Below are 288,358 nucleotides of genomic sequence, written 5' to 3'. Positions count from 1 at the left end.
GAATCCCAAATGAGGCACATTACCTGCATTGTGGGGTCAGTTACGGCACCATGGCCTCGTGGTGAGATTCCCAGAGGGTGATCCGGTTATGACAACAACAACAACAACATTTATTTCTAGAGTGCATTTTCATACAAATGATGGAGCTCAGAGTGCTTTACATGATGAAGAAAGAGAAAAAAGACCAAATAAATAAGAAAATAGAATTAGGGAACACTAATTAACATAGGGGGTGGCACGGTGGCACAGTGGTAGTGCTGAGTTTCCTCTCGCAGTCCAAAGACATGCAGGTTAGGTGCATTGGCAATTCTAAATTGTCCCTAGTGTGTGCTTGGTGTGTGTGTGTGTGTGTGTGTACGTCCTGCCCAGGGTTTGTTCCTGCCTTGTGCCCTGTGCTGGCTGGGATTGGCTCCAGCAGACCCCCATGACCCTGTGTTAGAATATAGCGCGTTGGAAAATGACTGACTGCCTGACTGACTAATTAACACAGGGGGTGGCACGGTGGCACAGTGGTAGTGCTGAGTTTCCTCCCACAGTCCAAAGACATGCAGGTTAGGTGCATTGGCAATTCTAAATTGTCCCTAGTGTGTGCTTGGTGTGTGTGTGTGTGTGTGTATGTGTGCGCCCTGCAGTGGGCTGGCGGCTTGCCCGGGGTTTGTTCCTGCCTTGCGCCCTGTGTTGGCTGGGATTGGCTCCAGCAGACCCCCATGACCCTGTGTTAGAATATAACGGGTTGGACAATGACTGACTGACTGACTGACTAATTAGCATAGGGGGTGGCAGGGTGGCACAGTGGTAGTGCTGGGTTTCCTCGCACAGTCCAAAGACATGGGATCCTAAAAGTTTTCCCTAGTGTGTGCTTGGTGTGTGAGTGTGAGTGTGTGCCCTGCGGTGGGCTGGCGCCTTGCCCGGGGTTTGTTCCTGCCTTGCGCCCTGTGTTAGCTGGGATTGGCTCCAGCAGACCCCAGTGACCCTGTGTTAGGATATAGTGGGTTGGATAATGACTGACTGACTAATTAACATAGAATAAAAGTAAGATCCAATGGCCAGGGAGGACAGAAAAAAAAAAAATCTGCAGGGGTTCCTAGGCCACGAGACCACCCAACCCCTTCTAGGCATTCTACCTAACATAAATGACCTCACAATCAGTCCTCGTTGTATTCAGGGTTCACATGGAAGAACTTGATTATGATGGTCATGTGGTTATCCTCATTGTTGAGGACCAGAGTGGCTGCACCAGGCCAAGGGGATGCCCACGTAACACCTGGCTGCGGGAGATAGATTGTAATTTCCGGAGGGTGGGACTGGACTGCGTGTCTGCCCTGGGGGAGGATCCCAAGCTGTTTTGTCATGTGGTTTACCAGTGCATGCTCCCCAACCTGATCTGACCTACAACAACATAGGTGTCCACAAAGTGTAGAAAGTGTTTGAAGTGCTCAGTGGGAAGCAGCATGGGGGGCTTTATTCCTTTCCTCTGGCAATATTTGCACATTTTCCACATCCCAGGTGGGGATGGGTTGGGAAAGGCTGCTTCTCTTTTAATCCTGGTGGGCTGCTATCATTTTTTTCTTTTGTATCAGTCGGCCAATGCAGTTAAGAGGCTGAGTCAAAGTTGTAATTTTTAAACCAAGATCCTGTTACCTTCTAGTTTGATCTCACACGATTCCTGAGCCGCTTAGCCACCCTTTTTTTGTTCTAAATCATTTAAGCAAGTTGTAACGATTGTAACCGCTACGCGTTGCAGGTCCACCCCAAACTGCCTTCAGCCCCTTCCCACGGCGCATAAAGATGACTTACAATAATAAAAGCGATTTTTACAAAACCACTCAGAGAAAAGATGCAACAAACAAAATGTAATTAATACCTTTTCTACAATCCCCCAAACTCCCCCTCTTCCAATATATACAGTAAACAAAAGGCATAAAATTATATACCCAAGAATATTCCCCACCGTCCATTCGATTTAGTCTTTTTTATCCGATTATCCTATTTCCCCATAGTTCCGTTTCTTAGACACGCCAATCCCAGAATAAAAGATTTACGGCTCGCACTGCTTCCGATCCCTTTTACGGTAAAGTACACTTCCCTCAGGGTATCCGGAATCTTCGAGGTGGCCACCCCAGACTGCGTTGAACTTGTGGTGCTCCCTGAAAACAATCTTTCTCCTGGACTCAGATGGGTCATATCTTTTTTCCTCCACCATAAAAACTTGGGCTGCCTTTTCTTCCTGTTCTTCCTGCCTTTTAAATAGTGCGTCCATTTCCATGGCACTCCTGTAAATCACAATGACAGCCCCGTACCTCCCAAAAGGTCCTCCCTATCCAACCTGCCCATCTTATGCTAAAGTAACGGGATTTTACATAGAGAGACAAAAAAAAATAATAAAAAAACTATATACAAATTTATGTGGCAATGCCACAAAGTTGTGAAACCAAACTATCTCCACGGTCAACAGGCAATGGAAAACTCTTGGACTGGCCTGGAGGAATTTCCTGAACGCTCGGTAGGTTGATTGTTAGATCTGATGCGTTATTGGATGAAGCAGAAGTTCTGGGGCGGGGTCACAGCTCAGCAGAAGGAGTGGCTTATTGCAGAACAGAGGCCTCATGTATAAAGGTTTGCGTGGTTTCAAATGTGAAAATATGTGCAGGCTACAAAAACAAAATCAGATTTGTAAAACGTGGCGTATGCAGACTTCTACACCATTTTCCCGTCTATAAACCACAATCATTTACGTGAGTGTACCTCGAAGGCCACTCCCGCCGAAACATCCTGTCACACATGCATGTCGGAGGACCTCCTTATGGGCTCGACTGAGGTATGTGATTACCTGCTGGGGTGAGAGGGGGCGCTGCCATAAATGTTCTCTTGTCCTTCTCTCCCTGCAGCTCAAAGAAACAACCCTTAGCCATGCCCCTTTCAGCATGCAGTATAAAGAAGGCCGGCTGCCAGGAAAGTGTTGTCATTCTCTCCTGAGAGTGAAACGCTGGATGGATCTCCAAAGATCTGCCTTTTTTTCTAGTGAAGCCAAAGTGAAGTGAAGACCGTCGGGCACGATGGTGGGCCTTACAGTGACACTGATTGCACTCTGTCTTCCATCTGTTATGGTGCTGCTAAAATAGTCCATCAGATCTCATGATTTATCTGCAACAGTTAGCTACCTATATACCCTCCAAGACTAAGGGGAGGCTTTTGTTGGGCCTAACTTGTCAGTACATAGAAGAGCTGAATAATGGACTCGCAGTACATTTTCGTGGTCTGTCTTGGTGACCTCCCATGTTCTGTTTCTGACATTCCTCCTATTTACGCTGTTTTCAGCTTCCCACATTTCACTTGACATTATAGACTTCATTATTGACTACATCAGTCAAACAAAGTCCTGGTGTGTGGCTCCACATCTTCCAGTACAAAACTCGACTTGCCATTACTATACAGTAATCTCTCGCTATATCGCGCTTCGATTTTTGTGGCTTCACTCTATCGCATATTTTATATGTAAGCATATCTAAATATATATTGTGGATTTTTCGCTGGTTCGCGGATTTCTGCGGACAATGGGTCTTTTTATTTCTGGTACATGCTTCCTCAGTTGGTTTGCCCAGTTGATTTCATACAAGGGACACTATTGTCGGATGGCCGAGAAGCTACCCAATCAGAGCATGTGGGTGCTGATTGGCTCAGTGATGGAGAGTAGCATTCGATTCCGCGTTGCGTTAGCCAGCATCTCGCCTCGCTCATTCAGCATCAACGTGTTCCGCTGCATAAAGAGTTACCTTTTGTGCTTTTTTGTGTTTATCTTTGTGTGTAGTCAAGCCCTTCGTTATGTCTCCAAAACGATCTGCTCCTGCTACTGCATCCGGGGTCGAACCCAAGAGCCAACAGAAGATGCTAACGATTGTCACAAAGGTAAAAGTTTTGGATATGTTAAAGGAAGGGAACAGCTACACCGCTGTAGGACGCCATTACGGCATCAATGAGTCCACGGTATTACGTATTAAATAAAACTCCTCAATGATATACGATACGTATGTTTGTGCATAGTATATAAACAGCGTGTTTACATACATAATTTCAACAAATCTTACCTAATATCTAAGAGAATATAAAAGGTTTATGCTGTATAACTGTGTGGGAAATGTTAATTATAGGAGTGTGGGAGAGTTTATAAGGGCTTAAAATATATAAAAATAACCATATAAACATATGGTTTTTACTTCAAGGATTTTCACCTTTCACCTATCGAGGAGGGGTTACTGTAGTAGATCTTCTCTGATGATCTTCAGATCTGGTACATTAGCATCAAGGACACAATGGAACCTTAACGTCTATGGTCACCTAATTCAAAGCAAATCAATGCCCTACTAAACATAGCGTTGCCTGGCATAGATCACTTACACCTCACAAATTCAATCAAGACACTCTGTTATCCACCACAGACATAATCATTCAATACTCACATTACAATTCATCCAGAAAAAATGGAGACTTTTTCCAAAGCACACCATTACTCCACATTAACTTCACATTCATTCAAAGCTCACCCACCATACCTCTACCTGGACACTTCACTGAAAACACACTGGCACCCCATATGGAATCAGGTCACACCACTACCTCTCAAGGACGCTTCTGTTATGCTTTGCAGAGAATCACCCACAATCAGAACAGAAATGGAACGACCAGGAAATGTACGCAGAAGCAAAGCAGATGGGGCTGTGGTGAAAAGCAGGCTAGTGTCAATACTGTGAGGTGAAAGAACTGAGAGGACATAACAAGAGACGACAACCGAAGACAAAATCAAAAGGAACAGAGACAGAAGAGTCATAACGCTGAAATGTTCTTGCAAGTGCCTTCCACTAACACTAAAAAAAGGAGCTGAAGAATTAAATGGAGCAAATACATGGATACCTCAGGCTGTGCACCGCCATCTTATATAGGCAGAACAATAATGATGTAATATATCATGACCAACAATGGACAAAATATGGCTGTGTAAATACAAAGGCCCAACGTGTTAGAGACCATTCAAAACATGGAAAACATAAAGGCATAATGACACAATAATTAAAAAATAAATGACATATATACAAATGATACAAAAATGAGTAGATGAGATTCAAAAAAACTCACAAATTCAGTGAAAATGCATAAATATCATATAGAGTCTTAAAGACCGAAATTGTTCCATCCACCCCTTTTCTGGCTGCTTTATGCAACTAATGGAGATTATTTTTTAATAAATTGGATATACTTTGTTAATCCCAGAGGGGAAATCGTCTTTTCACCAATGTGGGTCAGAGCGCGGTGTCAGCCATTGTAGAGCACCCCTGGAGCAATTTTCAGGATAAGGGCCAACGAAGTAGGATCTCTTCTGGCAGTAACGGGATTTGAACCGGCAACCTTCAATATAGCAGCGCAGACAGATGTTGCTGTAAATCAGTACTTCTGTCTGGTATGCCACCCATTTAATGTATTTCAAGACAGGACAGACAGGACACTACTCCACTGCAATGTACTCTCACACTCGTGAGTTCAGTCCACCATACCCAAAGGTCTGAGAAGACTGGAGGACTTGAAGAAAAATCTGCATAGCCAGAGAACATTCCAACCAACATCTATCAACCAACAAACATGAATATCGGCAGAGTTTCTTTGCAGTCTTTGTCAATTTTTGTAAAGCGTTCAACTCAGTTGATCGAGCTGCCATGTGGGACATCCTGAGGGTTCGCGGGATCCACTTGAGGTTGCTGGATATCATGGCCGGCCTGTACACTGGTACTGTGAATGCTGTGCTGTGTTTTTCCCAGCTGATTTTGGGGTGCGTCAGGGGTGTGTTGTGGTCCTACTCTGTTCAGTGCTTGTATGGGCTGGGTGTTGGGCAAGGTTGTGGGGTCCAGCGGCTGTGGGGAATGTGTCGGTGAAGAAAGATTCACAGATCTTGACTTTGCTAACAATGCTGTGATCTTCATGGAGTCAATGGAGGCTCTGATCGGGGCGCTCGAGAGACTGAGTGAGGAGTGTCTGGGCTTGCGAGGGTCCGGATAAAAACCAAGAGCTAGGCCTTTAATGACCTCTCGGGCACGGCCATCAGCAGTGTGTCTGTCTGCGGAGAGAGTGTCGACCTCATTGAGAGGTTTACTGACCTCGGCAGTGACATTCATGTCTCTGGTGACTCTTCCTATGAAGTCAGTAGATGGAGTGGGAGAGCATGGGGGGTCATGAGGTCTCTGGAAAGGGGTGTGTGGTGCTCCCGATATCTGTGCAAAAGGACGAAGGTCCAAGTCTTTAGAGTCCTGGTGCTTCCTGTCTTGCTATGGTTGTGAGACATGGATGCTATCCAGTGACCTGAGATGAAGACTGGACTCCTTCAGTACTGTGTCTCTCCTTGGGTACCACTGGTTTGACTTTGTGTTGCTCATGGAGTCCCTAATGAGGCACATGACCTGCATTGTGAGGGAGCATCGGTTACGGCACTACAGCCATGTGGCGCGATTACTCGAGGGCGATCCAGCTTGTAAGATCCTCATTGTTGGGGACCTGAGTGGCTGGACCAGGCCAAGGGGACGGCAACATAACACCTGGCTGTGGCAGACAGAAGGTCATTTCCGAGGGTGGGACTGAACCACGTGTCTGCCTGGGGTGTTGCCAACCGGGATCCCAAGTTGTTTTGTTGTGTAGTGGGTGTGGCAACGCTCTGTACCAGTGCAGGCTACCCAACTTGACTTGACTTGACGTGATCAGGGGTGTCCAGTTCTAGTCCTGGAGGGCCACAGCGGCTGCAGGTTTTCATTCTAAACCTTTTCTTAATTAGTGACCAATTTTATGTTGCTAATTAATGTCTTTCTCCATTCATTTTAATTGACTTTCTGTTTCAGACTTAGAACCCCAAGTTGTTTCTTTTTTCCCTAATTAACAGCCAAACAATAATGAGAAACAAAATGAGTTGAACACATGAGCAGCTAACCTGTGTCCATTGTATAATATCTAAAAATAAAGAAAAGTGAAGGGATCAGCAACGTTTATCTCTTCGGGTAAACAAAATATGTTGATGGTGGTCTTAGAAAGAAGAACATCAACACTTTTGAAAATGTCTGGTTTGGCAAAATGAGAGCACCAGCAAGATGTGAAATTAATAACTGGTTTAATTAACAACAAGACTCGGCTGCTAATTAAGAAACTAATTGGAGTGGAACTGTTTGGTGTTTGAGGCCACGCCATATCTGGTCATCTGCTGGCTCACTAATTCACATCTCATTTTTATTTGGCTACCATTTAAGGAAAACAGGAGCAACTCAGAAGACTGAATCTTAAAAATCAAGACCACCAAAATGAAGGGAAAAGAAGTGAATTAACAGCAGAAATCGGTCACTGATTAAGAACGTGGCTGGAAGGAACTATCTATCTATCTAATCCTGCCAACTATGCTATCTATCTATCTATCTATCTATCTATCTATCTATCTATCTATCTATCTATCTATCTATCTATCTATCTATCTATCTATCTATCTATCTATCTATCTATCTATTGATGTAATCCTGTTATCTATCTATCTATCTATCTATTATATAGTGTCTTTCATTATCTATCTATCTATCTATTGATGTAATCCTGCCAACTATCTATCTATCTATCTATCTATCTATCTATCTATCTATCTATCTATACATTAACAAACATTTCTAAAATCCTGTTTTTGCCTTTTCATTGTGGGGGCATCGAGTGTTGCTTGATGAGGGAAAAAACAAATTTAAATGATTTTAACACAAGGCTGCAAACACAACAAAATGTGAAAGTACTGAAGGGGTCTGAAGACGTGTTGAAGGCACAGTAGATAAACTGGTGGTCCAAAGCTTCACCTTCCAACATGACAGTGACCCTTAGCACAGATCAAAAACAACACAGAAGAAGCTTTGGGACAACTGTGGGAATGTCATTATGTCCTTGTGTTCCCTCTAAGAGCCCAGACCTGAACTCAACTAATCATCCACCCTGGTTTCCTCAAATCCTGTTTTCACTTTGTCATTCTGGGGTTTTGATTGTTGCTTGATGAGGGAAAAATGAATTGATTTTTAGCACAAGACAGCAACATAACAAAATGTGAAAGAAGTGAAGGGGTCTGAAGACTTTCTGAAGGTGCTGCACACTTACTTTCTGTTGTCTGTTGCTACAAACGCCGTCCTCACAAAGCTGCGCTCGTGTATAACATCACTTGTTTTACAAACTGCAATAATAAATCTTAAAGTTGACAGCAACAGTCTAATTTGGGCCGAGCGCGCAGTCCGCCCCGAACAAGGTGTAGAATTTAGACACAAACAGCTGGTCAATATTTAACAGCCCAGCGCTACATGAAGTCACCAGGACTGCAGTAACATCGGGCTGTCAGCTATGCTGCCTCAGAGGTTTAGAAGCCAAATTTATTTTTGATTTTTATCCCAAGAACTCCATATTGAAATAAAGTCAGGGAGGTAAAATCATCTTTTTCTCCAACAGTTTTTGGTCTGTGGAGGGCTAAGCATCCCAATATAGAGATAGCATTCCTCTGTAATATAATCCCTGTTGTGAGTCTGAGTTCAGCCCGGCAGGAAACCAACTAATGAGCTACTAAATAAAATGCCACATGCTCAGAAGCTCGGTCACTGACCCAGACCTTGCAATAACGCTCCTCGTTTTGGATGTAAGCACGCAGAACTTTAAGTGGACCCTTCAATGGCTCACTCTGACCTGAGAAGCATTCTGCTGCCCTGAACTCTCTTCTTCTAATCTCTGAGTCTCTTCCAAAGGACTGATTTACCAAAACGTGGTTCAGAGTTGATAAACTGTGTAGTAAATAACAGGTCTGAGTAAACAGTTAAAGTCAAAGTCTGTCCAATATACAGCACTCTGAAGAACCTGCTCCAGATTTGGGTGGTTAGTCTATCACAGAGCACACTTTCAAGGGGTCTTACCCTGACCGGCATGTCTTTCAGATGTGTAATGTGTAAAGAGAACAAAGAGAAAGTGTTTTGGGGCACCTGGTATAATTAAACAAGAAAAATGAAAAATAAAGAAGAGAGTGCACGTTGAGTCGCTCAGTTCAGGCCGACTTCAGAAGATGGCATTTCCTTGATTTATGAGGGATTCTGGGAGGAAGAAGAGGCCCCCAGATGATGGACCCTGGAAGTGCCGTTATAGATGGGATGGTGGTGTCAATCTTCCTTTCTGCAGAGAGGAGAGAGATTGTTCTTATGCAGTGCCACCTCATGTCTCAGTGTTGAATTACAGTCACTCAAACTGGAGGAAGCTCACATGGACACAGGGAGAATGGGAATGTCCCCACAGTGACCAGATTTATAAAACTTACATTTACTTATTTTGTTGTTTATCCAACATTTACAATACAATTGGTTACATTTTCTTTTTGCTTTCCTAACTGGGGCACAGGCAGGTCAAGTGACTTGCTCAGGGTCACACAGTGGTGTCAGTAGTGGGATTTGAACCCACAACATCAAGGTGTGAAGTCTGTCACACACATGTGCTTGGGAGACAGTCTACAGAGTTGATAGAATCAACGTATTTCTCCACCCCACCAGAGGTTGTCATTCTGTTCTAACACTTTCTCCTCCATCCCTCAGGAGAAAATCTGAAGGACCAGCTTCCTAGAAAACATCATTTCTGTCTCTGGTCTCCATGAACCCCCCTCTCAAAGACGTCATTTTCACCTCTGGTCTTGTTGAACCCTCCTCTTCCTGTCTGCCAGTGATATAACGGCCATCTCACCTCTCATGCCTCAATTATGTTTTGGATTTGTGTCTGCTATGTTTTTCTCAGCTTTGCCAATGCTGCCAGTCGAGTATGTTAGCAAAACAAAACCTCAGAAGAAAGACAACGTCGCTTAGCCACTAATAACACAAGCGAAGCGAAGACGTCAGCAACATGAAACCTCCGAAGAAAGACAAAGTCGCTTAGCCGCTAATAACACAAGCGAGGCGAGCACGTCGAAAAAACGAAACCTCGGAAGAAAGACAAAGTCGCTTAGCCGCTGATACACAAGCGAGGTGAGCACATCGAAAAAATGAAACCTCGGAACAAAGACAAAGTCGCTTAGCCACTAATAATACAAGTGAGGCGAGCACGTCGGCAAAATGAATCCTCCTAGAAGAGAGACGTCCAGAGTAGTTCCTTTCAATTACCTAACATCTCTACATTTCAAAAGTTTCTAGGGCCCTGGGCTTACTCAGCTAGTGCTTTATAAGATGCTCGACATGTGCGCATATAGCTTTCCATGCAAAACTCAGGATTTTACGAAACGGAAGAACATTTGTATATTCACAGCATCTCTGCCCCATTTGTACGCCACAATTTAGAGAAAAGGGGAATATCTTCAGTGTTGTCCCATGAAAAGATATAATAAAATATTTACAAAAATGTGAGGGGTGTACTCACTTTTATGAGATACTGTATGTGATTCACTCCCAGCGCTAACTTTCACGCTTTATAGCGTATCCATTGCCTAATGGTTTGACACAACACAGCTTGTTTGGCGCTGCTTGAAGACTATGTGAATGGTCATAAACAACAAAAACAAGCTTTTAGTGACCGGTTGGACTTTTTTGTCCATGATGATGACTGGCTGTGATGGTCCAGGTCGGCCCCTCACTCCCTGATTGCTTTCAATAGCCACTTGAACCCAAATCTACTGATAACGCACCCGAGCTGGGCAAAAGAGAACAGACACGCATGGTCAGCAAAGTCTCTGGTGCTCTGATTTAAAACAAACAAACAGCGTCCAAAAAGTGCAGTGTTTTGCTTCTGAAATAAATAATGGGTAAAATGACGCGCTAGATGGAGGTTAAAATACTTAGTAAATAAATTTAACGAAAATAACGCTAAATCCCTCAGGCAGATTCTTCCTTAAAAACACGAGCCTCATTGCCTGTCCTCAGCTGATCCCATCAGGAACCGTGCAGCATGAGGATGTCCAGGGTTTGTTCCTGCCTTGCGCCCTGTGTTAGCTGGGACAGGCTCCAGCATTTCACTGTAAATATTTTTCACCAATAACTGGATTCTATTAAAAATAAGCTATTGTGGAATAAAAAAATCTGCCATTATTTTTTGTACCTTTTCCTCTCTTGTTGCCCCCCTCAGTCCCAAGCCGGTCCTGAACTACTAGCAGGCCGTCTGCTCCAGTACTGTCGCTTCTTGTGACAGTCTCTCCTTGTAACTCAGTGGGTTTGAGGGTGTTTTTCCCCTCTGGTGGGCATTTTTGAAAGTGATTTTTGGGATTTGCATGCTTTGGGACTCCAAAGTCGCAGCACAGAGGACTAATAGGACCTCCTGTCTCCACTGTCGCTCGGTCGATGGCTTGAGAAATGGATTCCTCAGGCAATTAGAGACATTGATTGAAGCTCGACTAACATCACTTACGTTTCAAGGAACTTCCAAATAAAATGGTTAAACATAAATCATTGAAAACAAACATATTAAAAAAATACAAAAAAAAAAACATTGCTAAAGAAAGAGTCAAAAGACCAATAAACAAAAGGGTTAAAAAACCCATCCTAGTATAAAGTTAAAAAAACAAGTAAGCAAATAAAAGTAAGGATAATATCTAACAAGTAATGAATCAAATGAACGGGCTTTATAAAGTGACATTCAAGGTGAAGTGCATTCTAAAATACAAATTGTGTCCTTCACAGAGATGTCTGCCCCACCGGCCCTCAGACATATTAAGCAACGTGCCCGAGGTCACTGCGAGGCGGCCAGGGTGCAGGCTGAGGATTACAGCACTAAAGGCTCAGCGCAGGTCACTTTGTTTATTCACTAATTCACAAAGACATGAAATCAAAGTCACATAAACCTCTTAGAAATACAAGAATTACAATGCAATTAATATAATACATTATACATTAGTAAGTAGGCATCAACACTACTGAACAAAGATAAAAAATGCGCTCAGTGACAATACAATAATAATCACACGTACAAGGTGGGGACACCCAATGGCACGGGAGTTGGGTGTAGTCTTTGATTACACCGCTGGGCATCGTGTGCTGACTGGCGACTGGCAGTGTGCTGAGCTGATCGAGATGCCTATTTCTGACAGTTTTCCTACAATCGTGTGTGTCACTTTGGAGATTTTTTTCTCCAAGCCAAAGTCTGTCATTGTTTTTTATAGTGCCTTACCTATCTAGCTATAATATAATATAATATAATACAGGGTGGCCCACGAAAAAGTAGCCCGCCTCCCTTTCCATAAAGAAAGAACTTGAAATGCAAAAATCTTTACTCACTCTTTACAGAAAGTGCTGAAAATGATTCTTTGTGGAATGGAATACGTCGCTCAGCTCGTACGCACACGTTTGCACTTCGTCTACACAGCTTTCGTGATGAGGGTAGTCAATCGGCACGCCTCTCTGGCAGGAAGGCGGGCTACTTTTTCGTGGGCCACCCTGTATAATATAATATAATATAATATAATATAATATAATATAATATAATATAATATAAAAAGACTTTTTAGCCTGGGACAAGATGTGACTTTTTCAGAGAGATACTTTCACGTCCTGCGAGACGACACTTTGTGCCAAGAGATTTAAACAGGCCTGGGGCCAGAAATAAAAGACAAAGAGTAGATGACAAAGTAGAACGTAGTAAAGAATTCAAAAACGTTGGCACGGTACACACGCAGAGCAGGTTGGAGATAATGGAAGTACGAAAATTCGAAAGTCTCAAAAAAATTATAGTAAAGATCACATTAGTGCAAACAAACGGAAATAACTGAATAGCGAAAAGCGATCGAATATATTGTTCAGATTTAAACTTTAAGTCGGAGACTTGTAGATCATTTAATTTGTGTTGCCATCAGGGAAAAAGTAGTGTTTCTTCCCAATGAAGAGGCATATCTGTGATAATTAAAAGATTTGTTGTTTAGTGAAAATGAAATCCACATACACGAGTGGCAGAGACGGGAAGTGTCAGGCATGTGGTGCAGGCCAGGGGGTTGGCGAACAAAGCGAACATTGGGCAAAGCCCCCTAGTATAATATAATATCATTTTCCATACATTTTCTTAACTTATATTATGTTAGTAGTGAGAAGTCAAGAAAAATGACCCCTTTTATTGGCTAATTAAAAAGATTCAAATATGCAAGCTTTCGAGGCAACTCAGTTCCCTTCTTCAGGTAAGATGTGATCAAATTATATACAGAAGCTCATGAATAAGAGAAATATTACAAGAAACAACCACAACACTCCTCACACATAATATAATATAATCATAGATTTGATAATCCATCCATCCATTTTCTAACCCGCTGAATCCGAATAGGGTCACGGGGGTCTGCTGGAGCCAATCCCAGCCAACACAGGGCACAAGGCAGGAACCAATCCTGGGCAGGGTGCCAACCCACCGCAGTAGATTTGATAATGTTATATTAAATTATATAGTGAAGCTCATGAAATAGAGAAATTTTACAACAAAAAACCACAATACTCCTCAAGTATAATAGAATATAATAAAATATAATATTCATACATTTTCTAAACTTTTATATACAGTATTATATTATATTATATTATATTTGAGGAGAGTTGTGGTTTTTTGTTGTAAAATTTCTCTATTCATGAGCTTCAGTATATAATATAATATAATATAATATAATATAATATAATATAATATAATATAATATCTGGCACAGTGGCGTAGTGGGTAGCGCTGCTGTCTTGCACTAAGGAGACCTGGATTCGCTTCCTGGGTCCTCCCTGCGTGGAGTTTGCATGTTCTCCCCATGTCTTCCTCCGGGTGCTCCGGTTTCCTCCCACAGTCTAAAGACATGCCGGTTTAGGTGCATTGCCAATCCTAAATTGTCCCTAGTGTGTGCTTGGTGTGTGTGTGCCCTGCGGTGGGTTGGCAACCTGCTTGGGGTTTGTTCCCTGCGTTGTGCCCTGTGTTGGCTGGGATTGGCTCCAGCAGACATCTGTGATCCTGTAGTTAGGATATAGTGGGTTGGCTAATGAATGGATGGATGGAATATAATAATATAATATAATATAATATAATATAATATAATATAATATAATATAATATAATATAATATAATATAATATCAATCAATCAATCAATCAATATTTATTTATTTATATAGCACATATTCATACAAAAAAATGTAGCTCAAAGTGCTTTACAAAATGAATAGAAAAATAGAAGACACAATAAAAAATAAACATAAGTCAACATTAATTAACATAGAATAAGAGTAAGGTCCGATGGCCAGGGTGGACAGAAAAAACAAAAAAACTCCAAAGGCTGGAGAAAAAAATAAAATCTGTAGGGGTTCCAGACCAAGAGACCACCCAGTCCCCTCTGGGCAAACTACCTAACATAAAACAAACAGTCCTCTTTGTATTTAGGGTTTTCATGGAAGGACCTGATGATGATGGTCACGTAGACTTCTGGCTTTTAGTCCATCAATGTTGGAGCATCATGATGCTTTGAGTAGGTGGTGGTGGCGCAGGCCGCCACCACAGAGAAACCGGAAAAAGAAACAGAAGAGAGAGTTGGGGTCAGTACGGATTTTAGAGCCACCATGAATAGTTATTGTGATGAATTGAACATTAAGGATTAAGTTAAAGTGAAGTTATAAAAAGGCCATGTTAAAGTAATATAATATAATATAATATAATATAATATAATATATAAAAGTTTAAAAAATGTATTAATATATATTGTATATTTGGATGTGGAAAAAGATGATCCGCTATGGCAGCCCCTAAGAAGAAGAAGGTCATATAATACATTTGTCAACTCTAAGTATGTGTAAGGGTGGTCTTTTTGACCCCATCTCTGCTGCCAGGGCAGGTTTCGGCTCCCATCTCCCCAGCCCTTCATGTTGTAATGTAACATGGTGGTGCGTTCACAGACAGGCAGTGAAGAGGTGGGGTTGCTGGATTATTAAATCCACGGTATCCCATTCAGTGTCTGGTGCCTCTCTTGTTCTTACTTAACAGGGTACTAAATTTGGAAGATTCTGGTCAATACAATACAGACGTTAACATACTGAAAGCTATTCTGTCTCCTTAACCCATCCCCATAACAGAGGGAGCCTCAACGGCTGACCAGTGCACACTTGCAGCTGCACACTGCGTGCTGAACTTTGTAATTTTCAATTTTATTTATAGAACGTCAAACCCTCCATCCTGTCAAACATTAAAGGAAAACAAAATGCCCGTGTTCCACGGTGACAGTAAATTTCTCATTACTGTCGACAACCATGATAGGACCCATTTTAGATTATTCAGACCCCCGCCAGTCCTCTCCACCTTACTCTTTTTTTTTTTTCCTTATGTTTTTTTTGAGGTGGGAGATATCCCCTCGAGTGTCCCCTGTCTCCTGGCTGAGAGCGAGGAAACATCCTGACTCATGGCTGCGGCACGTGACCCAGCACTTCTGCCTTCTCGCATGTCTCCTCGGCTGGCCGGAGATTGTAAACAGAGCCATTCCGAGGGGCTGGGCCGAGGGGGCAGCCTGTGCTCTCCGAGTCGTCCGCTTGCCTTGTGTTTTTGTAAGTGCAGATGACCCCCTTCCCCCCCCACCCATCTTTAAGGAGGAGCAGCCCAGTGGGTCAGCCTGGGCCAGTTGAAACTGGGTTGTGGCCTGTGTCACTAGGCTTGTCCCATCTCTGCCACACAAACAGACGCCATCTCTAATGTATTCTCCCATTAACCCTCCCCGCTCCCCACCAGGAAAGAAAAAAAAAAAAAAACTGTTCACCCAGCTACCAAAGTTAAACAGTAACTTTAGTAAAACACAGTGGCAAGCAGAGAAAGCTTGGGGCTTAGCCATGTGTTACTTATCACAACATTCCAGTTGCTCTCTGTTGTTGCAACCTTTGTTATGTTGACGGTCTGTTGATTTGAGGTCGCTAGTTGCTGTGCCAAGCCCAGGGAAGTTGCATGAGGATAAATAAGTGGAATGTTCCTCTTGAATTCTGCCAACCGATATTGGATATCGAGCAGGCCTAACTACCTCACTCATGTAGCGCCTATCCATGGCTCGTGTTTTGTTTCCCCCAAATGACCCACAATATTTTTTAATTTTTTCCACAGCGATGTGAGTGCGTCGCCAAAAGGTATCAAGAAGAAAGGTCTAGGTGAAAAATGTTTTGTCCGTGCAAACCTATCTCTTCAGTTTCCAAGCATACGGGGGTCTATAAAAAGTCTTCACCCCCTTGAACGCTTTCACATTTGGCTGTTATACAGTGTGAAATGAGTAGACACCTTGACACCAAAAAGAGGTCTCGGGCAGCCACCCGTTTACTCGATTAATGGAGCTTCGGCAACACAGAAGTTGAGCTCCAAACAGAAACTGAGGAACGATGGAGGATGACTGGATTTTAAAACAGGTAAACCGCAAGTGACGTCATTTGGAGCCGGGACCAGAAGTGACATCATCTGTAGCAGGAACTGGAAGTGACGTCATCAGGCCGGAAAAACCACAACTGACCTCATCTGGGGCCGGAACTGGAAGTGACGTTCTTGGAACAGGAAGCAGAAGTAACGTCATCAGGCCGGAAAAAAACGCAAGTGACGTCATCGGAATCGGGCAGAATTTCCAGTGTCTGCTCTGCAGAGATAAAAGAGAATGGTTTATTGCACACTGCCACCCCCTGGCCTGGTGTGGAATGACCTTCTTTTGGTCCTTCTTGATGCCTTCCATGCGCACGTGTGTGACAACAGCCATCCATCCATCCATTATCCAACCCACTGAATTCTAATACAGGGTCACGGGGGTCTGTTGGAGCCAATCCCAGCCAGCACAGGGTGCAAGGCAGGGAACAAATCCCGGGCAGGGCGCCAGGGTCAATTTAGGATCACCAATGCACCTAACCTGCAGACCTTTGGATTGTGGGAGGAAACCGGAGCACCCGGAGGAAACCCACGCAGACACGGGGAGAACTTCACGCAGGGTGGACCCGGAAAGTGAACCCAGGTCTCCTTGCTGCGAGGCAGCAGTGCTACCCACTGTGCCACTGTGCCACCCTGTGTGACAACAGTAAATTATTAAATGACAGGGGAATAAGTTGGACTTTGATGACATCGATCAACAGACAGGCTCAGCTCCTCCAGTCTCTCCTTATACCGCTCAGTCTCAGAATCGACCCTTGTCACCCATCTCTGGAATTTTCCTGGCACTGCTGCACCATTTTTTTTTTGGTAACACGTCCAAGTCCACAATGGAGACTCACTAGTGCCAGCGGTGGGAACTGTCAGAACCTGGAGGGCTGTGGCGGCAGGTTTTTGTTCCAACCCAACATCTTCATGAGAAGTCAGTCATTTCTGATGAAGCACATACGGTGCCCTCCATAATGTTGATCGACTCGTTTTTCCCTTGATTTCTCTGTCTGCTCCACAGTTTAAAATATCCATCCATCCATCCATTAGCCAACCCCGCTATATCCTAACTATAGGGTCACAGAGGTCTGCTGGAGCCAATCCTAGCCAACACAGGGCGCAAGGCAGGAAACAAACCCCGGGCAGGGCGCCAGCTCACTGCAGGGCACACACGCACCAAGCACACATGCGGGACAATTTAGGATCGCCAATGCACCTAACCTGCATGTCTTTGGACTGTGGGAGCAAACCCACGCAGACACAGGGAGAACATGCAAACTCCACACAGGGAGGACCTGGGAAGTAAACTGGGTCTCCTAACTGCGAGGCAGCAGCGCTACCCACTGTGCCACCGTGCCACCCGTTTAAAATATCAAATCAAACAATTCAAAAATTTTAATTAAAGTGCACATTGCAGACTTTCATTTAAGGGGATCTGCAGACATTTCGGTCCCACGTACACACAGTACTGTGCAAAAATAATAATAATAATTCTTTACATTTACGTGGCGCTTCTCTCACTACTCAAAGCGATTTTCATTGGGAGGAAGTGAAGGGCGCAATAGGAGGCCCCTTATAGGGGTGGAGGGGTGAACACAAAATGGAGGGACGCTGATCCTTGTGGTTACACCAGTAGTCTCTTTATGTGCTATAAACACAATGGCCTCCATAATGTTGGGGACAAAAACACATTCTTTCTTTGATTTCCCCCTCTGCTCTTCAGTTTAAACTTATGCATCAAACAATTCAGACATTTTGATTAAAGAACAGATTAAAGACTTTCATCGAAGATTATCTGCAGATATTTCTCTACATGGTCCCCCCATTTCAGGGCACTGTCATGTTTGTCACACGACAATGGCCGGTCTATTAAAGCTGTTGCCGTATTTAGGTCTTTGTTACAAATCCCAGCATGCAATGACTGCTTGACATTTGACATTCATAGACATCAGCAGAAGCTCAGGGTCTTCTCTGGTGATGCTCTCCCAAGCCTCTCATGCAGTCATCTTCAGCTCCTGCTTGTTTTTGGGGTTTTTTTGTCCCCTTAGGTTTGGAGTGAAATCAGGTGACTGATGGCTTGGCCATTCATTTCTTAGCTTTGATAAACTCCTGTGTGTCCTCAGCAGTCTGTTTGGCTCGTTATCTTGTTGGAGGATGAAGTGCCATCCAGTGAGTTTGTCGTCATTTACTGAACTCGAGCAGATCAGATGTTTCAACACACCTCAGAATTCATTGCAGTTCCATCATCAGTGAAGAGAAGTGTGCCAGGACCTGTGCCAGCCATACATGCCCAAGCCATAACACCCCCAGCACTGCCATGTTTAACAGATGAGGAGGTCTGTTTTGGATTTTGGGCAGTTCCTTATCGTCTCCACACTTTGCTCTCGCCATCACTCTGATGAGGTTCATCTTTGTCTCGTTTGTCCACAAGACCTTCTCCCAGAATTCTGCTGGCTCTTTGAAGTCCATTTTCCTAAACTGTAATCTGCCCAACTTGTTTTTGTGGTGTTCATCTTGCAGTGTGGCCTCCTCTGTGTTTCTGTTCATGAAGTCTCTGACTCAACAAAAACTTTATGAATGGGTAGAACGGTTAAAAGCGACTGACAAAGCTTCATCTGGTCGACCATCAACATCGTGTACTCAAACCCACATCCACATGGTGAATGCCTGCATCAGAGATGGCCATTTGGATGTCAGCTATGGATCTGCACTTCACATAGTGCGTGATGACTCGAGGTACTGTTAACGTTTGCACAAGATGGGCACCCAAACAACTTACTGATCTGCAGAAGCCAACCTCCTTTGGTAATCGATAAAGTAGATCCTGTCGAATTCTTTCAACTAAATGGTGAATTGCGTACTCAAGAACAACCAGTAGAAAATAATGGGAAGATAATTTAGGACTGAAGCCAGGAAGCACTTCTTTATACAAAGAGTTGTGGGACTCTGAAAACAAACTACAGAGCCATGGAGTTGAACCAGAAACCTGGACAACCGTTAAAAAGTTTCTGGATCAGATTTTGGGATAGCTTAGGGTCAGATCAGGTTGGGGAGCATGCAGTGGTACAGCGCGTTTCTACACCAACCACACGACGAAACACCTTGGGACCCTGGTTGGCAACCCCCCCAGGTACGCGGTGCAGTCCCACCTTCCAGAAATTACCCTCTATCTGGCCTGGTCCAGCTGCTCGGGTCCCCAACCATAAGGATCCTTTGTACCCCATCACCCTCGGGGAATCGCTTCACATGGCCGTAGTGCCATAACTGACCCCACAATGCAGATAATGTACCTTATTGTTTACTCCGTGAGCAACCGCTCACTCAACACAAAGTCAAGCCAGCGGTACCCCAGAATTCCCTGAAAAGACACAGTACCGAAGGAGACCAGTCTTCTTCTCCATTAGCTAAACAAAGGAGCTTGGTGGGCTGAATGTGCCCCTCTTGTTTGATTCATTCCTTATGTTCTAAGACTGTCTGGGTAGAGGGAGACTCCTAAGTAAAACCATTCTGCGTGAACTTTTAAGAGGGGTCTACTCCTGTGTTCTTAGTGGGAAGTCGGTAGGTAATCGCATTTGTGGGTGGAAATGGATAAACCCATAACTGCCTGAATATGAGAGATCACTAGTACTGAATAGGATGAAATAGATCATTTGGTTAGAGGGAAAGAAAGAGGGAGATGCCAAAATCTGCCTCATTTTGATGGTAAAACGTTTGAGAATGGACTACACCCTTTCCCTGAGGATGCAACAGTACAGAATCGTTTAACCTGAGGGAGCCTGATATGCAAATGCATAGCGACATTTTGAGAGTAGACTCAATGGTAATTAATTGCTTTTGCAGGCAGAAATTAATATACAGGATATAAAACCATGTCCATTTTGAAAAATGAAATATATGGGGGTGGGGGTTTATTCTAGTTAATGGTAGCTTTGGATAGAAGGAAATAGATTTATAAATCCGCTGCCCTTATATTATGTTAAGAGATCATTGGTGCAGTGGTAGGGATGTGTGTCACAGTCTCTGGTGTAGGGGATGCCCTGCTGCCCCCGTAAGGTGAGGAGCACACAAATCCAGCCACAAAAATATTCCTCTATTATTTTTCTTAAGAATAAAGGTGAATATTGGTGCATTTGTAAGGTAAGAAAAACCTTAAGAAACTGGCATGTCATGTTGCATGACGTCACTGGTGGGTGCGGTAATACTTGAAATCTGCATAAGTGAGATAGACAGGACTGTGGTTTGTTTCAGAAGCTCTTTAAATGAATACATTTTCATTGGGGTCTCTCCATTCCTCCCACAGGCTCAAATTCAGTGGCACCTTGCAGAATTGTAACCTTTCCACATGCCATCTTATACAGCGGGCTCAGGCTCTGGCTACTTACATCCTTGTAATGGAATTAGTGGGATTAGCAGAGAGATGGATATCATTAATGGCTGAATACAACTTAAGTGCTATTAACAGGAACAATAAGAACTTAGTGTCTGCCCAGCACCTTTATGTTTGCTGATTCTCCACTGTTGCCTGAATTGTTTTAAACAATGAATACTGATAATCATTACACATATAGGGGCAGCACCGTGGAAGAGCGGTAGTGCTGCTGTCATGCTGGGAGTCATGTCCCTGGTGTTCCCTGCCTGGAGTTTGCATGCTTTCCTGGTGGGTTTCCACAGTGTGCTCCGGTTTCCTTCCAAAGACATGAAGGTTTGGGGATGTAGTGACACTAAAGTGTGTGTGTGTGTGTGTGTGTGTGTGTGCATGTGTTCAGCTTGCGATGAGCTGATGCCCCATCCAGGGATTTTGTTTCTGCCTCACGCTTGATGTTTGCTGGAATGAGCACATCGCTGGATTGATGGATGGAATCTTTAAATCTACAGAATGTCAAGCAGGTGGGCAGCTCCTTAAAATGACCTCACGTAAAAGTGTTCACTGTCAGATAAGTTACTAAACAAGGCTTTCTTTCTTTCTTTCTTTCTTTCTTTCTTTCTTTGTAGTACTGCATATGCTACATTTGATTATAAAAATATTCTAAATGGTACCTTCCATATGCATTCTTTCTTTTGTCCTTTGCATTATATACTATATATCACTACAATAATATATATCCATTTTCCATTTCCTATATAGTGCCTTTTATACTATATGCATTCTTTATTTATATTCTATAGACATTTGATTACACAGAATATCTTTTTTCTTATATAATGCGTTTCATAAACCTTTTCTTTAATTCATTCTTACACGTAATGTCTTTCAGTCAGTCAGTTTCTGACCTGCTTAGCCCTGAACAAGGTGGTGCTTGGGGCTGCTGGACACAAAGACAGATATATTATTATTATTATTATTAATATATTTCATTTTTCACAAGACACAAGGAAGGAATAAACCCAGGACATGGTGCCAGTCCATCGCAGGGCAAACACCCAGGCTAATTTAGCATCACCAATGTCTTGGAGGTGACCCACACAGACACAGGGAGAACATGCAAATGCCATGCCATGAGGATCTGGGACGTGAATCTTGGTCTCCTTACTGGAAGGCAGCAGTGCTACCCCTTCATACTGACTTATTATCTTATACAGTGCCATTAATAAACATTTTAACAAAGAGTTTGTATCCTTCTATTGTATTCTACTTTTGATAATAAGAAGCATTATCAAGCGATTTCCTTTCCTAATACAGTGTCTTTCATAGCCATTTTGCAGTCTTTTTTCTTTCTTTCATACAATATCATGTGTTTATAACTGACTAATAAAATAAAACCTTTTTCCTTTTCCAATATAGTACCTTACATATGATCTTTCTTTCTCTTTCTTTCTTTCTTTCTTTCTTTCTTTCTTTCTTTCTTTCTTTCTTTCTTTCTTTCTTTCTTTCTTTTATACAATAATATCATGCTTTTATAACTGACTAATAAAATAAAACCTTTTTCCTTTTCCAATATAGTACCTTACATATGGATCTTTCTTTCTTTCTTTCTTTCTTTCTTTCTTTCTTTCTTTCTTTCTTTCTTTCTTTCTTTCTTTCTTTCTTTCTTTCTTTCGTTCTTTCTCTTTTAAAAGTTCAGCCATTTATGCCCTGAAATGAATTTCCTGACGTATCCATTTAAAATGAAATCTACACCCCAAATAAAGGGTGCAGAAAGCGAGGGGTTCTGAAGACTTTCTGAAAATCCATTACAGATGAGGTGGCCTTTTCTACTCACCGCTCTTTCAAGGGAAATGCAAACACGCTTCCCCAGTGAGGTAATCTAATCAGCGGCCAGTCAACGATTTTCACAACTTCATTGACTGGCTAACCTAAGTGCAAAAATCAACTTTTGTTCACCCGCTAATGCTCCATTAATAGGTCAGCTGTTGATAAGGGTGGCTTTGTAAAATTGTGAAGGGTGGGTGCAGGATGATCCCCTGGTCCTTATCAGTCCAATGCACTGTCATGAAAGAATGACACCACAGTCTGTCTGTTCTGCTGTTCACAATTGACAGAGTAAAAGTTCACAACTGACGTGCAGTCAGGTGGGCTCAGTGGCCCTACCTCATAAGGTCTCCATTATGCCCTAATCATAGTATCACCTCTGTCTTTTTAATGACGACAGTCAGCAAACAGAACAGAGGGCTTCTGTAACTGATAGCCAGCATCTGCGTTCCACACATATCACTCAGGTGTGGTGGGGAGGGTTGTGCCAGCCGGCCATACAGCCTATCATATCAAAGAGTCACCTGACTCAGGACAATACAGGGAGTCGGCGCAGCTGCTGGTGTTTTGGGAACAATACTGAAAACGCTGATAAGTGTGCAGGCAGTAAATCAGCTATTAATGGGATGCTGTTTTCTTTTTTCTTTTTCTTCTTCTGCTAACTACAAGGTATAAAGGAGCTGCCTTCACATGTTTCCTGGAGCCTAGGTTTGAATCCCAGTACACTCACTGTCTGGTTTGGGGACTGACTATTCAACCTGCATCTGTCAGACTATCTCCAGAATCCACTTATCTCAACAAAGATTATCTCCACAATCTACCAATTGTTCCCACATCCCAACCCAGGCTGTCTCCAGAATCCACTGTTTACTCCCACATTCCAGCCTAAGCTGTTTCCAGAATCCACCATTTGCTCCCACATCCAAACTGAGGTTGTCTCCACAATTCCCAATTTCCTCCCACATCCAAAACCAGGCTATCTTCAGAATCCACCATTTGTTCCCATATCTCAACCCAGGTTGTCTCCACAATTCACCATTTGCTGCCACATCCAACCTGAGGTTGTCTCCACAATTCACCATTTCCTCCCACATCCAAAACCAAGTTGTTTCCAGAATCCACCGTTTGCTCCCATATCCCAACGAAGGTAGACTTCCAGAATCCACCATTTGCTTCCATATCTCAACCCAGGTTGCCTCCACAATCCACCGTTTGCTCCTACAACCCAAACGTGGTTTAAATTAGCTAATAAAATTAAACTAACCCAGATTTAGAGAGGGTACCCTACAAAAGGTCAATGCCCTGTCTAGTAGTAGTCTCTTCACTGAGCCAGGATAGTTTTCAGCTCTCTGTGACTCTCTATGGGAAAGGAGGAGTTCACAAATGAGAAGGAAACACTTCTTATTTTTTTAACTTTCTCATAGGGAAAGTATTTCAATCGTCCAAAAATTCGATTTCGAGATTTTGATGAATCTCGATGTTTTAGTCAGAAAATCAGAAAATACCATATATATATATATGGGTAATGACCTTCAAGCCCCAGATATCTAAACTAGAAAGTACTGGTTGGACACGGGCACATACACACACACACACACGTATGCACTTATGGGTTATAGGGAACACTGCAGGGCCAATTGGTCCTAAGGCAGAAACAGAAGTGCAGCACCCAACATGAGAAGCAACAAGAGAAGGAACTAGATTGAGTATATCATAACATTGGAAAAATTGTGTAAGAAGACAGAGCTGAGTATTAAATATTTTAATAAGAAGTCTGATTAGTTAGGGAAGCTTATTATTTATTTTACACAACATCTGGTGAGGTTGAGCCAGAGTGGCCCTTATTGTAGAAACACCACTGATGTGTTACCCGGCTTTTCTTAAACATCAAGATGGCATTTTGCGTAAGCTATAAATATCACAACCGTCAATATTTACTCCTAAGAGAGCTTGCAGGCTTAGTTTAGTATCACAGCTTTGTAAGGCTTCCATCAAGAAAAAAACATGCATGTTGAGATACAATATTTAGGCGAGACCCCGTACATTTGTCTATTTATAGTTTCAAATCTGGAAATTGCAGATGCCTTCACTAAATTGTATGCTGTCCGGCTCATAGAAAACAACAAGTAATCCACAACGTCCCATGGGCCGGCATCCACTTTGATTGTCCGGTCCGATGCATTGTGATGGCTCTTCTTAGCATTATCTCTAAAGAGGTCTTCTGAACGTCAGCATGCAGGACCAGCCTCGGTTTCCATGGAAGTAAACATCAAACAGACAGTAAACATTGCACGGATTGCTCGTATTTTCCATCTCTCTGTCTCTGTGGCAGACAATGACCATATTTTGCAATAAATATTCTCCTTTGGGTCAAGATGGCGTAGTGGTAGTGCTGCTGCCTTGCAGTTAGGAGACCCAGGTTCGCTTCCCGGGTCCTTCCTGCGTGGAGTTTGCATGTTCTCCCCGTGTCTTCCTGGGTTTCCTCCCACAGTCCAAAGACATGCAGGTTAGGTGCACTGGCGATCCTAAATTGTCCCTACTGGGTGTGCCCTGTGGTGGGTTGGCACACTGCCTGTGTTTTGTTTCCTGCCTTCCGCCCTGTGTGTGCTGGTATTGGCTCAAGCAGACCCCCGTGACCCTGTAGTTAGGATATAGCGGGTTGGATAATGGATGGATGGATGGGTCAAGGGAAAGTGGACCTGCAGCGAAAGTCACCACTTTGAGGAACTCATTTGAAATGCCATAACTGGGCCATACACAGTATTAGACAGCCATAATGCATATGCTACCATGATAGTACCCACTGTGATTGCAGGTTTTCTCCAACCAACATGTTTTTCATCATCTTAATGGTCTATTAAAGAGCCGAATTAACTCCTGAGTTTTAAATATTTATTAGAAAACATTAAGAGTGAGTAAGCTTTAATTGTAATTATGTTGTTAGACTTAAGCACAGCGTTTGACACCATTGACCATTCTATTTTACTGTACAGGCTAGAAAACGATGTTGGCCTTACAGGCCCCGTGCTCGCTTCATTTAGTTCTTATTTATCAAATCGATTCCAATATGTACAGAAATGTGCTGACAGGACTCCATCATTATACACAGAAGTTCAATATGGTGTCCCGCAGGGCTCAGTACTGGGACCTTTACTGTTTTCACTTTACCTGCTTCCACTGGGATCTCTCATTAAGAAACATCATGTTAATTTTCACTCGTATGCAGATGACACCCAGTTATGCTGTTCTTTTAGATCGAGTGAAGTTTCTCCGATGTTGTCTTTAATTAGTTGTGTTAGTGAATTAAAGGGGTGGATGGATGAGATCTACCTATCTTTAAACACCGATAAAACAGAGATGTTAATTGTTGGAGGGAATGACGCTGATCACAACAATATTCTGTCATCATTTAACTCAGTTGGAATCGCCATTAATTTCACTGAATCAGCCCGCAATCTTGGAGTTATCTTTGACTCTAGCAGGTCATTTAAAGCACACATCACATAGTTGTCCAAATCAGGTTTCTTCCATCTTAAAAATGTTGGGAAATGAAAGTGCTTTCTAAATAAACAGGATTCTGAGAAATTAATTCATGCATTTACTTCTAGTAGGATTGACTACTGCAATGCGGTGTTCACTGGCTGTTCAAACTGTTCTTTATTCAGCCTCCAGTTAATCCAAAATGCTGCTTCAAGAATTATTACAAGAACAAGAAAATATGAACACATCACTCCAGTTCTTAAATCCTTACACTGGCTCCCGGTTAAGTTTAGGGCAGATTTCAAAATCCTCCTTTTAACATATAAAGCATTAAATGGCCGAGGTCCGGCTTACTTGTCTGAACTTATCATGACTTACAAATCAGACCGCACATTAAGATTTCAAGATGCTGGTCTGCTTATGTTATTAATAAAATAACAGTGGGACGTCAAGCTTTTAATTACAGGACCCCCATTTAAAATATAAGAAATGCCCCCTCGGTCTTAGCTTTGAAATCCCGGCTGAAGACTCACAACTTCAGTTTAGCACACCCTGACTAGAGCTGCTGATCAACTGTGCAGACTGCATCTCTGTTGTTAGTCATTAGCACTAAAACATAAGTAACATGATAGTTATAATTTGATACTAACCCTCACTTGTTCTGTTTGTCTTCTCGGTACTCAAATGTGGCACTTGGTGCCACGGCCCACCTGCCAAGTTGTTTTGCCTGCCTAATGTAAAGTCATCTCTGATGGAGGATCGCAGGAATTGTGGGGTAGAGGGGTCCTTTCATCGGATTGGCGGGCCCAGTGCTGTCTCAGCCTTGGAATGGCCAATAAGTGAAGGCAACTAGATGGCCGATGTCTCCAGGACTCTAAACAAATCCAAATCATATTATGGGATTTCATCCATTCATCCATTATCCATCCCGCTATATCCTAACTACAGGGTCATGGGGGTCTGTTGGAGCCAATCCCAGCCAACACAGGGTGCAAAGCAGGAACAAATTCCCGGCAGGGTACCAGCCCACCACAGGGCACACACACACCAAGCACACACCAGGGACAATTTAGCATCGCCAATCCACCTAACCTGCATGTCTTTGGACTGTGGGAGGAAACCCAGGCAGACACGGGGAGAACATGCAAACTCCATGCAGGAAGAACCAAGGAAGCAAACCCAGGTTTCCTTACTGCGAGGCAGCAGCGTTACCCACTGTGCCACCGTCCTGTTTGCTTTTAAATTTGTGCTTCTTGTAGTTTAATGTCTACTCTTATATACCTTAAATTTAAGTGCAGGGTTGTCCAGCTCCGATCTCCAACTCCGGTCCTGGTGGGCTGCAGTGGCTGCAGGTTGGAACAGAGGGTCCCCAACCCTTCTTTATTTTCAGATGTTGTATGATGGTCACAGTTTGCAGGTCCTGGTTTGGCTCATTTTATATCTCAGTGTTGTTTGGCTTCTAATCAAGGACAAAGAAACAATTAAGGGGTCTGAGTCTTCAAGAGCAAGTCAATTAAAATGAATTCAAAAGACCTTAATTAGGAGCAAAGACAGGTCACTGATTAAGAAGATGGTGAGAATGAAAGCCTGCTGCCACTGGTGCCGTCCAGGACCAGAGTTGGACAACCCTGGGCTAACAATATCATGGAACAGAGAGTCCCCAACTCCGGTCCTGGTGGGCTGCAGTGGCTGCAGGTTTTCATTCCAACCCTTTTCCTAATCAGTGACCAGTTTTTATGCTAATTAACTCCTTTTCCCTTAATTTTAATAGCCCTCTTTTTAAGGATTCAGTCCTCTGAATCGATTCTTTTCGTCATTAAATGGCAGCCAAACAGAAATGAGATGTGAAACGAGCCAACAGACGACCAGCTACATCCAACCAATTCGATTCTTGCTGTTAATTAAAGCCGTTCTTTAATTCTGTGGCTTGTTGCTGCTCTCATTCTGCCTCAGCACACATTTCCAAAACTGTTGATTTTCTGTTTTTTCTAAGAGCACAAAATGGTTGGGTGAACTGAGCAGATCAGCATTCCTGAGACCTTCATCTTTCTTTATTTTCAGATATTGCGTGGTGGACGTTAAGTGTTGGCTCATTTTGTGTCTCATTATTGTTTGAATCCAGCAATTAAGGTGTCTGAGTCAAGACAATTGAAATGAATGGAAAAGGAGTTAATTAGCAGGAAAAACTGGTCACCGATTAAGAAAAGGGTGAGAATGAAAACCTGCAGCCACCACGGCCCTCCAGGACCAGAGTTGGACAACCCTGGGCTAACGGTATCATAGAGCAGGGGTCCTGGAGGACCACAGTGGCGGAAGGTTTTCATTCTACCCCTTTTCAGTTTTTGCTGCTAATTAACTCCTTTTCCATTTATTTTAATTTACTTGATTTTTTAAGATTTGTTCCTCTGAATTGCTTCATTCCTTTCCTTAAATGGCACCAAACAAAAATGAAATATGAAGCGACTGAGCCAACAGAAGACCAGCTAAGTCAGGGCCTCCAACTCCAACCAGTTTTATTTGTTAATTAACCCCATTCTATAAATCCATGGCCTGTTGCTTCTCTCATTTTACGATGGCATACATTTCTGAAATTGCTGATTTTCTTTGTTCTGTTAAAATGTTTTGGGGAACTGAGCAGATCAGCATACCTGAGACTTTCTTTATTCTCAAATATTTTATGACGGGCACCTTTTGCTGCTCATATTTTGGCTCATTTCATATCTCATTATTGTTTGGCTGCTAATTAAGGAAAAAGAAGCAATTAAGGGGCCTGAGTCTTCAAGAGCAAGTCAAATAAAATGAATTCAAAAGACGTTAATTAGCAGCAAACACAGGTCACCAATTAAGAAGATGGTCAGAATGAAAACCTGCAGCCATTGTAGTCCTCCAGGACCGGAGCTGGACAACCCTGGGCTAACGGTATCATAGAGCAGAGGGTCCCCAACTCTGGTCCTGGGGGGCCACAGTGGCTGCACCTTTTCATTCTAACCCTTTTCTTAATTAGTGACCAGTTTTTGTTGCTAATTAACTCCGTTTCCATTCATTTTAATTGACTTGTTTTTTAAAGATTTGCTTCCCTGAATTTCGTTCCTCTGAATTGCTTCATTTGTTTCTTTAAACAGAAATGAAATGTGAAGCAAGTGAGCGAAGAGAAGACCAACTAAGTCAGGGCCTCCAACTCCAACCAGTTCCTTAATGAGGCGCAGAGGCTCGTCGTTAATTAAACCCGTTCTTTAACTCCATGGCCTGTTGCTGCTCTCATTCTGCAGTCACATGCATTTCTGAAATTGTTGATTTTCTCTTTTCTGTTAAAATGTTTTGTGGAAGTTGTATGATGGTCACAGTTTGCTGGCCCTGTTTTGGCTCATTTTATATCTCAGTGTTGTTTGGCTTCTAATCAAGGACAAAGAAACAATTAAGGGGTCTGAGTCTTCAAGAGCAAGTCAATTAAAATGAATTCAAAAGACATTAATTAGGAACAAAGACAGGTCACTGATTAAGAAGATGGTGAGAATGAAAACCTGTAGCCACTGGTGCCCTCCAGGACCGGAGTTGGACAACCCTGGGCTAACGGTATCATAGAGCAGAGGGTCCCCAACTCCGGTCCTGGAGGGCTGCAGTGGCTGCAGGTTTTCATTCTAACCCTTTTCTTAATCAGTGACCAGTTTTTGTGGCTAATTAACTCCTTTTACATTCCTTTTAATTGACTTGTTTGTTTAATATTTGTTCCTCTAAATTGCTTCATTTCTTTCCTTAAATGGCACCCAAACAGAAGCGAAATGTGAAGTGAGTGAGCCAACAGAAGACCACCTAAGTCAGGGCCTCAAACTCCAACCAGTTGCTTAATTAGGCGCAGAGTCTCGTCGTTAATTAAACCCGTTCTTTAACTCCTTGGCCTGTTGCTGCTCTCATTGTCGCAGTCACATACATTTCTGAAATTCTTGATTTTCTCTTTTCAGCTAAAATGTTTTGTGGACCTGAGCAGATCAGCATTGCTGAGACCTTCTTTATTTTCAGATGTTGTATGATGGACACAGTCCTTTTTTGGCTCATTTTTTTTTGGATCTCATTATTGTTTGGCTGCTAATTAAGGAAAAAGAAACAATTAAGGAGTCTGAGTCTTCAAGAGCAAATCAAATAAAACAAATTCAAAAGACGTTAATTAGGAGCAAAGACAGGTCACTGATTAAGAAAAGGGTTAGAATGAAAACCTGCAGGCATTGAGGCCCTCTAGGACCGGAGTTTGAAACCCCGATCTGAGGCATCCATTGGTTTGCTCCATTGTACATTAACAATAAAGGCGTATCTTGCACCTCACGTCTCACCTGTGCAACTGTGTGTGTGTGTGACGAATAAAACTCTTGAATAAGCGGACTTCACCTCACGAGGAGTGGATTATTTTATTTGTGACTGTCGGTGAGTTAAACCCCTTCACTGAATTAGTGCCCACCCCACCCAGACTGTAACTTCCCAGAGGTCCACTGGTCGGGATAGCGGATTAGTGACAACATTTAAAAGCCGTCATTACTGCAGATATTGGCACTGGCGCTCAATGGAAACATTTCTACATAAACAGTGCTTATGCCTGGTGCCCAGTGGCAGGTTTTATTTCTTTTTCTTTTTTTTAAATCTATTTACATTACTTCCAGAAAGTGCCTCAAACAGCTGTTTAGTTAATCTGCAGACCTGGCAGATTTTGTCCCATTTTTCTTTCCTCAGCATTAACAAGAAATATTTTGTTATTTTGCTCGTCTCGCTCTCACTGACTGAAGTGCGGGAGGTAAACTGCTGGTTTTGTCTTTTTTCAGATGGCATTAACAGTGGCGAGCTGACACGGCAACTCGAAATGTATTTGTATGCATTTGATCACGTAACCTGTTATGTCTTAATAAAATGGATTTTTTTAATTTTTATTTTTTGTGGGCCTCTTGTATCAGTCCGTGGCTTCCAAAAGTCAATTAACAGTCCGCTAAAAGCAAGTCCACAACGTTACCCCTCTCTGACCTTGTAGACTTGCATTCCCATAGGACGCCAGTATGCGGGGCTCACGTGGGCACATTCCAGAACATTCCAGTCCCCTTTATTGTCTCTAAATGTCCCTGTGCCCGCAGACCCTCACTCAATTCCCAATGATCTGTAAGAGACCCTGAAATGAGGCATAAAGTAGCCCTCCAAGGCAGATGGCTACAGCAACAAAGCCTTGTGGGAAACGTCACTGGATTGTGACCATTTTTTTTTAAGTGTAAATTGTATTTTTTCTTAAACCTGATATATATATATTATGCATAGTCTGTAGTTTAAATTATACATTAGATAAAATGAATAAATCATCCATTAAAACAAATAAGTCTTATTTACTATGCAATAAATACATTTCAAGAGATACATATTCTAAAAGCATCGTACTTAAATCTGATTCTCGATTCATAAATCAATTACAGTTACATTTACAGGCCACTTCTACATATCACAGACTCTGATGGATGGCAGGACTTCAAGGGTAGCTCCCAAGAGGGGAACGGGCATGAAACAGCTGAAGGATGCCAGTGATAGTAAATATACATTGTTTATGATGTGCCATCTGTTGGAATGACAAACGCAATGCATATGAGTATGTGTCTGTTATATGCTATTTGGTATAGGATTCGTAAAAGCAGAGTTAATATTTGTGATGTGCCATCTCACTCACACACACCCACACGCACACACACACTCACAACACTCACTCACACACTCGCACACACACATACACACACGCTCACTCACACACACACATGCTCACTCACACACACACATACACACACACTCATGCTCACACACACTCACACACACACTCTCACTCACACACATACACTCATGCATGCACACACACTTTCACTCACACATGTGCACACACACGCTTACATGCACACGCACACTCACTAACACAAACTCACATGCACACACACATGCACATGCTCACGCTCACTTGCACACACTCACTTACACACACTCACTCACACACTCTCACTCACACACTCACACACACACATGCTCACGCACACACACTTGCACCCACACTCACACACACACGCACACACACATGCATTCACACACACTCACACATGTGCACACACACACGCCCACGCTCGCACTCATTTGCACACACTCACACACACACACTCTTACTCACACACTCACACACACACACTCACACACTTGCACACACATGCACTCACACTCGTACACAAATACACACGCTCACTCACACAGTCACACACACACACTCACACATGCGCACACACACACACGCACACGCTCGCGCTCACTTGCACACACTCACTCACACACACTCACTCACACACTCTCACTCACACACTCCTGCACACACACAAATTGCCACCTAGTAATACAACCTCCAGATAAGCAGAAACAGATTGAAGGTCCCCAGCCTCATCAAAGCTGTCACTTCCTGCACTTTTTACTTCCCTTATGGCCAATAGACACTAAAAGGTTTGTTGTATTTTTAATTTTTTTGTACATTTTTGTTGTTTTCTGAGCTTTATTCAAACTTGAGGTTTTGGAAACAAATCTGCTGTAATTGTGCTGGTTTTTACAGAATTTACTTTTAAGCCAAATTTCACTCATTAGCAGCAGTGTTGACAGCATTTTATTTGATCATTCGAGCTTCTTGCTGTTGCTTCATCAAAAACAGATGCTGTGATGATAAATCTATAAGCTAATCGAGGTAATAGGAATTTTTTTTTCAGCATCCATTTTACCTGGAACAGCTTTCTCTGCCTTTCATGTAAGGATAATTACAGCATTGTAATTTTATTTTCCTGTGTGTTGCACAGAAGTGATATTTGTTACATTTTCGCAGGTTCGCTGCCTCGCTTATTTATACGTTCAACACGTGGGATTAATTACCTCTCCAGTTTCTGCTGGTTCAGATTTCTCAAGTGAAGAAAACAATAACTTGTGGAGGATTACAGGCTGGTAATGTATACTTTGAGTGAAGCGGGCATCGCACCCTATTGCCACATCCCCTAGAAACAATAAAGCTGGCTTTGTTAACTTAGTAGTCCACAAGTGTGCCCATCCATTAAAATGGAGCCTCAGAAAGTAGTAAGACCCCTTGCTTCCTGTACACTTTATTGTGTGTTCTAGATTTAATTCTAAAGTGGTCATGCTAGGAGGTTTGGAATCTAAATAATCAACACAGACCTCAGTGCTAACAAATCCAGTGAACCATGCAATAGATTTGTCCCTGTTATGTGCAATTTGATATGGGATTCATAAAAGCAGAGTTAATGTTTGTGATGCGACATCTGTTAGAATAAAAAATGCAGGGCATGTGTCTCTGTAATATGTCATTTGGTATGGGATTTGTAAAAGCAGCATTAATGTGTGTGATGTGCCTTCTGTTAGAATGACAAATGCAGTGTGTATCTCTCTGTTATGTGTCATTTGGTATGTGATTCGTAAAAGGAGAGTTGATGTTTGTAAGGTGCCATCTGTTGGAATGGAAAAAGCAATGCATATGTCTCTGTTATATGCCATTTGGTATGGGGTTTGTAAAGGCAGCATTAATGTCTGTGATGTGCCTTCTGTTAGAATGACAAATGCAGTGCAAATCTTTCTGTTATGTGTCATTTGGTATGGGATTTGTAAAAAGAGAGTTAATGTTTGTGAGGTGCCATCTGTTGGAATGAAAAAAGCAATGCAGGTCTCTGTTATATGCCATTTGGTATGGGGTTTGTAAAGGCAGCATTAATGTTTGTGACATGCCTTCTGTTAGAACGACAAATGCAGTGCGTATCTTTCTGTTATGTGTCATTATGTGTCACTTGAATGAGCCCCACGCCTTCATTCAGGGTATCATATACCGGGCTTCAACAATGCAAGGTTGTTTTGTTTGACATTAAAACCATCAAAATTACTTCAGAATGGGAAATGGACACAGAGGCCTGAGGAAAATAATTACAGGATAATTTAGAGTACGGACTGCAGCCACACATTGACTGTGCGTAAACACCGACTGAGCCAATTCAATTTGAACAGTTTTGTGTTTTCTTTCTGAGCATAAAAAGCTTCTGTCATTAATAAACATGGTATCTGGCACTTAAATGTGGGGAAAGCATCTGCCTCTGAAAATTTCACCATCTTACGATGCCGGCTTTAAAACCCAATCATCTGTTAAATGTTTGCGCCTGGGGCAGGATACGTCTTTCCAGAGAAACGCCCTGCTTTCTTGTTTATCACAGGGTGGTGGATTAATTGTCTCACCAAAAGCCTTCACGTCGCTAGCTATCGAAAAAAAAATAAAATAAAAATCCAAACTCTTATCAAATACAAAGCAAGCTGTGAAGTTGTCATGTTGGAACAAGTAGGCTGATTTCACGGTACTGCTTGCTCTACCCTGGGCGGTTTACCGACACCAAAAATAATTTCAGTTTTGAAAACAAATAAATAAATAGATTATATATATATATATATATATATATATATATATATATATATATATATATATATATATATATATATATGTGTGTGTTTGCACCTCTTTATGTGTATTTACTTATTTTAAGTGTCTACCTACACACATATTTTTTTTAATTCCACGGTATGGAAAGACGATTCCTGCAGTTACTCAATCGAGTGTATTATTTAGCTGAACTCAATGTTTATAGAAGCTAAAGAAGAAGATAGCTATAGAAGATAGCCAACCCGCTATATCCTAACTACAGGGTCACGGGGGTCTGCTGGAGCCAATCCCAGCCAACACAGGGCGCAAGGCAGGAAAAAAACCCCGGGCAGAGCACCAGCCCACCGCAGTAGAAGCTAACATGAAAATTAATATTCTACCAGTAATCAAAATGTGTCAGATAAGTCGCTGAAGGTCAGAGCCACCGGGCTATTTTAAGGAAAAAACACACACACACACAATAAACATTTCTGTTAACAACAGCTGTGCTCTTCATTTTTATTGTATTTAACAGGGACCTTGATCAAATGTTAATTGTGTCCGTTCAATTGTTTTGCAGATACAAAAAGAAAAAAAATGATGTCTTAAAACAATGCACAGTGAGTGCTGAACGTTTAGAATGACCGGCACCTTCAGTGGAAAACACGTGGCAGTGCTGGAGTGAGCTGTGGTTACACCGTACATGACTGTGAGCAGCCGGCAGAAAATGAACTTGTTAATGCTCTTTAATTACGTGACTTGCATAGGGAAAGACATTCATTACACAGAATTACAGTCAGCTTCTTTTTTTTCATGAATGCCGAGTGGTGCAGATGCTTATCTTGTGACTTGTGACTTTAGAGTCAGATTTTTGTGTGTGCGTGACGCTATAATTAGATCAGGGTTAGAGATACCATCTGACTGTTAGCTTCTGCACATACACAGAGAAAGAGAGACATGCAAGGGTTAAAGAAAGAGAGAGAAATAGATAGATAGATAGATAGATAGATAGATAGATAGATAGATAGATAGATAACAAATGAAAGGCACTATATGATAGATAGATAGATAGATAGATAGATAGATAGATAGATAGATAGATAGATAGATAGATAGATAGATATATAGATAGATAGATAGATAGATAGATAGATAGATAGATAGATATGAAAGGCACTATATAATAGATAGATAGATAGATAGATAGATATGAAAGATAGATAGAGAGATAGATAGATAGATAGATAGATAACAAATGAAAGGCACTATATGATAGATAGATAGATAGATAGATAGATAGATAGATAGATAGATAGATAGATAGATAACAAATGAAAGGCACTATATGATAGATAGATAGATAGATAGATAGATAGATAGATAGATAAATAGATGTGAAAGACACTATATAATAGTTAATAATAATAACTTTATTTACACATCACCTTATCATACATTTTCATTCAACTCAAGGTGCTTTCCACCAGAACAATAATAAAGATATACCACATTTACTTGTATTATTATAATTAATTGATACTATGATAATTTCTAATAGATGTAAGTATACTAAATACAAAATCAGCCCGGTATTGTTAAGCAAAATATTACCATTATCATGCAAAAAAAACCTTTATTCTTATCAGAAAAAGGCTTTCTAATTAAAATATTTTTACTTTAAGGTTGACAATAGGACATCCAGGTCTAATGAATATATATATATATATATGTATATATGTATATTGTGAGCTCAGCTCCGAACACCATCAGGCTAACACCAGCACTTTGTCCAAACACATTTTATTGTACATAAATAAAGTCCCACACATCACACAGTGCCCCCAGCACCAATCACCCTCTCCACGGGTCACTCATCCAAATGTCCGCCTTTCTTCTCCTCCTGGGAGCTTCGTCCTGCTCCTACTCCTGACTCTAGCTCTCTGGTTGGAGTGAACCGACCCCTTTTATTCCCACCCAGATGTGCTCCATGTTTCCTGATGACACTCTTCTGGCAGCACTTCCTTTTGTGGCGGAAGTGTTGCCTTTGCACCCGGAAGCACTCCGGTGTCGCTGGAAGGATCTTCCCCCACTTTCCCAGGTATGGCGGAAGTGTCAATCTCCTGGACTCCATGACGTTTGGGGCGCCCCCTGGTGGTGGCCACGGGCCCCTTTGGGCTTGAACCTCCTTGCTCCTTCCACATGGTCCCCTCAACATCCAGGGTGGTTGCTCCCTCGTGGCCTGGGGGACGTAAAGACCACCTCCTGGTCCTTCCAGGCGTCCCGGCTGTGTCTGACCCCCAGCCTCTTGTTACAATATATATATATATATACAGTAAATAATATATATACAGTATATACCTATCACTTTAGACCTCAGCATTATCGTCTGCAGTTCACCATCCATTGAAATACAATTTGTAATTCATGGAGTAAAAAAAAATGCACTGTACTTTTCATTCCAACAAATGGCGCATCGCAATTAATAAAATGCATTAAGAGAAAAGTTTGTGATGCACCATTTGTAGGAATGACAAATGCAAAACATACATCGCTGTTATATGCTAATTGGTATGGGGTTTGTGAAAACAGTTGCAATGAGCACCCCAGCTATAAAACAGGGCAAAAACAGGATCTTTATTAAAAAAAAGGTTTGTTTTTAACAAAATGCTCAGTAACACGAAAAGCTCCAAGGAACACAAATAGGAATTGCTGGAAAAGGCAAGGCAGTCCTAGGTAAACACAAAAGTCAAAAACAGCACAGGTTCAAAAATGCAGAGATTCACAAACTGGCACAGCAGAACGCAATATGCCCACTCACTGAAGTCTGGGCAACTCTGCGGATTCATAGGGCAGAGGGGAACTCCTGCTGGGGATTGGCACGTAGTGCCACCTCTTGGGGGAACCACCCACAATACACACGGGACGTAATCAATGTGTTGATACATAGTAAAAAAATAAAAATAAAAAACAGACAATACAAATAATTAATGCAAGCAATGGTAATTTAAACAAAAAAAAAAATCAAAATTGAAGAATTGAACCCCAGCCAAAGCAGTAACAGTGCAAAAAATCTAAGCAAGTATTTATATCATGACATTAAAATCGTTTTTTCCTTATTGTAAGAATTATTGACTCAAAAAAATTGTATTTGTAATTACTTAGCTAACTTTAAGAAATCTTGTCAAGTAAATTTTGCTTATCCCATTGGCAGACTTTTTTTCCTAAAAAAAGGCAATACAACTCCCATTAAAAATTGGGATGCGCCATCTGTTAGAATGACAAATGCAAGATATATTATTACTACAGATGTTTTGTACGAGGGGTGTTCCAAAACTTTTCTGCTCTTTTATATTTTCGTTGGAAACGGTGAAGGCGGGAGGAGTAGTGATTGGTCGTGTCTGAGAGTGTCACGTGACTGGGAAAACTGCATCGCAAAGGAAGGTGACTGTGTAGAAAAGTGATGTCATTTGGTTTTGAAATTCTTAATAAACGGAGTTAAAAAAAGTTTTGAACGTCCCTCGTATAACTTGTACTTCTCTCTTTCGGCTAGATATGCAGTTGCTGTCAGATCAGACACAGGACATCAGGCTCCTCCAATGTGGCGATGAAAAGGGCAGCGGTTCAGTGAAAGTCCAGAGTACTGCAGCCAGGCCATTTCCTAAGATAATAGGACTAATGCAGAGGGAACGACTTAATCAAATTAAAAGAGCCTATAAAGATGACATTCAGGTTAGGAAATGAGAGAAGGTTTTAAATATGCTATGCTTTATATCTAATAGATGGAAGGGATTGATGGAAGAATTGATACATGTTGGATGACTGCGAGCGATTCTCAGAGTTCACTTCTTTATTTCTGCATGTCTAATGATGAGAGGCAATCAAACAATTAGCTGCAACCATTTGGACAAAAAACTCTTTTCCCTAATTGAATTACTGTTATATACTTGAGTCATTATATAATAATGTCAGCGGCGCTTTAATATATCAAAGAGCACACAGTCATCTCTCTGAAGGAGTAACTCCTGCTTATGTAAGTGCATCTAAAGACGCAGCCAAATAATCACACGGAGGACGCAACATTTTGAGCGACCTGAAAAAATGGGGGACCACGTAGAAGGACAAGGATTTTTTTTAAATTTTAGCATAATGTGCTTCTCCGAGTACAGGCTCTGAGTGCTTTCATGAGCTTCACAGAAAAGCAATTAAAACAAATAACATTTACATCAGGAAGGTGGACGACTCGAAGTAACCGTGGCTCAGGCCTGTGCCTCTTCTACCTCATCAGCCCTCTCCAATGTGGAGTTTGCATGTTCTCTCCATGTCAGTGGGGGGTCTCCACCGGGTGCTCTGGTTTCCTTCCACATTCCAAGGACATGTTGGTAAGGCACATTGGCATTGTGTGTGTGTGTGTATGTATGTATATAATATATATATATTATGAGTGTAATAGAAGACAGAAGGACATCCCCTTCTGCATGACTGCATGCCCTTCTATCAAGATGGAAGTTGCCAGAAGATGGACAAACAGAAGCCAGAGGCTAGGAGCAGCATCCCCCATACATTAAGTGGCAGTGGTCTGCTAAAGGTGTCCTAGCTTGGACACCCACAGGGGTTCATGGGAACTGGAGTCCAGGAAGTGCCTCCCTGTCTGTGTCCCTTCTAGGGAAATCCCGCCCGGCACTGGGGCAGCCAACGATGTCACTTCCGGCTCCGGTCCTGATGACATCACTTCCCATACTGGTCTTTAAAACTGCCATCTTGTTTCTAGTGAATCAGTTCTGTTTTGGACTCTGTTGTGTGAACATGTCTGTTCTTTTCCATCTATTTTGCAGCTGGGATAATAAATTATATAGGTGGCTGCCCCAACCCTTCTCAATGTCTTGTTGTCATTTTTGTGACTACAGTATACAAACCGGATTCCAAAAAAAGTTGGGACACTATACAAATCATGAATAAAAACTGAATGCAATGATGTGGAGATGCCAACTTCTAATATTTTATTCAGAATAGGACATAAATCACGGAACAAAAGTTTAAACTGAGAAAATGTATCATTTTTCTGCCATGATGTTGTGATTGATGCAGAATGTGGTCTGGCATTATCTTGTTGAAAAATGCAGGGTCTTCCCTGAAAGAGATGACGTCTGGATGGGAGCATATGTTCTAGAACCTGAATATATTTTTCTGCATTGATGGTGCCTTTCCAGACATGCAAGCTGCCCATGCCACACGCACTCCTGCAACCCCATACCATCAGAGATGCAGGCTTCTGAACTGAGCGTTGATAACAACTTGGGTTGTCCTTGTCCTCTTTGGTCCGGATGACATGGCGTCCCAGATTTCCAAAAACTTCGAATCGTGACTCGTCTGACCACAGAACAGTCTTCCATTTTGCCACACTCCATTTTAAATGATCCCTGGCCCAGTGACAACGCCTGAGCTTGTGGATCTTGCTTAGAAATGGCTTCTTCTTTGCACTGTAGAGTTTCAGCTGGCAACGGCGGATGGCACGGTGGATTGTGTTCACTGACAATGGTTTCTGGAAGTATTCCTGAGCCCATTCTGTGATCTCCTTTACAGTAGCATTCCTGTTTGTGGTGCAGTGTCGTTTAAGGGCCCGGAGATCACGGGCATCCAGTATGGTTTTACGGCCTTGACCCTCACGCACAGAGATTGTTCCAGATTCTCTGAATCTTCGGATGATGTTATGCACAGTTGATGATGATAGATGCAAAGTCTTGGCAATTTTTCGCTGGGTAACACCTTTCTGATATTGCTCCACTATCTTTCTGCGCAACATTGTGGGAATTGGTGATCCTCTACCCATCTTGGCTTCTGAGAGACACTGCCACTCTGAGAAGCTCTTTTTATACCCAATCATGTTGCCAATTGACCTAATTAGTGTTTATTGGTATTCCAGCTCTTCGTTATGCTCAAATTTACTTTTTCCAGCCTCTTATTGCTACTTGTCCCAACTTTTTTGGGGATTTGTTGACACCGTGAAATTTTGATTTTTCCTTTAAAATGATACATTTACTCGGATTAAATGTTTGATCTGTCATCTACGTTCTATTACAAATAAAATATTGACATTTGCCATCTCCACATCATTGCATTCAGTTTTTATTCACAATTTGTTTAGCGTCCCAACTTTTTTGGAATCCGGTTTGTAGATAGATAGATATATATATAGATATATATTGTCACGCACGCGCGAGTAGGAGGCCGCGGATTGATTCGATAGCACCTGGGAAACCATTCGCCGCCAGGGAATGGCGGGGTATTAACTTTCTCCCTCTGCTTCCTCATAGAAAGAAAGACCTTCCTGCACCATAGGCCTGGATTGACCGCAGTGCGATACTGCCGCCCTTCCTCCGCCATCTTGCCCTGACGTCATCCTTCCCATCCTCCCTTGCGGTCCTTCCCGGCAACCCTCCACTTCCGCTCCTCCCCAATAAAATGGCCGCGACGCCAGGAGTCGGCGTCGCGCATTATGAACTGTTTGTTTATAATTTTTGACCAGTTTTTTTGTTGTAATTTACAATATACGGGGCCGGAAAACCCCAACCCTTGCTACTGTCTCCTCGGTCCTTTACAATATATATATATATATATATATATATATAGATATATATATATATATATATATATACATACATATGCACACACACACAAACAAATACATACATACATACACACACACAAATATATATATTTGTACACGGTGCCCTCTTTCAGCTGCGAGAAGCAGATCATAGAATGGTTGAATAGTGCGTTACCTGGTAGTTAAATAACCACCCATACAATCAGATTGTGATTCAGACTGCGAATGCCATGAATGTAATTACCCCGATCTACATACTGTCAAATTAATGAACCACACGCCGTGGCACAATGCAAGAGGCTTTGCCTCTAGCGCTGATGTCCGAGGTTCAATTCCCCAAGAGGGGTACAGTGAGTGTGTATGCCTGAGCCCAGAATTAGGGCGAAACATGTGTCGCTTACTCTTTGCATTATTTGACAGTAAAACTATTCAACCAATCTATGATCTGCTTTTCACAACTGAAAGAGGGCACCGTGCCGGATGTTTGCCGACTTGCTGACCAACCACAAGCGTTTTATATATATATATATGAAAACAAATAGCAACAAAGGCAGAAAATGAGGATTGGAGTCCAAAGGGAGTCCCCACTTATCGAAAGTATTCATGGGAAAAAGAAAAAAAATGAAGACACAAGCAGAATCGCGCTACAATTGCCTTGGTGTTTTGACGACTTTATAAAAAAACAAAACCTCCAGAAGCTCAGAGCTCCGCATCACTCCAAAGGTGGTCCGTGACTGAATGATGACTTGCGTTGAAAACTTGCAGTTATATATCATGTGGATCCAGAAGGGGTGTTGTTTTGACCTGTGTGGATGACGTTAGGCATCCTCTCGGGTTTTCTTCTTTTGTAGTCTAACAAGGCAGATGGAACAAAATTTGAGCAATGGTTCCTTCCTGATATTTGCCCAACATAAGCCCATAAAATGCTCCCTATGCCCATGTGTTTGACAGTCTACAGTATATGCAGAATATTTTTAAATGTTGTCACACATGCGTGTCAGGACACCTTCAGGGCTCACCTAAGTTACCTAAGCTCCCCTAAGGCAGGGAGGAGTGCTGCCCCTAATAGCCAGTCAGTCATTATCCAACCCGCTATATCCTAACAACAGGGTCACAGGGGTCTGCTGGAGCCAATCCCAGCCAACACAGGGCGCAAGGCAGGAAACAAACCCCGGGCAGGGTGCCAGCCCACCGCAGGGCACAAACACACCCACCAAGCACACACACACGGGACAATTTAGGATCGCCAATACACGTAACCTGCATGTCTTTGGACTGTAGGAGGAACCCACGCAGACATGGGGAGAACATGCAAACTCCACGCAGGGAGGACCCGTGAAGCGAACCCGGGTCTCCTAACTGCGAGGCAGCAGTGCTACCCGCCGCACCATTGTGCCCCTAATAGTGCTGTCTTTTTTTATCCTCCTCAGCAGCACGAAAATGCCCCTTAAGGGCAATCTAAGCCCACCTTGTCTGACCTGAGAACTATAAGAACCCGACACTCACGAATGTCACCGTCTCATTTGGAGCCAGACAGCATTGAGGACAGGAGCTCTGACACTGTGACCCACTCATAAGATCTACTTTCGTAATTCTGGAAAAGCTATTTATGTTCTATTTCACTCCCTCGAGTGCCTGTTTAGTTTATTGTTTACCACCAAAATTAAAATGGGCGACCCAGCTGACACTCCAACACTTCATATGGGCAATATTATATTCTTCCACCTATCCAATATATATATATATATATATATATATATATATATATATATATATATATATATATATATATATATATATATATATAGTACTAGGGTGTTGTGCTGTGTTAGCCATTATGAATATAAAGAAAAGCCAAGCAAACTGACACCTTTTATTGGCTAACTAAAAACAATACAATATGCAAGATTACATCTTGCCTGAGAAGGGGCCTGAGTTGCCTCGAAAGCTTGCATATTGTAATCTTTTTAGTTAGCCAATAAAAATGTGTCATTTTGCTTGGCTTTTCTCTTTATATATATAGTAAAAAAAAAACAGAAAACAAAGGTTTGGGTGTCTGCCCCGTATATTGTAACAATGCAAAATAGCAAAATAATAATCATAAAGGGCCGAGTCAAAGTGTGACTAAATTGGAAAGTGGAATGTGGTTGGACCTTATAGTGGTGCTGGGCAGGAAGAGGTGGGTCCTAGCCTTCTAGCCAGAAGTGAGGTCTGTAGGAGGGCGTGGTCTGGCAGCAGAAGTGGGTGGAGCTCTAGCTGGGCTTCCCTTCTGGTGGTCTGTGGAAAAGGGAGAAAAGGCATCAACCCCCAACTCTGTGTCATATCCTCAGCTTTTAACCTCCGTTAAGCCCTTAGACTGCCTCCCATGTGTGTGTGACTATATACAGTATATATATATATATATATATATATATATATATATAGTGACAGTGTGAGCCACTGTCTTGCACCCTAAAACATCAGGCCGAGTCTCAGTACTTTAGCAAAACCAGCTTTATACTGCTTGAAACAGGACCTGCATGCTTATTTATTGCAGCAGGAGCTACCACTCTCCTATACTCAGACACAGAAAATGGGCAGAGTTGTGGCCAGGTCAGTGGCCAGGTCAATGGCCAAGTAATCCTGTTCCCTGCATTTATAATGTCCCTTGCATCACCCATCAGTGGCAGGTGCATATAGTGCGATCTCGGTGGGCTTGTAGTTATTTTCGTGGCACTATGCTGCTGCGCTGCGAACCTGCATTTGCCTTGGCAAAAGACCAGTGGCATAGCAAGATCTGGTGGCACTTGGTGAGGAGTTAAAACTTGTCACCCCCATGTCCACCAAAATATAAAATGAAATTTATTGAGAAAGCAATGTTTTTATTTAATTGGTAAAGTAAAAAGGGCATAATGATAATTATTTTGTAAACAATTTTTTATGAATAAAAAAAAAAAGTAGAATGCCTTTTTATTAAGAAGCCAGTTTAATGTAAAATGTAAGAAATCTTTTTTCATAATGATAGTACCTAGTACATAACTTTATTATTATTATAATACAATTTAATGAAAACTTGTTTACAAGTTTCGTTCTCTAGGCTCTAATCCAACAAACTGTACTTTAACATGATGCTGTACTTAGAATCTCTTCTTTCTAACTTTTTGTTCTGCAAAATTTGAAATTGCGTCATCATAATCGATACCTTCAGCTACACTATTTTCAATTGACAAACTGGCTAAACTAGAGAGTTGTGCTTGGTTCATAGTGGATCTGAGATAGTTCTTAATTAGTTTGAGTTTCGAAAAACTCCTCTCACGTGATGCAACAGAAACACATAAAGTTAAGAAAAATCTTAATGCTAAAGTGAGATTGAGAACAGAGTCTAAAAGTTCCCATTCAACCACAAACTCTAAGAATCGTAAGGAAGTCCAACCAAGAGACTCTCCTTTTGGAACTTTGGCGGCTTTTAGAAATCTTCTTAGGCGTGGAATTTCTGTAAGGATACCATCTGCAGAAAGCTCATTGTAATTTTCAGCCAAACTTTGTACAAACTTGGGAAGTTCAGTTTTTCGTGGTTTCGATCAGATTGCTGGGCTCTAAGACTGCAAACCGATCTGATATACATTCCATGCCTTCGCAACGTGTATCGATTTCTTGTTGAAACCTATCAATGCACTCTAGCATTGTCCTTTTCAGTTCTTGGTCCAAAGTCAGCGGCTCGTCTGCAGCCTTCTCTCAGGGCATAATTTTCTTCCTCCTGGCAGTTCTTCTTTTTACTACAGGAATGCCCCTCTCTTCACATGTGTCTTTTCCAACAAGGTCATTTCCAGCGTCTTTTAAAAAGACCTTTAGACTGCTCATTTTGATAACAGACTTCTCGAAGCTTATTCCAAGAATCTGCAAATACTTTTGAACGTGGTTGACTTCTTTTAAGACATTATTCCATAAACACAAAATGCACAAAAAACGAGAAATCGCACATTGCAGGTAATCGAGTTTGAGCTGCTCCTCTGGTTTCGATCGTTTCCGAAGCATCACACAGTTCCTCAATGGCATCGACAATCTTCTTAAAGCACTTAAACACAGGCTTAACAGCTTCGTAGTGAGCACTCCATCTTGTTTCTGAAAGTCGCTTAACTGTAACTTCAACATTTGTCAGAAGGATCGTATAATTTAATTTTTAATTTTAAAAATTTCAATTCTATTTTTAATATATTATTTGCACATCATGTTGTTACACTGTGGACCCTGAGCTTCGCAATTTCGTCTATCTGTATACTTGTATATGGTTGAGATGACAATCAAGTTCACTTTGACTTTGACTTGACTCATTTTCATGGTCTAAAACGTTTTGCGGCGACTATATTATTATGATGTCCGGTCTTGTTGCGCAGAACGACTTGGGGCGATGATATATTTGTGGCAGGGATGAGACGATGAGTCACGGGACCGGTTGTTTGTTTACTGGAGCACCTGCCCCTCCCCCCACGCACCACACAATAATCCTAAATCATTACAGCATCACATCGTTCACCCGCAATTTGCTGCAATTAGGGATTGTTAAAGCCCATGTAAATTATTTGGCATGTTATTTTATGTAACAAAAAGGCGCATTAATACAAAACCGTTTGTCACCCCCTCAGAGCTGGTACCCGGTGCGGGCCGCACCCACCGCACCCGCCTTCCTACGCCACTGCAATAGACGTGGCAGTCCTGTTGGGGGTGGGTCCTAACAGAGAAACCTTACTATATACAGGGTGGGCCGTTTATATGGATACACCTTAATAAAATGGGAATGGTTGGTGATATTAACTTCCTGTTTGTGGCACATTAGTATATGTGAGGGGGAAAACTTTTCAAGATGGGTGGTGACCATGGTGGCCATTTTGAAGTCGGCCATTTTGGATCCAACTTTTGTTTTTTCAATAGGAAGAGGGTCATGTGACACATCAAACTTATTGGGAATTTCACAAGAAAAACAATGGTGTGCTTGGTTTTAACGTAACTTTATTCTTTCCCGAGTTATTTACAAGTTTCTGACCACTTATAAAATGTGTTCAATGTGCTGCCCATTGTGTTGGATTGTCAATGCAACCCTCTTCTCCCACTCTTCACACACTGATAGCAACACCGCAGGAGAAATGCTAGCACAGGCTTCCAGTATCCGTAGTTTCAGGTGCTGCACATCTCGTATCTTCACAGCATAGACAATTGCCTTCAGATGACCCCAAAGATAAAAGTCTAAGGGCGTCAGATCGGGAGACCTTGGGGGCCATTCAACTGGCCCATGACGACCAATCCACTTTCCAGGAAACTGTTCATCTAGGAATGCTCGGACCTGACACCCATAATGTGGTGGTGTACCATCTTGCTGGAAAAACTCAGGGAACGTGCCAGCTTCAGTGCATAAAGAGGGAAACACATCATCATGTAGCAATTTCGCATATCCAGTGGCCTTGAGGTTTCCATTGATGAAGAATGGCCCCACTATCTTTGTACCCCATATACCACACCATACCATCAATTTATTTGTTCCAACAGTCTTGGAGGGATCTATCCAATGTGGGTTAGTGTCAGACCAATAGCGGTGGTTTTGTTTGTTAACTTCACCATTCACATAAAAGTTTGCCTCATCACTGAACAAAATCTGGAAGCCTGTGCTAGCATTTCTCCTGCGGTGTTGCTATCAGTGTGTGAAGAGTGGGAGAAGAGGGTTGCATTGACAATCCAAACACAATGGTCAGCACATTGAACACATTTTATAAGTGGTCAGAAACTTGTAAATAACTCATGAAAGAATAAAGTTATGTTAAAACCAAGCACACTATTGTTTTTCTTGTGGAATTCTCAATAAGTTTGATGTGTCACATGACCCTCTTCCTATTTTAAAAACAAAAGTTGGATCCAAAATGACCGACTTCAAAATGGCCACCATGGTCACCACCCATCTTGAATAGTTTTCCCCATCACATATACTAATGTGCCACAAACAGGAAGTTAATATCACCAAACATTCCCATTTCATTAAGGTGTATCCATATAAATGGCCCACCCTGTATATATATATATATATATATATATATATATATATATATAAAAAAAAATATATATATATATATATAGTAAGACGGGGCTTTGTAGTTGGACAAGGCAGATAGACAGTAAAAAGTTTGAGGTATCACCCCGGTAGCCCCGTTTAATCAAATAACTGAAAAGATAAGCCAATAATGGCTCAAAAAAAAATGATTGTGGATCAATGGCAGCTATTTGAGTAAATCGCAGGAGCTCTGTCCTCCGTTTCTGTCAGGTTAGCACCTGGCGCTACACGCTATTCTTATACTCTGAGTACTAGAAGGGGTGTGGCATCTCAGGCGGGAGGCGGGATCACTTGTCCCATTGGTCATTTTTTTCTTGGCTGTGGGAAGAAAGGAGAGGATAGCGTTAGTGGCAGTGCCCTCTCTCGTCCCGGGGTGGTATTGCTTACCACATCAGAACCAGGAAGGTGGTCCCCAGTCACACATGCGTAACTATATTATATATATGCATGTATGTATATATATATGCACACTCTGATCAGGCCCAACATTAAAACCACTGACAGCTGAAGTGACTAACGTTGATTATCTCATGACAACGGCACCCATCAGGGGGTGGGATAAATTAGGAAGCAAGTGAACAATCAGCCCCTTGAAGGAGAAGGTTCAGAAGCAGCACCCAACCTTACTTACCTTACTTCATCTGAGACGCTCGTGACCCTGGCCTGGTTTCAAAAACGTTATGCTGCAGAGCTCATGTTAACAATCTTACCATTTTATATAAGAGACAGAGTTGATCTTACACAGTGAGGACCACAGCCCCCCCAAAGATGTCATGTAGCTTCACTCTTTGTGAAGTCTCAGTTGTGCTACCAGTTTAGACAATAGGAGATCAGGGAAAAAAAAATAAAAGACTAAAGCACACATACATACAGGCAAAGCTTGAAAACACATTCCGATAGCAGAACAAAGGAATTAAGGAGCTCTTAGTAAAGCATTATTAGGTTTACTGAAGCTCTTAAAAAATCCTGATACACACAATGCTTTGACCTCTTTGTCTTTGGTGCTGCTCATTCTGTAAGACCTCAGCTGGACTTTAATGGCCTTCATAACTCCACTTTATCTGTGGATGAGCAGATTATGAGCCCCACTTAAACTTTCTTTTGAAGGGAACAACTAACAGTAATTGACCTTTCCTAATAACCCGGCAAGCTAAGCAAAACCAACACTGCAGCCAGCAGACAGGCAGCGCGTTTGTGTCTTCTGTTTCATGTTTGATTTAAAACGAGTAAATCCTGACTCTATCAAAGCCTGTTTCCGAGCACAAGAAGACATGCATGACTAATTACTATCTCCACAGGTCAACTAACAGGCGTCATTTAGTGTGTTAAATGCCACTCAGACATTTTATAAAACATGCTGCATTGACTTTTTCTTAGGGAAAAAAAAAAAAAACCCACCAGAGTTTGTTGTCACTCTGTGGAGAAGACCCCGGCTCACTCCATCAGTCCGGACGACTTCTTAATTGTAGAAAAGGTTTGGCCTCATTTGACTTCCTGTATGGTGCTAACCACTCGTTACCCTACTTATTGCATGCATTGCTACAGCCGACTCAGAAAGCATTCAGACCCCTTCACGTTCCACGCGCCTGATTGAGTTGTAGGTTTCGTTTGAAATGGAGATGTTTGCCATTTTTGCCCTTCAGTCCATACTCAATATCCCATAATAACAAATGTGGCACTCCACATTGTGGTCACATGCAGCCTGTTTGCTTTCTTTCTCTGTGATTGGCTGGAGTCCACCTGTGGTCAACTAAATTGAACGTTGCTTAGAAAGGCACATGCCGTTAATGAACATCCCACAATTCATAGCGCACCTCAGGACAAAAACCAAGCTGTGACTTCCAGGGAACTCTCTGTAAGTGAGACAAAGATCAAGGCCAGGGGATCAAAACATTTCTAAAGCATCAAGTGTATCCTTGGAGCACCGTGGACCCGGTCATTGAGAAACAGAAAAAGTTTGGAAAAACTAGGACTATTTCTAGAGTTGGCCGTTCAGCCAAACTGTGTAACCGGGCCAGAACGGCTTTGATCAGGGAGGTGACCGAGAAGCCAATGGTCACTCTAACAGAGCTTTAGAAGTCCTCTGCTGAGACGAAAGAACCTGCCAGAAGGAAGGACAACCGTCACGGCAAAACAATCAGGCGTTTAGGGTAGACTACCTAGATGGAAGCCTGGGAGTTTACTAAATGGCATTTATGGGACTCTGAGAGCATGCGGAAAAGGATTATCTGGTCTGATGAGACACAAATTGAAGTCTTTGGGTATCTGTCTGTCTGTCTGTCTGTCTATTGTTGCCTTTATTTCTATGTGCTTATTATATAGAGACTTTCACTCTGTCCGCCTAACTGTTATATGGGGCTTCCACTATCTATTTATTGTATACTGTTCAATTAAACTACCCTGCCTATTTATCCATGCAATTAATAGTCTATTTGTCTTTTATATCAATCATGGCAAATATCTATCTATCTATCTATCTATCTATCTATCTATCTATCTATCTATCTATCTATCTATCTATCTATCTATCTATCTATTATATAGTGCCTTTCATTTCTATCTATCTATCTATCTATCTATCTATCTATCTATCTATCTATCTATCTATCTATCTATCTATCTATCTATCTATCATATAGTGCCTTATCTATCTATCTATCTATCTATCTATCTATCTATCTATCTATCTATCTATCTATCTATCTATCTATCTATCTATCTATCTATCTATCATATAGTGCCTTATCTATCTATCTATCTATCTATCTATCTATCTATCTATCTATCTATCTATCTATCTATCTATCTATCTATCTATCATATAGCACCTTTCATTTCTATCTATCTATCTATCTATCTATCTATCTATCTATCTATCTATCTATCTATCTATCTATCTATTATATAGTGCCTTATCTATCTATCTATCTATCTATCTATCTATCTATCTATCTATCTATCTAGCTATTATATAGTGCCTTTCATATCTATCTATCTATCTATCTATCTATCTATCTATCTATCTATCTATCAATCATATAGTTCCTTTCCTATCTATCTATCTATCTATCTATCTATCTATCTATCTATCTATCTATCATATAGTGCCTTATCTATCTATCTATCTATCTATCTATCTATCTATCTATCTATCTATCTATCTATCTATCTATCTATCTATCTATCTATCTATCTATCAATCATATAGTTCCTTTCCTATCTATCTATCTATCTATCTATCTATCTATCTATCTATCTATCTATCTATCTATTATATAGCGCCTTTCATTTCTATCTATCTATCTATCTATCTATCTATCTATCTATCTATCTATCTATCTATCTATCTATCTATCATATAGTGCCTTTCACATATATTTATCTACATTGCAGACTCCATGTGAAGGTCACAAGCCCCCTGGCCCACCAAGTGTGCCCACTCCCCACCGTTGTAAACATGGACTCTTCAGTGTGCTCGCCTGAATGTTGGGCGCCATTCGTCTACCGCAATGTGCATAGTGATGAATGTTTACTTTTAATCATGCTGAATAAAATAAAGGCTTACCTACGGGGAACGCTGGCATTGTTTTGCTACCCCTTTTGTCTGAGATGTCATTTGATTTATCAACTTACATGGATGAATTGCAACTAGTTTACATCTTAATTAGTTGTAAATTACGTTAGGGTGAAAATGTATTAGCTTTAATAATGAATTTCTAACTAATGCCAAACCTCCAGACTCCTGCCAGATAATTTATGCTGCAGTGAGATTTAATAATATTAATGAGGACAGAAGAAAATTAAAAATTTAAACAAATACAAGTTGTGGTCGATGGAGATAAAATGAAAGCGTATGATTCATGAAGCAACAAACAAAATGGGGGCCTTCCACTTGCAAACAATCATAAAGCACCAACATCCTTTGTAAGGTACTCAGAAGTTTAAATGACAATGACATGTCCCCCTGCCAGCACTGCTGAGTACAGTCATGTCAGAGGTACCAGGAGAGCTTTAAAATGTTATTATTCATTACTACAAATAAATAAGTCCTATTTCTAGAGCAGTGACGAAAAGCATGAGTCATTAAGTAACTCATCCGTAGTCCGCCGTTTCTATCGTAGTCACCCACACAGCCAGGCTTCTCTTTGTGCTCTAAAACTCTCAATGATTTACGTGTAAAACAGATTTTTGTTGCTTGCAGTTCTCTCTGAAGAGTGCAGACTATTAATATTATGGCTTAGTTAAGTTACTTTATATTACTGATTTTAATGTAGGTTGGAAAAAAAAAGATATTTATAATGTATAATTTAATTAATTATATTCTGTATGTATTTTCAGAGTTGGCCCCACTTCCTTTGAGGCACAGGGGGATCCTAAAGGGAAACTACAGAAGACACCGGAAATGTTCAAGTGAAAGCAGACCGAGTAGGGTCAATAGGAATAGCCAAGTGGAGTAGATTCATACTAACTGTGTAAACTGTAAAAAGCATGAGCTCCTAGAAACTATTGAAATCATCAGAAACAAAATTGAAATGCAGAGTCGCCAGGTTTGTTTTGCGGATGTGCCCGTTGTCTATCAGTGGCTAAGTGAGTTTCTCTCTCATTTGTCTTTCCTCGGCAGTTTCACTTTGTCAACGGAGTCGCTTTCTTTCAGCTTCATGCTGTAGCCTCGCACTTCTGGGCTGGACAGACAGACACACACACACTCCCACAATTAGACGTTTATATATAAGACTAGTCGTTCCTGGCGGCTCTGCCCGCATAGTAGTGAAACGGGACAAACTTTAAAAACCAATAAACAAAAAGGAATCGCTAGCTAAGCGGCACGCTCCAAAACACTCCTAAGGCACTCCTAACGCCACACTTCCTCCTCCCCTCAGCCTCTGTGTCTCGGATTATCACAAACATATCGCTACTGCAAGCGAACTAGGATTCTTATCGCGATGAGAGAAGTCGCAAATTCAACCGGAATGTTCAAGCAAATTCTAGAAAAACCCCAATCTAAATCCGCTAAGAAGTTCTCTCGGTCGCTAGCTAAGCAGAGGTAAGGAACACGTCCTGAGGCTGGCACGTGAGTGAGGAGGGTCCCGTCCTGAGGCCTGCAGCACCTCTCTCTCGGATTCGTGCAAATAAATCGGTACTGCAAGTGAACTACGATACTTAGCATGATGAGAGAAGTTACAAAATCAACCGGAATGTTCAAGCAAATTCTAGAAAAAAAACCCGATCTAAACCTGTGAAGTAGTGACAAGCGGACAGACAGACAGACACACACACACTCCCACAATTAGACGTTTATATCTAAGACTAGTCGTTGCCCTCAGCCTCTGTGTCTCGGATTATCACGAACATATCGCTCCTGCAAGCGAACTAGGATTTTTAGTGCGATGAGAGAAGTCGCAAAATCAACCGGAATGTTCAAGCAAAGTCTAGAAAAAAAACCCGATCTAAACCTGTTAAGTAGTGACAAGCGGACAGACAGACAGATGTTGGATTTTAAATATATATATTATTTTCCATGCATCCATCCATTATCCAACCTGCTATATCCAATATTCCGGATTTGAATTGTTTTGTATTCTTGAGATTAATATACTGTGTATCATGAACCTCCATTGATACTATTTTTATTATTGTCAGTCAGTCAATCATTATCCAACCACTATATCCTAATGCAGGGTCACGAGGGTCTGCTGGAGCCAATCCCAGCCAACACAGGGTGCAAGGCAGGAAACAAACCTCAGACAGGCCGCCCGCCTACCGCAGGGGACACACACCCGTACACACTTGGGACAATTTAGAATCGCCAATGCGCCTAACCTGCATGTCTTTGGACTGTTAGAGGAAACCCACGCAGACACGGGGAGAACATGGAGACCCGGGTCTCCTAACTGCGAGGCAGCAGCGCTACCCACTGCGCCACCGTGCCGCCCATATATATTATTTTATATATTATAATGTCATCCCAATAATTCCATTTTTACATTTAAAGCCGTTCCCGCCATGGCAGACTTCATTATCTTTATTTGTTTGATTTATTTCTGTTGCGTGTTGATCACTGACCCTGCTTTGTATCTCTATGTGAATTCAAATTTAACCTCACATCTCATTGATTTGACCGCCAGGCTTCTGCCATCAATCAATTAGCTTCTTGGTAGCTGAAAGAGTGAGACGGATTGAATGGCCTCCTCTGACGAGCGAACTTGCCGATTGCTCTAATGAAGACTGTAATGTTACAAGTTGTCCTGAAGCTGGCGAACAGGAATTCCTTCTCTCTCTCTTCTCTCTGTCTCTGAGTCATGGAGGTGATGAGCTCAAGGCTGGAGCAGAGTATTAGAGCACCAAAATAAATATGGCTTATTTACGCTGGGGGGCGGGCGGACAAGCAAATCTGCAAACAGCGGCATAAGAAACATGCCAACAAACTCCAACCCCGGAAAAACAAAACGGTAAGATGCAGCTGAGGTCGTGCGAAGCTCGAAGAGACTTCCCCTTGCCCTGCGGCTGAAATGCATGTGGAGTAAAATAAAAGTGAGACTTGCCGTTCATTTGAAAGTGTAGTGGGTGAAGACAGTAATTGCAGGAATTGAGCATTTAAATAAAAATCCCGTTTAATCATTTTGCTCAGTCAGGGAGGGTTACCCAGTGGCATAGCTGGGGGGGGCAAGGAGGGCATCTGCCCCCGGGCGCAGCATCCAGAGGGCGCCAAATTGATGTTACGAAATTTTAGAATGAAATGTTTTCCATTCTTAAATGCACTAAAAAGTAAATAAAAAACATTTGCATACTCAGTCCGTCACTCCATCAGTATGAGGAGATCTTTTTCCTGTGCTGTTTGACTCTTTCTGATTTCGAAGCACGTATTAGTTCTGTATACCCAACAGATAATAATTTATCCCCTCCACTACTCTAACATGCTTGACTCCCACCCAGAAACATTTTTGACGTTATTAAAAAGGTCGCACGACTGACATGAGGCATTAGTGTATCGTTGTCTAAGTTGTGCCAAGTGATTTGTGTTTATGTGTTTGATAGAAAATTGATTGGGCTGTGGTGAAGTATTCTAGTAGATGGCTGCAAGTCTAGACGTTTCCCCCATCATATTTTCCTATGAATAAATTGTAAGTAATGCAGTTTTTATAAATATATAATTATTTTGCTTTATAATTTGCTATATACTTCCTTTAAAATCATTTTTAAATGCGGAAAACACATTTTTTCTTACAAAAACTAATGACGGATTTAGATTTTAAAGAACACGAAGTGGCGTTATCATTTTTGGAGACTTATATGAAATTTATTTCTTAAAATACTATTATTTTTTAAAAATTTTCTTTCCCTTCTCCATTAAATTTTGGCAAACAGGAGGGGCGTAGAAAACCCAAGCTATGCCTCTGGCGTTACCTAACTGCATTATTTCAGCTTTCCTCATTGTTCACTCTGATTGTTAAACGTGTAATGCACCGTGCGGATAAGCGTAGGGGCTCTGGTGATTGTAATTCCCCGCTGCTCCAGGGGGTGACGCTGTGTTCTAATGCCTTCTCGCTTCCTCTCTCTGCAGACCAGATGATTGACAGCTGTAACATCACTGACGTCACTTCCGGCGCCCGTCCGCTTGGACCCGCCTCTTCCTCCCAGAAGTTTGGCCATTTTGAAATGAGTTCACTTTGGAACTCCTGTCTGACAAGACGTGTTTTGCAATTACTGCTTGTCGTCTTTGTTCAATTAAATTTCAATTATATGGGGTCGCTGGGTTTATCGTACTCTGTCTAATCTCTTACAACGGTCTGTTATCCGTATGTGTACGGTGCGAGTAAAGGCAGAAGAGATTATTTTACAGTGTGGCTTGAAGACAGGAGTGACACATGAAAACTTACTGTACTGCCGCAGAGAAGATGAGGCGGATTTTGTTGTGAGTTGTTTCTGTATTAATTGAAGACACAACCCTTGACCAATGAATGAGAGGCAAAGGTGGGACTTCAATTCAAGCAGTCCTTCCCATGAGGTTTTAGGTTTCCTGTTTTAGAAGTGTGGTGATAATATTGGGAGGACCTTTTTAATGATATTTTAGCAATAAAAGCATTCATTTTTCATGTTTTGAGCATACAACTGGATAACGGACAAGTGGATTATGCAGCACAAGTAAAGCAAGATTGTTTTTATCTTTTTTCCCTTGGCCGTTTTTCACACTTTTTGTCGTTATACAACACGTCTTAAGCTTCTTTCTCTCTGTTTAGCAGGAAATCATGAGATTATTTCTTTTTTCTCACCTACCACTATAATGTACTTGGGGTAAATAACATGTAAAATAGTATCATTTTTGGGCAGGGTATTCCTTTCAAAGTTTGCTACTGAAATGCATTCTCAATCCGAGAAACTTGCCGGTTCCTGATTTTTATTTTTTGACTGGGATTTCTCGTCTTGCCTTTTGGCTTACATTTATTTTTTGTATTGTTGCTGTTTTTTAATTATTACTTTTCATATTTTATGTTTTTTTACCCTGTTACTTCTGTTTATTTGTTGTTTTGTTGCAGTGTTTTAATTATTACTTTTCATATTTTGTTTTTTTCCCGTGGTTTGTCCATCCATCCATCCTCTTCCGCTTATCCGGGGACGGGTCACGGTGGCAGCAGCTTAAGCAGAGATTCCCAGATTTCCCCTCTACCCGGCCACTTCTTCCAGCTCTTCCGGAGAATCCCAAAGGCGTTCCCAGGCCAGCCAGGAGACATAGTCCCTCCAGCGTGTCCTGGGTCTTCCCCGAGGCCTCCTCTCATTTGGACGTGCCTGGAAAACCTCACCAGGGAGGCGTCCAGGAGGCATCCTGATCAGATGCCCGAGCCACCTCATCTGACTCCTCTCTACTCTGAGCCCCTCCCGGATGACTGAGCTTCTCACCCTATCTTTAAGGGAAAGCCCAGACACCCTGCGGAGGAAACTCATTTCAGCCGCTTGTATTCGAGATCTCGTTCTTTCGGTCACTACCCATAGCTCATGACCATAGGTAAGGGTAGGAGCGTAGATCGACTGGTAAATTGAGAGCTTTGCCTTACGGCTCAGCTCTTTTTTCACCACGACAGACCGATGCAGAGCCCATCACGCGGATGCCGCACCGATCCGCCTGTCGATCTCACGCTCCATTCTTCCCTCACTCGTGAACAAGACTCCGAGATACTTGAACTCCTCCACTTGGGGCAGGATCTCTCCCCCAACCCTGAGAGGGCACTCCACCCTTTTACGGCTGAGGACCATGCTCGGATTTGGAGGTGCTGATTCTCATCCCAGCCGCTTCACATTCAGCTGCGAACCGATCCAGAGAGAGCTGAAGATCACGGCCTGATGAAGCAAACAGGACAACATCATCTGCAAAAGCAGTGACCCAATCCTGAGTCCACCAAACCGACCCCTTCAACACCCTGGCTGCGCCTAGAAATTCTGTCCATAAAAGTTATGAACAGAATCGGTGACAAAGGGCAGCCCTGGCGGAGTCCAACTCTCACTGGAAACGGGCTCGACTTACTGCCGGCAATGCGGACCAAGCTCTGACACCGGTTGTACAGGACCGAACAGCTCTTATCAGGGGTCCGTACCCCATACTCCCGAGCACCCCCACAGGATTCCCGAGGGACACGGTTGCCTTTTCCAAGTCCACAAAACACATGTAGACCGGTGGGCAAACTCCCATGCACCCTCCAGGACTCTGCTAAGGGTGAAGAGCTGGTCCACTGTTCCAGCGACCAGGACCAAAACCACACTGTTCCTCCTGAATCCGAGGTTGACTATCCGACGGACCCTCCTCTCCAGAACCCCGAATAGACTTTTCCAGGGAGGCTGAGGAGTGTGATCCCTCTATAGTTGGAACACACCCTCCGTCCCCTTTTAAAGAGGGGACCACCACCCCGGTCTGCCAATCCAGAGGCACTGTCCCGATGTCCATGCGATGTTGCAGAGACGTGTCAACCAAGACAGTCCTACAACATCCAGAGCCTTAAGGAACTCCGGCGATCTCATCCACCCGGGGCCCTGCCACCAAGGAGTTTTTGACCACCTCGGTGACTTCAGTCCCAGAGATGGGAGAGCCCACCTCAGAGTCCCCAGGCTCTGCTTCCTCATTGGAAGGCATGTTAGTGGGATTGAGGAGGTCTTGAAGTACTCCTCCCACCGACCCAACGCGTCGAGTGAGGTCAGCAGCGCACCATCCCCACCATATACGGTGTTGACACTGCACTGCTTCCCCCTCCTGAGACGCCGGACGGTGGACCAGAATCTCCTCGAAGCCGTCCAAAGTCGCTCTCCATGGCCTCTCCAAACTCCTCCCATGCCCGAAGTTTTGCCTCAGCAACAACCGGCCGTTCGCTTGGCCTGCCGGTACCTATCAGCTGCCTCCAGAGACCCACAGGACAAAAAGTCCTATAGGACTCCTTCTTCAGCTTGACGGCATCCCTCACGCCGTGTCCACCAACGGGTTCGGGATTGCCGCCACGACAGGCACCGACCACCTTGCGGCCACAGCTCCGTCAGCGCCTCAACAATAGAGGCACGGAACATGGCCCATTCGACTCAATGTCCCCACCTCCCTCGGGACGGGTTGAAGTTCTGCCGGAGGTGGGAGTTGAAGCTACTTCTGACAGGGGACTCTGCCAGCCGTTCCCAGCAGACCCTCACAACACGCTTGGGCCTACCAGGTCTGACCGCATCTTCCCCACCATCAAGCCAACTCACCACCAGGTGGTGATCAGTTGACAGCTCCGCCCCCTCTTCACCCGAAAGTGTCCAAGACATATGGCGCAAGTCCGGCGACACGACCACAAAGTCGATCATCGACCTGAGGCCTAGGGTGTCCTGGTGCCAAGTGCACATATGAACACCCTTATGCTTGAACATGGTGTTCGTTATGGACAATCCGTGATGAGCACAGAAGTCCAATACCAAAACACCGCCGGTTCAGATCGGGGCCATTCCTCCCAATCACGCCCTTCCAGGTCTCACTGTCATTGCCCACGTGAGCATTGAAGTCTCCCAGCAAAACGAGGGAATCCCAGAAGGTATGCCCTCTAGCACCCCCTCCAGGGACTCCAAAAAGGGTGGATACTCCAAACTGCTGTTCAGCGCATACACACAAACAACAGTCAGGACCCTTCCCCACCCAAAGGGGAGGGAGGCCACCCACTTGTCCACCGGGGTAAGCCCCAATGCACAGGCTCCAAGTCGGGGGGCAATAAGTATGCCCACACCTGCTCGGCACCTCTCACCGGGGGCAACTCCAGAGTGGTAGAGAGTCCAGCCCCTCTCAAGGAAGATTGGTTCCAGAGTCCAAGCTGTGCATCAAAGTGAGTCCGACTATATCTAGCCGAACCTCTCGACCTCGCAAAACTAGCTCAGGCTCCTTCCCCTTCAGAGAGGTGACATTCCATGTCCCAAGAACCAGTTTCTGTAGCCGAGGATCAGAACGCCTTGGCCCCTCCCATAGGTGGTGAGCCCATGGGGAGGAGGACCCAAGTTACCTCTTCGGGCTGTGCCCGGCCAAGCCCCATGGGTGCAGGCCCAGCCACCAGGCGCTCTCCATCGAGCCCCACCTCCAGGCCTGGCTCCAGAGGGGGGCCCTGGTGACCCGCATCCGGGCAATGGAAAACGTCGTCCAAAGTTTTCTTTCATCATTAGAGGTTTGTTGAAGCCGTGGTGGAGGGGTTTGCATGTCCCAATGATCCTAGAAGCTATGTTGTCCGGGGCTTTATGCCCCTGGTAGGGCCACCCAAGGCAAACTGGTCCTAAGTGAGGGAGGAGACAAAGAGCGGTTCAACAAACCTCCCGTGGTTTGTATTTATTTTTTTGTTTTGTTGCTGTTTTTAAATTATTTTCATATTTTATGTTTTTTTTTCCTGTGATATTTTATTTTGTTTTGATGCTGTTTTTTTAATTATTACTTTTCATATTTTGTTTTTTTCCCCTGGTTTGTATTTATTTTTACATATTTTATGTAACTCCTGTATGCTTATTTTTTTAAATATTCATGTACTGTCCCTTTAAATATTCTATGTCTTTGTACTTTGTGGGTGGAGCCCCAGGAGGCGGGGCCACCCTGGTGTCACGGTTGCTGGATCCTCCCTCCAATTTTATATTAAAATCAGACAGAGGGTCTCAGTAGTGGATCACTGAATTTTGTCGGCATTTCATGAGTTTTGTTTGTCTTTCATATATTTCTGGTTAGGGGAGTCTTTCTGCACTAATTATTGAATTAATGCCTTTGGATTATGTACTGGGACTTGTTTGCTTTAGATGACCTGTTTAGGCAAATCCTTTTTTGCTTTTTTTGTGAATTTATTTATTTTTTTTGCTTTCTTTGCTCTTTATACCGATTCCTGCTATATTTTCTATTCAGGCCAGGGTTTTACAGTTTTTCCTTCCCTTGTAAGACACGTTTAAACTTGAAATGAAAGGACCCCTCTTTCCCATGATTCCTGCGATTTCTCCATCAGGGATGACTTTACATTAGGCAGGCAAAACAACTTGGCAGGTGGGCCATGGCACCAAGTGCCACATTTGAGTACCGAGGAGAGAAACAGAATAGGTGAGGGTTAGTAACAAATTAGAACGATCATGTTACTTATGTTTTAGTGCTAATGACTGACAACAGAGATGCAGTCTGCACAGTTAATCAGCAGCTCTAGTCAGGGTGTGCTAAACTGAAGTTGTGAGTCTTCAGCCGGGATTTGAAAGCTGAGACTGAATGGTCATCTCTTATTGTAGCAGGCAGACCAGTCCACAGTTTAGGGGGGCCCTGTAACTAAAAGCTTGACCTCCCACTGTTATTTTATTAATCCTTGGAATCACGAGCAGACCGGCATCTTGAGATACTTAATGTGCGCTCATTTGTAAGTCATGATAAGTTCAGATAAGTAAGCCGGACCTCAGCCATTTAATGCTTTATATGTTAAAAGGAGGATTTTGAAATCTGCCCTAAAATTAACCGGGAGCCAGTGTAAGGATTTAAGAACTGGAGTTATGTGTTCGTATTTTCTTGTTCTTGTGATAATTCTTGCAGCAGCATTTTGGATTAACTGGAGGCTGAATAAAGAACAGTTTGAACATCCAGTAAACACCACATTGCAGTAGTCAATCCTACTAGAAATAAATGCAGGAATTAATTGCTCAGAATCCTGTTTATTTAGAAAGTGCCTTAATTTCCTAACAAGGTGGAAAAAACATGATTTGGACAACTTTCTAATATGTACTTTAAATGACCTGCTAAAGTCAAAGAGAACTCCAAGATTGCGGGCTGATTCAGTGAAATTAATGGCGATTCCAACTGAGTTAAATGATGACAGAATATTGTTGTGATCAGCGTCATTCCCTCCAACAATTAACATCTCTGTTTTATCGGTGTTTAAAGATAGGTAGATCTCATCCATCCACTCCTTTAATTCACTAACACAACTAATTAAAGACAACGTCGGAGAAGCTTCATTTAATCTAAATGAAAGTTATAACTGGGTGTCATCTGCCTACGAGTGAAAATTAACATTATGTTTCCTAATGAGAGATCCCAGTGGAAGCAGGTAAAGTGAAAACAGTAAAGGTCCCAGTACTGAGCCCTGTGGGACACCATATTGAACTTCTGTGTGTAATGATGGAGTCCTGTCAGCACATTTCTGTACATATTGGAATCGATTTGATAAATAAGAACTAAATGAAGCGAGCACGGGGCCTGTAAGGCCAACATCATTTTCTAACCTGTACAGTAAAATAGAATGGTCAATGGTGTCAAACGCTGCACTTAAGTCTAACAACATAATTACAGTGGAGTTTCCTTCATCAGAGGATATCAGAATGTCTTTACAAGCCAGTCCCTGATTTTGTGACGCTTGAGGCCTCCGCCTGCGGATAGCAGTTGAGGACTGGCTGCCTATGGGATAGGCTACATACAGACGGGGCAGTGAAGGTCTGGCCTGCTTTGTGGGACTTTCCAGAGGCCTCACACCCTTTTTTGCTAACAGAATGATCAGCCCAACAAATAAAAGACAATTTTTACAAGACTTGAGGTTGATTTAATTTTTCACTAATATTATTCTGCTCTAAGGAAGAGATGACTACCACATATTGCTTTGCCCAACTATTATAAATTATAAGAAATTTCTGATAAATGTTCTTAAGCAGACACTTTTGTCTCACGCATTTCTGAGCCTGCTGGGGTGGAGCGTTTGGGAAACTGAAGATCAGATTACCGTAAGTCACGATAATATTGATTTCATTTTGGCTCAATATCAACCCATTGTACAGTTTTTAAAGGGACGACACATCAAGCAAGGGTGGTGTGACAGATTAAGGGTATTCTCGCACCCTTGTACCCTCGGACCACACATCAGACACCAGATAAAAGTCCAAATAATTATTTATTATAATAATTATGTGCACAAAGCACGCTCCTCTCCACAATACTCAATAACAAACAATAAACCAATCCTCCACTCCCAGACACTTAGCCACCCTGCCTCCCAACTCAGCTCGCCGTCTGGGAGCCCCCACAGTCCTTTTATACTCCCTGACCCGGAGGTGTTTCTGCCCAACAGTCCACAAGTCCTTATTCCTTCCGGGTCAGGGTAAATAGTCCTTTTCTTCAACCCGGAAGTCCGTTGCTCTTCCTATGACGAACCTCCGGGTCACAGGGCACGAAGAAGCCCTCGGTCCTCCCTGCAGCTCCCTCCTGTGGCCCCCACGGCATCCAGCAGGGCTTTGCATAAAAACTCCATTGTCCATGATGCCCTGCTGGTCTTCTGGGGACCTCCATGCTGCAAGGAGGGCTCCGCCTCGTGGCTTGGGGGTATTGGCTGGGATGAATGGCCGGCCATATCTTACAGTGGATTACAGCTGAAGACCCTTAAGAAGAGGGGAGGTGCGTCAGGCAGCAGTGCCCACCAGTTGAATATCTGCCCTTCCGTTTGGTCTTTTCCATTTTCTTTCTGTTGTCAATATCCTTGTTCAGCTTTGTTACTTGGTGGACTTCTCAAGTGGAAGTGCACTTAATAAGAATAAATCAATTCAAAAAATCACATCAAATCCCAAGCAGGGTGCCAATCTGGCAAAGCACAATTTCACCGGACCACTTAAGAGGAAGCAGTCAGCCATACCTGAGATTTATTTGGGAATGTGTGAAGAAAACTGGAGCACCCAGAGAAGAAAATGCAAACTCTACAAGCTGACAAGAACTGGCTTTGAACGCAGTGTGCTACACAAAAGAAAGATTTGTGAATACTAAAATTATAGTCCAGTTACGCTGCAAAGTGCAGAGGCGGGGGGCGTGGGGGGTTTCTGGCAGCTCCATAACGGTGGAGACCCTTGCAAATGATCTGTATGGTTAGCTTATCAGTTGCTGCACTGGTGGTCGTAATCTTTGTATATTTACTTAGCGTGGGGGTACTGGAGGTTGACGTCTGCTTGTCTTTTTGTGTACTGCAGGTGCAACTGTTGACTACTGGACTACAGGACCCTCAGTGTAAATCCCGGCCCACTCGGTGTCTCTTTCGGCTATCCACATTCTCCCCTTTTCTGCATGGGTCTCCCCCCACCTCCACATCCCTAAAACAGGAGAGTTAGGCTAACTAGCTAACTAAATGTTTTGAGTTCACCGCAAGTAAACGTATCACAGCACCGGCCCTCTCCTGTCAAATCTGAAGATCAAAATTAAAAGAGGAAAGAAACACAAAATGCAAAATTAATTTTCTGTCTTTCTGAGAATGAACCCCCAAACCCCCTTTGTGAAGAAAAACATTTTGAATGTTTTTAGAATTCCCAATAAGATTTAGATAGCTACTTGATTGATCCCAAGGGGAAATTGAAGTGTTACAGTCGCCTGCACATATGAATGGCTGACAGGTATGAAATAAAAACTATACAGAGTACAATAAGGTCTGAACAATAAAATAAATAAATGTCTGTAATCTGTTGAAAATGATCATATTAAAATGTCAGAATGATGATGATCCTGTAATATACTGTTCAATAATTGGCATTCACTGTGACGACGAGGCTTCCTGCTCGCCTTAACCTTTCCCACTGACCAATTTCAGGTACACTGACCAATTTCAGGTAGACAGCCATAGTCCAGAAAGACCCGTCATACTGCCCAGGAGTGAAGTGTATTCTGGGATGCTGGACCTTAGAATGTTGGGCATCACCAGTTTGTTTCCAACTGTTAGTGTAGCTTTTGATTCCCATGGGTGGGATTGACCCTTCATGTTTTTTCACATTTTATTGTGTTGCAGCAGGTCAGGTCAGGTTGGGGAGCATGTACTGGTACAACGTGTTGCCGTGCCCACCACATGACGAAACACCTCGAGATCCGGGCACACACGTTCCAGGAATGACCCGCTATCTACCGTAGCCAGGTATTACGTGGGCGTCCCCTTGGCCTGGTCCAGCCACTCGGGTCCCCAATAATGAGGATATCTCGTGAGCCAGGTCGAAACGCGCCACATGGCCGTAGTGGCGTAACTGAAACTCCCTCACAATGCAGGTCATGTGTCTCTTTGCCTCCGTGAACAATACAAAGTCAAACCAGCGGTACTCAAGGATTCTCTGAAGAGACACAGCAGCAAAGGAGTTCAGTCTTTGTCTCAGGTCACTGGATAGCGTCCATGTGTCACAACCATATAGCAAGACAGGAACCACCAGGACTCTACAGACTTGGACCTTCGTCCTTTTACAGAGATATCAGGAGCGCCACACACCCCTTTCCAGTTTCCTTATGACCCCCCATGCTCTCCCAATCTGTCTACTGACTTCATAGGAAGAGTCACCAGAGACAGGAATATCACTGCTGAGGTAACTAAACCTCTCGATGAGGTCGACACTCTCTCCTCAAACAGACACACTGCTGATGGCTGTGCCCGAGAGGTCATTAAAGGACTGGTTCTTGGTTTATAACAGGACCCTCGCAAGCCCAGACACTCAGACTCCTCACTCAGTCTCTCGAGCGCCCCGATCAGAGCCTCCATTGACTCCTCAAAGATCACAGCATCGTCAGCAAAGTCAAGATCAGTGAATTGTTCTTCACCGATAGATACCCCACAGCCAGTGGACCCCATGACCTTGCCCAACACTCCATGCAAGCAGAAGCAGAACACACCCCTGACGGACCCCAGAATCAACTAGGAAAAACACAGATATCCTGCCTCCACTCTGCACAGCACTCACAGTACCAGTGGACAGGTCAGCCATGATATCCAGCAACCTCGAGGGGATCCCGTGAACCCTCAGGATGTCCCACAGGGCAGCTCGATCAACTGAGTTGAACACTTTGCGAAAATCGACAAAGGCTGCAAAGAAACTCTGACTGATATTCGCTTTTGCGCTCCAGGAGAAACCTCAGTGTAGACTTCTTAGGCGTAAAACCAGACTGCTTTGTTTTGCTGGTAGGAGAACAAGTGGTAATGACTTGTGCTAAAATCATTTCAATTTTTTTTTTCCCTGTTAAAGCAACACTCAATACTCCAGAAAGACCAAGCAAAAAGCAGGATGTTTGACATTTTTGCAAAAAAGAAATATTACAATGATGCAACAATTGAGACCCTTTACTATGAGAGACAGAGAGAGGTTGGGAGCATGTGCTGAGAGCACGTTGCCGCACCCACGACAAACAGACTTCCTGGATTGGGAGCCAAGTGCAGTGGGTTCGAATCCCATAAATGCCAGGAGTGACTCCGCTCTTTTAGGGCCGCAACCTGCAATTGCTCCATCCTGGGTGTGACGCTAACCTGCGTCCTGCTCTGCAAGCAGGTCCCCCAACTTGCAGGGAAAACCTGGGGGTTGATGGCAGCCTCACATCATTCCAGTGTGGTGCTGAGGTGTCACCTGCTCACTTTACTATGGCACTTAAAATTTAGTTTGGGTACCTCCCATTCTATTGATCATCACTGAGATGTTTCTATACCTTGTTTGAACTCCACCTGTGGTCAATTTAATTGATTGGACATGATTAGGAAAAGAGCACACCTCTGAACAGAAGGTCTCACAGGTGACAGTACCAATCAGAGCAAAAACCAAGCCATGAGGTCGAAGGAATTGGCTGTAGAGTTTAACACCATTATAGTGTTGAGGCATAGATCTGGGGTAGAGTAGGCTACAATATTCCCAGAGCACTGAAGGTTCTTAAAACCACAGTGGCCTCCAGAAGTTTGGAACATCTCTTTCTATAGCTGGCCACCCAGCTAAATTGAGCAATCATGGAAAATGTGCTTTGGGGTGACCAAGAACCTAATGAGCTTCACAGGACGTATGTGGAGATGGGAGAAGCTTCCAGAAGGACAACCATCACCGCAGTACTCTGAGTTTTATGAGTAGCCAAACAGGAGCCTCTCCTCAGTAAAACGCACACGGATGCCTGGTTGGAGTTGGAAACAAGGCATTTAAAGGACTCTCAGATTGGTCTCATGAAATGATTAGCGCCACATCTGGAGGAAACCAGGCACCAGTTATCACCTGTGCAGTACCATTCCAATGGTGGAGTATGGTGGTGGCGGCAGGATCTTGCTTTAGGGTTAGTTTTCAGAAGTTGGGACTGGGAGGCTAGAAGGGGTTGAGGGAAAGTGGAACAGAGCAAAGTAAAAAGATATCCTTAATGGAAACCTGATCCAGAGAGTTCTAGGCCTCAGACACGGCTGAAGGTTCACTTTCCAACCAAAGAATGACCCTACGAACAAAGCAAGGACAACACAGTAGGGGCTGTGGATAAACAGCCCAGACTCGAACCCAATAGAACTTCACTGGAATGCCTTGAAAGCCGCTGTTGACCGAGGGTCTCTGTCCATCCTGACAGGGTTTGGGAAGACGTGCGTACAGCAGAAGAATGGCAGAAAATCCCCAAATCTGGGTGTGCGAAGCTTGTCACGTCACACCCAAGAACATTCAGAGCTTCAAGGGTTTTCAGTTTTAATACATTTCCAAAAATTTTTAAAATCTTGCTTTCACTTTGTTCTTTTTGGGTATTGGATGTTGCTTGAGAGAGGGAAAAATTAATTAAAATTACTTTTGGCAACATAACAAAATGTATAAGAGGTGAAGGGGCTTGGAGCCTTTCTGAAGACCCAGTATGTAGTCCACACACTTTTATGCATGTGTCCATAATGAATAGCGTCAGTTTTCCTTCATGCCTATTTACAAAGCCTGAGTCAGCCTTGCAGTTCATTGGTTAAAAGGCCTGTCTTAAGCAGGTACTTGGAAGGGAGAAAAACTAGAAAAAGCTTGGGATGCTGCTGGACTTAGTGTTGGTGAGGCCAGCAGGGGGTACTTACTCTGTGGTCTGTGTGATGATGACCTGTTAATTCCACCCTCTTTGGCCCAGCAATGACACAGAGGAGGCCTCTTCCTTTGGCCTCACCTATTGTAACACTGCTGGCGATATAATCGAGCCACGGTCCCCCAATCCCTAACCCTAACTACACTAAAACTCAGGACACAAAACACTCCTGTTCTAATGGGAGGTTAGGAGTACACGCTGATACAGCACATTGTCGCACCCACCACATGACAAACCACCTCAGGTTCCCAGTTTAGGACCCGAGTGCAGCCATGCAACGGGAGACACCTCTGTACCACACTACTTCAGATGGAATGGAACAGCGTGAAGTTTTTCTATGGTGGCTGGAGTGCCAATTCTGCCACCAACCCCCAGGTTTTTCCCTATTCTGATGGCTTGAGGGGGTCAAACTGAGTGCCTCATCCCCAAAAGAACAGGTTTCCACCTACCATTCAGGTTCGACAGTTGCATCCTCCCGATACCCCGCTGGGTGTCTCTCACCAGGAGGACGTCGGACTGTTCCTCGTTCGAGCACCAAAACTATGGTGGAAATCAAATTCTATAATTCAAGAAAGAAACGTATCCCTTCCCAGGAGAGAAGTGTGATAAAACCGCAGTAATCAGGCAGGAGGACGCCTGTTAATTGCGCCCTTTATTCACTCTGACAGCGAGGGAGCACTCATCACAGACGTCTATTACCATTGGTCAAAATGCCTTAAAAAACTGGCATCGTTATTCGGATAAGGCATAAAACTGGCATCTTGACTCTCTGTGGTCATGAAAGAGAGTAGGGTGTATCCCGATGTCCTGCCAGTTACGGCCTGATCATCCTGAATCCCCAATTCATCATCTCCTGACTCTAATTGGCTAACCTAACAGCTCACGTGTGGTGAGCACACTGGTGCAAAAATGGCTGCCGTCACATCATCCAGGAGGTTGAAGTTGCTCCCCACTCGCTACATAAAGCACTTCAAGTAGCGAGAAAAATGCAAAATAAACGTAAAGAGTCAATGATGACACTGAAGGATGTTGGGATGTTACCAGAAGGCCGAGTAGAGGTGGTGCATCTAATAAAGGTCTTTCAGATGCGCAAACGAGAGATGTGGATGAGGATCTCCACGATTTCATCGAGGGGCTGTAACCCTTTTGCCACATTTGTCCTTATTTCCCTAAGATCTTCCTTGCCGGGTATGAAGGTCACAGAGGCAAGCCTTCTGTTCTCTAAGCTTTCATTTTCACGCTGATACAGCACATTGCCGCACCCACCACATGACAAACCAACTCTGCATCGCAGATTAGGATCCAAGTACAGACGGGTGACACCTCAGCACCACACTACTTCAGATAGAATGGAAATATCGTGAGGTTTTTTTTATGGTGGCTGGAGTGCCAATTCTGCCACCAACCCCCAGGTTTTTCCCTATTCTAATGGCTTGCGGGTCAAACTGTGCCTTATCTCCAAAAGAACAAGTTTCCGACTACTGTTCAGCTGTTTAGGTTCGCCGGTCACATCCTCCTAGATCTCAGGCCCCAATGGGTGTCTCTCATCAGGAGGACATCGGACCGTTCCTGGTTCGAGCACCAAAACTGTAGTGGAAATCAAATTTTATAATTCAAGAAAGAAACGTATCCCCTCCCAATAGAGAAGTTTGATAAAACCTCAGTAATCAGGCAGGAGGAAGCCTGTTCATTGCGCCCTTTATTCACTCTGACAGCGAGGGAGCACTCATCACAGACGTCTATTACCACATGGTCAAAACGCCTATAAAAATAGTGTCGTCATTCGGATAAGGCATAAAACTGGCATCCCGACTCTCTGTGGTCATAAAAGAGAGTAGGGTGTATCTCGATGTCCTGCCCACCAATGCCTTATCATTTTGAACCTTCCCAAGTCATCATCCTCTGTCTCTAATTGGCTAACCAAACAGCTAACAGCTCATGTGCGTTGAGCGCACTGGTGCAAAAATGGCTGCCATCACATCATCCAGGCGGTTGAAGTGGCTCCCCACTCTCTATGCTAAATAAACGTAAAGAGTCAATGATGACGCTGAAGGATGTTGGGATGTTACCAGAAGGCCGAGTAGAGGTGGTGCATCTCATAAAGGTTTTTCAGATGAGGCCAAGATGTGGATGTGGGTCTCCATGATTGTAACCATTATGCCGCCTTTGTCCTTATTTCCTTAAGATCTTCTTTGCCGGGTATGAAGGTCACAAAGGCAAGCCTTCTATTCTCTAAGCCTTCATTTTCACGAGATCACATTATTTCTTTTCTTTTTTTTTTTTTTTCTTTGTTTAAGCTGCTTGACTTTTCATGCCACGCTTGACTGGCTCACTCTCATCAGTTATTTATAATTGAAATAGTTCTTTAAAGGCTCTCCTTACATCGCCTTGGGGTGCTGGCTGCCAGTTTTGGCAATGTGCCTGTTTAATCAGATTTGTTCTTCTCCTCCAAACTCCCATCAGGCTGGTAAAGAGGTTGCTGCACCTTTAAAACCAGTGTCCACAGCAGCTGTCTGCATCCTCATGTGGGCTGGGAGGGGGGGCATGGAGGGTGAGGGGGCGGGGGTCCTCCTGCAGCTCCGCTGTTTTCCTTGCTCACACATTTTTTGGCTGAGCCGGCTCTTGTGTCAATCCTGTTCCAATCTGGGTGGCAGCCTGTTTACTTCTGTCTCTGCCTTCTTTAGTCATTAACAGTTCCATGTTGAATTTTTTATGCACCTTATGTCCCTAACAACCACCCTCCGCCCCCCCCACCATCCCCCCAGTCCATTCCCTCTGCCTTATTATATGAGCCCATCCCCTACCATCCCGTCAAAAAAAAAAAAAAAGGAATTCAGCGGAGAAAGTGTCAACAAAGCCACTCATGATATGAACCCACCACCTTTGGACCGCTGTAAGGTTTTATGTCTTATGATCGGCTGCAAAGGTCACTTCTTCTTAGCACGCAGCTTGCATTTTCTCTTTGGGTGTATTTAACCAGCACTTCCCACTCCCCCTAACAAGCTGGCATATCATTAACACCGGGGCTATGACACTGCAGGTTTGCCAATCAAAGCTGATTGCCCAGACCCTCGCAGAATTTCTCTTTCTGCCAAACTACCTTTTTAAAAACTGCAAATGCCACACTTTCCAGACTCCCGTAAAGAGCAGCAAGTTACAGTCCTGACCTGAAGGCTTTAAACTCTTTCTTCGTTTTTTTGTTCAGGTTATCCTTAGGGATTGTGGGAATCAACATGCAGTCCAGCTCTATGCTACTGGATACAGCGCCTTTCCCAGTGTGCACCATGCCAGTGTGATGACAGCAAGCTGGCCTCTTGGTTCACATGCACCTTGGCACACACCAGCTGATGTCTTCACAGTGGTAGCTGAATGCTGCCAGCCTCTTTTGTAACTTGGTGGCTGTTAATGAAACAAATGAAATCGGCTGCCTGCGTTGTTACAACTTAACAAGGTCTGTAGGAAGACTAAAATGGGTCACCGCCTGCCTGCCTGCCTGCCTGCGGCCGGCGCAGATAAAGACAGTCGCTCCCCTCCCCCTAGCGCCACATAATAAATATCAGATTACAGTAAGTCACACTAATGGCCACTCGGGTCTCCTCTTTTTGTTGTGCTAAATGGTCAAACCGTAGAGGGTGAGGACTACAAAGAGGAAAGAAAAGAAAAAAAAAAGCTTTGAAGTTTTGGGAGCAACTCTACTGAAGGCCACCTAACTTATCTAGGGGCTTTAAACCCCCAAAGCTGAATCTACAGAAGGGTCTGCTTAGCCAAGGCAGAGGATGCAGAGGTCAACCCTACCAGGCAATCTGAGGCAAGGAAAATCTGAAGAAGACTGAAATAACTACTGGGAGCAAAAGATCTGATCAAGGAAAAAAGCTGGGCTGCCTTACAACTCTCTAAAGGAATGAAGTGCTAGCTATCTGAATATCTGTGTATGGCGCCTTTCACTATCTATCTATCTATCTATCTATCTATCTATCTATCTATCTATCTATCTATCTATCTATCTATCTATCTATCTATCTATCTATCTGTCTGTTTAATCCTGCCAACTACACTATCTATCTATCTATCTATCTATCTATCTATCTATCTATCTATCTATCTATCTATCTATCTGTCTGTTTAATCCTGCCAACTAATCTATCTATCTATCTATCTATCTATCTATCTATCTATCTATCTATCTATCTATCTATCTATCTATCTATCTATCTTTTATACAGTGCCTTTCATATCTATCTATCTATCTGGAGAAAAAAAAATCTGTAGGGGTTCCGGGGTCACAAGACCACCCAGCTCCACTTGGGTATTCTACCTAACATAAATGATCTAATTCAGTCTTTATGGTTTTCAGGCTTCATGTGTAAGAATTTGATGATTTGATGAATTTTAAGTAAATCTGTTCAGGACAAAGTGGGTTAGACAATGACTGGCTGATATAAGGTGGCATGGATTGTGGACTATCTTACAGACAGACCTTAATATGTGCGTCTTGGGAACTGCAGGTCTGACATGGTGGTCAGCAGCACAGGGGCGCCGCAGGGGACTGTACTTTCTCCGGTCCTGTTCAATCTATATACATCAGACTTCCAATATAACTCAGAGTCCTGCCACGTGCAAAAGTTCACTGACGACACGGCTATGGTGGACTGCATCAGGAGTGGGCAGGAGGAGGAGTATAAGAACCTAATCAAGGACTTTGTTAAATGGTGCGACTCAAACCACTTACACCTTAACACCAGTAAGACCAAGGAGCTGGTGGAGGATTTTAGGAGGCCCAGGCCCCTCATGGACCCTGTGATCATCAGAGGTGACTGTGCAGAGGGTGCAGACCTTTAAATACCTGGGAGTGCAACTGGATGATAAATTGGACTGGACTGCAAATACTGATGCTCTATGTAAGAAAGGTCAGAGCTGACTATACTTTCTTAGAAGGTTGGCGTCCTTCAACATCTGCAATAAGATGCTGCAGATGTTCTACCAGACGGTTGTGGCGGCCCTCTTCTACGGTGGTGTGCTGGGGAGGCAGCATAAAGAAGAAGGACGCCTCACACCTGGACAAACTTGTTAAGAAGGCAGGCTCTATTGTAGGAGTTAAGTTGGACAGTTTGACATCCGTGGCAGAGCGACGGGCGCTGAGCAGACTCCTGTCAATCATGGAGAATCCACTGCATCCACTGAAGAGGATCATCTCCAAACAGAGGAGCAGCTTCAGCGACAGACTGCTGTCACCATCCTGCTCCACTGACAGACTGAGGAGACCCCACACTATGCGACTCTTCAATTCCACCTGGGGAGTAAATGCTAGCATTACTCAAAGTTATTGTTTGCTTTTATATGCATTTTTTATTACTGTTTAATTAATATTGTTTCTTTGTATCAGTTATACTGCTGCTGGATTATGTGAATTTCCCCTTGGGATTAATAAAGTATCTACCTACCTAAATCTATTTATCTACTCTGTCGTTAGCCAATTAGATCAAGGGGATGATTAGGGGGGCACAATGTCTAGGCCATGGTGGGCAGTTTAGCCAGGACATCAGGAAACACTCTACTTTTATGAAGGACGCCCAGGGATCTTTTATGACCACAGAGAGTCAGGACTACTGTTTTACGTCTCATCCGAAGGACGGCGTCATTGTTTACAGCATAGGGTCCCACATCACTGCACAGGGGCTTTGGGATCCACAACCTAAACCACGAGGTGTTCCCCCTGTTTATCTCACCTACACCTCTGCCAGCATCCACACCACATGCACCTCAGAACAGGTAAAATTAATGAAACCCATCTATCTATCACATAATACCAGTATATCGATCTATTTATTTTTTATATAGTGCCTTTCCTATCTATCTATCTATCTATCTATCTATCTATCTATCTATCTATCTATCTATCTATCTATCTATCTATCTATCTATTATATAGTGCCATTAATTTCTATCTATCTATCTATCTATCTATCTATCTATCTATCTATCTATCTATCTATCTATCTATCTATCTATCTATCTATCTATCTATCATATAGTACCAGTTATATCTATCTATATATTATACTGTGTTTTTCATTTTTATTTTTTTTCTGTCTGTCTATTAAATTGGGGCTTTTACTGCATGTCTGTCTGTCTATTATGTGATGCTTTTTACTATCTATTATACAGTGCATTTTATTATCTATTTATCTATTATATGCGGCCATCCGCTATCTAGATATTTGCCAGTTATACAGGGCATTTCACCCTCTATTTTTTACCTTTCTGTCTACAGTACATTGTTATTTGTTTATTATATTGTCCTTTTCATTCCTATCTATCTATTAAATAGCACCACCATCCATCTACTCTATGGTGCTATTAATTTCTATGTATTGATCAATGAATCTGTTATGCTGTACCTGCAATTAATCTCTTTAAATGAATGTCACACATCTATATATCTGTTATGTTGTGTCTTTTCTATGTGTTTGATATACAGGGACTTTCACTACACATCTGTCTGTCTATTATATGGTACATATTGTCCTTATCTATTTTTTTCTGTTATATACAGCCATTCACTGTCTACCTTTGTATCAGTTATATAGAATGTTTCACCACCTATTTACCTGTCTGTATTATACCTTTCATTTCTATTATATAGTGCCTTTCACTCTCCATCTATCATACAGTACCATTAATTTTTATCTGTCAGTCTATCAATGCTATGCAGTGCCTGCTATAAATCTCTTCAAAATTAGTGACACACATCTCTCTCTCTCTCTCTCTCTCTCTCTCTCTCTCTCTCTATATATATATATATACTGTAAGTCCGAATCGTAATGTGATCATTCGGATGGTCACCTACCAGGTAACACTTGTGGTGGGCCAGCCGGTCGGCACACATCCGCCACGTTGTCTCAGTTGTGAGAAGCAGATCACAGATATGTGACACAGTACCTGCCAAATAATAGAAGGAGTACACAACACGTGTTTCGCCCTAATTAGGCTCATTGGGTGTACGCACCTTTGCTTCCCTTTTACGTCAGTGCCTGAGGTGAAGCCTCTGACGTTGCGCCACGAAAGCTGGTTTGCTCACTTGACAGGATGAAGATCGCAGTATTACATTCATAGGTCTGAATCGCAGTCTGATTATTTGGGTGGTCACCCACCAAGTATCTCTTGTGGTTGGTCGGCCAGTCGCCACACATTCACTGCTTTTCTGGTGTTGCGGCACAGCGGCCGGGTCACTCACTTGACAGGGTGAAGATCGCAGTATTACATTCATAGGTCTGAATCACATTCTGATTAATAGGGTGGTCACCTACCAGGTAACGCTGGTGTGTCATTTGGCAGATATTGTATCACAAATCTGCGATCTGCTTCTCGCAACTGAGAGGACGTGGCGGATGTTTGCTGACTGGCTGGCCCACCACAAGTATTTCCTGGAGGGTGACCATCCACATAATACACAAGTGCACATGTGTCTGTCTAAATCAGTTCAGTTTGCTACAGGTGGACTCCACTCAAGTTCTGGAAACTTCTTAAGGATAGTTAAAGCAAAGAGGACCACCATGTGGAGTCCCACAGCAAGTCAAGTCAAGTTGGGGAGCATGCACCGGTACAGTGCGTTGCCACACCCACCACACAACGAAACAACTCAGGATGCCAGTTGGCAACCCTCCAGGCAGACACGTGGTCCAGTCGCACCCTCCAGAAATGACCCTCTATCTGCCGCAGCCAGGTGTTACGTGGGCGACCCCTTGGCCTGGTCCAGCATCTCGGGTCCCCAACAATGAGGATCCTATGTGCCTCATTCGGGACTCCATGAGCAACACAAAGTCAAACCAATGGTACCCAAGGATCTCCAAAGAGACACAGTACCAAAGGAGTCCAGTCTTCATCTCAGGTCACTGAATAGTGTCCATGTCTCACAACCATATAGCAAGACAGGAAGCACCAGGACTCTAAAGACTTGGACCTTCGTCCTTATGCATAGATATCGGGAGCACCACACACCCCTTTCCAGCGACCTCATGACACCCCATGCTCTCCCAATCCGTCTACTGACTTCATAGGAAGAGTCACCAGAGTCATGAATGTCACTGCCAAGGTAAGTGAACCTCTCGACAAGATCGACACTCTCTCCGCAGACAGACACACTGCTGATGACCATGCCCAAGAGGTCATTAAAGGCCTGGCTCTTTGGTTTTTATCAGGACACTCGCAAGCCCAGACACTCAGACTCCTCGCTCAGTCTCTCGAGAGTCCTGATCACAGCCTCCATTGAAGATCACAACATCGTCAGCAAAGTCAATGTCAGTGAGTCTCTCTTCACAAACAGATGCCACTGAGCCACTTGACCCCAAGACCCTGCCCAACAACACCCAGTCCTTACAAGTCCAGTCTTCGTCTCAGGTCACTGGATAGCGTCCATGTCTCACAAGCAGGAAGCACCAGGACTCTAATGACTTGGACCTTCGTCCTATTTCATAGATATCGGGAGCGCCACACACCCCTTTCCAGAGACCTCATGAGCCCCCATGCTCTCCCAATCCGTCTACTGACTTCATAGGAAGAGTCACCAGAGACATGAATGTCACTGCCAAGGTAAGTAAACCTCTCAACAAGGTCAAGACTCTCTCCACAGACAGACACACTGCTGATGGCGGTGCCCAGGAGGTCATTAAAGGCCTGGCTATTTGGTTTTTATCAGGACACTCGCAAGCCCAGACATTTAGACTCCTCACTCAGTCTCTAGAGTCCTGATCACAGCCTCCATTGAAGATCACAACATCGTCAGCAAAGTCAATGTCAGTGAGTCTCTCTTCACAAACAGATGCCACTGAGCCACTTGACCCCAAGACCCTGCCCAACAACACCCAGTCCTTACAAGTCCAGTCTTCGTCTCAGGTCACTGGATAGCGTCCATGTCTCACAAGCAGGAAGCACCAGGACTCTAAAGATTTGGACCTTTGTTCTTTTGTAGAGATATCGGGAGCGCCACACACCCATCTCCAGTGATCTCATGAGCCCACCATGCTCTCCCAGTCCGTCTACTGACTTCATTGGGAGAGTCACCAGAGTCACATCAATGTCACTGCCGAGGTAAGAGGTCGAGAGGTCCCACAGCAAACAGTCTAAATGGAGGTGAGAGATTTCAGTTGTTGAGTTTAATAAATTTGCAAATCTTTCTGAAAACTTGTGTTCACTTGGTCATTATGGGATATCGAGTGTAGACCAATGGACAGTGATGGCAAAACATTTCTCCCTTTAAAATGAAATGTACAACACAATAAAGTGAAGGGGTCTGAAGACAGCGCTGTATTTGCCATTCTCTAACGCTACGGCTTCTATTATTTACCGTCAGCCTTTTCTAATTAGTATTTTTGCATTTCAGTGTAGTTTTATCGTCCCTGATATTTTATGGCAAAAATGGATGACCTACGTATTTTTTTTTTTCCCCCAGAGTCGGCAAAATCAGGAATTTTGAACTGCGCAAAAGAACTTATTTATTTTGGGCAAAAAGCAGCTAAGTGACGTCGAAACAAAGCGTCAGCGAGAATTATTTTAAGAAAGCTCTTCCGAAGTATTGTCACGTGTGAAATATTGCGGCACATTTGCATATATCTTTTTTTGCCGAGCCTTTAACAGCTCACGTTCCTTGTTAAGTTTGCTAAAGCATGTACAGTAAAGATGTAAAAGTGTGTTGTAGCTGTAGCAGCAAAGAAAAAACATGAAATAAATGAATAAAAATAAGGAACTTGCTGCTGCGAGATCCACTGTTCTGAATTAATAGACAGAAGTGAACATTAATCCTACAACTTGAGGCAGTCCGGTGCCAAAAAGAAAATAACACATTTTCTCGGCTAATTTTTGTATTTTTTCTTCCTCCCATAAAGCCTCAGTAGAATTTTCCCCTCTTCAGCGGAATGAATAAGCAAACCTGTGTCTTTGCTTTTTTATTCTTTATTTTTTTCCCTCTCTTTCCCTCTCCTATTGGCAGATTTTCCTGCTGTAATGTTAAAACCCAAAAGACAATAGACCAGCTGTTACAAATTCTGCTGGCACTGCAAAGACATCTTCTCGTAGAGGCTTGTTGTCATTCGGCTCTAAATGGCTTTTCTTCTTTTATGCACAAGTATCGTTTTTATTTCCAGTTTATATGGCTTAAATATTCCAGTGCAGTGGACGATATCAGAAAATTTTATTGAGCTCCTGACTGGAGAGTTTAAAAAGGCCTTTGAAAGTATCATATTTCAGAAATGAAGCAGTTTAGAAAATCTTTAACTTGATAAGGCCCGATGAGCTTTGTACTATCATAAGATCACAGATTACTGGGACACCCGAGTCACAAAATGATGTCCTGTCTCCTCACACCATCCAAGTCCAATGGCTACTTCTGGGGCACCTTTAAAGTTGATGCCATGCCCTTATTTCCCCCAGCAACCCCAACAGTAATACCCAAAGCTGACCAAGTAGTACCAGGGACTGCTGGGATTGGTAGTTCATTTGAGTAGCGCTGTTACACAGCAGTAGTCATAAAGAACATTGCTCTGGCTGTGTAGAATGAGCCCAAACCTGCAGTGTCCATAAAAACCACAACCTAAAACTGTGGCAAAATGAGGTCACTGTAGTAATGATTCAAAAAATAAAATAAAATTTGAGTTCTGAAAAACACATCGAGTGAACGTCAAAAGGACAAGAACGGACCGAAGGGTTAAAAAAACCCAGATGTTGAGCACAGAAGAAATCCTGCTTGTTAGATATTTGGAAGTACTTAGTGTGGGGAAAAAGGAGAAGGAACATTAATATTTGACAAGGCTTATCTAAGCAATAGAGGGGCTTTGATTTTGCTTTTTACTGTCAGGCGTCTATCCTGACTTGTCACCCTCCGAGTTTTAGTTCTCTTGTCACACCAAACACTCTGATAAAGCTGACACTGACCTCAGCCTGCCCTTGATTAAGAATGTCCTTTGCACGCCTAGCCAAGGACATATCTTTTTTCTAGAATTTACAGGAAAAAACCTTTGCTTTGTGATTTTTTACTGTAGTTGGGGGTCTGATAGGTAGTTTCATAAACTTATTCCAGTTTAAATAAATTATCCATTGACAAACTTACTTGGTTATCGAGTTACTGAATTGTGATTGTTTCAATCACAACGGGGTGCCAAACCCAAAAATACCCAACACCCATCTATCTATCTATCTATCTATCTATCTATCTATCTATCTATCTATCTATCTATCTATCTATCTATCTATCTATCTATCTATTTCAGTGAACGTAGTGCCTTTCATATCTATCTATTGTGGCCTGTAGGTGGTGACACTGAGCCCCAAAACCCCAGACACAACTAAATCCCAGCAGTCCTGTTTCAACTAAAGTGCTTTTTCTTTTAACAGTTCCTTCACAGGCTTATTCAGTTCACAATACAGTACGACTCCTTCTCTTCTTTTTCCCCACCTCCAATCTCTCCTCCACACCCGACTCCCTACTCTCTCTGAGTCGAGTAGAGGGCTCTTTTTTTAATGCCAGACCCAGGAGTAATTTCAGTGCTTAATCAATTTCCTCCAGGAAGCACATCTGGGTCAGGTAGACCACCAAGGTCCTTGTGACATCAGCATCTAAGAGCTCTGCTCTGGCAGCCCCCACACAACATCACAGTGCAAGCCCATGGAAATTTAACTCCCATGCTGTCCTGTGGGCATCCATACTGGGACTTGCCACATTGGGATGCTGCCACCCACTGTATGGGGTTAATACTCTGATGACCTTCAAGGTGCCTGAGTCCAACCAAGATGTCACTTGATGGTTGTTAGGATTCAACTCTGGCTGCTGTAACATCCTTCCACCTCTGGGTCCTGGCATGGGAAGGAGATATTATCTCTCCCTCCATGGCCTCCTGGCTAGGTAAGGGAGCATCTATCTATCTATCTATCTATCTATCTATCTATCTATCTATCTATCTATCTATCTATCTATCTATCTATCTATCTATCTATCTATCTATCTATTTAATCCTGCCAACTACACTATCTATCTTTTAATCCTGCCAACTACACTATCTATCTATCTATCTATTTAATCCTGCCAACTACACTATCTATCTGTTTATCTATCTATCTATCTATCTATCTATCTATCTATCTATCTATCTATCTATCTATCTATCTATCTGTTTAATCCTGCCAACTATGCTATGCTTATCTATCTATCTATCTAACACAATAAAACACATGATTCATCAAATTACAACATGTTTTCATACTGTAGTATCACATAACTTTTTTTTAATCGATTAGTATCAGTAGTAAATTAAAAATAGTTTTACTGTCTGAGCAGTAATTACTGTAAATTAAAGATCAACAAGCATTTTAAAGAATCTGTTCCCAAATGAAGGTATCTTTTAAAAATTGAGTTCTTTGGATAGAATCTGAATGAATGCATAAATGAATGAATCTTTATTTATCGTCTTTATCTTTATTGTCTTTGATTCACTTTACTTTTCTCTGTTTGCTTTTCTGGTTCTTCCGTGTTGTCTTTCCGCCTGATCAAAGTCCTGTGCAGCCACCTGTGATGTTTGAATGTTTGAATAAAAATGGATGCCCCAACCTGCCACAAGACCCAACACATCATAAAGTCAAAGCTTTAAAAAAAGAAAAAATATTGAACGACTTAAAAATTAAGGGGGTCTTTTGGCCTGGACCCCCTTTTTTTTTTTACATTTTCTGTCCACTCTGGCCAACTGACCTCGACATCGGACAATCATTTAGAGACTTAGAAAAACAATTCTGTGTTTGTGGAGAGTGTTTCTCTTCAATTATATATCTGTCTTATGTAAATGTACATTATTTATTTTTTGTAAACTATTTCTGCATTATTTTTCCTGTTTGATTTTAATTTGTTTTCTCTGCATGTAATTTCTTCTTTGACATGTTATAAAGCACTTTGAGCTCATCGTTTGCATGTAAATGTTCTACTGAAATAAATGATGTTGTTTTAGATAAATGTCCTGCAAAGTCTGGGCAGTTATTAGACTCCTAATGCTGTATATTAATACTTTTTCAGAAAAAAAATGTATTCCTGACAAATGCAAATACAACATTTCACTTTGCTGGCTGTCACTGTCGCATGACTGCAAACGGCGCTGGCATTTAGCGATGTAGTAATGGATGCTACTATCCAGCATGTATAAAAATAAACTAAGGTTATTAGCTCATTGCAAGACGCCATTGCAAAATCAGCAATTGAATCACATAATCACGCTGAAAGGCAGCTGTTGTGTTAGCCAGTTCCACTCATTTCGAGAATAAAGCCACTGTTGATTAGGGGGCTTCTCATTCCTGTCTAACAAAAGACGGATTCATTGGCAGACTTCGGGGTTAATCACTAAGTACAAGCTGACCTTTCAAGGTTTTAGCCACAAACAATAAACTGCAGGTCCCTCAAAATGAGAGCACCTTCCTTCTAGAAAGATGTAAACATGAATTATCCTGCTCAATTAAAACAAAAAAATCATATTCATATTGTTGGCCCAGAATAGTTAAAAGGGACATGACAGCTTGAAAATAAAAGAACATAAAAACTTCCAGGGCAGTGTGATGCCTCGCGTGGTCCTAGTACTCAGGTATCTGGAGAGAAGTGGATGAAAGAACAGAGAGACCAACCCCAAAAAATGCCACTTCTCATTTATTTCTCCCACAATGGACAGTTCAGTGTCAAGCAATCATTAAAACGCAGATCAGTGCCACTAAAAACAAGTAAATGGAGTCACGCATGCACATCTAAGGATCACAATTCAAGCTCTTTCCAAGTTTGTAATACCACCCCAGGCCCAGAGGTGGCACTGCCACTAACAGCCTTGTCGTGCTCGTCCTCCGCAGTCTGGGGAAAATGGCCGATGAGGGTACCTTCCAGTTCCAGAGTTTTAAAAGGGATGACAACTCAAAGGGAGGTGTCTTTTGATCAGGGAGACGATTGGAAGACAGAAACTTCTTATTCTGACTTTAAATCACCAGCAGAAGCCCGACCATTGAGGTCACTTCACTACGTGGCAGCGATCCTGCTGTTTTTACACCATCTTGCATTTGTTTATTAAAATTTGGATGTGAACGTCAGTAGGCTTTGTGCCCGAAGAACCAAGTTACCCAAACTATTCTCTAACATTTCAGTCATTATTTATCACTGATCTTTCTGATCATAAAATAGGTGATTGCGATAGCAATTGATGAGAAGAATTCACAATTAACTTGCAGAATTACGGTATTTGAGGGTTCCTCTAGAGCAGGGGTCCCCAGATCCAGTCCTGGAGGGCTGAAGTGGCTGCAGGTTTTCATTTTAACCCTTTTCTTAATTAGTGACCAGTTTTTGTTGCTAATTAACTCCTTTTCCATTCCTTATAATAGACTTGTTTTTTGAAGATTTCTTCATCGTTCCTCTGAATTGCTTCATTTCTCTCCTGAAATGGCATCAAACAGAAATGAATTGTGAAGCGAGTGAGCCAACTAAGTCAGTGCCTCAAACCCCAGCCAATTTCACTCTAACCAATTGCTTCAGAGTCTCGTCGTTAATTAAACCCGTTCTTTAATTCCATGGATTGTTGCTACTCTCATTGTGCAATCGCAGGCATTTCTGAAATTGTTAATTTTCTATTTTCTAAGAGTTCTGTCAAAATGTTTTGGGGACCTGAGACCTTCAGCTTTCTTTAATTTCATTATTGTTCAGCTTTTAATTAAGGGAAAAGAAACAATTAAGGGGTCTAAGTCTTCCAGAGCAAGTTAAATAAAATGAATTCAAAAGAAGTTAATTAGGAGCAAAAACTGACTTAGTTGGTCTTCTCTTCGCTCACTCGCTTCACATTTCATTTCTGTTTGGGTGCCATTTAAGGAAAGAAATGAAACAATTCAGAGGAACGACAAAGAAATTCAGGGGAACAAATCTATTAAAAAACAAGTTAGTTAAAATGAATGGAAAAGGAGTTAATTAGCAGAAAAAAAAAGGTCACTAATTAAGAAAAGGGTTAGAATGAAAACCTGCAGCCACTGGCACCCACCAGGACCGGAGATGGGGTCCCCTGCTCTAGCGCACCTCTTTCTCTCACACGATTTGGCTCAAAAACTAATCGGCACATCATCATCTCATAAAAGGCTTAAGTTTCGAGTTTGGTGTTTTGCCATCCAGCCGGTTTCACTCTAGACTGTCCTCAAGAAACTGTGACACACAGATCCAGACACAAACCCATCATCGAGATATCAATGTTTTTGTTATTGGGGACACTAAAATGTCGAGATCCGTCGAAAACCGGAGATCGAAACTTTTTGACAAATCAGAAGCTTTCGATTCTCCCCATAGACGATAGGTTATGGTAGAGGGGGGCGCAAAGCAGAATCGTCATGTTGGCACCCCAAACCGCTTTTCGACTCACCGACTCGTCTTCACTCAACCACAATGGCTACAAAATGTTTACAGCGGCTCCAGAAATAATTAAGTAAGTAAATTGCAGATCTTTTCCATTATAAAAATAATCTCTTTGAATGACTTCATTTCCTTTTGATGAATTAGTAACCTACAGTGTGTGTTTGGACTGATGGTAGTTCTAGAAACAACATGGGCTCAATCACATATTGTCACCTTGCCCAAGAAAGTCAATCTCCAACTGTTTTAAAACTACAGAACTATACGTCTCAATGAGATGATGCTGAAAGTCATCTTGAACAGACTCAGGCCCGAAGTAGAGGAAATCAGCTCTGCTGAAGAACAATTGAGATTCCGTAGTGGAAGAAGTGGCACATGAAGAAAATCTTTAACCTCAGAGTTCTGTGCGGGAAGTACAGCCAACACCAGGAGGACATCTGTCATCTTGTAGTACGTGTGGCATGTTATAGCCATCTGCGAGTCAATGTTGTCCAATAACAAAATGTGACAAATTCCAAAGGGGTGAAGACTTTTTATAGGCCATGATTGGTCCATACAGAGTTTAAAAGATGGTGGTGCTAGCAACAAATATGACCCCACAGCTAACTAACATGACCTTGTTGACATCCCCTCACGTGTTTGTGATCCTAACCTCAATTAGATGGCACACCAAACCTTAAATGCACCTCATCTTTGACTGCCAGCAGGGTCTTTCAAGATGAACTTCACAAGAGGTGGGACATCCTGAGGGTTCGCGGGATCCCCTCGAGGTTGCTGGATATCATGGCCGGCCTGTACCCTGGTACTGTGAGAGCTGTGCAAAGTGGTGCGTTTTTCCCAGTTGATTCTGGGGTTTGTCCTACTCTGTTCAATGCTTGTATGGACTGGGTGTTGGGCAGGGTCGTGGGGTCCAGCGGCTGTGGGGCATCTGTTGGTGAAGAAAGATTCACGGATCTTGACTTTGCTGACGATGCTGTGATCTTCGCAGAGTCAATGGAGGCTCAGATCGGGGCGCTCAAGAGACAGAGTGAGGAGTCTGAGTGTCAGGGCTTGTGAGTGTCCTGGATAACAACCAAGATCCAGGCCTTTAATGACCTCTTGGGCACGGCCATCAGCAGTGTGTCTGTTTGTGAAGAGAGTGTCGACCTCGTTGAGAGGTTTACTTACCTTGGCAGTGACATTCATGTCTCTGGTGACTCTTCCTATGAAGTCAGTAGATGGATTGGGAGAGCATGGGGGGGTCATGAGGTCACTGGAAAGGGGTGTGTGGCACTCCTAAAATCTCTGCAAAAGGACGAAGGTCCAAGTCTTTAGAGTCCTGGTGCTTCCTGTCTTGCTATAAGGTTGCGAGACATGGACGCTATCCAGTGACCTGAGATGAAGACTGGACTCCTTTGGTACTGTGTCTCTCCGGAAAATCCTTGGGTACCGTTGGTTTGACTTTGTGTTGCTCGTGGAGTCCTGAATGAGGCACGTGACCTGCATTGTGAGGGAGTGTCAGTTACGGCACTATGGCCATGTGGCGCGATTACTCAAGGGTGATCCGGCTTGTAAGATCCTCATTGTTGGGGACCCAAATGGCTGGACCAGGCCAAGGAATGGGCAACATAACACTTGGCTTAGGCAGATAGAGGGTCATTTCTGGAGGGTGGGGCTGGACCGCATGTCTGCCTGGGGTGTTGCAAACCAGAATCCCGAGTTGTTTCGTCGTGTAGTGGGTGTGGCAACACACAATACCAGTGTGTGCTCCCCAACTTGACTTGACTTGATTATATAATTAATATAATGTACATAATATAATTATTATAGAATTAATATATTATCATTACTATTATTACTATTATTTAAATCTCCCATTCATTTACCTATCCAGGAAACCCAGTGTATTAGAAATCAGTATGTTAGAATGCACGGCCTCACACAGAACACTAATTACCTTTGATTACGTCCTGGCCCTCCATTGGAAATCTAATTGATATATCAAATAATGTAATCCATTAAAAACAAGAAACAATAAATTAATGTAACATTTTGCCAATAAGTCCATTATTAACTGAAAGAACTGCTTACACGTAGCTCAGAGCAGCCCAAAACATCTCATTATCCTTCGTTTTGCTTATTTTATTATCCAAGCACAGCATAAGGTTTTGTTAGCTTGTCAACAAAAAAGGACTTTGCTGTATGAACTTGACGTTCAGGCCTGGCCTTTACTTGGATGGGAAATCATCTGCGGAAAAGCTTAGGCTGCTGCTGGAAGAGGTGATGGTGAGGCCAGCAGGGGTCGCTTACCCTGAGGTCTGAGTGTTAATCCCAATGACCCAGTGACAGTGACGGGGACAATTTGCCTGTAAAAATGGCGCAATTCTTTGGATGAGACGCAAAATTGAGGTCCTGACTCTTTGTGGTTATAATAGATCCCTGGGCATCCTTCATAAAGAGTAGAGTGTATCCCAATGTCCTGGCTAAATTGTCCACCATGGCCTAGTCATTTTTGGCCTCCTAATCATCCCCTCTTTCTAATTGTCCATCTCCCTCACTACTTCACCACCTAACAGCTAATATGTGGTGAGCATGTTGGCTCAAAAATGGCTGCCATTGCATCATCCAGGTGGATGCTACACATTAGTGGTGGTTGAAATGGCTCCCCACTCCGGTCAAGTCAGTCTGTGACACACTCCCCAGTCCTTCTAATCTTTACAGGTGGGACCAAGATGAAACACCAGCATGCCACTTATACTCCAGGACAGGGATACTGGAGGATATTCTTAGCAGTTGCCCAAAAAATTCCAGGGAGAAGAGCACCATTGGTTGGAGGCCACTGTGAACACCATTGGAGGACGCTGTCATCAGGGAATACTGTGAACATGAAAGGGTGTTATGTGGTCTGTAACAGTCTTTAGGTATGTGGTACACTTCAAAGTTACATCCACATGAATGTCATCATACAAGATTTCCCAGCAGTAGATTGCCCAGAGCATCACACTGCCTTCTTCCCATAGTGCTTTCTGCTACCATCTCTTCTCCAGATAAATAGCGCACAGCACACACCCGGCCATCCACACAAGCTAAAAGAAAATGTGATTCATCAGACCAGGTCACCTTCTTCCATTGCTTCATGGTCCAGTTTTGTCGTTCATGTGCCCAGTGTAGGTACTTAGGTGGTAAACGTAGGGGTCAGCACTGGCACTCTAACTAGTCTGCGACTACGTGGCCCCATACACAGCAAGCCATGATGCATTGTGTGTTCTGAAGCCATCTCTCATGGCCAGCATTAAGTGTTTAAACAATTTGTGCTACAGTGGGCCAGCCTTTCCTCCCCACGTTCATCAGTGAGCCATTATGAGCCCATGACCCTCATGTCTGTGCACAGGTTGTCTTTCCTTGGACCATTTTTTGGTAGGTGCTAACCACGGCATACATAGAACACCCAATATGACCTGCCATTTTGGAGATGATCTGATGCAGTCGTCTGGCGGTCACAATTTGCTGTTGACCTGCCCTCCAAATTCCTCAGATCTCAATCTAATTGAGCATCTGTGGGATGTGACTGGAAGACAATTCCAATCCATGGAGACCCCTCTATCTCGCAACTTAAAGGATCTGCTGCTAACTAGCGTCTTGGTGCCAGATACCACAGGACACCTTCAGAGGTCTGGTGGAGTCCATGCCAGAGCTGTTTGGTGGCACAAAGGAGGACCTACACAAAATTAGGCAGGGGGTATTAATGTTTTGGCTGTTCAGAGTGTAGTGTAGTGTCACGCACGAGAACGTGCCTCACAGATTTGTTACTGTTATGGGGAAGGATTTGAATGTGACCCTGAGACTAACCCGGTTTAGAATGGAGGACTGATGAGGTCACCCAAGAGAGGCATCCAGCCCTGCCATTTCTGCTCTACTACAAGTCATAAGTACCACCAACAACGGGAAGAGGTCTTCCGTTACCCCGGGACCTTCATCGAGGGAGTTATTTGGAGAAGGACCTTCTAGACCTTGGTACTGTGAAGTGCTAGATAGATAGATAGATAGATAGATAGATAGATAGATAGATAGATAGATAGATAGATACCTTATTAATCCCCAAGATTAAATTCACATACTAAAGCAGCAGTATTTATTCTCTTTCTTTATTCAAAAAGTCCAACGGACATTAAAATGGGTTACCCTCTGGTACCCCATCTCTTCTTTTGTCTCCTTTTGTATCTTTCACAGTACCTATGAAAATGATTTTCTCTTTTTGGTAAGACAAAGAACCTTCTCATCTATATACTGTAGATATATAGAATGGCTGAATAGTTTTACTGTCAAATAATGCAAAGAGTACGTGACACGTGTTTCACCCTAATTGTGGGCTCATCAGGTGTACACACTCACTGTACCCCCTCTCAGGGATCGAATCTCGGACGTCAGCGTCAGAGGCGAAGCCTCTTTACGCTGCGCCATGGCGTGTGGTTCGTTTATTTGACAGCATGTAGATCAGGGTAGTTACATTCATGGCATTCATTCACATACTCTTTGCATTATTTGACAGTAAAACTATTCAACCATTCTATGATCTGCTTCTCTCAATTGAAAGAGGGTACCGTGGCGGATGTTTGCTGACTTGCACACCAACCACAAGCGTTACCTGGTAGGTAACCACCCATACAATCAGATTGTGATTCAGACTACGAATGCCATAACTGTAGATATATACAGTATATATATATATATATAAAATCCAACGTCTGTCTGCTTACTTAACGAATTTCTTTCTATAATTTGGTTGAACATTCCGGTTGATTTTGTGACTTCCCTCATCGCGCTAAGAATCACAGTTCGCTTGCAGTAGCACTTTATTTGAGCGAATCCGAGAGAGACTCAGCAGGCTGAGGGGGGTGGTGCCTCCGGAGTAGGGACCCGGGCGAGGCTCTCCTCACTCATGTGCCAGCCTCCGTTCGAGTCGCTCTATTTTTGCCACGTGTTGGAGCGCACCTTGCCTCTGCTTAGCTAGCGATACCTGCTTGTTAAGCAGACATTACCATCTAGAGTTTGTTAAGGAGTGACGTTTGACGTTTTTGAGCGAGATCAGAGCCGCAAGTGTTTTAGAGGGCAGCTGCTGATTGCCAGAGATATCACGGCCATGTGCTCTTCTCTCTACGCGGGGGGCGCTCTCCCATCAGAGCTGAACATGATCAGATACAGTGGCGACATTTGATGTCGGAGCATACTGACCTTCGGCTTGGCCAGAATTACATTTTTTTGTTTAATTATTTTTTAAAGTTTGTCCCATTTCGCTACTATGTGGGCGGAGCCGCGGGGGACAGCTAGTTCATAATAAAATGAGTGCAGTGAATATTCAATCAAATGACCACATCCAGTCTGAAACCTGGAAACGAAAGACTCAAGGAGCCGCAGAGAATCCCAGACATTTATAAGGAGAAACTGCATGCAACAAGATAAATGAAAAGAATGTGTGTGTGTGCGAGCTTTTATGTAATAAAGTTAATTAACATGGTGGAAATAAGGCCGAGACTTAGATTTCCAGCAAGAACAATCTGTACTTCTAAATATTTTTGGTTAACTCAGAGATGAATTAATGACCGCTGGAAACCCCAAATCACCCTCTGGTTTGGGAAGCTTCCCGTCTTCTAAACCATGTAAAAAATGTTAAAAGAAGGTTTAATATTTTCAAGGGTAGATTAGGAAGGGTCATATCATTCTTTATTACCCATAAAAGAAATCCCAAGGAGATTCTTTTTTTTTGTCGTTGATCCATAAAAAGCCATGTGATGTGCCGCAGTCAATAGAAGAAGTGAAAATGTCTGAATTGTGAAGCCTGTCTGCACAGTCCGGTCCATAATCCGATGATCAATCTTCACAGGATGGAGCTTTTAATTACATGGAACACATCTGAGCTTCTCACTTCTGAGATGTGGCCTCATATGAGAGACAACGACAGTCCATCTTCATTTACAGGTTGTCACGCATGCACGTCTGTGAATCACCCACTGGGCTCACCTGAAACCATTTACTGCCACCATGCCATGTCGAGATAGGGCACTTGTGCTAACCTTCTCCTCTTTTCTTTCATCCTTTCATACCAAGACGACGCCCAGTGAGGGCTATTGACTCCGCCCCCTCCGTTTTCCTGTCTATAAAGCCTGCTGCTGCTGGAAGGAGGAGGTCAGTTGTGAACAGACTGCACCTTAGGAGAGAGCTTCCTATCACTTGAAGGGAGAGATTAATTTTGTTGTTGTTTGTACCTGCACGCATAGCGGCCATTTTTTGGTACAAATTCTGTGACTGAATTATTATTATTTTTTTTTTATTCATTTTATTGCAATCATTCCATACAAATCAATCAATTTTTACAAAAAAGTAAAATTGAGTTAAGAACAAATCTGTGACTGAATTAAATGGGGACGACCGGTTGGGTGCCCCAACATTTATTCTGTGGGACCTGCATTACCTTACTCGACCGCAATGTACAGATACTCAAAAACCGCCTCCTGGCTTCTAAGACATGGAGGGATACAAGCAGAACATGCATACATCACACGGGGTCTAACATGCAGTGCATGGCAGTAGCTATTTCTTAATTTTTCTTCTTCAATTTGGAATCATTTTTGTTGTGTCTGAGTTGAAGTCTTGTTAAAGGACTTCCCAGTATTTAAATTGCTGCGACTAAATTGTGGGTGGCCGGTTGCTGTTATGAGTTGCCGTTGTACAGTGATCCCTCGCTATATCGCGCTTCAACTTTCGCGGCTTCACTCCATCGCGGATTTTAAATGTAAGCATATCTAAATATATATCACAGATTTTTCGCTGGTTCGCGGATTTCTGCGGACAATTGGTCTTTTACTTTAAAGTGCATGCTTCCTCAGTTTGTTTGCCCAGTTGATTTCATACAAGGGACGCTATTGGTGGATGGCTTAGAAGCTACCCAATCAGAGCATGTATTACGTATTATATAAAACTCCTCAATGATATACGATGTGCTTCCTGAGCGGTGCTTGATTGTTTGCTTTTCTCCATCTCTCTCACTCTCTCTCACTCTCTCTGACTGACGGTAGGGGTGCGAGCAGAGGGGCTGTTTGCCTAGAGGATACAGACGCTCCTCTAAAAAATGCTGAAAGACTACCTTCACATTGCTCCCTTCTTTGCAGCTGCTTTATCGCAGTGCGCATACTTAAAAGCTGAACAGCACGTATTGATTTTTTGATTGTTTGCTTTTCTCTCTCTCTCTCTGACATTCTCTCTCTGACGGCGCTCCTTTGAAGAGAAGATCTATTTGCATTCTTTTAATTGTGAGAAAGAACTGTCATCTCTGTCTTGTCATGGAGCACAGTTTAAACTTTTGACTAACGGGTGTTATTTCATGTCTAGAGGGCTCTAATAATGTTAACAGGGTGGGAGAGTTTATAAGGGCTTAAAATATGTAAAAATAACCATAAAAACATATGGTTTCTACTTCATGGATTTTCACCTATCAAGGGGGGTTCTGGAACGCAACCCCCGCGATTGAGGAGGGATTACTGTATTTGCGAATTGTGTCAGTGAGGGTTGATTAATCAATCAAAATGGCTTCAATGATTCTCCAAGGGGAACCCCTTCAATCCACTCTAGCAATCGGCCACAATTCCTCAAGGGGGACCTCCTCTCAGCATTGATGATCATTCAACAAGAAGTGGCTCTCAAAGACACTAAACAAAGTAAGTATGGGTGATGACAAAAAAAAACAAAAAAAACCTCTGTTTAGACCTTTGATTTTTCCTTGAATTTTGAACTTGACAATTGATTCGCTTGAATGCTTTGTTAGTGACCTCAGCACCAACTCTTGACTACTTTCAGATCTCGTAATCTTTTTTCATAAAAAATGCATGTCTCATTCTGGGTCATTACAGTCTATTATATTAGAGGCAACTTGCCCAGACTTCTTCTTCTTCTCCTTCATCCGTTCCCACTTGAATGTGCTTAATCAATCTTCTCAAACAGCTCAGTCCTGCATCTCCTCGCCAGTCAGGCCCTTTTCCTTCTGATCTTCTTTTACTTCATCCATCCACATCCACCACTTTGGCTTCTTTCACTTTTTCTTCCCCTGGACTTCCAATCCCATCATTCTTATCGTCCACATATTTTCAGTTATTGCTCCAAGACTTTTTTATAACGATCTGCCGCTCCATATCAGACCTCCTCCCTCTATTGAGATTTTGAAGTCTCGGTTAAAAACCTTTTGGAGTGGGTGAGGTCGATGGGAGAGGGAGGATAGATTTTCAATAGTTTTTACGAACTTTTCTGCCACAGAGAACTTAAACAACTCAGCACATCCACATAAAAACGACAAGAGCTTTCTTGAAGGCTTTTACTGGATGCACCTTGTTGTAAACTGAAATATGAGTGATGTTCAAAAAGTTTCCCCACTTTCGTTTTTTCTTTGGAGATGGTGAAGACGGGAGGAGTAGTAATTGGGCATTAAATAGATGATACGACGTTGGGGAAATTACATCGCAAAGGAAGGTGTCTATGTAGAAAAGTGAGTCATTTGTGTGTGAAATTCTTAAATTAATAGGTGGAATTAAAAAAAGCGCGGAAACTTTTTGAACGTCCCTCATACATACAAAAGAAACATACAGGCATTTACAGGAGTAGAACCAGAGACAATAAATAATGATTTACAAAGCAGTGTATAACAGACAGTATACATTAATCAATAACGCTTTAAAAGCCACTTACAAGGTGAGTGATTTCCATGGTCAATTCGTGACAACGAGAAGAGCGTAGACAGAGGTCCAAATTGCTGCCTGCTCACAACTAACCAGACCCAGGGATACGTTTCAGGTGTGAACAAAACAAGAGATCAAGGGGTGCCTACGCGAGACCCATGGGGTGCATTGTATTCAGATATTCGTTATGGGACCTACTGTATGTGCTTTGCATGAATTTCCTAGACATTGTCAGAAGTACGACAAAGAGTCACACACAAAAAAAGGTTTGGGGCAGCCACCCGTATATTTTTCCTGGCTGCAAATTCAAGGTACAGATTTGTACAGGTTGGAGTCCACAACTGAACTGATTTGCCGGCACAAAGATGGCAGCTTTAAGGGAGACCGGGGCCGGAAGAACAAGTGATGTCATTAGGGATGGTACCAGAAGTGAAGTCTTTGGGGCCGTAACTGGTCTGCACAGTAGTGAGTGACAGGGTTAGTGCACATCGCCACCCCTTGGTCTGGCATGGAATTACTTTCATTCAGGCCCTTTAACTACCTCCCATGCGCATGTGTGTGATAACATTTATAACTCCACTGTGAATGTGTAATGTGGCTGGCAGATGTGTTAATAGACCAGACAAAGGGGGAGCACAGTGCAATAAATAACAGAAATACTTAAAAGCACGTGGGGCAGAACATCCATCCATCCATTATCCAACCCGCTATATCCTAACTGCAGGGTTACGGGGGTCTGCTGGAGCCAATCCCAGCCAACATAAGGCAGGCAACAAACCCTGGGCACGGTGCCAGCCCGCCGCAGGGCACACGCACATCAAGCACACACTAGGGACAATTTAGAATCGCCAATGCACCTAACCTGCATGTCTTTGGACTGTGGGAGGAAACCCACGCAGACACGAGGAGAACATGCAAACTCCACACTACCCACTGTGCCACCCTGCCGCCCCCTATGTTAATTAGTCAGTCAGTCATTGATATTTTCTAACACAGGGGTCTGCTGGAGCCAATCACAGCTAACACAGGGTGTAAGGCAGGAACAAACCCCGGGCAGGGTGCCAGCCCACCGCAGGGCACACACACACACAGCACACACATACTAGGGACAATTTAGCATTGCCAGTGCACCTAACCTGCATGTCTTTGGACTGTGGGAGGAAACCCACGCAGACACGGGGAGAACATGCAAACTCCACACAGGGAGGACCCGGGAAGTGAACCCAGGTCTCCTAACTGTGAGGCAGCAGCGCTACCCACTGTACCACCATGCCATGGCAGAACACTAACTGTTTTATTAAACTGGCAGTTTTTATAGTAGCCTTCCATGTTTCATTGTACAGCACTTTGGAACAACTTCTGTTGTTTTTAAATGAGCTTTATAAATAAATTTGATTAATTGATTGATGTTCATCTTCTCTCCTCATCACATAATTCTTACCACTTCAACCTCCTTTCCTGCATTTTCTCAGATGTTTCTCCCACTTGTCTCATTTCTTATTCTGCCCCTATTTTTGTTAACTCCACACATCCATCTCCACATTCTCAATTCTGCCACATCCAACTTCTTCTCCTGCTGTGCCCAATGTTACTGCCCGTGTCTCAGCTCCATATACCTTTGTTGGACTTACCACAGTCTCAGAAATCTTACCTGTAACCTTTGCCTTTATTGTTTGATCACAAACTCTGTGGGTTATCTCTGTATCTAGTTTTTCATCTTGTTTTAAATGTACCCACTCTCTTCAACTGCTCTCCCTACAGGCTAACTTCTGAACTCTGATCATCATTAAACATCAGATATTCTGTCTTCTTCTTCTTCCTATTTATCTTCAACATTCTATCTTCCAAAGCCCTTTTCCCTTCTTCCCGCGTCCCCTCCACTTCCTCTTTTCTGGTACTACACAACACAATGTCACCAGCACAAAGCCATCACTGGAGGGACTGGTCTTTTATTCCATGACTCAACACATCCATAGGTAGATCAAAGAAGTAAGAACTTTGAGAAGACCCCTGGCGTAGACCTCCTGTAACTGGGATCTTATCTGTTAACGCAACTCAAGTCCCACTCCTTCATACGTAATACCCAGACAATCCTCACACAATTCTCTGGTCCTCTCTTCTCTCTCATGCACCTCCGCACCACTTGACGTGGCCCTCTATCAGAAGCTTTCTCCAAATCAATAAACCCCACGTGCAAGCCTTTCTGTTTTTCTCAACAACCGCAACAACAACATTTATTTCTATAGCACATTGTCATACAAATAATGTAGCACAAAGTGCTTTACATGATGAAGAAAAAGAGAAAAAAAAGGCAAAGTAAGAATTAAAATAAGACAAAACTCATTAACATAGAATAAAAGTAAGGTCTGATGGCCAGGGAGGACAGAAAAAACAAAAAAACTCCAGATAGCTGGAGAAAAAATAAAATCTGCAGGGGGTCCGAGGCCATGAGACCGCCCAGGATCCTCTAGGTATTCTACCTGACATAAATGATCAGTTCTCATTGTATTCTCATGGAAGGACTTGATGATGACGGTCACGTGGACTTCTGGCCTTTAATCCATCAATGTAGGAACATCACGGTGCTTTGGTTAGATGGTAGTAGTGCAGGTCGCCACCACAGAAAACCGGAAAAAGAACAGAAGAGAGAGTAGGGGTTAGTACGGATTTTGGAGCCACCATGAATAGTAATGATAATTAATTGACTATTCAGAGCATTAGGATTACACTAAAACGAAGCTCTGAGAACGGCATGTTACAGTAATGTGTTTTTATCAGTTTTTTAAAATGCTCCACCGTATCAGCCTGGCGAATTCCTATTGGCAGGCTATTCCAGATTTTAGGTGCATAACAGCAGAAGGCCGCCCGCCTCACCACTTCTTTTAAGTTTAGCTCTTGGAATTCTAAGCAGACACTCATTTGAAGATCTAAGGTTACGATTTGGAGTGTAAGATGTCAGACATTACGAAATATAAGATGGAGCGAGATTATTATTATTATAAGTAATATTTCTCGATGCTTTTCTACAAGTTTCGATGCAAAGCCTGTAATTGGGGTATTGGTCTTGTATCCTATAACTCAACACATCTATAGGCAGATCAAACAGGTAAGGGCTTTGAGAAGACCCCCAGTGCAACACTGCCTTTAACCCGAGTCCTCACTCCGTCATAATTGAGTCTAAAGTAGACCTTGATAGTCCGGTCTCAGTTTCAGAAATATTTTAGCTCTGATTAAGTGGGGATACCGCTTTGGAACCTCAGCACTCAATCTTTGAGTCTTTTGTGTTCTAACAACAAATATGGACCTCTTTGTGAAGTTGGTGGAGATCGTGGTTTCCTGTGGAAACTCCATGCAGGCTTGCCAGCGTTCAAGCTCGGCCTCCAGGAGTGGTGAAGCAGTAGCATCAACAGTAGCTTAAATGGTCTTTACATGCACTGACGGCTTGGACTGTGAAAAATATCAACCTGAACTTGACATTGTTCAGATCACTCGTACCGTAGACTGATGTTGATTAGCACCAGTCATGCAGCATCTCTTGAGTTCACAGCCATGGACTGATCGTAATCCTGGGTGAGCTTTCTTAGCAACATTATTTAAAAAAAATTCTAATTTGTCTTTATAGACTGACTTAAATTCCTTAATCTTCTTCTTAATCTTCTTCTGCACAATTCTCTTCTTTTCTCCACAGGCTGCAGTGCTTAGCTTTACATGTTCTTTGAATTCCGGGGTCACCCAAAGTTTATTGTTGTGTAAGTTGTAATTTTTTTTTTTGAGATAACTAAATCCTCAGATGGGACATAACCAGCATATTTAGAAATGGCACTTCCATCTTTCAGTACATTTGGTCACAACATTTTTGTCGACACATAAATTGGTCCTGTTTGAGTAAGTCTGTGTTGTGCCATCCCTTCCCAGGTTTTGTCAAGTTATGAAATACAGGGGAGGGTGGTCTACTAATGAGCTCTCTGTACCCCCTGACCCTCTCATGTCCCACCTGTAGAGGACAGTTCACTTTTTTTTTTTTTACTAGTGAGCCCCATGACCCCCAATTTAGAGGTGTTGATCCAATTCCCTGCCGCTTCACACTTGTCCCAGTGCATGCTGGGGTTCACAGCCCAGTGGAAGCCAACAGGACCAGGGGCCTCATGCATAACGGTGTGTGTAGAATTCACACTCTAACATGACGTACGGACAAAAGCAGAAATGTGCTTACGCACAAAAAAATCCAGATGCATAAGTCTGTGCCAACAAACGGCAACTTCCACGTTCTCCTGCTACATATCTCCCGGTCAGCGTGAAACGTAACGTACGTGCACGCGCCTGCTGTCCCGCCTCATCTCCTCCCAGAACTACATCTCTTTGAATATGCAAATCAATATAAATAGCCCAGGGTGGCACAGTGGCGCAGTGGGTAGCGCTGCTACCTCACAGTTAGGAGACCCGGGTTTGCATCCTGGGTCCTCCCTGCGTGGAGTTTGCATGTTCTCCCCGTGTCTGCATGGGTTTTCTCCCACAGTCCAAAGACATGCAGGTTAGGTGGATTGGCGATTCTAAATTGTGCTGGGTGTGTGCTTGGTGCGTGTGTGTGCGTGCCCTGCGGTGGGCTGGCACCCTGCCCGGGATTTGTTTCCTGCCTTGCGCCCTGTGTTGGCTGGGATTGGCTCCAGCAGATCCCCGTGACCCTGTGGTTGGGATATAGCAGGTTGGATAATGGATGGATATAAATAGCCCTTAAGCTCAGCGTTCTGTGAAAAGGCAATGGCAAAAGCATGGGGGGAAAATAGAAGAATTTCAGCAAATACCAAGTGGAGGCAAATAAAAACGTACTACTTGTTGGCTTAAACAGTGGAATAAACAACAAAAGGAAATTGATCGAGTGACATAGCGTGTTGGAGAAACTCGAAAGCTCAAGTTCACAAAGTCACACAGTGCCCGAAATAAAAAAGAAGTTGTCACATATCAAAGTCGCCGTGGCAAGGTGAGTCGTAGCCCACTTTCTGAGTGTCATATGAAAGCTTATTAGGGTATAGAGAAAAAAATGGCACGCAGTGGGAAAAAAGCACGAAATATCCACTTTAATCACGTAGTTTATTTTGTCATTAAAGTAAAACATCATAAACTTCATCTTAAAATCGTTAATTTACTAGTTTCTCAAATCCCATCGTAACGAAAGTATCACATTAAATGCTTTGTTTTGTATTTGATCTACTGTATATGCTCTATGTGTGTGAATCACTACGTGCTTCTTAAACCGGCTTTCTCCTCCTCTGACAGGACACAGAATCCATTACATTTGTGATATTACAGCTCTCTGAATAATTAAAGTACTGAGATGTATACTTGATATAATTTTCATGATGATAGGAGTTAAAGCATATTATTAAACATGGGAACATGGCGGCACAGTGATTGTTCATGTCTCACGTGCACAACCTTCAATGAAATAATAATTTATTGTAGCAGTACTGTCTCTTTCAAATGTGCTAACCCCTGATTCCTGTCCTTCCTTTTCTTTCTGTAAGTAACCAATCCTCACACAATCAGCTCTGTAATAGACGTTAAGTCATCTGTAAGCTTAGAACGCCGATTCTTCAAAACGTTTAAGGAACATTGAAATATCTTCGTAGTACATGTTTAATTATTCTATCCATCTATCCTTCCAGTGTCTCGCCAGCACCAGCAAGAATACAACGTGAGGCAGGAACAATCTGTGAACGGAGCACCAGCTCCTTGCTAGCACTGCGACGTGTCCTCACATGTTTTATTTATTAACAATACAGATTATTTAAATTAAGTTAAAGTTTTATTTTGCTGCATTTCATCTTAAAAATTATATAATACGCGCTTTATAAAGTGGCTCAGGTTGTGCAATATTGTAACTGCATCGCAAGTTTACAGTGAGGTGATTGCACTGATAAGTACAAAGCGTTCTACAAGGAGCACTTGATGGACTGATTGAGTGTGTTTAGAGTTCTTGGGATGAAACTGTTTCTGAACCGCGAGGTCCGTACAGGAAAGGCTCTGAAGCGTTTGCCGTGTGAGATCAGTTTAATAGACAGCATGGCTGAGGCAGCGTGTGCTTGATGCTGTATACCGATAATCCTCTTTCCGATCAGCTGCTGTAGATCTGTGATTCACACTCAGATACAGAGATATAAATACTCCGAGTGGTGCAGTGAGAGTAATATGGAAAAAAATGATCCACTGTGGCAAACTCTAACGGGAGCAGCTGAGAGAAGAAGGTGCAGTGAGAGTAACAACACTAAAGCAGTTGTGGTATTTAGAATAGTTTGACCATACTGTGGACCATTATATTGTTACAGAGTAATTACAATCAGATGCATTAAACTAATAAAAAATATGCAGTTAATTTCAGTGTATTTATAAAGCCGCATCAGGGATGTGGATCTAAAGAAGAAAAGAAAACCACACTGGAACAGTAGCACTGCTTTGACGCGGGGGGCCGCCAGTCTGCAAACCAGAGCGCAAAACTTGCGTACGCCAGGGTATGAGCTACCGTGGAAATGTGCATGGCTTTACACCAAGTTTAGGTTTTATACATCGCGATTTGAATGTGGAAACGTTCGTACGTACCGTTTATACATGAGGCACCAGGTCATCTGTAATAAGCAGTGACGCGACTCTAAGGCCACTGAACAGACAGATAGAGAAGTAATTACTAATGAAATTCATAATAAGATGGATAATAAAACACAAATACGTGAGTATAAGCAAATGTGAAGTTCCCCTCCGTATTACATAGACAATGAAAGGCAGTTTGATATTACAGAACCTCACAGCTACTATAGAATAAGACAGTAATTCACCCAACAAGAGTTTTGAAACACTTCAGAAGACATTGAAGGAGTCCGACCTTCGAATGGTGGTGGACAGCTGGCTCCACTAGTAGCCCAAAGCTTCACAAGAAAAGTGTCTGCACTGAGATCTGATAGCACGCAGAGTTAGGATCACAAATTTGTCGTTCAGTTTATTACGAGATTTTCAAGAATGGAGGTGGGCAGCTGGTTCCACCAGTAGCCAGGAGCTACACATCAAAAGTGTCTGGACTGAGATTTGATACCACATAGAGGTGGCCTCACCAAATGTCATTTAATTTGGAAAGAGATTTTCATGAATGGAGGTGGGCAGCTCATTCCACCACCAGCCAGTATCTTCACATGAAAAGAGCCTGGACTGAGATTTGATGGCATGCAGAGGTAGCATAACCAAACACCACTCAATCATGGGGGAGATTTTCACGAATGGAGGTGGGCAGCTCATTCCACCACCAGCCAGGAGCTTCACATGAAACGAGCCTGGACTGAGATTTGATACCATGCACACGTGGAATCACCAAACGCCATTCAATCTGTGAAGAGATTTTCACCAACCTCTTGAGTGGCTACCAAATCCCGAGTCCCTGAATCAACAATGACCACCGTGTGGGCATTAGGATGACCATTCAATCGCCAGTCTATTTTATATCAAATTCAATTTATTTACTAATACAGTTATGACTTTGCAAGGGTCTTCCACCTGTCTATCATCCATCCATGTTTCAAACCGGCTTTCTCCTGCTCAGAGCCACAGGAAATGTGTGTCCGTTTCTTTGGGTTATTAGTCTTTGAAATCAGATTACTCCACAGAAGACAGTGAACAGGTTTGAAGTGTTCTTTAAATGTGCAGAATGTGGGAAGCATCTGGACTGAGACGCAGGCAGGAAGAACCTAATTACTGTGTTTTTCCAAGCTGAAGCCAAGAGACAGAGAGAGAGAGAGAGAGAGAGGGAGACGGACAGAGAGAGGAACTCGATGGTACATCTGCAATGCTTCTCGGCTGAAACGTAGCTGCAGACCACATACTTTTCAAATGCAAAATTATTTCTTTTGTTTGTTTAGAGTTGCCTTTGGGCGCCGGTGTCAATTCCCTTGGGGACCCTTCAAACGTTACGCCAGTTGTTTTCAAACATATTCATCATGGTTTAGTTGATATTACCCTTTCACAACATTCCTGTAGAAGAAAATATCACAAACGCAGTGACCTACTGCACCAGCGCACTCGGCACCTGAAGTGGGGCTGTCTGTGTTTGCCTTGTTTTATTAATGGACAGAACAGAAGGGTGCATAGCGGCCAATCAATAATGTGTAAGGTGACCACAGGCCATCGGAACTGCAAACAAATTGACATGACAAAGCCTTAGAGATGTTCCTCATCCTGATTTTTTTTCTCTTTCTTTCTTTAACTAGCTGGCACTAGACAGCGCTACCATTCAGGAAAGATTGATCATGTCCACCATTGCGCTTTGTTTCGAGTGCCTCTTGATCCAAATGACAGACCCTCATTACCTCGGTGGCTGTTGACATGAGGCTCATTTGTGACACTGGGGCTTTGGAAGCGAGCCTGGCTGCCTGTTTTTCTTTCACCCCTGAGATACTCGCAGCTTTTCTGTCTCGGATGTGACATGCAACGGGATTACTAAGAGAGTGTTAGGTAAATGGAGTGTGAACAACAAAAACAAAAAAACGTGTTTGTAAAGTTTTTGAGACTGGAAACCTTTAAGAAATGCATGCGTTATTAGAATTGAATGAAATGTTGTGAATGCTAGGGCAGGGTGTTTTCAAAGTGGGGTGGGCGTGGGACCCCCATGCTGTGCTTTGGGGTCCGAGATTGACGTTAAGTTTGAAAGGTAGTCTTACATCGTTTTTAAATATGTATAACTCAATGTGCTGTCCGTACTAACCCCTAACTTTCCCTGCTGTTCTTTTTTGGGTTTTCTGTGGTGGTGACCTGTGCCCCCACCCACCTGATCAGGGCACCATGCAGTCCTTACACTGATGGATTGAAGGCCAGATGACCATCATCATCTAAGTCTTCCACATGAAGTCTGAAAGCCATGAGGACTGATTGAGATCATTGATGTTAGGTACAGAGTACTCCAGATCTAATTACGCAGATCCTGATCATCTGGATGACTTTGATTTATGCAGGGACGATTATAGTTCGGCGCGAAGACGATTCTTCATGTCGTCAGTTCGCACACTTCTCGATGGTCCAGTGATTTTCTATGTAATAAACTTGATGCGTAATGAAAATTGCATAATTAGATCTGGACCACCCTATTGAATGCTAGTGGATGCTGGGTGGCCCTGGAACCCCTGCTGATTTTGTTCATTTATTTTTTTCTCCAGCCCTCTGTGGTTTTTTTTTTTGCCCATCGGACCTTACTTTATTCTTTGTTACTTAGTATTTCCTAATCTTATTTTTATATTTTTTCTTTCTTCATCTTGTAAAGCACTTTGAACTACAGCATTTGTATGAAACGTACTCCAGAAATAAATGTTGCTGCTGGTTATTGACTAGAGCCTTGACTTGACACAGACAGATGGCACTTAAAAACATGGCGGCTTGACCCTCGTCTCTGTTGAAGGGGCAATGCCATGGGCTGCACGCATGGGGCTCAAATAATGGTGGCAGCGGTGGGAAAGCTAAAGAGAGACTAGTGGCTGTGGTGTCTCTGCCTGGTGATGGCGTTGCAGTAATGAGGTCCTTGGACAATTACGGAGTGTTGCAGGGGTCTTTGCAAAGCTTCCCGCAAGAAATTACCGTATTTTTCGCTCCTTAGACTATTAGGTTTAGAGGAGGAAAACAAGAGAAAAAATATTCTGAACCAAATGGTGTACTAATATATTTAATAAAATATAGCAGAATAATATTTCAACCATGTAAAGTCAACAGCGGTACTAAGAACCATCATCACCGTCATTAACAAATGAGGAGAGACTTTAAGGTTCAAGCGCTCTTCTTCAGTTGTTCTTTGAATTTAATCATTTGAAATGCAATGAATGACCTAAAATGGTGAAAAGGTCAGCAGTAAACTGCCAGAGGTTTAAATTTAAAGTCTAGCTTAGCAAAAACTGAAATAAAGGAAATGTCAGAATATTACAAATGTGCCTTCTTCAGGGAACAACTAATAGGTCACAACCTCCAGATGTTCTGCAGCAATCGAGTAAATGAAGCCTTGCAAGTTGAAGCACACAATTTGCTCAGGTGTCCCAACTTCTGTTGATTACTTAAAAACCCTCAGTTTGTGCGTCTTAAAGCAGAGTTGGCACAGACTGTGTTACTGCACCCGCTGAGGTACCTATTGGACAACAGTCCAGTGATAATGGCAAGAACATTGCAATTAACAAATGAAATGAGACAGAGTGCTATTACCCTTACAAGTGTAGGCCTTACATTTAAAGAAATTACAAAAATAAAATCCAAGTGTCAGTGAGTCCAGTGGTGTCCTTCACAATCCAAAGGCGACTGGAAACTGGCAAGAAACTCTGATAGGCGGAGATCTGGCAGAGCCAATCAGAAGACGAGTTTCTGAGGGTCACCAGCTTGCGTGATCACAGGCGCCTCACAGCACAACAGCTTAACAGCGCAGGTCGAGAAAAGCGAGTGCCAGTTTGTACCGTGAAGAGGAGACTTTGTCCAGTCTGCGGCAGCCCACAGCATGTATTTCAAGGCTCTACCTTCAGTGTTGTACAAGTTCACACCTCACAAGGACTCCCTCAAAGTTCACTTCACACAGATTAAAAAAAAATACATTCACGTTCATAGGTCACCATTTCAATTTTGAACTCGTTCATGTTCAGTTTGTTTTTTAAGGAGTGAGAATAAATGACCCGTGAGTTTGCTTTTTTCAGTTTTGCATGCCTTATATTAGGCTATTACAGTGTTCTGGAATAAAATGCAATAACTATGAAGACTTCCACCCATCCATCCATTATCCAACCCACTATATCCTAACTACAGGGTCACGGGGGGTCTGCTGGAGCCAATCCCAGCCAACACACAGGGCGTGCACACACACGCACACACACACACATCGCCAATGCACCTAACCTGCATGTCTTTGGACTGTGGAAGGAAACCCACGTAGACACGGGGAGAACATGCAAACTCCACGCAGATAGGAACTGGGAAGCGAACCTGGGTCTCCTAACTGTATGGCAGCAGCGCTAGTACCGTGCCACCGTGCTGCCCCATTCTATCATTTTCTTTTTAAATATATTATTGAACTGCGGTGGGTTGGCACCCTGCTCAGGATTGTTTCCTGCCTTGTGCCCTGTGTTGGCTGGGATTGGCTCCAGCAGACCCCCGTGACCCTATTCGGATTCAGCGGGTTAGATAATGGATGGATGGATGGATATATTATTGAATTCATTAAAAGCAAATACCATTCCATACAAGCAAGTCAAAAGTTCAAATCCAATCAACACCCCTGCCACACACGTGCGCTTAGGGGACAACTAGAGGGCCTGACCAGGTGTAATTCCACGCCTGACCAGGGGGTGGCGAAGTGCACTGATTCACTCTCTCAGTTCCTTGCAGACCATTCTCGGGAAGTCCCGCCCAGTTCCGGGACAACCAATGATGTTACTGCCGGATCCGGATGACCTCACTTCCTCTACTTGCATTTCAAGGCCGCCATTTTAAGGCAGCAAGTCAGTTCTGTCTTGGACTCAGTCGTGTGAACACGTCTGTTCTTTTTTCACCGATTTTGCAGCCGGGAAATATTATGCGGGTGGCTGCCCCAAATATTTCCAATGTCTCTTCGTCATTCTTGTGACACCCCATTCAAGAGAAGGAGAGCTAGGCCAACAGAGTACAACTGTAATGAGTAGGAAAAATAAATGATTTAATTAATAAGTAAAAATAATTTAAAAAAATAAGGGCCGAGAATCAACTTCCTTAATTTGAAAGCTTATTCTACATTGTTATTGATTTAAAAAAAGTTTTGCACAGATCTTCTAAGGTGAGAATTTGATTTTTTTTCCCATTTTCAATAATAGACAACATCAGTTACCCTTTATAACAGTTCAGGAAATTGTCAGACTAATGCAGAAAAATATAAAATGAGGCACAAAGACAAATGTTAACAATCACTATGTGGCGGACAGCTGGGGCCCATGCCGGGCCGGGATGCTCCTTCGATACTTGGGCCGGGGTAACAACCATGGGCAGCATACTACTTCCCCCAGAACGCTTGTTGGCAGCCCTCCTGGTTTGCATCGGAGCCACAGATATGGGACTCCGGAGCTCAGCCCTGTTGGGCTCCATGGCCACCACCAGGGGGAGCTGCACAGCTTCATGAGCCCGTCTGGGTGCCAATGTAGCCACACCCGGAAGTGCAGCTTTAATTAGGTTAATTATCACCTGCAGCACTTCCGGGTGGGCTATAAAAGGAGCCAGCAGCCACCACTCCGGAAGCCAGTGTCGGGAGGAGGAGAAGGACAACGCTTGCCAGGAGGAGTGGTGGTGAAGACCAGTGTGTGTTTTGCTTTGGTGACTTGTTTGTGTTTGTGGGACTGTGTTAGGGCTGAGGGACACGGGGAAGACGGGTCTGTGTGTGCCAGGTCGGGCGCCAATATAGCACCTTTTGCTACACACTAATAATGGAATAAATGTATCTAATATTTAATATAAAACTAAGTGAACAAAGCACAGGGGCAAGTCAAAAAATTAAAAAAGCAAATGCCGGCGCTAGGCCTGCGTGTAATTCAGCCGTCCCTAAAGGGGTCCTTGTCCGGGGTTTATTCCTGCCTTGCACCCTCTGATAGCTGGGATAGGCCCGGCAACCCCCACACCCTGGCCAGGACTTAAATGGGTTAAAAAATGACTGACTGACTGAACGTCTGCATTTGTCATTTGTTCATCTGAGGGATAATTGAGACTGGGGCCGCTGCCATATTTATATCGTCACTTCCTAGAGACGTGACGAGTGCAGTAGTCCAAGTCACATGACCCTTCTCCTGCATCACAAAATTAAAAACATAATGGATGTGTGGCACCACACTCGCAGCCTGTGATTAACATGCATGTAGAGCTTCTTAGTTTGTCCTGATTCTGATCTGGTGGAAAAGGCTTACAAGAAAAATGTTTTTCTGACTCCTGAAAGTTTTTCTAAACACATGTTTTTTCACTACAAAAATACAAAAGTACATGTAATAAAATAGGAAAGTAAACCACACCACACAATTGTTTAAAAGTCCATCTTCGTATCAAGGATTTTCTTCAAAACGACATGCATAAGCGATTGTCCAAGGGGGACCACCCATCCCCACATCAAGGTGGTGTTTCAGGGTCTCGAAGACACAAATAAGGCAAGACTGGATAACGAGAAAAAACAAAAAAAGTTTAAGAAGCACTGATTTAAACTGACATAAAAAAAATCTTGCCAAATTCTAAAGAAGCTCGGCACAGTTCCATGTAAAGAAAATCTGATTTATTTCCCCGAGTTTCAGACAATATAAAAAATCATTTTCCCAGTGCATTATAGATTATGCATTAGGAGTTTTCCGATTGAGGTAAATCAGGTGACATGTTAACAATGTAGGCAGAAATAACAGTCATTTTAACACCAGATAAACCTTTGAAAACCTCTCTGAAAACATGCGTTTACTTTGTCTTTATGGGTTATTGAGTGTGGATTGATGAAGAAAAATGCCACATTTAACCGTTTAAAATTAAACATAAAACACAATAAAGTGTGCAGAAAGCGAAGGGGTCTGAAGATTCTGATTCTACTGTGTAGCAGAACACAGAAGCCCAATCCATATTAACAGAGTAATAAATAAAGAGAACAATATTAACAACAGACAGACAGACAGATAGATAGATAGATACATAGATAGATAGATATATAGATAGATAGATAGCATAGTATAGTTGGCAGGATTAGATAGATAGGTAGATAGATAGCATAGTTGGTGGGATTAGATAGATAGATAGCGTAGTTGGCAGGATTAGACAGACAGATAGATAGATAGATAGATAGATAGATAGCGTAGTTGGCAGGATTAGATAGATAAGTAGATAGGTAGATAGCGTAGTTGGTGGGATTAAATAGATAGATATCATAGTTGGCAGGATTAGATAGATAGATAGACAGATAGATAGCATGATTAGATAGATAGATTTTAATTTTGTGTAGATTAAATAGATAGATAGATAGATAGATAGATAGATAGATAGATAGATAGATAGATAGATAGATAGATAGATAGATAGATAGATGATGTTCAACTTTTCTTCATTTTGCCTTTCTCTTCCTCCATCTTTGCTCCAGGTGATGTTGCCCTACTTCTCTCCCGTCTTTGGTTACATCAGAGGCGCAGCGCAGAAGCAGTTCCTGATTAGTCTGAGTGCCCATAATTTTCTCCAGTGGCTCCAATTGACCCCAGTAGAGCTGCCTGTGAAGAGTACATCTCCCATACTGGAGAAAGGTGCTACCACCCAGCATATTTGGGGCACGTATGCTCCACCCTTCCCACCATTGCATTATTTTGATCTCCAGACCAGCAAATGGAGCGCTAGTCTTTTCACCGGGAAGGCCCATCCACCCACGCCAACTATCCAATCTGATTGCCTCCTAGCCAAGTAAAGAAACATCATCCATCCTGACCAGGATGCCAGACCACTACACTGAGTAAAATGGATTCAAGGTATGGCACCTCCTCCAGGGTTGTTTCCTGCCTTGTGGACAATGCTACAGCTATCCATTAAAACGGGTTTTAAAAAATGTATGAATGTGAACATGGTACTAAAGTCCCACATGATGTGCAGCTTTAACTGTGGATGTATGGTCTGTAATTATAGGCATGGCTTTGTTTTCTCCAGGAGCTAATAATAAAGTTATGGTGTCCAAATGCCCCTGTCAGCTGCCCTGAAACGCTCGTATTATTTGTGTTTCTGCTATCAAGGGAAGGGACCTAAAATGGAATGTGGATCACTGGTATGTATAGCTGCTGAACTAAATCAAAGTCTCTTCCAATCCTAAAATGTACATTCCCAAAATCACTTTGAGAAACCTGAGGTACACTGCAGCAAAAAGAAAAGGAACTCTTAACTGATTAAATATTTCCTACAGAGGAGAGAGAAGATATTTTAGTGGCTTTTTGTTAATGACTGTATGGCATTCTGCACTAACTGCTGAGGAGCTGTGTTTCTATAAATAAAAATGCTCAGGAATTCATAAGGCATGATAAGTATGTATGGGAGGTTTGGAGCCAAGAGGTCCGGGGTGCATTTTTTTTTTCTTCCACAGCAGACAAATGTGCTGTTCAATTACTGATTACTACAACAATTATACTGCAAACATTAGAACGGCGGCTCGTGTTCCCATCCAACAATGAAACAGTAAACTAGAAATGTAGCTGAGTGAAATGAGCAGGCACTCAGTATAAATCTCCCAGGAAATGCATTTTCCCAGTGCTCCGTGTATCTGAAATATTATACATTATGTTGCAGCTTTCAGGGTGAGCACCATTTAAGAGTGTGGTACAAGCACAGCAAGATATTTATACAATATGACGCCTTTCATTTTAAGAGGCTCACCCAGGATCGCTGAGTAAGTCAATGGAGGGGATTAAACTTATGACCTTCTCCCCAGCCCTGCAGAGTTTTACTTACTAAACCATACAACCCATAAAATGTGCTGGGAGCTTAGATGGAACTTAAAAAGAGATGGCATGAAAGGCACTATATAGTAGATGCATGGATAGATAATACATGAAAGGGACCATTTAACAAATAATGAAAGGAGCTGTAGAGCAAAGACAGACAGACAGACAGACAGATAGATAGATAGATAGATAGATAGATAGATAGATAGATAGATAGATAGATAGATAGATAGATAGAAATGAAAGGCAGTATATAATAGATAGGTATGAAAGGCACTATATAATAGATAGACAGATATACGTGAAAGGCACTATATAATAGATACATAGATAGATAGATATGAAAGGCACTATATAATAGATAGATAGATAGATAGATAGATATGAAAGGCACTATATACTGTAGTAGATAGATAGATGGATAGATAGATATGAAATGCATTATATAATAGACACTATAACAGACAGACAGATATACAGTATATATGAGGGGATATTGGATGGGATGCCAGTGCAATGACGCAAGCCGATTGGCCAGAAGGACAAGGAGATAAATGTGTACTTGCCTGGTATACTATAGCAGATGGACTGGGAAAAGCCAAGGATTTGGAGTGGTTCCTTCCCTTATATTCCAGATTGAAGTGGTCCTTGTATGTGTACCGAGTCAGGATACATGCAGGAGTGCTTGGGAGATGGAGTCCGGAAGTGGATCCCTGAGGATTGAGCAATGGTGTTGCGGGAGAACCTCCCGACTTTCTCCATAGCCTGGAAGTGATTCTGAGGAGCTACAGCATGGTACCAGAAGCATTTCCAGGTCTGGCTTAAAAAGCAGCCCACTGCCAGACATGGACGAGTCAGAATCAGGAGGCAGCAGGCAACAGTCAACATAGGAGAGGAGAAAGAATTGCATTAATTGTATACTTGTGACCTATTACTGGAGAGAGGGTTGTGAAGAAGTGCCTGGAGAGAATTAAAAGCCTTTATTTTATCCTAATAAGTGTGCAGTAGTACTGTGTCTTGGGTTTGGGGTTCTCTGGCGCCCCTGTGTGGTCAAACAGTGTAGTAGTGAAAATGATGTCCCCTGTCAAACCCTGATTGACCGCTGACTGTCCTTCTTTGTTGGCTTGTTTTTATGTTCTCCAGTTGTATCCCTAACATCACGAAAACACGCATTTGTTACGGTAATTGGCTAATCTGAACAGGCCTGGTCTGAGGCATTCTGGGTAAAGTCAGCTCCTTCTTTAAATTTCAATGCTGTGGACTTTTAATTCCTACTCAAGTTTAATGTAATAAAAAGTTTATAGGCTGTAAAAAAATGGATGGATGATAAACAAGCCTATAGAATTTTTATCAATTTGAGCCCCATGTTAGATCTTTGTAATTGAAAGGCTTTCAGACGTCGTCTGTAAATGTTTCCGCCACATGTACAGTCATGGATTCTGAATTGTGAATCCATCAGGAAGCCCCTTAGGAATGGCCCTATCATTATTTTTTCCTATATTTTTTCTTTCTCTGGTATCCTTATGCCAGAACAATTCTCGGCATTCGCTGGTAACTCTGATGCCAGCCTGGACGTTGCTCTAAAATTACCAGGCAATATAGTTATGTAGGTTTGTATATGTAGGCCTATATATAAAATAAGTTGTTACAGTTTTGAATTGTCCAGACCCAAGATTGCATTTTCTGGCTTAAGATGATTTTTTTTGTGACAGCTGGCTGTTCATTTGTACTTCGCTGCTGGTACCCCCCAATTCCCCCCCAGTAACAAAAGTGGAGCGATGAGTTTGTGCTTCTCCAAAGCTACCAATTTATTCCGGAAAGAATGGAGGCCAGGATTTCCAGCTGGGAGCTCTCATCATTTATCATACAAAACTAACAAGTTGTGCCTGCTTCGATTTGGGTCTTTACCTTGAGCTCGTACAGGAGTAAAGGCTTATTTGTTCTCACCTAGAATGTAAAAATTCAATAATTTTACATATGTGGTAGCTGCGGTCAAAGGGTCCCCCCACAGCTACAATAAACCAATCCAAACCAAAGAACCGTAAGAGCTCAGAAAACTTTATTTCTTGTGAGTGGCTCATCTAATGGGTACGTGGTAAAGAAGAAGAAGGATGAGTAGACACAAAAATAGACAGCTGCTCTTCTTCTTATTCTTGTTTCGGCTGCTCCCATTAGGGGTCGCCACAGCGGATCATCTTCTTCCATATCTTTCTGTCCTCTACATCTTCCTCTGTCACACCCATCATCTGCATGTCTTCTCTCACCACATTCATAAACCTCCTCTTAGGCCTTCCTCTGCCCCTCATATTCTGCAGCTCTATCCTTAGCATCCTTCTCCCAATATACCCAGCATTTCTCCTCTGCACATGTCCAAACCAACACAATCTCGCGTTTCTGACTTTGTCTCCCAACCTGAGCTGACCCTCTAATGCCCTCGTTTCTAATCCTGTCCATCCTCGTCACACCCAATGCAAATCTTAGCATCTTTAACTCTGCCACCTCCAGCTCTGTCTCCTACTGTCTGGTCAGTGCCACCATCTCCAGCCCATATAACATAGCTGGTCTCACTAGCGTCCTGTAGACCTTCCCTTTCACTCTTGCTGATACCCGTCTGTCACAAATCAATCCTGACACTCTTCTCCACTTCTCTTCCATAATTCTCATTACTCTGTACCGTTGATCCCAAGTATTTAACCTCATCTACCTTCGCCAGCTCTACTCCCTCCATCTTCACAATTCCTCTGACCCCCCTCTCATTCACACACGTTTTCTGATTTTTTCCTACTGACCTTCATTCCTCTCATCTCTAGAGCACATCTCCCCCTCCCCAGGGTCTCTTCAACCATCTCCCTACTCCCACTACACATCACAGTGTCATATCGTTCAGATCACAATGTAGACAGTTGCTCTACTAGGATAATTTGAAACATCTTGTAATCCTCTGACATTGGAGAGATTGGACCAAGCTAAAAATCGGGAGTGGTCCCCCAAGACTTTCTTATATACTCAGATATGGGGTAGGATATTTGAGGAATAAACCGCAAGACAATGATTATATTTTTATATCAATGTACATTAAAGAACTATCAACAATAAATCAAATCAAAATTAATAAAATATTGAACAATTATTATAAAAGTAAAGTTGAATAAATCGGACTCTGCAGCTGCATGAATGAAAGGTGAAGTACCACTTCCAGTTAGCAGAAATAGTCCCAAATGTTGATAGAAATGTAAATTTTGCACCTAATACTTGTATGCAAGATTTGGTTGACCTAAGTGAAAACGTACTCAAACGTTATCGTGTTTACATATACACACACACAGACATACAGACATAATTCCAAAAATTGTATTTTTGGACTCAGGGAGGTCTAAAACGTGGAGATTCATCAAAATTTCAAAATTGAATTTTTGGATGATTCCAGTACTTTCCCTACACTTCGTATATGAGAAAATCAGGGACGTCTAAAACATCGAGATTCATCAAAATCTCAACATCGAATCTTTGGACAATTACAATACTTTCTCTTTATTTCATATACGAGAAAGTCAGGGATGTCTAAAACGTCGAGATTCTTCAAAATGTCGACATCGAATCTTTGGAGGATTACAATACTTTCCTTGTACTTCGTATACGAGAAAGTCAGGAACGTCTAAAACGTTGAGATTCATCAAAATCTCGACTTCGAATCTTTGGACGATTACTATATGTCCCCTATACTTCGTCTACGAGAAAGCAAAAAGAGACAATATTGTCGCCACTTTTACCTCTGCATTTTCCTTCAGATTCTGGCCATGACAACATCCAGAGGGGTAGCCGTCCCACTGTCTGGCTTTTCAGCTGAGCACCACGTAATGTAAGTAATCAGTAACGGTCATTGTATTTTATCATATGTCTCCTTCTTGTGCTAATTTCATTTTTATGCAATTTGATTAGGTCATTTTTAACGATCTGTTCGTGAAACTGCACACACATTGGATTCAGAAAGTATTCAGACCCCTTCACTTTCTGCACACTTTATCGTGCTGTAGATGTCATTTTTAATGGAGACATTTGTCATTTTTTTCCCCCAGCAACCTACACTCAATAACCCAAAATGACAAAGCGAAATGAGGCTTTCAGAAACCTCGGCAAATCTATGGAAAATCAAAAAACGGACATCATGTCATTCCTAGACGTGTTCAGGCCCTTTGCTTTCACACTCCACAAGGTGCTCAAGTGCGTCCTGTTTGCTTTTGTTCTCCTTGAGACGTGTCTGGAACTTGATTGGAGTCCAAACTGAGTTCATTGGACAAAGGCACATATGTACCTGTGTATATGAGGTGTGTGATCTTTTAATAAATTCTCCAATACTGTGCATTATTAAAACTACAGGAAGACCCCACAGATCTCTTAGTACACCTTAGTACTGCAAACCTTTTGTGAAAATGTGCTTTCACCTTGGCATTATGGGTTACTGAGTGGGTCAATTCATGGGCAAAACTGGCAAATGTAGCCATTTAGAATGAAATCAACAACACAATAAAGTGGGCAGAAAGTGAAAGGCATTTTTAATTCTTTCTCTATCTGCTGTCTGATTGGTGACCAGGAGGTGTGCGGTGCTCCAGCTTTCTAGAATACATCAGAACAATCTGGACGAGAAAAGGCCATTGACCCCCCCAACGAAGCTCGTCAGTCCCCCCCACTTCATTTTTCTAAAATAACATCAAGTCGAGTTTTGAGGGGTCCCTGAAGCCCTCCTTTCTGCCACACTACTTGGTCACTCATTCCATGAGTCTCTGGTTCTCTTTGTCAAGAAGAGCTTCGTGAGATTTGTACGAGATTTACCCTGGACATTATAACAATGCGGATGAGAATGGGCCATTGACCCCCAGTGAAGCTCGCCAGTCCCACCCACTTCATTCTTCTAAAATAATATCAATAATATAATAATAAATAATGGTGGGCTGGTGCCATGCCTGGGGTTTCTTTCCTGCCTTGTGCCCTGTGTTGGCTGGGATTGGCTCCACCCCTGTGACCCTGTAATTAGGATATAGCGGGTTGGATGATGGATGGAATATCAAGTCGAGTTTTGAGGGTCCCTGAACCCCTCCTTGATCACTCATTCCATGTGTCTCTGGTTCCTTCTGAGTAAAGAAAAACTTTCTAATGTGTTGCCAAGGCCTAAATCAAGAGAAAACGCATCTTTGTCCCAAGCATTATGGGGGACACAGAATTTATTTGTTTGTTTGTTTATTTTTTTCATATTTGTAAATACATACAGTATGTGGCATTGCTTAGTAATCATTGTGTTTTATTTTACTATTAGCATTTAAGTTCATCTTCTCTCTTTGCTATCTTTGAACGTGGGAGGATTGGCAGTGGACTTTTGTTTCTGTTTTGCAGTTTTGTTAAGGGCTCATTCTGCCAATGGCCTGACCACTCTTACGTGGGACAGGGGGTGGTAGACCCCTCACCAAGGGGATTGTCTGTTTTAGCGACTGGTAACTTGATACGTCTCTCTTTATTTTCTTCTCTTTTGGGGTTGTCTGTCTGTCCGTCTGGCATCCCTTTGAATTCTTGGATGACATCATTTCCATGGCGATAAAAGAAGAGAAAAATGCTGGGAAAGAAAAAGTAAATAAACAGAGGGGCTTAACCTGAGAAACCCACTGGTTAAAAAAAAAAAAAATAAAAAAGAAAGAAAGAAAGAACAAAATATAGTAGTGGAGCTGGAGTGGCAGCAGAGGTCAGAATCGCTGAAGCTGACCCTTGAGGAGTGTGGATGCGTCCACTTGTGATGAAAATGATGCTTCTCTCAATCCGGCTTAGCCCCTCTTTGTGCAGCAGCACTTCACTAAACCTTGGTCTGACAATCCCCTCCTTTGTACTATTTTGAGCATCTCCTAAAACACGAGATCGTCTTTGTGATCCCAGAGAGTGCGCTGGTATCCAGGATACTCTCCTCTAACTGAGCCACCAAATTCAATTTTTGGTTTCTTTTTCTAAGGGGTTTTGGGAGTTGGTGTGTGTGTGCGTGTAAGTGTGCGTCTGTGAGTGTGTGTGTGCGTGTGTTTGTGTGAGTGTGTGTGTGTGAGTGTGCGTCTGTGAGTGTGTGTGTGTGTGTGTGTGTGTGCGTGTGTGTGTGTGTGTGTGCGTGTGTTTGTGTGAGTGTGTGTGTGTGTGTGTGTGTGTGTGTGTGTGTGTGTGTGTGTGTGTGTGTGTGTGTGTGTCTGTGTGTGTGTGTGTGTGTGTGGGGTTGAGTCACCCTACTAAATACCAACCCTGTATAGCAAGCGAAGGTCAAACAAATTGTAATGTGTCCTCCCATCCCCCATACAGGAGCTCCGTTCATTTGTTCAAGGAAACTCTGACCAGTCGCACACTTGGAAAATGCTGTCATTAGGGTAATGTCTTAAATAGATTATTGTGAACAAGGGCCACAAAGCCTCAGCTCAAATCTGTTTATTACAATATTGTTTATTTTTTTGGAATGCTACTACGTTTTAGACCCTGGAAAGTTTGGTCGTTTCATATAAAACATGAAAATGTGGGCATTGTAACCACAGTGCCGTGTTCCTCAACCTGTGGGTCGCGATACAAATGTCCAAATTAAATCCACTGTGACTCAGTCTTGCCCACCTTAATGAAAAGGTATGTGTTGGTGTGTCTGTTTGTGTGTCCGTTCGGTTTCTATGTCTCTGTCATTCCAAAAGATGCAGCATCACAAACATTAACATTGCTTTCACGAATCCCATACCAAATGGCATATAACAGAGACATATGCATTGTATTTGTCATTACAACAGATGGTGCACCACAAACATTAGCACTGCTTTTATGAATCCCATATGTAATAGCAGATAACAGAGACATATGCATTGCGTTTCTCATTCCAACAGATGGCACATCACAAACATTAGCACTGCTTTTACAAATCCCATACCAAATGGCATATAACAGAGCCATATGCATTGAGTTTCTCATTCCAACAGATGGTGCTTCACAAACATTAGCATTACTTTTACGAATCCTATACCAAATGGCATATAAAAGAGACATATGCACTGCATTTTTCATTTCAGCAGATGGCATATCACAAACATTTACAGTACACTACTTTTACAAATCCCATACTGGCATATAATAACAACAACAACAACATCTGTGTATTGTATTGTATTTATCATTTTTGACACCCACTGCACACCCAACATACCTGGAAAGGGGTCTCTTTTTGAACTGACTTTCCCAATCTTTCTTCCATTTTTTCCCTACAAGGGTTTTTTTGGGAGTTTTTCTTGTCTATTTAGAGAGTCAAGGCTGGGGGGCTATCAAGTGGCAGGGCCTGTTAAAGCCCATTGCTGCACTTCTTGTGTGATTTTGGGCTATACAAAAATAAATTGTAATGTATTGTGTTGTATTTATTTCTGTAGCACATTTTTATACAAACAATGTAGCTCAAAGTGCTTTACAAAATAAATAATTAAAATTAGGGAACACTAATTAACATAGAATAAAAATAAAATAAAAAAAAAAAACAAACTCCAGACGGCTGGAGAAAAAATAAAATCTGCAGGAGTTCAGACCATGAGACCACCCAGCCCCCTCTAGGCATTCTACACGTACCTAACATAAATGACCAGTCCTCATTGTATTCAGGGTTCTCATGGAAGAATTTGATGATGATGGTCATGTGGACTTCTGGCCTTTCATCCATCAATGTAGGGACATCACGGTGCTTTGATCAGGTGGTGGTGGCGCAGGTCGCCACCACAGAAAACCGGAAAAAGAACAGAAGAGAGAGTAGGGGTGAGTACAGATTTTGGAGCCACCATGAATAATAATGATAATTAATTGAACATACAGAGCATCAGGATTAAACTAAAATGAAGTTATGAGAAAGCCGTGTTAAAGTAATGTGTTTTCAGAAGTGTTTTAAAGTGCTCTACTTTATTACCCTGGCAAATTCCAATTAGCAGGCTATTCCAGATTTAGGCGCATAACAGCAGAAGGCCACCTCATCACTTATATAGAGACATTTGCATTGCATTTCTTGTTCCAACAGATGGTGCATCATAAATATTTGTGGTAATAAAAAGCATTTCATTTGTCATTCTAACAGATAGCATGTCACAAACATTAACACTACTTTTACAAATTCCACTCCAAATGGCATTTATCAGACTTATGCATTGCATTTGCCATTCCAACTGATGGTGCATCACAAACATTTGGAGTAGAAAAATGCATTGAATCTGCCATTCCAACAGATGATACATCAGAAACCTTAACACTGCTTTTATGAATCCAATATCAAATGGCATATAACAGACTTATGCATTACATTTGTCATTCCCAATGATGGCACATCACAAACATTAACACTGCTTTTATCAATCCCTTACCAAATTCCATATAGCAGACAAATATGCATTGCATTTGTCATTTCAACAGATGGAGCATTACAAGCATTTGCACTGCTTTTACAAATTCCATACATTTTACAAATGTCATATATCAGAATTATGCATTGCATTTCTCGTTCCGGCAGATGGTGCATCATAAATATTTGTGGTAATAAAAAGCATTTCATTTGTCATTCCAACAGGTAGCACATCACAAACATTAACAATGCTTTTACAAATTCCATACCAAACGGCATGAAAAAGACATATGCATTAAATCTTTCATTCCAACACATGGCACCATCACACACTGCTTTTACAAATCCGATGCCAAATGTTATATAACAGAGAGATATACAGTACATTACATTGTGCACTGCAAACGTTAACGCTGAGCTCTACATTCTCATCTTAGATGAGGAACACAGCTAGAGTAACAATAAAATGTGACAAAAACATTTTACAGGCACTGTATTTAAATTTTGTGTATGTGTCACACTGGTAAAAGAATCTGCTAAATAAATAAATGAATGTGCTCATATGTGGAATTGTACTCAATAAGAATACACCTATTTGAAAATTAATAAATTAATAGTATTAATAGTATAGATGTAAAAGTAAGGTGTGACCTGTGGTTGAATAAGACAATGGAAGATACCACGGTAAAACGTTGGGGTGCCAGCCTTACAGTAAGAAACAAAACCAAAAGTACCAAAAAGGGGTTGCAACCTGTGCCAGTGTAAGAAAGTCCGTCCAAAACAAAGAGCCATCAAGCCTGATTAGTTTTAGAAGGAGCGCCGTCCTGCGCTGCATTCTATGCCACAGTGACCGCCTCCTTCCTGCAACTGTGGGATTTATAGGTTGGGAACCGGAAGGGCCGGAGTCAATCACCCTCAATGGCCGTCTTCTCTGTAAAAAAAGAGGAAGCAAAAGAGGAAGGAATAGGTTAGCGCCAGTGCCCCCTCTCGACCTGGGGTGGGAGTACATACCTCAGACGAGCCTGGTGAAAGATGGCAAACATGCATAAGAAATCATGTAGAAAACATCTGATTATTGTTTATAGGGTAGGTTATTAAGTAATCCATCCATCCATTATCCAGCCCGCTATATCCTAACTATAGGGTCTGCTGGAGCCAATCTCAGCCAACACAGGGCGCAAGGCAGGAAACAAACTCCGGGCAGGGTGCCAGTCCACCGCAGTTATTAAGTAATACTTTACACAAATAAAAAAAAAAAACAGGAAACGTAAAGACGAACATTTGAAGTGCAGGCTGCCACCCTGACAGAGTGCCATCAGTTTGGCGTGACTGTCCCTAAGATAACAAAATTAACAACACTGATTTCTTTAAACCCCATTGAATTCTCAGCCGAGCCTTATTGGAGATGTGTGCCGTGTACAAAAAGGTAACAAGCGAATCCTTTGCAGCAGTTTGCGGCATTGCGTCAGGCTTTGAAAGGCAATGTCTACTGAAACAGCCAAGCAGGTATGCACGATTGCAGGCTGAGCTCACTTTTGCATGGCACTGTGGTTAGCTGAGCCTTCCTGTCGAGGATGCCACACACACTTGCTGTGACCACATTTGCTTTATTGCTTTCTAATGCTTCGTAATGCTGATACTGCAATGGAGATCTTCGACTTTTTTTAAAAAAAAGAGATTTGTTTGTGTTGGTGAATCTCAGAGTGAGACCGAAATAATCATTTGAATATATGGGGGCAACAAATATTTCAGCCTTTTGAAAATGTGATAAAATCCAGGTGAAGAATTCATAAATCTTGTGTAAATGTTCTAGCATCCCATCCAATTTACAAGCCCACATTTGTAACTACAGGGTGGCAGGGCGCTGGATGCCCTATTAACTGAGCTGGGTACAAGCCACAGGTGAGACTCCAACCACTTACGCAAGGCCAGTTTACAGTTAACACATCACCGAATTATGGTGAAAGGAAGTCAGGCTATCTGGTGAAAGACACAAGAACATGCAGTGGACAGCGAACTTCACACGGACAGTGAAAGGACAGAAATCCAACTTGACTCCCCGGAGCTGTGAAGCTGCTATGCTGACCAGTGCCACCGTAGAGCAGCCTCCCTCCTGGAGCCATCATCAACTGGAGCTACCAAGTAGCAAGCTGGTTAACTTGGCAGATGATACCAAGCTAGCTGGACTGGCATATAATCTGAAATCTGTTGAATCTTCACAGAGGGACTTGGACAAGAGACAGGCTTGGGCAGATTTGTGGCCGATGAAATTTAATGTCAGTAAATATAAAGTGTTACAGAGAGTAAAAATGTGAAGTATGAGTACAAAATGGGAGGTCTGAAAGTCAAAAGTCCATCTTATGAGAAGGACTTAGGAGTCGCAGTGGACTCGACATGATCAACTACCAGACAGTGTTCAGAAGCCAGTAAAAAGGGTGACAGAATGTCAGGTTATATAGCGCCTTGATGTGTGGAGCACAAGTCCCAGGAGGTTCTGTTCAAGCTTTATAACACACTGGTGAGGCCTCATCTGGAGTACTGGGGGAAGTTTTGGTCTCCAGGCTACAAAAAGGACATGACAACACTAGAGGAGGTCCAGAGAAGAGCGACGAGGCTGATTCAAGGCTACAGGGGACGAGTTATGAGGAAAGATTAAAAGAGCTGAGCCTTTACAGTTTAAGTAAAAGGAGATTAAGAGGTGACATGATTGAAGTGTTTAAAATTATGAAGGGAATTAGTGCAGTGGATCGAAACGATGGCTTTAAAATGAGTTCATCAAGACCACGGGGACACAGTTGGAAACTTGCTAACTAGAAATTTCACACAAACATTAGGAAGTTTTTCTTTACACTAAGAAACCACAGACACTTGGAGTAAACGACCAGGTTGTGTGGCAGACAGTAGGACTTTAGGGACCCTCAAAACAAAATTTGATATTATTACACAAGAATGAAATGGATAGGACTGGCAAGCTTTGTTGGGCTGAATCTATCCACATTAACATATTTGGCTGACGCACAACATTATTATCTGCGGTGGACTGGCACCCTGCCGGGGTTTGTTCCTGCCTTCCACCCTGTGTTGGCTGGGATTGGCTCCGGTAGACACCTGTGACCCTGTAGTTAGGATATAGTGGGTTGGATAATGGATGATATCTATCTATCTATCTATCTATCTATCTATCTATCTATCTATCTATCTATCTATCTATCTATCTATCTATCTAATCCTGCCAACTATGCCATCTATCTATCTATCTATCTATCTATCTATCTATCTATCTATCTATCTATCTATCTAATCCTGCCAACTATGCCATCTATCTATCTATCTATCTATCTATCTATCTATCTATCTATCTATCTATCTATCTATCTATCTATCTATCTATCTAATCCTGCCAACTATGTCATCTATCTATCTATCTATCTATCTATCTATCTATCTATCTATCTATCTATCTATCTATTTGTCTGTCTGTCTAATCCTGCCAACTATGCCATCTATCTATCTATCTATCTATCTATCTATCTATCTATCTATCTATCTATCTATCTATCTATCTATCTATCTATCTAATCCTGCCAACTATGCCATCTATCTATCTATCTATCTATCTATCTATCTATCTATCTATCTATCTATCTATCTATCTATCTATCTATCTATCTATCTATCTAGGGATGCTTTTCTGATCTGGAGGTGGAACCCAAATTGGACATGAGTGGTGTGAGGGAGGACTTGATTTTAAGGCTTGACAGACAGGAAAAAGAACTTTTTGATATTTAAATAAGAAAGATGTGTATGTATCCTGCATCAAAGTTTTCCATTTTTAAATCTAAAAACACCATCATGATGCCCTGGACTGAAAAATTAAATGTAAAAGCAGAGGTCAGGCCAGAATGGAGAGAATTTTATAAACCTCCTAATAATAAGAGAGCAGGCGATTTACAATGGAGAATCCTACACGGGTCATCACAACTAATATGTTCCTAAGTAAACTTCAGAGTGATGTGAGTGATAAATGTGCCTTCTGTGGGAAGAAAGAGACTGTTTATCATTTATTCTCATATTGTATGAGACTGCAAACTCTGTTTGTGTACTTTCAGAAAATGTGTGAAAAATGTACTGTTTCTTTTGATGATCAGAGATTTATTTGGGACATGAAATATAACAAAACATCAAATTCAAAATTTCAACTTTTAAATGATTTACTTGGGCAAGCAAAGTTAGCCCTTTTATAAAGCCGTAATAATAAACAGAGTGGGACGTTACCCAGATGATGTACTGTTTATTTTCAAATTTTATGTAATTTCGAGAATTAAGCAGGAATTTACGTATGATAAAACAATGTGTAATACTGAAGAATTTGAAAAAGTGTGGGGAGTGATGTGTTCTATTGAGGAAGGACAACTAAAAATCAATTTGGAATAAGCTGGTGTGCGATTGTTTTATAAATGTTAGAAGGATTGTTTTTGAGTACTGAATACTACAGACTTGTGTACTTGACTTAATGTGTGGGGTAGGAGGCGTGGAGGAGTAATGTCATTGGTATATTTCTTGAGAAACTGTTATTTGTATTGATGTGTTCATGTCTTCTATTATTGCAGAATAAAGTTTATGTTAAAACTAGAAAAATATCTATCTATCTATCTATCTATCTATCTATCTATCTATCTATCTATCATATATTGCCTTTCATTTCTATCTATCTATCTATCCATCTATCTATCTATCTATCTATCTATCTATCTATCTATCTATCTATCTATCTATCTATCTATCTATCTATCTAATCCTTCCAACTATGTCTATCTATCTATCTATCTGTCTGAGACCAAATGATTGAAATGGCATTTTTTTCCTTGTGTTTTTATTCAAGTCTATTAACTTTACCTGTAGGCATTGCCTGTTTGAAGATGTAATATTTGCCTATTCAGACAAGTCAACAATTTCCATGGGGTGTATTTACTTTTTCACATGACTCTATTTTTTTTTTGTTTTCTTAAAACAATGATTATTTTTTTTTGTTTGGGCAATAACTGTAATGTTATGATGGAAGATCTTAGGATCAGATGAGATACGTTGTTCAGTGGTCTACTGTTTAATGTTGGTGGATATTAATTATTACAGTAAACTGCAAAACACAACCGCTTTCAGCAAATGAGGAAGCCGTTTTTGGTAAAGTAAAAAGTAGAAAGCGCAAAAGTCCGATGTCAGATACATATTACTGGCCTCAGGAGTCCGAGTCTGTACTCTGAATAAGACTGCATGACAATAGCCGAAAAGCGAGTGCAGATGGAGAGGTGATAATAATGGGGAACTTTAATCCTCCAGTTATAAACCACCGCTTTACAACAGGAAACTGTGCAATAGAGGAAAAGGAACTGAGAGATGTTTCAAAATTATTGTGTTTAGACATGGATAATTTGTGTGGCAACGCAAGGAGATTATCCTGACCTAATTTTCTGCAATAATCTGGGCAGAATTCCTAATAATGTAATGTCTGAGAGGCCTGGCAATGTGTGTGTGTTTGTGTGTGTGTGTTTGTCCGTGACAACTGGAATGTGGCCCCCTGCTCCTCTCGGACACTGAGTGAGTTTTAGAATTGACGGGTGGATAGACAGTTGGTGGCACAGTGCTTAGAGTCGCCCATCTTCAGAGCCTGGAGCTACAGCTGTGTACAGTATATGGATTTTATTTGGGTACCCCACAAGATGTCCATCGTTGCCAAGAAGTGAGTTTGTTAAATCAGTTAATACTTGAATCATGAAGCGGAGATTCTTAACCAAGCAACAAATGCAAAGGCATACTGGTCAGTTTAATGGGGGACTCTAAAATAACCTAAGGCACAGGTGGGGGAATGCGTTGCTTTCAGTTGTTTTCTGCCTTCAGACCCCATGTTGCTGCAATCCTGCAATTGGGTTAGGAATGCCAGGAAATTCACTGGGTGGAACTTGAGGGAGACCATCTGGGCCTGGGGACCTGACCACTTTTAGCCTAATATATGTGATAAGCAGTGATGAGCGACACCCAGCTAAATTCACTTCACCGTGAGTTTGACAAAAACACAGAAATATTGGGATGCTTTGGTGAACTACTTTGATGTCAATGATGATGGTCACCTCCACAGCACAGATTACATTTTCTGGTACCATAATCAGTCCAGCATAGTTGTCAGATGTTTTACTAGTCCTCAGGGACACTTTAAAAACCACTGCACAATTAGAATCCACTTTAAACTAGTTCAGCTTCTCTTTCCCCTTTGACCTCAATGCATTTCTTGGAATTTCCCAAAATTCCCACACATTTATTTTCTTTGTGGGGAAACAAAGTGGAAAGGGGTGTGTGGTGCTCCCAACATCTCTGCCAAAGGATGAAGGTCCAAGCATTTAGAGTCCTGGTGCTTCCTGTTTGTGAGACATGGACACTATCCAGTGACCTGAGATGAAGACTGGACTCCTACACGTGTGTCTCTTCAGAGAATCCTTGGGTGCCACTGGTTTGACTTTGTGTTGCTCATGGAGTCCTGAATGAGGCACATGACCTGCATTGTGAGTGAGCGTCAGTTATGGCACTATGGGAATGTGCCGTGATTGTCTGAGTGTGATCCAACTCATTGTTCAGGACCTGAGTGGCTGGACCAGGCCAAGGGGACTTCCATGAAACACTTGGCTGCGGCAGATAGACGATCATTTCTGAAGGTTTGGACTGGACCGCGTGTCTGCCTAGGAGGGTTGCCAACCAAGGTCCCGAGCTGTTTCGTCATGTGGTGGGTGCTGCAGTGTGCTGTACCAGTGTCTGGTCCCCAACCTGACCTGACCTGACCTGGAAGAGAAGTGAATTTGTCAGGGTTCATTCATCACTAAATGGCATGGAGGTGGACACTGAAATTTGAAATATCTTTAAAGTAGTTTCAATGCTTTCCTTTCATCGTGTATCATTTGATAACGATACAAGTGGGCTCCATTTGGGCTCACAGATCTATCACCATTGTATTCAAATTCTGCCCTCAGGAATCGAATGCTCAGGGTTTGGTTGTTCCTCTCACATTCTCAATGACATGTGTGTTGGGTGAAGTGGCACCCACACCATGTCAAGGTCTGTGACGATGCGGGTAATACTCTTGAACCCGACACCGCCCGTAATGTAACTGGAATGAGCTAGACAATGAAGACACCAAACGAAGCAAGGGGAAAGGTGCAAAGTGCAAACAGTGCTTTTATTAAAAACAGTCAAAGCCAAAAAGTGTTCAAAACAATAGTGCAGTGCTCAAAACGTCAATACGTAAATAATTCATTAAAAGCAGGGTGAAAATGTGGAGATTAAAATGCCAAAAAATAACTCCATTTAAAACCGAGGTTAAAATACTTGCTGGAAGCAGCCCCTTCTTTAAAATCCCGGTGCCTTCTTCTTTTAACTGGCGGCTCCCCTGCTTCTCCCATATGGGCCCTGCAACAGGGGGGTCACCCTACCTGCAGGTGCAGCTGACTTTCCTTCTGGTCTGGTAGCCTTCCGACCCCTGGCTCCGTATCGCTAATCTGCTGGACTGAGACTTGGGTTCTCCAAGTGACCAGGGTGCTCATGCTGGGGCTGCCAAGCCTCCGACTCTGGCTGCCTTTCGTGGCAAGCCGTCCACGATCCTGGTCACTCCTTCTTCTTCTACTATCGGCTGCTCCCATTAGGGGTTGCCACAGTGCATCATCTTCTTCCATATCGTCCTGTCAGAGGCACTGTGTCCCAAAGCCTTCCCGTCACTCCAATGCTGACGCCAGCTCCAGTGCCCATCCACTTGGACCCGCCTCTTTCTGTCGGAATAAAAACTAAAAGCATTTGCCATCTTGGGAGTGTTCTGTAAAGATGACTCCACAATCATCAGTCTCACTAGCGTCCTGTAGACCTTCACTTTCACTCTTGCTGATACCCGTCTGTCACAGATTACTCCTGACACTCTTCACTACCCATTCCACCCTGCCTGCACATTAAGACATGGAATGGATAGACAAAAAAATAAAACACAAGCAAAGACTAATTCTGTGCAGCAAAGAGAGATGCTGTTGTTATCCCACCTCCATCACTCCTACCTCAGACCTCACCACGATCACACTTCCCTCGTACATATCCTGTACATCTCTTATGTACTTCTCTGCCACTCCCGACTTCCTCATACAATACCACAGCTCCTCTCTTGTCACCCTGTAATATGCTTTCTCCAGGTCCACAAAGACGCAAAGCAACTCCTTCTGGCCTTCTCTAAACTTCTCCATCAACATCCTCAGAGCAAACATCACATCTGTGGTGCTCTTTCTTGGGATGAAACCATCCTGCTGCTCACTAATCATCACCTCACTTGTTAACTGAGCTTCCACTACACTTTCCCATAACTTCATGCTGTGGCTCATCAGTTTTATCCCCCTGTAGTTACTACAGCTCTGCACATCCCCCTTATTCTTAAATATCGGCACCAGTACACTTCTTCTCCACTCCTCATAATCCTCTCACTTTCCAAGATTCTATTAAACAATCTGGTTAAAAACTTCACTGCCATCTGTCCTAAACACCTCCATGCTTCCACAGGTATGTCATCTGGACCAACAGCCATTCTTCATCCTCTTCATAGCTGTCCTTACTTTCTCCTTGCTAATCCGTTGCACTTCCTGATTCACTGTCTCCACATCATCCAACCTCTTCTCTCTCTCGTTCTCTTCATTCATCAGCCTCTCAAAGTACTCTTTCCATCTGCTCAACACACTCTCCTCTCCTCGTTTGTGAGTATGTTTCCATCTTTATCCTTTATCACCCTAACCTGCTGCACATCTTTCCCAGCCCGGTCCCTCTGTAGCCTACTGGTCCTTTTCACCCGTCTTAGTGTCCAACGTCTCATACAACTCATCATTCACTTTTTTAGCCTTCACCACCTCTCTCTTCGCCTTGCACCTTATCTCCTTGTACTCTTGTCTACTTTCTGCATCTCTCTGACTATCCCACTTCTTCCTCTGTATACTCGACTGTACTTCCCCATTCCACCACCAGGTTTCCTTTTCTTCCTTTTGATCCTGGTTAATACTGCTCCTCTGAGAAACTCCCCGCTAGGGGTCAATTCCCAGCTGCCTGCAACCCCCAGCAACCCTACTCTCACTCTCTCACTCACTCACTCCCACTCGTCGCTGACTCACTCATTCAATCTCTGACTCCCTCACTCAGTAGCTCACTCAGTCGCTCACTCACTCACTCACTCTCTCACTCACTCACTCCCTCACTCCCTCACTCACTCACTCCTTCACTCACTCACTCCCTCACTCACTCACTCCCTTAGTCAGTCGTTCACTCACTCGCTCCCTCACTCACTCCTTCACTCACTCACTCCTTCACTCATTCACTCGCTCCCTCACTCACTCCCTCACTCATTGCTCACTCACTCACTCACTCACTCACTCACTCACTCACTCACTCACCACTCACTCACTCACTCACTCACTCATTCACTCACTCACTCCCTCACTCACTTGCTCACTCACTCACTCAGTCGCTCACTTACTCACTCACTCACTCACTTTCACTCACTCCCTCACTCACTCCCTCACTCACTCACTCACTCACTCACTCACTCACTCACTCACTCCCCACACTGGCTCTCTGTACTTCCTCCTTCGTTTAACCTCCGTCCTTCTCACACTCGCGCTCATCCAATTTATAATGTAGGTGTGGCACAGGTGCGACGATTAGCAGCAGATCAATTACGGACATGGGCGATCCCACACCCATGCCCTTCAGTGCAGAAACACCCATGCCCATATCGTGCTGGGTTATCACTCCAGTCACACTACCACACCCCCCCTCTTTAAGCCGTGATTATTTATTTAAAAACTGGCCTTTCCTTCTGAGGCGTGGACTCACTATACCACAAGGTTTGGTCCCTGCCTTGATTCTGGTGCTGCTGGCGCCCCTGAATTGGATCACGTAAGTATGAAAATGTCACCTCTTATATATACTGCATTTAATATTATAAAATGTCTCCTGCAATACATGGAGACTAAAACCAGTGCCCGGAGACATCGCTCCATAATGACTTGAGTGAACAGAAGCTTGACGTCTCTCTTAACCGCTAAGGTGATTTCTTCAGATCAACAGCTTTGTTATTCCTATTGAAATATTTCAGGGACGTTTAGGTCACAAGTTCACTCCAGCAGTCAACACCTCTGAAACAAAGGTAATGACATTTTGGGCAGACATCTGTCAGATTTCAGTCTCCAGCCTTCATCCCATACAGAGATCGATCATCGAGGATGAGGGGAATTGCACAAAGGAGATTTGTGCCGCGCAGGCTTGTGAGACGACGTCAACTGGACAGCAGTGGCAAAGCGGTGGCACCTCTGCTAGGCAATGACGGGCATCGCTGAAAGCTGCCGGCCTGTCGGTAAATCACGTAAAGTTCATAAAGTAAGGTTAGCACATAAGAGGCGTAAAATCCTGGCTTTGCTGATTTGCTCCCCACATGAATATATACCTAATTATGCAGTAAGGTATGTGTTCACATTAATTAAATGCTGCATTTAATTCACCGATCCCGAATATTAACGCACACGGTAGGGGCCTTTGCAAATTCCTCTGTCTTACAGATGAAGACATTGTATGGACGTCATGTTCACTCCGTAACGTTCGGTTAACAAGAAACGAGGCTCTCCTGGAATTTTTGTCATTTTTAATGTCATTGCCTTATTATTTTTGGGTGGATGGTGGGGGCAGGATGGGGATTTTCAGAGAAGTGAAGCATCATCTCAGACTGATTAGCTATCAGACGATTACGAGAGCACTAAGTGCCCAGGTCTGTGAAGATTTGCAAAAAAAAAGAAAGAAATCAACGGGATTTTCAGGTCTCTAAATTAAGTTAACGCACCAGCCTATAAGCAAGTCTCTGTATTGACAAAACTTTAAAAAGACCCATAATTCTCTGTTGTTTACACAGCACCTTAAATCCCTACGAACCGAAAAATTCTCTTGAAGAGTTTCATTGTCGCATCCATTAAACAGTCTTCAATTTGCTGTTGCCATGGCAACAGCCAGCTGTCAGAGTTTTCAGGCTTAATTTGAACTCTCATATGTAAAACCTTCGACGGCGCGTATGAGGCACAGATAAACTGACAAAACATTTTGCTCTTAACACATTTAGAGGAGGGCTTATTACAATAGTTTTATAAAGAGAAGGCTTTAGGAGAACAACGTAAAGGACTGACAGGCATCATCCACAGCCCAGTAAAATGTAGGCCCCAAACGAGGCAGACGGATAGAAATAAAACAGTGATAACAGATCTGGAGAAAAGTATGGATTATTTGAGTGTAATATATTCATTCATCCATGGACTGAATGCAGCACCCTGCTGACGGAGATATTAGTCATTTCCAATAGAAATCCTGTTAAAATAACCAGCCTCTGCATATGTGATGTGACAGGGTGTTAATGGGGTAAGCAAGTGTCACAAGTCTTTATGGAGGGTTGTGTTGTTTCATTTTTTGACTTCACTAAGTTAAATGGCTTCACATATAACCCTAACTGATCCTTCCTCATCTCCTTCTTTATAGATAGAGTGTGCAAGAGAGAAGAGATGACAATGCTAAAGAGTTGGGTGGTTCCAGCCTGGTCAGCCCGTATGACTAGTTTGGAAGAATAAACAAAAGTACACGTAATGATTGTGGAGTCATCTTTACAGAACACTCCCAAGATGGCAAATGCTTTTAGTTTTTTTATTCCGACAGAAAGAGGCGGGTCCAAGTGGATGGGCACTGGAGCTGACGTCAGCATTGGAGTGATGGGAAGGCTTTGGGACACAGTGCCAACCCCTGGTGTGACAGATAGTCACCATCATCATGGCCCTTAAGCTGCCTCTCAAGTACGTGTGTGTGACAAAAAGATAGATAGATAGATAGATAGATAGATAGATAGATAGATAGATAGATAGATAGATAGATAGATAGATAGATAGATAGATAGATGTGAAAGGCACTATACGATAGATAGATAGATAGATAGATAGATAGATAGATAGATAGATAATCCTGCCAACTACACTATCTATCAAATCTTGCCAACTACGCTATCTATCTATCTGTCTGTCTATCATATAGTGCCTTTCACATCTATCTATCTATCTATCTATCTATCTATCTATCTATCTATCTATCTATCTATCTATCTATCTATCTATCTATTATATAGTGCTTTATCTATCTATCTATCTATCTATCTATCTATCTATCTATCTATCTATCTATCTATCTATCTATCTATCATGTAGTGCCTTTCACAACAACAACAACCTTTATTTATATAGCACATTTTCATACAAAAAAATGTAGCTCAAAGTGCTTTATATAATAAAAAATAGAAAAATAAGAGACACAGTAAGAAAATAAAATAAGTCAACATTAATTAACATAGAATAAGAGTAAGGTCCAATGGCCAGGGGGGACAGAAAAACTATCTATCTAAAAAAAAAACTCCAGACGGCCGGAGAAAAAAAAAATACAAAAAAATATCAAATATTCACATCTATCTATCTATCTATCTATCTATCTATCTATCTATCTATCTATCTATCTATCTATCTATCTATCTATCTATCTATCTATCTATCTATCTATTATATAGTGCCTTTCATATTTATCTATCTATCTATCTATCTATCTATCTATCTATCTATCTATCTATCTATCTATCTATCTATCTATCTATCTATCTATCTATCTATCTATCTATTATATAGTGCTTTATCTATCTATCTATCTATCTATCTATCTATCTATCTATCTATCTATCTATCTATCTAATCCTGCCAACTACACTATCTATCTATCTATCTATCTATCTATCTATCTATCTATCTATCTATCTATCTATCTATCTATCTATCTATCTATCATATAGTGCCTTACATCTATCTATCTATCTATCTATCTATCTATCTATCTATCTATCTATCTATCTATCTATCTATCTATCTATCTATCATATAGTGCCTTACATCTATCTATCTATCTATCTATCTATCTATCTATCTATCTATCTATTATATAGTGCCTTTCATATTTATCTATCTATCTATCTATCTATCTATCTATCTATCTATCTATCTATCTATCTATCATATAGTGCCTTACATCTATCTATCTATCTATCTATCTATCTATCTATCTATCTATCTATCTATCTATCTATCATATAGTGCCTTATCTATCTATCTATCTATCTATCTATCTATCTATCTATCTATCTATCTATCTATCTATCTATCTATCTATCTATCTATCTGTACCGATGATTCCTATTCACTGAATCCTTGCTAACATATGTAAATGATGCAGTAAAACCGTCCAATCAATGCGTGACCTCAGAGAGGTGGACTGTGCAGGCTGTCCTGATAAGTTGCTTCCCCAGGAGACCGTGGCATAGAACAACACACTGGCTGCTCATTTAGGGTGGTGGTCCTCATTTTTAAATCTGCCAGATCTGAGGCTGTGTCCCTGTGTTCCACAGGACATTAAGGAGGTGCGTCAGCTGTAATTATAATTATACTAGCAGCTAATTAAATGTAATGTAAAAGAAAATCATTCCTTTGAAATGTCTTAAGAACTCATCGAAACATGTTGCTGCTTTTGCAACTTCATGGCAAAAGAGGTTAATCTGCCTCTTAATGAGAGAAGTGTAAAAAACAAACACTGGAAATAATCAGTTAACACAAAGACTTGGAATGGATAGACAAAAAAAAATATAAAACACAAGCAAAGACTAATTCTGTGCTGCAAATCTTTGAAAGCTTGTTAAACATGAGGTTTTGGCTGCAGAACTCCTTTTTCTGCGGCTTTATGAAAAGCCTTTTGTTTATCTGCTTTGTGCAAATGATTCATGCTTACTTTCGTTCACATTTTGTAAGAATTAACCTGGAAGCTTTCACTGTTCGCTGGGCTCATGCAGGCTTTGGAAGGTGACAGTTGGCGAACAGAAGCAGCCCTCTTCACTTTGGCCATATCACTTGATCTGCTTCTGTTTGGCGAAGAGCAATTTGAAGGGCCGTGTTTCCTGGTCTGTTTATTTGCTGAGGACGTTAGTCTTGTGCTTACCATGTGTGATGCTCCTGGTTTCTAACTTGTTGATCAGTGTACCCTCGTCATACTGCATATCTCATCAAGGCCCACTTTACAATGAGAAACGTATTCCAAGAATTCAGATATATGTAGGGCATTTTGTGTAAAATGCATGCAGTGCACTTTAGAATTTCATTTTATCCGGACTCAACTGGAATTGAGTGACCTACTTTGATGCCAAGACAGAGCATCGCATTGCTGTGCTTTGAGTGTTTTCAGAATTGTTATGACTAGTATAATTATTAATTAATGGTTTATATCTTTGCTCGCAGGGACACTAAGATTCACATCGCCTGAAGACGGCAGTTTTGTTTGTTTTATTGCAGAGATCCCAGGAACACACCCAGCCTTGACCTGGCATGCACACACCCAGACAAAGAGACACTGATAAGCAGCACAATGAACCGATAAATAATAATGAATATTAATCAAATAATGAAAAAGAACAAACTATTTTACAAAACAAAATGTGTATGTAAAAGCCCACCCAAATTCCCTGATGGTGATGATTATTTATATACACAACACAAAAAACAATTAACGCTAACTACAAAGTCCAACACAGTGCAGGATAGCAGATTTCAAGATATCAAGATTTTCAAGATTCAGGAGCAGATGATGACGGATGTGTGAAATGAGGGTCGGTTTGTTTTGAACCCAGTTTTGTTAAACTTGACTTGCTTGTATGGAATGTTATTTGATTTTAATAAAATCAACAAAATGCTAAAAAAAATAAAAAAAATAAATCCCAGTGAACAGCCCTCTGAAAAAAACGTAAAGTCTTGTCCTACCAGGTTCCCATTGCAGTGTGAAGATTGGAGGTGATTGGTGGCACCCCAAAAATGAAGACGAAGCAAGCCAAGATGAATGCACACCGACAGGCTGGCACAGGACAGCACAGACAGTACATCCAGACGAAACTGTAATCCAAGGTAGTGGTGGTTTGTAATCCAATAGCATGTGTGAGGAGTAGAAACCAAAACAGACTGCGATCCCTGGCATCTTTTTTGGTTTGTATTTATAGAGTGTGCCTATTTCATCTCCTTCCCAGCAACCCCTGACTCCTCCAAATCTGCCTAATAGAGTTCTACCGCCGGGACTGCTGGGAGATGTAGGCTCTGCTGCATCTTAGAGGTTGGTGGGGATCATGCACTGATAACGCGTTGTCGCACCCACCACATAGTAGCAGTGCTACAACTTAATGGACTCCATTTCCCAACTGCCCCGAGGGAATTGCCCTCATTGTGTAGCAAGTGTGTGCTATGGGTGAGCCCTTCTCCGCACAGACACCCACCTTCTTGAACAATCTACTCTATCATATTTTCTCCCGTGCAGATCAATGCACATTCACACAATAATGCGCATAGGCAAACAAGAAAGGCCTGTATTGACTGCAGTTCGCTGAAATGAGGATTGAATATCCAGCTCTACGGTTTTAGATGCAGTGGTTTTGAAATCTGCGAGTGGTGAGCAAACGTGCATATCTAACACAGCGCTACCCAAATAAAATGAAAACCAGTTCAATTCACCAAAAAGGGGCCAACCTGAGAGCAACTGAGCCTTATACTGAAGCCCAAATGCTTCCCTCTGTAGGCGTTCATTTGCTTAACGGCCTCAGAATTAAAGATGTTTCTGGGTGAAGGCTATCTCAGTTTCCTACAAGAGCTCCGATAGCAGCCTTCTTGTTCCCGCAGTTCCCCTTCATCTCAGTTCGCGGCCATCATTTTAAAGCGAAGACATTTCCCGCTAGTTTGCCACATCCCTTTTTCCATTGTCATGGCACTGTGACGTTAACCCTAGGAAGCTGCAAAGCCTAACAAGCAGGGTCTTCCCAATCTAGCTGTCACAATAGCCTAATCGCTAATGCAAGAGCTTCGACAAAACATCAACATTTTTAGGTGCATTTGCATATAATGCGAGAAGCACCTATTGCAATAGCCCTGTCTGTCTGCATGAAACAACTCAGCCCTCCCATGGACTGATTTTGTTAAAACATGGCATGCTTAACTGTCGAGTAAATTTGTCAAGACAGTTGAATTTTCGTTGAGATATCTAAAACAGACATGCAAAGTTTTAACAGTCCCAAACCCCACTTTGAAAAGCGTTGGCAAATCTACGAACCCATCTCTCTTAAAACAGAGACACGTTCTTTTTTGACTTCAACTACGAAGTAGATTACTGTGTTAATTGTACCTTGGCTGCAGTTACACCAACTTGTAAATTTCGTATATTGTCCTGTTTTTCACCTCTCATAGCTGCTACTGATGGCAAACAGATCCCCAGTACAAGTTAATGAAGCACCAGCATATTTTGTGGGCAGCTAGGAAGTTACTTGCTGTCCTGAGGTGGGCAATCCTGTATTGGCAAGTCCACCTAGAACTCTCCACATCAGCAAATTGTTTATATGAAGTAAGATGGATGCATGGATCGATGAAGTCTTCCCAGCTGCGTGAACGTAAACACAAGAATACTGGTGCATCAGAATCTCGTTAATCCTGATGCTTTAGGTCATAATAGGTAAATGAAGTGATCATTATAACCATAAAAGTATAAAATGAAATCAAATAAAACAAACGGGTAGCTAGATAAAAATAAAGTACCCAGTGGCGTGTAAGCCATTATGTTCTTTTACTCAGTATTCACCGTACACTAAACCGGCCTCACAGCTGCCTTATCCGCAGATTATAATGATTCACTGTTTCACTGGCACTGTAATTTACTAGGGTGACCAGACATGTTGGGGACAGGGACAGTCCAGATATCAGGCAATGTATCCCGACAGACAAGTGAAGAGAGACAAAATGTCACTGTGTAACAAGCAGCCCACCTAATAAAGTTTTTACTGACCCAAACATTACTTCACAGGAACAAATATCATCACCGTGCATTTAGAACAGCACACACAAAACTCCAATGGGACCCGGATCTTTGACGTAATTTATATAAACTTCCAAAATGCTTGATTTAGTAAAAAAATGATCGTACTGAAGTGAAGCTAATGGGCGTAGATAACTACCAGCATTAGGAGTTTCTAGAGATTAAAGCTATAAAGCATTCTGGTTTAGATAAAAGAAAGAACGAACGACAGAAGGAAAGGAAGGAAGAAAGAAATCCCTTGTTATCTATTCACTTTGCTCCGTTTCGTTGGTGGCAACAGACTTTGCAGCAATGTCACTGATAAAGATCATCACCTCTTGGTCAAATATTAGAAATCAGGCTTCTGTGAATAATCAGGTGATTCAAGCATATGTACAGTAAACACGCTAATTATTTAGCTGGACTTTTTTTCCTTTATTATTCTAAAAAAAGCAAAGTAATGGACGTTTTACATTGTTAAGAAATGTAGAGATATTGAGAAACATTTGTCATAGCTGTAAATGTTGAACTCTCATTCATTATTTTCTCATTCTCCAACCCTTCCTGCTCCATTAATTGTCTCCTCATGATAACGAATGAGTGGAGCAGACAGACAACAGTGAGTGCTGACAGTCTGCGGCTACTTTGGTGTCCCACTCACTAGCATGTCCATTTATAAATACAAGTCTAAATAATAGTAGGCCCGGAGAAGTGGAAAAGAAAAAATCAAGATAACAAACGCTGAATTATCTCCTGGTAATGTAGAAATGTACATAAATGATTGCCGTTTTCCAATAAAAAAAGAAAACCCAGGTTTGTAATTTCTGGATTGGCACCAAAAACACAGAAATGGAAAAATAACAGATTGCTAAATTAAATTAGGAGTCCAATTAACAGCAGAACTGAACATGAGAGACCATGAAATCAATGATGCTGAGTAAGGGGTGCACAGATACCTTATGTTTTTCAATAAACGTCTGCTTTTTATAAAATAAAAAAAAGACTAAGTTAACATTTTTTTTAAAAACTTTTTCATCTTATTAAAACAATAATATCATTTAATGATCATTTAACTTTACTCAAGTGACCCTAATAGGATTTTGCATTGGGGTTGCCTCTGACTAGCCGACTATACTTCCTTAGAAGGTTGGCGTCCTTCAACATCTGCATTAAGATGCTGCAGATGTTCTACCAGATGGTTTTGGCGAGCGGCCTCTTCTGCGCAGTGGTGTGCTAGGGAGGCAGCATAAAGAAGAAGGATGTCTCACGCCTGGACAGACTGGAGAGGAAGGCAGCTCTATTGTAGGAATGAAGCTGGACAGTTTGACATCTGTGGTGGAGCGACGGGCGCTGAGCAGACTCCTGTCAATCATGGAGAATCCACTGAACAGGATCATCTCCAGACAGAGGAGCAGCTTCAGCAACGGACTGCTGTCACCGTCCTGCTCCACTGACAGACTGAGGAGACCCCAAACTATGCAACTCGGGGGGTAAACGTTAATATTATACAAAGTTATTGTCTGTTTTTACATGCATTTTTATTACTCTTTAATTTAATATTGTTTTGTTGTATCAGTATACTGCTGCTGGATTATGTGAATTTCCCCTTGGGATTAATAAAGTATCTATCTATCTATCTATCTATCTATCTATCTATCTATCTATCTATCTATCTATCTATCTATCTATCTATCTATCTATCTATCTAATCCTGCCGACTACTCTATCTATCTATCTATCTATCTATCTATCTATCTATCTATCTATCTATCTATCTATCTATCTATCTATCTATCTATGACAGCCTAGAGCTTATTATTCGTAGTGTTGCCTGAGAGGCTGTTTTGCTTTTGTTTTTGTTTTGGACTAAACATTAAATGGGATGACCTGGTGATGTCCCAACTTTTTCCCTCTGTTGCTTCAACCTGTCATTCCTGCACTTGGCTGCTATATACAGTATATCTATATATATCTATATATACTGTATATATCACACTCACACATACTTGCCACAGTCCCTGCCAAAGACAGATAGTAGAGTAATTAATATCTATTTCTCTCTTACTCTATGTGTATCTTCACCGCCTTTCGACTGTATTCACGTGTGTCTTCACCGGTGCTCCCCCTCTCATAATGCTTCTCAGACTGTCATTATTTTCGAGACCCCTTTCTCACCTTTTGCTCGGTTTCATACTTTCCCTTCTTTGAAGGTGAGTCTCTTGGCTACACTTTTACACCTCCTTGCGCATCTCACACTTCCACTTTCTCTTTTGTTGCATCACCAAAGCCAAACTAACCAATCGCACCAAAGCCAAAATGACCAATCGTACCAAAGCCAAACTAACCAATCGCACCAAAGCCAAACTGACCAATCGTACCAAAGCCAAACTGACCAACCAGATTGCTCGGAGGGACTGGTCGCACAGAGCGAGAGAGATTACAGCACGTTGCCGCACCCACTATACAACTTACCACCCGGATTGGGATCCAAGTGCGGCCGTGCAAAGGGTGACACTTCTGAACAGGGTGAGTTTTTTTTTAAGGTGGCTGGAGTGCCAATCCTGCCACCAACTCCCAAGTTTTCCCTGCCAGTTCGAGGACCAGCTTGCAGGGCTGGATGCAGATTAATGTCATACCCAGGACGGAGCAATTGCTGGACACCCAGACCTTAGTGTTTTATTCTTCAGTAGATATATCCTCCTATATATATATGTCCAATCAGTCAGTCATTACCCAACCCGCTATATCCTAGCATAGGGTCATGGGGGTCTGCTGGAGCCAGTCCCAGCCAGCATAGGGCGCAAGGCAGGAACAAATCCTGGCAGGGCGCCAGCCCACTGCACAACACACACCCACACACCAAGCACATATATGTCCACCTTAATAAAAAATGTCTGTGTATCTGTGTGCATGTCTGGTTGCTATGTCTCTGTCATTCCAATAGATGGCACATCACAAACATTTGTCGTAATAAAGTGAATTGTATTTCGTATGCCAACAGATGGTGCATCACAAATATTAAAACTTGTTTTTATGAATCCCATACCAGATGCCATATGCATGTAACAGAGACATATGTGTTGCATTTGTCATCCCAACAGATGATACATCCCAATCATTTGTACCAATGCATTTTATTATTTTATTGTATTATTTATTATTGTTATTTTATTCATGTAATTGGATAATTTGTGGACCACCAAACGCATTCAAGTTAATATCATGGATCCATGTGGCATCTCTTAACAATCAAATACTTTAAAATGGATCTAAGAGACAGAGCAAAGAGCTGAGTTTGCATACCTGACATTAAGTAGAAATTGTTCACAGTGGTCCTAGAATTCTTTGCTGTTCGGGACTTTCAGAGACGGAATATGAAGGTGTTCCCGTGGCTCAGGAGGTCCTCGGCTTGCGGAGCATCTCACTGCGGTTTGTCCATGATGGTGTGCACTTGAAGATGAATGTGATGGCTTTGGAGTGACAGTTAAGACCACTCCAATTGAGGTTATGGTCCAAAAACAAAAAAACAAAAGCTTTGTCTGCTGGGGGTCAAACTGAAATGGAAGAGTTTGATTACATTGGGGTCTTATTCACAAATACGGATCTGGGTGATTTCTCTCTTGTTTTATCGTGTGACAAAATATATTCACGTGGCAATTTGTTTTGTTTTTATTTGTTTATTATTATTACCGTTTTTCATATTGTGGTCTTTTCTATTCCTTCATTTTTTGCCGATACTATATGTTAATAATTGTCATTTTCATTTTACACTTTCTGACCACGTCATATACTTTAAAAGTTCATTTGTGCTGATTCTCTTTTCCAGATATTTTTGGAAAAATCCATTAATCAACCTACGACTACTGTGCACAGCACGAATGAAACCAGGAGCAGATGTGATCGTTTTCATTTTGAAGAAAACAGGAGAAGCTATATGAGGTTATTATGCAGGCTATCGACCCGTTGCTGATTCACACATTTTCACAACGAGCAGATTAATGAAGAAAGCATATTGATTAAAAACAAATGCATACACAACGCAATGTAAGATCACCATATTAAACTATGTAATGCACTCTGTATTAATATAGATTGTATTTTTACATACTATATATTTATCTCTCTCAAATCAAACCAAATTTTCTTTGTCACATACAATTTGTATTTACAGTACAGCAGGTTAGTGAAAGGCTTAGTTGCTCAACTCCAATAATTTTGCCTTTAAGAAGACAATAAAAGGACAATAACAGTAATACTTGACTTTATAAATATCACAAGTCATTAGTAAAATTTGAAGTATGTGATAAATCAAAAATGATAACTAAAGAAGTTAATTTGAGAGAGTGAACATCAGGTATTTCTGGGCACTCTATTTCCTTATTCAGCTGTGGATGGACTGTGGTCAGAAGCTCCACCTCGGTTCTCTCAAAGGCTCTTCAGACAGACGGAGCGTTGACCCGACCGCAGCACACTGTGGGGATGGCTGGTGTCATGGATGAGTTTCTTGGCCGTGGTCTGACGTCACTCGTTGGAGATGTCCTGCAAGGTTTGAGAGTGCACACCCAGTGAGGCGTTCATCTGACCGCACCACTCTCTGGAGAGCCGGCTGTGTGTTGTTTCCAAACCAGGAGGTGATTCTGCCTGTCAGGAAACTCTTGATGGTGGATTTATAGAAGCTCTTCAGTATGTGGGAGGGCAGTCGGAAATCTCTGAGGCATCTGAGGTGGTAAAAACATTGGTGTGCCCTCTTTACCAAGGTGGTAGTGTGTTTGGACCAGATTAGATCCAAATTATTTATATATATATATATACAGTGGTGTGAAAAACTATTTGCCCCTTCCTGATTTCTTATTCTTTTGCATGTTTGTCACACAAAATGTTTCTGATCATCAAACACATTTAACCATTAGTCAAATATAACACAAGTAAACACAAAATGCAGTTTTTAAATGATGGTTTTATTATTTAGGAGAAAAAATCCAAACCTACATGGCCCTGTGTGAAAAGTAATTGCCCCTTGTTAAAAATAACCTAACTGTGGTGTATCACACCTGAGTTCAATTTCTGTAGCCACCCCCAGGCCTGATTACTGCCACACCTGTTTCAATCAAGAAATCACTTAAATAGGAGCTGCCTGACACAGAGAAGTAGACCAAAAGCACCTCAAAAGCTAGACATCATGCCAAGATCCAAAGAAATTCAGGAACAAATGAGAACAGAAGTAATTGAGATCTATCAGTCTGGTAAAGGTTATAAAGCCATTTCTAAAGCTTTGGGACTCCAGCGAACCACAGTGAGAGCCATTATCCACAAATGGCAAAAACATGGAACAGTGGTGAACCTTCCCAGGAGTGGCCGGCCGACCAAAATTACCCCAAGCGCAGAGACGACTCATCCGAGAGGTCACAAAGACCCCAGGACAACGTCTAAAGAACTGCAGGCCTCACTTGCCTCAATTAAGGTCAGTGTTCACGACTCCACCATAAGAAAGAGACTGGGCAAAACGGCCTGCATGGCAGATTTCCAAGACGCAAACCACTGTTAAGCAAAAAGAACATTAGGGCTCGTCTCAATTTTGCTAAGAAACATCTCAATGATTGCCAAGACTTTTGGGAAAATACCTTGTGGACTGATGAGACAAAAGTTGAACTTTTGGAAGGCAAATGTCCGCTACATCTGGCGAAAAGGAACACAGCATTTCAGAAAAAGAACATCATACCAACAGTAAAATATGGTGGTGGTAGTGTGATGGTCTGGGGTTGTTTTGCTGCTTCAGGACCTGGAAGGCTTGCTGTGATAGATGGAACCATGAATTCTACTGTCTACCAAAAATCCTGAAGGAGAATGTCCGCCATCTGTTCGTCAACTCAAGCTGAAGCGATCTTGGGTGCTGCAACAGGACAATGACCCAAAACACACCAGCAAATCCACCTCTGAATGGCTGAAGAAAACAAAATGAAGACTTTGGAGTGGCCTAGTCAAAGTCCTGACCTGAATCCAATTGAGATGCTATGGCATGACCTTAAAAAGGCGGTTCATGCTAGAAAACCCTCAAATAAAGCTGAATTACAACAATTCTGCAAAGATGAGTGGGCCAAAATTCCTCCAGAGCGCTGTAAAAGACTCATTGCAAGTTATCGCAAACGCTTGATTGCAGTTATTGCTGCTAAGGGTGGCCCAACCAGTTATTAGGTTCAGGGGCAATTACTTTTTCACACAGGGCCATGTAGGTTTGGATTTTTTCTCCCTAAATAATAAAACCATCATTTAAAAACTGCATTTTGTGTTTACTTGTGTTATATTTGACTAATGGTTAAATGTGTTTGATGATCAGAAACATTTTGTGTGACAAACATGCAAAAGAATAAGAAATCAGGAAGGGGCAAATAGTTTTTCACACCACTGTATATATATCTTTAATATATACAGTGCCCTCCATAATGTTTGGGACAAAGAGACATTTTATGTTGATATCCCCCTTTGCTCCACAGTTTAAAATTACAAATCAAACCATTCAGACATGATGAATTAAGTACACATTGCAGACTTGCATGCATTTTGGTCTCACGGTACAGAAACTACAATCTGTGTTTGTCCCAAACATATGGAGGGCACTGTGTGTGTGTTTGAGTGTATATATATCTACTCTCTATTGTCGGAGATAGTTGGGGTGGCGACCCGGCAGGGATGCCCAGGAGGACTGGAGGAGGGCTCACACCTTCCCCAGACCATGTGGGGGCGACCGCCCTGGTTCCTTTGCGGGCCACGGGTACAAAGCTTTGAAGCTCAACCCTGTAGGGGCCCGTGGTCACTGCCAGGGGGCGCCCCAATGCCTGCAGAGCCCTGGACCTCAGCAGTTCCGCCATACCTGGAAGTACTGGGGGGAAGAGGACTGGGGACACTCGGAGTGCTTCCGGGTGTGCAGCCGGCACTTCGGCCACACTGGGGAGTGCCGGTGGAAGACTGCCAGGAGGCACCTGGAGCACATCCGGGTGATAATAAAAGGGACCGCCTCCCTTCGTACAATGGCTGGAGTCGGGAGTGCAGAGGACGAGGTCTCGGGAGGAGGCAAGGTGGCGGCCTAAAGAGTGAAGGCATTGTGTTTTGTGGCCAGGACTTTGGGGACTTGGAGACTGTGGAGCACTAACTGTAAATATGGAATATGTAAATAAACGTGTGTGGGGTCATCCGGGAGGGGCTCAGAGTAGAGCCGCTGCTCCTCCGCATCGAGAGGAGTCAGATGAGGTGGCTCAGGCATCTGATCAGGGTGCCTCCTGGACGCCTCCCTGGTGAGGTGTTCCGGGCACGTCCAACCGGGAGAAGGCTCGGGAAGACCCAGGACACGCTGGAGGGACTATGTCTCCCAGCTGGCCTGGGAACGCTTGGGATTCTCCCAGAAGAGCTGGAAGAAGTGGCCGGGAGAGGGAAGTCTGGGCCTCTCTGCTTAAGCTGCTGCCCCCGCGACCCGACCTCGGATAAGCGGAAGAGGATGGATGGATGGACGTGTGTGGGGTGTCTGCCTGTCTGTGTCCAGGTCATGTCCCACACTGTATATAAAATCCAAAGCCTAAAAGTGCAACGGTGACATTTATATGTCATGCTTTAAATTGGGCTTATTTTAAAACCTACATACTGTATATATGTTTGGTATCATTCTTCTCAGAATTTATCGAACTTTAATGTGATGTTGTTAGATTTTCAGATTCTTATTCCGTTTTTAAATTCTAAACTAAAAAATATCAAGAACTCACATTCTGCGAGACGGGACTTTGTGCCAAAAGATTTAACCACGGAAATAAAAGGCAAAGAGTAGGACAGCTGCTGTACTGGCTTTTAAATGTTCAAAGAGCCGTGTGAGATACAGATCATGGCAAGCAGCTGATCGAGCAAAGAGGAGGTTAAAAAAAACTGTATTTGTATCCCAATGTATCACCGTTTAAGAGGGGGTTTCAGAGGAGCGACGCGTCTCCTTGGGGTGCATTCAGCCCCCCTCTTCACAACGCGAGTGGCAGAGAGTGAAGCGAGATGGGGAAAAAAAAGTTTCCACACTTATATTTTCGTTGGAAATGGTGAAGGCGGGAGGAGTAGTGATTGGTCGTGTCTGAGAGTGTCATGTGACCAGTTCTGTCCGACAAGCCGACTGCCCTTGCAGTTGAGTATAAGAGTTGTCCTCCTGTGGTGAAGATGGCCGCAAAATGTATAAATTGCACCAAATGTTCCTCTTTGGTCATACGGTCATTGTGTTATACGCTTTTTGTGGGAAGAAGTTGTGCCGTAAGCACAAATTCATCTCCGCATTTGTGTGCTTAGTATGGGGATGAAGTTCTCTCTCGTAGAGTCGTCTGTGAGTGGATTGAAATGTTCAAAAATGGCCGTACTAGTGTGACAGATGCAGAGCACTCTGGACGTCCAGCTACAGCCTCCACCATGGGGGATGAAACCAGCGGTGCATCAGTGGGTACGCACTCAACCAAAAACACTCTTTGCTGATGGCATTAAATACTTGGTTGGCTGCATCGCAAAAGAAGGTGACTATGGAGATAAGTGATGGAATTTGTTTTTGAAATTCTTAATAGATTAAAAAAAAGTGCAGAAACTTGACAAAGAAACACAAAAAGGTTTGGGGCAGCCGCCCATATATTAGTTTCCTGGCTACAAATTGGCTGAATAAATTTATTACAGGTTAGAATCCGAAACAGAACTGATCTGAGATGGTCAAAATGGCGGTTTTAAAGGTAAGTGATGTCATCAATGGGGCTGGAACCGGAAGTGACATCATCAGGGCCAGGCAGAGTTTCCAGTAAGTGGTCTGCAAGGAAGTGAGATAAGGAGTCAGTGCACTCCATCACCCCCCTGGTCTGGTGTGCACACGTGTGTGACTAAATATATATATAGGGGGGCGCAGTGGGTAGCGGTGCTGCCTCGTAGTTAGGACGCCCGGGTTCACTGCCTGGGTCCTCCCTTCATGGAGTTTGCATGTTCTCCCCGTGTCTGTGTGGGTTTCCTCCCACAGTCCAAAGCCATGCAGGTTAGGAGCACTGGTGAGTGCTTGGTGTGTGTGTGTGCCCTGTGGTGGGCTGGCACCCTGCCCAGGGTTTGTTTCCTGCCTTGCGCCCTGTGTTGGCTGGGATTGGCTCCATCAGACTCCCCTGACCCTATAGTTAGGATATAGCGGGTTGGATAATGGATGGATGGATGGATATATATATATATATATAGATATATATATATATATATATATATATATATATATATATATATATATATATATATATATATATGCACTAAGGGGCTCTGCCCCCTGTTTCCTTCGCTCGCCAACCCCCAGGTTTTGTTAACCAGATATACAATTTAAAGAGATTGTTATTTTCATGGGAATTGTTACATACGCGTTATTTTCACTTTTACTTTAAAACTTCAGTTAAAACAATATTTGGAATGAACTTTTCTTCAAGATTGCATTGAATTTTGATTCCGTGTTTCCATCTACAACGTGACAACGCAACGCATAACTGCCCATGAGTGAATTTTGTTTCTTTCTCTGAAATAAAGAGAATTTTTCGAATTTTTGTTCCTGCGATTTGTTAATTGTCATTGCAAAAGCTGTTCTAATGGGAAACTGTAAACGTTTTAACACGAATGACATATCGAGATCTCCTTTGGTGTCTAATGTTATTTGAGGAAGATGCACTACATTACCTTTCTTGTCGCCTGTTCAAATTTTACGTTAGAATTGTTCAACCAATTTTGAATACGACTAATCTTGTCCCATTGCATAGTCCATCACTCAGACATCAATTACGCAATAACATTACGATACGTCCTTCTGTCAACAGTAATTCGGCTGGTGGAAGACTGGATGGTGTTAACAGTTGTAGAAATTCTACAGGATATTGTGAATTGATGTTTTCATCTTCCACACCATCACCACCAACTGCTTCAGCAGAGTCAATTGATACACATTTAATCAAGGATTCTCCAAAGAGACACAGTCCTGAAGGAGTCCAGTCGTCGTCTCAGGTCACTGGATAGCGTCCATGTCTCACAAACAGGGAGCAGCAGGACTCTACAGACTTGGACCTTCGTCCTTTTGCAGAGATATCAGGATCGCCACCCACCCCTTTCCAGACCTCATGACCCCCCGATGCTCTCCCAATCCATCTACTGACTTCATAGAAAGAGTCACCAGAGTCACATGAATGTCACTACTGAGGTAAGTAAACCTCCCAATGATGAGGTTGACACTCTCTCTGCAGACAGACACACTGCTGATGCCGAGCCCAAGAGGTCATTAAAGGCCTGGATGTTGGTTTTTATCAGGAAACTCGCAAGCCCAGAAACTCAGACTCCTCACTCAGTCTCTCGAGCCTCCATTGACTCCTCGAAGATCACAGCATCGTCAGCATCAGTGGATCTTTCTTCACAACCAGATGCCCCACAGCCTCTGGACCCCACGACTTTGCCCAACACCCAGTCTATACAAGCATTGAACAGAGTAGGAGCAAGAATTGATGTTGAATCAATGAATTCAGTCATTGTCCAACCCGCTATATCCTAACTACAGGGTCACGGGGGTCTGCTCGAGCTAATCCTGCCCATCACAGGGCACACACACACACACACACACACACACCAAGCACAATTTAGGATCGCCAATGCACCTAACCTGCTTGTCTTTGGACTGTGGGAGGAAACCCACGCAGACACGGGGAGAACATGCAAACTCCATGAAGGGAGGACCCGGGAAGCGAACCCAGGTCTCCTGACTGTGAGGCAACAGCGCTACCCACTGCACCACCGTGCCGCCCTGAATCAATGAATTGATGTTGCAAAATCGGATAAGATTCCCTTTCTAACGCACAGAAAAAAGCAGCTAGTGAGATTTGAAAATGACGAGAAACCCATCAAACGGGCATTCAGAACGCTGCACGACTGCTGACTCCTGCCACTGACACATGCCAAGAATTGACACTGCTGACAAGCTGCATTTTTTTTTTGTTCTTTCCTAATGTAAAATATGGCAAAATATTGTTGGTGGGGCAAAGCAAAGTAACAGCTACTCCCTGCCTCCCCCATAGTGTTAATGAGTGTTGAATCTGCAAGCTTAGATCCAGACGTCAAAAAAAAAAAAAAGGGTGAAAAATGGCTTTTGACGGATCTTTGCTGTTTTGCATCCAAGCATTTAGAGTCTCCTATATCTTATGGTCTTTGTCTGTAAGAAGTGAACTTCCAAAGCCATAAGTTAAATTGTTTTACTGTGGAAGCCGTTTAAACAAAAAAATTGAATCTCACAATGTATTAAATCTACAATGTCTGTGTAGTTAGTCATAAAAAAAAAAAACCTTCAGCAAATCAATGTGTCCTAAATCTCGCCCTTTTTTTTCATCTTACTATTTATAGCAGCCTCAATTATCAATTAGACTGCCTTGATTGCCAGCTTAATTAAAATGCCCTCTACATGCTTAGGAGGAAAGAGAGAGAGAGGGAGAAAAAAGAAAAAAGCAAAACCCGTAAGAACAAATATACTTGACAGTTGAGTAACTCATTAATTCATTAGACAAATACTTAACAGAACAATTCAATATTAGACAAAATGGGATCTCTGCTTACTTAGGCAGCGTCACGTCATATGAAGCTGTGGAGTTTTATATATGATAAAATTACCAAAAGGAGTTTAATCTCTCTCTCTCAATATATATATATACATACAGTCAAAGTAAAAAGTATGTGAACCCCTAGGAATTCTCTCTATTTACGTCTAACTCCCATATAAAATATGGTCATATCTTCATGTCAGTCACAATAATGAACAAACACAGTCTCCTATAACTAAAGATACACTGATTTTCAGAGAATTTTTGGCCATATTGAATAAATCAATCAAACTGTGAAACCGAAGGTTGTAAACAGTAAGTGAACCCTAAGCTAATGACTTTAAGCTCACTACAGTCAGAATTTAGCGCACGTGGAGTCCATTTAATGAAACGAGTTCAGAGGTGTGGCCCAGAATGACTTTAATTGATCAAAAACAATATAAAGTTTGAGGTTGAGTTTTTGACAAGAAGCATATCCAGATGGGAGTCCTACCTCACACAAAAGAGCTGTGTGAAGAGCTACGATGGAGAACTGTTCATCTACTGCTGCTGATACCAGCATAGGAGAGAGTTTCCTCCCACCCACAATTATAGCAGCCCAGGTAAACAGAGAGCTGAGGAGACTTCGTGCCAGCAAAGCAGCGAGTCCAGATGGAGTATCGCCACGACTGCTGAAGGCCTGTGTGTTGGAGCTGGGGAGTCCTCTATAGCGCGTCTTCAATCTGAGCCTGGAACAGGAGAGAGTCCTGAGGCTTTGGAATACATCTTGTATCACCCCAGTTCCAAAGGTATCACGTCCTAGTGAGCTGAATGACTCCCGGCTTGTTGCTCTGATGTCACATGTGATGAAGACCATGGAGCGGCTGCTGCTTCACCACCTGAGGCCACAGGTCTGCCATGCCCTCGACCCTCTGCAGTTCACATACCAGGAGAAGGTGGGAGCGAAAGATGCCATCTTCTACGTGCTACACCGATCCCTCTCCCACCTGGACAGAGGCAGTGGTGCTGTAAGAATTGTGTTTCTGGACTTCTCTAGCGCCTTCAACACCATCCAACCTCTGCTCCTTAGGGACAAGCTGACACTATGCGACTCTTCAGTTCCACCTGTGGGGGTAAACGTTAACATTATACAAAGTTATTGGCTGTTATACCTGCATTGTTATCACTCTTTAATTTAATATTGTTTTTTATCAGTATGCTGCTGCTGCTGGAGTGTGTGTATTTCCCCTTGGGGATTAATAAAGTATCTATCTATCTATCTATCTATCTATCTATCTATCTATCTATCTATCTATCTATCTATCTATCTATCTATCTATCTATCTATCTATCTATCTATCTATCTATCTATCTATCTATCATATAGTGCCTTATCTATCTATCTATCTATCTATCTATCTATCTATCTATCTATCTATCTATCTATCTATCTATCTATCTATCTACATAAGGCTGGGAAGTGTTACAAAGTCATCTCAAAGATCTGAGATATTCATCAGTCTACTATTAGTCAAGTTGTCTATAAATGGATGGTATTGTGGCTACTCTGTTTAGAAGTGGGTGCCCTGCCAGGATGACCCCAAGAGCACAACGCAAAGTCAGTAATGAGGTAAAGAAGAACCCTAGAGTGACAGCAAAGGACTTGAAGAAGTCATTAGAAGTGGCTAACATCTCTGTTCATGAGTCAACTATACACAAAACATTGAACAAGGAAGGAGTCCATGGCAGGACACCAAGAAGGAAGCCACTGCTATCAAAAAAGAACATTGCCGAACACCTGAAGTTTGCGAAAGAGCACTTGGACACTCCAGAAAGGTACTGGGAAAATGTTTTGTGGAATGATGAAACCAAAATTGAACTATTTAGGAGGAACAAGCAGAACTTCATTTGGCGTAAAAAGGGCACCACATATCAACATCAAGACATCATCCCTACAGTAAAGTATGGTGGGGGGAACATCATAATGATTTGGGTCTAGTCTGCTGCATCAGGGCCTGGACAGCTTGCCATCATCGAGGGGAAAATGAATTCACAAATTTATCGACAAATTCTCCAGAATAATGTGAGGGTGTCTCTCCATCAACTTATGCTCAGAAGAGGCTGGGTGATGCAATAGGACAACAACCCCAAACTTTGCAGCAAATCCACAGCACAATGGCTTCAGAAGAACAAACTGTGCCTTTTGGAGCGGCCCAGTCAGAGCCCAGACCTCAGTCCTATTGAATGACTTGAACAGAGAGAGCCATACCCAGAAGACAAACAAAGAATATGGAAGAGTTACGGCAGTTCTGCAGAGAAATATGGGCTCAAATTCTCTCCGCACAATGTGCAGGTCTGATCTGCAGTTACAGGAAACGCCTGGCTGAGGTCATTGCTGCCAAAGGAGGGTCAGCCAGTTACTAAATCCCAAGGTTCACTTACTTTTTCCACTACCGTTGTGAACATTGAATGCGTTTGTAAAATAAAGACATGAAAGAGTAGAATTTTTTGTGTGTCATTGGCTTAAGCTCATTGCGTATATCAGTGGCTGTGACTTAGATGAAGAGCAGGTCACTGTTTATGTCCAATTCATGCAGTTAACCAGATCATTCCAAAGGGTTCACATACTTTTTACTTTGACTGAATATCTATACAGTATACGGTATATAAAAGCTAAATACCACTGACTCACTCATCCCGAAATCTCCCAAACCCTTAGGACTTGGGACTTGAAATTTGGAAATGATAGTTACCCTTGTCCCATAGGTGATCGCTAAGAAACGGTTTTAAAAATTTCGTGGTCCAAGTGTGTTCTGTCTGTATGTCTGTCTGCTTTGCACGAGAGAATTACTTAACAGATTTAGATCTGGTTGTTTTCTGTAATTTGCAGGAACTTTCCGGTTGATTTTGCGACTTCTCTCATCGTTCTAAGCACCAGAGTTCGTTCGCAGTACCGATGTATTTAAGACAAACTCAAGAGAGTGGCTGTGAGCTGAGAGCAGAGGGGCGGGGCTTTCCTCATTCACTCGCCAGCCTCCATTCGAGTTGCTCCTCCTCTCGCCACGTGTTGGAGTGCACCTTAGCTAGCGATACCTGTTTGTCCAACAGACATTATCATCTACAGATTGTTACGGAGTAACATTTGACGTTTTTGAGAGATCGATCACAGCTACGTGTGTTTTAGAGAGTAGCTGCTGATTGGCAGAGAAATCACAGCCATGTGCTTTTCTTCCCATGCGGGGAACACGATCAGATCTAGTGCCAATGTCTGTTGAATTTTAAAGTTTGCCCTGTTTCATTACTATGTGGGCATAGTCACGGGTTACAGTTAGTATATATAATAAGACAGCATGAGTTTGTGTTATATGGCGCCTTGCATGACTAGATTCAGTATATTGGACTCGGAGCATTAATGGCAAGCAGTGTGGTGTAGCGGTTAAGGCTTTGGATTTCAAATCCTGAGGTTATGGGTTCAAATCCCACTACTGACACCATGTAACAATGAGTGTGCTCCAATTGGAAGACCAAAACAACATGTAACCAACAGTACCATAAATGTTGTACGTCACCTTGGATAAAGGAGTTGGCAAAAAAAGTAAACGTGAAAGGGTCTGATTACTGTGAAGAGGAGACTTTGTGCTGCAGGTGTGGCAGGAAGAAAGCTATTCCTTAAAAGACTCAATAGTCGTGCATGAACGGGTCCATTGAACACACTCATTTTTCTAAGAACGGTGAACTCAACGTAACATATTTGCAAATGAAGAACAGTGAACGTGAGCGAGTTCAGTTTTAGGTGACATTCTGGATCTGGTTTGGGTCCAAATTAAATGTCATGCCTTACCCTGTAATGTAGGGGTGGAGTCGAATCTGAATACGGTTTATTTCGTAGAAATTTTTTGCCATTTATTTGTATTTGGAAAAAATAACGTCAACTCAAATCGGCCCTGTCTGTGTCTGCTTGCTTGTGCTTAAGCTGCGCCACTGCTGACACGAGCACGCATCGAAGCTCTGCTTTCGCTTTTAGGGAAATGTGGACTTTGAGAGGCCACTTTATATTTTTCTCCATTGGACATGCAATAGGTGATGAGAATTTTGACTGGCGGTGTAATAGGTTAGTTCACCTACACACTGGTTCCACCGTCACCATAATTTATATGGATACTTGCACCTATTTAACGTATTTTTCGCTCCATAAGACACACTTTTTTTTCCCCAAAAGAAGGGTGGAAATGTCTGTGCATCTTATGGAGCTGGTGATGTGTATTACCTGACAAAAGTCGACATCCAGGGGTAGAGGGCAACAATCAGCTGTTAATGGCGACAAAACTCACCGTTACGTCCCAGACATTCCCACTGTGCTTGGAGGAATGTTAGACTCATTGACTCGGCATCTAATCCCGGCGTGTGCGTGAGTTACGCAAGAAATGCAAACAAATGTAAACAAAGGCAAGATGGCATCGACATCTCACGAGGGAGCGAAGCGAGAGCAGAAAACAAAATACTCAGCAGACGATGTTTTGCGCATTATCGCCGAGTTGGATTCTGATTTTTCAGAGTCTCATTTTGTTGACAGTGATCAGGAGATCGAGCAGGAGAGTGAGGAACTGGCATCAGCTGATCGGACACCAGCCGATGCCACCCCAGATGAGCGCATTCGCACAGCTGATGCACATACAGCAAGGTCCGTATGGGAGGAATACCCACACATTGATCCACGGGAGCCAAACTGGCTACCAGACTTCATAAGATAGTACCATGCATGCTGTTGGACTCGACAGATTACCAGATTACCGCTGGACTACTTCAGGCTGTTCTTTCCTGATGCCGCTTTTCAGCTACTGTCAGACGAGACAAACGGGTATGCAGAACAAGTTTTTGAATCACGGGCTGTGCTTGCACCGCATTCTTGTTTTTCAAACTAGAAACCCACAACAAAAGACGAGATGAAGGGCTTTGTGGCATTACAGATAGAGATGGGACTGGACCATTGGTCTAAACGTGCTTTGAACCCCTGGTGGCTTTGGACAGGTTATGCCACGTGATGATAGGTATGAGCTCCTGCAAAGTGATTGTGAGCAACTGTGCTTCATAAATTCTGACACTGGCGACGAGGAATTCTTGGGGTTTCCAGAAAACTAGAAGATCTCTTGAACCTTAAAGTCTCTCCTCATTTGTTAATGACAGTGATGATGGTTCTTAGTACCACTGTTGACTTTACATGGTTGAAATATTATTCTGCTATCCATCCATCCATTATCCAATCCACTATATTCTAACTACAGGGTCACCGGGGTCTGGTGGAGCCAATCCCAGCCAACACAGGGCGCAAGGCAGGGAACAAACCCCTGGCAGGGCACCAGCCCACCACAGAGCACACACACACTAACCTGCATGTCTTTGGACTGTGGGAGGAAACCCACGCAGACACGGGGAGAACATGCAAACTCCACGCAGGGAGGACCCGGGAAGCGAACCCAGGTCTCCTTACTGTGAGGCAGCAGTGCTACCCACTGCGCCACCATGCCACCCTTTATTCTGCTATATTTTATTAAATATATTAGTACACCATTTGGTTCAGAATATTTTTTTTCTTGTTTTCCTCCTCTAAACCTCAGTGCATCTAATGGTCAGGTGCATCTTAAGGAGCGAAAAATACGGTAACTTCTTTTTTGACCGGGAGGATATTAGTATATGTAGTTATATGTGTTTGTTGCTCGGTTTAACTCATAAAGTGTATTTAAATAAAAAAGTCTTCATAATTATTGTATTTTATTCAAGAACACTGTAATAGCCTAATATAAGGCATACAAAACTGAAAAAAGTAAACTCACGGGTCATTTATTCTGCAAAATGAACTGAACATGAGTGAGTTCAAAATTGAAATGGTGACCTATGAACGTGAATGTATTTTTTTTTAATCTGTGTGAAGTGAACTTTGAGTGAGTCCTTGTGAGGTGTGAACTTGTACAACACTGAAGGTAGGGCCTTGAAATACATGCTTGTGGGCTGCTGCAGACTGGACAAAGTCTCCTCTTCACGGTACAAACTGGCACTCGCTTTTCTCGACCTGCGCTGTTAAGCTGTTGTGCTGTGAGGCGCCTGTGAAATGCTCCACGTTAAACCTTTGTGTCAGCCCTTCCATATGCATGAGGCATTTTATTTTTGAATAAAAGCACACTTGATCTGTTATATTTGTACCTGTCGTGAAACTGTTTGTTTGATATTTGGACTTCAGGCTTCATACATTATATAGTTTATGCCTACATTTTGTCATTTATTACTAGAATATAAAAAACGTTTCGGTTTTAAAAATGTGTTTACACAGATTACTGTAGAAATGAAACACACATGAAATGCGTGTATTCCAAATACCGATCTATTATTTCCACTATAAAACTCCACTTCACTCCCAGATAATCAATCAAGGCATGAGCTGGGAGAAGTTCATGCACGTTCTAAGTCAGTGGGGGGATGGAATAGCCGGCTGCTTGCAGCTTGTCTTTATCGGCACATTTAGAGGACAAAAGACGCTGGCGGGGAAGTGCGAACGGATTTAAGAAGCGATTTAAGATGGGACGGATCTACGAGTTTTTTCGTAGGCTCTGGTAATTCTAGTGTTAAGCCATACTTTTATGTGGCTAAAATATCCATCCATCCATCCATTATCTAACCCGCTATACCCTAACTACAGGGCCACGGGGGTCTGCTGGAGCCAATCCCAGCAAACAAAGGGAGCAAAGCAGAAAACAATCCCGGGCAGGGTGCCAGCCCACCGCAGGGCACACACACACACACACACACAAACACCAAGCACACAGTAGGGACAATTTAGGATCGCCAATGCACCTAACTTGCATGTGTTTGGACACCCGGAGGAAACCATCGCAGAAACGGGGAGAACATGCAAACTTCACGCAGGGAGGACCCAGGATGCGAACCACCGTGCCGCCCTGGTTAAAATATTGATTTTTCCATTTTGCAGCTCATAATATAGGATTATCCAGTCCCTGCATAGCCCCAAGCCGAATTAAGAAACTATGAAAATGGACAGAGAAGTGACCGCAGTGTCCAGCAGAACACAAATGAGCGCACATAATGACACATTTGTGTCACAGGGACCAGCCGGCAGAATGCCATCATCCAAATTTAACTAATATCCCAAATTAATGTTGTAAATTGCCTCATGCTAAAAGCGCATCGGCTATCAGGGATAATTAGGGAATTCAGGTGGACATACAGGAATAGAGTTTAAATGGAGCCCTTGGAATGAGGGAAAGCAAACCTGCAAAAAAATGAAGAAGGAGAAGGAAATGGACAAAGTGAATAGCAGCTACACGAACTGACAAAATACCTACGGAAAGAAAAACAAAAAACCCTAAATAGTAGTCAAATACTGACTCGGAGTCCAGAGCGTGACCACTAGAGCAAATCTTTGACACTCGGGGAGATCAGATTGTGTGGTTACCCTTACTAGGATGAGGTGGAGACAGAAATTCATTTCCACCTCTTCCTTTTCAGAGTAGCAAGAAACTGAGAGCAGGTCAGTAATTCAGAGAGTCTAATCAGGAGAATAACTAGTAGCCCACCATGTACAGTATGTGCCCGCCACATAATGAGGGACGGCAGATCGACTCTGTCCACCCCAAACATTTTCATATCTTCGGGAATAACATGGTGACTGAGGAGGATGCTGTCGCTTATTTCATAACTCCCTGTTAATTCACGTGTAGTTATTTTTGTTACAGTATTATTAGAATTTCAACATCAAACAGATCTCCATGCCAAAAATGCTGTTCAAAATCTGAATTGTAAAGCAAGAGAAAGAGAAAGAGAGCAAGAAAGAAGAACGAGAGGAGCAGCACAATGGGGTACGATATCCAGGGGAGATGTTAAACTCTTTATGGAGGTCTGCACACTCTCCCCACATCTACCATGGGTTTGCTTGAAATATTCTGACCCTCTCCACAAGGCCTGTCATCACACTCCCTTCAACGGTGCCGGGTGGTTGTCTCATCATCTGCCTGAGATACCTCAGCTTTGCATTCCAGCCAACTTGTAGACTTGCTCAGCTTCTTCCGTGATATTCTCAGCAACTTTCTGACATATCTGCTCTCAAAAGCCTGCTTCCATCTCTCTGTTTCTTTCTTCAGCTGTCTAGAAATTGCATCCGTACGTCGCTAACCGCCACACCAAGTCTTTTAAAAGGCTTTTAGCCTCGTGACACAAGATTGGCCGTCTTGACAGCAGCACATTACAAAATACAGATGCATGATGGGAAGACAGTCATCGGTTTCGTCCATGAGATTCTTACCAACGTTCTGATGTATTTGCTCTCTAAGCCTTCTTGCATCTCTTTTCTTCTTTCTTCAACATCCAGGAATTCCATCCATACTTTGCTATCAGACAGACCAAGTGCAGCTTTCTGGTTCTTCTGACTGACTTGTTTTTTCATATCCATTTCACTTAACCATCATTGCCATGTCCATGGCCACTCTTGCTTTCATATCACCTGCACAGTCAGCATCATCTGTTACTGTCCACCTACTCCAACCTTCCTCCATCCAGCATAATCCCACGTACCTCATCAGTGATCAGCATGCTATACGAGACTCCATTGCATCCCCTCATCTTGACACACCAGCTCCTGTTGTTCTTCTGGTGACGTGGCCAACAAAACAATGCCATCGGTGGGCCTGAGATTATGGACGGTCCTCCCACCGATTTATGAATCCTCCACTGAAGTCCTTTTCACCTCATTTGTTCTACTTAGGGTGTTGAACAGAAACAGAGAGACTTTACATCTTGGCTGGACTCCTTTTTTGATGAGCTGACACAAGATTGGCCATCTGAACAGCAACAGATTGCAAAATACAGATGCATGATGGGAAGACAGTCATCGGTTTCATCCATGAGATTCTCTGCAACGTTCTGATGTATTTGCTCTCGATGCCTGCTTGCGTCTCTCTTCTTCTTTCTTCAGAATCCAGGAATTCCATCCATACGTCGCTACCACACAGACCAAGTGCAGCTTTCTGGTTCTTCTGACTGACTTGTTTTTCCATATCCATTTCACTTAACCATCACTGCCATGTCCATGGCCATCCATGCTTTCACCTCACCTGCACAGTCAGCATCATCTATTACTGTGCTCTCCAAATACACGACCGAGTCCAACTACTCCAACCTTCCTCCATCCAGCGTAATCCCACGTACCTCATCAGTGTCCGTCATTATTACTTCAGTCTTGTTGCATTGATCCTGATATTTCTGCAAAATGAAGAAGGTCCAAGTCTTTAGAGTTCTGGTTCTTCCTTTCTTGCTATATGGTTGCAAGATACGGATGCTATCCCTTGACCTGAGGTAAAGACTTGACTTCTTCAGTACTGTGTCTCTTCAGAGAATCCTTGAGTACTGCTGGTTTGACTTTGTGTTGCTCATGGAGTCCCAAATGGGGCACATTACCTACATTGTGAGGGAGCGTCAGTTACGGCACTATGGCCATGTGGCGCGATTCCACCAGGGTGATGCTCATTGCTGAATACCCGAGTGGCTGGCCCAGGGCAAGGGTACAGCCACATAACACCTGGCTGCGGCAGATAGATGCTGATTTTCAGAGGTTGTCTGCCTGGGGGTTGCCAACCAGGATCCCGAGGTGTTTTGTTATGTGGTGGGAACGACGACGTGTTGTACCAGTGCATGCTCCCCAACCTGACCTGACCAGACCTGAACTGATCAGCATGTTATATGAGACTCCACTGAAGCCCTCTCAACTTGGAACACCAGCTCCTGTTGTTCTTCTGGTGACATGGCCAACAAAGCAATGCCGTCAGTGTCCCTGAGATTATAGGGAGTCATCCCACACATTCTGAATCCTCCACTGAATCCTGGCAGTGCTTTTCACCTCATTTGTTCTACTAGGATGTTGAACAGACACAGGGAGACGTGGCTGGACTCCTTTTGTGATGAAGACCCATGCTGACACAAGATTGGCCATCTGAACAGCAGCACATTGCAAAATATGGATGCATGATGGGAAGACAGTCATTGGTTTCGTCCATGAAAATCTCGGCAACGTTCTAATGTATTTGCTCTCTAAGCCTTCTTGCGTCTCTCTTCTTCTTTCTTCAGTATCCAGGAATTCCATCCACACGTCGCTACCACACATACCAAGTGCAACTTTGTGGCTCTTCTGACTCACTTGTTTTTCCATATCCATTTCACTTAACCATCACTGCCATGTCCACGGCCAGCCTTGCTTTCACCTCACCTGCCCAGTCAGCATCATCTGTTACTGTGCTCTCCAAATACACGACAGAGTCCACCTGCCCCAACTGTCCGTCATCATTACTTCAGTCTTGTTGCATTGATCAGCATGTTATACAAGAATCCATTGCAGCCCTCTCAACTCAGCACACCAGCTCCTTTAGTTCTTCTGGTGACGTGGCCAACAAAGCAATGCCAATGGTGAGCCTGAGATTACGGACGGACCTCTCACCGATTTATGAATCCACCAGTGAACCCTGGCAGTGCTTTTCGCCTCATTTGGTCTACTTGGATGTTAAACAGACACGGGGAGATGGTGCATCCTGGCTGAACATTGCATAAATACAGATGTATGATGGGAGGACATGGCCATGTCATGGCGGTGGGCTGTAAGTCAAGTGCATGAGAGCTGGGGTCCCTAACTCAGGTCCTGGAGGACCCCCAGTGGCCACAAGTTTTCATTCTAATCCTTTTCGCAATTAGTGACCAAACTTCTTTTGATTCATTTTAATCGACTTGCTCTTGAAGACTCAGACCCCTTAATTGTTTCTTTTTCCTTAATTAGCAGTAAGACAATAATGAGATGCAAAATGAGCCAAAACAGGACCATCAAACTGTGTCCGTCATACAATATCTGAGAATTAAGAAAGGTGAAGGTCTCGGGAATGATGATCTGCTCAGGTCCACAAAACATTTTAACGGCGCTTTTAGAAAAGAGAAAGTCAATAATTCTGGAAATGCCTGCTATTGCACAATGAGAGCAGCAACAGGCCATAGAATTAAAGAACGGGTTTAATGAACGACAAGACTCGGCGCCTAATAAAGCAACTGGTTGGAGTTTGAGGCCCTGACTTAGTTGGTCTTCTGTTGGCTCACTCACTTCACATTTCATTTCTGTTTGGGTGCCATTTAAGGAAAAAAATGACGCAATTCAGAGGAACGATGAAGGAATTCAGGGGAACAAATCATAAAAAACAAGTCAATTAAAATGAAAGGCAAATCATTAAATTAGTTAATTAGCAGCAAAAACAGGTCCCTGATTAAGAAAAATGTTAGAATGAAAACCTGCAGCCATTGCAGAACCGGAGTTGGGGACCCCTGCCTTATAGAAATGCAGTTTTTATTTTGTTTATTTAAAATCACAAGTTATTTTACTGAAAGCTGCACATTTTGATCAATTCCTGATTCTTTTATTACTTTTCCGTATGCCGTTCTTCTTTTTTATTTGTTTCCCCAGACCCTTTAAGAACTAAACACATGCAAGAATTCTAACCCTTGTGGTAATTAAAGCTTGAACTGAACTGTACGCCTCTCAGATTACTCTAACCAGACTGCTACAACCTGCAAAGGGGTGAAAAACAAATCTACATGGATCTTGCGTGAAAGAATGGCCACTGGACATCAGTTAGCCAGCACTTCTGCTCAGCTCTCCACAAACAGGCTAAAAATACACCGTCCTGGCAAACATCCAGTCGTGGGGCAGTCGGTGATGTGCGAAATGATGGAGCAGGTCCAACTTCAGTATCAGACTATGGTGATGATACTTCTCCCATCTGCTGCGGGGCCATTCTGCATAACTAAGAGAAGTCATCTGGCCAACGCCTGAAGTAAAAATATAGTACGAGCCAACAGAAGTAATTGTAAACTGTGACAGCCATAACCAAAATAAAAAATAGACATAAACATGCAATAAACACTAAAGTACCGTGGATTGCTGCACCAGCAGCTCTTGCAGGAGTGAACTGTTTTTTTAAGTTATGATGTGCAGGCTCATTTTCAAAACTGACAAAATTCATCACCCTGCCCTCACCCTGTTCAAACAGTGGGTTTAAAATCTATCATATAATAAAAGACGACTGTCTGTGTGTGTGTGTCTGGTCCCACCGAGCATCCTGATTAGCCAGTTAGGCCTTGGTCTGATTGGTCAGTTTGTCTTTCATATAACCTGTCAGTCTGTCTTTGATCGGATTGGTCAGTTTGGCTTTGGTCAGATTGGTCATTTTGGCTATGATTTGATTGGTCAGTTAGGCATTGGTGTGATTGCTCAATTTGTGTTTCATATGATTGGTCAGTTTGGCTTTGATTGGATTGGTCAGTTTAGCTCTGATCTGATTGATCAGTTAGGCTTTGGTCAGATTGCTCAATTTGTGTTTCATGTGATTGGTCAGTTTGGCTTTCGTCTGCTATGTTATATGGGTTGGAGACGGTGGCCCTGACCAGAAAGCAGGAGACAGAGCTGGAGGTGGCAGAGTTAAAGATGCTAAGGTTTGCATTGGGTGTGACGAGGATGGACAGGATTAGACATGAGGGCATTAGAGGGTCAGCTCAAGTTGGACAGTTGGGAGACAAAGATTGGATTAGATTGGAGGAAAGATTGCATTGGTTTGGCCATGTGCAGAGGAGGGATGAGGGGTATATTGGGGTAATGGCTCCGGCAGTCTGCCACTATATATATATATGTTTATATATAATCCAACACCTGTCTGTCTGTCTGTCCACTTTACATGAGAGAACTACTTAATGGATTTATATTGGGTTTTTTTCTATAATTTACTTGAACATTCCTTGATTTTGTGACTTCTCTTATTGCTCTATGTATCATAGTTCGCTTGCAGGAGTGATATATTTGTGATAATCTGAGACAGTGGCTGTGGGCTGAAGGGACTGGGAAGCGTGTCGTCAGGAGTGGGGAGCCGGGCAGGACCCTCCTCACTGTCCAGTTTTACTACTACATGGGCGGAGACACAGGAGATGGCTAGTGCGTGTGTGTATGTATGTATGTATGTATATATATATATATATATACACAAGGGGGCTTTGTCCCCTACTTGCTTTGCTTCATTTCTATATTTGCTTTTGTTCATCTTTGACTTTCTCCAGCTTTGACAAAACACAGTCCTGACGTTTTGGTTAATGCCTTACTTACCTCCCCTATCGACTACTGTAATGCCATTTTGTCTGCCATCCCTAAAAAAATGTATCCATCGTTTGCCAGTTATACACAATTCTACTGCTGGGATAATCACTTGTTCTACGCCCACTGAGCACATCCCACCGATTCTTTTCCAAACTTCATTGGCTCCCTGCCTACTGCCGTATTCAATATAAAACACTGCTCTTACCATCTGAAGCTCTTCACAGACTCACTCCTCCGTACCTTTGTGATTCTTTTACAGACTCGTAGCCCTTCACGCACACTCAGATCCTCATCAGCATCTTTACTTTCTGTGCGACACATCAAACTTTGTTCTATGGGAGCCGCAGCCTTCTGTTACTGTGCTCCGCAACTCGGGAATTCTAGAATCCGTAACAAAATTTAAAGCTATTTTTAAAGCAAACCTCTTCAAACTGGCATATCTAATATGGTTTTATTATTTGTCAAGGAATTTGATGTACATTTGATACTGTTGATTTTATCTTCATCTCTTTCTATTAATATTTTATTGTTGTTTAATTATTTGTAAGCTGACCTTGAGGGGTTAGAAAGGTGCCCAAGAAATAAAATGTATTATTATTATTATTATTATTATAAGTTAGGCTTGGCTTCTAATTACAAAACTGGTTGGAAAGAAAACCTCCAGCCACTGTGGACCTCCAGGAGCAGAGCTGCGGACCCCTGATACATACTATTAGCTTGGATTACTCCTTGGCTGTCAACACAGGAAATTACCAGGTAATTCTGGGGTTCTGTGAGGCGAAAGAGGCCTATAAACCTACTGGCAGTGCTCATTGTGTAATCTGGGAGTCATCTTCAATATAAGCAAACACTTTAACCTTCATTTACTGCACTGCTCCTTACTAGGGAAAAAAAAAAAACAAGTGTAGGCACCGCTTACAAAGTTGATGTAAATATGAGAGTAAACACTGTCTGACTAACAGGAGTTTTCAAAACTGGCAAATAACTAAATGACTAAGCAGGCTGTTTCATTTTGTTATGCAAAATAAGCCTTTCGAGTCCCGAAAACAGATGATAATTATCTCAGTGTTACGACACAAGCCCCTTCCACATAATCAGACTATCACTTAAATTAACAGGTAAATAAACAGAAACAAAACAAAACCAAACAAAAGCCAGAAGAGATCTCTCAAGAGAACACTGATAAAGAACTGGTGTGATTCCTGGGAATGTCCAGCTTATGTGTGCCAACAATATTGTGTTACTGTTGTGATGAGCACACAGCGCATTACAACAAAGGTGTAAATAGATAGATAGATAGATAGATATGAAAGGCACTATATAATAGATAGATAGATAGATAGATAGATATGAAAGGCACTATATAATAGATAGATAGATAGATAGATAGATAGATAGATAGGAAAGGCACTATATAATAGATAGATAGATAGATAGATATGAAAGGCACTATATAATAGATAGATAGATAGATAGATAGATAGATAGATAGATAGATATCAATTTTAGTATAGTAGGCAGGATAGATAGATAGATAGATAGATAGATAGATAGATAGATAGATAGATAGATAGATAGATAGATAGATAGATAGATAATGGATAGACTGTATCAATGACTGCTCCCAACCCCTCTCTCTCTCTTGACCATCCTGCATTGTCACTTTTTGCTCTTTCACATTCTGGCAAACAGTTAAGGACCTTTAGCTCCTGCAGAAATACATTCAGGAGAGTTTTTATCCTCTAGCCGTGAGCCTCTCATCAGACACTTGTCTTCACAACTGGATGAGCAGACCTGAAGTGTTTTCTTGTACATCAGCCGGTGTCATACTTACTGTCTGTGTTTGTATTCAATGCCCACTTTTGGGATTATACGACTGTCACAAATCTGTTGGAAAAATGCAAGGAAGAACTTGTGAACACATAACAAGATATTTGAAATGGGAAGACTGCAATCACACAAAAGGGAACCACATTTGGTCTAAATATTTTCAATTGACTTTAGGTCAGGACCTGGCTTTCCTGGGCAGGTATAATAATACTCTGGGTGGTCCCTCTGTAATGTCTATTTGAGGTACTGGAATACCAGTCAGAACATATCTGATGGTGCCACTAAGAAATAAATCACCAGCATACCCCTGGAGACAAATAAAATTCTATCTATCTATCTATCTATCTATCTATCTATCTATCTATCTATCTATCTATCTATCTATCTATCTTATTCTGCCAAATCTGCTATCTATCTATCTATTGTTGTAGGTGGCTGGGGGGGGGCGACCCGATGCCTTGGGAGCCCTGGACCTCAGCATTTCCACCACACCCAGAAGTGCTGGGGGGAAGAGAAGCGGGGACACCCGGAGTGGAGTGCCGGTGGAAGATCTGGGTGATGATAAAAGGGCCGCCTCCTTCCATTCAGGGGCGAGAGTCGAGTGGAAGAAGGACGGAGCTCAGGAGGAGAGGCAAGGAGGCGGCCTGAAGAGTAAAGCATTTTGAGTTGGCCTGGACTTTGGGGGTTTGTGGTGCACTTGTGACTGTAAATAATGTATAGTAGTCATGTGTTGGGTGATGTCAACGTATCCGCCTGTCTATCTATCTATCTATCTATCTATCTATCTATCTATCTATCTATCTATCTATCTATCTATCTATCTATCTAATTGCTATACAAAGTATAGGGTGTGCCTGTTATTTTCTTTTTAGTTTTTCCTGAAGCTGGTCTTCATTATGTTGATGGCTTAATTTAAGGTTATTGAATTTTATTTGTTGGCCTGGTGTTGTTCTCCGTTACACTACAATCATGGTACACTTAATATTGTATAGATTTTTGCCTTGCCAACTGCAATGTTTTCCCCTCTGTGTAAAATGATGATTAACTAAATATTAAATAATCAATTATATATTAAATAATATATCATGCGACAACATTTCAGATGAATAGAATCACGGCCTATGAATAGGTATGCATTAAGTAGTGTACTAGTTTCCAGTAACATTAATTTAAATAGATCCTATATTAAATGATTATTGATCGACATCACCATTGCAGGAACAAGGGCAATAAGTACAAATATTGAAACTATTTTCATGGAAAGTAAAGCAAAATATAGTTTTTAAATATTTACAATCAGTAAGATATTTTCTAACTCACTGGAGACTATCCCAGCCTGTGGTGGGCACAAGGCAGGAACAAAGCCTGGAGGGGGTGTCATGAATGCACACTTCCATACACACAGGCCAATTTAGTAACGCCAATTGTCTGAATATATATATATATATATATATATATATATATATATATATATATATATATATATATATTCACACTCATCTGCTTGAGAGGCAGCTAGAAGGGCCAAGTGAAGGTAATTCTATGCCAGGCCAGTGGGTGGCAGGGTGCAGTAAACCTTTTTCTTTCATCTCTGCAGACCAGACATGGGAAATCCTGCCTGATTCCGATGATGCCACTTCCTGTTCCTCTCCTCCCACTCCTCTCACCTGATGATGTAATTTCTGCTGACCTGCTTTAAAAGCCAGATAACCTCCATTTGTGTGAAGTTCTGTTGTTGGACTCAACCTGTGCACTTCTGGTTTGCCAAATCTCAATTATTGCAACCTTATTCAAGCATACAGGTGGCTGCCCCAAACCTCTTTTGGTGTCAAGGTCTATTCTTCTATATATTTATAGTTTGTGAGCAGGAATATAATAACCCAGTATACATGTGTTTTTTAGATTTGTCAAAAGCAGCTGACCCTGTCCCTTGTAATGTGTTCTAGGAGGTGCTACAGAAATATGGGGTCACAGGGCTGCACTTGTGTGCTGCTCATTCCCTATGTGGCTGCCCGCATACTTGCCATTAATTCCAATTCATTTACTGCGGGTGTGAGACTCCATTAAGGCTGTGTCTTACCACCACTCCTGGACAAGATATCAAGTCCAATTATGGAGGCCCGGGGTAGCATTGTTGCTTTAGGCAGATGATGTTGTCCACTGTGCCTCATCGGAGCCTCAGCGCACTCTCCTGTGATTCCCTGCCAAGTGTGAAGTGGTTGGATTGAGTATCTGCACCTCTAAATCTAAGCTCATGGTTCGCTCTCAGAAAAAGAGTTGCTCTTGTCCTGGTGTGGTGGAGGGACAACTGTCATCAGTGGAGGAGTTCAGGTATCTCGGGATCTTCTTCATGAGTGACGGAAAAAGGGAGTGTGAGATTAAGAAGTGGACTGGAGTGGTGCCAGTTGTTTTGCGTAAAATGTACTGTTCGATGGTGATGAAGCGAGAACTGAGTCTTGGTTTACTGGTCGACCTCCATCCCTGTCCTCACCTATGGTCATGAACTGTGGATGATGAACGAAAGAATGAGATGGTGAGTACAAGTGGTAGAAATGAGGTTTCATCACTGGGGTGGCTGGTCTGTCATTCTGTGACAGGGTAGGCAGCTCAGCAATTGATTTGTCAGATCCTCTGGATTGAGAAGAGCCAGTTGTTGTACGAATGCTCCCTAAGAGCCTCCCCACTAGATCTGCTCCAGGCATAGCCCTCCAGACCGAGGATATACTAGAGGGATTACATCTGTCGGGAATGCTTGGGAATTCCCCAAAAAGTGCTGATATCTGTAGCTGAGGACCAGAATGTCTGGGTTGACCTGTGACCCTCACATGGAAAAGCAGATAAGATGAGACATCTATGGAAAATTGAAATCCTTGAGTGATAGAGAAAGTCTGGTTGGATATTTGAATTCAGCATGGAAGGTTCATGTGACAAAAAATGTCAATCGTACTGCATTTTGCGGTCCCCACACGTCAGGCCAGATCCATCTTAATGCCCTTTCTGCAGCCTCCCGCTGTTGTTGATGGCTCTTCTCCTACTTGCACCAATGATGCCCAGTGTTCTGTAGGCTTTGCTGAAGGAATGGCCTGCAAACTCTTGGCAACCAATTGGCATACACCTGGTCCTCCACCCTATTTTACGACAGGCCTTCAGCAGTTGCTGGTACTTTTCCCTCTTCCTCTCCTGCACCTCATCCATCGTTTCATCCCAAGGCACTGGAGGATGAGCTGTTCTGTGATCCTCAGAGACGAGGATGATGTCAGGTCTCAGAGATGACTTGTTGTTATGTGCTGGGATGTTCTGAGGCCTATCTTGGTCAACTGTCATCAGCCAGTCTTGAGACGTATAAAGCAAGCCAACAAAGTAATAAATGCAGTCTCACTCTCGCGGATCACCTTTTTGATTGCCTCAGCGGTGGTCTTGGGGACTTGATTGTGTCTCCAGCGAAAACACCCCTGGCATAGTGCCTGGAGCAACAGCTCAGGATGTGCCCATTTTGAGACACAGGGGGCACACTACCACACGGGTTGGATAGGCCAGGGAAGACGTCGTACACCCCCCGAGTCAAGAACTTAATCCTCTGTGAGTCCCATTTCCAGATGACCTTTCCGCGCCATTAGCCGTTCCCAGTTTATCCAGGCGCCCTGTTTCTGTGTTGCCACGACTCTGTCTTCGTTCTTCCTCCTTTGAAATGCACACCTCCTGCTGTACCAGCCTCTTGCCGGTGGGGTTGTATCGGGTTAGTGGTGAACTTCCAAGACCCGGGCGTAAGTGTTTGGTTACCCTATCTGCCAATCCCTGACCGAGACCCTGTACCTTTATCCTGGTCCCATCATGCCTTTTGACGTATTTGCATTCACAACACACAATCGACTTTCTTGCGGACTGACGTGAGGCGCCACTTTGCAAGGTTTTGTCAGAAAAATGGGTGCAGCGTAAGCCTGGCACAGGTAAGTTTTGCCGCTATGAAAGTACTAACATAATTAAAAATTATTATTAGGAATATCTATAAAGCCTCGACTCTGTCTCGATATTTTACCCAGCAGCGCCTCCTTTTCGAGATTTCTGGCGAAATGTCCTTTATTATTGCTGTGATTTTCCTTCTCGTACTGAGGCTGAGCTAAGTTGGCATGTTAAAGCGGTGGAAGTGGATAAAGCGGAGTGGATAAAGAAAGGCTTTTATTTTTATAGAATGAGGTTAAAGGGCAATATTGTCTGTGCAATTTTCTGTTGGTAAAAGATAATTTATCATTCTATTTGTCAGTCCATTGGCTCCACTTGCTTGCTGCCTTCCCCTTGACATTTTAATTACTGCCGAGGACATTTTGGCCATTTTGTAGTATTTTGTCATTTAGATAGATGCCTCATTTTTACTTCTTTTAAATTGTCAATCCATACTTTGACATTATGCTCTCAAAGTCAAAGTCTCATATTCTTTAATGTTCTTTCTGAAGCAGATAATTAATTTGTTTCCCCCCTCAGTCCTCTTTCTTTCTGTGGCTGAGAAATTGCCATGTCAGTCTCAAATTCTGTTTGTCTCGCTGGCAAAGTAACAATTAAAACCTGAAGCAAATCCCATCAAAAGTTCAAATAAATAACAGATTTGTGCCCAACTATATAAGCGGCACACAAATGATCTAATAACGGCATTTTGGGAAAATGGGAATCAAACCCTAATTAAAAAAACAAGGCCTTGCTTGCACTTTTGGTTGCGTGAGTTAATTACGCTGCGTGTGAAATGCATGTAAATTCACTAGCCATTATATTTATGGTTGAATATGAATACATTTAATTTAATAACACAATTTCTTTCACAAATCATAAATAAGTACCTGCATGTTATTTTGTTTTAGGACCCTGTTATTTTGTTAATTTTCGACATGATGCATTTTTATATTTTGTTTTGCACATTTACTATCTTAATATTGTTGCATATGAACATCGTCACGCATGCGCGTCAGAGAAGCTCCTTCCAGACTCATGACAGGTATGTCATACCACCCCTGGACAAGAGGTGGCACTGTCACTAACCATACCACCTTCCTTTTCCTCCACAGCTCTGAGAAGACACGCCCATGAAGGCGGGGCCATTTTTTCTTACTGGAGGACAGGAGGAGGCGGGTTCACAAGGTCATGAAGCAGAAGTGATGTGCCTTGGACCATTCATTGTAACAGTAATCACATCATTTTCTAAGGTTTGTTAATTTTTGACATAATGAATTTTTATATTTTGTTTTGCACATTTACTGTCTTAGTATTGTTGCATATGAACATCGTCATGTATGCACGTCAGAGAAGCTCCTTCCAGACTCATCAGAGCTACTGTATGTCATACCACCCTGGGATGAGAGGTGGTGCTGTCACTAACCATGTCACCTCCCTTTCCCTCCATATCTCTGAGAAAACACGCCCATCAGGGCGGGGCCATTTTTCATACTGGAGAACAGGAGGAGGCGGGTTCACGAGGTCAAGAACCAGAAGTGATGTCATTAGGGACGTGGCTGTCAATCACTGTTTCTGCAGAGGGAGGAATAGAAAATGGCATTAGGCGACAGTGCCAACCCATGATTTGGAGTGAAATTTACGTCTACAGGATAAAATGTTTACCAATGAAAATACCAGATGTGAAAATGTGGCTGAGAAACGCTGTGTCTCCATGGCCTGGGTCAGACCGTGAAGTATTGATTTTTTGGCAAAGTGGCTTTGTAGACGTCATGGTGCTGTACGTGATGGCTGGCTTGATGGTAAGGTAACTGACCGAACCCTCAGTCAGCGTTTATCGTAACAGCAATCATGTCATTTCAAGTACCAGGTGATAGCAGCTAAATGCTTCAATAGACTCTAGCTGCAGACCTCCAGGCCCCTACTTCATTGAGGGGGTTGTCCCTTTGTATTATACATCAGTGATTACACCTGATTACAAGATCTACTCAAGATTAGGGTTGGAGGGAGCGTTATCTCACTCAAGTTAAGTAAACCAAATGGCAAAAACATGCAATCCAATCGGCTGTCCAGCAAACCTACGGAAGTCTGCAGCTGGACACATCTCACCTGCTCAGATGGTGGCGTTTTATATCTTTCCCTGACCCACAGAATGCAGAGGAGAGGCGCTATAATGCCACACATGGCCTTGCAGAGCGCAGCCTGGTACGGTCTCAATGTGTCACAAGACTGCTGCTCTAACAGCCAATGAAGTGCTGCAGCATCGTGACTGCATATGTATGAGCTTGATTAGCATGTTCCATATATGGATGTTTCAGGGCGGAGTTTCCCATGCACATTTTTACAAAGTGAATCTGACTTGCATAGAAATGTGAGAACATCAGCAGTTATAAATCTAATTTTTATTTTTTGGTGTGATCATATTTTCACTATCAAACCGATGTACAGTTTTATAAATGAGGCCCAGGACTGCTCAGCCACGCATTCGCGGGCACATTCACCATCGCAGAGCCTGAGTGCAGTGTTTTTATCTTAAAACCGGATTACCAAATGTAGTTTGGCACAGAAGTCACAGTTTTATGAACTGAATTCTAGTACATTTGGCACAGTAGGCATGACAGATTTCTTATTTCCGCCACATACGTTACGTATTTGTGGCAAGCGGCCTGTTATCTTTTCTCTTTTGACTGTTGTCGGCCATTCGCTTTTTTTTTTTTCTGCTTTGTCCGAGCCGTTTCAAGCGCCAAACCTAAAGAAAACTCAAACACATAACTACACCGACTTGTAGCGGACGGGCCATTCTGCATGATGAGACACCATTTACATTTCACTCACGGAAAAGATTCCTTCTCAGGCATCTTCAACAGTCAAGTGTCCTTCAATCTGACTAATGACACATCACAGGGTCTCTTTCTCTCCATTAATGAATCGCTTTATTCTTATGACAACATTTCTAAAAAGGAGCGGATCACAGACATTTTGAACAAAGCTATTATCTGTGGTCTGGGGCTTTGTTTCTTTAAATTTGAAAGTGTTTTCTTGGCATAGTTGAACGAACGGCTGCAGTGTTCTGTGGTCTTTTCAGTACATGGCTTTAAATCTCAGATTTGCTTAAGTATACAACTGAAGGACTCTTTTTTTTTTCTTTTTATTAATTACATTTAGGGCCAAGTATCTGGTCGTATAATTTGCTGTGTCATCTGCATATGGATTACAATGAACTCCATTCATCTTCCCAAAGACCTGCCATATAAACTAAAGGAAATGATTAATAACCCTCCTAGCTACGTGTAAAATGAAAGCCTCCAAATATACGTTCCATTTCCATTTAAATAACTGCTCTACCCATAATGCATATGTAAATCACATTTCATAATTAAATAATATAGACATTAATGTGCCTAATGCCTTGATTGCTAATAAGAATTAGTTAGGGATTATTTATGTTCCTTCAATGAATCTGCCGTATCCCAGTGGCTCTGAAGCTTTATTTTTACTGTATAACTGCACTTAAACACAAAACAAAAAACACAAAACCGCATGGACTCATTTTCTACAATAGGCCCCCCCCCCAAAAGGAATTTGTCAAATTATGTGATGCTACAAAAGCGTTTTCTAAATATTCACAATGACATACCAGACGGGGTTATAGCTCAACAATATTGTGTTCGTAATGACAAGCAGCCATAGCACCCGCACTTCAGAAGAGCTCCTCCACCTGAAGCTGAGTAAGTTCAGGCCCGGCCAGTACTTGGAGGGGAGACCACCTAAGAAAAAGCTTGGGTTGCTGCTGGTAGAAGTGTTGGTGAAGCCAGAAGGAGGTCGATTTTTGGATTCCAGTGCAGTGACCGGGACATCGTGCTGTAAAAATGGCGCCATCCTTTGAATGAGATGTAATCCTGAGGTCCTGACACTTTGTGGTCCTTAAAGATCCCTGGGGATCCTTCAAAAAAAGGTAGGGTGTACCCCAATGTCCTGGCTAAATTGCCCACCATGGCCTGGCCATTCTGGCCCATTAATCATCTTTTGTCTCTAATTGGTTAGGTATCTCTCACCACCTAACAACTAATGTGTGATGGGCATACTGGTGCAAAAATGGCTGCCATCACATCATTGAGGTGGGTGCTGCATATTAGTGGTGGTTGAAGTGACCCCCCCACTCAGTGTAGCTCTTTTGAGTACAGGTACGGATGGACATCTGACATACGACTTACAAACTGGGCTGCTGCTGCTCCTTCATCTGTCTGGGGGGACGTGACGCAGGCTCCTCAGTAACTGGGGACGCTGCAAGCGGTGGCTGGACGGGGGTGTTTGGGGTCGATTTCGCTGGACGGGGTTCGATTTCGCTGCTTGCGCAGTGTAGTGTACCTTAGGTGGCTCCAGTTGATGAATGGGGTGGTGGGGGCCGCACCCCATTCATTCTCAGTAGGTGGGGCCACAGCTACGCTCGTGTGCAGGACGGAGGCGTGATGGGCAAGTTCGCTGACCGCCCACCACGCCGCCACAGCTACTGCTCCTGACTGGACGGAGGCTGGATGGGGCAGAAGGGGGGCGTTTCACTGCCCGACCGACCACACACGGCTGTCCTGTTCAATGTCGGTGGGAGGCTGATGATGCTGCAAGCGCTGACCCGGTTGTGGCTGAACGTGTTGACGACGGGTGCCTTCTTGCTGAGATAGCGTGAACAGTGCTGCGCAGAAGAGCTCATCTTAACCTTTTGTCTTCACCCTTCAACAATGTCTCTGAAACACAAATCTGATGACACAGTAAGGAAGAGAAAAAGCATCACCATGGAAAATAAAGTAGAAATAATAAAAAGGTCAGAGAGCACTTGGTTACAGTCGGTCAACATTAGCATTTATTAAAATAATGTACCTGTTCTGACTTGCATACAAATTCAAACCTACAGTCCCTATCTCGTATGTAACCTGGGGACTGCCTGTAGTGAGAAAAACGCTATATAAATGTAAAGAATTATTATTATTATTGTAGGTGTGTTTACCTAAAATTACCAAAGTTCTGCAGCTTTAGTTTGCTTCATGGGATTCTGGCAATAGCTTGATGCATTGAAATGAATCCACAGACAAAATATGTTTGTTTTTTAAAAGCTTAAGTAAAAATTCAAAGCAAAACAATTCGAAACTGATATAGCAAGGAAAAGAAAGTTCTTGTTTAAGAAAAAGTTTTGTTTAAGTCTTATATATCTTGTTTCATTCTTTACATTTGCTCATACAGTTGAACCATTTCTAAATGGCCAGAAATCCGTATGCCTTCAAATGGGTCTATCAGTCCATGCTAGCAATGGGACAATTTCAAAACTGACTCAATTAACACCCTGTGTTACACATATAGCTAAGAAAGTTCTATGTCATGTTAACTTACAGGGGGTAAAAGGCTATACCTTAATCTGTAGCTATGAAAGAAAATTCTGTTCTATTCTACTTAAGCAAACACTAACTAAAGTTGAACTTAAAGCTTTAACTTTCTAAGACTGGCTCTTACAACTATATTATTATTATTATTTATATTGGGTGGCACGATGGTGCAGTGGTAGCGCTGCTGCCTCGCAGTAAGGAGATCCAGGTTCGCTTCCCGGATCCTCCCTGCGTGGAGTTTGCATGTGCTCCCCGTGTGTACGTGGGTTTCCTCCCACAGTCCAGAGACAGTCAGGTGAGGTGCACTGGCGATCCTAAATTGTCCCTGGTGTGTGTTTATGTGTGTGCCCTGCGGTGCCTTTCTTGTTGCATGGTGACCAGAACTGCACACCAGAGTCCAGATGTGGTCTCACTAGGGAATTACATCGTTTGAGCATAACGTCCCTTGACTTTAATTCAACACGTCTTTTTGGCTTAGCTCTTGGAATAATAAGCAAGCCAGTGTTTGAGGACCAAAGATTATGACTGGGAATGTAGGGGAACAGGCACTTGAGCATATAGGAAGGAGCTTTATATACTTCATAGTATTTTAAAGTCAGTTCTAAAGGACACAGGTAACAAATGTAATGATGCCAGGACTGGTGTGATAAGCACTAAATTTTCTTTTACTGGTTACCATAGTAAATCTATCAGATATGTCTTAAATGACTATTATCATACACTGATAATTTCTGTATTGCCTATATCTATTACTTATTTATTATATTCCATATTTATTGACTATATTTACAGTATGTATCTAGATTGCATAATGCCTTACATTGCACCAATCTTGTCTTTGCACAATGTCTTATCACAATATGTCCTATCTGTTTGTGTTTTTTAATTTAATTTTTAATTAAATTTTAATTTTTTATTTGCACTTCATGTTGTTACACTGAGCTTCGCAATTTTGTCTATCTGTGTACTTGCATATGGTTGAGATGACAATAAAGTTTGCTTTGAATTTGGGCTTTGAAATAAAATTGCAGTTTATATATGTAAGATCTTTAACTTGTTGTTAGTTGTTCTTTCATGCAAAACAGTCCCGTGGGCCATAAAATGCACAGAAAAAGATGTCAACCCGAGCAGCATGCCATCTTCTCATTTAATTTCTATTTACTGCATTACGTTTGAGAGCAGGCCACGATTCAAAGAGTTTATTTATAATTGTGGTGGCCCATTTGAATGGCACATCGATTTTCTTTTAGTCAGTAGAATCCAGTGCAGGGTCATACCTAACAATATCGGAAGCAAATTGTTTACATGATTGTTCATCGAAAAATGGCTACGCTCAATTAGACTCAATCTGCCGTCGGAAGAAGAGTTGTTCTTGTTCTTACTGGCCTGTCACACACCCATGTGCGCAGGGGAGACAACGTATGGGCTCAACTTGATGGTAATTATCCTCCAAACCAGGGGTTGGCACTGTCGCTTAATGCCTTCTCTCTTCCTCTCGCTCAAGGATGGATGATTGACAACAAAATCAATGATGACATCAGTTCTGCCTTCCAGCCATCTGACCCCGTCTCTTCCTCCATCTTGGAGCAATCATTTTGTGGCTTGCATCTGAAGAAAGACTAACTCTTGTTTTCTTTGTTAACGTCGCTGCAAATATCAATCTTGCAATTATAAGGGGATCACTTAGGTGCCCCAAACCTTCATCACCTGCTCGTGTCTTTTCTACACGCTTCTTCTTCTTCTTCTTTCGGCTGCTCCCTTTAGGGGTTGGCACAGCGGATCATCTTCTTCCATATCTTTCTATTCTCTGCATCTTGTTCTGTTACCCCCATCACCTGCATGTCCTCTCACCACATCCATAAACCTTCTCTTTGACCCTCCTCTTCTACTCTTCCCTAGCAGCTCTATCCTTAGCACCCTTCTCCCAATATACCCTTCATCTCTCCTCTGCACATGTCCAAACCAACACCATCTCACCTCTTTGACTTTGTCTCCCAATTGTCCCACCTGAGCTGACCCTCTAATGTCCTCATTTCTAATCCTGTCCATCCTCATCACACCCAATGCAAAGCTTAGCATCTTTAGTTCTGCCACCTCCAGCTCTGTCTCCTGCTTTCTGGTCAGTGCCACTGTCTCCAGCCCATATAACATAGCTGGTCTCACTACCGTCCTACATGTTATAATTGTAAAAAGAAGGAGATGGTGGAATGTTCATGTTGTCCGTGTTTTCTTCAATAATGCTTCATCTGGACCAGTTCTATTTGCAATTTCCCTCCATGAATTTGTCATAATCTGAGCATCATTGTGGTCCCGAAGCGTCTGGATTGGCTCACTTCTGCTACCAGCCTCTCCTCGAAATTAGCCATTTTGGAAATACGTTGCCGCATTCACATCGCCACATAGTCAGGAAAAAATTGAGTGTGCAGCATGTCCAAGATGTGTAATCGCCTGTATTTCCTTATCTGATGTCATTTTTGCCGTGGGGCCAGTGGGATATGTAAACCATAGCCACTCTTGTGAATGTAATTGCTGGAAATATTGAAACAGAACCTTTGAATTTGCTAGTAAGAAATTTGTTTTTTCCATTTTTAAAGGTCAGATGAGAAGCATCTGCCCATACTGTGCCCTTAAATTAGATGGTGTCTATCATTTCACTAGTGACATAATGAGCAGTTGTCCTTAGACATCAGTGGGAAGCTAAAATGGAGTAATGTTATCAACAAGTCACCAAAAATAGACTGTAACCATCCATCCATTATCCAACCCGCCATATCCTAACTACAGGGTCACGGGGGTCTGCTGGAGCCAATCCCAGCCAACACAGGGCACAAGTCAGGAAACAAACTCCAGGCAGGGTGCCAGCCCACTGCAGGGCACACACACCCACACACCAGGGACAATTTAGAATCGCCAATGCACCTAACCTGCATGTCTTTGGACTGTGGGACGCAGACACGGGGAGAACATGCAAACTCCACACAGGGAGGACCCAGGAGGCGAACTCAGGTCTCCTTATTGCAAGGCAGCAGCGCTACCCACTGTGCCACCATGCCACTCTAGACTGTAACCAATTAATAAAATAACATTTAATGAAAACAAAGTGTTGAGAAATCATAGAATGTGTCAAAGACCAAGCCTGGTCAGCCGGCTGATGCCTTTCTCCAACTCAGCACCACTCCAGCACTAGCAAGAAAATCGAGTCGAGGAACATGTCAAGGTTTTATTAGTAGAGGGGACAGTGACAGCGTATCTCTTAACCCCGTGGTGACACATTTTGCCTGGCTGAGTGTCCGTTCTTTGACATTTTTATATGTTTTCCTATTGTCACAGCATTTTCAAATTCAATCGTTTCTTCCATTTTGCTTTGGACAAGTGGGCTCCTACGTCCCCTAATTGCCTCTCTTAATCTGAAGACTATTAGCTTATCAATATTTCTGTTTCTATGTTATTTACCTTTCAAAAATCCATATGTATGTTTATTGGATTCCTATAGATTTTTTTTAGCCAGGGAATTCATCTTGTATACTAGCTTTTGTCAACACGTATTTCCTAGAAATAACACGTTTCACTGGCATTTGACCAGTCATGTTTGCAGCCATCTTGCAGAAAATATATTGACCTGTTTTAATGTTTAATGCAGTTTCCATTTAGCTTCTTTTATTGACAGATGTATTTATTAATTCTTTTTAAAGGACCACATTTGCAGGGTGGCATTGCTACCTCGCAGTAAGAATACCGGGGTTCACATCCCGGGTCCTCTCTTCATGGAGTCTGCAAGTTCTACGTGGATCTCCTCTGGGTGCTCTGTTTTTCTCCCACAGTCCAAATACATGCATTTCAGGTGAATTGGTGACTTTAAATTGTCCCGTGTCTATGTGTGTTCACCCTGCAATGGACCCTATTTAGAGTTTGTTCCTGCCATATGCCCTACACCAACTGGGATAGGCTCCAGCACACCCCCACCGAGACCCTGTTCAGGAAAAAACGGGTTAGAAAATGAATGAGTGACCAGTCCATTTACTGAACCTCAGGTCCTGGAGAACTGGGGTCCATCCCAGTGTCTTTTGTGTCTCAAGGGGTAAACCCGTGTCCTCAATGAAATTACCAACATCGTTCTGAACTGCCGAAAAAAAGATCCCCTATCTGTCACTCAAACATCAGCCTTTATTTCAGCCATTCATTTCATGAGACCATCTTTAGTCTCATGCAGGTGTTATTCTTTCTTCCATTAATTTTACAGTGGATTCATGAATTATGCAGACCCCTTCACCTTCTGTACACCTTAACGTGTTTTAGACTTCATTTTCAATGGATAAACTGGCCATCTTTTCCCTTCACTTGGTTACCCGTAATGGCCATTTGAAAACAGATTTTCAGAAAGGTTTGCAAATTCGTTCAAAATCAAAAACACATTCATATAAGTATTCTCACCCATAATTTAGTACGTTGAAGAAGCCCCTTTGGCAACAATTACAGCTTTGCACACTTGGATTTGGGCGGTGTATCCCATTCTGCGTGGCAGATCCTCTCCAGCTCCTTTAGATCTGCCACCTTCAGGTCTCTCCACTGATGCTCTATGGGGTTTAAGTTCTGGGCTTTGGCTGCGCCACTCAAGGACTGTTGGACACTTGTCCTTGGCTGTATGCTTGGGGTTATGGATGTGATTAAAGGTGAAACATTGCCCTAATCTGATGTCGCTTGCAGATCCTCTTCAAGGTCCTGTATTGAGCGGCATTCATATTTTCCTTAATTCTGACCAGTCTTCCTATAAGTGTCGTTGAGAAGTATTTCTATAGCATGATGCTGTCACCACCAATCCCTCAATTTAGAGATGCTATTAGGCAGGAGATGAGTTGTGCTTGGAGTTCTGCCCAAGAGTTCAATTGTTGTCTCAACAGACCAAAGAATCTTTTTCTTCATTCTCATCAAGGCCCACCAAGCCGATGGCCCTGTGCCCTTCACACAAGGATGGGTCCTCTATAGCTACTGTACCATGGAACACCTGATTGATGGAATGCTGCTGAGATGGTCATTCTTCTAAGAGGTTCTCCCATCTGAGCAGAGGACATCTGAAGCTCTGTTAGAGTGCTCAGTGGGTTCTTGGTGACCTCCCTGATTATTTACTCAGCATGGTTGGAAGTCCAACTCTGCGAAGAGTCTTGGTGGTTCCAAAAGTCTTCCATTTCACAATTATTACAGGGTGATGTTCTCCTGGGAACACTCAAATCTTTTTAAATGGTTGTATCCCTTTGTCCTGACCGATTTGATTGTGGAGTTCTACAGAAATGTCCTTTGGTCTCCATGGCCTGATGTGCAGTGTGAATTGTGGGACCCTCTATACACAAGTGTGTGTCACTCCAAATGATGTCCCGTCAATTCAGTTCATGACAGGTGGACTCCAATCAAGTTCTGCACACATCTCAAGGATAAGTAAAGCAAAAAGGGCGCACATGAGCACAATTTGGAGTGACACCACAAAGGGTCTAAATCAGCTATTAATTTTTAGGCTCTTCTGATGTCTACACTTTGTCATTATGGGTTATTGAATGTAGACTGATGGGCAGAAGTGGAAAATGTATCCGTTTAAAATTAAATCTGCAGCACAACAAAGTGGGCAGACAGTGAAGGGGTGTCAATCCTTTCTCACGGTATATTATAAAAACTGAGGTTCTTACTGTGAAAACTACCATAATTAATGTAACATAACATTTGTCAAATAATATACCCTATAAAATGTTAGAATTCTTTTTTTTCTAAATTTGCTAATAATCTAACCTGCAAAATGCTGCCATCCATCACAATTTTGTATTATTCATTTATTAAAGAGTTTTTTTTAACAATTATAATGACAAAAGAGTTTCCACTATTTTTAGCTTAGTCAAATAGATTAACAAATGGTTTATTTATAAAGGGAGTACAGGTTAAGTCAGGACTTTGTTATTCCTTATAATGTAATTCCAGGCTTTTTGTCATCCGGTTTTTTTTATTCCTCCTATGACAATCTGAATAGCAAATAGTGACTCATCAATAGCAACTGCTGTGCCAACAGAAAATGGAAAAAGGGATTGTTCATCCCTGAAGAGCCGTACAATGCAACAACAACAACAAAAAATAAAAATCTGAATGCTGACCTATCTTTAAAAAAATGTTATCGTCAAGCGTCTTCTGTTCCTTTGGTACAATGCTTTGGGAAAGCTTCTGTGAAAAGTCTGTTCATCCATTTTTTAAAATTCACTTCACCAAAGTTTAGAGTCAAGAGGGATTAAAATGGAAACAAAGCCCAGACATATTGTCAGACATCCCTGGCATCTCTGCTGTGTTGAATGATACAGGGCTACGTAACGTCACTGATTACAGTCAACTAGTAGAGCCATCTGAATGAGATACCTGGAGAAGCGGGGGAGAGCAGGCAAACCCCTCGTAGGCAGTGATCAAGTTGGGGGTTGAACGTAGGACTATCGTGCTGTCGTGCAGCTGTATTGAACACTCTGTCACTAGCAACTGGACTGGACAAACCTCTGACACGCTCAGAAGGACTGGATGCTATAAACTCACTCCAACGTGGGAAAACAACAGGCCCTGATGGCTGCCCAGTGGAATTTTATATAAAAAATGTTTCAAATAAGTTAGCTCCACAATTATCAGCGATGTTTATAGAAGCTAGAGATAGCAAAAATCTAACCTGACTTTTCGCCAAGCATTAATGACCATCTTTCCAAAGAAAAAGGTCTTTTATATTCTGTTTAATGTTTAATTATTCATTTCAATGAAGAGCTGAGCCTCCGATTGTTGTTTGTGGAGTACAGAAGTTGTGATGGGTGACTAATGAATGATTCGCTCTTTTTGAACAACTGTTTCCGGTGTGTCATATAAATTGATCTGCAAGTATGAATGAACTGATTCAGTGGAGAGCAACAGGAGTGCTGTAGCTCATGACTACGGTCTTTTCGGTTCTGTTTTTTTTTTAATTATTCATTTCAATGAAGAGCTGAGCCTCCAATTGCTGTTTGTGGTTTACAGAAATAGTGAAGGGTGACTGATGAATGATTTGTTCTTTTTAAATGACCCTTTCCGGTCTGTCATACGAGGTGAGACACAAAAATAACCGGACTGGGCTTGGGGCTTTCCTGGAAAACCATCTGCCTAACATGAATCATAGAACTACATCCCCTCCTACATGCCCTCTCAGACCGCCGACTGGCTAGGTATATCCTGTTGATAGCCCAGTCAGTATTTGCACAACAATCGCTGCACAAGTTACCGTTATAATGTTGGGTGAAAAAATCAAACAGCGGATCAACATCAAATTTCTCACAAAATTGAACAAAACGGCCACAGAAACTTATGAAATGATATAAACAGTGTACCGTGATAACAGTTTGTCTTGCACACAAGTTTTTGAATGGCACAAACGTTTCAAGAAAGGACAAGAAAATGTAGAAGACGTTCAACGCCCAGGGTGAGGGGTTGCTTCACCAAGACAACACTCCCGCGCACAATGCTTTTTCCGTAAAGCAGTTTTTGAATGACAAAAATATTCCTGTCCTCAATCATCCTTCCTATTCACCCAGTTTAGCTCCTGTGATTTTTTCTTGTTCCTGAAAATCAAAAGTGACCTGAAGGAAATACATTTTTCCCAATGGATGAAGTGAAGAAAGCCTGTCAAAAAGCCTCAAGCAAGAAGACTTCCAGCACTGTTTCAATCAATGGAAGATACGTATCGAGTGGTGTAGAGATCGGGAGGGGGAGTATATAGAAGGTGACAAGGTTTAGAATGCTGTAATTCAGCAATAAATATATATTTTTTTACCAATCCGGTTATTTTTGTGTCTCACCTCGTATACGATGATCTGCAAGTATGGATAAATCGATTTAAGGGAGAGCAACAGGAGTGCTGTAGCCCATGCCTTCGGTCTTTTAGGTTCCGTTTGATTGTTAATTATTTCTTTTAATTAAGAGCTGATCCTCTGATTGTTGTTTGTGGTATACAGAAATAGTGATGGGTGACTGATGAATGATTCGCTATTTTTAACAACTCTTTCCATTCTGTAATCTATATACATAAAAGTCAATGTGTGTATGTACAGTATGTTCCAGCATCACATCCAAATGGCTGGAGCGATTTTCATGAAACTTTGTACACATGTTCCTCATTGGTTGACTAAAAATACTGTAGGGTGAAATCAGCTGTAAGCCACTCACTTCATGATCTTACAGTCTTGTATGCATGAATTTCCCCTTGGGATTAATAAAGTATCTATCTATCTATCTATCTATCTAATCATTCAGTTGACACTTGGAACGACCACCAGGAGGCGACTGCCAGCATTGTTTATGTTTGAGTGCCACCGCGCCCCTGTTGCTTTTGAAATTAAATTGAGTTCTACGCGTGGAAGTGTGTGTGTCTGTCCGGCCTGGAAGTGAGACGCAGAGTTGGGGTGAAGGCTCCAGCTCTGAGGATACGCAAGCGAGGCCAGTATACCAGTTGCTTAGCTGCTAATGCACAGATGCACGTCCTAGGAGAGAGATACCCAGAGTAGTTCTGACGATTTAAATACTTTCTAGGATCCCATGCTTTTAACAGCACGGGCTTACACAGTTAGTATATACCAGACGACTGCCAGCATTCTTTATTTTTGAGCAGCACTGCGCCCCTGTTGCTTTTCTAATTAAATAGAGTTGGCTGGTTCCGAGAATCAACTAGATGATAACATACATACAAGACCACAAGACAAGGACATTAGTGAGTCTTTGTTTCTTAATTTATTTTTTATTTTTAACGTTGTGCTTTTTCAATTATGTTTTTCTCAAACAACTAAAAAAAAATGTATTTTCCTCCCGGGCAATGCTGAGTATTTCAGCTAGTACAGTGGAACCTCGAGTCACGATCGTAATTCGTTCCAAAATTCTGGTCGCATCCCGATTTCGTCGTGACCCAAAGTAATTTCCCCCATAGGATTGTATGTAAATACAATTAATCCGTTCCGGACTGTATGAACTGTATGTAAATATATATATTTTTTTAAGATTTTTAGGCACAAAAATAGTTAATTATCCATAGACTGCACAGCGTAATAGTAAGTTAAATGTAAAAACATTGAATAACAATGAGAAAACCTTGAACAGAGAAAACTAACATTGCAAGAGTTCACGATATAGCCTTACGAACCACTCGCTGTAAACACTTTTTTTTAATGAGTTAAAAATGAACATTTGAAAAATCCGTAATTTATACAAAAACTAATCATAAACAACCAAGAAAACTAACCTTGCATGAGTCGAGTTCTGGCATGAAGGAAGTGAGGAGGAACAGGGTGGAGAGCAGATTACAGTTTTGAGGTAAAGTTCCTCAGAGCGATGCACGTCTGACCGAGAACAATGTACTGTACAGGGAGAGACTGAACACGTGCGGAAATAACTGGCATGTATGAACAGGAAGGGAAACGAAATAGAGCACAAAGAGTTCACAGCGAATGCACAGGGAGAGACTGAACACGTGCGGAAATCATTGGCGCGTATGAAGCGTATGAAGGGAAACTGGCTTGTTTGTCACCAGATTGTGTGGTTGTGAACAGATGCAAAAGTTTGGCGAACTTTTTGGTCGTAACCCGATTTGTATGTGGTCCGAGACGTTCGTGAATCGAGGTTCCACTGTAAGTTATTCACAAGTATGAATGAATCAATTCAGTGGAGATCAACAGGAGTCGTGTAGCCCATGCTTACGGTCTTTTAGGTTCTCTTTGATTGTTAATTATTTCTTTCAATTAAGAGCTGATCCTCTGATTGGTGTTTGTTCCTCCAGCAACCAAATCAAGCCAAAATAAAATGGGCTGCTCAGACTTTAACATTTTGAGAAGGCATTAGGTAGACTAGGGTCTCTTTTCACAACAACCATAATGATGGGATTATTTCTATGGGTTTTTTAATTCTGGGCTATGCGTGGACTTTGTGTTTGGTAGCATTTAGGGTCATTCTGAAGAAAACGTGTTTGGGAATTAATCTCTGTTTTTCTGAATCAAAGTTCTAGAATTGTTTGTTTATTGAGTGTAGAGTTCTGTTTTGTAATTTTTTTTTAATTCTGTTTCTTCCTTGATAATTATTTTCCTCTTCTCTATTTTGTAATTCACGTTGTTTTGCATATTGTTAATTTTGATATTACCTTGCTAAGTGTTACATATAAATAAAAAAATAGTTAATTATGACATAATTTCCAGTTTTAGTGTGAGGTTTACAAATGTAAGCAGTTTGATTTCATATTTACAGACTTCTACTGTACATAAAACATGTTTAATTAAATTTGTGCCCCAAGGAATATTCAGGCTGGACACATAGGGAAACAGTTAAATATATTGCTAGAAGATGACTTTAGAGAAGAAGATATCCGTGCCCAGAAATACAGATTTACAAGATAGGTAATTTGTTTTGTTTCTTTTTTTATTTTAAATTCTACAGTTTATGTTTAACGTGCTGCATGAATAGACAATTTCCCAGTCGCACTTTTAAACAAATCACAGTATACAATATGCACGTGTGTGTTAAGATGGGTAAAGGTCATAAAATGAAGATTCAGCATCAAAACGTACTTCTAATGGAGAAGGTCATTTCCCATATGGGACCCACTGCTTTGCTTGCTGTTTATTGAAATGCTAGGCAGCGTATAATAAATCATTCACCTTGCTTGAGCTGTACAGAAATTTTACAGTTGAAGTATTTTACAGTTTCTTATTTGCTTGCCCATCTGTGGAACAGTCTCTCTAAAGAGATTTTGCATTAAGTGTATATTTAAAAAAAAAAAAGTACTAAAACTGCCCATGACTAAGTGTTTTCATGTTATGACCAATATAATATTATTAACTTTATGAAGTTATCAGTGTGACATATTTTATTGGTAGGGTCTCACGCCACAAGTCTTCTCAGTTTTGCAGATTTGCACTGTGGTAACTGCTGGTGGCCAGTTGCAAACCTGAAACATCTGGATTACAAATGGCTCTCGGAAGCAGTTTCCTATTAGCCTGAGTTAATAGGAGAGTCGAGCAGAATGTTTCCTGGTGACATCAACTGATCTTTCTCTCTCTGTCTGTCTCTCACTCAGCCTCCACAGTACTGCACAGCACAACCACACCAAACTCCATCTCTCCACAGTGCAAATCCTGCTGACTACGCCAAATGTATTGCTATGGACTCATTTCCATTTCATCCCAGTTTGAACAATTCCACTATTGTAACTGCTGGCGGCCAGTTGCGAACATGCAACATCTAGATTACAATTGCTCTCAGAAGTAGGTTCTTATTAGCCTGAGCTAATAGGAGACTCCCAACCTTGGTTGAGAAGTCCCTGCTTCTTAACTTTGTGAGCAGAATGTTTCTTGGTAACATCATCTGATCTCTATCTCTCTGTCTTTCTTTCTCTCACTCAGCCCCCACAGTACTGCACAGCACAACCACACCAAACTCCATCTCTCCACAGTGCAAATCCTGCTGACTACACCAAGTTTATTGCCATGGACTCATCCCACCTTTTCAGATTTGTACTGTGGGAACTGCCTCTGGATAGTTGCAAACCTGCAATGTATGGATTACAATGGCCCTCTGGAGCAGTCTCTTAATTAGCCTGAGCTAATAGAAGACTCCAAGCTTTGGCCAAGCAGACCCTGCTTCTGAACACTGTTAACGGAGGGCTTCCTGGTGACATCAGCTGATTTCTCTCTCACCCAGACCCCTCAGTACTGCAAGCACAACTATACTGCACTCCACCCCTCTACAAGGCAAATCCTGCCGGCTACGCCAAGTGTATTGCTATGGACTCGCACCACCCTTTCATCCCAGTTTGAACAATTGCACTGTGGTAACTGCTGGCAGCCAGTTGCGAACCTGCAACATCTGGATTACAAATGGCTCTCAGAAGTAGGTTCATGTTAGCCTGAGTTAATAGGAGCATTCTCAGACGCAGGTTGGGCAGACGCTGCTCCTAAACAAGTCGATCAAAATGTTTCCTGGTGACATCAGCTGATCTCTCTCTCTCTCTCTCTCACTCACTCACTCAGTCCCCGCATGTACTGCACAGCACAACCACACCAAACTCCATCTCTCCACAGTGCAAATCTCAGTCGGTAGAGCGGGTTGTCCAGCAATCGGAGGGTCGCAGGTTCAATCCTGGCTCCCGGCATGAGAATGCAGCTGTTGTGTCTTTGGGCAAGACACTTAACCTACCTTGCCTGCTGGTGGTGGTCGGAAGGATTGGTGGCGCCAGTGTTCAGCAGCCTCGCCTCTGTCAGTGCGCCCCAGGGCAGCTGTGGCTACAAAGTAGCTTATCATCACCAGCGTGTGAATGTGTGTGTGAATGGGTGAATGACTGTTGTGTTGTGAAGCGCCTAGGGGGGTTCTTGAACTCTAGTAGGCGCTATATCAAATACAGGCCATTTACCATTTACCAAATCCTGCTGACTATGCCAAATATATTGCTAAGGACTCTCATTTCCATTTCACCCCAGTTTGAACAATTCCACTGTTCTAACTGCTGGCGCAAAGTTGTGAACCTGCAACATCTGGATTACAATTGCCCTCAGAGGGGGGTTCTTATTAGCCTGAGCTAATAGGAGACTCCCAGCCTTGGTTGGGCAGACCCTACTTCTGAACTTTGTGAGCAGAATGTTTCCTGGTGACGTCAGCTGATCTCTCTCTCTCTCTCTTTCTCTCTCAGCCCCCACAGTACTGCACAGCACAACTGCACCACACCCACCCCTTCCACAGCAAAAATCCTGCTGACTACGCCAAGTGTATTGAGATAAAAATAGTGGTGGCCACAACAAAACAGCCATCTAGAATGGCACGAAAGTGACATCACCAACTGTTTAATAAAACCAATAGCAGAAATACTTCCAGAAATTAATTAGATTGTTTCCCAAGGTGTCAAAATGGAATTTGGTGACCCTTCCGTCTCACAGTCTTGAGGAGCTGGGTCTAATTGGCAGACTGGTTACTGTGTCTGTAGATCTGCATTCTTATTGGTTTTCTCAGATTACTCTGATGCCCGTCTACATTTCAGTAACATGCATGTTAGACTAGTGTTTCTCAAACTATGGGTTTGTGTTGGGGTCACCACATGATTGGGTAGTTAAACTAGACAAGATCATCAAAGTGCAAATCCTATGGCGAGTGATATATCACCCTGTGTTTAGTGTATACTGTATTTTATTATGGTAGTATACGATTCGGAGTCATAGCCTATAAACAATGAACACATCACAGAGAGCTTTCCCTTCTGTGTCACTTCTCACAACACCAACATGTGAAATAATCAAACTGTGATGAGTGACAAGCAAATAGAAGCACATAAGATGGAGGAGGGAATGACATTTAGGATTGTAAAGTGAAGGGACTTTGGCAGTTTTCTGAAACTCAAAATAGAAAGAACTGATGATTGCACAAGAATATGATGATTTTAAAGGTGTTGGGTTAGGTGGGGGTGAGTCATTATGGTGGAGTATATATATGACTGCATGGGCTCAGGAGCACTTCAGAAAACCACTGTCTATGAACAGAGTTCATCGCTCAATATACAAATACAAGATAAAACTAGCAGTGGGAAGAAGGAACCTTATAGATGTGACCCAGAAACATTGTCGCCTTCTTGGGCCCAAGATAAATTAAGACGCACATGAGGCATGTTATCTGAAGAAACAAAATTTGAAATTCTTTTTGGAAATCATGGATGCCTCTTCCTCTGGGCTAAAGAGAAGAGGGACCACCCGACTTGTTATCGGCACACAGTTCAAAAGCCACTATCTGTGATGGTATGGAATTACATCTGGGAAGGCTCCATTAATGCTGAATGAGGATATCTTAAGGTTCTGGAGCAGAATACACTGCCAGCCTGATCAAGTCAGGTCAAGTCAAGTTGGGGAGCATGCACTGGTAGAGCGCGTTGCCGCACCCACTACATGGCAAAACAACTCGGGATCTCAGTTGGCAACCCCCCAGGCAGACACGAGGTCCAATCCCACCCTCCAGAAATGACCCTCTATCTGCCGCAGCCAGGTTTTAATTGGACAACCCCTTGGCCTGGTCCAGCCACCCGGGTCCCCAACAATGAGGATCTTACGAGCTGGATCACCCTAAGGGAAACGCGCCCTACATGGTCATAGTGCCGCAACTGACGCTCCCTCACAATGCAGGTAATGTGCCTCAATCGGGACTCCATGAGCAGCACAAAACCAAACCAACGGTACCCAAGGATTTTCCGGAGAGACACAGTCCTGAATGAGTCCAGTCTTCGTCTCAGGTCACTGGATAGCGTCCATGTCTCACAACCATATAACAAGACAGGAAGGACCAGGACTCTAAAGACTTGGACCATCGTCTTTTTGCAGAGATATCAGGAGTGCCACACACCCCTTTCCAGTGACCTTATGACCCCCTATGCTCTCCCAATCTGTCTACTGACTTTATAGGAAGAAGTCAACAGAGACATGAATGTCACTGCCGAGGTAAGTAAACCTCTCAATGACGAGGTCGACACTCTCTCTGCAGACAGACACACTGCTGATGGCCGTGCCCAAGAGGTCATTAAAGGCCTGGATCTTGGTTTTTATCCGGACCCTCGCAAGCCCAGATACTCAGACTCCTCACTCAGTCTCGAGCGCCCCGATCAGAGCCTCCATTGACTCTGTGAAGATCACAGCATTGTCAGCAAATTTAAGATCCGTGAATCTTTCTTCACCAACAGATGCCCCACAGCCACTGGACCCCACGACTCTGCCGAACACCCAGTCCATACAAGCATTGAACAGAGTAGGAGCAGAACACACCACACTGACGAACTCCAAATCCTACTGGGAAAAACACAGATGGTCTGCCTCCACTCAACACAGCACTCACAGTACCAGTGTACAGGCCGGCCATGATATCCAGCAACTTCGAGGGGATGCCGCGACCCCTCAAGATGTCCCACAGGGCAGCTCGATCAACTGAGTCAAATGCTTTATGAAAAATCGACAAAGGCTGCAAAGAAACTCTGCCGATATTTGCATTTGCGCTCCATGAGAGCCCTCAGTGACAGGATGCGGTCAATGGTAGACTTCTTAGGCGTAAAACCAGACTGTTCTAGTCGCTGGTATGTGAGCAAGTGATCACGGATCCTATTGAGGATGACCCTAGCAAGGACCTTACCTGGCACAGAGAGCAGGATTATCCCCCTGTAGTTGCTGCAATCCAGGCAATCACCCTTCCCTTTCCAGATAGGGACGACAAGTCCAGTTTTCCAGTCCATCGGGTTGATGCCAGTCTCCCAAATAGAAGCAAAGATTGCTTGCAATGCCAGGAGGACAGCCTTACCACCAGCCTGGAGAAGTTCACCCTGGATACCACAGATCCCTGCAGCCTCCCACAGTTGGTTCACCACCTGTGCCATCTCCGTGAGACTGGGGGGTTCACAGCTAACAGCCTGATGATCTCTTTATTTTAAGGGAAGGCCTTACTTATTTTAGCAAGACATCACCGAGCCGTACTCTATTATGGTTCCATAGGAAAAGAGTCCAAGTGCTAAACTGACTTGGACCTGCCACTCTTCAAAAATATGTTGAACCAAACATGTGACAAAGGAGACCCTGAAAACGGATGACCAGCTGAGCTCCATTAACAGGCAAGAATGGGACAACATTTCACTTTCAGGGCTGCAGCAGTTGGTGTCCACAGGTCTGAAACGATTACAAAGTGTTGTTCAAAGAAGAGGTGATGCCACCCATTGGGAAACAGACGGCCCCCGTCCCGACTTTTTTTTTGAAACGTCAAATTCAAAACCAGCATATATTTTTCAAACAAACAAACAAACAATACAATTTCCCAGTTTGAACCTTTGATATGATGTGCTTGTCCAATTTTGATGATTTTTTACATTTCATACAGCAGCCCCAGCATTTATTTGGAAACGGGGTGGTACCCAACATCACATCTGCTTTCCCTGTTTGTCTTTTAGTGACATTGACGTGAGAGACATGCTTGAATGAAAACTTTTACTGTTCTTTTTTATTGTCTTTGTATGGCTCTGCTGTCATTATGGTAATGATCCTCTTCTTGGGTCCTGGTAGTGGGGGGAAGATTATGGGGGGTCAACTTGCTTATTTGGGTCCTCAGATTCAAACGTTTAAGAACCCCTGTGCTAGGTGAATTGAGGACTGCCATGCTATTACGGGAGTGAATGTGTGCAAAATGGCAGAGATGGTTTGGCTGTGTACCCGATGATCACAAAATGGGTTGATGGGTAATCCTAATAATAGTAATGATAACTGTATGAATAACGTAATAATAATTCTTTACAGTTTTATAGCACTTTATCCAGTGAGTGAGGAGCCACATCAACCACCACTAATGTGTAGCATCCACCTGGATGGCACGACGGCAGCCATTCTTGCACCAGTATGCTCACCACACATTAGATGGTGAAGTGGTGTGAGAGATAGCCAATCAGAGACTGGGAATGATTAGAGGGGTAGAATGACCAGGCCATGATGGGCAGTTTATCCAGGACATCGGGATACACCTTACTCTTTACGGAGAGTGCCCAGGGATCTTTAATGATCACAGAGAGTCAGGTCCTCAGTTTTTGATCTGAAGGATGGCGCCATTTGTACAGCACAGTGTCCCCCTGTCACTGCAGTGGGGCACTGGGGGTCCACATTCAGACACACAGGGTAAGCGCCCCCTGCTGGCCTCACCAGCTTTTCCTGGTTGATCTCCCATCCAGGTAACTGGCTTATCTTCGGGTGGAGGTGGTGGGGCCACTGGGAAACGTAAAGCTGATTATAAGGCTGCCAATGAAACAATGAGAAAACACACCAAAGTGCAAATAGATTTTGGTTTGGTAAACTCACAATAATAATTTGATTAAAAAAACGCACAGTTCTTGAGCCTTCTTATCAGTTTTGGTATTTATGAGATTTTGACACAGACATTAGGCACAATGTATGAAGTGAAAAGGAACAGAAGTGTAAATGTAATAAAATACTTAATGCATATTTAAAAAGGCTGAATGAGAATTTCACATGCCATTTGTCACATTCATTTTCAATAAAATTGTCTTTTTTTATTTCCTGTGGTAAAATGCCCCATGCTAGTCAGGCGCAGACGACTGTAAGTGATGTCCTGCTGTAACATCTAGTGGGATCTCGGGCCGCTAATTTATTTATTTAAACTCTTCATTCTCATTTCGCTGCCTGCTCCTCTGTGTCTAACCCAACACATTTATTTGGCTTTTACTTTTTGAGTCCAATACACAGAGGACGCAAAACGAAAACCACATCAACAGATGGCTCTTGAATATTTCCTGACATTTGAAAAATTTTACCCAGAGTGACTCATTCCTTTCCCTTCACCCCAGATACTAGTCACTGATGTCCTTAGACTGTTTTACAAGCCATCAAGACCTGGTTTGAAAATGCCAATAATCCGCCATTTTTGCAGTCCCGCGTGAATCGAGAGGAAGAGTAATATGTAAATTTACAAGTCAATTTCTCAGTCGCGCACTTTTGACTGCTAATTTTTGCGCATACAGTCAAGTGAAGATTAGTTCATTTTGTTTTTCAAAGCGAATAACATTTTGTGCGGCATTATCTGGTAAGATGAAGCCCTCGGGGTCGCATAGTGAGGTAAACTTATTCTAGTTTGCTTCCCATATCCCCAAAAGATGCTGCTGGTTCAGTTAATTGGCAATGCCAAATTGGCCCTGTGCGGGTGTGTGCCCTGCAGTGGCTTGGCACCCTGTCTAGAGCTGTTTTCTGCCTTGTACCCAGCTGCCAGGATAAGCAAACCCTGCACAACCATGAGTTGCATTAACCCTTAAACCGCCGGAACCAGCTATAATCGGTTCCCAATTCAATTTGCCAACACACCGGAGCCGAGTATTTTCGCAACGTACATTCGTTGAACGCCGCAACTGGCTAAAGTCGTTTTCCCAGTGTATTTTGCTAGCACACTAGAAACCAAGTATATTCGGTGACGTATGTTCATTGAACTCCACAACCGGCTAAAGTCGCTTCCCAATGCAATTTGCCACCATGCCGTGCCATCTGTTTGTTGAGCAGCCAGCTCATGACCACTGGCGCCCTCTAGCGAATCAGCATCACTGTCCCTGGGATTGAGCAGCTGCACTAGACTAGCCTGCCAGCATCAGCGCTTACCTCTGTGCCAGTTCAAGCGCAGTTGGTTTGGTGATTTACTGAATTTCATCAATGGCGTCACTTGCACCTTGTACATATAATAATAGATTATTGCAATAGTTTTTTATGGTTTTTGCAGTTCAGTGGCAGTGTGTAAAATGATCAGTGTTGCAGTAATTGAAATGCTCTTTGCATGAAAAAAATGTGTTCCATTCAAATTTCACTTTTTCTTGGTGAATTGTGACGTTTACTTAAAAAGTGCAGCAAAAAGTATTTGGTGTCTAGAGGGGGTGCATTAACCCCCAAGTATGTGGCAGTTTAAGGGTTAAGTGGGTCGGCCCTTATGATTCGAATGTTAACAATTCACGGATCTAACTGTTCACAGGTTTTTATCAGTAATAAAAAGGACATAATTTTGCGACCAATTGAGGAGAACCATAGAAGACGCCCTGCTACTTAAATGGACTACAAATCCCAGCAACCCCATGTCATTGGCCAACTTTAGTGATTGCCGCAAGGGCTGCTGGGTGAAAGAGAAGGGCACTAGTTTAAAAAGTGAGCCATAATAAGCTGGCAGGATCGCAAGCAGCGGTGTCTTTTTCTTTCAGCTCTTCACTGCACAATTGGATTACAGTTACGCCCAACAGATTACTGCTTTGTTCTGGATTTATGGTCTTGTCCTGTGTGATTTCGTCAGGGTTGGAAAGCATCTTCATGTGAGGAGCGCTCACACGATCTGCAAATCTTCATTTACATTATCATCACGGAAGGTCAAAACTTTACATACCCTTTAGGAGGCTGTTCACGCTCATAAGTACACCACCGTCATCTACGAAGGTGGACTGCGTCGCCAGAGTTTATCGATTTGTGCTTAGTGTTGGATTTCTTTGGAGTCTGTAATATTAATCACCTGTAACGGTGGACTGCATGATATCGTGCAGTGAATACACTTGACTTTAGCATTCCTAGTTTTCAGACACTTTCTCTGTACGTTTAGCATTCGTTTGCTCAGAGGTTGATGCGCTTGCTGGTTCCTGAGCAGCTCTTGTCTTCTCCACCCTAGTGGCCTGCTTCTTCTCTTCTTCCATCGGCATCTTTTCACGTTAAAACTGATTTCGTCAGAGTTTGTGTTGCAATTACTTAGTATGTTTTCTTAAATTTTTCACTTAAGTTGGTACTTAACTCTTCAATCTGCCTCAAGAATGATTTAAGATATGAAGAGGTAGAGGAAGTGATGGCGAAGGTGGTAGGGAAGAGAACGGCGCCCGTATGCATGCGCCACATGGCCTCCCTATTGCCCAGTGCCAAGAGTGCATTCTACTGTACAATAAAATAAAATAAAAATAAAAAAATTAATATACTTGGAGATAAACCATCACCAAGAAAGCGGATTGTAGACAACAACAACAACAACAACAACATTTATTTCTATAGCACATTTTCATACAAACAGTAGCTCAAAGTGCTTTACATATTAAAGAATAGAAAAATGAAAGACATAATTATAAAAAATAAATCAACATTAATAAACATCGAATAAGAGTAAGGTTCAATGGCCAGGGGGGACAGAAAAAACAAAAAAAACTCCAGACGGCTGGAGAAAAATAAAATCTGTAGGGATTCCAGACCATGAGACCATCCAGTCCCCTCTGGGCATTCTACCTAACATAAATGAAACAGTCCTCTTTGGATTTAGGATTCTCACGGAAGGGCTTGATGATGATGATGGTCACGTAGACTTCTGCCTTTTAATCCATCCATCATTGTTGGAGCATCATGAAGCTTTGAGTAGGTGGTGGTGGCGCAGGAAAAAGAAACAGAAAAGAGAGTAGGGGTCAGTACGATTTTAGAGCCACCATGAATAGTTGTTATGATGAATTGAACATACAGAGTATCAGGATTAAGTTAAATTACGATTAAAATGAAGTTATAAAAAGGCCATGTTAAAGTAATGTGTTTTCAGCAGTGTTTTAAAGTGCTCTACTGTATCAGCCTGGCGAATTCCTATTGGCAGGCTATTCCAGATTTTAGGTGCATAGCAGCAGAAGGCCGCCTCACCACTTCTTTTAAGTTTTGTTCTTGGAATTCTAAGGAGACACTCATTTGAGGATCTGAGGTTACGATTTGGAATATAAGGTGTCAGACATTCCGATATATAAGATGGGGCGAGATTATTTAAGGCTTTATAAACCATAAGCAGAATTTTAAAGTCAATCCTGAATGACACAGGTAACCAGTGTAGTGACATCAAAACTGGAGAATGTGTTGATTTTCTTTTCCTAGTTAGGATTCTAGCAGCTGCATTCTGCACTCGTTGCAAACCATTTATGTCTTTTTGGGTAGTCCTGAGAGGAGTGCGTTACAGTAATCTAGTCGACTGAAAACAAACGCGTGAACTAATTTCTCAGCATCTTTCAGTGATATAAGAGGTCTAACTTTACTTATGTTTCTTAAGTGAAAAATGCTGTCCTAGTGATCTGATTAATATGTGATTTAAAATTCAGATTACAGTCAACAATCACCCCTAAGCTTTTTACCTCCGTCTTGACTTTTAATCCTAATGTATCCAGTTTATTTCTAATAGCCTCATTGTATCCATTATTGCTAATCACTAAGATTTCAGTTTCTCTTTATTTAACTTGAGAAAATTACTATTCATCCATTCTGAGATACAAGTCAGACATTCTGTTAGTGAATCAATAGAATCAGGGTCATCAGGTGCTATTGATAAGTACAGCTGTGTGTCATCAGCATAGCTGTGGTAGCTCACGTTGTGCCCTGAGATAATCTGACCTAACGGAAGCATGTAGATTGAGAAGAGCAGCGGACCCAGGATAGAGCCTTGTGGAACACCATATCGGATATCATGTGACTTGAGTTGTAATTACCACAACTAACAAAAAATTTTCTCCCTGTCAGGTAGGATTCAAACCAATTTAAGACACTGCCAGAGAGGCCCACCCATTGACTAAGGTGATTTCTAAGAATGTTGTGATCAATGGTGTCAAATGCAGCACTCAGATCTAAGAGGATGAGAACAGATAAATGGCCTCTGTCTGCATTCACGCAAATCATTTACTACTTTAACGAGTGCAGTTTCTGTGCTGTGATTTGTTCTAAAACCTGACTGAAATTTATCAAGAATAGCATGTTTATTTAGGTGGTCATTTAACTGCATAATGACTGCCTTCTCTAGAACTTTACTTAAGAAAGGCAGGTTAGAGATGGGTCTAAAATTTTCAAGAGCGAGGGTCAAGATTATGTTTCTTAAGTAGGGGTTTAACTACAGCAGTCTTAAGACAGTCTGGGAAGACCCCCGTATCTAGTGACGAATTTACTATGTCCAGAACATTATCAATTAGCACGCCTGATACTTCTTTGAAAAACCTTGTTGGTATCGGGTCAAGGACGCAGGTGGAGGGTTTTAATTGAGAGATTATTTTCTTTAAATCAGGTAAATCTATCCTAGTGAAAGAGTTTAATTTGTTTATAACAGGATGCTGGGGTTTAGGAGGATCCTTAGTGTTGGAGGGATATACTATGTTATTTCTAATATCATTAATTTTTGATTGAAAAATACAGCGATAGCCTCACAGGTTTTACTGGAAATACTTAGGAGGCATTCCTTTGAGTTACCTGGGTTTAGTAGGCGATCAATTGTTGAAAATAAGACTCTGGGATTACTAGCATTGTTATTTATAATCTTGGAGAAATAGCAGCGTCTCTCAAGACGGACAGTGTTATTGTATTCTGTTATTTTGACTTTTAATATTTCATAGTGGATAGTAAGTTTAGTCTTCCTCCATTGACGCTCAGCTCTGCGGCATGTTCTCTTTAAATCAGACACTCTTTGGGTCTTCCATGGTATAACAATGCTAGAAGATTTTTTCACTGTCTTTTCAGGTGCAACTATGTCAACAGCAGCTCTCACTTTAGTATTAAATCTTTCCACCTTACTATTTACAGACGTCACGTGGTACATGTGTACCAAATTTCAGGTCATTCGGTCAAACGCTTTGCGAGCTACAGGTGATTTAAAATCCTGGACAGACAAACGGACAGCCACAATACCGTATTATATAAGAAGATTTTTGTTTTTTACTACCATAAATACACACACTCATTTATTATAATGTATTATTATTATTTTTTTTATAATATTTATATAATTATTTAATACTAGCCAACCCGCGGCGTACCATACGCCGCATAATCAGGCCGTTTTTAATGATTTTTAAGCATAGGGAGAAAATCCAACATTTGAAAAATCAGTAATGTAATAAATCAGCAAGAAAAGCAATGCACGGAACGAACCAACACACAATCGTCTGTGACTGAAAACTGGCGGACCGTCCTCACGCCTTCTCCTGCCAGACGGAGGGATGGGGGTGCACGGCGCGGAGTGTGGAACAGGAGGAGAGGAGAATGACGTCCATTCAGCTCCGTCCGTCGTGCTAGTCTGCTGATTTCTCGTTCAGTATGCACTGCCCGCTCATGTGCCCACCTCCAACTCGTCACTTGAGTCGTCGTCTTTGCACAGTCCAGATGTACCTGTGAGTGACGTAGACTTTTCATTGCTCTGAGCGGTTTTGGCTGCTTTTCTATATATAATCCACCAAGACACCCGACCACGGTAGTAGCGAGATGAGAGGGGGGTGTGTACAAAGGGTTGGGACGCAACCAGTGGGAGAATATGAGTCGCACTTAGTGGGAATTTCACAGTTTGCAGCCCGAATGGGGTTCAACGGCTTACCCACGCGTCTCTGCGCCGGGTAGACACACGCTCAATGTCATGCATAATTATTTATTGAATGCTAAACACTTCTGGAAAGACACGGTTGTCTAAAACGAGTTGGTGTGAGAATACAACAGTAAGCGAATGAAAAGATGGAACTCTGGAGAGAGCAAAATAGAACACAATAGTGAACCCGCGGCGTTTGTTTGGCTCAGACGTGCATGCGGACTCTTACCACAGACGAAAGGGACTAACTGGGTGGTGAGTTTTTGCATCCGGGCAAATGGGCAGGCAGTGTGAATGCCTAGAGAGCGAGGGTAGATGCCGGCCAGTGAAAAAGGAGTGTTGGTGGGCAGGAAAACGTCTTCCGTGTTCCTGCAGGAGCATCTAAGAAGACGCATGTTTGTCGCGGATGCGAATTGCTGTATGTAGCGTGTAAAAGAGTTTGCTATGGTGCACGCGGTCGTGCGTCGTAACTGAAAACTCGGTTTTTAAAGACTGCTTACTTCATTGTGTTTTAACCTCAGTTGGAAAGGAATGTTTTAAGGATCCCATGGGATACCCCTTGCAAACCATTTCACACGCTGCATATGGCGATTCACCTCCGCGAGAAACATGCCTCTATTAACAGTCAACGTAGCTCGGAGGTGCATGACATGCACATGACATTAACCTGACCTGCACTGCATGTGGCCTCTACGACAGACGAATATAAATGACGCCATTTTTTCTGTGTCGTCGCGTCCGAGTTGGTGGGCGTGGCTCCTTCCTGCGTGTGCCATAGGTGTCTCACTTGTCGGCGGCTTAGTGAATCCATACCCCTTCAGGCGTGATTTCCATGGTTGTCTTGCCTTAGTGAATTATATATATAGATAATTTATTTATTTATTTACGATCATTTATTGTTATAACATTTATTCTAAACAGTCACAGATCAGTACAGTTTCTAACGTACTGGTGAGGCCTCATTTGGAGTACTGTGTGTTAGTTAAGAGCCATTTAAATCAACATCTGATTAGGAAGGTCTGGATGTGGATGAACAGAAGACAGTACTGTAGCAATTCGTCCCGCAGGCTGACATGAGATGATTGCTACCACTAACCTGTCCTAAGTGACGGCAGATGATAAAAGGATAGGCCAATATCAAACCCCAATAAATCTCCCGTATACCCCTTATTCTACACGGTTTGGTCCCCTAATGCCAACGCATTTATAGCCCACAAAAAACTTATAGTAAATCTCTAACATCACATGAGGAATACATTACATAAAAAAAAAGAATACAATCCCTTACATATGCCCTCCAACCCTATCCATCCATCCATTATCCAACCCGCTATATCCTAACTACAAGGTCACGGGGGTCTGCTGGAGCCAATCCCATCCAACACAGGGCATAAGACAGGAAACAAACCCCTGGCAGGGCGCCAGCCCACCACAGGGCACACACACACCCACACAACAAGCACACATTAGGGACAATTTAGGATCGCCAATGCACTGTGGAATTTGACCCGGACACAGACAGGCAGACACGTTAGTATTACCCCACACACGTTTATTGTGGTCTTCCATCCTTCACAACAAGTACTCACAAGCCACCAATACCCCTCAGTGCAAGCCAACACAATGCCTTCTCTCTCTTTCCTTCAGACCACCTCCTTCTCTTCTCCAGAGAACTTGTCCACTCTTCCACCCGACTCAAGTCCAACTCTGAAGGGAGGCAGCCCCTTTGAATAAGCACCCGGATGTGCTCCAGGTGTGTTCCCGGCAATCTCCCACCGACACGCCCCAGTGTGGCGGAAATGCCGGCTGTCTCCCCGGAAGCACTCCGGGTGTACCCTGTTCCTCTCCCCCCCAGCACTTCCTGGTGTGGCGGAAGTGCTGAGGTCCAGGGTCCTCCAGGTATTGGGGCTTCCCAGCTCTTTACCCGCGGCCCGCACAAGCCCTCCTCCGGTCTTCTTGGGCGTCCCGGCTGGGTACCACCCCCATCCAGGTACCACAGCACCTAACCTGTATGTCTTTGGACTGTGGGAGGAAACCCACGCAGACATAGGGAGAACATGCCAACACCACACAGGGAGGCCCGGGATGCAAACCCGGGTCTCCTAACTGCAAGGCAGCAGCGCTACCACTGCGCCACCGTGCCGCCCCCACCAACCCTAAATAACCCTTATATGTGGCGCTACAAATATATACATATATATACAATAACAATATTCCTTCCCCCAGTTCCCCTTCCAGAAATTGTAAATAAGTCCACAGTTCTGCCCCCCAATGATGCCAGCAGTTGAAACGAGGAATTCTGTCAATTGTGGACTCCTAGCTGCAATCAATTCTTAGCCATAAAAGATATACAGTCAGTCTTGCGCCATGATACAATACAGTAAGTCTTTCAATATAGCTCACTCAAGTCTGTAGGAAATAGCGGAACATTCAATTCCCTGTTCAAAAAGAATTACTTCCACACTTCTGACAGGACCATAGGAGCTCCTGGACTTCGTCACATGGCCCGTGCAGTAGCTGATCAGTTTTTTTCCAATTTTATTTCCCCCTCGTCTTCTTTTTCTCTCTTCTCTCTGTAAATGGCGCACTTTATGCAAATCACTTCTCGAAATAAAAAATGGAACCGGAAGTTCCACCTCTGAGGCATCACTATCAATCTCAGGATGTAAGAACAATCCCCACAACACCCAATCGACAGCAGAAAAACAGATTCTATTTATGTGGCAGCACTACAGTACAGTACGAGCCACCGTGCTCTGTGACGCGGCTTAAGAATGAATACACAACAACACTTTCTACCGTTAAATGGCACTGGGGTTTCTGTTCCGATGAAACACAAGGCCGCCAGGCCTCAGACTGTCGATTTCAATAAAGGGAATGACCCAGCATGCCCTAAAATTCCCTACTTATATGTAAAGTGTGTATCTCTCTCTCTCTGTTGCGCTCAGGATTATAGTATATAACGTACTGGCGAGGCCTCATTTGGAGTACTGTGTGTTAGTTAAGAGCCATTTAAATCCTAACCTTATTGGTCCACCTTTCACGGAAAATCAACATCTGATTAATGATAAGCCAGAGGCGCCATATCCAGTTTATACCTTAAGCCAGCGGTTCTCAAACGTTCGTATTTTGCACCCCACCTATTCTACCTGGAATAATTCTGCGCCCCTTACATAATATAAGATAAGATAGATGAGATAACCCATGATACAACTAACAAAGGTATGATACTCGTGCGGTGTTGCGGTATCCTATCATTTTTACTTCCATAAGATTTGCATGTGTTCGGCTAACTTCGATGAAATATTTGCCATTGTATTTTTTTAAAGTGCTTTAATAACTGTTAAAATGCCTTGTGTGGTTTTTGGTAGAAATTCTAATTCCAAAAACAAAGAATAAATTATTTATTCTTATTTATTTTTTTTTATGTAAAGAAACGATTAAATATGTTTTAATTCTTAAAAATCTTGTAAAGACGAGACGAATGTATTTTCGTCCGACAAATATCATACCGCTGTTAGTTGTATCATAAAAATAACCCAATACGCAGTAAATTATTTAACTCAATTTGGCAATATTGGCTACGCTGCCAATGTGGTGGGGCGGCATGGTGGCGCAGTGGTAGCGCTGCTGCCTCGCAGTTAGGAGACCCGGGTTCGCTTCCCGGGTCCTCCCTGCGTGGAGTTTGCATGTTCTCCCCGTGTCTGCGTGGGTTTCCTCCGGGCGCTCCGGTTTCCTCCCACAATCCAAAGACATGCAGGTTAGGTGGATTGGCGATTCTAAATTGTGACCAAATGTGTGTGCTTGGTGTGTGTGTGGGTGTGTTTGTGTGTGTACTGCGGTGGGTTGGCACCCTGCCCAGGATTGGTTCCTGCCTTGTGCCCTGTGTTGGCTGGGATTGGCTCCAGCAGACCCCCGTGACCCTGTATTCGGATTCAGCGGGTTAGGAAATGGATGGATGGATGCCAATGTGGTGCAGTCGCACCGCATTATCACCCAATCTACTGTTACCCGAATGTTCGCGACAGACACCGATACGTCTCGAACTTTCTGGATTGAAAATACGCGACTATAAAAGCAGCAGCAAAATTCAAATAGAAAAGGAGCTCAGAGTCTCTCGATATCTCGAATATCAAACCAAACCTGGACAGGCAGTGTACTTTAAAGCAGGCACATATTAGTCATTAGATCCATACCTTAGAAATGTTTTATTTTAACTTTAGTTATAATGCATTTATTGTGATTATACGGTATGCTTGCAAATTTAAATTTGAAATAAAAAAGTAAAAAATTAATTTTGATGTCTTGTTCATTTATTCGACGCCCCCCTTGTACAGCTTCGTGCCCCACAGTTTGAGAACCGCTGCCTTAAAGTCATTTGGTCAGTTCTAATGTTTTTTAAAAAAAAAATGAAAATTGTGCTAATTGTCATTACAAAAATGAGCGCATAAGAATCTTAAATTCAATGTGACAGCCACATTAAGAACTTTGATTTTAAACGTTTTTAATTTCCACACTATATATTTTAAATTAATCAAGTCTGGAAACATTTATGAAAAATGCGAGGATTATATTTGACTTAAGTATACAGTACTGTGGCAAATATTGTCTGGCTACTGTAATATATTTGATTTTAATTTCCTGCGTCACCTTCGTTGTATCACTCTTTATGATTAACAGGCATACAGTAAGGAATTCAAGATATGGAAAGTACACAGATGTCAAATATGTTAACACAAAACATGCCGGTCTGTATAAATGTGTAAAGGTACTCTGGCACTATTTTTCTAAGCATTAATGCCACACGAGCCCCACCGAGGGATAGTAAAGCTGCTGCATGTTCTTATATTTATACCCAAACTACTGGTGATGGCACAAAATCCGGACCTGACAATCAAAAAGGAATGTGATGACATGTGAGCAGCAGCACATCAAATAAATTAAAAAGTAATTTAAAACAATGTTAACTTTTAAAATGGTGCTTGATTATAATACAATTTAATTTAATAATTTAATTACAATAGAATGTAACTCAAGACAACATTGACAAAACTAAACAAAAAGTGAAAACTAAGATCAGAAAAGCCCCACACTAGACAAGAACACCAGTAGAAGTGAGCCTGTGATCCCACACTCTGCAGCCTCCTACGGTTATGAAGTGGTCTTTTCAGCCCAGGCGCTCATCAGTAGCGAGCGATGGCCATTTCCATTCACTTTACCAATTCAAATACTCAATCAAGTGAATCAATTCATTTGAATTATTCATAATAAAAATACAAAGCTGTTAAGTGTGGGGGGTCTCCCTTGAATGAATAGCAATTTAATTATTTGTTTTAATTACAATATATTATTATATTTATTAAATTGTATTATCTAGACATGCTGCTTATTCATTTTGCATAACCTGACAATATAGTGAAAATTCATAATTACAATTAAACACTAAGTTTGAGAATCATAATTAAACATGAATCGTGTGACTCATTCTCAGGTAATGATTCTGTTCCCAAATCACACGAATGAGAATTGCACGACTCGTCCTTGGGTAATGATCTGGGTCACAAATCAAATAAACGAGAATCACTGTGACTCGGTCACAAATCACATGAATGAGAATAGTGTGACTCAATCTTGGGTTACAATTCAGTTCACGAATGAAATGAACGAGAATCATGTGACTTATTCCTGGGTTATGTTTTCGGTTCATGAATCACATGAACGAGAATTGTGTGATGCATTCTTGGATTATGAGTCAGTTCCCGAATCAAATGAATGAGAATCATGTGACACATTCACGAATCATGTGACTCGGTCTTGGGTTATGATTTGGTTCACAAAACAAATGAATAAGAATCGTGTGACTTATTCCTGAGTAATGATTCTGTTGATGAATCACATGAACAAGAATCGTGTGACTCGTCCTTGGGTAATGATTCAATTCCCGAATCAAATGAGCAAGAATTGTACGACTCGTTCTTGGGTAATGACTGAGTTAAAAATTATTCCAATAACCAATTCTGCAAAACTAACAATTGAAACATTCTACTGTAAATGTGTCGTTACTGTATTTGTCACATTGCAGCCTGGCATCACTTCCTGTTCTTTATGTCCATTGTTTGACGCTATTGTTTTATGTTGTGGTTGTTAACCATTTAGTTGCCTTGTGTTCATGTATTTTCTGTCTCTTTCCTTTTGAGGGTGTTTCCCCAAGAGGCGGGGCCACCTGTCAATCAATCAGTGTCAAGGGGCTGCCTTCAGCCCTATCACAGTCCCTTGCGGTTCATTGTATGATGTTTTGTTCTGGACATACTGTGGTGGTGAGTGCTCCCTTAATGATTTCAATGTTTATTATTATGGATTTCGTGGATATTTTGATCTGTTTTTCCTGTTTTATGTCTATGGACCACTAAAGTCATGGACCCCCAGGTCAAGGCTGTAAATGTGCTTAACATCTTCAAGAATCTCTGTTATTTAAGTAATCCACAGAGGTATAAATACCAGGATACACAGAGCTCAGATGCTTTTAATTACATAAGAAAAACAAAATCTCACATCCATCCCTGCATTTCATGTTGCAAAGCTCAGTTTATCCCGCCTGCCAGCTGTGTACTCTAGAAAATTAAGATGGTGTAAATCTTCTCTCAAAGATGCAGTGTTTGAGATCATTAATTTAGCTTTACCACCATCAAATGTAGCAAAATGGCGACTGTAACAAAAAATGTTCCAATGAAAACAGATGTTACAATATGCAGAGAAGAATCTTACACTCTATATGACTGAATAAAGGACTAGCCAAATTACAAGATACCGTGTTGAGGATCTGCATCTATCTTCTCCATTTGTTGTGAAAACTTTTTTTGCTTTTTTACGTCCCAAACGCTTCATTTGCACCTTGAATGTATTGCAGTTTCCCACAATGAAAATAAAATGTCAACACCATGATGTTCCTCCAACACGGGGGACAAGGCGGCCCTTCAGAAACCCCATTTTTAACAGTTTTTCAATCGAAAAGAAACTCACTTTTTCAGCACCTCTTTGCAGGAGCAGCTGCCGGCTTGCTGGGCGACGTGATTCTCACGCGGGGCTTTGAACATTTAAAAGGCCGAGCTGCGGCCATCCTGTGCTCTGGCACTCTCCTGTCTCTCTTCTCCCAGACTCCTTCTGCTCTGGCCGCTGCTACCGGTCTGCCAGATCCTTGTAATGAAGATGACTTTGTGTTCTTTTGAGTAGGAGTCGTGGTCGATGCGTCACGTTTTTACACTTTCTATCTATCTATCTATCTATCTATCTATCTATCTATCTATCTATCTATCTATCTATCTATCTGTTATATAGTGCCTTTCATTTCTATCTATGTATTATATAGTGCCTTTTGCATCTATCTATCTATCTGTTATATAGTGCCTTTCATATGTATTTGTCTATTATATAGTGCCTTTTGCATCTATCTATCTATCTGTTATATAGTGCCTTTCATATGTATCTACTTATATATATGTAATATAGAGCTTTTCATTTTCTATCTATCTATTATATAGCACCTATTAACATCTATTTGTTATATAGTGCCTTTCATTTCTATCTATCTATATATTATATAGTGCCTTTCGCATCTATCTATCTACCTATCTATATGTAATATAGTGCATTTTGTTATCTACCTTTCTTTTTATCTGTAATATAGTGCTTTTCATTTTCTATCTATCTGTTATATAATACCTACAAAAATGCAACAAGATAAAATAAATTTCATTACAACACAAGAAAGGGTTTACAAAATAGATATTTTTTCACTGTGTTTTAAAAATGATGTCGTCAAGGTGGTGGCCATCATTAGCGATACGCTCTTCGAGACGATTTCTGAACGCTCGCATGACTCATCTGGCCATTACAAGGGGAGGAACGGCAATTTTGTGGCAAATAGCGTCCTTGAGGGCTTCAGGGTTTTAAGGTCGGTGTGTGGATACCTTCGACTTGAAGGAATCACACGGAACAAGATCAGGTGAACGTGAAGGCCAACCAACATCGCCACACAGGGAAACATCTCCTGCAAAACTTGCATGGATCTCCACGCCGAATGAGCTGTTGTGAAACCAGGCATCCACCACATCCATTTCTTCCAGTTGGGGCCGCAAAAAGTCCTTTAGCATTTCAATGTAACGGTGCCCATCGCTTCCTTCCTCCTAAAAAAAAGTAAAGGCCTACAATGGCAAATTCTGCAGCAAACTGTAACACATGTGCTTACTGTGCGGGGGTCTCAGATGAAGTTCACGAGGGTTGGTTTCAGCCCAGTAGTGAACGTTTTGCTTATTTGTGCAACCATTCAAATGGAAATGTGCCTCGTCGCTGCACATGATGATGGCATCTCGATGAGCAGTTTGCAGAATGTTGGCGCAAAACTCTCTACGGCTCTCCCAGTCCCCCTCAGTGAGGTCCTGCTCTGCCATCACTTTGTATGAATGGAAATGAAGGTCCTCATGTAAAATCCTCCTCACAGAAGTGTTGGAAATGCCTAAGGCAGAAACAGGCAGAACAACTAGGAGATGGCAAAAATGATGCCCTTATAGCTTGGATGTTTTCAGGCATTCGTACAGTCCGAATGTTGGACCCGTCTGTCTACATTTAGTTACCCATTGATGAACTGTTTTCCATTTTGGGGACGACACCGTTAGGGGGAATACTGAAGTGCGTTAGAAAAAAGATGGATTTGTTGTTTTTGAAGAACACTTCACTGTCGAAAGGATGGTGTGCACCAGACCAGGGCATGTGGCCGACTGAAAACTACAAGAGATAGATAGATAGATAGATAGATAGATAGATAGATAGATAGATAGATAGAAAATGAAAAGCTCTATATCTATATATCGCCAAGAACTGCCTACCACCCTATAAATGCGGAGGGTCTCCCCAGTTCTTTTTAAACGTGCTGAGGAGTGGAGTGTTTACTTGTGTTCTGCTCTGCTTTGTGCTTATTGTGATTTCTTGGACTTTGGAATCTGTGCTCTGTTTTTGGCTCCCGCCTTGGAATTCTGTATTGGAACTGCGTTTACAGTGGACTGCCTTGCCTTCTCAAGCAATTCCTTTTATGCCCTAAGGAGCTTCTAGTGGTACAAAGCATTTTGGATAAAAAAATAAATCTTTTATAAAGGTTCTTCAAGGCTGAGTTTTGTTTCTAGTCGGGGTTTTGATGGTAACCCCCCCATAGATGGCAATTTGTGGAAGTATTTATGAGGCTTATGTGCTTTTGGGACTCCCAGTTTACAACAAGAGTTAGGTCCCCGTAACCCCCACCGAACCCAATCACAGCAACAGCCACTTCTTTAGCACGCATACCAGACGTCTCCGAACATCGTGAGCTACACCGCCGGGCTCAGCCGGGACCCCACTTGACAACGGGGATGGAAAAAGCCTTTCATTGGTTTTGACCTTTCATTTTGAACTCATAGTTTTGCTGATTCATTCCTAGAATGTCAGTAATGTGTGATTCAGCTTTATAAAAAAGCAAAAAAAAAAGACCAATTAGCGACTTGCAAAGTCATTTTGTAAATTGCTTTCAGCTTTACGGTCAACCTTTTCAGCTTTCTTTGTGTTACAAAGCGCTTGTCTCTAATGGGTTTTACTCTTATATCCTCTATTGCTGAAGAAGTAACTTACTAGTCACTTGTCAGTGTCTTTTATGTAACTATAATTATTCATGTAGCTCTTATTTATTCATATGGAGAAAAAAAGCAGATAAATGTGAAGATAGATGAGCAAAGTACAAAATATATGGCAAAGACAGACAAATATGAAAGGCACTAAATGATACAAGGACAGAGAGAGAGAGAAATGGCACTCTACAGATAGATAGATAATGAAAGGTACTATATAACTGATAGATAGATAGATAGATAGATAGATAGATAGATAGATAGATAATGAAAGGCACTATATAATAGATAGATAGATAGATAGATAGATAATGAAAGGCACTATATAATAGATAGATAGATAGATACAAAAGGTACTATATAGTAGGTAAATAAATAGATAGGTAGGTACATAGATAATGAAAGGAACTTTGTAATAGATAGATAGACATGAACGGCACTATATAGTAGATAGATATGTAAGGCGCTATATAATAGATAGATAGATAGATAGATTTGAACAGCTCTGTATAACATCCATCCATCCATCCATTAGCCAACCCGCTATATCCTAATTACAGGGTCACGGGAGTCTGCTGGAGTCAATCCCAGCCAACACAGGGTGGAAGGCAGGGAACAAATCCCGGGCAGGGTGCCAGCCCACTGCAGAACACACACACATACACACACCAAACACACACTAGGGACAATTTAGGACTGCATAACAGATACATACTAAATAAAATGAATACACAAATACTATAATAGGTAGATAGAGAAGACCTTGTATAATACAGTATAGTAGAGGGATAACTAGAAATACACTTTAGAAAAGATAGCTAGACATGAAAGGCACTGTATAATACAAGGATAGATAGATTGAGAGATAAATATGAAAGGCACTATAAAATGGATAAATAGCATCATACATGCACATCTGAGGGTCACCCTCCAAGTTCCTCCCTGGTATGTGATACCACCCCGGACCAAGAGGGGGTGCTGCCACTGTCTTGTCTTTTTCTTCCCTCACAGTGCACAGAAAAGCCACATTTAAAAGCTCAACCACCCAGAAGGAGGTATCACTTCATAGCCAAGCGACGGAGAGCAAAGTGGCAGAAATTTGTGTTTCTTTTTCATGCCATCGAGGGTTATTTCTGTTTAATCTCTTGAGTAGATAATGACTTTTATCATTCTGCCATTCCTGTGGTGCCACCGTCTCCTGCCCTTTTAACAAAGCTGGTCTCACTACAGTCCTGTAGACCTTCCCTGTCACTCTTGCTGATACCCGTCTGTCACAAATCACACCTGACACTTTTCTCCAAGCTCTTCTTCACCTCTCCTCCACAATCCCCATTGCTCTGCGGTTTTGATCCCAAGAATTTAAGCTCATGCCAGCTCGACTCCCTGCATCCTCACAACTCCTCTGACCTCCCTGTCATTCACACACATTGTGGGGGACTGTCAGGGTCCTTACTCAGCTTGGACACCTCGCTATTAGAAGGACTGGGCGAGAGAGCTTATTCTGGACATTGTCTCTTCCAGAATGCTAGAGGGCAGCCCCCGTGGCTTGTAGCAGGGCCATGGAATTAGATCATGGATGCCCAACTGTGATGGGGCCCATGGCCACCACCGGGGTGCGCCTGGTCCTTTGCCGAGCCCTATTTAGCAGCACCACCTGGAGTCCTTCTGGACATGCTATAAAAGGAGCCAGCTGCCCGCCACTACTCGGAGAGCCAGAATCAGGAGGAGGCGGACGAAGCTTGCCGGGAGAGGAGTGGAGTTGGAGAAAGAGAAGAGTGAAAAGGACTGGGTGTTGGTGCTGTTTATTTGTGTTGTGCGGCTATGGGGAGCAAGAAAAGCATTTCCCCGCAAGAATAAAGGTGTACTATGTGGCAAAGTCGTGTCAGGGTTAGTCTTATTCTCTCGTGGTGGTCCTACTGACCTTCATTCCTTTCCTCTCCAGTGTCTCCTCAACCTGCTCCCTACTATCGCTACAGATCATAATGTCATCCCCAAACATCACAGTCCACAGGGACTCTTGTCTAATCTCATCTGTCAACCTGTCCATCACCAAATAAGAAAGGGCTCAGAGCCGATGCCTGATGTAATCCCACCTCCGTCACTCCTACTGCAGACCTCACTGCGGTCACACTCCTCTCATACATATCCTTTACTACTCTCACATACTTCTTTGCCACTCCCGACTTCCTCATTCAATACCACAGCTCCTCTTGAGGCCCCTGTCATTTGCTTTCTCCAACTCCACAAAGATGCATTGCAACTCCTTCTGGCCTCCTCTCTACTTCTCCATCAAGACCCTCAGAGCAAACGTCACATCTGTGGTGCTCTTTACCCAGCATGAAATCACACTGCGGCTCGCTAATCATCACCTCCCTTCTTAAACGAGTTTCCACGACTCTCTCCCATAACTCCATGCTGTGTAGTTACTACAGTTCAATGGTGTACAGCATGGAGATGTAAATCTTCAGACGCTCGGCGCTCGTCATTATCAAAGTTACGGGGCTGTGTTAACTTCCTGAGACAAGGTGCCATCGACTCCTGTGTGAGGGAGGGCCAGCGCGCGTCACTTACTTAATTAGACAGCTGGGAATTGAGTAATCTAATCTCTCCTTCATTTCCGTCTCATTAATTACTCAGCATCCCACCGCCTCCCCCATATCTGCCTTTGCAGTGAAGCTCTTTAAACTGCAGCCAGACAATCGCCCCCTTAGCCAAGTGAAGTTTATCCCAATTTTTTCTGCCAGTGGAGCAAATCAGTTGACTTTAGCCAACCATAAATGATTTCAAAATCCAATTAAACATTGTAATCACCTCATAAATAGAATTAAGCAAAAAAAAAAAAAAATGTCCTCTTTTTTTTACTTCCCTTCAAGTATAAAGGCTGGCTACTGGAATATTACCATCTTTTCTTGTAATGAGAAGTCCAGCCGAACGACGCCTTTCATTGGCTAACTGAACTGATTACAATTTGCGAGCTTGCAAGGCAACCGCGGTCCTGTCTTCAGGCATCCATAATGGCTAACATGGGACAACACCCTATGCCTAATCTTTTCTTGGGGACTCTCGTGGTAAAGGAATTTGTGATTAATAACAGTCGTGGTCCAAAGTTTTGAGAATGACACAAATATTAAGTTTGCTGCCTCGCTTTTTGAGGGTGGCAATTTGCATCATCCTCCAGAATTGTTATGAAGAGTTAACCAATCAGAGACAGGAGATGACTAGGGGGTGTGGCAAGCGGCTGGGGGTGGTACCCAGCCGGGATGCCCAGAAGGACTGGAAGAGGGACTACGCCTCCTCTGGACCATGAGAGGGCAGCTGCCCTGGATGGTATGGGGACCACGGGAACAGAGCTTGGAAGCTCAACCCTATAGGGGCCCGTGGTCACTGCCAGGGTCACCCGGATGCCACACCCAGAAGAGCTGGGGGGATGAAGACCAGGGACACCCGGGTTCACAGCTGGCACTTCCGCCACACCAGGGAGTGCCGGCAGTCACTCATTGGGAGGCACCCGGAGCACATCCGGGTGGTTTTAAAAGGGGCTGCCTCCCTCCATTCGATGGCTGGAGTCGGGAGAGGAGAAGGGTAGAGCTTGGAGGAGTGGAGAGGAGTGGAGAGGAGAGGAGTGGAGGCGGACCTACAAAGAGAAAGGCATTGTGAGGCCAGGACTTTGGGGGTGTTTCACTGTATATAGTTGTAAATAAACGTGTTGTGGTGCTGACAACAATGTCTACCTGTCTGTGTCCGGGTCGTATTCCACAGGGGCCAGAATGACTAAGCCATGGTGGGCACTTTATCCAGGACATCGGGATGCACCCCACGCTTTACAAAGGATGCCCAGGGATCTTTTATGACCACAGAGAGTCAGGACCTCGATTTTTACATCTCCTATGAATGACGGTGCCATTTTGTACAGCACAGTGTCCCTTCCGTCACTGCACTGATGGGGGACATTGAGACCCACATTTAGACCACAAGGTAAGTGCCCCCCTGCTGGTCTCACCAACGCTTCTTCCAGCAGTAACCCAAGCTATTTCTAGGTGGTCTCAGATCCAAGTACTGGCCAGGCCTGAACAGGCTGAGCTTCAGGTGGATGACCTGTTCTGCCTGTTGGTTCTCCACATATTTTCTTATTTCTGCCTTCAGAAATGCACCACAGTGAGAGTTTTACATTTGATAGATAGATAGATAGATAGATAGATAGATAGATAGATAGATAGATAGATAGATAGATAGATATAATCCATCCATCCATCCATTCATTATCCAACCCACTACATCCTAACTACAGGGTCACAGGGGGGGTCTGCTGAAGCCAATCCCAGCCAACACAGGGTACAAGGCAGGAAATAAACCTCAGGCAGGGTGCCAGCCCACTGCAGGGCACACACACCTACACACCAAACACACAATTTAGGATCGCTAATCCACCTAACCTGCATGTCTATGGACTGTGGGTGGAAACCGGAGCACCCGGAGGAAACCCACGCAGACATGGGGAGAACATGCAAACTCCCACAGGGAGGACCCAGAATGCGAACCTGGGTCTCCTAACTGCGAGGCAGCAGCGCTACCACTGTGCCACCATGCCACCCCATTTGTAAACCATTTAGAAAAAAATTTAGCTGTAGATGTGAATGTTTGCTGCCTTAATTGTTTCCTAATAATGAGGTCAATGAAATCGACAAGATTGAATGACACTGCTGGTAGACCCGTTGATGTGCTTATTAGCAACTAATGGATTAAATACCTGGAAAAGCAGGATGCCGGTCAGCGCGTAAAGTCAAATGAGAGCGGCAGCCATGACACATGGCAGAATTTGTAGCTTAAGCTAAGTACATCTGCTTACCTCTGGCATTGCATGCATGACAATGGGATGGCACCAGCAGGATGTAAAATGTGGTGGTGGTGAATCACAAAGACCTCATCTCCGGTGTCACAAACAGATAGCGATCGCAGTTAACACGAAAATAAAGATTAGAATAAGCACCAGGTGAGTGGTGGAGACCTTTGAGTAAAACCAATCAAAGAGGAGCCATGATGGTGGCTCATAGAGTAGCAGTGTGATGGCTCGAGCTGGCTCCACGCTCCCCGATGGCTTCCAGTAGAGAATGTACCCAAGGATGAGACGCACAAATGAGGACCCACGCAGTCAGCAAGGGGTTGGTGCAAAGTGGTTAAGTGCTTTTATTTCGAATCAACGCGTAAGCAGTGCTCAAAGTGCAGCACAAGCTACGGAAGGTGAGAGACAACGTGCAATATTGTTATTTTTAAAATGGTTTCCTCGAGATAACAGACTCATTTTACAGAGCTTGCGAGAAAACAAACTTTGTTTTCTCGAGATAATGGAATAGTTTTATCAAGATCGCAATAAAACAAAAGATCTCGTTTTGGCGAAAGTATGAAATAATCGTATCTAACGTTTAATGTTTAGCTTATTGAAGCCACTTCCTGTTTGAAATTGCAGAAGAGCAGAACTATATTGATCAGCACGTCACATTTTTGTTCAATCAAGGGCTGACGCAAGCTGAAATATGTTTATGCCTTAGTTTAGAAAATAATAACGTTAGTGTCCGTCATTTAAGAAGAAGAACAACAGCAAACTTTATTTCTATAGCACATTTTCATATAAATAATGGAGCTCAAAGTGCTTTACATGATGAAGAAAAAAAAAAAAGACACAGTAAGAATTAAAATCAGAGAACACTAATTAACATAGAATAAGAGTAAGGTCCAATGGCCAGTGAGGACAGAAAAAACAAAAAAAAAACTCCAGACGGCTGGAGAAAAAATAAAATCTGCAGGGGATCAGAGGCCATGAGACCACCCAGCACCTCTAGGCATTCTACCTGACATAAATGATCTCAATCAGTCCTCATTGTATTCAGGGTTCTCATGGAAGGACTTGATGATGACGGTCACGGGGACTTCTGGCCTTTAATCCATCAATGTAGGAACATCACGGTGCTTTGGTTAGGTGGTGGTAGTGCAGGTCAACACCACAGAAAACCGGAATAAGAACAGAAGAGAGAGTAGGGGTTAGTACGGATTTTCGAGCCACCATGAATAGTTATTATAATGAATTGAATATACAGAGTATCAGGATTAAATGAAGGTGAAGTTATCAGAAAGCCATGTTAAAGTAATGTGTTTTTAGCAGTTTTTTAAAGTGCTCCACCGTATCAGCTTGGCAAATTCCTATTGGCAGGCTATTCCAGATTTGAGGTGCATAACAGCAGAAGGCCGCCCGCCTCACCACTTCTTTTAAGTTTAGCTCTTGGAATTCTAAGCAGACACTCATTTGAAGATCTAAGGTTACGTTTTGGAATATAAGATGTCAGACACTCCGATATATAAGATGGAGCGAGATTATTTAAGGCTTCGTGAACCATAAACAGTGTTTTAAAGTCAATTCTGAATGACACAGGTAACCAGTGTAGTGACATCAGAAGTGGAGAAATGTGCTCGGATTTTCTTTTCCTAGTTAGGATTCTAGCAGCTCCATTCTGCACTCATTGCATTTGACTGATGTCTTTTTTTTGGGTGGTCCTGAGAGGAGTGTGTTACTGTAATCTAGTCGACTGAAAACAAAAGAGTGAACTCATTTCTCAGCATCTTGCAGTGTCATAAGAAGTTTAACTTATATTTCTTAAGTGAAAAAATGCTGTCCTAGTAATCTGATTAATATGCGATTTCAAATTCAGGTCACAGTCAACAGTTACCCCTAAATTATTTGCTTCAATCTTGATTTTTAATCCAAATGCACCGTTTATTTCTAATAACCTCGTTATATCTATTATTGCCAATCACCAAAATTTCAGTTTTCTCCTTATTTAGCTTGAGAAAATTACTGCTCATCCACTCAGAAACACAAGTAAGACATTGTGTCAGTGAATCAAGAGAGTCGGGGTCATCGGGTGCTATTGATAAGTACAGCTGCATGTCATCAGCATAGCTGTGGTACTGACCTAACGGAAGCATGTAGATTGAAAAGAGCAACGGACCCAGGATAGATCCTTGTGGAACACCATATAGAATATCATGTGTCTTTGAAGTCTTCTGAACTAACAAGGAATTTTCTACCTGCCAGGTAGGATTCAAACCAATTTAAGACACTGCCAGAGAGTCTGTTAGTCGAGATAACAGACTAATTTTACTGAGATATCGAGAAAACAAATTCTCGAGATCTCTGTAAAATTAGTCTGTTATCTCGAGGAGGCAATTTTAAAAAATAAAGATATTGCACGTCCTCTCTCGGTTTCCGTAGCAATCCAGACAGTCAATAAATTAGTAATCCAACAAAAATGAAGTGACAAGTTTTTTAATGGGGTATTTGTGTGTAATTACCGCAATCTGAGTACCGAATTTTCGCTTCTCTACATGGATGTTGGAACAAGATCCCTAATCCTTGAAATAATCCAATAAAAAAAGAGGTTAAATCCCAGGCAGGTTCTTCTTTTAAAACAGACACGAGCCCAAATGCCCCTCTCTGAAATCTCCTCAGTTTATCCCCTTGCAGCATCAGGAGACGCCTGCTGATGGGTGCGGTCGTCCGATAATCCCCAGTTCTGGTTCATTACCGCCAATCCCTTGGCATCCATAGCAGCCCACTCTATCCAGGGTCCTTGCCACTGCCACTACCCTGCATAGCTCAATAGAAGGGCCCCTTCTCCAGCCACACGCTCGAGCGCAGTGGGGGGGTGGGGGGGACACTTCTGACCACCCCAACATGGGCCATCTCTGTCTTATCCCTTAACTTCCCTTTCCTTCATTCACTTTTCTCTCCTGTTTTTGATCCTCATTTCCTGATTTCGCCAGTGCAGGCTCCCTTTAGAGCCCCGATATAAAGACAGAAGTTGCTGTCCTGCACGTACCCCAAGGTGTGAATGAAGCACCTGATTGGTCCACTCACATTTGCACGTGAATGAACGATCAGCCAAGCACCCCAATCAACCTCAGAGTGGCACGTGCACCCACCTGGAGGTTACACTCTCCGGGACTCACAGTTATTTATTAAAATTGCACTTCGCCCCGTAAACCTCTTATCACAAGTAGTAACAAGAACTAGCTGGCAACATGCAAGCAGAACGAGGCTGAGGAGCAGCACGAGTTTCACAGAGTTATGTTTGTGCTGCTGGAGTTTTGCTGCCACCAACCCTCAAGTTTTCCCTGTAAGTTGGAGGACCTACTTGTAGGGCTGGATGCAGATTGAACATCATCCCCAGGATGGAGCAATTGCAGGTTAAAGGACTTGCTCAGGGGCCCAATGGAGTGGAATCACTTCTGGCAAAATGACAGGATTTGAACTGGCAAACCTTCCAATTGCTGGTGCCACCATTCTGCCCAATAGAAGTGATACAGACACAATGAAAAGCTTTGCTCAGGCCTACTTACTCACTCTTGGAGTTTTTGTGCCAACCCTTCTTCTTTGTAATGTTGGTTGTTCTAATATTTTTCACATGATTACTTGTGGAAAAAAAGAGCGAGATAGTGATGAGTGACTGTCAGCTATAGGTGGTCCAACATATAGACATAGACTTTAACAAAGGAGTCCTTAGTCCAAAACTCTTTAAGAAACAATGCTCTGGAAGATAGCAATAATTTAAAAGAATAAAACTCAACATCCAGTAAGCAATACATGTATTTGGCTATGGGTGTTACACTAACATCTTATTCATTATGTTAGCTTCACAAGAACACACTAAGCATTTGAAATCGTGCGCCAGTAATTTAATTTAATCCAGGGCTTGGCATTGCCGCAGAAAATGTAGGTGCATCATTATCATCATACTTTGAAAATGTAAAAAAGGAAATGGACTGTGCCATTGGCAGTCCTCTGTGGCAGGAATGCATGGACTGGGTAGAGGCCTGTGGACAGTGCTGGTTGAAGCCCATTTGGAGACCTGGGGGATGGGTTGATGGATGTTGCCACCTTTTTTTCAGTAGCATTATTAGACTTTGATGATCGTTGAGTCCCCCTAAATGTCAGGAGTGCGTGTCCCTTCAATAGATAGGTAGATAGAAATAAAAGGCGCTATATAATAGATAACAATGGTACTATATGTTAGATAGATAGATAGATCTATCTATCTATCTATCTTTCCTGCCTATTACACTAAATTTTAAATCTATCTATCTATCTATCTATCTATCTATCTATCCATCCATCCATTTTCCAACCCGCTGAATCCTAACTACAGGGTCACAGGGGTCTGCTGGAGCCAATCCCAACCAACACAGGGCACAAGGCAGGAACCAATCCTGGGCAGGGTGCCAACCAACCACAGGACACACACAAACACACCCACACACCAAGGACAATTTAGAATCGCCAATCCACCTAGCCTGCATGTCTTTGGACTGTGGGAGAAAACCGGAGCGCCCGGAGGAAACCCACACAGACACGGGGAGAACATGCAAACTCCACGCAGGGAGGACCTGGGAAGCGAACCCAGGTCTCCTAACTGCGAGGCAGCAACGCTACCACTGCACCACCGTGCCGCCCTCTATCTATCTAAAATTTAGTGTAATAGGCAGGATAGATAGATAGATAGATAGATAGATAGATAGATAGATAGATAGATAGATAGATACTTTTTTGTCCCCAGGGGGAAATGAGTATTTTTACAGAGCTCTTTCAATAAATAAACTCGTAAATAGTTTGATAAATATACATACACACCAGAAAGACTAAAAAGGAAGACAAATTTAAAACGAAAACCTCTGACTTGTCAGTTGCAGTCCCAGTGAGGCCTTCATTATACAGGTGTTCTGCTGTTGGTATTATAAGGACCCCCACACAATTTCTCAACACACTTTTGCTGAATAATTCATTGCCTGAATGTCCTTAGTGTTGGCGTCAGCAGTAGGATGTGCAGTGTTGTTCAAAATGGCACTTAGTTTTGTTCTGATTCTTTCCTTTGCTACGACCTCCAGGAGGTTCCAAAGTGTGACCCATAACTGAGCCTCTCCTTTTAATTAGCTTGTTAATAGCTCAAACAATTTCCCTTTATGCATAGACTGCGGACTTTAAGGAGCATGTGCCCCTTGGTGTACGTAGCGTGCACATTTGTACTTTCATGAATGGTGCCCAGTGGGTAACAGCCCTAATCAACATCGTAGTTATATGACCTTTCCCCCTTCTGCACCTTCAGAAACAGAAATGGTACCCCATTGTGTACATACCACAGACATTATTATCATCCTTCTAAGAAGGGGGTCCCCCTCATTGTCCAGAATGTGCGCCCCTTACTTTTATAAATGGTGCCCCTCAGATGCTATGTCACCTAACGGACTGACCATCACTGCCTCTGGATTAGATAATCTGGAGACTGGCATGCATAGGGCATCACATTGGGAGAATCCCACCGGCCAGCAGCTGGCTCTATGAATTAACCTTCAAAAGAAAGCATATTTAACAAAAACAGCTTTGTGATTTATTTGTGTGATTTCCATGCGCTGGGAAACATTGTTCCAAGTTCTGCGTGGTGCTTGTTTATTTTAAAAAACTCCTGATTGATTGCCATCATTTTACTTTTCAAGCCACGTAGTCTCATCTTCTGTAATGCTAGAAACGCATGAAGGCTCCTATTCTCAGAACCAAAGCCGGTTTGAAGGCTGTCACAAGAAGTGAAGAACTGGGCGATATGCTCTCTCAATCACAGGCTTTTATTATGGCCCCAAAATGGAAATAAATAAATAAACAAATGTCTGATATTGCTCTTCTATATTTAATGCCCGAAAACAGCAAATGACAAACAAATGCTATCCCATTCGGAAAAGGAAGACTTAAATTGAAGAAAATTCTGGAGGAGCTAACAAAGGTTTGATAAATTTCCAATCGAAAACAATTTGGCACACTTAAATGTTCACACGGGATTTGAATATTCACAAAATAATTCAGTTACAGCGGGAGCAAGCCTGGCGTTAACAAACTGCAACACCTTCTCTTGCAGAATCAAACAAATCAACATCATATTTTCAAACCCAGCAAGGAGGCAGGCAAAACACGGCGAAAATTTGGGGTACCACCACCCATAACCCCTTTTACTTGCGAACTCAAAAATGGTAACAGAAACAGTCCTGGAAATAAAAAGATCAAAGTATGGAAATAACAGCAAACTTGTCAGAGCTCTTCGTTCTTTGATTGTCCTCTCAAGAGTGACCTCACCTTCCTGGGGGTTTCTGCTTTTTATGTCCCTGGGACAGGAAGGGGTGGGGCTTCCATTGGCCCTTCCTGCCTGGCTTGGTTGCCCTCACTGGGCGTGTTTTCTATTTGGTTTGCTGGGAGGTCATGACTTGGCTTTTTGTTCTGATGTGCATTGTGAATTCTGGGACCCTCTATGCACAGGTCCATTCAAGTGCTAGAAACATCTCAAGGGGAATTAAAATAAACTGTACGCACCTGACCACAACCTGAAGTGCCACAGCAAATAGTCCGAATGCTGACATGAGTGAGAGATTGCAGTTATTGATTTTTAATAAATTTGCCAACCTGTCTGAAAACACATTTTCACTTTGTCATTGTGGTTTATTGAGGGTAGATTGATGGGGAGAATGCCATTTAAAATACACTTTAATGTGTCTGTGTTTCTGTCTGATTGCTCTGTCTCTGTTCTCCAACAGATGGTGCATCACAAACGTTTGCACTGCCTTTACATTTCGTAGCAACCGGATAGACGCTGCACTGCAAACATTAACACTACAGTCTACTTTGATTACTTAGATTTCAAACCATCGTAGGTGGGTGGCACGGCTAGTGAAAGCACCAACCCGCTCCACTACTTTATTTTATTTAATTAACAAGTAACATCTAAGCAAACCCACAGAAGCTCGGGCTACACATGTGCTATCGTTATTTTAATCTTGCTGTTTAATACTTGATCAGGTTATTTAAGCCATTAACCACCTTAAAAAAAGGATAAGTGTCTGTGTGTCTGTCCAGTTGCTGTCTCTTTCATTCCAAAAGAGGGTGCATCACAAACATTTTCTGTAATAAAATGCGTTGCTGTTGTCATTCCAACAGATGGTGCATCACAAAAATTTGTAAAAATGTGTTTTATTACTATAAATGTTTGTAATGCGGCAAAGGTGAACTGACCAATCTCACCAAAGCCAAACCAATAAATCGCAACAAAGCCAAACCATCCAATCGCAACAAAGCCAAACCATCCAATCACAACAAAGCCAAACCAATCAATCGCAACAAAATCAAACCAATCAATCTCACTAAAGCCAAACCGACTAATCACACCAAAGCCAAACCAACCATTCACATCAAAGTCAAACCAACCAATCGCAACAAAACCAAACCGATCAATCACAACAAAGCCAAACCAATCAATCGCAACAAAGCCAAACCATCCAATCGCAACAAAATCAAACCAATCAATCGCACTAAAGCCAGACCGACCAATCGCATCAAAGCCAAACTGACCTATCAGATCGCTCTGAGGGACTGAACACGCAGCCCTTAATGTTTTATTATTTAGTAGAGAGAATGGACCGATAAGCCAACTCCAATCAGGACAGCAACTCATTCCTGTTTGTTCAAATTATTACTTGAACCAACTTGGTGTACATTAAATACAAAACCCAAAGCATGTTAGAGCCAGTTATTGCCGTCTCTTTCATTCCAACAGATGGTGCATCACAAACATTTTCTGTAATAAAATGCGTTGCTTTTGTCATTCCAACAGATGGCGCATCACAAATTTTGTAATAACGTATTTTATTACTACAAATGTTTGTGATGTGGCAAAGGTGACCTGACCAATAAGCCAACTCCGACCAGGACAGCAACTCATTCCTGTTTGTTCAAATTATTACTTGAACCAACTTGGTGTACAGTACATTAAATACAAAACCCAAAGCATGATACAGCCAGTTATGGGAAGTCCTGTGATGCGTGAATGACACCTTTTGCTTTTCTACTTAATGAGTTCTTTCCAGATGAGCTTAACATGCTGCCATAAACAGGATCACCTAACTGGGTGTTAATTGCTTGACAGCTTAACCCTTTTCTGGAGCTCCTTCTACCAGCAGCCCATCGATGCAATGGCACAACAACAGCACGTGAACCTGCTGACAGCCGGCCTAAAAACGTATGTGCAGTTCTAATAACAGTTTGCCTCTTTTTAATTTACGTCATCTCACTTTAATTATCACATTGAAATGCCTCCCATTGTTCCTGTTGAGATTAATTTACTGGCTGAGTGCCTAACCTATATCTATCTAAACACTCTCTGGATTTTTGTTCAAGGAATTTCAATCCCATAATGGCCTTGTTTTCATTATCTTTTTTTTTTTTTTTTGTTGCAAATTTAACACAGGAAAGTGAGCCATATGCAAGTAGATTCCACACAGTGCCAATGCAGGAGCCAAATGCTGAAATTCTGAAATCCTCTCTACAAGTAGGTTACAGCTTCATTCTTTTGTGGCGCGGACGCCGGAGTCCTCTTTACTTTAATGTTTCTCCTTCGCACAAAGCCATTGTCCTTATTCTACTTGATTGCTCACGCATTTCTGCAATGCCCATAACCGGAATCAAAGCCACACGTGGCTCACGGCAAAATGCCATTAAAAAGGATCTCATTAAGAATACAAACCTTTCCATGTTTTACTTAAGAAATTTGTTTGCAGCCGTGCAGCGCGTGGGACTTCGGGGAGAGTTCAGATGATTTGCCAGATTCGTGTGTTGGTGTTCAAAAACGGGGAGACTTGCACAATATTTTGTTATCTGCTGCTGTAGACTGGATTAATAACGTGTCGCTGAAGGATGATGCAACTGGGTTGTAAGGTCGTGCGTGACGCTCACAGGCCGCCGCCCGCTCAGCGTGACCTCCTGACTTCGGCTTCCGTGGTGTGGAAACTGAACCACAACAACGAAGAGCACAGCCATAACCTGTGTTAGCCATGAAGTGTGCAGCAAAGAGACGGCAACATGCAACCTGGGCAGAGCCAAACGAGGTCCTGGGAGTAGCAGAAAACATTCGTTTGGACAACTCGGGTAATTCACCTTAAGCATTCCACTGCGAGAAAATGGTAGTAAAGTCTACGTAGTCGTTAATTGTCTCCATTGTGTGAAGAAAAAAATGGAAAGAGTAGTCCAAGGATTGAAACATTTGTATTAATGCATTTTATTTCTTCAAAGCCTGGTGATGCGCCATGTGTTGGAATGACAAATGCAATGCTTTTTTAGTACTACACGCATTACAAAATAGATGGTGCACTGCAAACGTTAACGCCGAGGTTCAAGATGATTACGCCGATTTCAACCCGTCTTAGCACAGCTAGTGAAAGTGCCAATCTGCTCCGCTACTTTAATTAATTAACGAATTAAGCAAACCCACGGAAGCGCGGGTCACACATGTTTAAGACAGGAATTTAGTCATCTGTTTTTATCTTGCTGTTTAATGCTTTGCTCTTTCTTAATGTTCAGGTTATTTAAGCCATTAAACCCCCCTTAATAAAGGGATACGTGTCTGTGTGTCTGTTTATCTGCGTGTCTGCCCAGATGCCATGTCTCTGTCGTTCCAACAGATGCCCCATCACAAGCATTTGGGGTAGTAATGTGCACTGCATTTGTCATTCCAACTGATGGCGCATCACTGACATTAACACTGCTTTTATGAATACACATACCAAATGGCATATAACAGATGCATTGCATTTTTCATTTTAACAGATGGCGCATCACTGACATTAACACTGCTTTTATGAATACACATACCAAATCATATAACAGATACATAGACATTGCATTTTTCATTCTCACAGATGGCACATCACTGACATTATCACTGCTTTTGTGAATACCCATGCCAAATGGCATATAATAGAGGCATATACATTGCATTTTTCATTCTAACAGATGGTGCACAATGATTTATTTTATTACTACAAATGCGTGTGATGCTTCATCTACTGTAAAGACAAATGCAATGGATTTCATTACTACATGAATTACAAAATACACTTCAATAGATGGTATGCTGCAAATGTTAACACTGAGATCTACGGTGGTTTCTTAGATTGAAACTGAAAGCACCAACCTGCTTCGCTGCTTTATTTTATTAACAAGTAATGTCTAAGCAAACCCATGGAAGCACAGGTTACACATGTGTAAGATAGGAATGTATTCATTATTTTTATCTTGCTGTTTAATGTTTCGCTCTTTCTTAATATTCAGGTTGTTTAAGCCATTAATAAAAAGATTAGTGTCTGTGTATCTGTGTTTTGTTTGGTTTCTATGTCTCTGTCATTCCAAAAGATGACATCACAAATATTAGTGGTAATGAAATTTATTGCATTTGTTAGTCGAACAGTGGTCATATCAAAACATTTGGAGCAATACAATTTGTTAATACAAAAGTTTGTTATCCGCCATGTGTTGAAATGACAAATGCAATGCATTACTACATGCTTTACAAAAATACATGATGGTGCGCTACAAATGTTACCGCCGTCAATGTTAACGTTGATTGCTTTTACAAATCCCATTCCGAACGGCATATAACAGATGCATTGCATTTGTCATTCCAATAAATGGCACATTAAAAGATCTGTAGTAATGAAATGAATTGCAATTGTCATTCCAACAGATAGTGTATGACAAACAGTAACACTTCTTTTATAAGTCCCATGCTAAATTGCATATAAGAGAAAGATAGGCATTGCATTTTCCATTCCAATAGATGGCACATTACAAACATTTGTAGCAATAAAATGCATTGTATCTGTCATTCCAACAGGTGGTGCATCACAAAGAGTAACGCTGCTTTTATGAATCCCATACCAAACTGCATATAACAGAGACATATGCATTGCATTTGCCATTCCAATAGATGGTGCATCACAGACATTTGTAATAACGCATTTTATTACTACAGCTGTTTGTGATGGGCCACCAGAAATAATTGAATACATTATAACTTTCAGAGGAAATTAAAGAAGTAACACTTTAGAAAACATATCAAGTGTACAGTAAACTGTTCCTTTAACTTTAATTTGCATTTTAGTTTGGGACTGTAGGTCTGAAAAGATTCACTTTTTGATGAAATTTTTGTCGTCTCTGAATTCTACACTATACTTAGTGTCCTTTGCTTAGTTTTCATGTTCTGTAGAGGAGGTTAAATTTCGTCTTTCAGACTATTATGTAGTTCCAATAATAATTCATAATTATTTGCATTTATATTTATTCCCTGTTTTAAGGAATTTCAATCCTCTAACCGTAGCTCAATTTAGAATCCTTCTGCTCTTGAAGATGAATACATCAGGATTCACACCAAGTGTTTTGCTTTCTAGATTAACCAAGAAAAACTGAAGAGATTTGTAGTTTTCACAAAAACGTACTTTGAATTGACAAGATGAAGTAAAAATAGCCGTGGTAAAAGCCAAGTTAAATAATTAACATTATAAGGAGAGATGAATTTCAAATGCACCAAGCAGTATCACGGCTTCAGCAGAGCTTCTAGCAAACTGGACGTGTACTGCGTGAGGAGACATTAATTGTTCTTTCTTATCACATCAGCTAGAATTCAGGAAAGGTTCATGACTTTAGATCATGAAAAATTTACACAAAAGTCTTAAAATTCTACTCAGGGAGACTCTCAGAGGAAAAGCCACCTCACTCCATAGTTTTTGAAACATTTCTGTCTTTCTTCATTTGTGGGGGAGGCGATGCATTTAGACGCTCCGATTGAAGATGTTGTCGTCCCGGGATTGGATCGATTCCTGCTAGAAGTTTTATAGAATTTTCTAAGAAAGCGTACCTGAGTCATAGTTAGACGTGATGATGACTGTTAAAACAGAAAAATCCCCCACCTCTGTCAAGCCTACCAGCCTTCACATGAATCAGTATGGCTCATTGCTGGCACTGTGAGGACCTCCCAAATCAAATTTTGCCTGAAATTCCATCTTCTCTTGTTTTGATGGTGATCTTTATTCAATTTGCTCCCCACCTTGTTCCCTACAAGCCAAGCACCCCTTCTTTGTGCTTATCTCTGCTTTGGGGAAACCCCTTGAAGTGGGCTACAGTGTTCCTTTAAAAGCAGATAACTCATTTCTTGAGTGAAACCGGGAGATGCTGGTGCGAAAGAGAAAACAGACAAAAATAAAATAAAGCAAAGCGAAGTCAAAAAACCAGGCAAGACACGAAAATAAATCACAATGAGAATACGATAAAAGTTTACAAGGATTTATCTGCAGATTGGATCAAAACTCGGTGCACAATCTGACCTTGTATCCCATCTGCTGATGAATTTGAGGTCACGACCCCAGAGGCCACGCCCCTAGAGATGTGGGGCGCCTCCCTAATAACGGCACACAAAATGACTTCCATAATAGGAAAAGGCCCTCAGCTTTTGGGTACACCCTTGAACTTTGCTACAACAGTGTTTGGTAGCCATCGCCCAATAACGTTCCTTCAAAGAAATTTGTGTGGTATCTTCTATCCAGCAGGGGGCGCTAGCTCCCTGGTTTGAATAAGTCCTTTTGTAAGTGCAGCATGTTACATAACCCAAAACTATACAGATATAATATATAAAGGTGATACCCCTCCCTTAGTGATACAGCGGTAAGAAATCACATAGGAGAAATAACTTAGCGTTCTTTAATGACGATTTACGCGGCATAACAGGAGAGGAAGCCTTGACAAGACCTTCGGGAGTGGGTACCCGATGTATACAATGCAATACAATTTATTTTTTGTGTATCCCAAAATCACACAAGAAGTGCAGCTATGGGCTTTAACAGGCCCTGCCTCTTGACAGCCCCCAGCCTTGATTTGTAAAAAGACGAGGAAAAAGAGACCCCTTTCCAGGTAGGCGTGCAGTGGGTGTCAAAAAGAAGGGGGTCAATACAATACAATACAATAGACAGAACAGAACAAATCCTCAATTCAGTATAAAAATAAAAATTATACAAGCACGGAGCAGAATTTAACCTCATAGGGTTTGGATTTGTTTAGAGTCCTGGAGACCTCATTCATCAAGCTGCCTCCCCCATTGGCCATTCCACAGCTGAGTCAGCGCTGGGCCAGCCAATCCGATGAAAGGACTCCTCTACCCCATGATTCCTACGATCCTCCATCAAGGATGACATTACCTTAAGCAGGCAAAAAAAACCTGCTTAAGGCAATTCAAAGAGAGACCCCTTTCCAGGTGGGTTGGGCGCACAGTGGGTATCAAAGAGAAGGGGGTCAATACAATACAATACAATATGTATGGAGTCTGCCATCTTCATCACTGCATTGGAAGGATTTTCCGGATCGGATGACGTTGTCTCCCATCCGTCCGTCGGCTTCAAAGGTGTGCCGGGCAATGTTCCAAGGCTTTACACTCTTTCTCCATATGCAGGCGCCCACTTAGGTGAATAAAACAATTCCAAACAAGGCAAAGAGAGGATCAAATTTCATGCTGACTCTAACACACAGAAATAGTGCACATTACCCATTTGCAGTTGTTCTTAACTTGTCTTGTCTTAAAATGCTTGCCTAGCAGTTCTAAATGGTGAGCCACTGTGTGCTAAATCTGGCTTTGCGTTAGCTGTACATGTGAGAAGAAGCATATCTCTCTATTATAAAAAAAAAATCCTGGAGAGAAACACTCTGAAACACTCATCACGTGAAGATCACGGAAGACATTTCAAAGAAATCGCGAGATGAAAGAGAATGGCCACAGAGCGTCTTGCGAGGTCCTTAAACATGAGACTTTGTGCCAAGAGATTGACCCAGGACCGTCTCACGATGACGTGGAACATGAGAGTCTTGCAAGACACGCTCTACTTACAATCAATATCAAATAAGCCCAGTCAGTCGTGTAAAGGAGGCTTTGAGCACACACAGATCCAGGGCTCTCAGCGCATATAAAGCGTATAAGGACAATACGTTATAAATGAAACGTTGACGACTAAGCGAAGAAGAAAGCAGCGCAAAGGAAAGAGACTCAAAAGCGTTGGTGAGACAAAAAAGAAAAAGAAGAATCTAGGTGCAAATTCAGAAAATAAGGAAAGTAATTATCAGCCCGGAACAAGATTTCCAGATCGTTTGCATCAAAATTAGAATTCGATGAGTGTTTGTTTAGTTCTGCGCGAAGAACACTATCATAGGTGTGTCAACTACACAAGGGGGGCCGATCGGCTGATTGCAGGTACCTGACTTTCGTTTTCGATCTCCAGATCACTCGCATCAAAATCGGAGTGCGAACAGTGGGAGTCTGATTCAACAATAATATGCAAATAACTAAATAAATAATACACATGGAGTATTTTGCTTTGCACATTCGTTTCGCTCTCTCATCCCAATGACGATACCATTCTAGACGCTCTTTACACGACACTACTGAAGCACACACAGGGATTCAACGTCAACGTCAAGTCAACAAGTCTAGCAGTCCTCCAAGTAAAGAGGGTCTACCTATAATGTAATGGTGTGTTTTATCAATGTTTACAGCCCCCTCAACCACTTGTGTCCACAAAAGTCGACATCCACCCTAAAAGAGTTAATCTTTTGAACTGTTTTGCCCATTGTGAGCATAATTATGCAACATGCGTCCGTTTTCATATCGTTTTCTGTTGTTCAGTGTGAGTCACCGTAGACTGCAATTCTATCATTAAGTTCTCCATTCTCAAAGAGATTCAGATTTTTACTTGGCCATCACTACAGACGACATGAAGTCAGTAACAAATAAAAATTTGTAATTTTTGGGTGTAGAATTAAGTTAAGTATCAATCTATAACAGCACTGTTTCCACACTTAAGCTGAAACACTTCATATTTTCTTTTGACGTACGGGAATTTAGTGCCTTCTCTTCTTGATGATTATAATGAGAAGAACGGGTGCCTTTAAGAGACAGGGGAAACTACACAAAGCTGGTCAATAGCCCCAAGAGTCGAAGAAACCAAAGAAGTCGATAGAAAAGGTGGGTAGGATGAAGTGAAAGTCGGTTTTATTTTTGTCTTGTTTGACGCCTTTGACCTTTATGTTTTACTGCCGTGGCTGGGCTCACAGGCGCTGTGCTTGTCTGGTTTAGTTCTTACTTATCAAATCCATTCCAATACATACAGAAATGTGTTGACAGGACTCCATCATTATACTCTGAAGTTAAATATGGTGTCCTGCAGCGCTCGGTACTGGGACCTTTACATGCTTCCATTGGGAACTCTCATTAGAAAGCATAACATTCATTTTCAGTCATATGAAGATGGCTTTCAGTTACACCGTTCTTTAACCCAAATGATGTTCCTCTGATGCTGTCCTTGACGAGTTGTGTCAGTCAGTTAAAGGACTGGATGGATGAGAACTCTTTGTATCTGAATACAGAAAAACAGAAATGTTACTTATTGAAGGGAATGATGAGAGCACAATAACATTCTGTCACTCTTTAACTCACTTGGAATCGGCGTAGGTTTTACTGAATCAACACATGATTTAACCGCTATCTTTGACACTAGGTTAGATCAGGTCAGGTTGGGGAGCATGCATTGGTACGGCGCGTTGCCACACACACCACACGGCAAAGCAGCTCAGGATCCTGGTTATTTGCTTTGCCATCGCCTTTCTGCAATTTCAGGGTCAGCTAAATTAAAGAGCATCACACTATCTGACTAGCAGGTTAATCTAGTTAGGTGCAAATAAATAAATAACTTAACAAATAAATAAAGCAGGCCAGAAAGAATACATTTATTTGCTGTTAATATAATCAGCCATAATCAAAGCGGTGTTGATGTGTTGATCGTTTCATTTTATTTTTTACTACCTCTGCATTTCCTATGATACACCAGCTTGTTTTTAATATTTTTGAATTATTAGTTATGCTATAGAATGTAATTTTTAACCCCCGATATTTATGATGAGTCGGCTCCCATGATCCTCAGGGTAAACCATTACATTGGGAATTTTAATACATCAAAAAAATCTTTTTATTTTTATTAATTATTAATAATTATTAATTATTTGTATTATTTTTTTAAGGAGGGTGCTTGACGTGACATCTGGAAAGAGGAAGGAGGAAAAGGAAACCTGGTGGTGGAATGAGGAAGTACAGGAGAGTATACAGAAGAAGAGGATGGCAAAGAAGAAGTGGGATAGTCAGAGAGATGCAGAAAGTAGACAAGAGTACAAGGAGATAAGGCGTAAGGTGAAGAGAGAGGTGGCGAAGGCTAAAGAAAAGACGTATGATGAGTTGTATGACAGGTTGGACGCTAAGGAGGGAGAAAAGGACTGGTGGGCTAAACAGAGGGACTGAGCTGGGAAAGATGAGCAGCAGGTTAGGGTAATAAAGAATAAAGATGAAAACGTACTCACAAGCGAGGGGAGTGTGTTGAGCAGATGGAAAGAGTACTTTGAGAGGCTGATGAATGAAGAGAATGAGAGAGAGAAGAGGTTGGATGATGTGGAGACAGTGAATCAGGAAGTGCAACGGATTAGCAAGGAGAAAGTAAGGACAGCTATGAAGAGGATGAAAAATGGAAAGGCTGTTGGTCCAGATGACATACCTATGGAAGCATGGAGGTGTTTAGGACAGATGGCAGTGGAGTTTTTAACCAGATTGTTTAATGGAATCTTGTAAAATGAGAAGATACACGAGGAGTGGAGAAGAAGTGTACTGGTGTTGATATTTAAGAATATGGGGGATGTGCAGGACTGTAGTAACTACAGGGGGATAAAACTGATGAGCCACAGCATGAAGTTATGGGAAAGAGTAGTGGAAGCTCAGTTAAGAAGTGAGGTGATGATTAGTGAGCAGCAGGATGGTTTTATGCCAAGAAAGAGCACCACAGATGTAATGTTTGCTCTGAGGATGTTGATAGAGAAGTTTAGAGAAGGCCAGAAGGATTTGCATTGTGTCTTTGTGGACCTGGAGAAAGCATATGACAGGGTGACAAGAGAGGAGCTGTGGTATTGTATGATGAAGTCGGGAGTGGCAGAGAAGTACGTAAGAGTTGTACAGGATATGTACGAGGGAAGTGTGACTGTGGTGAGGTCTGCGTTAGGAGTGATGGAGGTGGGATTACATCAGGGATCGGCTCTGAGCCCTTTCTTATTTGCAGTGGTGATGGACAGGTTGACGGACGAGATTAGACAGGAGTTCCCGTGGACTGTGATGTTTGCTGATGACACTGTGATCTGTAGCGAGAGTAGGGAGCAGGTCGAGGAGACCCTGGAGAGGTGGAGATCTGCTCTAGAGAGGAGAGGAATGAAGGTCAGTAGGAACAACATATGTGTAAATGAGAGGTACGTCACTGGAATGGTGAGGATGCAGGGAGTAGAGTTGGCGAAGGTGGATGAGTTTAAATACTTGGGATCAACAGTACAGAGTAATGGGGATTGTGGAAGAAAGGTGAAAAAGAGAGTGTAGGCAGGGTGGAATGTGTGGAGAAGAGTGTCAGGAGTGATTTGTGACAGATGGGTGTCAGCAAGAGTGAAAGGGAAGGTCTACAGGACGGTAGTGAGGCCAGCTATGTTATATGGACTGGAGACGGTGGCACTGACCAGAAAGGAGACAGAGCTGGAGGTGGCAGAGGTAAAGATGCTAAGATATGCATTGAGTGTGACGAGGATGGATAGGATTAGAAATGAGGACATTAGAGGGTCAGCTCAAGTTGGACGTTTGGGAGACAAAGTCAGAGAGGTGAGATGGTGTTGGTTTGGACATGTGCAGAGGAGAGATGCTTAGTATATTGGGAGAAGGGTGCGAAGGATAGAGCTGCCAGGGAAGAGGAGAAGAGGAAGGCCCATGGATGGATGTGGTGAGAGAGGACATTCAGGTGATGGGGGTAACAAAATAAGATGCAAAGGACAGAAAGATATGGAAGAAGATGATCTGCTGTGACAACCCCTAACAGGAGCAGCCGAAAGAAGAAGAAAAAGAAAAAAAAAACATCTTTGCTGAAACCAGGATTTTGCATCACCCCAGTCCTAATCCAGCTGTATTCCAGGTTGATATCCCCTCCGTACCTTAAATCATCTTCTCACGAGGGGTTACGTTTAAGTTTCAAACCACCCATTGTGTATTCATACCTCACATTTTCACTTCCTTCTTGTAATTCGTGACATTTACTGACTTTCATTTTCATCAGCCACAAATCTCCCCAAGCCTGTCTGCTGTCCAAGTCCCTCTGTTGAGAATTCAATGGATATTCGCGATTATCTGGCAGTCCACTCAGCTTGGCATCATCTGCAAAATGAACCAGATTGTTCTTTATATTCCTATCCAAATCACCTCCTCATATGCTACCAATGGAACCATCACCAAGTGGTCAAAGAAGTTGTCAACACCGACAAAGACAATCCCTCATCGAGAGGAACCACCATATTTGTCAAAGTTGGTGAGAAGTCCCTGTGAGAAAACGCCATTTTTGTGTTTATTTGCAGGCACCGTCCTTATAATAAAAGAAAGTCAAAACTTCTGTTAGTTACTGGCATGTTGCTCAGGTGCACAGGTGGAGCGGACGGGGTGGCGTGCGTTTCCATACGAAGGGCCCTCGGGTGGGGGAGCGTGCCTACTGCCCGTTGTGCTTCATCTCGCCGTCCCTTCAACACATGTTTTGACCACTTCAATTCAATTCAATCCTTTATTGTCATGTGTACAAGTACCATGTACAATGAAATGCTTGCTTGCAGTGAACATAGACAAAAAACACAATAAATAAATAAATATAAATAAGCAAATAAATAAAACCAGATTCCTAGGAATAAATAGAGGCAGCAGTGGAGGTGACACAAGGTTACCGATTGTTCATGAGTCTGATTGCAGTTGAATAGAAACTGTTCCTGAACCTGGAGGTGCGCATCTAATTGGACTTAAGTCGCTTACCAGATGGGAGGAGGGTGAAAAGTGACAGTGCAGGATGGTTGGGGTCCCGGCTGGTATGGTTCACTTTCCTGAGACAGCGTGTAGTGTGGATGTCCTGGATCGCAGGGAGCTGTGTGCCCGTGATCTGCTGTGCTGTGTTCGCCAAACGCTGCAGAGCTCGCAGTCCTGAACTGAGCAGTTGCTGTACCAGGATGTGATGCAGCCTGTCAGGATGGATTCGACAGTACACCTATAGAATCTGCACAGGGTTATGAGGGACATCCGGGCCTTACTCAGTCTCCTGGGGAAGTAAAGGCGTTGTTGGGCTTTCTTGACTACTGCCGCAGTGTGAACGGAAGTCTAATGCTGAAAGACCCAAAACCCCTAAGGCTCCTATGGATGTGCACCCCAGCATATCTTATTTTGCGTAAAAAACTGAAATACTAGTAAATATTGAGAGCAGACTGCCACCGTGAATCTCACCGTGAGCTCAATGAAAATATTTCTATGGGGGTCTTATGCACATGCAGTGGTGGTCATTCAGTGAAAACGGTGAATAAACATCGAATGTTAAATGATTAGTTAGGGCCCAAATAACAATAAAGTCACTTGAGTTCCCTGCTGTGAGTCAGCAGCCTTTTATTTGAGTGAGCGAGCGGACATATTAGTACTAGAGTGAGAAACGGACAGCACATCTCGAGATCTAACTTGTTTGAAAAGTGCTGCAGGGAGCGATCCTAAGTATATTCCCACTCCAACCTGGAGGCAGATGTCAAGTGGAATATTTTTAGCAGCATGCAGTCCTTCTGCATTATGTATTAGTTGCTCCACCATACTGTCAAAGATCAGCAGATGGGGAAGACAAGCATTCATACTCAGTTGTGTGTTTAGAATGTCTGCGCCTTCACGTGTCAAAACAAACGGAACGACTAAGAATTCTGATTGGGATGAGCGCAGAGAAAGAATAACAACAAAGCGGCGCTCTGCCAGAAGGCACCCTGCACCATTTTAAGCCGAGGCTCCGGCCTTTGTAACGTAATGCAAAGCCCGATACATTCACTGTCACATAACACACGTCCATCTTTATGTCCCAGCATGTTGGATAGTGTCATGTGCACCATAAATATGGTCTAGCCAGGGATTCAGACTGTGAACTGTGCTCTGCTGCAAATCATATACTCGGTTTTCTTTACTCTATTGTATCCACTGAGCCCCAAACCACCGACACAATGATACCCGATGCAATTCCAGAATTTCTAATGGTCAAAGTGCCTTCCATGTACAGTTAACAGCAAAAGTAAACCATTCACAATTCTTCTTTCCTCCTCCAAAGGAGTGTTGCCCACTGCCTCCTGACTCTGATTTTCTTTTAAAGCTTGACCTGAGAACCAAGTCCTCTGAAGCATTTTTGCGGTCGTATGAAAAACCAGAGCAGTCCCCAAAGACCCCGGCAGGGCTTTGTTTCTGGACTCCAACTCCCATGCCACCTTGTGGGTGCCTTAAACGGGCCCAGCCTTGAGGAACACTGCCGCCTGTCGTGTGGAGGAGTGAACTGCTCCCAGTGAGCCTGTTTCACCTGCTCATTCCAGTATGGAAGGATGCCTGGCCAAACCTCTCTGTCACCTTCTTTATTTTTCTTTTCAATGTAAAAGTATGTTTAATTTATACATGTTGCAGACGGCCAGGGCCTTTGCCCAGCTGGAACTAGTGATGGGTCGTTCATTTCGAACGAATCTTTAATGTGACTCGGGAAGAATGAGTCGTCTCGTGGGAGTGATTCGTTCAGTCGCGCATGCGTATTTGCGCAACTTCCTATAGTTTCTGTATTGGAATTATTGATTCACCTGTTTCGAGTCTTCGGGTTTTTCGAATCGTTCGTTCATTACGTGACAGGCCCATAAGCTTAACCAACTCAGTCTGAGCCGGAAAGAGAATTGATTAGTTCATTCCTCGAGTCTTTCGTAGTCGTTCGTCCACTACGTGACCACTTCCCGGCTCAGTACCTCAGTCAAATACTAACGTAAAATTCCATTTGTTGTATGTTGGATCATATTTAGAAATTATCATAAAATTATCAAAAATATCTAAAACGCATTTTCTTATAAGTAAAAAAGGTCTGTCAATTTCTGTCACTATGATTTTGTTAATCATAGACTAAAGACCCAGGTAAACAATGAATTAATATTTTCTGTTTCTTATAGCATTATAGTTTTGTCTTGTTTGTAGTGTGATCAACATTTGTGTAAGCAGTAGATGTGTTAGGGAGGTAACAGGTAAAATTTTTATTATATTTTGCTAAAATGAACGAAATGACACGACAAAAGATTCGTTCATTTTGCTGAACGAGACTCAAAGGTCCGAGTCGGTAAAATGATCCGAACTTCCCATCACTAACTGGAACTCCTCCACGCTGGGAGCACTAGAGGAGAAAGTGTGGTCAGAGCATTACCTCCCCCGGGAACGATAGTTGGCAGCCCCCCTGAGTTGCAGCAGTGCCTCGGACTCCTGCAAGGCTTCATGGGAGTAGGAGTTTGGTACAGCCCTGTTTAGATCCGCAGGTGTCACCAGGGGGTACTACAATTACTGCTGAGCCCTGGAGAGCAGCTCTTCTGCCATACCCAGGAAGTGCTGCCGGAAACACATCTTCAGACACCTGGAGCATCTCTGGGTGCCCTATATAAGGGGCCAGCATACCCTATTCCAAGAGCCAGAGTCGGGAGGAGGAGGATGACGCTTGCCAGAGGGAGAGTGGAGGAGAAAGAAAGAGAGAGAGATAAAGAAGAAGAAACTTGTTGGAACTGTATAAATAAGACCACGTGTGCTTTGGTACTTGTGTCCTTAGCGTCTGTCTGTGATCTGGGCCGGAATGTTCTCATACAGTACCAATCACAATCCAGAAAGCAATTTTGTCTTGTTGAAAGTTCATACCAATTACATTCTCAATCACAGATGAATTGCAATTTCTATTCTTGCATGTCCTGTTCTATCACACCGTATAATAAAACTTTTCTTGTTAGGTTAGGTTAGGTTAATCCTACTGCTGTTCATTGATCCCCAGACTAAAGCTCTCTTTGCCCAGTACTCAACTGACTGCATTTGTACAACTCATAAACCCAACCTTGACATGTGGTACCAGAAGTGGGGTGGAGGTGACAGCAGACGAGAAGAATGTTCAGAAGACCGTCATCTAACGGCCTGTCTCGGTATAGCTGCTGCGACCAGAGGAGGTGAAGAGGGGGCAACATCAGTCACAATATAGAATGAATGAAAAAAGGGCACATGTTTGGGTGGTATGTCAAAAATGAATCATGGGTGCATCTGACACTGAGAGAGCCTTTTGGAATTTGCTGGTTGCACTATGGAAACAATATTGAAAATTTCCAAAATAGTACTGGCATCGAATGATACCACCATTGTGTTGCCAGTACAAGGTCCAGCTGCCATCTTAAAAGGGTTCTGAATGGTAAAAGAACTTGTGGTACCCCCACAAATCCCTGGTTGCTTCCGTCATTTATTAACACGTGATGTGAAATGTTTTGTCATCTCTGTTTTTATTTCTTTAGTTTATAATTGCGTTTGTCTTCTTTTATCATTTGCTGTTGACATCATCTGCTTCACCATTCTGTTATGACACTGCATTGTTTCCAGATGTGCACACAATGGCTAATACAGATATCATCTGAAGTTTCTTTCAAAATAAGAAGACTCTTGGCAAGGGCTGGCCAGTCTCTCAAGAATATTTGTATCTGCTTTAGGTTTTGATTTTGACGTTTTGCCCGTTCATGGGTTCCAAGTTTATTCTGGTTCCTTGTTTCAGTTGCCTATCATTTGTTTCACCATTCTTTGCTTTTTTGCCTATGAAGAGATTGTCTGCTTCTTACACTTGATGATCGCTTTGATTGTTTTTTTGTAAGGACATCTAAATGGGTGCTCGGCAACAGAATCGGGATAGCACTTGTCAAACACGTGCGAGTAGGAGGCAGCTAAAGGCCAATGTAATAGTAATTCCATAACTGACCAGGGGGAGGCGGGAGGCACTGACTGTCTCTCTCGATTCCTTGCAGACCACTCTCAGGAAATCACACCCAGTTTCCAGCCCCAGAGATGATGTCACTACTGGTGCCGGCCCTAGAGATGATGCCACTTCAGGGCCCAGAGATGATGTCGCTTCCAGTTCCGGGCCTAGAGATGACGTCACTTCCTTAACTGGCCTTTAAAGCCACCATCTTAACTCAAAGACTTCAGTTCTGTTTTGGACTCCAATTATTTAAACCCATTGTATAGCCAGGGAATATTATACGGGTGGCTGCCCCAAACCTTCAGGAAGCCTTTTGGTCATTATTCTGAAACACTGTGATGCTCCGAAGTCCACGGCCATGGACAAACACCAGCTTACCAGAGGATGGAGAGTCATGACCAGCCGAATGAGACACAGACGTCACTGAAGTGTGCAAAACAACTTCAATATGCTTATTTTAAAATTTAAATAACATCAATAAATAATCGTAAAAACAGCCACCACCACCGTTAAAATAAAATTCAATACAATGTAACGCCCAAAAATTGGTCACCAAGAAATCAATAAAATCCAGAGTGAGAACGAGTGACTTTTATGAACAAACACACCTTGCTGTAACGTTTAACGTTAGCTCAAGAATCCTGGCGCTTCAGTGCTGATGAAGACCACCACAACCTCCTCCTTCTCCATCTCTGTGACTGCCCCAGCATTCTCCAATCCCCTTATTCTCCCACCCCATCCTGGCAGCAATTGGCAAAACGCAACAGACAATTAATTGTGAATGGCATACCACCCATGGTCACTTACATCGGGAAAAATTTGTATTTGTCAATCCAGCTAAGTCACGAGAAGCCAGAGCCCCCGCTTGGACAGCATAAGACACACGACAGGAAACCAGTCCTGGTGGCGATTGGTAGGTGGCCCTGCCTCTTGGGGGGACCCACCACAAAACGCATGGAGGCAGCTTAAATACGGAGACAAAACCGAAAATAAAGAATGATGGACATTAAACAACATAAATCAGAGTATCAAAAATGAACAAAATGAACTGGCTGTGATGCCCTACCAAGGTGGCATCTCAATTCACAACCAGCTGTCGATACCAAACAAGATCAGACAGCTACAAACTAGAACAGAAAACTCTGAGGTGGGCTGATTAGGTGGTCAGTGTCCTTTTTGTTGTCCCTTAGTGCACCCATTTTTACATTTTTTTATCTCAAATCAATGCGACGGGGCTACCGGGTTGGCACCCCAACGTTTCTAGCAGCTCCCACCAGTCACAGCACCCTTAAGCAAAACCCGTGAATCCTCGAAACTGTGACATATGCAAACTGCCAAGTCAAAGGCCACGACTTATAAGTGTACAAGTGGACAAAGACAGATAAAGGCTTGGGGTGGGGGGGAGAACACCATGACCCCATATTTTATAAATACAAGATAATAAATAAGTGCTTCTCGACAAAACAGCGTCTGAAATTAGAGTGCCCAACATAGCGACCCTTCTGGTTCAACACAGACGAGGCAGGAAAAGGCGGGTCCAGGTGGGCGGACACCAGAAGTGAGGTCATACGCGGTAAGGCTGTCAATCATCTAGTCTACAGAGGGAGGAGGAAAGAGGCATTAGTATACAGCGCCACCTTATGCATCGGCATAGAATTACCAGCCCCTGAGCCTTTAAGCGCACACGTGTGTGACACAAGGTACCTTGTAATTAGTCTTAAACCGTCTTGTTTGCCAAGTGCCTGCCCAGACAATCAAATGTTTACACATAAGAAGAGGAGAGCAATGCGATTTGACAGCCTTGTGCTCACATGATTAAAAAATAAATACATTTTACAAAATCAGCCCGTTAAGCTTTATGAAATACAAGTTATATTTCCTTACAGAAGGGGATCCCCCTCTTTCTTTGAAATTGCATTAGAAAATTGTAAATAATGGAGAGGCTGCCAGCTTCCTTTCACAGAACATAAAGCTTTCAAAATGAAATGAAATACTATTTGACCCCGTAATTCACTCCCTCACACTAAACATTCCATAACGTGATCAATTTATTTTCTGAAGAAGTGTCCAAATATGTTCCCTTTGGCTTCTGTATAATTATTTCAAAGGTCACTTTCTTTCTGTGTTTTTTTTTTCTAATAATATATTAAAAGCACAGGCCACGTTAGATTTAATGCCTGTGATGCACTTCACTCATTTCAATAACCTTGACATGCTTGAAGTTCTGTGTGTTCAGCTAAAGAGCTAATTTCATATTTATGAACCGAATTTCACGTTTTCCTTTGCAGCTCAGTAGGCTCTGAAAGCTGAGGCAAGTTAACAGTCTGTCAAGATATCCAGCCTAAGCCTCTAAAAGCCTATTAAGTTATTTCCTGAACCCGTGTAGGTTTATAGGTTATAAGAACTGTCAGAGATACTTGTCTCTGTGGCCTCGGTGAGCGCCAGGGTTGATGTCTGTAGTCTTACTCCTCATTTTTCACTATGAGTCAGGCTCTTTCAAACGGGAAAATCGGAAAGAATGATGAAGGCGCGAATACGGTGCTAATGCTTTCATCTGTGTTTGCCTCCGTAACTTAGTCTGAACGCCACAGCTTTCTGTTGAAGAAAATGAAATCTGTAATGATACACTGCCAGCTTTGGAATTCCAAGGAGGATAGGTTAGGAGCAAAAGCTGCGGATACGGCGTATTGGCGCACCCACCACATGACAAACCAATTCAGGATCCCAGATTAGGACCCGAGTGCAGCCCTGCGACGGGAGACACCTCAGCACCAGGCTACTTCAGATGGAATGGGAAACTGGTGGTTTATGGTGGCTGGAGTGCCAGTCCTCTGGCTTTTCCCTGCAGGATGGAGGGCCTGCATGCAGGCCTGGATGCAGATTAACGTCAACACCCAGGATGGATGGAGCACTTACAGGTTAAGGGTCCAATGGCGTTAATGGGATTTGAACCAGCAATCTTCCAATTACCAGTGCAGATCCCTAGCCTCAGAGACACCACCACCACTCCACTCCAAATTCCAAGGGTATTAAATAAAAAAAGGAGAAAAGTACAGTAACTAAATTGAGCAAAGAACTGTAAGTAAAATGCTCAGCGTAATGTTTGGGCCACATTTCTCCTTATACAATACAATACAATACAATTTATTTTTGTGTAGCCCAACATCACACAAGAAGTGCCACAATGGGCTTTAACAGGTCCTGCCTCTTGACAGCCCCCCAGCTTTGACTCTCTAAGAAGACAAGGGAATAACTCCCAAAAAAACCCTTGTAGGGATAAAATGGAAGAAACCTCGGGAAAGGCAGTTCAAAGAGAGACCCCTTTCCAGGTAAGATGGGCGTGCAGTGGGTGTCAAAAAGAAGGGGGTCAATACAATACAATACACAGAACTCAATACAGCATAAAAATAAATATTTTACAAGTATGGAGCAGAATTTAACAGTAGATGATATCATATAATAGGATTTGGATTTGTTTAGAGTCCTGGGGCCTCATGTATAACGCCGTGCATAGAACTCGCACTATAACATGGCGTAAGCACAAAAGCCGAAATGTGCTTACGCACAGAAAAATCCAGATGCAGGAATCTGTGCGCACTCCAACTTCCACGTTCTTCCGCTACATAAATCCCGATCAGCGTGAAAACTAACGCTCGTGCACGCGCATTATGTAACGCCCAACTCCTCCCCGAATTACGCCTCTTTGAATATGCAAATCAATATAAATCGCCCTTAAGCACAGCCTTCTGTGAAAAGACAATGGGAAAAGCACGGGGGAAAATATAAGAATTTCAGCGAATACCAAGTGGAGGCAAAGGAAAAACATACTATTTGTTCAAATAAACCGTAGTATAATCAACAAAGGGAAGTTGATCGAGTGACATAGCGTGTTGGAGAAACTTCACAAAATCGCACAGTGCCGGAAATAAAAAAGAAGTCACATATCAAAGTCGCCGTGAAAAGCCGAGTTGTAGCCCACCATCTGAGTGTCATATGAAAGCTTATTAGGGTACAGAGAAAAAAGGCACACGGTGGGGACAAAGCATGAAATGTCAACTTCAATCTCGACATTTCCACTTTAATCACGTAGTTTATTTTGTCATTAAAGTAGAACATCATAAACTTCATCTTAAAATCGTTTAATTAACCAGTTTCTCAAATCACATCGTAATTAAAGTAGCACATTAAATGCTTTGTTTTGTATTTGATCTTCTATGTGCTCTGTGTGTGTGAATCACTACTTGCTTCTTAAACCGGCTCTCTTCATCCAACTGGACGCAGAATCCATTACATTTGTGATATTACAGCTCTCTGAATAACTAAAATACTGAGATGTATACGTGATATCATTTTCATGATGATAGGAGTTAAAGCACGTTATTAAACATGGGTTTCACTTCGATGAAATAATTTATTGCAGCAGTACTCAGGGGCGGCTCTAGTCTTGTGGTGGCACTGGGCAGAGGAAGAATCGGTGGCTCCTTTGCCCGCCAATGTCAGTAAGGTATCTTATGCACGGTGGATGGCCATGTCTGTTGCAGACACTGCTTAGCCGCCTCGTGCTCATGACACAAGCATTTAACTTTTGCCGAAATTTGTCGCTGCGTTTTTAGCTGTGTTGTTATTTTCTCTTTCTGTTTTATATTCAATATATATTGGCATAGCCGTCACTGCAGTCCTTGCTTTTCTTTCCCCAAGTAACCGATCGCCACACAATCAGCTCTGTAATAGATGTTAAGCCATCTGTAAGCTTAGCACCGATTCTTCAAAACGTGTAAAGAACATTGAAATATCTTTGTAGTACATGTTTAATTATTCTATCCTTATCGACACTCCCAGTTAAGAATATAGATTATTTAAATGAAGTTAAAGTTTTATCTGTATAATTTAATAAACATTTTGCTGCATTTCACCTTAAAAATGATATCGTCATCATATGTAAATACGCGCTTTATAAAGTGATTCATGTTGTGAGATATTATAACTGTAGTGCAAGTTTACAGTGAGGTGATTGTACTTATAAGTCCTAACAGTTCTACAAGGAGCAATTGATTGAATGCATTTAAAGTTCTTGGGGTGAAACTGTTTCTGAACCGCGAGGTCCGTACAGGAAAGGCTTTAAAACGTTTTGCAGTGGCTGAGACAGCGTGTTCATGAAGCTGTATACCGATAATTCTCTTTTCGATCAGCTGCTGCTGTGATTCACACTCAGATACAGTGATATAAATACTCTGAGTGGTGCAGTGAGAGTAATATGGAAAAAGATGATATGCTGTGGCAACTCCTAACGGGAGGAACTGAAAGAAAAAGAAGAAGAAGAAGGAGAAGTGAGAGTAACGTTAAAGCAGTTATGGTATTTGGAATACTATGGCTATTCCCTGGACCATTATATTGTTACGAGTTAATTACAATCAGATGCGTTACACTAATAAACAATATGCGGTTAGTTTCAGTATATTTATAAAGCCGCGCCAGGAAAATAAGGTGTAACCACACAGGAACAGTAGCACTGCTTTGACGCTGGGTGCCGCCAGTCTGCAAAACCGAGTGGAGAACTTGCGTACGACAAGGTATGAGGTACCGTGGAAAAGTGTGTAGCTTTACGCCAAGTGTAGGTTTTATACATCGCGATTTGAACGTGGAAAAGTTCTTACGCAACATTTATGTGCATACGCACCGTTTATACATGAGGACCCTGGTGACCTCAGCCAAAAGGTGAGTCAGGTGAGTCAGCACTGGGCCAGCCAATCCGATGAAAGGACCCCTCTACCCCATGATTCCTACGATCCTCCATCAGAGATGACTTTACTTTAGGCAGGCAAAACAACTTGGCAGGTGGGCCGTAGCCACCGAGTGCCATAGTTGAGTACCGAGAAGAGAAACAGAATAGGTGAGGGTTAGTAGCAAATTATAAAGATCATGTTACTTAGAGATGGAGTCTACACAGTTAATCAGCAGCTCTAGTCAGGGTGTGCTAAACTGATGTTGTGAGTCTTCAGCTGGGATTTGAAAGCTGAGACCAAAGGGGCATCTCTTATAGTAGCAGGAAGACCATTCCACAGTTTAGGGGGTTCCCGTAACTAAAAGCTCGACCTCCCACTGTTCCATCCATCCATTATCCAACCCACTATATCCTAACTACAGGGTCTGCTGGAGCCAATCCCAGCCAACACAGGGCACAACGCAGGAAACAAACCCTAGGCGGGGCGTCAGCCCACCGCAGCCTCCCAATGTTATTTTATTAATCCTTGGAATAATAAGCAGACCAGCATCTTGAGATCTTAATGTGTGCTCTGGTTTTTAAGTCATGATAAGTTCAGACAAGTAAGCCAGGCCTTGGCCATTTAAGGCTTTATGTGTTAAAAGGAGACATTTTGAAATCTGCCCTAAACTTAACCGGGAGCCAGAGTAAGGATTTAAGAACTGAAGTTCTGTGTTCGTATTTTCTTATTCTTGTAATAATTCTTGCAGCAGCATTTTGGAGGAACAGGAGGCTGAATAAAGCACAGTTTGAATATCCAGTGAACACCACATTACAGTAGTCCTTGATTTCCCCCTTTGCTTCACAGTTTAAAATTCATACATCATGATTAGACTGCACAATGCAGACGTTTCATTCGAGGGGATTTGCTCAGCCATGTTGGTCTAACTTTCTTTCTTCTGACATTCTCTCCTCTCATCTCTAGAGTGTATCTCGATCACTCTAGGGTCTTCTCGACCTGCTCCATACTCTCACTACAGATCACAAGGTCCCTTCCTCATCCATCGCACACCCAACGTGCGGGGCATGTGTGCTAACAACAATCATCGTCATTCCCCCTCAATTTCCCGCTTCATAATGGTCCCTCTGTCCAACGCTCTTTCCACTTCCAAAACACTCTTGAGATCCTCTTCCTTCAGGATGTAGCAGTCTACCGTTGGAAGAACTGAATTTCCCAGCAGCCCAAGGGGGTATTACCTGCATAGGATGAATGGAATGCAAGTAGGGGCTGCTGGGGACGAAAGAGGCCAGCGGGAAAGTTGAAAAGGGAAGCCTGACAGAGCAACAGGAGATCGATGTTTTTGTGTATCCTGTCCAACATGTCGTCTAAAAAGTCAATTGTGGTCCTGGATCATTTCACGTTAGAATGAACGGATTGTCTCATGCCTGTCTGTCATGTGCAGTGGTGGATTAATCGTCGTGCATCTTCAAAAGGAGCGCTCCTGCTAACCTCACCCCTCGCCGCTCAGGACTACCAGTAGGACTGTTTTACTCATTTTCGGGATTCTCATCTTCACTCCATACCATTTCACCTGCTTTTGCTGTATTGGACTGTATAAGGACATTATCGTGAGTGTTTATTGTTGTGGTTCATTGTTATGTTACATCTGTATCAATGTAGGGGAAAGGGGAGGCTTGTCCGATTGCTGTTGTTATATATTGGGTTTTCATTTAATATATTATTTATTCATACGTTGGTTCTGGGTCTCTGCTTGTGAGTGCGTGCAGCTCGGGCCAAGGCTGGATGCGTTCCTGGAATCTCCACCAAAAAAAAAAATGTGAATCATAGCGGCACCGGACCACTACAAGAATAACCCCTACCCCATTTCTCCTCCCACCACGGTAGAACAATTTGAACCTTGGCCCCCACCTTCAATACTCCAGGTCTTACTCCTCATCCATCTGGTCTCTTGTAAGCACAATATATCAACCTTCCTTCTCTCCATCATATCTCCCCTTACCAGTCATACTGCCAACATTCAATGTTCCTACACCCCTCGCCGCTTCCACTCTGTTCTTCCCCTGCCTCCGAACACGTCATCCACCTCTTCTTCTCCTTCCTTTGGACAACAGTAGCCCAATTTCTACCAGGATCCTGTTGGCAGCTGTTGTTAAGCCTGACCTCGACCAACCTGGTAAGGATTGTTGTCTGTATATTGGCTTGCCAAAATTTTACACCAGATGCCCTTCCTGACGTAACCCTCCCCATCATTATCCGGGCTTGGGATCAGCACAAAGAAACACACTGGCATGTACCTCCCCTGTGGCAGGGTTCAAGCATGTTTTTCTTTTCTGTTTATAATTTTTATCATGCTAACGGTTATGACACAATGACAACTTCTTCTTCTTCTTTCAGCCGCAGTGGATCATCTGTTTCCATATCTTGCGGTGTTACCCCCATCACCTGCATGTCCTCTCTCACCACATCCATAAACCTTCTCTTAGGCCTTCCTCTTCTCCACAGCTCTATCCTTAGCACCCTTCTCTCATTATACCCCTCGTACCCCTCATCTCTCCTCTGCACATGACCAAACTAATGTAATCTCGCCTCTCTGACTTTGTCTCCCAACCTGACACAGAGAGACACAGGAGGCACACTGATAAAAAGCACAATTTTTTAAAATTATTTTTCACCTCGTGGGGAATGCCTTCCTCATTTCCCACAGGCACAACACAGTCTCAAACACAAAGTACAAACACAATACTTTTCCTTCTTCTTCTTCTCTTTCTTATTCTCCTCCACTCCACCTCGGCAAGCTTTGTCTCCCTTCTCCCAACTCTGGCTCCCCGAGTAATGTCCGCTGGCCCCTCATATAAGGCACCTGGAAGTTGCTTCAGGTGCTCGTTGCCCCACTTCCGGGTGTGGAGGAAGAACTGCCCACAATGGCTCAGGAACAGCTGCAGCGCCCCCTGGCAGCACTCCCGGATCCCAAGAGGGCTGTGTCTAACTCCATCTCCCATGAAGCCCTTGCAGGAGTCTGAGGCACTTCCGTTACCTGGGGGGGCTACCATCTAGCATTCCGGGGGAGGTAATGCTCTGTCCAATACTTGTTCCCCCTGTCCTTCCAAGGAAGAGGCATCTCGGCCAGGCCATCCATGACAGTCTTTGATGATCATTTACCATAAGTACTGTTCTGGTGATTGTTGCTGTATTTCTTATAATAATAACATTAAAAACGTAGTATTGTGGACGTAGCCCAAAGACCCCCTGGCACATGCCCACAGACCCCACTTTGAGAACCATTGGTGTAGCTGTAACCAGCCCCCCCACTTTGTTTTCTAATATACACAAATTTCTGCTATCTATCCGTAGACATTATAGAAGGATTGTAGACACAACAGGGGGTCCGCTGATAACAAAGTGGATGGTATGGACGTCTCGACTAGTCCTTCAGATCTCCCACTCTGTTATTTTGCATTTTGTATCCCAAAGTCCCGCTGCAGCCATGAGACAGCAAGTGGAAATTCTGAGATGAGACGTTGGCCCGTCGTCACGATGCCTGCAGTGCACTGTCTAAACAACGCAGCGCCTGTTTCGCAGGAAATGTGATTAGGCCATAATGAAATAAAAATCTTAATTCTCCGAAAGGAAAAGGTCATGCTTAACAAAATGATACAAAGGCTGACGAAAGAAAAACATCTTGAAGATAATGTTTCTGTTCTGACAGATTTAATTTGTTGATGCTAAAGAGCAATCAAGATCAGTGTGTGTCAAGGGAATTAGGATTAAAAAGCTACGGATGATCGATGTAACAAAAAACAAAGCAAAGAAACAAAAATAAAAGAAAAATCGCAGCTTTTAAGTGGGCTGGCCGGCCGAAGAAAACAAAATACACAGATTGCACCGATTTTTTTTATTTGACTTTGCAATAATAAATGAGAAAAACACACACTGTATGGTGTTAACACAGATTATGATAAAGGTTATTTGCTGTTTAAGAAACTAATGTCGATCTGTTAGCCGAGTAAAGGGATCCTAATCTAATTCCTCTGTTAACAAACCAGGCTTTGTAGTTTTCCATGTAAACAGGACTTAGCTTTGGAATGCGGCTAACGAAACACTGCGGCTCAGAACAAGAGGTCAGCGGCAGAACAAGACCTCTGGGAAAACAAACCCTTCCTGGTGTGGTGAGGTGCCCTAAATTCTCTCACACAGCCAAAGGGTTAAGCATTCCAATTTAATCATGAAAGGAGCATTGGCCAGGAAAAAAGAAAAAGAAAAAAAATGGCATTTCATACACCCCCCATACCCCCCCCCGCCCATCTCGTTTCCAAAGCAGAATGGGGTGGGGGGAGGCAGCAGATGACTTTTGGACGAGAGACGTCTCTTCGCTATGAGATCCAATTATTGGGCAGAAGTCAGCAAAGCCACCCATCAGCTTGCAGATTATATTTTATAGATAAGGGACGAGAAGCTCCTTTGCCATCAGTGTATTGTCTTCATGCTGTAAGAGGCCTCAAAAATACTAGACAGCTGGTATGAAGAAGAAGACGAAGAAGATGACAAGGGGTACAAGCATACATACACCACATGTGGTCATTGACACCAGAGACACTATGTCAAGACAAGATCATCTCCGCAGACGTACCATCAATGGGCCAGACATGGTGTTCCACTTCTCTGCTTAAGACATGCTCATCCATAATTAGTATTCCTGTTGCCTCCTTGGTAAATGCAGGTTTCATTTCAGGTTCTGTCCCTACTGCCCTCCAAACTGCTGCAGTTACCCCAATCCTTAAATAAACCTGACCTGGATCCTTCCTTTCTCTCTCCAGTTACAGGCCTATCTCTAATCTCCCTGTTTTGGCTAAGGTGATGGAACGCGTGGTGGCTACACAACTCCATGCTTTTCTTCTAGATCAGGGGTGCCCACACTTTTTTGGCTTGCAAGCAAGCTACTTTTAAAATGACCAGGTTGAAATGGTCTACTTATATTAAAAATTATATATATATATATATATATATATATATATATATATATATAGTGGAACTGGACCCGGACACAGACAGGCGGACAACAGTTTTGCACCCAACACACTCATTTTATTATATACAATATTTACAGTTCCTCAGTGCACAACCCAGTGCCTCCAGCACCAATCCCCCAAAGTCCAGGCCTCACAGTCCTTTGTGCCTTCCTTCTGGTCGCCTGCACTCCTCTCTCTAACTCCGTCCTCTCCACTCGACTCTTGCTAATGAACGGAGAGAGGCGTCCCCTTTTATCCCAACCTGGATGGGCTTCAGCTGCTTCCCGGCAATCCCCCGTGTGGCGGAAGTGCCGGCTGCGCACCCGGAAGCCCTCCGGGTGTCCCCAGTCTTCTTCCCCCCAGCACCTCCTGGTGTGGCGGAAGTGCTGAGGTCCAGGGTTCTTCAGGCACCGGGGCGCCATCTGGCGGTGGCCACGGGCCCCTACAGGGTTGGGCTTCCAGGCCCCCAACACAACCAGGGCAGTCACCCCCTCATGGTCTGGAGGAGGCACAAGCCCTCCTCCAGTCCTCCTGGGCGTCCTGGCTGGGCTCCACCCCCAGCCGCATGCCACAATATATATATACTGAGTATACTTTATACATAAAATGTATGTTGTCGTACCTTGCATAACTGAATAGCCTTTATGGCACAATAACAATTCAATACATTTATGGTCACAACAGTATTTGGATTTAATAATCTTCATGTGGGAAAAGGCTGACTGGCATAAATAAGTAGAGCCGAATAATGCAGTCAAGGAGCTTTTGAATTCAGCCGAGTGAAAAATGACGGCTGTCCGATTAACTGCGATTTTAGTTCCCTCTCCTTTCTCTTTCTCAGATCACTTTTCGGAAGGAAGTCAGTTTCGTAGTTTTTATGAACAGTTCGAAAGTGCCTTTCCAAATTTCCTTCTTTGAAATAGCAATGATAGAACAACAGATCAGACAAACGCACTTTGATTGTGACATTGTGAGAAAAAAAATCCTCTTCCAATTCCACATCCAGCCCCTACCCTCCCCAAACTTTTTTTTTTAAAATCCCTTCTTTAGTCGATATAAATTGGAAGGCTAACTAGATCACAGCTGGAGTTTTGCAGTAGCTCGTGCGTTTGATCGTGCGGGATGACCAGTGTGTTAGAAGAAAAGAGATCTCAGACTGGCCGCCCTGTATGTCAATCAAGTGGCAAATGCCATAGGAAGGATATATGTTAGACTAACGGTTAAAAAAATGTTTTATTAATGCAAGGCGATCTACCTGCACTACCTTTGCGATCTACCAGTCGATTGCGATCGACGCATTGGGCACCCCTGGGCTAGATAGTACACTCTATGAGCCTTTTCAGTCTGGCTTTCGTGCACAGCACAGCACTGAGACAGCCCTTCTCCAATCTTCCCCGGTCTGCAGACTATGGTTCACTTCATATCCTCCTCCTTCTTGACTTAAGTGCAGCATTTGACACAGTTAATCATGAAATCCTCCTGTCATGTCTCTCTGCTGTACGCATCTCTGGCTTAGCCCTTCAATGGCTCACATCAGATCTCTGTAATGGGCAACAGTTTGTCACACTCGGCGGATAGAAATCCTTCACCTCACCTGTGTGTCGCGTGGTGTCCCTCAGGGTTCAGTCCTTGGGCTCTGACTCTTTATATCCTTCCTTTGGGTCAGATTATTCACAGACATGGCCTTAACTTCCACTGTTATGCAGACGATAGACAGTTAGATCTTAGTAGAGACTCGCTGACTGCATCTCTGATCTTAAGGTATGGATGGAAAATCACTTTCTCAAACTTAATGCCAGTAAAACTGAAGTGTTACTGGTGGGTTCAAAATCCCAACTTTTTAAGGCATCCAACTTCTCTGTTTCTGTTGATGGTCCACTTGTCAAACCTGCTCCTGCTGTCAGAAATCGTGGTGTTTTGTTGGATTCATCACTTAACTTTGAGCTACACATTAGGTCTCTTTCCAAAATTTCATTCTATCATCTCCATCACGTTGCCCGCCTTCATCCATTTCTGTCCTTTAATGAAGCTCAAACTCTGGTTCATTGTTTCATAATGTCTCATGTTGATTACTGTAGTTCCCTCTTCCTTGGCGTCCCTGCACAATCCGTACAGAAGCTACAGTTCATTCAGAACTCTGCAGCCACACAAAGCCTTCTGCTCACGTCTCCCCTGTTCTCTCCCATCTTCACTGGTTACCGGTTCTATCAGGGATTAAATTCAAGATTCTGCTTCTCTCCTTCAAAGCCCTACATCACCTTTGCCGCCCTCTACCTCACTGAGCTCCTAGCTCTTTACACTCCTTGTCATTCTCTCCGGTCCTCTCCACCCTGGAAGGGCAGCTCCTTCAGTGTTATGGTCCCTCAACCATGGAACTCTCCGAGTTTGCTCCTCTTTCTGCACTTTTAAATCCATTCATCCATCCATCTGTTATCCAACCTACTATATCCTAACTACAGGGTCACAGGGTATGCTGGAGCCAATCCCAGCCAACACAGGATGCAAGGCAGGAAACAAACCCCGGGCAGGGCGCGTACACACAAACACACGGCCACACACCAAGCACAAACTAGGGACAATTTAGAATCGTCAATGCACCTAACCTGCGTGACTTTGGACATTTAAATCTCAACTGAAAACTTTTCTCTTCTATGAACTTTTGTCATCTGTGTAATTTTTTTTTACTCTGTATGTAAAGTGACCTTGGGTTTGTGAAAGGCACTCTATAAATGTAACTAATTATTATGATTTATTATTATTATTATATGACAAGGAGAGCAAGTCGTGCAACTTCATTGATGTGGCGACCCCAGATGACAACAACATCCTAAGCAAGGAAGAAGAGAAGATCATCAAGTATAAAGACCAACCTGGAGATCAACGTCATGTGGACAAACTCCCATGTAGTGTCAGCATCTTCATCCAGATGAAGATTCCAGTGTAGGTGAACAGCCAGGTCATTTGCATTTTCAGTCATTTTAGGATGGAGGGAGATACTTTTGTAAACGATATATAAAAACTTTAGTGTGAATGGGGATCTTTTCGTTTAAAAATAAAAACATAGTTGTGTGGACGTAGCCTAAGTCAGCCTAATGTCCACCTGATGTACATACCCATTGACCATGGACCACACTTTGAAAACCAATGGTGGAGCTGTAATCAGCCATCCCTTATTGCTTTCTAATACATACAGATTTTGATATCTGTCCATGGGCTGTTGGCATTATGCAAGTGGAGTGGAGACACAACATGCGGGCACGCTGTTAGACAATCCAGACCATTCCCACAGACATACAAGTCAAGTCAAGTCAAGCTGGGGAGCATGCACTGGTACAGTGCGTTGCCACACCCACTATACGTCGAAACAACTCGGGATCCCAGTTGGCAACCCCCCAGTACAGGCAGACACACGGTCCAGTCCTACCCTCCGGAAACGACCCTCTATCTGATGCAGCCAGGTGTTACGTGGGCGACCCTTGGCCTGGTCCAACCACTTGGGTCCCCAACAATGAAGATCTTATGAGCCGGATCACCTTTGGGGAAACACGCCAGATGGCCATAGTGCCATAACTGATGCTCCCTCACAATGCAGGTCATGTGCCTCATTCGGGATTCCATGAGCAACCGCTCATTCGACACAAAGTCAAACCTGCGGTACCCAAGGATTTTCCAGAGAGACACTGTACCAAAGGAGTCCAGTCTTCATCTCAGGTCACTGGATCACTAGATAGTGACATGAGACAGACATACCGTGAGTGCCAATTAGCCGGACATGGTGTGTTCCATAATAAGGAGAGTAAGTCGTACATCTTCATTGATGTGATGATCCCTGATGACAACAACATCCTGAGCAAGGAAGCAGAGAAGATCATCAAATATAAAGAAATCAACGTCATGTGGAACACGAGGACAGGAGTGGCTCCAGTAGACGTAGACGCAGTGGGAGACATTAAGACCGGGTTCCAAGTGTAAGCACAAGTGGGTCCATGTCCTCTGCCCTGGCTCATTCTTGAGAGTTAGCTGATGCCTCTCCAAGTTCACGAATAGAGTAAAACAGACTGCTAGGGAGTGCTCAGGTTGGCTTTTTGTCCAGAAGGCCACACACAGCTAGTATTTTTGTTGCAACTTCATTTAAGTATCTACTTGTAAAAAATTGTAAAAGAGCATATTTCGATTAAAAATTCCGTAGGAGGAACAAGTGAAATGTGGGCGGAGACATCTGACCAATCTGACTAAACTGTAGGATTTCTTGCTGGGAGAGTAGATGATAGTTGAAGTCAACTGCATCTGCAAACTGGTGGCATCCATGCCAGACAGAACTGCAGCTGTTCTTCTGTCACTAATATATGCGACTCAGATAGGTGTGACTCATTTTTCCTCCATGGTGCTTATATTAAATAATTATTTTGCTGGCTGAGATGGTTCATTTTGTGTTTCTTCTGTTGGGAGGCCATGGTAGAGCAGACTCCATTACTGGTGCCCACTATTAGATGTTAACGAGCAGTCCATTAGCCGGCCTCGTCAGTGTAGTGGCAATATGAGGAAATACAGTTGTTACTGTGATGGACGGTCGGTCAGCAGCTCAACCCGGCCAGGACGCCCCAAGAATGACAGGATAGGGGAAAGCAGCTACTTGTGGACACTGCCTCCCCCAAGACGCTAGATGGCAGCTTCTCTGGAGTATAGCGGTTCCCTGGATTCCCACAGGGCATCCTGGGACTTGGAGTTCGGTTTCTCAGTCCCATTTGGGTGCTGTGGGTGCCGCCAAGTGGAGTTGTCGAAGGACCTGGGGGCGTCATACTTTCCTTATACCCCTTCGGTACTAATGGGTCACGCGGACGCTGGGGCGGACTAAAGAACTTGAGTTCTCCATCTGACCAGAATAGAACAGAAGCACTTTCGGGTCGGGCACTACTTAAAGGACGGCATCATGGGAATGGATACTTGATAGACAACAAATTACTGAGTGCTTTTTTACTTTCTTGTATTCGAAGTGTAGGGAAAGTATTGTAATCGTCGAAAAATTCGATGTGGAGATTTTGATGAATCTCGACGTTTTAGACCTCCCTGACTTTCTTGTATACAAAGTGTCGGGAAAGTATCATAATCGTCCAAAAATTCGAAGTTGAGGTTTTAATGAATCTCGACTTTTTAGACCTCCGTGAATCCAAAAATACTGTTTTTGGAATTATGTCTGCATGTGTATGTAAACACAGTAATTTGAGTACGCTTTCACTTAGGTCAACCAAATTTTGCATATAAGTATTAGGTACAAAACGTAGATTTCTATCAACTTTTGAACTATTTCCGCTAACCGGAACTGGTACTTTACCTTTTGTTCCTGCAGCTGCAGAGTCTGATTTATTTAACTTTACTTTTACAGTATAATAACTGTTCAATATATTATTAATTTGATTTGTTTTTGATGGTTCTTTAATTTACATAATATAAAAATATAATCATTGTCTTGCGGTTTACTCCTCAAATATCCATTCTCATATCTTAGTATACGAGAAAGTCGAAGGGAGACCACTCCTGGTTTTTCTTTTCTTGTTGTGGTGATGCTGAGCTTTTTTAAGGCCTCCAAGTGGTTGATTCAAAAGCTTTTCATTAAAAGGGCTTAGCGTTGGCATACGTCGTGTCATGAGGACCCTGGATTGGATTAAGCTCCTTAGAAAAGCCCGATGGAGACATGGCAACCTAAAGGGCTTGTAAGCGGTCAGTCGCGAGACACACAGCACCTCTAAGTGTGTATACGGTGTGTGTGACATCAGAAAGTCCCGTCAGTGTCTTAATTGGCCGTTTTGCAACATTCGGAAATGACGCATTACCAGCTACCCCTACTCCCTCTCAGTTGGCCAGCAATGCATGGCGTTTATTCCACCTCTCCCTCTTTTCACTTCCAAAAATAGATTTTTGCGATGAGAAATTTTGCCGCCCTACACCATGAAACCATCGAAAGCGGACAAAGCTGTAATGCTACAATGATTTGTTTAAATGAGGTCAACGTATGGCAGCCTGCCACGACTCCGCCCCGGGTTGGTCACTTGAACTGCTTCTACTATGGAGTTCGTCGTACGCTAAGCAAGCAGCGATTACTAAAAAGGATTTTGAAATAAGTGTAATACTTTTGCCGAGATACACTGTGCTGTTTATTGGCATGTCCGCCCTTACTTGATCTCACCAGAAATCGTTTTCTGCACCCTAGGAATTAAAAGAAAATTTTCTGTTCTGTTCTCTTTTTTTAAAACTGTGTTACACTCAAGTCCTGTAATTATGTAAAAAATGTAGATTTGTTGGTAATGATTTCCTTACCAAGTTTATAAGTTTCAAGAGCCTTATAAACTCCCTAAGTGCCGCGGCTCTGCATGTTTTTCAGATCAAAATTGCTTCACGTCTCAACTTTGGCCTACTTTGAAACCTCAAGGCTTACAGAGCTACTAGTTGATAACAAACACCTCAAACGGTACAAATCTGTTATGATATTTCATTTAGTGTCATAACGCCTGGACTTTGGGTTACTTTTCAAAGATGTCTGATTTAAGGCTAGAACAATTAGAACAAAACAGTGCGTATTTAGGGCCATTTAAAAGATCTCCCGTAGGATTAGGTGAAGATCTCCTTCTAGGCCTCAGTTACTGCTCGGTGCTGTAACTGCAGGGACCTCCTGAAAGACACGTCAGAGTAACCTTGGACCAGGTTCTCCAGCTACAGTGGAGTCACAAAGACCCTTTCACTTTCTGCACACCTTATTGTTTAAATGGACAGCATATGCCATGAATGCCCACCAAAGAGAATTGTCTGTACCTTAACATCAGCAAAACCAAGGAACTGGTGATTCACTTGCACCATACCGACGGGCCTCTATGTCCAGCTGCTATTCAAGGAGTGCATGTGGAAGTGGTCCACTCCTGCAAGTACTTGGGGGTTCACATTAATAACAGGTTGGACTGGTGTCACAACACAGAGGAATTATAGAAGACACAGCAAAGCGGGCTCTTCTTCTTTAAGGTGTGAAGTGATGCCCTTCACATCTTCAGTGACTCTGTGATGGTCCGTGTAATTTTCTACACTGTGGTGTGCTAGGCTGGTGACATCACTTCAGGAGAGGCCCACCGAATCAGCAAGTTATTTAAAAGTGCAGTCTTAATTATAGGACCCACTCTGGACCCCCTGGAGGTCATAGCAAAGGAGAGAATGAAAACAAAACTGATCACCATTATGAACAATGATGGACATCCCTTTGCTGACACCAACACTGAGGACTTTCAGCCAATGAAATATTCAGCAGACATGTGTCAGGAAACTCTACTGGGGGGTCCTTCACACCAACAGCAAAACGCCTGAATAACGAACACCTCACTGGGACTGGGACTGCCAAGTCAGGAGTTGTCATTCTTTTTCATTTTCTTCTTTAATACTCAATCTGGTGTGTGTTCAGACCAAAGTGTGTGTGTGTGTGTGTATTTATTTACTTATCTACCTATTTTTTGTATTTTTATATTTAAAAAGATGAGGTCAGGAGAGGTAAGTTTTGGGGACACGGCGCTTACTTCTGCGTGTAGCCACAACCACCACACAACAAACCAACTCAACACCACACTGAACAGGGTGAGGATTTTTACAGTGGGTGGAGTGCCAATCCTGCCACCAACCCCTCTGTAAGATGGAGAACCTGCTTGCAGGGCTGGATGAAGATTAACATCATACACAGGATGGAGCTAACTGTATTTAAAGAGCTTCAGTATAAAGTGAAATCTATCTATCTATCCATCTATCTAATCCTGCCAACTATGCTATCTATCTATTGTAGACAGTAGGGGTCGCTCCAGCTCCAAAACAATAGGCACAGGTTATAAGGCAAAAGGTCTTTAATTTTGGGAAACTCTTCTTTTATAAGAGTTTCCCACCACCTCAGCCACAAGTACCGCAAGAACAATACAGCACACTCTTTGTCTTTTCCTCTCTCTGTCTTTCACTGCCTCCTCCGCTCCTCCCGACTCTTTCTGATGTGAGGCAGAGAGAGAGTTTTATTTTAACTGCCCGGGAAGTGCTCCCGATCTTCCACATACGTGGTATGTCAGCATTTCTAGGTGAGGCAGAAACTCCAAGATGTAGGGATTCCCCAATCCTGCAGCTCCCCCTGGCAGCCCCCACGGAATGCAACAGGGCTGTCCTCCGGGAGTACAATACCCAGCATGCCCTGTGGGCCCCCATGTGGGAAAATAAGCCTGGTCTCGCTGCCATCTAGTGTCCTGGGGGTGATGAAGCCCTATATAAGCTGTCTCCCCTCTCCTACCATCCTGAGGGCACCCCAACTGGGTAAGGATGCCAGCTATCTATCTATCTATTATATAGTGCCTTTCATGACTATCTATCTATCCATCTAATCCTGCCGACTACACTATCTATCTATCTATCTATTTAGTGCCTTTCATATCTATCTATCTATCTATCTATCTACCTAATCCTGCCGACTACACTATGTATTTAGTGCCTTTCATATCTATCTATCTATTATATAGTGCCTTTCATGTCTATCTATCTATTTATCTATCTAATCCTGCCAACTACATTATCTATCTATCTATTTAGTGCCTTTCATATCTATCTATCTATCTATCTATCTATCTAATCCAGCCGATTACGCTATCTATCTATCTAAAAAATAAAAAACTGTGAGTAACGCACCACAGCTGTTAACTCTTTGTAGATCACCGACACAATTGGGCAAAATGGGGCTGTGGACCTTACAGACAGAAGAGAAGTTCATCTGTTTAATGTTTTGAACTTTACATACAACAGAATGCAAAAAAAGACAAAAGGGTAGAGATTGTTAACAAATCTAGTAAAAATGTTAACACTTAGTGCAGTGAGGGCTACATCAGGTAGCAGCGAGGGCTGTGGGCCTCACAAACAGAAGAGACGCTCATCGGTCTGATGTCTCATATTTTACATACCCTGACTGAACAGAAAAAGGAATGAAGGGCAGAGATTACGTCTGAACCCGCTGTAGCTGTTAACGCTTATTACAGCGATGGTTCTCTCAGGCAGCACGCGATTGGCTGTCAGAAACAGGGGCGGGCACGACTGCACCAGAAGATCGCCACTGACATGGGCTGCGATTATCACTTTTGTAATCTGACATGATGCAGTGACGAGATCGGCAACCCGCACACACCCCTCGATAAAACGTCACTTAATGTGTCAGCCTTAACATTTTTAAACAGGAGCGAACTGAAATTCCTAAAGAGCCAATGTGAGAAAGTGGGCTTCTAGCATCTTTATGAAATGTCCTACTGTGCTTTCTTGACGCATTTCTACTGGCAAACATTCAAGGTTTTTTGGTGCGTAAAAAGAGAAAGCGGCCTATCCAGTCATTGTGAGTGTCCTTCTAGTTATGTTTGTTAAAGGAGGAGATGAAGAAAGTGGAACATGAAGCCCCTGTAGCCGTACATCTTGAAATTTAAACGGTAATCATATAAGATCACTCTAAAGATGGATTAAAAAGTTGGTGTGGAGCAAATAGGCTAAGAAATTAGACAGATAAGAATAGTCCTGCAGTGCAAGAGAGACCAGAGTGTGGAAATTACTAGATAATGATATCAATTGTGAAAAGTTGAGACCTCCGTGACGATCCCTGTGGTAGTTCAATATATACATTGCCTACAGCCAAATCCGAGGCACGTCTCATAAATCTTCATTTTCTGCATATAAGAAAATTCTCATCATCTACACTTGTGCACGTTGCCCTGGGCACCTGCAACCCACTGTTTAATGATACCATATTTGTAATCTACCTTATCAAAAGGTTTATGAAAATGTACATTGTGTTTCCTAGAGGGTTTAGTGCCTTTTATTGAAATGAGGCCTTATTTATCAAAAAAAAAAAAAATGCAGCTAACAAAGATAATATTTGTCAACCCTTAGACTCACTTGATCTGAGCATCAATGAAGCCTGAGTAATGGGAAGGAACAGAAGGTAAACAACCAATAGCTGTGGAGACATCCACCTTATTACATTGATGAGTGTTTGCCTGGGTTAATGTCTGTCCAGTTGCTATGTCTCTGTCATTCCAAAAGATGGCGCCTCACAAGCATTATTAACAACAAAATGCACTGCGTTTTTCATTCCAACAGATGGCGCATCACCAGCATTATCTATACTAATAAAAGGCAAAGCCCTCACTCACTCATCACTAATTCTCCAACTTCCCGTGTAGGTAGAAGGCTGAAATTTGGCAGGCTCATTCCTTACAGCTTACTTACAAAAGTTAAGCAGGTTTCATTTCGAAATTCTACGCGTAATGGTCATAACGGTCAACAACGTCCGCCATGTTGAACTTTCTTATTAATGGCCCCATCTTCACGAAATTTGGTAGGTGGCTTCCCTGCGCTAACCGAAACTGAGTACGTACTTATTTCAGTGGTATGACGTCGCTGTTAGCCGCCATATTGAACTTTCCAACGTCACTAATTCTCCAAATTCCCCGTGTAGGTAGAAGGCTGAAATTTGGTACTTATTTCGGTGGTATGATGCCACTGTCGGCCACCATATTGAACTTTTCAACGGTTTTTGTTACTTATGGGCCCATCTTCAAGAAATCTGGTATGCGGGTTCCCAACGCTAACTGAATCCTACTTACGTACATATATACGTCCATAGCCTGCAGCTCGGTCACCGTGTGAGGCGGCGTTGGGTCCCCCATCTCAACGCTTCCCACGTTGTTGGCTGCCTGCCTATATAAGGCCGTCCGTCACTCCAGTCTCTACATTCCCTTCCTTGCTTCGCCACGTGATTCACGTCTCTCTGCTAATAACTACAGCCTTTTTATTTAATCCACGGCTTCTCCGCTGTTTTATTGTTCATTTATTATGATTATAGTTATTGTGTAGGTATTTTAGACTTACTTTACATTGTTCAGGTACCCATTTCCTTTATCATTCCACCCATACCCCCATTACCATGTCTATCGAGGTGATCACCATCGATCAAAGAACTGTCACTTACCGAGTGGTTTCCATGCCCGGAGATGGCACCTACCTTTTCCATTCTCTGTGTTATATATTGCACGGCCATATCAGGCTCACTCTTGATATCCGGAGGAACATTATGTCTTATGTATTGAATGACTAGGACAGGTTCAAGGTGTGGACTGATGACGTACAGGAGATAATTATACTACACAGGAGCACTAGAAGAGTGAAATGCTTAAGACCTTCACCTATGGATCTGCATGTGAGTTGATGGCTGCCACTGAATTGTTCGGTTGTCGCTTTCAAGTGTACTGAAATGACCAAATATTTTACACCTTTCGACAACCGCCAATGCCTCTTAAACATCTTAGATTGACAGGTGATGATTTCAGTAGTGGACACTTTGATGTTTATGAATGTTTAAACTCTGAAAAGCTGGATGTGAAGTTATCGATGAAACCGGTTGTGTGCTTACAACGCTTGACAGATGGCGAATGTCACTTCAACACAAGTCCTACAAATACTGTCGTAATTGAAGCAAACCATGAAACTCAAACTGATTATGACAGCAGCAATCCAAGCTGTGAGATTTGAGACAAGATTACTGTTCACATGGCCAACTGTACGTTACATGCTCAAGAGTAAGCTCAGCGCACAGCTTGGTCATATTACAACCGGAGGGCCGAACTCACAATGTGGTATACAAAGAGATCCTTAAATAATTATTGGCATATTTTCCCTCAGTTTAAAAAGGTTTAATTTTCTTCTTAATAAAAATTTTAAAGCAGTACTTCGCCGCTGCGAAGCGGGTATTTTACTAGTTAGCTATAAATTGCATTGCGTTTTTCATTCCAACAGATGGTGCATCAAAAGCATTATCTTATATATAAAAGTCTACATGTGCAAGTGTGTGTGTCTGTCTGGCCCGGAAGTAAGAGGTGCCGTCAGGTTAACGGGTCCTCCTCTGAGTAAACAGACAACTCATTTAGCTGCTAATGACACAAGCGGGGCCAGCATGTCAGCAAAATTAAACCTCAGAAGAAAGACAAAGTCGCTTAGCTGCTAACATCAGCAAAACAGTATCCTTTTTACTTTTCCTCCCGCTGCTAATGCACAACCGATGTCAGCACATCGGCAAAACAAATCCTCCTAGGAGAGAGACACCCAGAGTAGTTCCTTTCAATTACCTGAGATCTCTACATTTCAGTTTCTTTCTGACGATTTCAATAGTTTCTAGGACCCCGGGCTTTTTACAGCACAGCTAGTTAGCTATAAAATGTGTTGCGTTTTTCATCCTAACAGATGGCATATCGCAAAAGTTTGCAGTAGTGCACTTTATTACCATGTGCCTTACAAAATATAGTGTCATAGATGGCGCAGCCCAAACGTTAACGCCGAGGTCCGCCTTGATGAACTCGGAGTTTAACCCACCTTAGACGTGGCCATAATGGCAGTACAGAAGAGAGGTACGTGAACATAAGATAAAGAAATGGAACTTGAGTTTTGGATTTGTTGCCTCTTCTGTTGAATTTTATGAATGAATGATTAAGCAACCTGCTACAGTGCCCCCCATAATGTTTGGGAAAGAGACACAGCACAGTCACAACCCAGCATGCACAGTTCAGCCTCTTTCTTTCTTTCTTTCTTTCTTTCTTTCTTTTGCTCTCTATCGCCTCCACTCCTCCTGGCAAGCTTCATCCTCTTTCTCCCGACTCTGGCTTCTGGAGTAGTGGCTGCTGGCTCCTTTTATAAGGTACCCACAGACGTGTTGCCAACAAGTGTTGGTGGAAGTGCTGCCAACAAGGGCTCAGTAGTTCTCCAGGTGCCCCCTAGTGGTGGCAATGGGGCCCAGCAGGGTTGAGTTTCCAAACCCATGGAGGGTGGGCTGCCCTCTAGCGCTCGGGGGGGCTAACGGTCTGGATAGGTTCTCTCTCCCCCAGGCCTTCCCTTTTGTGTATGCCAGACTGTATGTGACAACAAGAATAAGTCAGTCCAAGGCACCCATCCGAACGCTACTGCATTACGCGGCCCCTCGTCCCGTACTCAGCCTGGGCACATTTGTAGTAAGCCATAAGCACACTTTCTATCACCTCAGCAGAAACCAGAATACCAAAAAAAAAAAAAAAGAAACCAAGCGCGATGAGGATTTGAGAAGAAGCAAACTCCGCACAGACGGTAGGTGACCTGTGAAGTCACTGAAAAGCCGCACACTAACCGCTGAATCCACGGGCCCACCGCCCACCAGGACACTATCAAAAAAGGGAAAATTAAGCGTTGCCAATTAATTACAGCAATGGCATCTCAGCGAGTGCGACTGTAGCAAGTCGTGTAATTAGCAGACCACGCAGGTTTCCCAATCTTGTTATTTTTTTCTTTAGCATTTTATTTTATTATTTTTTTTCCAGATGGCCTAAGCCCAATAATTTTGCTTCCCCCAGCACGCCTGCTACATACACCTTGAACTGAACAGCAGTAATGTGAAACAAAACATCTTTGACGTCAAAGGTTGTTTTCGCTCTAACCGACCTCAATTTTTTTTTTTCTCTCTCTCTCTCTTGCTAAGATAACATTCCCTCTTGTGTTTGAGCTGCAATGAATTTGCCATCCATTCAATTTTACAGCCAAGGCATCACTGGCAAAGGCGAAAGAAATGTAAAGGAGGTGTTAAAGCCGTTACAGCATCGACAAATTAAAGACGATGAAAGGTGTCTGTGTGGCTGGTAAACAACACCAGCACACGCGTAGCGTCTCCAACAAGCGGCTCTCGGCCAGGACTTCTTCTGCTCACTCCCTGCTCTTGTTGTTTTTCGTGGGTGGGGGGCCGGGTGGTCCTCACTGGTGTGCAAGAAGCTCCAAACTCTAAGGCTGCGCTTGCCAGATGGAGGGTGAGCAGAGGTCTCGCCAACCTTAAGAGGACTCGTGAAGGTTTAATGGACAATCCCGATACTGTGTTTTAACCTCTGTGACTTGAGCTTGGGAAAGGCGCTATATAAATACAAAGTATTATAATTATTAAATATTGAAAGGTCTTTTCTTCACAGTCATCAAAAAAACTGAAGGGCTCACTTTAGCATCCCAGTCTAACCCCAAGTCAATGAAGCATCAGGGACTTCAGCCTGTCCAGTTGTAATTAAATGTCACCTGCTTTGGTGCAAATGAAAGTGACAACAGGTGACCTGGAGAGGCCACAGCAAGACACCCCCTTGATAAGGGAATGGTGGCCACAAACAACCCTGAAGCTTCATTGACTTGGCGTGAGACAGCAGCACTAATCACTCTGCCACGGGTACTGGACTTCATGAGAACTCCACATAATTAGTGACCAGGTGGGTTTCCAAACCTCATCTCTTGGATCTGTGAGGCAGCAGCACTAATCACTGTGCCACTGTGTCACTTTCTATTCTATTCTATACTTTAAAAATACATTTCATATTGGAGCAAATTTTAAAAAATTGCTCCTGCTCCAGATCAAGTAGCAGTAATAAAATGCACTTCATTTTTCATTCCAACAGATGGCGCATAGCAAACATTAGTACTGCTTTTATGAATCTCATAATAAATGGCAAAAAGCTCAGGTACTGGACTTCATGAGAACTCCACACAATCAGTGACCGAGCAGGTTTTTTAGGAACTGTGAGGCAGGAGCACTAATCACTGTGCCGCTGTGTCACCCTCCTATACTGCCATGTTCTTTAAAAACATAATTCATATTGCAGCAAATCTAAAAGAGTTGCTGCTCCTCCAGATTGAGGAGCAGTGATGAAATGCACTTCACTTTTTATTCCAACAGATGGCGCATCACAAATATTAGCACTACTCTTGTGTCTCATAACAAATTGTATTGGGCTGCATGAGAACTTCACACAATCAATGAACAGGCAGGTTTTCTTGGAGCTGTGAGGCAGCAGCACGTAATCACTGTGCCACCATGTCACCCTCCTATACTGCCATGTTCTTTAAAAACACATTTCATATTGGAGCAAATTTAAAAGAGTACCAGAAAATCACAGAAACACATAATGCTTACTAAAAACAAATGGAAATTCAGGGCGATTCTATTGTATTATTGTTTCTGCTATTTTATATTACATACTTAAATTCAGAATGTTATGAAGCGTGTTTTTGGTGAGCCTCATCAGTTCAAGAAAACCAAAGGTGTCAGTTTTATTATTACTTTTTTTGAATTTGACCCCTAGTTAAAAAATATGAAAACAATAAAAATGGCAGTGTAATTCGGTGGTAATTGTAACATTCCTCTCGTATTACGAAAATGTTTGTCGGTCCAAACCTTTTATAATATAAAATAAGAACAAGAAACATTAATAAGGAAATTTCAGGCCCGTAAAACACCACACACTCACTCCAAGGCCCCCACTGTCCTTAAATTAATGGCTTGTTTCTAACCAGCTAAACTGGTAGAAGGAACAGAAAAACTGGTGAATTGAAAAATGCTACGTTAAGATTTTGTAACATTGCAGAATACACACAATACGGTGCAAAATATCCGATGAGTAAGGCCGTGCCTTCCTGTGCTCAGAAACATGAGAGGAGGAATCAATTTCCACAGCGTCAAGTGAACTAAAGGAAGGACCCCCCGTGTAAAATGCTGCAGCGTTAGCAGTGAGCCGCTCACTGTGGGCTGTGACTGACGGAGTCGTCAGCGTAATCCAAGCAATCACCCGGACGCCTTCTTTTTATTCATTTTTTTTGTCCAAGTAAACAGAAAACGGTGAAATTGATAAAGAGATATGGCTGAAAACTTTTGGTATTTATTTTTCACAAAGAAAAAGGTGCTTTTCAAGGGATTTTAATGCTTTCTGATATAAATCATGTGACAGATAGGGGGAGCCACCGAGTTCCCAAAAGCCTGGAAACAACTGACTCACAGACAGTCACGGGTTCAAATGTTGGCTCACAAAAGGTTCCTCCCAGGACACACCAGCACAAGTCTGGGTGATATTCTGTTTTTTTCTTCGCTTTCTCCGTCCACCTCCCTCCTGCCAATGTTGTCATCCTTCCTCCCTCCCGACTCGGACTCACATGAGAATGCTGGATGACTTCCATTTATGTCGGACCCGGGAGTGCCAGGGCATAGCCAGGCGGAAGACCCGAAAAGTAGGAATCATGAGTCCCTGCAGAACCCTCTGGTGGCTCCTATGGGACCCAGCTGGGCAGAGTCATGGCACTACAACTCCCATCATGCCCTGAAGAGTTCCACATGGTTACCGTGGTCCTGGGATGCTGCCATCTAGTGGAATGGGGGGATAAAAATATACAAAATTAGAAGCTTTCCCCCACTGCCCACATATCTTGTCCTCCCGTCCAGGTAAGGGTCCCATACTCATCCCAGCTGGGATGCCACATAACCCTGCTTGGCATAAACAATACATACGTTCATACAGGACGGTGAGTGAAAGATGTGAGCCAAACGTGTTAAGAGAAACACCAGTAAAGCCTAACAAGTTTTATTCTTCAGCAGTACAGTTTACAAAGCTTTCTGGTCTTTTATTTTTTAATTCATTCACATTACTCTCACAGCGAATGAACGGTCAGTCAGCCATTTTGTAACCCGTCTGGATGGGGTGCCATTAGAGCGGGTGAACAGAGATACCAAAATCCATTGTTGGTTCTCCTTGGCTATGGAGTGACCTTGGTAGTGTAGCAGAGGAGTCGACGATATGTGCAAATGACACAGAGGTGGTCACCTTCAGTTGGTGGGCTCCTTGCCGGTTCTTATAATGGCACACGTTGAACATACAACGCTAGGCTACACCAACTTCTCTGCACTTCTACGCCACCCCTCACAAATTGCTCCTCCTCCCTTTAGTTAAATACATCTCTATGAGGAAGTCGGGAATGGCAGAGAAGTACGTAAGAGTTGTACAGGATATGTACGAGGGAAGTGTGACCGTGGTGAGGTCTGCGGTAGGAGTGACAGAGGTGGGATTACATCAGGGATCGGCTCTGAGCCCTTTCTTATTTGCAATGGTGATGGACAGGTGGACAGACGAGATTAGAGAGAAGTCCCCATGGACTGTGATGTTTCCTGATGACATTGTGATCTGTAGCGAGAGTAGGGAGCAGGTTGAGGAGACCCTGGAGAGGTGAAGATCTGCTCTAGAGAGGAGAGGAATGAAGGTCAGTAGGACCACCAGGACAGAATATACATGTGTGTGAATGAGAGGGAGGTCAGTGAAATGGTGAGGATGGAGGGAGCAGAGTTGGCAAAGGTGGATGAGTTTAAATACTTGGGATCAACAGTACAGAGTAATGGGGATTGTGGAAGAGAAGGTGAAAAAGTGAGTGCAGGCAGGGTGGAGTGGGTGTAGAAGAGTGTCAGGAGGGATTTGTGACAAACGGGTATCAGCAAGAGTGACAGGGAAGGTCTACAGGATAGAAGTGAGACCAGCTATGATATAAGGGCAGGAGACGGTGGCACTGACCAGAACGCAGGAGACACAGCTGGAGGTGCTAGAGTTAAAGATGCTAAGATTTGCATTGGGCGTGATGAGGATGGACAGGATTAGAAACGAGGACATCAGAGGGTCAGCTCAGGTTGGACAGTTTGGAGACAAAGTCAGAGAGGTGAGATGGTGTTGGTTTGGACATGTGCAGAGGAGAGATGGTGGGTATATTGGAAGAAGGGTGCTAAGGATAGAGCTGCCAGGGAAGAGGAACAGAGGAAGGACTAAGAGAAGGTTTATGGATGTGGTGATGGATGACATGCAGGTGATGAGTGTAACAGAACAAGACGATGAGACCAGAAGGATATAGAAAATGATGATCCACTGTGACAACCCCTAACGGGAGCAGCCGAAAAAAGAAGAAGAAGAAAGGCTGAAACTCACCCTTAAGTTCTCCTGCAGATAAATCAGGACTTGATTTTACTGTATAATTTCCGGTATTTTATAATGTTGGTTGTATAAGTTGAATGCGGAAAACTCACACTATTGGTCCAAGAGATTACGATATACTAACGCCCACCTGAGAGAGTCACCACGGAGCACACAGCCTTTTTTTTTCTCTTTATTGTGCCTACGTGACCACACGGTATTTAATACCCAAACTATTCTGAAGCGACGTTTGCACTGATTTGTGTTTTTTGTATCTCACAACCTCATACACCTTTATTGCAAGAGCACCCCTTATCTACGATGGAGCATTCGATCAGAAGAAAATATGAAGGTGGTTTTAAATAAAAAGTCGTTGAAGTGGCGAAAGAAATTGGTAACTGCGCTGCTGCAACAAAATTCGATGCGTCTGAGAAACTGATGTGAGATTGGACGAGACAAGAAGATGTAAAAAAAAAATAATTATAATAGTATTTTTGAACGGGCGTATAAGTCGTGCACACAGTATGTTTTCTAAATGTCAATGATAAATCTCTACAGTCGTCATTGAAGCAAAAAGAGCCCAGTAAATAACGGCGATAGGAGGACGAGGGATGCAGCTGATGCATTCGTATTAGCAGAAGGCACATTTAACGGCCGATGATATGTATGAGTTCAAGTTCAGGATACTGTCAAGGATGACTCCAAGGCTGAAAAGAGAAGAGGATGGAAGTGGCTGACAGGTTTCAAAATTGAAGGTGAATGAATGAACCCTTTATTCTCGACTTCTGGTAAGTACTGTATCTAATAACTCTTTGCAGAGTTCCTGGCATTCTGTAAAGCCTCACAGTAGTCGTACTGATCTCTTGGTAAATAAAGATTTATCTTCCTTTCACTTGACTTTCTGATATTGCCATCCCATTACTGCTCCCAGATAACGGGTTCTTATTTTTTATTTATTTATTTTTTTGACATTGATTCACTTAAATAGATTTCAACACACACCTTAATCTCTTGCATAGGTCATGAAATACTGCTTGTCAACGGAGTCCTTCATCTCTGTACTTACCCCAGAAGATTGCCTAATTCAGATGATGGCCATATATTTAATAGGCTTTAGCAAGAACAAATTCACGACTGGTGGGAAATCATAAAAGCAATGCTGCCTTCTTTTAAAGATTTTTTGGGGAGCACGGAAAAAAAAAAAATATGGGAGTGCCATGCTAAACATGCCAGTTTGGGATTTTGAGAACAGGCATGTTAGATGACTCTGAGAATTACGACCCTAATAACCTAAAATAAAAAACTTGGAACAGCCGGGAAAAGGCTAATAAAAACTGTCCTGGTCCGGTCGGGACGCTTCGGGGGCAGCAAGCATGGCCCAAACAGTTTCTCCCCCCGGGACGCTCGATGGGAGCCCCCCCATGGGTTGCAGTGGTGCTTCGGACTCCCACAGGACTTTGTGGGAGATGGAGTTGGATCCAACCATGTTGGGATCCGGGGGCGCTGAGCCTTGGAGAGCAGCTCTTCTGCCACACCCGGGAAGTGCTGCCAGAACTGGATCAACGAGCACCTGGAGCACTCCCGGGTACCTTATAAAAGAAGCCAGCAGCCACTACTCGGGGAGCCAGAGTCGGGAGGACATGGACAAAGCTTGCTGGGAGGAGTGGAGGAGAAAGAAAATAGAGAAGGAGGAGTATTGTGCAGTGTTCTGCGTATTGGGACTGTGTTGTGCCTGTGGGAAACGAGGAAGGCGTTTCCCACGAGGTGAAGAAAATAAAACAATTTGTGTTTTATTAGTGTGCCTCCTGTGCCTGTCTGTGTCGGATTAAGCGCTGGTATAGCGGCATTGTCACAAAACAAAGACAAGCGATTTGTTAATTCTGCTCACGCTGCGTGGTACTGAAAGCACGACAACATGTTATTAGATTAGATTAGATTAGAGAAACTTTATTAACATAAAAAAACAAGGATACAGGACAAATAATACAGCCAATCAATCAATCCATATGGAAGTAAAATTAGATAAATAAATCTCTCTATTATATAAGTCTTGGGGCGAGACGAGACTTTTTCAGAGAGACACTTTCACATCCCGCAAGATGAGACGTTGTGCCAAGAGATTTAACCAAGCCCGGGGCCGAATATAAAAGACAAAGAGTAGATGACAAAGTAGAATTCAAAAACATTGGCGTGGTACACATGCAGAGCAGGTTAGCGATGATGAAAGTACTAAAATTCAAAATTCTCAAAAAACTGATAGTAAAGATCGCATTAGCGCAAACAAACAGAAACTATTACTCGGTGAAATAACGAAACAGCGAAAAGAGATCGGATATATGGTTCAGATTTAAACTTTAAGTCGGAGACTTGCAGATCATCTAATTCGTGTTGCCATCAGGGAAAAGTAATAAAGAGCCTGCTGTACCGGCTTTTAAATGTTCGAAGTGCTGTGCGAGATGCACATCACGTGGCACGGCAGCAGCAACAGCAATCCAGCAGCTGATCGAGCAAAAGAACTGCATTTGTTTCCCATTGTATCACCGTTTAAGAGGGGGTTTCAGAGGAGCAACTGTGTCTCCTTGGGGTGCATTCAGCCCCCCTCTTTACAGCGTGAGCAACAGAGACGTCAAGTCTGACACGTAGCACAGGCCATTGGGGGGTTGACGAGCGAAACAAGTAAATAGTAAATAAATAAATCGATCTATATTCTGCGGTGGGCTGGCACCCTGCCTTGCGCCCTGTGTTGGCTGGGATTGGCTCCAGCAGATACCCGTGACCCGATATTAGGATATAGCGGGTTGGATAATGACTGACTGACTGACTAAATGTATATAGTTCAGATATTTCAAAATAAATTTAAAAGTGGCCCGGCAGGAAGCATTGAATTGTGGACAGCAGTGGGCAGAAAAGACCCCTCAGAGGAACTTCTTAGCAAACGATGGTGGCTGGAAGTGCTTCAAGAGAGCGCCTCCTGGATGGTATTTTTCATGATGGCATCCAATTTTGCCACCATCCTCTTTTCCTGTGTGTCCAGGGTTGGTCCTGTGATGGTGCAGGCTTTCCTGATAAGTTTGCTCAGACATTGATTCAAGATTTAAGAGTATTTATTGTCATTTCATCCATATACAGTAGTACAGCATACGGTGAAGCGAAACAACGTTCCTCCAGGACCATAGTGCTACAAAAAATACAGGACAACAAAGAATCCATGATACATAACATACAGACGCATAATATATAACAAGGTGCATGTGAGTCAAATGTGCAAACATGTGCAACCATGAGCAACACTGCAGAACAGAACACATATATTAGATAGGAGTGTTCAGGAGTCTGACTGCTTGTGAGAAGAAACTGTTACACGTTCTGGTGGTGAGGGCCCGAATGCTTTGGTAACTTTTTGCCAATGGCAGGAATGTAAACAGTGAGTGTGAAAGGTGTGTTGGGTCATTCACAATGCTGGTGGCTTTGTGGATGCAGCGTGTGGTGTAAATGTCCATGATAGAGGGAAGAGAGACACTGATGATCTTCTCAGCTGTCTTCACTATCTGTTGTAGGGCTTTGCAATCCCTGACCATGCAATTCCCAAACCAGACAGTGATGCAGTTGTTCAGGATGCTCTCTATGGTTCCTCTGTAGAATGTTGTTAGGGTAGCTGGTGGAAGATGGGCTTTTCTCAGCCTACGCAGGAAGTAGAGCCGCTGCTGGGCTTTCTTGGCTAAAGATCTGGTGTTGTAGGACCAGGTGAGGTTCTCTTCCAGGTGGACACCCAGGAATTTGGTGCTATTGACGACATCAATGTTCAGTGGCAGATGGTCACTCTTAGTCTTTCTGAAGTCAACAATCATTTCCTTGGTTTTGTCTACATTCAGAGACAGGCTATTGGCTTTACACCAGCTTCTTTTGCGCTCAGGTTGCTTTTCGAGGAGGCCACCAAAGTTTGCTACGATGGACTGGTAGAACATTTCCAGCAGCTCACTGCACACATCAAAAGATCCAAGTCTCCGTAGCAAGTCCAGTCCGCTGTGTCCCTTCTTGTGTTGTCAGACCAGTCCAGTTTGCTGGTACTTCCATGTCCTCCCCCCTTAATGGAGGCTCCTTGGCCCACTAAAGTCCATCACTGGCTCTCTCATCTTGCTGATGTTGAGTTGCAGGTTGTTGTCCCTGCACTACCACTTTCCTGTACTCAGACTCATCTCCATTATTAATGCAGCCTGTTTTGGACGAGTCACCTGAAAATTTCTGTAGATGGCAAGCACTGGGATTGTGCAGGAAGTCTGTGGTGTGGACGGTAAACAAGGAAGGGGGGCAGGACAGTTCCCTGAGGGGCTCCAGTATTACACACCACCATGTCTGACGCACAGTCCCTCAGCCTCACAAACTGCTGTCGGCTGCTATTTGATGTGTTGTTATGTGATTTCTCAGTGAAATCAATTTGTTATTAATTGATGAAAAATCAAGTCGCTTAAAAAAAAAACATTTGGAGAACTGGGAATAAAGACACCCAAAATAAGCCACTGAGAGGTGGAAATGGAGATCCAATGAAGATGGGGCAGGTGGGAAAGACCAAAACATATGAATAAAAGGAACCAGGAACTTAAAGAGAGCGTAATTTACAAATGGGGTCCGGGGCCAAACCCTTTAACCATCTTTTAAAAGGAGTTGTAAAAAATTCCATTGGACAACTTTTGACCTCTTTAAAGGCGGAATCACAGATCAAAGCAGGAGATGGGTGCAGATCTAAATTCCGCTTAACTAAAATAGCACGTCGTGTCAAATCTAATGACTGCAATGCGCTCCAAAACAGTTGAGACAGTCGAGCGTTTACCATTGTGTAACATCGCCATTTCTTTAAATAATGGGCACTAAAAAAGCAATATTAGCCACATGATTTTATAAAATGGTATTGAAAACATTTTATGTCGACTTCTAGTACATTGTCATGGACACCATGACTGGCATTCTGGCCCCGGGATTCCAGTTCAACAAAAGGGGAGGGGGAGACCAATCACATGGTGTATTTGCTCTCCCGATACAATAGATGGCAGTCTTCCTGGGCTATGGTGCTTGCATGGGTACCCGTAGGGCAGGCTGGGAATTGCAGTCCCATTAGACAGCCCTGCTGTGTTCCATGGGTGCCACCAGGGGGAGACTGCCCCCACTTTAAGGAAGGGCTTCCAACCTGTAGTGCAGTAACGTCAGAGGTTCCCTCAGGTCTGGCAGGTCACCTCATGCAGGCGAGTCGGAATCTGGAGAGGAACTGGACAACACTCGGCTGGAGGAGAGAAAGGAGAGGAAGAAACGAACAGGAGACTTGTGACTGTGCTACATTTATGAAAAACCTGTGAAGGTGTTTACTAAAATAAATTATTATTTGAACCCGGGACTGGTGTTGCTGTGTTGGAGGGTTTGAGGGCTCGGTGGCGCCACCTACGGGACACTACTTATAATTACTTTGTTAAACACCGTTATATGTGAATATAATTCGCCGTTACAAATAAACACAATTGTGAAAAGAAAGGTCAAAGAAAGCTGTGAAACGGTAACAGTGTAAAAAAATGCACAAATTTTAAACAGCCAAGAAGGAAATTGAGCAAAACTGGCTAAAAAAACTTTCATTATTGTGGCCTGAATATTCCGGTGCCTTACGTCGAATCCTCTGTTCCATTTCTTTCCATGTTCACACCTCACCCTTATATACACCACACTTCCCACAACTTCTCGTTGTCCCCCCGAAATCCCCACAACCCCCCACCTCCCTTTTTAGCTCCTCTGTTCAGTGTACCACCCCTTTTTTACTTCCTCCTAACGTCAATCATTTCCATAAGGGCAGTCACTCCCTGCTAGACTCCGCCCCATAGTTGCCAGCTTCACCCCGACCGAAATGCTACATTATGTAAAACTCTTCCAACTATCGTATATATTCAAGTTGGGACTTGATTTTATCATATAATTTCTGGTATTTTATAATGTCAGTTGTATAAATTGAATGCGGAAAACTGTGTTCCATGGCAAAAAAGTTCAAGATACCATATATACTCGTGTTTAAGTTCTCCCGCGGATAAGTCGGGGCTTGATATTACCGTATAATTTCCGTTATTTTATAATGCCAGTTGTATAAGTCAAATGTGGAAAACTCCCGCTAGAGATTACAATATGCTAACGCTCACCTGCGAGAGTAACCACGAATCACACGGCCTTTTAATCTTCTATGTATTCTGCCTACATGACCACACGGTAATAACAAAACTATTCCGAAGCGACGTTAGCACTGTTTTGTGTTTTTTTTTTGTATCTCACACCCTCAAAAACCTTTATCATAAAAGCATCCCTTATCTACGATGGAGCATTCGATTAGAAGAAAATATGAATCTGGTTTTAAAGTAAAAGTCATTGAAGTGGTGAAAGAAACTGGTAACTGCGCTGCTGCAACAAAACTTGGTGCATCTGAGAAACTGGAGGAGGCAAGAAAATGCACAAAAAAAATGTAAGTATTGCATTTTTGAACAAGCGTATAGGTCGGGGTCTGATTTTATGATCGAGTTTTTGGTTTTCAAGACACGACTTATACGTGAGTATATACGGTAAGTCCACAAACGAATGTGAATGTTACGCCACCTGTGCATTTTCTTACTTGTTATTTTATGTTATGCCCCCATTTTTTGTTTGCTTCTTAATTCTTTCCGTTTTCATCTCGAGTCAAATCAGTCAGAGGCCTTCAGTTCGCCTGCAGCCCTCAGGAGTTACAGCAAATGGAGCTGCAGTCACCTGAAGGAAATAAAAAGACTTACAGGTTCCTCTGCTGTCCATTATGGAACTTTGTTTCTTTTCAACCCTCTCCGACTTGGTCGTTTGCTATCACATATTCAAGTGCAATGTCTGGAATTCTGGTTTCAAACCTGCGTGTTGCGTTGTTAATGTTAAAAGAGTGAATTTTTACTACTTTAATGCCTTGAGGAATTTCACTTCGATATTAGTGCTTTGTGCTGTTTGGTTTCTGGCTCTTGACTTTTTTATTTTGTCATTAAAGATTTTAATCCCTGTTAATTTTGGGTATTTTTAGAATTTATAATTATCCATTGTTTAGTCATTTAGGTTCCTGCTGTTGGCTTTTGAGATGAATATTTTCCCTTTAGCTTGCTTTGTTTTAGTTAATTTGATTCTTGTTATTTTCTTTCTTGTTCTTGTTAATTTGATTATAGCTTCATACATCTTGTAAGAAAACCAGACGACGATGATAAAGGGTTGGGGTACCTGTCTGGTCACACATGCGTGTCTGAAGATCACCATTCAAGTACTTATGTAATACCACCCCGGGCTGAGAGGGGGCGCTTTTGTTAACAGCCTTGTCTTTATCTTTGTTCTCAGTCTTGAGAAACCACCCAGTGAGGGCTAGCGACTCCGCCCCTTCCAGTCTCAGAGCTTCATTGGAAAGACCACCCGGAGGGATACATCATTGACCACAGAGAGGAGCTCCAAGTTTATAGGACTTAACAGCACAGCCTAACAAATAGAAGCCACTTGGCAACACGACGCATGTCTTTATTTATTATTTACACTCCATCAGGCATGGTTTTCATTTTTTGACTTGTAAGGACCGTGTTTGTACCCCAAACTATTCCAGCTTTGGTTGACCATTCTTCCCATGGACCACATCCCCACAGAATTGGTTTCGAAAAAATAAGCAAAATACACGCAACTATTGTGGAGTCATCTTTGTAATGTTAGTTCAAAACAGAACTGTCACAAGACTGCTTAGCTTCTGGTTTTCAGGTCCTGGTATATGAACAATGGAAGTGATGTCAGAGGTTGTTCTAGTTGTAAAATCATCTGGTGTGCAGAGGAAGAGAGAAAGGAATTAGGATAGAGCGCCCACCCCTGGAGCAGAGATGGAATTATAGTCGCTAGAGCCCTTCAGCTGTCTGTTATGAGCATGAACGTGACAATCTATCCATCATTCGTGGTAGATCTTACAGTTTTGGCATCAATTTAATCCTCACAGAGTAGTACCAAAAGTAAGAAGCCCATCAGAATTACCAAGAAATGCCAGAGAATATGAAATCAAACCTACAGCTCCATCTATGGTCTCACACCTGAATGACAAAAAAAAAAAACGACATACACATTGATGTTGCTGTTTCAGTTCAAAAAAACAAAAATTTTGACAACATGCGGGGATGGAATTTTGTTTAGAAGAAGAAACTCCAAAAGCAAATGGGGATGTTCTTGCATTGACACAATCTTTGTAAGAAGAGCAACAGTAATTTCAAGACGGGAATAACGTCCTTTGCCTCATAACAAGAAAATCAAAAGAGCTCACGTGAGGGAATCATTTAGAGGTAACAGCAGTTACGGAATTTGTTTAGCATTGCACATCTCTATAAATATATAAAATCCAACATCTGTTTGTCTGTCTGTCTGCCCGCTTTCACGAGAGAACTACTTAATGGATTTAGATCTGTTTTTTGTTCTATAATTTGCTTGAACATTCCGGTTGATTTTGCAAATTCTCACATTGCGCTAAGTATCATAGTTCGGTTGCGGCACCAATTTATTCACACGAATCCGAGAGACACGCAGTGGGCCGACGGGAGGGGGGTAGGGTCCTCCACATTCATGCACCAGCCTCGAGGCGTAACTTACATCCACTTAGCTAGCGAACGAGAGAACTACTTAACGGAATTAGATTCGTTTTTTTTTTCCGGTTGATTTTGTGAATTCTCTCATTGCGCTAATTATCATAGTTCAGTTGAGGTAACGATTTATTCACATGAATGCAAGAGAGAGGCTGAGGGATGAGGGTAAGGGGAGGTGGGACCTCAGGAGTAGGGTGCCGGGTGGGGTCCTCCTCACTCATGCACCAGCCTTCATTCGAGTCACTCTACTTCTTGCCATGTGTTAGAGTGCACCTCGCCTCCACTTAGCTAGCGATACATGTTTGTTTAGCAGACATTATCTTCTACAGATTGTTAAGGAACAACGTTTGACGTTTTTGAGAGATCAGAGTTACGTGTGCTTTAGACAGGAGCCGCTCATTGGCAGAGATATCACTGCCACATGCTTTTCTCCCCACGTGTGGGACGCTCTCCTGTCACGATCAGATACAGTGCCAACATTTGATGTACCGACCTTCCGCTTGGCCAGAAATACCTTGCCAACTTTTTACATTTTTGGCAAAGAGATCACAGCTACATTCTCGCCCCGATAGCAAAACCAAAAATATCGCAAATCAAGGGGCCCTCAGATACAAAAACTATCAATATAAATTCTTCTCAATACAAATTATTACATTGTTTAAATAAAAAATTGTATTGATTTTTGAAGCTGGTTCTGTTTCCACTGAGCCACCGGGGGGCAGCTACTTGAAACATAAAAACATTTGTTTTAGAAATGTCAGGAAGAGAACTACTAGAATGGTTAAGCAAATAAAAGACAAGGATGTACCAGATGAAGGTTGATGTCATGCACAGAATGTACCAGGAGATGATGAAGAGAATGGCAGATGTCCCGTAAACAACAAGACGGGGCAGTTGTCACATACACAGAGATTTCAAGGAAACTAGCTGAACCTAAAAGATATGAGAAGAACAAGAGAGTCACGGAACAGACTTTTACTTAGGTAAGTTATTTGGGTGTAAAGCAACGAACCAATCAGAGATAAATTGTATGCATTAATCAGCACTTTTATGTAAATGAAACAGACCCCACCCTTATTTCTTAGACCATTCTGTGACAGACTGCTGTGATGAATGCTCCCTCTTCAGCATTTGCTGTAAGATTAACAAAAGATTCAATGGACAAGCTTCCTCCTGCCGGATTCCAGTCTCAAAAAGGTTTTAGTGTAGACAAGGCTTCTTTCTTTAATTATTTCATTTCTACCACACTCATTAGATTAATGCGTGACTAGCAAAGACAGCAATATGGCACCAGGTATTTCAAGGAATAGCCCACACCAGAATGATATTGTTTGTGTATGATACGACACATAGTTTGTAGCGATGGCTGAGAAAAATTTGAATTCTCATGTCATCATGTAAAAGAGCAATACCAGCGTTCGAGAGCTTTGGCATCCATGTTGGCCCACGCTGAATCAGTTGTGCATTTTAGTCTTTTAGCAAGAATAAAAAAGGTGAAACGATATAAAGAGAATCGCGCCGGGATCGCTGTTTACCTGTCCTCGGCTAATGAGTTTGTTCTAAACAGTCAAGAGTTCATTCAGAAATGCCAGTTTTTATTATCGCACGCATGCAAGACTTTCACATATTTTATTTTTCCCAAGGACCCCCCACTTCAAAAGGCTGCTGCCCTCCGGGCGACTGTTTTCCTTCGTTAATTCCCCGCTCTCGTCTCTGAACACAGCTACTGGCATTTAAAACTGCTATCCATTAAAACCCCGAGCTACGTTACCAGCTCTAATCATTAAATTCAAACTTGCCCTTTATAAGCAGAATTTTTGGAACTGTTTCGTCTCTAACCCTGTTGCCACGTCATTGCCTAAAAAGAAAAAGGTTTCAATAACTCCTCTTCCTAACGGAATGTGTTCAGGCCAGGATTGTTTGCCTATTAACATTTGGAAGAGTCATTATTTAAAATTTCAACCATTTCACAGCTTCGAAAAATGACTTGGATGATGACATATGCAGCAGTAGTAAGCGCTGCCCTTTTCAATTATTAACTGGATTTTCATTTGTCTTCACGGTAAATGATTGTAAAGGTCTTTTACTCTGAAGTGTTTTTTTTTTTTAGTGCGGTGTGAAAATCTTTAATATTATATATTACAATAAAGTGTTGCGGAACCTTTTAGCCGCATTTTATAAAACTCAGCATGAAGGCTAAAAGACGGCCTTGTCAGATTTTAAAGGTTGGGTGCTGGAATGACAGTTCAGGATGCAGCGAGGACAGGGAATAGTCCCTTGTATTGTCCAGTGACAGCAAAATAAAAATGAGGAGTTCAAGCAGATCACATAAATGAAGCAAATAATTGTTAAAAGGTGACTTTCCTGACATTAGTTCAGGATAGAACTGGCAGAGAGGGTGGAGCTTCTGGTGTTCAGTCTACCTGGCAGGAAGAGGCGGGGCCAGGTGGACAGACAGCGGAAGTGACATCAGGGACCATCCAGAGGGAGGAAGAGGGAAAGGCGTTAGGATACGGCGTCAACCCCTGGTGGGGCGGTAGGATTACAGTCGTTAGAGCCCTTTACCGTTTACTTGGAAGGGCAAAAAGAAACAATTCAAACTAAAATATCACCCTCTGGTGTTCTAAAAAATAAAGACACTGCCTGTCAAAGGTTCATTCGGGTTCTTTCGTTGGGAAGGCAGGAGTGCCGTCTCCTCGGGTCTCTGCAGTCAACAAGTGAGGCCTCCTTCTGGGTAGCTGTGCTTTTAAGGTCCTTGGACAGGAAGGGGCGGAGTCAGCTGTCCTCACTGGGCGGTTTCTCAATACAGCCAAGGCAAAGGTAGAGGGGCTGTAGTGCCCCCTCTTGGCCTGCAGTGGTATTACGTACCTGGGAGGAATCCAGATGGTGACCCCCCACCCCCCAATGCAGAACATTTTCTTTTTCTGAATATCAGCAGTAGGATTAGGACCTTTCTGCAATTTAGCACACTTCCCAATGAATCCAACCCCCATATCCACAGGGGCACTTTAGGCAAGTTGGTGATGCACATTTTGTAATAATCACCATTGCTCTGGTAAAACGGAAAGTTAATTCTAAAGCACCATCATGAAAGTAAAAGCAGATTATGCTTTTTGTTTAATTTTCTTGATTTTACTGACCTTTGTTTGTCTTATTACTCTTTATGAGACCGCTTTATATTATATGTCATCAGGCCTGTAATATTTGCCGAAAGCCGAGAATATTTGTTTGACAAGAATGACCTATCTAGAAACCCGTGCAGGTTTTCCCAGTAATAAAATCTCCAAGGAAAAATGTTGTTCATGTTTTCACTTACTAACCTTTCTGTATGCTGGTTAGGAAACGCAGAGAAAAATGTATTAAAGTTGGAAGGACTGACTTAAGTTTTACAATGTATTAAGTTAAGAAATTTGTGTGATCTAGTATCCGTCTCAAATGAAATTTAATGTCTAACAGTTGTCTTCAAAAATCAAAAGCTTGTTGGAAACAAATGTAGGAATCAATGAATGGAAAGCTGCATTTAGGGAAGCAACATTTCTGTACATTTATATTGCTGTACATCACCTTTTGGGGATCGACCTGATTTAATATATAGAAGTGTTTTGAGTATTATAATAGCTTTGCTGATACTGGATATTCTCCTGATTCCGTTATCCGGGGCAACCTATAAGATCAGCCTGCAGCACAATTGTTAACTTCCATATTTGTTTTAAGGCACTTGTGACTTAAAAGAAAATGACGGCCTAGATGGCCTTAGATCTGCGAGAATCAAAACTCAAAAAAAAAAATTATCCTTGAGAACAGCAAAACTTGTGGCCCAGAGGCATTGGAATCCACATCACCAGGCTGCTGGTATAATTCCTCCATCCAACTCAGGACTGTCTTACCAGCATCATAGGCCCCCGGGTACAGTTAGAGAGCTGGGGTCCCTGCTGTGATAGCAAAACAGAAATGTTGATGATAACATTGCATAAAATCAAGACGATCTTAAACAACAAATGACTTCATAAAACCAGGAACACAAAAGATGAAAAAAAAAAGATATACAGGTATGCAACAACATAGAATTCACATGCATGCCCAATGTTATGGACAGCAGCAGGCAATGTCTTAGAGAAGTAATGTAATACGCTTGTAAAATTCTCAATAACTCAATAATACAAAATATTTGAACAAAAGGAAAAAGCTTCTGTACTAATCTCTTTCCTATTTCTAAGTGAACGTTTCTTTTTTTTAATTTAAGGATTAGATAGATAGATAGATAGCGTAGTTGGCAGGATTAGATAGATAGATAGATAGACAGATAGATAGATAGCGTAGTTGGCAGGATTAGATAGATAGATATATAGATAGCATAGTTGGCAGGATTAGATAGATAGATAGATAGATAGATAGATAGATAGATAGATAGATAGATAGATAGATAGTGTGAGCCATGGCCGGCAGTTTATCCCGGCTAACACCCCCACACCGCCAGATGGAGTCCTCCCTGCAACATGGAGTTGCCCCAAGTTCCCACAGGGCACAATGGACATTGGGAGCCTCCAGGGGATGCTGCAGGGAGGCACGATGGTCTCTATCGGGGCTGAAGAAAAGGGAGAGTTTCCTTCTGACCCGGAAGTGCTATGAAATTACAGCAACTAAGGGACAGAAGCACTTCCAGGTCGAGGAATAAAAAAGGGCTCTGGGAAATCCCAGCAGATGGAGCCGGAGTTGGGAGGAAGTGCGACAGAGCTGCTGGGTGGAGAGAAGGATTGATTATTGTTTATTGTGTTGATCTATTGTTATTGTACAGTATATTTATTAAGTATAGTGGAGGTGCTTTGTGCACAATATTTACGAAATTAAATTCATTTCTTATATTTTTACCTAGTCTCTGGACGTGTTGTCTGTGGGTTTCATGGGGCAACAGCGACCCCTGCTGTCACAATAGATAGCGTAGTTGGCAGGATTAGATAGATAGATAGATAGATAGATAGATAGATAGATAGATAGCGTAGTTGGCAGGATTAGACAGATAGATATGAAAGGCACTATATAATGAAATTGATAGGCAATATATAAAGGATAGACAGATTGATATAAACGGCACTATATAATGAATAGACAGATAGATAATAAAATCTTTATGATAATAGTTTTAAACATTCACTTTATTGATTGTTCTCTTAGTTAAACACTAACATCCTTCTATATAAAATCGGTCGGGATTGTCCTTCCGTCCCGTGAGTGCTACGCAGGCGCGGAGTTTCACACACGCCCCATCCATTTTGCAATGCATTATGGGATTTGTAGTTTCATTTTTCCAGGTAAAAGATTATTTTCTACTCCAGACTGTGCAATATCTTCTTCTTCTTTCTTACAAATTAAAAGCGGTCGGGATTGTCCTTCCGTCCCATGCGTGGAAAGCGTAGCGGTATTCCACTTATCACAGACTTACTACTTGCAGCTTGCGGTACGAAGCGACATGATGTGAGCAGAGTTCTGGTAATCCCATTGTTCCCTTGCTTTTGTGCGCGATGCGCTGGAAAAATAGACAGAATTATGTCTCTGGAAATAATTAATGTTGATGGAGTACAAATGCTTCACCGTGTAGTAAATATCAGGGGGGTTCAAAAGGGCGACCTCAATATAGAAAAAAAGTTTAAATTTCATCACAAAAATAACTATGAGTATTAAAGTAATACCGCTCAAATGCAATATAACCAAATTACTGAGTTGGTATAAAATATCAAATTGATCTACATATTGAATTGCCTTAAGAAGTGGTCAACTTGAAAGTCGGTCGCCATAAAAGGAGGGTCAGCCTAGTTTTTAAAATATTTTCTTGTGACTGTAATTACAACAGTAAATACAGACTACGTAGTAAAGAGAAAAGTAATTTATATATATGTGCAGCTGTGATTAAACATATACAATGATGAGTAGCGCCATTTTATTTTATTTTTTTTGGTAAAGTGATTCATACTTTCAGTGGATTTTTGAACGTCACGTTCTTGCGGTGAGTAACAGTTCCCATATTGCTTACGAAGCGCCCTTTCAAGTCCACACCTCCCACACCACCTCATGTATTACATAAGACTCAAAGGGCTCATCCTAGAAGGTCATCACCTAAATACACTGACAACAAGCAAATCCTGCTGCAGGTAAGCCATTGTCCATCCCTTTATACATAATCAGTACTGAACCTGGTTTAGAATTTACTAACCGCACAGTTACAAGGTGATTAATTAAAAATCGGGGACAACATCTGCAGCTTTTGCTCCACTTTGCTCCAAGCTTTCCCAGTTTCACTAAAAAGAATACAAAATGTCTAATTTTCCGGAATGATCAGGTTTGTTTAGAGTTTCCAGGGAAGAAGCCGTTCTGCCTGCTAAGGTCAAGGTGAACACACATAAGCAGGTTCTGTAAAAATGTACCTGAAAAAAATAAAGAGTGAATGATGTAAAGTAAAGAATGAAGGAGTACTGAAGGAGGGCAGTGTGTAATAGCTCCCCTGAACGGGTTTTGTGGGCCTCTTTTATAATTAAAATTGTGTGCCCGAGTGCAGCATCCACAGCTCTGAATACAGCAAGGAGAATCTGGGGCACCAGCCGGGTCATCCCTTTTACTTACAGGAGATAATAACGCTCGTTGGTGTTTGCCCCTTCAGCAGGGATTTCAAAGAAAGGCAGTAACTGCAGTCGCTCAACAACAACAACAACATTTATTTATATAGCACATTTTCAGGACTGGCGAGCTTTGTTGGGCTGAATGGCCTGTTCTCGTCTAGAGTGTTCTAATGTTCATACAAATAATGTAGCTAAAAGTGCTTTACATGATAATTGTAAAGCGCTTCCTCTGGTGGGTTACTCTGGCCAGCCATGATGCCTCCTACTGGAGTTTTAATGGCTGCTGGGTCAGAAGGGCCAGGGCTAAATGACTTCACTGGGTGGCTTCTCAACACTCTGGGGGATATAGGAAATGACAACATTAGTGGCAGCGCCCTCTATTGTCATGGTGCGGTTATTACATACCTCGACTGAGTCTGCGAGGAGGCCCATGTGTGACAATACAGTTTTGCTTTTTATTTTGTTCTGATATTTTGATTTTTTTATTGGTGGTATTGAGCTGGCAAGAAAGGCTAAATGGTCATATTGTGCTCTTTTTATTTCTATTCATAGGGAGAGTCAAACAGTAATTGGTGATTACCTAGCAAGAAATGGCTTTAAACATAATTGGTAGGACTAAGCCAAGCCCTATGAAGTGATCCACGAGGGTCTTCTTCACACCTTTAGCTCTGTAAAATTGAAACTGACACTGATACTACAGGGGTCCAAAGAGTGGAGAAACACGACACATGAAACAAATGCTCTTAAAACAAATAAACGCAAAAAAAAGTAAGCAGGAGGCACAAGAAAAACACAGTAAAGAAGATGATGGTGACGTCATTAAGCCATTCCAAAAGATCAGGAAAAGCTGTCAGCCCACCAGCAGACCTCCAATTTTAGAAATAAGCTGTTACAAACGTCACACACGGCATTCACGGTTAGTGCAACGGAGCACTTGGCGGGTCAGGGTTACTCAACATGTCTACAAGGTTCACAAAATACGGCAAACCACTGTGATGATGCACAGCAGGCAGCAGGCAAGTGACGAAAGCACAAAATGATTTGTAAAGGACTGAGAGAAAACCGGGAAACAAGATGATCTTCAGCCAGAAGAACAGGCAAAACAAAATTACAGGTCAAAAGTCTAACTCTAGTTACAAGTGCCCACCTTCATATAGTCCCATCGATGTGGTGCAGCCCCATGGAATTCTGGGACATGTCATCATGGCAGCCATCATTGACAATTCCCAGAAAATGGCAGCGCTCACAAGGAAAACATATGAAAGCCGAGAGAGGACGTGTAATATCGTTATTTCTTTAAATTGTCAACTCGAGATAACAGACTAATTTTATCGAGGTCTCGAGAAAACAAACTTTATTTTCTCAAGATAACGGAGTAATTTTATCGAGATGTCGATGAAACAAAAATTTGTTTGCTTGAGATAACAGAATAATTTTATCGCCATCTCAAGAAAAACGAAACGTAACCTTTGCTCCTGGCATCAGGCTCGCTTAGATTGCTACGGCTATACAGCTGAAGCCTTGCTAACCGAATTCTTAAATGGCGGACACTAACGTTATCATTTTCTAAACTAAGGCATAAACATATTTCAGCCTGCATCACCCCTTGATTGAACAAAAATGTGACGGGCTGATCAATACAGTTCTGCTCTTCTGCCATTTCAAACAGGACGTGGCTTCAATAAGCTAAACATTAAACGTTAGAATTATTTCATAATTTTGAGAAAACAAGATCTTTTGTTTTATCGAGGAAGGTTGGGCGTGCAGTGGGTGTCAAAAAGAAGGGGGTCAATACAATACAATACACAGAACAGAAGTAATCCTCAATACAGTATAAAAATGCAAATATTGCAAGTACGGAGCAGAATTTCACAGTAGATGACATCACATAATAAGATTTGGATTTGTTGAGAGTCCTGGAGACCTCGGCCATCAAGCTGCCTCCCCCTATTGGCCATTCCACAGCTGAAACAGTGCTGGGCCAGCCAATCCGATGAAAGGACCCCTCTTTCCCATGATTCCTGCGATCCTCCATCAGAGATGACTTTACCTTAGGCAGGCAAAATAACCTGGCAGGTGGGCCGTGGTCTCCAAGTGCCACATTTGAGTACCGATAAAAGAAACAGAATAGGTGAGGGTTAGTAACAAATTAGAACTATCATGTTACTTATGTTTTAGTGCTGATGACTAACAACAGAGATGCAGTCTGCACAGTTAATCAGCAGCTCTAGTCAGGGTGTGCTAAACTGAAGTCGTGTGTAGTCAGTAGTGAACTGAAGTAGTGAGTCTTCAGCCGGGATTTAAAAGCTGAGACCGAAGGGGCATCTCTTATAGTAGCAGGCAGACCAGTCCACAGTTTAGGGTCCCTGTAACTAACAGCTTGACCTCCCGCTGTTATCTTATTAATCCTTGGAATCATAAGAGATCTTAATGTGCGCTCTGGTTTGTAAATCATGTTCAGATAAGTAAGCTGGAAGTCAACAACAACAACAACAACAACATTTATTTCTATAGCACATTTTCATACAAACAGTAGCTCAAAGTGCTTTACATATTAAAGAATAGAAAAATGAAAGACATAATTATAAAAAATAAATCAACATTAACATCGAATAAGAGTAAGGTTCAATGGCCAGGGGACAGAAAAAACAAAAAAAACTCCAGACGGCTGGAGAAAAATAAAATCTGTAGGGATTCCAGACCATGAGACCGCCCAGTCCCCTCTGGGCATTCTACCTAACATAAATGAAACAGTCCTCTTTGGATTTAGGGTTCTCACGGAAGGGCTTGATGATGATGATGGTCACGTAGACTTCTTCCTTTTAATCCGTCCATCATTGTTGGAGCATCATGAAGCTTTGAGTAGGTGGAGGTGGCAGGCCACCACCACAAAGAAACCGGAAAAAGAAACAGAAAAGAGAGTAGGGGTCAGTACCGATTTTAGAGCCACCATGAATAGTTGTTATGATGAATTGAACATACAGAGTATCAGGATTAAGTTAAATTACGATTAAAATGAAGTTATAAAAGGCCATGTTAAAGTAATGTGTTTTCAGCAGTGTTTTAAAGTGCTCTACTGTATCAGCCTGGCGAATTCCTATTGGCAGGCTATTCCAGATTTTAGGTGCATAACAGCAGAAGGCCGCCTCACCACTTCTTTTAAGTTTTGTTCTTGGAATTCTAAGGAGACACTCATTTGAGGATCTGAGGTTACGATTTGGAATATAAGGTGTCAGACATTCCGATATATAAGATGGGGGAGATTATTTAAGGCTTTATAAACCATAAGCAGAATTTTAAAGTCAATCTGAATGACACAGGTAACCAGTGTAGTGACATCAAAACTGGAGAAATGTGTTCTGATTTTCTTTTCCTAGTTAGGATTCTAGCAGCTGCATTCTGCACTAGTTGCAAACGATTTATATCTTTTTGGGTAGTCCTGAGAGGAGTGCGTTACAGTAATCTAGTCGACTGAAAACAAACGCGTGAACTAATTTCTCAGCATCTTTCAGTGATAAAGAGGTCTAACTTTACTTATGTTTCTTAAGTGAAAAATGCTGTCCTAATGATCTGATTAATATGTGATTTAAAATTCAGATTACAGTCAACAATCACCCCTAAGCTTTTTACCTCCGTCTTGACTTTTAATCCTAATGTATCCAGTTTATTTCTAATAGCCTCATTGTATCCATTATTGCTGATCACTAAAATTTCAGTTTCTCTTTATTTAACTTGAGAAAATTACTATTCATCCATTCTGAGATACAAGTCAGACATTGTGTTAGTGAATCAATAGAATCAGGGTCATCAGGTGCTATTGATAAGTACAGCTGTGTGTCATCAGCATAGCTGTGGTAGCTCACGTTGTGCCCTGAGATAATCTGACCTAACGGAAGCATGTAGATTGAGAATAACAGCGGACCCAGGATAGAGCCTTGTGGAACACCATATTGGATATCATGTGTCTTCGAGTTGTAATTCCCACAACTAACAAAATATTTTCTCCCTGTCAGGTAGGATTCAAACCAATTTAAGACACTGCCAGAGAGGCCCACCCATTGACTAAGGCGATTTCTAAGAATGTTGTGATCAATGGTGTCAAATGCAGCACTCAGATCTAAGAGGATGAGAACAGATAAATGGCCTCTGTCTGCATTTACCCGCAAGTCATTTACTACTTTAACGAGTGCAGTTTCTGTGCTGTGATTTGTTCTAAAACCTGACTGAAATTTATCAAGAATAGCATGTTTATTTAGGTGGTCATTTAACTGCATAATGACTGCCTTCTCTAGAACTTTACTTAAGAAGGGCAAGTTAGAGATGGGTCTAAAATTTTCAAGAGCGAGGGGTCAAGATTATGTTTCTTAAGTAGGGGTTTAACTACAGCAGTCTTAAGACAGTCTGGGAAGACCCCAGTATCTAGTGACGAATTTACTATGTCAAGAACATTATCAATTAGCCGCATGATACTTCTTTGAAAAACCTTGTTGGTATCGGGTCAAGGACGAGGTGGAGGGTTTTAATTGAGATATTATTTTTGTAAATCAGGTAAATCTATCCTAGTGAAAGAGTTTAATTTGTTTATAACAGGATGTGGGGGTTTAGGGCGATCCTTAGTGTTGGGGGGATATACTATGCTATTTCTAATATCATTAATTTTTTGATTGAAGAATACAGCGACAGCCTCACAGGTTTCACTGGAAGCACTTAGGAGGCATTCCTTTGAGCTACCTGGGTTTAGTAGGCGATCAATTGTTGAAAATAAGACTCTAGGATTACTAGCATTGTTATTTATAATATTAGAGAAATAGCAGCGTCTCTCAAGACGGACAGTGTTATTGTATTCTGTTATTTTGACTTTTAATATTTCGTGGTGGATAGTAAGTTTACTCTTCCTCCATTGACGCTCAGCTCTACGGCATGTTCTCTTTAAATCAGACACTCTTTGGGTCTTCCATGGTATAACAATGCTAGAAGATTTTTTCACTGTCTTTTCAGGTGCAACTATGTCAACAGCAGCTCTCACTTTAGAATTAAATCTTTCCACCTTACTATTTACATTGTCCTCGCTATTATAGCTGGCACTATAAACGGACTGATTGCTTAAAATGTTTGTAAGTTTTAAAGCTGCTGCGAATCAAAGAAGCGTTTTTTAACAATATGCTTCTCATGAGTGTTTTTTATCATTATTTCTATATTAAAAAGTAGAAGAAAATGGTCTGATAGACCAATATCAATGATCTGTTTTATATCAACTTTCAGTCCTTTAGTAATCACTAAGTCTAATGTATGACCTGCTTTATGTGTAGGCTGATTTATGAGTTGTCTCAAATCAAAAGAATCCAGGAGGTTCATAAATTCTTTTACTTTTAGATCACACTGATTATCTATATGAAAATTAAAGTCGCCAACTATTAGGAGTGTGTCATAATTAGTAATTAAAATTGACATTAAGTCAGAGAATTCCTCAAAAAATGACGCGTTATATTTAGGAGGTCTATACACGGATAGTACTAGAACTTGAGAATCTCCATGAATAACAACGGCGAGATACTCAAAGGACTTGAACTTACCAAAACTGACATCTTTACATTTTAATCGGCTCGAGTAAATGTTAGCCAATCCGCCCCCCCTTTTTCCCTGGCGGTTTGAATGAGTAAAACTGTAATCCGGAGGCAGATTCGATTAAAACTGACGCGGCATCTGAATTCAGCCATGTTTCATTTAGTGCAATAAGATCTATTTTTTTATCACTAATAAGATCGTTGATAAAAAACGTTTTGTTAGTTAAAGCTCTGACATTTAATAGTGCCATATTTAATGTTTCGGAGGTGCAGAGATGAATACTATGTGCGTTATTGTTATTTGGAATAGGAACTAAATTAATAAGTCGGCCGTTTAAGGCTTTATATGTTAAAAGGAGGATTTTGAAATCTGCCCTAAACTTAACCGGAAGCCAGTGTAAGGGTTTAAGAACTGGAGTTAACTGTTCGTATTCTCTTGTTCTTGTAATAATCCTTGCAGCAGCATTTTGGATTAACTGGAGGCCGTATAAAGAACAGTTTGAACATCCAGCGAACACAGCATTGCAGTAGTTAATCCTTCTAGAAATAAATGCATAAATTAAGTTGAATGCTGTTTTTTTAGAAAGCGCCTTCATTTCCCAACATGCGCGAGCGGCAGAGCCATGAAGTGGCTGGCAGGGGTTGGCAAGCAAAGCGAGCAAGAGGTAGACCCCCTAGTTAATAATAATAATATTAATAATGATAATTTTTAAATTAAAATTTTCTCACTACTCATAGTGCTTTTTAGTGAATGGGGAGGAGCCATTTTAACCACCACTAAAGTGTATCACCCATCTGGATGATGCGATGGCAGCTGTTATTGTGCCAGTACACTCGCCACATATTAGCTGTTAGGTGTTGAAGGAGTGAGAGGAAGAGACACAATTAGACACAGGGGATGATTAGGGGGCCAGAATGACCAGGCCATGGTGGACAATTTAGCCAGGATATTGGGGTACATCCTACTCCTTATGAAGGACACCCAGGGATCTTTAATGACCACAGAGAGTCAGGACTTCGATTTTAAGTCTCATCCAAAGGATGTGAGCATTGGGATCCACATTCAGACCACAGGGTATGCGCCCCCTGCTGGCCTCACCAACACCTCTACCAGCACCTGGTTGGTCTCCCAAGTACTGGCCGGGCCTGAACATGCTTAGCTGCAGGCGGATGGCCTTTTCTGAAGTGGAGGTGGTACATGTTATTTATGCTACCTAAAAATAAAAATGAATAAAGCAGTTAATGTAAAACAAATCGTGTAGAGTCAGGCAATGAGGGATCTGGAAATTGCAGAATGTTGAAAATGTCTGTGTAAAAAATTGGCATTTTCTTTAGTATCATTAGAAATATCCATAAATAAATAAAACGGTTTATTTGGCAATTGTAAGGACATTTAGCATCGCCAGACAATTATGCCTCTTTCTTTTGGAAAGACAATCTCATTTGATTGACATAATCGCGTGTAATTATCTTGCAGTCAGATAGTTGCCGAACTGAGAGACTTGTGCTCCAGCTGTAGTCTTGCTGGCAGACGTCTGTGGCGACTCTCTGCATTTTATTTTACAAGATCACATCCACTTACTCTGTTTTCGTTTTAAGTGACAACTTACCGATTACATGCTTGATATTTTTTGTTTACTGTATTTTGAGTTTTTTAATTTTATTGCATCTTTTATTTCTGCCTCTTGGGCAGTAAATTCACTGTGACACATGCAGTGCTTCTTGGCTGCCATCCATCAACTGGTGCTGCTAATTTCATTGCCCAAGTCTCCCTTTGTCAGCTAAACACACATTAGCATCCGTGCCTTAGTGTTCAGCCTTAGCATGTGAGTCTGAATCACTCGCTACATAATTACTATCCTTATCTGAAATTTCCTCTTGATCAGAATCTTGTAGGATTCTGTCAGTTTGACTAGGAATAAAATGTTTATGCATATTTAAACGAGCCTGTACTTATTATCAGCTGCAGACAGTAGGGTGACACACGCGCCATTGTTTCAGTAACAGAGAGTAAAATAATAGCGGGTACGTTTTCATTATAATGCCAGCTATATGCTGGAAATCATCAGAGTCAAAAGCTAACCACACACACACGTGCAGATAGTCAGAGTAGTAATAGTCGTGTACAGAATATCTACCTGTATAATGAGCTATAAACATGTGTAGTTATACACTGTCACATCATGGAGGCATGGGAGGCAGTTAAAGGCTCAAATGAGGGCAATTCCATGCCATATCAGGAGGTGGCAGAGTGCGTTAATCCTTTCTCTCTTTCCACTGCAGACCAGTTACAGGAAATTCCGCCGCGGCCCCAATGACATCACTTCCTCTGCTTTTCTTTAAAGCCACCATCTTTACCTCACCCAAGCAGTTCTGTTCTGGACTCCAATCTGTACGCAACTGTACAATTAAATTATCCAAATTTGCAAGGTTACAGGAGGCTGCCCCAAACCTCCTTGTGTCTCATTTTGTTTTTCTTTGGCAACACATAACCTCATTAGCAGACACTTGGACATGAACCTGGCATATCCGGGCTTGAAAAGAAGAACATGCAAATAATAAAGAAGAGCTTATGACCAACACCCTCTGAACCCCACCCCATCAATCAAAACTGCCACATCCACCTACCCTCCTTTCCCTGTTTGCTATATATTGCCTTTGGTTCCTGTAAGTCTAATTATTTTTCTCTGATGATGATTCCTAGTAGGAATCGAAAGCTTAGAGATAAAAAATCTACTTTAAGATAAGTGATTCATTAGCTCCAGCTTCAAATATATAGTGGTGCAGTGTTTCATCTATTACATATTTCATTCCAACAGATGGTGCATTGTAAACATTATGACTGGCTTTGAGAATCCTACACTATATGTTATATAAATGGGACAACAGACAAGTAAATGATAACTTAATGAAGCCAAATTTAAATAGCAAAATATATCTATCTATCTATCTATTATATAGTGCCTTTCATATCTATCTATCTATCTATCAATCTATCTATCTATCTATCTTTTATATAGTGCCTTATCTATCTATCTATTTATCTCTACCTATCTATCACTGTTTTATATAATGCTGTATCTATCTATCTATCTTTTATATAGTGCCTTATCTATCTATTTATCTATCACTGTTTTATATAGTGCCGTATCTATCTATCTATCCATCTATCTATCTATTTTCAAGCCCTTATGTGAAGACAAGAGAAATAAATCAAACGTGTTCTTGGACTCTACCGTACTATAATTTTTTGGATTTATGAGATTTATATGATTATCAAATAAAGTCCAGAGTGCTAATTCCTCTGCACACAGCTAGACAGTTCCCATTGAGTTCCTGAAAATGATTTAGCCACACTCTGCAGAGTTGTGTGGATCGCATGGCTGGACTCGGCATGTATAATACATACAAACTGTTTAAGTCTGAAAGATTCATAAAAATAGCCAAACAGAAGGGCTGCTCACATAACGTAACACACTCTTCAAGGAGATTTTGCTGTAAGGTCACAGCTGTAAGGCGTCACAAAAGCAGAAATGCCTATCATGAAAAAGTCAATCCTGCATATCAGAGGAAGGGAGAGCATCAAAAGAGATTGCAAATCCATGAAAGGATAGTCAAACTGTGACTGAAAGAACATTAAAAAAAATCTATTAGAAATAATGAATTTTAGCATGCAGAACACAATCATGTATTTCATACGCTCGACTGAGGTTTGAACCTTCTACTATTTGAATTCCACTCTGTGACATTCTGTCAATAACAGTTCTTCTAAGGACCCAAAATGAACAGTGCTTCTGGGTCTACTTACCAACTAAAGAATAATCTTGATCACCTAGTTATTTAATTTTTTTGTTTATTTCTAAAAGAATTGTTTTGATGGTAACACAGAAATGTGTAAAACCAACTGTTTACAGAAATTTCTGTCTTTACACGGGAAAAGCGCTTTATCCACATTAAAAAAGGATAAGTGTCTGTGTATCTGTGTGAGTGCTTTGTCTCTGTCATTCCAACAGATGGTGCCTCACAAACATTTGCAGTAATAAAATGCATTGTATATGTCATGCCAGCAGATGTTACCTCACAAACATTAATGCTGCTTTTACAAATTCTTTTCCAAATGGCATAGAGCATTGGCATATATATTGCATTTGTCATTCTAACAGATGGTGCTTCCCAAACATTTGTAGCATTAAAATGTATGGCATTTGTCAATGTTGCAATGCTACTTTTATGAATTCCATATCAAAGGATGTATAACAGAGACATAGACAATTTTTCAATTTCAACAGGTGGTGCTTCACAATCATCTGTAGCATTAAAATGTATTGCATTTGTCATTTCAATCAATGGCACCTCAAAAAAAGTTACAATGCTAATTTTATGAATTCCATACCAAAGGATGTATAACAGAGACATATACAGGTACAATGCATTTGTCATTCCAACAGATGGTGCTTCACAAACATTTGTAGTAATGTAATGGATTGCATTTGTCATAGCAACAGAGGGCACCCCACAAACATTTGTAGTATTAAAAAAGTATCTATCTATCTATCTATCTATCTATCTATCTATCTATCTATCTATCTATCTATCTATCTAATCAAATGGATTGCATTTGTCATTCCAACAGATTGAACCACACAAACATTAATGCTGCTTTTACAAATTCTTTGGTAAATGGCAAATAGAATTGACATATGCATTGCATTTGTCATTCCAACAGATGGCACCTCACATAGTAATAATATGCATTGCATATGTCATTCCAACAGATGGCGCTACACAAATGTTTGTAGTAATAAAATGTATTTCGCTGGTCATTTCGAAATTAACGCTGCTTTAAGAAATTCTGTGCCAAACAGCATATAACAGACACATATGAATTGTATTTGTCATTCCACATATATCACATCACAAACATTTGTGATAATAAAATGCACTGCATATGTCATTCCAACAGATGGCATCTCAGAAACATTAATGCAGCTTTTTCGAAATCTGTACCAAATGGCACGTAACAGAGACTATACATTTCATTTGTCATTCAAACAGATGGTGCCTCGTAACACTAACACTTAACTGTGCTCGCCACCCCAATCCATCCGTCGCTCTCACCATCCCTTCCCACTCACTCAGTCACTCCCCCCAAAGTGCTTGAAATCCTTCACTTGAGGCGGTAACTCACTTCTCTCTCAGAGAGGACTGGAGATTTCATTTCTGTCATTTCTCTCCAGGTGTTATCCGTTCTTTAACCACTTCCGTCAGTAATTATATTGTGAATTCATTTCGTGTTTTATTCCTCCTTATGATCTTAGAGCTATTTTTCTTGTCAATGATCTGAAAAGTGCCCAGTGCCGTCCAAAAGCAAAAGGGCACAACCGTAAATTGAAATGAGTTAAACGAAACTCCGGCCAATGCAAAAAAGAAAAAAAAAATGATTTAAATAAATGACCGTTTCTTTCAAGTTAATTGGGCTGGAGACAGTGCAATATTTTATGGCCTTATTGCATTTCTTTTGAGTCCAAGCTGGCATCTGACAGGGAGGCTAAAATGAAGCACCTTCTGTTTCTGACTGGAGTTTGAATTATGAGCATATGGTTAAATATTACTCGCAATTCTTAACGCTCCACTTTCGCTTGGTTCCTTCCCAGAATAGGAATAAAGTATTCCACGGCCACCATAAATGAAATATTTTCAAAGCGATTTTATCACACAACAAATCTATTTTAGTTTTTGACGTAAATGTGATTTACCCTGACTGTAAAAACTGCATATTTATAACGTATATTGTCTCACGCACTCGACACATAAAGGAGTCTATTATGGCCTTCCTTTGAATTGCGCAGTGTGGATGTGTAGAGTTGCGTGTGAAAAATTTATAGGCCCAGAGGCTTTGTGACCACAGTCGTATTTGTTAAAATGAATGACAAACGAGCCGCTCCGAGTCCTTTAAACGTATTAGCAGGACCATAAAGCAAATGAGCTGAACTCCCACAGATGTCCATGTAAACTCTTTACACAGTGACACGGCACTTTAATCTCACTGAACTTTATCTCCATGGAAGACTTTGAATATTTATGGGACGGCTGCTTCTTATACTCTGGTGACTCGTGGCCACAGCATTTTGTGAAAGACTTGGGGGCTCTCAGATTGTTCCCTATGCATAACAGACCAAACTATTTTACATGACAGCCAGTAATTAACCATAGTAAAAAAAAAGGAAAATGTAATAAATTGAAAGAAAATGATGTTTCATGTTGTTATGTTAGAAGTGTTCGTTGCATTATATGTTTTTGTTCTGTTTGGCTTTGAAATGAACACACAAATACTTTTTAAACTTACACTTTTACAGTAAAACTTCACCAATAACAATTTTTTCAATTAACTTTTCGTCAAAAACGCTTTATATTTTGATTCCGTGTTTGGACTTACATCGTGACAACGCAATGTATAACTGCCCGTGAGTGAATATCGTTTCTTTCTCTCTAATAATTGAGTTTTTCAAATGTTTGTCCCTGTGATTTGTTAATTGTCATAGCAAAAGCTATTCTAATGGGAAACTGTAAACGTTTTACTACGAACGGCATATCAAGATCTCCTTTGGTGTCTAATGTTATCCCCTGAAGATGTATTACATTACCTTTCTTGTCGACTGTTAAAATTTTACATGTCAGAATTGTTTGACCAATTCTGAAAACAACTAATCTTGTCCTGCTGCATAGCCCATCACTCAGACACAATTACACAATTACATTACGATACATCCTTCTTTCAACAGTAATTCGTGTGGTGGAAGACCTGACTGTGTTAATGCTTGTAGATATTCTTTGTGATATTGTAAGTTGATGTTTTCATCTTCCACACCATCACCACGAACTGTTTCAACACAGTCTATTGATACGCATTTAACCAACATGCTGTGTAACCGATCGTCAATTTTCATGTTAATTCATTTGACTTCATCGTTTCTCAGAGCTTGGATTGCCCGTGTACTCATTTCTTCTGTTGATAACCCTTTGGGATGAAATTCTTCAATAAGATTTGGACATAATAAGTCTTCTTTTATTGTGAACTTAAAGTGAGGAAAATGTAAAAATTTATAAGAGCTGAGAGTGCAGGAAGTGTGTCTTGCAAAAGCATTCACACGAATGAGAGGTGAGAGGACCGCGGGCGTGGGCCATTAACTGGAAATGGTTGAAAGGAGGGCGGGACTTGAGAAAATCTCTTAGCAATAGTCTTGTGTCGTCTCAAGACTTTCTTTTATAATAGACAGATGTACTTAGAGACTGCACTGTGTCTCTTCGGAGAATCCGAGGGCGCCGCTGGTTTCACTTTGTGTTGTTCACAGAGTCCCGAATGAGGCACATGACTTGCATTGTAAGGGAGTGTCAGTTATGGCACTATTGCTATGTGGTGCGATTACCCGAGGATGATCCTGAGGGCCCAATTGGCTGGACCAGGCTAAGGGGACACCCTGGCTGCGGCAGATAGAGGGTCAGTTCCGAAGGGTGGTATTTGCCTGGGAGGTTTGCCAACCCGGATCCCGAGTTGTTTCGTTGAGTGGTGGGTGCGGCAACAAGCTGTACCAGTGCATGCTCTCCAACCTGACCTGACCTGACCTGTGTGATCATCTCTGCAAGGTCGGCTGCAATTCAGCACTCAATTCCAAGAGGATGGCTCTAGGAGGTCTAAATCTCTTTATAAGCCAGTAATCATCATGAGTTGGTCCACAAATCAATGTCAGAAATACTAATACAATGGTGTGTGTGAAGAAGCAAGAAGGCAGTGGAACAGGTTGCAAATTTATCTGGGATCAATCTTTTGCGAGGATGGCGGGTGTAGTCAGGAAATAAAATGGCACCTAGCAATGGGTTGGTTGACGATGACATCACAGAATACAGTCTGGAGAAGAAGATATGTATCTAACAGTTCAAAAGTCAAGCTGGGTAAAGCTCTTATCTGGCCAATTGCAACACTAGAGAGATGATTTATACTTCAAATGAATTCAACCTTTAGCAATGTGTGGATTTGCAGTCCTGTTGCCATGTTGATTGTTTAATTCTATTTTGGTGTGTGTGTGTCTCCTATGCTACGGCAGGACGAGAGTTATGATTATTGTTGCCGGAATCGGTATTTATGTTTTAACCCATTGATGACAATGCACCTGTTGGTTCAGATGAATTTCTCTCCACAGATCATAAGGTTATTGAATTCATAGTAATAAACACCGTAAACGGTCCTGCATACAGTACATGTGTATATTGTATGTAATTGTCTGGCATACGTCAGCAGGAGGCCTTGTCGAGGCTCAGATCAGGTAGGTAATACCACCCTGGGTCAAGAGGGGACGCCCTTGTTAACACAACCTCAGTTCAGGGGAACATCAGCCGCAAGACGTCTGACATCACCGCCGGTTCCTCATCATTAGGACACGCCCCCCTCCCCTTTCCAGGAATCAGTGCTGTAAAACCACCAGGTACCAGAAGGAGGCAGTCAGTGTGATGGCTACCAACAAGTGAGATGAACGTCTTTATTTTGCTCACGTTTTTCTCCCATTACACTCTGGAATTAAATGGGGGGGCCGACTGATTCCCCCAACACTCTCTTTGCGGCTCAAAGTCTGCTATTATCACATTGTATATATACACAGTATGCTGCATTCTTTGTCTGCTGTTCTTTTTATTTATTTGCTTTTGTGTCTTTTGTTGGAATTCCGAAGAGACGTGTTCATGAGAATTTTGACAATAAACTCGAACTTCAGATCTCAATTCAGACAATTACTATTTTTTTACATTCAAGGCAATTTGGAAAATAAACTGTATCCGCCAACCTATTTTATATTATGTCCTTCACAGTGCATACATTTACAAAGCAAATTAAAGTACAGTTCAAGGTAACGTGATAAAGGAGGAGATCAATCAATACATTGGTGGCACCCGTGCCCCTGGCACTTTCTAGCCAGCTGGGAAACGGCTTACTTTTGCCCTCTGCATGCCCCCCGGGCTAACCCAATGGTTTAATTGTTTTCCACGAATGCTTCAGCGCTACAGGCTTCTATCTCCTTCAGCTCTCAAGGCCAAACAGCTCAGAAATGTGCTCCTTATTATTCAGCTCCCAAGCAGTAATCGACTCACATTACTGATCATACTGGAGGCTGACGGAGATACCGACTCACGGTCTGTGTCCTACATAGACGCTGGGGCCAGGCGTAAACAAGACACACCAGGGCAGACGTTTACATCATTCTGTTCACAAATACACACCTAAGTGCGCAAAGCAGTGGCGGCCTTTCTCTGTCCGGCCAGAGAACAACTGTGGAGGTTGTCAGTAGCACCAAATTCCTGGGTGTCCACCTGGTAGAGAACCTCACCTGGTCCTACAACACCAGCTCTTTAGCCAAGAAAGCCCAGCAGCGGCTCTACTTCCTGCGTGGGCTGAGAAAAGCCCATCTTCCAGCAGCTACTCTAACAACATTCTGCAGAGGAACCATAGAGAGCATCCTGAACAACTGCATCACTGTCTGGTTTGGGAATTGCATGGTCAGGGATCGCAAGCCCTACAACAGATAGTGAAGACAGCTGAGAAGATCATCAGTGTCTCTCTTCCCTCTATCACGGACATTTACACCACACGCTGCATCCGCAAAGCCACCAGCATTGTGAATGACCCAACACACCCTTCACACTCACTATTTACACTCCTGCCATTGGGAAAAAGGTACCAAAGCATTCGGGCCCTCACCACCAGAATGTGTAAAAGTTTCTTTCCCCAAGCAGTCAGATTCCTGAACACTCATGGACCGGACTGATATCTGATAGATGTGTTCTGTTCTGCAGTGTTGCACATTTGACTCACATGCACCTTGTTATATATTATGTGTCTTTATGTTACGAGTCTTGGATTCTTCGTTGTCCTGTGTTCTATGTAGCACTACGGTCCTGGAGGAACGTTGTTTCATTTCAATGTATGCTGTACTACTGTATATGGATGAAATGACAATAAATTCTCTTGAATCTTGAAGAACAGCTTGTTCAACTCTGTTACAATGCAATGCCATTGACGGCCTTCATCCTCCTTGCAAAGTCAGTCGTTTCCTTGATACGCTGCTTGCAAGGTGAACGTTTGTAATGTGAGGAAATCATTACCAGTCATTTAACTGTAAGGAAGTTGTGTCTAGAATTGGGCCGGGACAGGTACCCAGGTTATCCCAGGCTAAAGAATGAGCGACAGTGGAGGCAATGGTGACCCCCTTAGAGTTCATCCTGCAGTTGCAGATCTCTGGTGCTAGCAGGAAATTGAGTTGAGACTTTCACAGGTTTGATTTACCTGTTTGTAGGCAAGTGCCACACTGGCCCTTCATAGGAACCCCATTGCCCACCTGAACCTTTCAGACATAAAAAAATGTATTTTAAATATCCCTGCAGTCACTTTTCTTCTATGTAGGTGGCCTGCGTAGACCAAATTAAGGGCTCTCCTCCATAAGGAGCTGCACGTTCTCTTGCAGTTTCCACAATGAATACAAGGGGGGCACAGACAATAATTGGTAAAGGGCCGTGCTATGCATGAACTAGAGCGTGCTCATTGAACAAGCTCATTTTTCTAAGAACGGTAGTCTGCACTTGGTGACAAGTAACGTGCAAGAACAAAGTTGTTTGTTGTAGGAGGCCATCCTGCCGACTGCGCCACTGTGAAATAAATCAGCCTTGTACACACAGAAAGGTTTGGAGCAGCCACCCATATATAATATACCTGGCTGAAATGGTTTGTGTGCAGGTCGAGTTCTCAAGTTGAACTGATTCAACTGAGTTAAAATGGCGTCTTTATAGACCAGGTCCTGGAAATGATGTCATCTTGGACCGGAAGTGATGTTTCATGATGGCGCTGGAACCAGAAGTGACATCTTTTGGGGGGCCCGCGGGATTGGAAGTGACGTATTTCGGGGGGCCCCCGAAACCGGAAGTGACATCTTTCAGAGTGCCAGAACCGGAAGTGATGTCTTTGAAGAGAAAGCAGGCCAGTTGTCCCGTATCTGGTCTGCAGAGGAAACAGAGGAAAATTTAGCATACCCCGCTACCCCCTGGCCTGGCATGAAATTACCTTCTTTCGGTCCACTCAGCTTCTTCCTATTCGCCCGTGTGTGACATTGTACTGCGGTGCTGAATTTCTGAGGTGGCCATGACATATTAGAAAGTGTCATTGCATGCGTGTCTGTGGATGACTCTCCGAGCTCACATGAGAGGTATGTACTACCACCTCGGGTCGAGAGGGGGCCCTGGCACTAACCCTCTCCTCTTCATTTTCCTCCACTGCACAGAGTGAGTGCTCAGTTCAGCAACATTAAACTATTTGAGAACGTCCATTCTTATTGTAAGAGCTCGCAACT

Source organism: Polypterus senegalus, chromosome 16 (assembly GCF_016835505.1).
Source record: "Polypterus senegalus isolate Bchr_013 chromosome 16, ASM1683550v1, whole genome shotgun sequence".
Taxonomy (NCBI): Eukaryota; Metazoa; Chordata; class Cladistia; order Polypteriformes; family Polypteridae; genus Polypterus; species Polypterus senegalus.
This window is presented reverse-complemented; position numbering follows the sequence as displayed.